Source organism: Sturnira hondurensis, unplaced genomic scaffold, assembly GCF_014824575.4.
Source record: "Sturnira hondurensis isolate 20B ecotype Veracruz unplaced genomic scaffold, ASM1482457v3 Scaffold0022566, whole genome shotgun sequence".
Lineage (NCBI taxonomy): Eukaryota > Metazoa > Chordata > Mammalia > Chiroptera > Phyllostomidae > Sturnira > Sturnira hondurensis.
Genome location: NW_028095197.1, coordinates 18326614 through 18548116, shown reverse-complemented (window position 1 = coordinate 18548116; position 221503 = coordinate 18326614). Strand labels below are relative to the sequence as shown.

At 41.3% G+C, this 221503-nt stretch overlaps 1 protein-coding gene and 2 pseudogenes across 1 annotated transcript; 2 read left to right on the top strand and 1 right to left on the bottom strand.

Moving 5' to 3' along the window:
- Positions 1–36896: 36896 nt before the first annotated feature.
- On the bottom strand, positions 36897–45814 carry LOC118979866 (lysine--tRNA ligase-like; annotated as a pseudogene).
- A 7605-nt stretch (positions 45815–53419) lies between these two features.
- Positions 53420–217379, top strand: SVEP1 (sushi, von Willebrand factor type A, EGF and pentraxin domain containing 1). Its single transcript, XM_037035776.1, has 48 exons — positions 53420–54414; positions 81447–81702; positions 84583–84759; positions 107568–107726; positions 108680–108859; positions 118955–119134; positions 120249–120446; positions 122004–122122; positions 123233–123362; positions 127374–127481; positions 128367–128498; positions 129066–129260; positions 130447–130568; positions 132552–132660; positions 133729–133893; positions 134458–134691; positions 135449–135610; positions 137200–137361; positions 142009–142170; positions 142563–142648; positions 143915–144011; positions 145616–145729; positions 146605–146718; positions 147455–147656; positions 151173–151330; positions 152246–152447; positions 154237–154412; positions 157380–157504; positions 158464–158587; positions 159342–159512; positions 164266–164439; positions 164845–164964; positions 166139–166315; positions 166523–166607; positions 167889–168080; positions 169320–169487; positions 180386–181058; positions 182401–185186; positions 187002–187227; positions 190008–190163; positions 196923–196986; positions 200046–200219; positions 201438–201614; positions 204673–204843; positions 206827–206922; positions 208834–208929; positions 211031–211124; positions 216799–217379. The coding sequence occupies exons 1-48, from the start codon at positions 53884–53886 to the stop codon at positions 216818–216820; spliced, it is 10701 nt and encodes a 3566-aa protein (XP_036891671.1). The 5' UTR covers positions 53420–53883; the 3' UTR covers positions 216821–217379.
- On the top strand, positions 211344–211431 carry LOC118979917 (uncharacterized; annotated as a pseudogene).
- Positions 217380–221503: the final 4124 nt, after the last annotated feature.

Here is a 221503-nt window from a genome sequence, read left to right as displayed (position 1 = left end):
TATGGATATAGTAAAAGAATCAGTGCTTGCCAGGGGCTGAAAGAGTGGGGAAGAAGAGATGAATAGGCAGAGCAAAGAGGATTTTTAGTGCCATGAAAACACTGTATGATTTGGTCATGAGGGGTATATGTCATTATACATTTGTCCAAACCTGTAGAAAATATACGATAACACGTGTGAGCCCAGAGGCAAACTACAAACTTTGGGTGAATACGATGTGTCAATGCAGGGTCATCCTTGCCAACAGTCCTGGTGACTGATGCTGATAATGGGAGAGCCGTGGGTGGATGTGGACAGAAAGTGCAAAGGAAAGCTCTGGATCACCTTCTCAGCGGTAAAACTAAAACTAAAAAATAAACTCTTAAAATGTATTTTAAAAGTCAAGTACAATGATACTATTCAATTCATGTTTTGGTTACAGTATTTATATTTTAAAACTTGTGACAACTACCGATGTCATTTTATGAGCAAATATTAATCATTAAAACATCTTTGCAAGGAAGGCATTATCCTTTGTAATGAAGTTTTAAAAAACCCTCAGTATTTGGACCTCTTTCTGTGTTTGTGTGAGTTTGGTAGGAGGCAGCTCCCTGCTTCCCCGACAAAAGCCAGGAGAGGTGAATGCATGCTCTTGTGACACCTGGTTGCTGGATACGGATGTGTGAGCTAAGCTCAGGCAGTCAGACGCCCCAGCTGGGACTCTGAATCTGGAACAAGTGACGCACAGAAGGGGGCAGTTAGGACTCGGCCCAGTAGTAGTGGCATCAAACGCTCAGCGGCAGCGGTGCCAAGGGCGGTGTGCAACCATGGCAGTGCCTCCGTGGTATCCAGTGTCCCGTGGCGGCAGTGCCAGCGGCTATGCCCTGGGCTGAGCAGCAAAGCTGCGTCACCCTGACCATGCAGTTCCTCTGCTGAGGCCTTGGCCACAGTGCCTGCCACCTGACTTCCTTCACGTCTGGCCTCCAACATTCCCCGGGACCCTATAAGCTGCTTGATAGTCTTCTAATCAATTCTTTTTCTCCCAATTTAAGCAGGATCATTCTCTGTTGATTGAAACAATGTCTATTTTGTAGACAAGAAAATGAGAAAGGTTAAATAAGGTGCCCAAAGTCCTGTAACTAGTAAACGAGGGACGCAGAATTCTGACGCAGGTCTGTCTGACTTCTGAGTGTGATTTTCCACCCCTGCCCCATGGACAACAGTGGGTGATTGAGGTTGGGGGGGGCGGGTATAAGGGGTGTACATGGTAATGGAAAAAATACAACAAAATGAATTTTAAAAAGAAAATAGCAAAGAAGATGAGTATATTTGACTAGGTAAAGTTTTTGAATCTGCCGAGGAAATCAAATATCAAAATGAAAACAATGGGGAAGCTAATAGTTATAGCCGTACGTATGTCACTTGCGTTCTCCTCAGCATATGCTGCTGCTGCCAGTTCTATTTACTTGTTGTTCGTTGTCCCTTTTCTGATAGAGCTCTCATCTGTTTTTCCCGTTATCATTATTGTCTTCTTTGTAAAATTCTTTTTGTTCCTATGTAGAACTTAAATACTAATTTTTCCCGAAGTTAAGTTCTTGGCGCCTCTCCTGACCGTGTGCACAGTCTGGGTGGTTTTCACTGTTTTGGAGAATTAGACGCCCTCTGTGCACTGTGTGACCCCTGCCGCTGTATCTCTGATTTAAATCTCTTTTGAAAGCACCTGATGGTTTGGTCACCTACATGGCTGTCCCACAAGCAACTCAAGCTCGACAGTTATGATATAATAGTATTCACCTTAAAAATGTTTAATATTCACCTAGAATTAACAATGAGGTCCAAAAGGACAGAAAACCGTCAAACTTGGCTTTCTCTCCCCATCCCTGCAACGGACTCGTTAAGACAAGATGCCCTTCACATGTTGGGTCTCCATAATGGCTTACCACTGTCCTCTTTGAGAGAAAATATTTTTAGAAATCAAAATGCCTTCCAGAAGATAATTCTTGTTCCAAATTCCTAAAACTGAAGGCACTGGTGAGAAAGTTGGAGAATACATGTTTCTTCCTATTGGTGAGTTCCATGAAAGCAACTGCTGTAGAACAGTGACTGGCACAGGGAATGTGTTCAATAAATAAGAGTTGAATATAAATTCAGGATTTCTTTCAAACAAACATGGCTGTAAGTTGACCTATGTGCATGATTTTCAATGTGAACGTGCCCTTAGGGATAAGATATCGTCAAACAAAGAGCTAATCCTATGCAGCTAGATGTATCTTTAAATAAAGTAACCTCCATCGCTCGTTCCCCTCTCTGCCCCAATCCCTATAGGTAATGGGAAGTTACTATGAGGAGCTGTGGGAGACGGCTTGGGAAGATATTATGACTTCGGAGTTAATCAAATCTGATTCAAAACTTTTTCCCAAGGCTCTCAAGACCTAGGTTCTACACTTCTACTGCCAAAGAGTCTGTCTTCATTTAAATAACTCCAAAATTCAGGGGAAATTGGTCTTAAGTCCCTTTAACACTAATGCGTGCAATACTAAACACATCATCAACCCTGAAACTTGGGAATTCCTTTATCTCTTGTTTCCATGACTACCCCAGCTTCGACTCAGTTTCCCAAGCCATTAAGCTGTGAATCGTCCCTGACCCCCTTCTTTTTCTGTAACTCTATATTAATCTGAGTCTTCTCAGGTCCACAGTGTGTGAAGGCCTTTCTAATTTGTCCCTTTCTCCCTACCCTCACTGCCTTATGTCAAGCCCTCTTTAATTTATTGTCTATTTACTAGAGCAGGTCCCTCATGGGTCTCCCTGCCCATCATTTCTCTGCACTGATGTCAGAGAGCTCCTTCTGGGATATAAATTTGACCACATCATCCTTCTGCTTGGAATGTTTTATAGCTTCCCGCTGTTTTCTGGATGAACTTCATACTCCCTAGCATGGCAACCTCTGTTCACCTCCCCTCCCTCTTTTCCCATCTTCCCTTCCTCACACTCTTTGTTGAAGGCATAACTGTTTTGCTTGACATCACCATGCTCTTTCTCATCTCCATGCCTTTTCCTGGAATGCTACGCTCCTGTTTCTTTTTAGCCAACTGTGACTTGCTCTCTAAGATTTCCCGTGGTTCTTACTTCCCTGAGAAATGTCATTAGATGTCTCAGTCTAGGCAGGGTGTCTTCTGCACTCTCTCTGGGAGCTCCCACTCTGTGTTTGCCTCTCTCTTAACTCACAACACACTGTACAATAAAATTCTTACCTGGTTGTGAGTCTCTCTCTCTCTCCACAACCAGCTTGCTGGAGGCTGCTTTTTATGTCGATTTTCTCTGGGATTCCTGCGCCTGGCAGAGTTCCTGACATAGCACATGGTACATATTTTATGATGAAAGCGTGAATAAATGAAGCCATATCCTCCTTTCTCCATAGGAATTTTAGACTGTGATGGATTTTTATAAATATATTTTTTCAATTAGAATTGACATAGAACGTTATATTAGTTTCAGGTGTGTAGCCCAGTGATTGGACTGACTAAGTGATCACCCTGGTTAATCGAGTACCCATCTGACACCGTACGTAGTTATTAGAATATTATTGACTCTTTTCCCTATGCTGTGCCTCACATCCCCATGGCTATTCTGTAACCACCAATCTGTACTTCCTAATCCCTTCACACTTTTCACCCATCTCCCCAGTCCCTGTCCTGTCTCTCGCCCAGTCCTCCAACACCCCTCCCCTCTGCCAACCACCGGTTCTCTCTTGGTGTCTATGATTCTGTTTGTTTACTTATTTTGCTTATCAGATTCCACATATCAGTTTAATCATATTTGTCTTTCCCTGACCGACTTATTTCACTTAGCATAATACCTTATAGGTCCATCCTTGTTGTCACAAATGATAAGATTTCATTCTTTTTTAGGGCCAAGCGATATTCCATTGTATATATGTTGGTGGTGGATTCTTTTGATAGAGTTAAAAAGGATTTCCTTGGTTTGCCCTTTTATGTCTTTTTCCCCCTTTCCTCTTAAAGTGGCATGTGGGGTGTTTGCAGAATTGTGTTTGCAACTCGGGGAAATGATTGGAGGCACATTCAGTGTTGAAGAGAAGCAGGACTAGGCTTGCATGCCTAGTGCTGGATACTTAGAGCGTATGTTTTTGGCAGAGAAGAAAGATCGTGTTATTTACCCAGCTCACTAGGGGGAAATGGCAGGCAGGAATTCTGGGTATATTCTGTGCACAGGGAAAGAGTGAATTTGATCTGGCCATTGCCTGGCCTTTGTTGTTTGGGAAGCTGAGGATGGTGGTGAGCACACGTCCTTCCTTGGTTTCTCACAATGAAAGTGGTACCTGAGTGCCTTGCCAACCTCCCTCCTATAGCCTCATCTCTTTGGCTTCCGCCAATCGTAAACCTCACCCAGATTTTCCTGAGATATGAAGAGACACAGAGGCAGCTACAAATCAGCATCTAAGTCACTTCTAGGCTGACAGATTCATCCCTATTTCTTACTGCCTCTGTCCTTCCTCACTATAATGACTGGAAGGTTCCAGACTCCTACTGTATATTCCTCAAAATCAGTGTGGAAAAGATAGGAAAGCCCTAAACTAGACCATCTCCAAAGGAAACATCCCATCTTACAAGCTTTATTTCTTAGTTTAGTCCCAACCATCAGCATGTTTATATATTCTGACCGTGGCTTGGAAACATACAATTCAATTGAGTTCAGCAGGTCATTGCAGGCCCTATGCCAAGCACCGGAATCCAAAAGAAACACCGACAACTGCTTCCACTAGGCCATTTGGCAGCGTGAGGAGAGCGGACTTGGCAGAGCTCGGAGCCCTGCAGAAGGGTCAGAGCCGTCCTCGCCAACCTGGCCTCACAGCGGAGGGGTGTTTAGCCAGCCTCTAAGATGCCCCTCAGTGTGGAATGCCTGTGTGCTCTCCCCTTTCCTTAAGTGTTGTCTGGATTTACTGACTCGCCTTAATGAATAAAATGCAGCAGAAGTGATGGTGTGTCACTTCCAATAATGGGTTATAAAAAAAACCTGCTGCTTCATCTGGGGTATTAGAACAACAAGACTTCATGAGGCAGGAGGGGCCGCAATGCTGAAGATTGAACTAGAAAACAGTTTAAAAAGGAAAATGTTCTTAATTATGATTTTGGATTTGGATGTACCGTTAAGTCTACGTGACATCCAACTAAAACTGTGTGCTAAGCAGGTCAGGTTTAAGGTCTGCAGCTCAGAAACGAAGTTGGACTTGAGTATCCATTTGTTAACATCATGTTAATGTTGATTAATCAATCATGAGATAGCAGAGACTGTCATAAGCCAGCATAGAAGGTCTGTCCAGAGAGGATCCGGCCATGCAATATGAAAAATAGAGACATTTGTTGACGAAGATACAAAATACAAGAAACATTGTACATAGGACAATGACCCTCAGTCCCCTTCGAGGTAGGCATTTTGGAACCTCACACAGTTCTCCCAATTGCCAGCAGCTGTCCCATCATATTTTCCTGAATCTCATCAGTAGTCTGAAATTGCCTTCTTTCAAAGGTGATTTTAGTATTGGGGAAAGCCAGAAGCCACAGGGTACCCAATCTGGACTGTAAAGGGGCTGAGTCACCCGAGTGATTTGGTGTTTTTCAAAAAACTCTGCATGAGACATGACACACAGGCAGGTGCATTGTCGCAATGAAGCTACCAATTACCACTTGCCCATAGCTGCAGCCATCTGAATCATCCAACTAGTTCCCGTGAAGGAGTGTTCAAGCCTAATGCAAAGTTTGATGCAGATTCATTGCTCTACTCACTCAGGCATTTTGAATATGATGGCCACACAGTACACATGCTCACTCAATGGCATTAACCCCCTCACTGTGAAGTGAAGTCGTCATTGTTCACGCACGTGCATTCCAGTCCACTCTCCTTAGCTGCCAGGTTACATTGATGTCACACAAACTATTCTGGTTATATTAACAATGGTTGGACTTTTTCCTGACAGACTTCGTACATGGAGCGAAACTGAGAGTCCAGAATTGAGCTCTTAGTAGCGCCAATGCTTGGAGGCTGTATTAAGGAAGAAAAGCAAATTCATAAGTTAATAAGGCAGAAGAAAGTGAGAAACAACAGTCAGAGAAGTTGAAGGCAATCAGTCTTGTGGAAAGGAGAGGCAAGTTCCCCAAGGAGGAAGAAGCGGTCTGCTTGGTCAGCTGCTGCTGAGAGGCTGAGGGAATTTAGAAGTGGGGAGCGTCCATTTAATTTAGCCACTGGTGGTTACTGGTGCCCTTGGTAGGAATAGTTCCAACTTACAGGTGTTAGGGCTAACGCGAGCACAAAAATACAATTATTACAGACATTTCAGACGATGAATCTTTAGGCGATCTCTGCATTTACTAAATTTTGGTTTGATTCAATTTGATTTATGCAATCCTCATTTCAGATCACTAAAACATAATATATTTGAACTGTTAACACTGTATCTGAAGTAGCTTTGCAAATTGATTCCCCAGATTACTAGCCCCCATTTTTACCATGTGATTGAAAGACCAGAAAATAAACGCTATCCCCTCTCTCCTCCCCTTAACCTAGCAATACATGCTCTTTGCACACACAGATTATGAAAATGCTTTTCTATATGACTGAATTCAATCACTTTGAATAAGTCCAGAAGATGCTAGATGTTACTTCTATAAATAACACAGTGCGCTTATAGTGACTATGCTGGATAAATAAGGCCTCAGGAAGTGTGTGGTAATGGGAATGCAGCCTGGAAAAGAATTTCTCAGTTTTGAAAACATACCGCCTCCGGGACAGAAAGTCCGTAGTGTAGTCCAGAGTTTGAACAGCTCAGCAGCTCAACGGAGCAAAATAACAGTAGGAAACCGAATCCGTATGACGTGGTCCATTTATTCATAGTCTACTTTTGCAGCCTCTTGTTGCGCTATGCGAGGATTAGTCAATGTGGTTTATGCATAACTCTGACACTCTCAGGAGACTTAATTTAATCAAAATATAAACCCACAGATAAGTCTTATTTTTGTAATGTTTCGGTAATCCCCGGGATTAGGGTAGGCAGGACAACCGTGCTTCTGGGTCTTTCTCAAAGCCTGGGTGTGTGGCCTATTGACTGGCCAAGAGGTTGTTTTAAGTTGGCCCAGGGCAGGGGCTGGAGGGAACCGTGCTGACTCAGGAAAGTTGGAAAAATGTTTAGTAGTGATTTACAGAGGACTTTATGCGTTATTGTAATGTGTACTCAAGGAGACATTTTCTGTGGTTTTTCTGTCTTCATGAGTGAAGTATGATTTTTGACATATTTCTTTGGCAATAGTCTGATAAAACAGTTGTTGGCTATATCTCTCTGGATTAGGGAATATTTGAGGATGGTGATAATTGATATGATTTTTAAGATATTGTTTAAGCTTTAGTCTCTGATATTTTCTTTTTAAAAATATTTTCCTGATTTTAGCCATTCATCGTAGAAAAGAACAGAACAACCATAAAATATTGAGAGCAATAAAAACAAGTCAACCATTTCATGATAGTATCCAAACTTAGAAAACAAACATTATCACCATGCTTATACATTTATTTCTCAACTTTCTTTGTATTAAATACATAGAAAATATATGTAAGTAAAATTTGAAGCACACTGCAGATCGTTTTGTGTGTACTTCTACCATCACTGATTATTACAAATTTCATTTTAATATGCAAATATACTATTACCTGTATAGTCACTCATCCATTTTAGTTGTGTCTGATTTCTAACCAGTAGGAATAAACTGTCATGTCAGCCTTTCATTAGTTCTGGTTCATCCGATGTTCTCATGATGGCCTTCAGATAAATATCCATGGAATTACTGAGTCAAAGTGTCTGAATGTTCGTGAGGCCCCTGGTGTGTATTTCCAAATTCCCTTCCAGATATTTCCAGCAAAATGTACTCTATAGTGACATTATCATTTTTGAACTATCTATGATAAGTTGATGGTTAAAAAAGTACTGTGTGATTGTCTTGTTAGTATGAAATGCAACATAGGTATTTGCCATTCATACTTCTTCTCGTATAAATTTTATGAGTTTGTTCTCAGTTTATTTTTCTTGTAGGATGTTTGTCTTGTTCTTATTTAATTGATATTATCTTTATATTTTAAGACCTTTGAGTATTATATAGGTTGCTAAACTTTTCCTCATTCAGTTTGTCTTTTGTGACTGAAGAAAGATTTTAATTTTCATAACACCTACACTTTCAAGGCTTTTTTCTTATGTCCTCCCCCAGCCCCAGCTTTTATAACCATAGGGTTTTTCTAGATTTTAGGAAAAGATAATATTCACCTCTGTTCTCTTCACTGGGGACTTTAGTATTTCTACATTAAAATTTTCCATCAATCCAAAATTATTCTTAGCATATGATGGAAAGTAGAAATATGTCTTTATTTTTTAAGTATCAATTGTTCCTGTAGAATTTATAAAATAATCTTTTATTTGTTCTGGTGATATAAAATCTCATCTTTTTAGTAGATTCTATCCTTTAGGACAATAATAGTGGGATAGGGAAAGGCAGAAATGAATTACCTTGCGTGACGGCTAAGAAGATTGCACAGAGTGCTGTGTTAAAACATATTCTGGAGTAACCGTGAGATCCGACTGGTGTGCTGTGATTGATTACTGATGTCTTCTGTGAGCATGTGAGTGGGAGGGTAACAGTAAAAATGGTTTATATCTGTACCTTGGGTTTCATTAATATCTGTCTCTTCTTGACCTGCTATCATATATTGCAGCTTTATATACCTGATAATATAGGCCCAGTACACAGAGGAAAAATTTATAGAATTGCCGTGAGAAGCTGGCAAACCTACAGCCACTGTAGAAGATTTTAACCCATCTCTCTAAAAGTGATAATTCAAATAAAAAATTATAGCTTTCCCCCCAGCTTTTATAGCTGACAAGTAAAATTCTAAGATACGTAAAGTGTACAGTGTAATGACTTGATATATGCATATGTTGTGAAAGGATTCCAACAAACAAGTTGAATAACACATTCACCACCTGACATTTTTTTTTCAATGAGAATCCTTGAGATCTACTGTCTCAGAATTTCAATCATTTATTATTAACCACCGTTACCATGCTGTGCATTAGAGCCTCAGAACTTATTCATCTTATACCTGAAAGTTTATACACTCCTTTTACCAACCTTTCCCCAGTGCCTCCCCCTGTCCAGCGCCATCATTGGCAAGTACCATTCAGCTCTCAGTTTCTAAGTTTGACATTTCTTTTCATATTCCACATATAAGTGATACCATATAGTATTCATCTTTCTCTGTCTGGTTTATCTCACTTAGCATGATGTCCTCTAGTTTCATACATGTTATCACAGATGGCTGGATTTCCTTCTTCTTAAAGACTGGACAATGTTGCTTTGTATGTACACACCACATTTTTTTAATCCATTCACTTGTTGGTGGATACTTAAGTTGTTTTCCTATCTTGGGTATTCTGAATAATGCTGTAATAAATGTGGGGTAGTGATTTTGTTTCCTTTGGTGATATACCTAGAGATGGGATTGCTGGATCATATGGTAGTTTTATTCTTAATTTCTTGAGGAAACTCCATACTGTTTCTCATAGGGGCTGCACCAAGTTACATTCCCACCAGTGGTGCACAAGAGTTCCCTTGGGTTCACATTCTTGCCAATACCTGTCTTTTCGATGATAGCCATTCTAACAGGTGTGAGCAAATATCTCACTGTGGTTTTTTTGATTTGCACTCCCCTCATGACTAGTAATGTTGAGCATCTTTTCATGTGTCTGCTGGCTATTTGTATGTTGTCTTCGGAAAAATGTCTATTTGATTGTCTGCCCATTTTTAAGTTGAATTGTTTGGGGATTTTTTGGCTATTGAGTTGTGGGTGTCCTTTATATATTTTGACATTAATTCCTTATCAGATATATGACTTACAAATATTTACTTATATCCCACAGGCTATCTTTTTATTTTGATGTTGCTTTTCTCTGCTATGCAGAAGCTTTCTAACTGATGTAGTCTCAGGTTTATTTTTGCTTTTTTTGCCTTTGGTGTTAAATTAAAAAATAAATCATCACCAAAACTGGTATAGGAGCTTTTGTCTTACATTTTTTCCTAGGATTTGTATAGTTTCAGATTCTACATTTAAGTCTTAAAACAACTTTGAGTTGATTTTTGTGTATGGGTCCAATTTCATTTCATATATAGCCATTCGGTTTCCTTAAAATCATTTATTGAAAAGACTATCTTTTCCCCCTTGTATATTGTTGTTAAGTTTGTGGAAAATTAGTTGACTATGTATGCACTGTTTTATTTATGGGCTCTCTATTTTGTCCCATTGATCTACGTGTAATTTTTTGCGACTATCATATTTTTGATTACTGTAGCTTTGTAATATAGTTTGAAATAAAAAAAAGTGATGTCTCCAACTTTGCTTTTCTTGCTGAAGATTCCTTTAACTACTGGGGAATTCTGTGGTTCTATATACATTTTAGGATTGTTTCTTGTATTTCTGTGAAAAATGCTATTGGGATTTTGACAGATTGCATTGGATCTATAGATCCCTCTGGATAGTATGGACATTTGATTTTTTTCCCAAAACATGAACACAAGATTTTTTCCCAATTTAAAAAAAGGTTTAAATATATTTTATTGATTATGCTATCACAGTTGTCCCATTTACCCCCTTCATTCCCCTCCACCCTGCACACCCTCTCTCACCCAAATTCCCCTCTTCAGTTCATGTCCATGTGTTTTTAAGTTCTTTAGATTTTACATTTCCCATACTATTCTTGCCCTCCCCCTATTTTCTACCTGCCATCTAGGCTACTTATTCTCTGTACCTTTTCCCCCTCTCTCCTCCTCCCACTCCCCTGTTGCTATCCCTCCATGTAATCTCCATTTCTGTGGTTCTGTTCCTGTTCTAGTTGTTTTCTTAGTTTGTTTTTGTTTTAGGTGTGGTTGTTAATAATTGTGAGTTTGCTATCACTTTACTATGTATGTTTTTTATCTTCCTTTTCTTAGATAAGTTCCTTTAACATTTCATCTAATAAGGGTTTTGTGGTGATGAACTCCTTGAACTTGACCTCATCTGAGAAGCACTTTATCTGCCCTTCCATTCTAAATGAAAGCTATGCTGGATAGAGCAATCTTGGATGTAGGTTCTTGTCTTTCATGACTTGTAATACTTCTCTCTAGCCTCTTCTTACCTGAAAGGTCTCTTTTGAGAAATCAGCTGACAGTCTGATAGGAACTCCTTTGCATGTAACTGTCTCCTTATTTCTTACTGCTTCTAGGATTCTCTACTTCATTTTTATCTTGGGTATGTAATTATGATGTGCCTTGGTGTATGCCTCCAAGGTGTATTGGGTCCAACTTCTTTGGGACTCCCTGAGCTTCCTGGATTTCCTGGAAGTCTATTTCCTTTGCCAGATTGGGGAAGTTCTCCTTTATTATTTGTTCAAGTAAGTTTTCCACTTGTCACTCTTCCTCTTTCTCTTCTGGTACCCCTATAATTCGGATGTTGGAATGTTTAAAGATGTCCTGGAGGTACCTGAGTCTTTTCTCATTTTTTAAAAATTCTTGTTTCTTCATTCTTTTCTGTTTGGTTGTTTCTTTCTTCTTTCTTGTCCACTCCATTGATTTGAGTCCCAGTTTCCTTCCCATCACTATTGGTTCCCTATGTACTTTTCTTCATTTCACTTAGCGTAGTCTTCATTTTTTCATCTAATTTGCAACCAAATTTAGCCAATTCTGTGAGCATCATGATCACCAGTGCTTTGAACTGTGCATCTGATCGGTTAGCTATCTCTTGGTTGCTTAGTTGTATTATTTCTGGAGCTTTGATCTGTTCTTCTCTTTTGGCCATTTTTTTTGTCTTGTTGCACCTGTTATGTAGTAAGGGGTGGAGTCTTAGGTGTTCAGCAGGGTGGGGAAACCCAGTTGCTGGGTTGTGATGCTATATGTAGGGGTGGGGTCCGAGAACAATGACGCTTGATCCCCTCTCTGTCAGACCTCAGTCCCTTCTGCCACTTCCCCCAAACAAACTGGGCCTTTCTGGTGCTGATTGCCATGTGGGTGGGCTTGTGTGTGTTCTAGGACCCTGTGGGTCTCTCCAGTGAACTCTCCTGTGAGGCTGGGAGCCTCTCCCTGCACGTCAACCCCCATAGGTGTTTTCAATCAGTGTTTTGCAGCTTTATTTCCCGTCACTGGGACCCTGAGTTGTGTGGTCATTCTCACTCCCCAGTTATCTGCATGCAAATGTGGGACCCCCCCTCCATCAGCTGGTCATCTTTTGCGCAGTGCCCTGCTTCACAATTGCTACCTGGCTGGGTCTGCCCATTGCCACCCTGTGCCCAGGGTCTACCAGCCACCACCTGTGCACCCAGGATCCGCCCACTGCTTCCTTCTGTGCCTGGGATGCCTTGCGTGCCCGCCCAGTGTCACTGCTTCCTATGCCTTGACCCCTCTCTGCCCAGTGACCATACTCCACCCCGTCTACTGGTCTGAATGAATGTGTCTATTTCAGCTCCTTGGCTGTCTGACTTCCATACAGTTCAATTTTCTGTCAGTTTTGGTTGTTATTTTCTAAATTTTTGTTGTCCTTATTTTGGTTGTTCAAGGAGGCATAGTGTGTCTACCTACGCCTCCATCTTGGCCGGAAGTCTCCTTTTTTCCCCCACTTATTTTTGTCTTCAATTTCTCTCACCAGGGTTTTTTTTTATGTTTTGTTTGTTCATTTTTGTAAGGACAAATTCAGCAACAGATGAATAATTGTACAAGATCTTTGAGTTTGGTCCAATTCTGAGATTCAGTGCGTTGGTTTACTCTGTGGCTATTCATATGCACTTAGACTAAAATCTTATTTTGTAGACAAAAACATCAAAATTCCTATGTGAGAGAATAAGTTGGGGAATCCAAGCAGAAAGAAGATGGACAAATTAAGCCTCAATATAAAAAAGGTATATCAAAAAGGCCTAGTTTGGGTTTTAATACCACAATGGCATTAAAAGTAGAGAAATAATAGGCTTTAACATAAATGTACTTTAGTTTCAAGTAAAAATACTCAATTGTGCATGGAAATAGGCTCTTCAAATAGCAGCTGTAGCCAATGATTGAGGGACACACTTTATGTGCATGTGGGGTGAGGGAAAATCACTGCTTGAGTGCTTGTTCGCTTTGTCCCAGTCACTGTTCCAAGTATTTTACATCCATTAACTTATTTAATCCCCATTAGGATGTTATGAGGCAGGCACTGTCACTGCCCTCATTTACGGATGAGGAATCTTGCTTTCTAATTTGCTTAAGCTCACATGGTTATTAAGAGGCACAGTGAAGGCTTCCACTGAAAGAGTCTGAACCCAGAACCTGTGCTCTCAGCCACTGCCCCATGAATCTCCTGGGTGAACACTTCTTTATTAAGAACTATGCCCTGAATCCTGGCAGATGTGCCAGGCACTGTGCTTGGTACTGAGAACCTTGTGGAATGCTGAACAAACATGGGGCCTTCTCTTCGGGAGCTTACAGTCTAAAGGGAGACCGAACTCAGAGCAACAGATATATACATAAGTTCCTATTGAGGTAAGTGCTATGAAGGGAAATTACAACATTCTCTAGAGCAGATGGTGGGGGCCCTTTCTTAGATCAGAAGACCAGAAAAGGTCTCTCTTAAGAAAGTGATAATTAAACTAAGACAAGAGGGATTAGTGAAAGTTAGTAAAGAATGGGGAAAGAATGTGCCAGCCTTTGGGAAGAGCAAGCAAAGTGTTTCTAATCCCTTTGACAAGACCTCATAGGAAGATGGACCGATGGGACTCTCAGTGCCAAGGAAAATAAGTTCCTCTGTGTCCCCTTGTTCTGACTTTATGTCCACTGACCAGTCGTACTGTAATCTGGCTTTGCCCATAGTATAACAATATAAAGAGAATATACTGGTTGTGCAGACTTGTAGTATTTTGGTCATTATGAGAGTCCTTTCTCCTTATAAGTTAATAAGTTCACTTTCTATTAATCCCCAATACATTCCCTTCTCACTGCCGTATACGTCAACCTCAGACTCTTGAGCTTTCAAAGCAAACGACCAAAGCCTCCAAGGACGTGACCTGGCTTCCAAGTTGAGTTCTTGCCCACCCCCAACCTGCCTTTCCTTTGGCACTTGAAATGCTTACGTCCAATCCCACTTGTTTGTAAAGTTGTATTAATATGCAATATTTGGTCAAAATGAATGCATTAAGAAAAAAAATGAAAAATAAATTTAGTGAGTACATGATCCATGATTATTTTTATTAGTTTTACTGAAAAGAAAGGCCATCTGGGAGTCTGAATGAAATCATGTTTTGAATATTTAGGGAATCAAACAGAAACCATCTTGTCTTAGCAGTCATGTGCTGAGTGAGTAATGCTGGTATTCTTTTACGAGATTGTTTTAGTATAAAACTGTAGTAAATTGTGCTAGTTAGTGTTTCCTCACTACAAGCATGGAAACGAGACTTACTCATAATATTTATTTCTTCTCTGGAGTGCCTTCGCAGACCTGAAACATCTGAGCTAACAAAAGGGCTCCAACTTCTAATACAACACAGCTGCTCTGAGGATTGCGTGTGTGCATATGTGTGCGCGATGGGAGGGGATTTCCACGTATTTACTCATTTATGTGCTCTCTGGAGAAGGAGCAAGTTTAGTCCAACTGGAATTCTAAGTGCCTTTTACTGGGCATTTGTTAGATATAAAAAGTTGGCTCATGTTAAAGGTATCTTCCAGGCAGTGTGCAGCTGAGAGCCATAAAATACAAGATTGTATATTGTTTAGGATCAGTGTTGTTAATGGGATGCATTTCACAGTGAACAATTAGTTTTTCTGCCAATGCAGAATAGTGCACTTATTATGAAGAAATGGGAATTATATAGACATTCTTATCAAAGATGTCTTTATTTAGTTATTTGCTACTAGTAATTATTTGCAGTCAATAAATTAACCTCCAGTACATGTGCTATGCTTTTAACAGAGCATAAACAAAAATGGTTATCAGCTCAATAACCTAGCTTTTTCTTCATTTTCCACATCTGTCCTCCCAAATTGGTGGAACAAAGCATGAGAGATCTTAACTGTTACCAGTTTAGAAACAATCTAAAGCTCTAAACAAACTTTCCTTCTTGTTTTTTCTATCTCTTTCCCAAGCCTGCTCATTCACTTCCCTAAGCGAATGTGACCCTAGGAAAACAGTAATGAGGAAAGCTCTACCAGAGAATGCACAGTCTGGCTAGGGTGAGTACATCAACAATTAGGATGAGCGCAGTAAGTGGTAGAGAGGCACATTCACAGCACTCTGGGAAAAGAGAGTGTGGGCACTTACGGGAGTCAGGCCAATGGTGAGGGCAGCCTAGGATGACTCCCCAGAGAGGGTGGCATTTGAGCTGAGCAGTTGTTAACCACGCAAATGGTACTACTGTAGGGAGAAGTCTCTTCAAGAAGTAGAGATATGAGAAAAATGTGCTATTTCTTTTCTTGCCTGATTCATTTTTGCCTCCTACTTTTCTATGAATGCCAGGAGAAAATAATGAGACAAGAACTCAAAGGAAGAGGTAAAATAAAATGTAAAAAGAACAAATGCAGATCATGTTGCTACGTGAGAAGGTGGTTACTTGACAACAGGTGTCTAGCATTTCCCTTCCTAGTAACTAGTGAAATCAGCCAAGAAACAGAGAAACAATTGCATTCATATAGAAAACTAGGGAAGGGTACCATCCAAATGCTATGATTTCTGTGAACTACAGGATACATGCGACTTGTTTAAAGAAGGGTAATCAGGACTGATGTGCAAATCACTTGCCTTAGAAATTAGAAGAAATTATGGATGCTGTAAACATACATTAGTTTATATGGTCCAGAGCTGGAGTTGGAAATGGATCATTAGATCATAGGAAAGTCCTCCCGAAGAGCCTTTGGCAGCTGCTGCTCACCTGACTTCCATGGTATAGGTGCCTGGGGGGAGCCCAACAGGATTCAAGAGTAGCTATCCTGAGAGGTCTGAGCCATGGATGGCTTATCAAGTCACTGGCTGCCGGCAATGATGACACTGGGAAAGTTTTGTCAAGCCCAGGCTGTTAACTGTTCCAAGTACTAAAATGGGGAGTGGGCAGATCATGCTCCTAGAGGCGAGGAATGATCTCCCTAAGGTAGCACATTTACATCAGGTTTCTGTGACTTGTGCCACACCAAAAATGGGGTGGGGTCCAGCCATAAAGGATGTGGCATCTGGTATATAAGCTTTGAGAGACGGAGATGAGAAGCTTTCCAGAGAAGAGATTTACTTGCCAGGACTGCCCACTCTCCTAGACCCCTCAACACCAATATGGGCTACTAGGTCAAGGAGCCAGAGACCCACCAGTCTTCCCTGTGGAAATCCAGAAGGATCCAAGCACCTCATTTCTAGAAAGATATACCAAGCCCTTACCAAAAGAGTGAATAAACAGAAGATATTTTGTGACCAAAAGTGGTGAGAAAAAAACAGACTTTAAGAAATATCCTTTAAAAATCAATCAGTACTTAAAACAAAAACAGATTTTTATTATAGAAGAAATATTCTAATGTCGAAATTTCAGGTATCGATATCCATTGTTGATATATTTTTGTGTGTATGTTTTTCTTTCTTTTTTTTTCCCCTGCCCTCCCACTCTCAGAGTCTTGCTAAGGAGTCAAGGCCCTGCCTTACACTGAAGAAACTCACATTTCCAGATTCTTCTCAAATGCCTCCAAACCCAGCATGCAGGCAATCAGATGCTGCTAAGCCTCTGCATCTTGAATGAGTCAGCAAAAGCCAAAAGCCCCTTGAGAACTCGTTCACTGTCATGGTGCTATGGCAGAGAATGGGCTCCACCAATCACACGCTGCGTCTGTTTAAGCCTCTGTTTGTTGGACAAGGGCAGAGTCTAGGACAGAAGTGCTGGTGCCGGGAGCCCAGCTGCACCCGCAACGTCAGTCTGACACAGTGCCTCCTGCCTACCTTCCCTTGATTTTTATCCATTTTCAAGTTCGATTCTCTAGCCTTCCTATCGATTCTGTGAACTTCACCATAGTCTTCCAGTAATTACTTTCCAGCCTAAATGAGGCAGAGCTGATATTCATTGGTGTCATTGAATATAACAGATCAAGTTCGTTTTTAAAGCTTTGCCTGGTGAAGAGCTAGGTTTGCCCTCCTCTATGGGAATGTAGAATTTTCACAGACGTAACAATGTGAAAAGTTATTGCCATAACCCACCAAAGTTCAGTGCCGGGATTGCCTCCCAAGGAAATGTCCTGGAGGTTGGTGCTCAGCTACACTGCACTGTTCATGCCTGTCCTGCTTGCTGACTTGCTCCCCCAAACCAGATCTCCTAGATGACACCTCCTCTCTGACATCTTCCTTGCTCTCAACCACCTTCTGCATCCTTAGTTGATGCTATATCCCTCTTATTTTATTAAAAACCCCAGTTCCAACAGTTTTCATCATCGTGACTTGAATGCTAGGCCTGGGCTACCCCTCAGAGAATAGTCAGGTTAAAAGTGTGACCTCATTAATTGTGTGGTACAAGCAGGTTTAATTCTCTCTGGGAATACAGGCCAACTGAGTCTCTCACAAATGGGGGTCATGAAAGCTTTAGCGAGACCTTCTCATGGCTCTGAGAGGGACATGCCTGATTTATGATTTCTTGATAGCACTTAACATTTTATTTGGATTTAGAGATAACTCTAGGCACATCAGTCAAGCAAGCTGTTTGCAAATCTTTCTTCTCAGCTGTTCCCGGTGCCAGATTGTCTAACAAATAGAGGCTTAAACAGATGTAATTTGTGATTGGTGGAGACCATTCTCTGTCATGCAGCAGGCCAGCTGGTAACACAGTCCACAGTGTGGGTCCATGGCCTAACTCACAGGCAGAAGGTTCCCACCCCTCAGACACATGAACGTGTTTAAATATCACACGTAACTATTACACACAATGTAACTATTACAAAATAGTTACACTTTGTTGTAGGAAATTAACTTAAACATTTGTTTTCAAACTTGATAGTTGAAAATGGTTCCTTTTTTTATACATGTCTTTACATAATCAGATCATACCAAGTAGAACTGTCTTTACCCAATTAAAAATGCATATGTAGCTATTGTAATTTAAAAAATAATTTTGGCAAAAGGATCAACAGGATGCATAATTGACAGTCCAGAGACATGACATATACTAATATGCATGTAAACACACACATGCATATGTATGCACATAGACATAACATATATGTATAGGTTAGGCCTGTCCAGAAAGCATCCAGCTACATAATATTAAAAGTAGAGACATTTACTGAAGAAGATACAAGAAACACTATACAAGTTCAGTGATGCCTCAGTCCGCTTCAAAGTAGGCACCTTGGGACTTCACACAGTTCTCCCAAACCCCATCAGCTGCCCCATCATATTTTCCTGAATCTCATTGATGGGCCAAAATCTCTTCCCTTTCAAAGGTGGTTTTAGTTTGGGGGAAAGCCAGAAGTTGTACGGCACCAAATCGGGGTTGTAGGGGGAAGAGTCACTTGGCTGATTTGAGGTTTTGTCAAAAATTTCTACACGAGACGTGATGCATGAGCAAGCGCCTTGTGGTGATGAAGCTTCCAAGCACCAGTTGCCCATAGCTGCAGCCTTGTGAATTATCCGGATAGTTTTCATGGAGAAATGTTCAAGCTTCACACAAAATCTGGTGCAGGTTCATCGCTCTACTTGCTGGGTCATTTTGAATGTCATAGTCACACAGTACATGTGCTCATGCAATGGCATCTACCACCCCCACTGATTAGTACAGCAAAGTTGCTATTTTTCACGTATGCACATTCCAGTCCACTCTTCTTGGGTGGCAGGTTACATCAACATTGTGCAAATCATTCTCATTATGCTGACAATGGTTGGACTTTTTCTGGACAGACTTCGTATATAGGGGTTGGCAAAAGTAATTTTACAGTTGTGAGTATGCAAAAACACAATTTATACTTGTATTATTAATTAATTATTGTGTTATTTTTCCATGTGAACTACTATAAACCTACTTTTGCTAACCCCTGTAGATGTATGTATATATATGTACATACTTACACATATATACATTCATATAGTGTATGCATCTGGTATATGATAAAGTGATTGCAATTTTGTGAAAGATTATTTTAAAAAGGTGTGCCAGTGTGTTTTCTTAATTACTTAGAAAAAGAAACCTTCACATCAGGTACACAAGCTAATTTTGAATGGATCCACGTAACATATAAATAGCCAAACTATGTAATAGCTGGGTAAAAATGCAGATAAACCTGAATGATGTTAGCATGGAGAAAGGTTTTCTAAGGGTAAAAGAATGTAAGAAACAAAGTAAAGCAGCAATAATTTGATTTCACAAAAATTTTGAAGTATTTCTTTAAGAAGCAAATCCCAGATTACTGGAATTCAAAGGTCCAATAAATAATACCCTTCTACTCTATCCAACTTCTGAACCAATTGGAAAATAAAGGAAATAAGCCCATAGGTGGAGGACACAGTATTATCTTTACTATGGACTGGAGAGGATTATGCTAAATGAAATAAGCCAGGCAGTGAAAGGCAAATACCGTATGATCTCATCTGTAAGTGGAACCTAATCAATAAAACAAATAAGAGAACAAAATAGAGCCAGAGACATTGAAATAAAGAACAAACTGACAGTAACCAGAGGGGCGAGGGGAGAGTGATGATAGGGAGTAACGAGGGAAGAGCCACCAAGGAACATGTATACAGGACACACGGACAAAGCCCAAGGGGGCAGGTTCAAGGGTGGGAGGCAGAGATGGGTGGGGCAGGGAGACATGGTAGGTGAAAATGGAGACAACTGTACTTGAACAACAATAAACAAATAAAATAAAGTGAAAAAAGCTAATGTTGAAGATTGTTCTAGATAGTGGTAGATGGTGAATTTACTAATACGGCCCCTGAGTTAGGCAGCTATGCCCACATCTGTAAGTGTCCGCTACCCCTGTTAAATCTGCATCACTGAAGAGCAGAGTAAAATTTGCCCTTCTGGTCTGACTGAGGGGAAGTTTGCTCCCAAACTAGAAAATACTTGAAATGGGTGCTGGGCTAGCTATGCCCCATTTCTTCTCCCAAAACTCATTGTTTGGATTATGGTGCTTCGTCTTTATCAGAAAGAAGAAATAATAAGGTCAGAAACTTGTCCAGCAATCTTACACAAATGAAATTCACTCATAAACACCAAGCATGAGGTAGGATTATTCTCTGCATAACAGAAATACTTATTACAGAAATTGCAATTGATTACCAACTATAGTGCACAAAGAGCTTATATAAACTAATAAGAAAACTTCCGACAGAAAGTCAACAAAGAACATAAAAAATTTACAGAATTACAAATATACAATAAAATTACATAAAACTTGCAAAATCAGTATTGAAAGGAATGCAAGTAATAGGCATTCATGTAAATATAAAGTTTCTTAGAGTTAGACCATCTCGGGAGACGAGGGGAGGAAAACAGGGTGTATTAGCTTCTGTGTGGCTGGTATGGTCATAATAAAGCACAAGCGATGACCTTGTACCAATCAGCCAGTGCTAAGTGTAAGAATGTCTTAATTCCTGATGTTGTTAAGCTTTGTCTTATCAAGGAGCTCATCAACGCATCCATAAGAATTGGTTCCCTGTTTCTAATTAGCAAATTGTTGAAGAATGGTAGTCAATGAGCAGCATTACTATGCTGTGCCCTTAACTTGGACCCTACCTTGCTTTGCTCCAGTCTCTATGGTGAATGGTGGGATGATATGACACATACTTCAGGCTAGAAAGATGACAAAGTTGCAGGAGAGTGCTGGGACGGGAGGTAGAAAGTGGGGCTGCTGCGGTGGAGGGCGTGTGCAGTTAGGAGGTAGCAGTTTACCTAGGCAACGTAGTCACATAGTCACATAGAACCTGACTCCTGGCCTCCTTAACCAGCCACATTTATCCCAGAGAGAATGCCCCAGTTTGAATTTCTGTAGATAGCACAGGGCCTAAGCAGAATAAAATATGATGTCTTTAAACTTGGAAATTACGTTTTCTATGGATAATGATTGCTATTGGTGACATGGATGGACACTCACACACAAATAGCGGTTGTATAAACGAATTGAAAATTTTTGGAGCCGGAAAGCATTATGCTGAGCGAAATAAGCCAGGCAGTGAAAGACAAATACCATACGATATCACCTTTAACAGGAATCTAAACAACAAAACAAACAAGCAAGCAAAATGTAACCAAAGACACTGAAATACAGAACGTGCTGACAGGGTCCAGAGGGTAGAGGGGAGAGAAGCCCAGAGTAAAAGGGGATGGACTCACATGAATAAGTATGAAGGACACATGGACAATAACTAAGACGGGGGGCGGAGATGGGAGGGGGGTGGGGAGCACTGGGGGGGTGCAGGGCTGGGAATACAAGAAAGAAAACTGTACTTGAAAAAAAGTTAAATAAATAAATAAATAAATAAATTTTTTTGTCAAAAGCCTTTAAAGGACAATAGTTTTGACCCACTAATCCCACACTGAGGACCCCACCCAAGGCAGAGCTATAAAGATATTTACATCTACGTGATATGCAGGGTCCGGCAGAAGTAACGTCTGCTTGCGTGTGCTTGGTAGGGTAATAATCTGGGTGTAATAATTTACAGTTTTAATTCGAACATTTCACCTAAAATGTCACATGGTGTGGTTGAGTGTGATATTGTATGTTACAGAATTACATGCCTATGATTTTGTCATAAAAGATTTTGTAACTAAAAAGAGGCATTATTTGTGCTGGACCCTGTATAATACCCTCCAAACGTAAAAATGATCTAAAGGCCCCTAAAGGGAAATATTTTGAAATTACAGGATATTTGTAGGATATAATGGTATGCAGATATGTTTAAAATTATACTTTCAGAATTTAAGACTATTAGAATTTGTTCATTAAGTTTTTAAAATATAAGAATAAAATTTGCTTATATTCGATGGCTTCCAACATGCTACATATACGCATGGAAATTTATGGAAATGTTAAGATTTTTTCCATAGGTAGAACTACAAGTGATTTTTTCTTTACATCTTTTTATACTCCCCAAATTATCTGCCACAGTTCTGTATTACTTTTTGACATACATATGCATGTATAATTTTGTAAATAAACAATATATTTAATGCTCACATTTACATTTGGCTTTATAGCTATGCTTACAAGACTTTAAATAACTTTATACATTATTCATGTCCTCATCAGTTATTATGTATCCCCAAATCATCTTAACTTGTGAATATTGGTTCATTTTTCTACCAAGTAAAATAATTTTCCTTTTTTATTTTAAGAAGGGCACAGAGTAGGTATGTTTTCTGAGCCTTTGTATAGTCAAAGACTATCTACTCAAGGCTCTATGTGTAAAAGACTATGGATTGAATGCAGACTGTCATCTGACATTGATTTCTGGTTTGTATAGTCATCTGTAAAAACTGGGTGTGATACCCATGAGTGATTCCTTTAAAGTCCTACCTTATCTGTCCTCTAAGCCTTGATTTGATCACTTGCAGGTGCTTCATTGAAGGGAGTACTATGGACTCAGGATCAGGATAACTAGATATAAGACATCGTAGGCCAGGTATGAACTGCAGCTGTGCAAACCAGTACTTTGATTTTGCTAACGTAACTACTGCCAAGTGGTTTACATGGCCTTTGCCTTCTCAATACAGCTTCCCCTTCGTAGCAGAAGAATCCTTTCCTTTTCTGGGCCAAACTAGCAGACAGGTGGAAGTAGAGCTATTTGTCAAGAAATTAGCAAATTGTTTTGCTTTCACGTCTACCCTGTCATGTGGCATCTCTTATAGTCATTGAAGGTCCCCAGGGTGTGTTGTGTGCATGCGTGTGTGTGTGGGCGGTTTGCATTGAATTTGCAGCCAAGTCTAGTCAATTACCTCCATATTTGCTATTATGCTTTTTCTCACACCAGCCCCTTCAATAAGGCACCTTGCCAAACCTCAGTTTGAAAAGCCCCTCATCACTGTCACTGCTTCTATTGTTAGCTGTAATAATGTCACCAGGCCTGCCAAACGGGCTGTCTCTAATACTCCCTAAGCTGTCAAAACAATCCCGCTGTGGTTGCCTAGGTGATGCACTGGCGCCCCAGCACCAAGCAATGCTGTGTCACTCACCACCATCTTACAGAGTTAAAGAACATCAGCACTTTCCATTGGTATTTGCGGGCCTCGCTCTTTCTAGCATGGTTGTGGAAATAAAACTGCAAACTCACACGTATTTGTTGCATGCGTTTGAATCCTGAGCTTCTTCCCTTGGGCAACTTAACTTGATCTCTCTGTTTTCTCATTTCTAAAATGTTGTAATAATAATAATAATGCCTACATCATTGAATGTTTTGATGGGTAAATAGACCTATTCTTTGCTCAAAATTTTTAAATTATTTATGAAACACTGTCATTAAGCGAATGGACATTATTTTTTTAAGCCATTGACTTAGTGGGAAGTTTTCTATTCCACCTCGGCAGCTCCCTGAACATTAAGCATAAAAGACACTACACATCCTTTCACCACATTGACATTATGGAATTCAAGTCCTGTTGATCCACAATATGCAATGGCCACGTGGGTTTGTGCTAGGGCTGCGCTTTGAAAGAAGTCATTGAAAGAACAAGAAGCATCGTGAGTAGAATGTTCAAAGCTGCTGAAAAATCAAACACTTCAATCACTTTCAGGGCATCTAATAATTGATATTGGTACATTAATTAGGAAGCACACCAAGTGTAATTTGAGCTTTAAAAGGGGAAGAAACAACTGAAATAGGGCAAAGAACTTTTTCTAAACCAAAATGTAAAATTCACAATGACCATATGTGTTAAAAGCTTTTGTGCATCAAGTAATATAAAAATAATATCTATAAATAAGAAACAAGTATAAGTGAAAAGAAACAGAACTGTCAGAAATTCAGCATCTCTTTATGAAGAATCAAGTGGTCAAAAATAAGTAACATTATAGAGATAATCTGAGAAATATAACAGGACTGTAAAATTCTATGTCCTATAAACATATACTGCCCTTTTCATAGCGCCTTTGAGACACTCATGAAAATTAATCACAAACTACTCAAAGAGAAAGTTCAAAAATTTTTTAAATAATAAAATACATTCTTTCTAATGTAATGTTTGGGTTAATGTCACTGAGATATGTAGGATACCCTTAATGGCAACGAGGACCTTAATTTATAAAGAGCGCTTACAAAATAAGTAGAAGAATCATGAATTATTCTGTTTTTAAGAAGGGGTGAAAGACATAAAATAAGTACAAAATTCACAAAAATCAAGATTATAACCTATCAAAGTTTTTGAAAATATTTAATGAGACAATTTTTTATTTTTCCCCCATTTTTATTGATGTATAATTGACATGTAACATTATATTAGTTTCAGGAGTACAGCATGATGGTTCAGTATTTGTGTGTGTTCTGAAGTGACCAGCAAGCACAATGAGTCTGGTAAACACCCAGCAACACACACTGTCACAATTTCATTTTTCTTGTGATGAGAACTTTTTAGATTCACTCTCTTAGCAACTTTTCATCATGCAATTCAGTTGTTGTTTTAAAGCAAGTACACTTCTTAACCTCTTTGGCTCTTAAGAAAAGCACCTGGGATGTTGTGTATCAGGAGTTGGCAGGCAGTAGCCCATGAGCCACCTCTGGCTGGGGCACGTGCACTTGTAGATGGAGTTTCAGCGGAACTCAGCAGCATTCATCCTTCGTTCATTCGACCTGTCGTCTTTGGCTTCTGTTGTACTACAGTGGTGAAGTCGGGGAGTCAAGACAAAGACCGTAGGACCCACCAGGGCCAAGATGTTTATGCACTGGTTTGTCCAGACAAAGACAGACAACTTTTGAAAAATTTACATTTTGTACCTATTTTGAAGCAAATGATATTTTTTAAGATTATATTTATTTATCTTTAGAGAGAAAGGGAAGGAGAGAAGGAGAGAAATATCAATGTATGGTTGCCTCTCATGAGTCCCCCGCTGGGAACTGGCCTGCAACCCAGGCATGTGCCCTGACTGGGAATCGAACTGCAATTGTGTTGTTCGCAGACCCGCGCTCAATCCACTGAACTACACTAGCCAGGGTGTGATTTTTTCATATAATATCCAGTGTATATAAATCAAAGGAAGAAGGAGAGTGGCAAATAGTATATCCTTTCTTGAGACCAATTTTAGAATAATACTTTAAAAATATGGATTTATTTTAAAACAAAAGTTCTATTTCTAGGAATTTATCCTGTGGAGACAATTAAATACATGACCTCATAACCTAGGAATTAGGCACAAGGATGTTCATCACAGTGTTATTTATGAGGGTAGAAATGAGAAATAACCTAAGTTTCAGACAGCATTATTAGCTAACTAGGTTATGGTATATTTGTAAAGTTATAAAAAATGATGTTGCTAAGAAAGATGTAATTGCATGACAATTTGTTTAAAATATTTGTTCATTTTAAAAACCTGGTTACTAAACTTTAATAGGATAAATCCCAATTTTGTTAAATGTGAATATAAAACTTGGCAGTGTGCTGAATAAAATAGTTATTTTATCTGCAATTATGGATGATCTTAAATTGATTCCATCTGCTTAACTTTATTTTTTTTTTGCAATACAAATGTGCCATGAAAAAAATACTGACTGATGAATTTTTTTTAAGTTATGTCTCCATTTTTTAAAAAAATACATCTGCGAACTGGTTCTTCGAGTTAGCAGTGCCATCTGCTGACCACTGGGGAGTGTTTCTTCAGAATCAAAAAAGAAAAAATCAGATATTAGGGCCATTAGTAATTATCGAAATTAAACGTTATAAATATTTAAGGAAAAAGAGGACTGTAGAAGAAGAAATCTTGTGAAATCTACTCTATTTAACTCTCACATGTGGCACCATTTAAATGTCCAAATCTGGGAATGGACTTGACCCTCTTTTATGCCCTCATTTCATAGTGTATCATCTTCGATTTGTGAGCATTGTTTCATAGAAGCAATCAAAGAGAGAATGTGGATTCCAGCCAAGTGTAGCCTGCAAATTGTAATGAGTGATAGTTTCAGCATTCAAAGTCAAGTCATAAATGAAAAACAAAATCAAGTCAGAAGCGGGGATAAAAATAACCCTGAAAGAAATAAGAAAGAAATTGCTTAGGATTTGGCCGTGAGGAAAGGTCTGGTGCAAGGACGGGTCTAACAGCTTGCAGGAAACAATAGCCGATGAGATATAATACAGCCTATTTTTCCACTTTGCCCAAAAGGATGTAAAGGTTCATCAAGTATCTTCTCATTCCAGATACGTTGTACTTAGGATAGTTCCCAAGTCTATCCATCCTGTCTGCAAAGTAGTCTAAATGACCTCAGAGTACTTCTTCACGATGCACCCAAGTTCAGCCAGTGGTTTATCTTAGCAACTGCAAACTACTTTTTAAATGACCATTCTATAATCCTATGTAGGCTCAAAATCAAAGTTGCTGTATTATCTTATGCAACTCATCTTCTATTTTCTGAAAATTTCAATATTATTTACCCACTTGCAATATCTTTGCAACTGTCCCCAGTCTTCTTTGTATCTCAAAGATCTTTAGTGATCAGTAGTGATTCTGATATCTCAACAGCAATGTCTCTGTGAGCACAGGTCTGATCTACCATGGTCATTATGTCTGAGGAAAATACCAAGTCTGAACGCTCCTATTCCCCTCAAATAAGGGTCCATGAATGGAAGGCATTTGATTTTCTCATTCAAAGGGTTTCAGAGTTAAGTCTATGAGCCACTGGAGGGCAGCAGAGACAGGATTTTTAATACACAAACATTTAGCGTTCATTGACTGACTGAAGGATTTAGTATTTAACATATAATGAGTACCTACTATGTGCAAGGCATTCACCTTTTATTATGGCCACAGTTACATGTACACTTTTTATTAATTATTTCTATTATGAAAGAACATTTGACATATATATTTTGACTCAAATCCTTACTATATCCATTATGGATTGGAATTATAGTTTTGCATCGGACAATTGAAAAGCCATAAAATCACAATATTTTAAACCAGCAAGAAATTCACAGAACACTCATATCTACTGACCTCTGTTTTGAACAATGTCATCTCATCTGCTTTTTTCTGTGTGTAAAAATGTTTATCGGTTCTCTTCTGGACCTGCTCATTGTCAGTTTAGAAAAATATAGAAAAGTAAAAAATGAAAATAAAATGGGACCAGAGATAGTGACTTAGCATTTTGATGCGATTTTTACAGTCAAAATATGCCTAGATGTGCATTTATTTAGTTTATAGGTTTAATCTTGGAATCTATAGACCTAGTTAAAAATTGTGCTATAATACGAGAATGCCATATCCTTCTGAATAAATGTCTAAAGAAAAGCTACTAGCAAATTATAGCTTGTTTGGAAGTTCAGTACTTTTATATTCTGCAGACCAAAACAATGTATCCACAAACACAGTTCTCATCTTTCTACCAAGAACATATTTATCTAGATTAGTTAACTTTTACTACCAATGTTTACCCGATTTTGAAAAAAAAAAGATTTAAGTTGATTTTGGAAAGGCCTTGTAATTTGATGCATCATAATACATCAAAGAAAAAGTGGACCACTTAATCTTCTCAATAGGCAAGATTGGAATATTACTTATATCAGCGCAAAATATATTAATAATAAATTAGAATTAGTCCCTGACTGGTGTGGCTCAGTGGGCTGGGCATCGTTTCATAAACCCAAAGGTGACCGGTTCAATTCCCAGTCAGGGCACATGCCAGTGATGTGGGCCAGGTCCCTGTTTTGGGGGCGTGTGGGAGAAAATTGATCTATGTAGCTCTCACAAAAAGATGTTTCTCTCCCTCTCTTTCTCCCTCCCTTCCTCCCTCTCTAAAAATAACTAAATAAAATCTTTAAAAAATCAGTTAGAATGTATGATCAAAGAGAATGTATTTACAGGTGTATGTTTACCATCGAATATTTCAATTCACGTCACCAAACAGTGAGGCTAAGGACAATTCCCCTTTTCTCACACACCTGCATAAATGGAAGGAACGCATCGTTCAGTTTTCCACTTACCCATTCAACAAATTATCACCAAGATATGCCAAGCCACGCTTCACACAGTGAGATTTCCAGAGCAAATAAGGCATATTTCTGGTCCTTAAGGGGCATACAGTCTAGTAGGAAAGGCAGACAAGTAAATCACTGGCTATGGTAGGTGTTACATGGAAAAATCCAGTGTTATTTGGTTCATAACAGGCTCACCGTGAGGTCACAGTTCAGGGAAAGAATCTTTGACTGCATAAGAGGCTGCCCAGGCTTTATTCCTTACAGAAGTTTAAGCAGAGGACGTGCTTAGGCTAGAAACTAAGGGCCAGGTGAGAGTTGGACCAGGAGAGGACGAAAAGCAGCTGGGGAACACAAATAGCATGCAAAGGCCTAACTTCTTTGGTAACGGCTTGTAATTCAGTATGGCAGGAGGGCAAGGTGAGCTGCTAGGCCAGATAGGCGAGTAAAAGTGAAAATGTAAAGGTCTTTGTAAGCCATGTTAGGGAGTTTGAACTTCAACATAATTTTGACTTTACCAGGTTAATTCTGGTTGAGATGTAGGGAGAGTCCAGCTATATCTACAAGATGATGAACAGAATTTATTTTAATTTCTTAAGAAAATTATTGAGCCCTGGTTGGTATAACTCAGTGGGCTGAGCATGGGCTGCAAACCAAAGGGTCACCAGTTCAATTCCCAGTGAGGGCACATGCCTGGGTTGTGGGCCAGGTCCCCAGGATGGGGTGCACAAGAGGCAACCACACATTGATATTTCTCTCCTTCTCTTTCTCCTTCTCTTCCCCTTTCTCTAAAGATGAATAAATAAAATCTTTTTAAAAAGAAAATTATTGATTAATTACCCAAACTAGTAGAATCTAAACACAGAAGGTGTTTGATGTATATTGAATAATGACTGGAAGGATGAATATACACAATTGAGATCCATGTGGAGAAAGTCCAACTATTGTTAATATAATGAGAACAATTTGCACTACATCAGTGTAACCTGGCAGCCAAGGAGAATGGACTGCAATGTGATGCATAAACAATGACGACTTCACTGTAATAGTCAGAGGGACAGTAGATTCCATTCACTGAGCATGTACTGTGTGGCTATTGCATTCAAAGTGACTGAGCAAGTAGAGCAAAAGATCTTCACTAAATTTTGTGTGAAGCTTGAACATTCCTCCACCGAAACTATTTGGATGATTCAGAAGGCCACAGCTATATGCGATGTGATTGGCACCTTTATCACCACAATGCGCCTGCTCATACACCATGTGTGGTGTAGATTTTTTTGGCAAAACACCAAATCACCAAGGTGACTCAGCCCCACTACAGCCCAGATTTGGTGCTCTGTGACTTCTGGCTTTTCCCAAAGCTAAAACCATCTTTTAAAGACAAGAGATTTTAAACTGTTGCTGAGATCCAGGAATATATGATGGGGCAGCTGATGGCAATTGGGAGAGAACTGTGTGAGGTCCCAAAGTGCCCACTTTGAAGGGGACTGAGGTGTCATTGTTCTATGTACAATGTTTTTTTGTATCTGGTGCCTTCTTCGAAAATGTCTATATTGAATACTTTCTGGACAGACCTCCAAGTGTAAATCATTTAACACTCATATTTGGACTTCCCTGAGAGGACTATTGGCCTATGGTTTTTCCTTCCAGCACAATTTCGGCATCACTATTGTAATAGCACTTGTTTATATTTTTAAATCATTTGCAAACTGGGAGTTGTACACATTGAAAAAGTGACCCATTTAGTTCTGCGTTACTGATGTCAAAAATTGGAACATTTGGTGTATATCTAAGCGCATGCTTTAATTTCATAGAGGAAGAATCTATTACCTTTATTGAATTTCTTTTACTGGTATTATTGCTACAGTTTATTAACTTCCCTTGGAGAATTTATTTGGGCAGTATAATCATTTGTTAAATGTTTATCCATAAAATGAATGAGACAGCATGAAAATTCATCACTTTATAGTTTAAATTATAAAAACAGATCCACATATTTTTTAATTATTGCACAAATTATTCCAGATTATGCACACAGGATTTCAAATATTGTTTCCTCAAGCACAATATAGCCACGAGGTCAGAGGAAAAATGTCTGATGATAACAAAACGTTTATGTAGCTCTGTATTTCTTGAATAATTGGCCTGCTGTTTGTTAAAAAAAAACAAGCTAGAAGAAATGGAAATTCTTTTTCTAATTTAGTTTCTTCAAGAAAACTTTATGGAGGTATTTCAAAAGTGCAGAGTCTGGAAGGGAATTTTTTAAAGCATGTTGAAGTATTATAGGGACAGATGGTACTAAAAAATTTTTTCAAAATACAGAAGAGAATCACATAAAAACAAATGAGAGTAAGTCAAGGAAACATGTGAGTCATCTACAGCTATTAATATTTTAGTCTGATCATTTGACATCTGTGTTGTCCCCTTAGAATTGCTTAAATATAAGCCTTCAAAATTTTTCCTTTTGAATTGCAAGTGAGTTGTAATATGCTGTCTGGAAAATAGAAGGACAATGAATTTGGTGACTAGCATTCCTTAAGTAATTTTTGAAGAAAAAATAGTTGTCACATGTAATTATCAAGAGCATATCATATCCCCAAAACCCAGATGGGATGACTTGAGCAAACATATGGCTGTCTTCTAAGCCAAACTTTTTGGTAATTTCTCAAGGAAATTTCCCAAAGATCATGGAATTTTTGGTATCTGTGTGATGACAATGAAATCACAGTCGAAAACATCCTTCAAATTGTGCCTGGATATTACATGTTTTGTTTTGTATAAGATCATATTTTATTTAACAAAGTCCCCGCCCACAAGTCGACGTCCTGTGCTCTAATCTTTGGCTGCCGCAAGTGCCATCCACGGATTGGCAGCTGCGGTCTCAGCCGAGGGCTGGTGAGAAAGGCAGCATCTCAGGGCCACTGCCAGCAGTCCTGACGCGGACCTGCCTTTGAACAGAACCACGTGCCCGTGAGAGTGCCCTGCGATGAAGTGTGGCCTCCAGATCAGCGACCTCGGCTGGCATTTGTTAGGAATGGAAATCGTCAGGCCCTACCCAAACCTACGGAGTCAGGAACTCCAGCAATCTGTGTTTTCTCCGACTCTCATTTAGCCTGATCACGTCAGGTTTGCTGTACGGATGAGTTACTGTGTTACAGGTTGCAACTCCTTTAAGTTAAATCAGTCTTGGTGGGTGAGAGGAAGGTATCAGCGTTTTATTAATTCCTCAGGTGATTCCAATGTGCGTTTAATTTGAAAATCAGTGTTCCAAGGATTATGCAGATTCATTGTATTGATTACAGGAATACCCCATTTTATGGCGCTTTACTGTGCCCCTCAGATATCGATTTTTTTTTTTAGAAATTGAAGACAAGGCCCTCCACTGACAACAAGAGGACGATGGCTTGCTGTATTGTGCCGCTGGCTTCATTGCGGTGGTGGGACGGACGCCACGTTCTCTCCGAGATGTCTGTGTTCAGACTGGCGGTATGCCCAGAGTTACCGTGAGTTTATGGGTGATCTTACATGTATCAGAAAGCAATCACTGACTGGCATTTTGGTTTATCTGTTATAGGAGAGGTTTTCTATTCTTCACCTCATACTTCGTCTTTGTCTTCACCTAATCTACTCTACATCCTCTGGTGACATTCGTGCCGCAAGTGTGGGAAACATTTGAAAGTGAAAATCAAGCCCTAAATTGAACACGTCTAGGGGCGTAGAAAGGGAAACGGGAACAAAATGGAAAATACCTGTTTAGGACCTGGAACTAAAACAGAATAATACAGAATATAAACTACAATTGCAAAACATGAACATTAAAAAAAAAAGAATAGAGGGGGAATAAAATATTCTCAGATGAAGAAATGTTTAAAAAAAAAAGAAAATACCTCTCCAGAAAAGGGGTAGAACACGAAGAAAGTGGTAATTGTGTGAAAGAGGCAAGGTGGGCAGTGCCTGCCGGCTGCTGCATGGTAGGAAAGAGGGGAGTAGGAATTACGTTTCCTTACAGGAGCAAGATTAGCACGTGCCATCGGTTCTGGTTCTCTAAGAGGGGGGAAGAAAACCAGAGGCAAGGGCTCAGCTCAGAGAAGGGTTGGTGCCAGCATTTCAATATTTCAGCGAAGCCAGGGATCACTTCAATGACAAACTGATAGCCAACATGTAGCTAGGAGAAGTCCAGTTTGGGAGAGACCATGGTAAACACCATGTCCTCCTGGTCTGAGTCATAGGGAAGGTCTTGGATGGGAGTCAGAATTCCCAGGGAGTGTGGGAGAGGAATAATGCCCAAGCTTGGTGGTTTGAAGGAATTCATATTCATCGTGGGGGTGACTCTTGGGAGGTTCAAAGATTGTAACTTTTTGGCTTAACTAGTGAATCTATTGCACAGGCCATTGCTTTTGTATTCTCTCAAAGTATTGCCGGGAATGCAATTTGTCGTGTCTACGAAGATACTGGCAAATGCTGCATGTGAGGATATATACGTTTCTCACAGGCAGTAGTATTAATCTGGGCATTCCACTCCAAAGGTATGAGATATTGGTCAAAACTACTAACCCCCTTCAGATAGAGACAAGAGCTATGGTTTTGGTGTATGTATTTCCTGGCTTATAAACTAACACCAACTAACTGGAATACTGACAAGAGAGGAGGGACCCTAGATCTTAATCCATAAAACAGAATCCACGGACCAAAGCTGTAGAAAACACACCGAAGTCTCCTTCAAATTAGAAGGGAGAGCTATAGCAGACGTCCTTTTAGTGTCCTGGGGCCTTGTCACTGTTATCTGGGCAAGGAGCTTGGTGCCTCCGTGGACTCTTGGTCTGTTACGCAGGAAATAAAGCTTATATAGCAAGCCACATGTTACTGAAAACTGGTCGATTTGGGGAGCAGCATTGCTACATGAAGAAAAGGCCTCGGTGGAAGAAGCCTTGGCCATGCAGAGAGCAGCAGGCAAGCGCGTTGACCCTTCCTGACGGTGCACTCCTACAAAGCACACGTGTCCTGCTGAGAGAGATCCAGTCAAGGGCAATGGGGAGAGGGGGCTCTAGAAAGAGAGGCTGATCAGACACTCTTCAATTTTTTCTGTAGGTGCCTAAGCTTTCCCAGTTTCCCGAAGATGGTATCAATTCTCCTCTCAGTCAACATGGTCTGGGAAGGGGAAAGGGATAGAATTAGAGGTTGGTAGGAAAAGGGGTAGACTGAAGAATTCACAGCCAGAACCAGGGACCAAGCTTTGATGTAGCTGGAGCTGCAGGAACGAGAAATTGCCAGGAGGTTGGAGAAATGTGCAAGAGAGCTGGCAATGGCCCTGTGAACGGAGCCTGGAGAGTCTCCTAAGATAAATACTCTCAAGGCACCACTATTTTGGTTTGGAATGACCTTGGTACTTGGCAGTTTTCAAGGAATTGCTCCATCTCATCGAAGTTGTTGAATTTGTGCAATAGAGTTGTCTGTAGTGTTCCTTTACTGTTCTTTCTTCCCCTTTATTATTCTTGTAGTACTAATGTCTGAGGTCTGCAGTGATATCTTTCCTTCCAGTCCTGATGTTGGCCATTTGCATCTCCCCTCCCTCCATGATTTGTCCAACTAGAGTTTTAAACAGACAATCACTTTTTGGTTTCATTGATTTTTTGGTATTATTTTTCTGTTTTTCACTTTATTTCTGTTTATTTATTTAGGATGTATATGCCCCCTTGTAATGTATACATTATTTCCCTTCCTTGTTTGTTTTAGATTTAATTTGTTCTTCTAAATATGAGGTTAGATAATCAACATGAGACCTTTCTTCTTTTTGTAATATAAAGCATTTCATCCTGTCAATTTCTAAGTGCTCTTTTGGTCACATTGCATAAATTATGATGTGTTGCATTTTCATTGTCATTCAGTTAAAAATATTTTCTGATTCCTCTTGAGATATATTTCTTTGGCCCATGGGTTATTTAATTTCCAAATGTTTTCGGATTTTTCCAGCTGTCTTTTCTGTTATTGATTTCTACTTGAATTCCATTGTGGTGAGCACATGCTTTGTATTGCTTCAATTCTCATATATTGATTAAGCCTTATTTTATGGCCCAGGGTGTGGTCTGTTGGTACACGTTCACTGGGAAGGAATGTATATTCTATTCTTGTCGAATGGGACATTCTGTAAAGGGCAATTACTTTTTAAGTCTTCAATACCATTGCTGATTTTCTGTCTAGTTCTATGGATTTCTGATTACAGATATCTCCAACTATACTGTTGATTTATTTATTTCTTCTTTCAGGTCTGTCAGATTTTGCTTCATGTGCTTTGATGGCTGGTGTTCAGAGCATACACGTTTAGGATTCTTCTTGGAGAAGTCACCTCTTTATCGGTATTTAATAACCAATTTACTGCCCTTTGTTATCCCTGACAGTATTTCCTTGTTCTAATGTCTACTCTGTCTGATATTAATATAGGCACTGCAGAATTTTTTAATTGGTATTCTCATGATCTATCTCTTGCCTTCCTTTTACTTTTATTTATATTTACAGTAGTTTTACTATAGTCAACATAGTTGAGCCCTTTCTCAAGTCTAACCATCTGTTCTTTAATTGGCACTGGTAAAAATCTAGAAGCCTAACATCCACATAGGTTCCTTTCACACCCTTCTTTGTAGTATAGTTGTGATATATATTTACATGCTCATATTGAAAAAAACACCAGATGATGTCATAATTGTTACTTTTTAATTTTTTTTATTTACTCATTTTTAGAGAGAAGGGAAGGGAGAGTGAGAAAGAGGGAGAGAAACACTAACTGCCTGCCTCTCGCACCACACTCGCCGCAACCCAGGCACGTGTGCTGACCAGGAATCCAACTGGTGACCTTTCACTTTGCAGGACCATGCCCGACCCACTGGAAAACACCAGTCAGAGCCATTATTGTTACTTCTGATAGCTCTATTTATTTTAAAAACTTTAAAGGAGAAAAGGACATCTTGTATTTACCTTGACATTTACCATTTCTGTTGCTCTTCTCTTATTTCTGGATTCTGTGCTGCCCTCTGGTATCATTTTTCTTCATCTTTAAGGGCTGCCTTTAGCATTTCAGTTAGTGTACAGATCTGCTGGCTCCTAAGTCTTCTAGTCTGCCATCGGCTGAACAATTCTTTATCTTGCCGTCTTCTCAAGGACACGTTGTTGAGTATAGGATCTTGGGTTAACAAGTTCTCAGCAAATGAAAGTTATTTCACTGTATGTGGCCTCCGTGGTTTTTGATGAGAACCCCTTGGTCATTCAGAGTGTTGTTTCCCTGTATGTAATGTGTCATTTGTCTCCAACTGAATATATACACACCACATATGGAGATAGATATATACACACATATGCACACAAATATATATACACATACTGATATAAATAAATTTATATGATGATAGGTATATATACAGGCATATATACTAATGTGTATATATTCAAATATATACTGATATGTGTATATAGAAACATATATTTATTTATTTAAATATAGTGTACCTTTTAACCTTTGGCTTTCAGTAGCTTGATTATGTTATATCTAGGCACAGTTTTCTTTGAGTTTAAACTATGTAGGGTTCTTGGGACCTACTGACTTTGCAAATTTGAGAAGTGTTCACCTGTTATTTTTCAAATATATGTGTGTGTACCTATATATACATATGTATATTTGTACATATGTATATATAGGTACACACACACACACACATATATATATATTTGCCCCAACACATTTCTCCTCTCTTCTGGGACTCCAAGGACACAAATGCTGAAATTTTGATATTGTGTCACGGGGCCAAAGACTTTGTTCTTGTTTTATTTCCAGTTACTTTCTCTTTGTTTTTCCACCTGGATCATTTCTGTTTATTTCCAGGCCCCCTGACTATTTCCTCTGTCATCCCCTTTTGCCACTGAGCTCATCCAGTAATTTTTTAAATTTAAGATATTGAATTTTTCTGTTTTTAAATTTTCACTTAGTTTATTTTTATAGTTTGTCTGCTCAAAACTTCTACTTATCTACACATTTTAAGAGTATCACCTTAAGCCCTGGCTGGCGTAGCTCAGTGGATTGAGCACGGGCCTGCGAACCAGACGATCGCGGTTCGATTCCCAGTCAGGGCACATGCCTGGGTTGCAAACTGGTTCCTTGCAGGCTAACTACCAGCAGGGGATGCACAAAAGGCAACCATACATTGATGTTTCTCTCCCTCTCTCCTTCCCCTCTAAAAAAATAAATAAATAAAAATCTTTAAAAAAAAAAAAACTTCTAAAAAAAAAAAAGAGTATCACCTTAATAGCTGCTTTAATATCTTTGTCTGATAACTCTAATATCTTAACCATCCTAGGGTTTGCCTTGGGTGGTGGTCTCTTCCCAGTAAAAAGTGATCACATTTTTCTTTTCTCCTTTTTTTTTGATGTAATTTTGAGTTGTATCCTGGACATTTTGAGGATCATATTGTAAGATTCCAAGTTCTATTAAAATTCTCTGGAGATGCCAATTTTTTGTTGTTGTTGAGCTTTGTTCGGTTTCAGCAACCTATCAAGCCAGTGAAGTTTGGACCACAAGTTCTGTCTCTCCTTCTGGGGAGGTCAGTTCTAACGCGAGTTCACTTTTCAAAGCCCTGTCTGGACTGTTTGAGATTCCTCTATGATTTTAGGGAGCCCATGTTGCTGCGGTCTGGGCACACTACCCCAGAACTTAGTGGCTGACCACCACAAACCTTCAGGACCTGGCATTTTCTGTGGTTCAGGATTCCGGGTGCTGCTGAGCCGGATTTTCTGGCTCAGAGCGTCTCACAAGGCTGCAGTCATCCCAAGGCCTGACAGCGGGAAAGCCTGCTTCCAAGCTCACTCGGATGGCTATTGACAGTTTCAGAAGTTCCACTGAGAAGCTATGACATGGCTGTTGACAGGCTGCAGAGCCTTGTGGGCTGCTGGCCAGAGACATCAGTTCCTTGCCCAGTGAGCCTCTCCGTGTGGCATCTCGCAGGGCAGCAACTGGCTTTCCTCCAGGGAAGCAAGGGAGAAAATGAAAGAGAGTGAGTAAAATGGAAAACAATCTTTTTGTACCCTAATTTTGAACATGACATCCCAATACTTTGGCCATATTTTATTTGTTGGAAGTTAGGCATTAAGGCCAATCCACATTCAAGGGGACCGAATTATAAGAGGTCATGAATATCAGGAGGCAGGGATCCCTGGGGGTCATTTCAGACGTTACCCACCACTTTCTTAAACCAAATGTTCAGTGTGTGCATGGTTTTTAAGAGCATATTATATATCTTCAGAGTTTCCCGTGTAACATGGAAAAGTATAAAATACCGTCACGTGTTTTCTTTTTCTTTCTTTCCTGGCAAACACAGATTCCATCTGGGTTCAATAGAAATTAAGGATGTTGAAAAATGGAAGGCAAATCTAGAAAGGGCCAAGGGTATGGAAAATAAATGTTTCGTGCATCGTTTTCATGCTAGAATGTTTTCCTAGTCTGAATATTGTTAGGCAAATTAAGCATAAGAAACATCTGGCTAGAGGAAAACAAGGTACAAATTAACAGGAGGAACAGAAGTTAGTGGAGTATGTTACATCATTTTAAACCATTCAAGTTTGCAAACATTGCAAATCTGAGATCAAACCACATTCCATAAGGGATAAATTAAGCTACTGCAAATTGGTCCTTTATCAAGTAGTGAAACGAGAGAGATATTCCTATTTTTTAGCTTTTATATCAGCTTAAGACCCAGTGAGTATATTAAAGTTCTCTGAAGAATTATTTAGAATTCTTGGGTACGAGGCTGACAAGTTGGTGAACAGGTGAGAGGTTCCTTAAAGTGACAGATATGCTTCTAATATTGAACGGCCGAGTGTTTTTTCCAAAGAGATCCACAATAATACTTTCCATTCCATACAATCTTCTCCAACGTGATCTTGCTACTCCCCTATAAAGAAGTAGAGTCTGTTTCTCCATCCCCTTGGGTTTAGACAGGCTTTACATCTGCTTTGACCACTAGAATATGGCAGAAGTGATGCCGTGGGATGTCCGGTCATCACCTTGACCAGATCCAGCAGCTTCTGCTTCCTGCTTCGCAGAGCTGGGCGCCACCCTGTTAGAAGTCTGGGCTAAGTCAGAGAACGACAAATACCATACGATTTCACTCATATGTGGAATCTAATGGACAAACTGAACTAACCAGGCACATGGGGACAGACTCATAGATGGAGAGCAGGATGACAGCTAGTGGGGGGTGGGGAGGTGAGGGGGATTGAGCAAAAAAGGAAAAAGGACTCATGGACATGGACAATAGTGTGGTGATTGTTGGTGGGAGAAGAGTATAAGGGGACTAAATGGTAATAGAAAAAAGTACAATCAAGGTTAAAAATAAATAAATGTAAAAAAATAAATAAAGTTAAGCAATAAAAAATTAATAAAATGAACTCTGCACTATTCTCTTTGACAGAGACCCACGCGGAGATGCCCTGGGCTTCACATATATGAGTGGAGAAGCCAGCCTGGACATCCTACTCAAATGAGCCTGCAGGTAACTCCAGCCATGGCCTCTATATAACTGCAGTCACATGAGAAACAAATGAGACCAACTGATCCCAGTTAGCCCAGTTAACCTGCAGAGTCATGAAAGGTAATATAAATGATCATTTTAAATCAAGTTTTAAGGTGGTTTGTATACCACAGTAGATCATTGGAAACCATTGTTTACATAATGCTAGAATTTGAAGAACAACTTTATACCATACAAAGACATTTTAGAATTATAATATTAAATTATTTAACCATAGAATACTACTGATATACCTTATAGCATTTACCTTGTTGATTCACAAACTCAAAAACTTCCCAGATGAGGTGTGAAACAGGCCCCCATTACTCAAGGACCAAAGAGAGACCATAGAGAGAGGTAGACCACTCCGTACTGCTAGGTAGGAGGTGTAATAAGCACGGGAACTTACATATAAGTTTTGTCTTGGGTGGCCACAAGGCAAGTAAATCCTGCACCTGCCGGCCGGAATCTTAAAAGTTTATATAGAGGTTTTAATGGGGTTCAGTCACATACACTGTCCACAAGGCCTCCACAACACATCGCCCTCTCGAGGCTTCATCCTTGAAAACGGTTCCTACTATGAGAACAGCAAGCCGGGTGCACCTTCCAGGAATCGGAGAGAGGGCGAGCCTCTCACTGTCTGGGTGCAGCTTGAGGGCGAATTGGGGATCACAGTCTCTTGATGGCCCCCCTCCACTGTCTGGAGATGTATGCAAAGGTGTATTCTGTAGCTTAAAGTATAATGAATAAAATAATAATCCATAGCAATCACTCTACTCTAAGATAAACATTATTATGTATTTATGTTTCCTTTCACTTTTTCCAGTGCATTTACAAACCTTCACATTACAGGAGTATGTTTTTTTCCTCTCCCTCACAGTTTAAAAGGCTATATTGAGTATTTTTATAGCATTAGTATTTTTGAGAACATAATCACAATGACAATGTAAAATTTTGAATGCATTTAATATGCTTTATCTAACCATTCTCTTGTGATTATATGTTAAGATTGCCCTCAATGTCCCCAACATTTCACTTTTGTATTTAGTCAATTCCAGCCTTTTGTATAAATGTGTGTGCTCATCTCCAATTAGCTCCTTAGAAAATTTCCATAGCTAAAGAACATGGTTATTATCATACCTTTAAAAACATCGTATTATTTAATCAGGCTGCCAAGGACTAACCATGTAGAGCAGCCCACTTTCTTGAGACTACAGAGATGGCAAATGAATTCCATCTGGAGTACCATCGTCGATGAATTAGTAGCAGTGACCTGGTACTCCTCGATGAGAGGGGCTGCAAGACCACATCTGGTCCCTGCTAAGTTGAATTAGCAACGTGTAACCTTAATGAGAAAGGCAGAGTGGAAGCACATGGGCTTGGTGTCTGCCAGCCCAGCCTTACGCAGTTCTGGGACTGAATATATATTCACACATTTTTGCCAATATGAAATGGGAAAGGAAAGTTTCTTGGTTTTGCATATTTCCATTATAAATGTGGCTGAATGGTTTTTCATTTGCTTGGTGTCCACCTAAATTTATTCTTTTGTGAATTGCTTTCCCATTATTCTTTGTCCATATTTTCAATTGTCTTGCTAATGCAGACTTACAAGAGTGCCTTATATATAAGGATGATAAGATTTTTTCCTGCCATTTTCCAATTTGTCATTTTCTTTTAATTTGTGTATGATGATTTATGATGAAGTGTTAATTGCTATGCAGTCAAATAAATGAGTGTTTCTCTATGGTTTCTCTGTTTGCATGGTTAGAAATTCTTTCCCACCCTATAATCTTATACATGTTCATCTATGTATGTGTTCTTCTTGTTTATTTGGATTAATTAATATTTATCTCTTAAATTCATCAGAAATCTAAAAAACTTCTAATGCATCTGAAAGAGAGACAGATTAAAACAAGAGATAAAAAGACTGAGTAAGGAAGTAACAAGTAAATTAAAAATAATGATATTGATGGTGATGCTTATATTAATAATAACCATTATAACAAAGTTGAAGTGCCATCCAGACATAGTAGAGTTCAAGGTAACTATATTGAATAAAGGCTAATATGTTATTGAAGTTATTAAGTTACCTTGTTAATGAGTGACTTTTTATCCACAGAGAATATGTAACTATTATGAATATTGATGCATAAAATTTAACATATCACAAAAATTATAACTAAACCCTAAAAATAAAAATATAAATTGTGAAAGAATGACTTTGCCAGAATTAAACATACTTTCAGTTTTGAACAGATGGAATAGATTAAAGATGAAATAGAGTATTTGGCTAATGTATACAATAAAGTTGATTTATTATCTTATAAATTTATAAGAAGAATTTATATCTTACAAACAAAAATGCTTACTTTTCTCAAAATCTAATCGTATGTTTCACTGTGTTCATATATCAGGTCATAAGATGTTTCAATAAGCACTGAAAATGTACAGTTCTGTTCTTTGACCTCCCTGAAATAAACTTGGGAATAAATTTAAAAATAGGTTAACAAAACATTTGAATGCTGGAGTTAAAATAATAACATAAAAATAAAATAAAATAAAACAAGTCACTCCCCTTCAATAACTTCTGGGCCTAAGAGAAACTAAAAGCCCAGTTATAGCCAGTTTAGAAAATAATAATGACACCACCATGAGTATTACCTAAAGCCATACTCATTGGAAAATTATATCTGCAAGAGCTCTAGTTATAAAACAAAATAAATGAAAATTAATGAACAAAGAATTCAAGGTAAGGGACTACAAAATAAATTGTTTAGGATAAAAGCATAATTAACATAGCAGAAAACAAAGAGTCCACGTGTTGGTTCTCTGAAAAAATAACAAAATTGATAAAATGTCCATGAGAGTAATCAAGAAGAAAAACAGTAAGATTTCCAATCTATAATATTAGAAAGAAATTAAATGATATCATACATATGGAGAAACCAATGATGATTGAAAATGTACATTACTTAAATCTTCGTGGTAATAAACTTCAAAATCCACATTTATGTTACAAGCAATTTTCTAAGAAAATGTCAATTAGTAAAACTTCCTTAAGGAGTATAAAACTTTAAATCAACAAATAACCTTGAAAGAGTAATGAAGGAAAATAAAATTATTTAAAATACAGTGTAATGACTCACTCTGAGTAAGAAGGAGTAAGCATCCTCTACCCTGCCTTTCCTACTGAATACCACCATAAAATCAGTACAGGGTGCATGATGTCCCTGTTGGAGAACTCAGGAAAGTTAATAATAGCAGGTGGCATAAGGAAGGAGATCAGAATTCAAAATACCACTGAACCAGCAGTGAGTTTGCCATTGTCTTCCCCTCCAAGATCACCCAAGCTTCATGAAACAGTCCAAAACCCCAAAAGTAGGCCTGGGTGCAGACACAGAGCACCCCAGGAGAGGCATTTAAATTCAGACTTAGGGCCTGGAAAAGAGAGAGGGTTCACATTTGTTTTTCCTCACTCAGCTTTCATACTTTTCAAACTTCAGGCAATCTCTTACAGCAGTGATGGAAAGAGACAGGAATCTTCGGGAGGCAAAACTTGGAAGAAGAACATTTCCCACTAGCGAAGCTGGAAATCCAAGAAGATGGGGCCAAACCTCCCTCGCCTGCCATTTGGTCCAGAGGACAACAAAGTGACAAAAGTGTGCAGGGGAGTTGGGTAACGAAAGTTTCAGCTTTGGGGGCAGAGGACACAACAAGAGAACCTGGAAAGGTGAAATGTAATAAGGAGATCCTGGTGAGCAAAGAGTTAGGGAACTTTGGGGAACTTCTGAGTGGCTCATGCATGTATCTGATCTTAATTAGTAACTGAACTGTAAGAAAGAACACCACCCAGTCCCAAAATGACCACTCGGGGGCTCACATGCAAGAAAAATCCTTATGGCGTGGCAAAAACTTGGAGATCTGCATGAACATTGGAACCAAGGCCCACAGAAGGGCCTCATGACCTCAACCTCCCCAGGTTAACTGCCAGCCAAAACACAAATATCAACACTTTCTATGGGATTTAAACGAGACCCAGAATTTCATAACATAATATTCAAAATAGTCAGGATATAATTCAATAATATTTGCCATACCAAAAAGAAAAAAATACCACTTGCTAGGGAAAAAGACAATGCCAGATGACTTATTTTGGAGTTGTATCACAAAGACTTTAAAACGACCGTCATACAAATGCTTCAACAAACAACCATTAACTTTCTCTTTTTTTAGAGATGATGGTTTATTCAGTAACAAAGAGTAAAAGAGGAATTCTCAATTCCTTTTGTCTCTTTGGGGACTGAACTGTGACAGTCCAATGGATAGCAACATACAAGCATCCCCTTGCAGTGCTTGATTTTTGCAGAAGAATAAAGGTGCCTGAGTTATGTGACTTGCAATTATTATCTTCCAGACAGAAGTACCAGCTGCTGCGCTTTGGGGTGTATCAGCAGTTGCTGCATTTTCCTTTTTGTCTTCAGGTCTCATGGCAGGAAACAGAAGTACTTCCTTAATGTTCCTGGAATCTGTGAGGAACCTGGTAACTCGGTTGATGCCCACGTTCCAGACAGCTATGGGGGGCAGCCCTTAGTCCAGGGCAGTGCAGTCCTCACCCATGAACGTGGGTTATTCAGCTCAGTGTAGGCATTGCATGCTTTCCTCGTTCCTGACAAAAAGTTCGAAGTGTTCAGCTGGACCCCCTTTGGCACAGTGTCCTTTTGCCAAAGGGCTCATTAAGGGTGATCATGGATGAATGTAGGACTGACGTGTGTCAGTTCTAGGAACTCCCCCACAAGCTTATCAAAGAGCCTGCCTGTGCTTTTGACACACAGATACCATCAAGAATTTTGTGAGTTTCTTCAGTTTCCAAGACAAAGATGTTGGTTTCCGGGCAGCTCCTCCCCGAGGGCTTTCGCAAGCTCTTCTAGTTGATTTCCTGGAAGGGTGGGGTGGAGCCAATCCCCTAGGCTTAACTCTCTGGGCCACCTGAATGGTAGGTGACCCTGACCCTGCCTGTTATGTGTGTTACCATCCCTGAAGTCATCTTCTCCATGACTTCCATATCATGATATTTTGCATAAACCATGAAGAACCCACAGGTGGCAAACTCAGGACTGTGAGTCATACCAATTCCTTCATTCTGGAACTGGCGTCCAGTTTCGTAAACCTGGTCAATGCCCCCACTCGTCAGCACTTATGGTAGAGCCCTGGAGCATTTCTCGTATATACATCTGTGTCCAGCTCATTTCGGGAAGTGATAAAAGGCTAGGCCACAGCTGCACCTGGGATGAGGTTCATCCTGGGAGTTTCAATCTCCAGGAGTCCCATCTCATCCAAGAAACTTCTTAAATATATGATGATCTTAGTGCAGTTGATAAATTTCTGCCTCATAAAGTCATCCAGGATCGAGTCCAAGTATGTCTGACGATACCGTGTTTCCTGTCTTTGAGGCCAAAGTGTGGAAGAGGTAGCATATGCAAGCAAGGAGACAGCAGTGTGGCCTCATAGAGGGTGATGCTCAGCTTATCCTTCTTGGTTTTCCCAGGATTCCCCTGAACTCCAATTATGTCTCCTTAATGCAGTTTGTTATTGATACGATTGAATTCTTCTTTGGCCTGGCTTAGCTGTCTCTCGCTGAGCTCCTTCTGCTTGACCACCTTCTCCACCACTTTCTTCTGAGCTTTCAAGTGTCTCTTTAGCTCATTTTTGCTCAGTTTTGGCTCCCCACTGTCCACATTCACCTGAGGCCCCTGCCCTGTCAGCCACCTCTCTGGAGGCCCAGACTGAATGAAAAGAGGGTTGCCCCACAATTCCTGAACATTCTTGAAACCAATGGAAACATAGAGGTATTCTTCCTAACAAAGATCTAAAGAATCAAATGAAAACTTTAAAACTGAAAAATATAATACATTAAAAACTTGATAGGTTCAGTAATAGACTGGACATGATAAAGAAGAGTACTACCAATCTAGAATCATATGTAAAATAACTATGTGCTACATACACAGACATGTATGTGTATACGCACACACACAATACCAAATGCTGATGGATACAGAACCTCTAGAGCTCTCATGCATTTCTGTTGTGATGAGCAATGGCACACGGACCACTCTGGAAAACATAAGGCAGTTTCTTACAGCATTAAACACACTTTGCCATATGATCCAGTAATCCCACCCCTGCGTATTTATCCCAAGTAAATAAAAATTTCACACAAAAACTTATACACAAGCTTACATGAACCTTAATGTTCACTTGTGCTGAGTGAACAAGTCAGTCTCCCAAAATTATATACTGTGTGATTCTAGTTACAAGACATCCCCAAAGGCCAAAAGCAGGGGGAGGGAGAACAGATCAGTGGCCTGCCAGGTGTCAGGGGTGAAGGGAGAATGTAACTGTAAAGGGAGTTCTTTGTTGTGAATTCTGTATTATAATTGTAGTTACCCAAGTCCGTGTATGTGTGTGAATTCATGTACTGTACACAAGCACACAAAAAGATAAAAAGTCATCTTTACTGTATGACAATTTTAAAAATAAGCTGTTAAGTTTGGCTCTAGCCGCCTCTGAATGGGAGTGGCAATGGTGTAGTTTGTCAATGGGAAATTGTCTTTACTGGTCCCTTCGTAGTTCATACACTGATGGGAGAAGGAAAAGGAATAAACATCAAAAGGAGATGCCTTTTAAAAACTATTATTGTTATTAACATTATTATTTGTTTTTATAATAGTGTTCAGGATCTTACATGACACTGGGTTCAAGCCTTGACCTTTAATATAATGTCTAGAAATATAGATAATACTATTGTATTTTTTATAGGTTGATGATGATGAAAGATGAACACAGTGAGCTCCTGCTTCTAAGTAAAAACAAAGGTTGGTCCTTTCAGTGACTCTAAAGAGCCCTTCGATGACTGTCTTTCAGAGACACCATCTTCCATAGCACCTTTGGAGAGCTGGTTCACAAATTAAGGACACAGGTAATACACGGCCACACTCCCTTGTGGATGCCTGTTTGTCAAAGGAAATGGTCACTGTGAACATAATAGCCAGCTCAGAGAAAGTCCACTCACCAAGCGTTGTAGAAACTGGGGTGCCTTTCGGTACCACATGAAAGAGTCCCACGCATGTGCCTTTCAGCAGTTCCAGAGGCAAGTCCTGTAGCCGTCAGCCGAGGGTAGTCCCAGCTGCTGTTTGGGAACTCGCTCAGGGAGCTTAGACCTGCTGGGTAAGCACACATGCTTTCCTCAAGCCCGTGCTTTCTTCTGTGAAAATGGAGGCAAACAAACACCGGGGTGGCCGAAAGGTTCAGATGTTTAAATGAAAATAAAGACTTTTTCATTTCTACCAATAACTTTACTGAACAACGTACTCACCATTTTGTTCCACTACCTTCTGCCATCTTTCAGGCAACTTCATAACCCCATCTTCTCATAATTTTTTATCTTTTGGAGCAAAGAATTGTTCCCAGTACCTTTTGCAGTCTTCCATGGAATTAAAGCTTTTTTCCACTAAGAGAATTTTGTAAAGATGGAAATAAATGGAAATCCAAAAGTGCAATATCTGGCGAATACAACAGATAAATCAGAACTTCCCACCTAAGCTGTAAGAGTTTTTGCCTAGTCATCAAAGAGACATGTCGTCTTGTATTGTCCTGAGAGAAGATGGTGAGCTCTTTGTTGACTAATTCTGGATGCTTTTCACCGAGTGCTGTTTTCAGATGGTCTAATTGGGAGCAGTGTGTGTTGGAGTCAATCACTTGGTTTTTGAGAGGGAGCTCATAACAGAGGACTCCTGACCCCACCGTGTACTCAGAATCACCTTCTTTGGATGAAGAACAGCCTCTGGTGTGGTTGCTGGTGGTTCATTTCACCTACCCCAGGATGTCTTCTGTTCCACATTATTGTAAAGAACCCATTTTTCATTGCCTGCCACAATTTGTATTAAAAACAGAACATTTTTGTTAGTTTTAAGTAGAAAATCGCATGTGGAAATACAGTCAAGACTTTTTTTCCCACTTAACTTATGTGAAACCCAAACATCAAAATGATCAACATAACCAAGCTGGTGCAAATGATTTTGAACACTTTGAATATTTTGACTATGTTGGCTGTCTCCCACATGGTATGACGCTGACTGTTCTCAGTTACTGTCCTGATTTGACCATTGTCACCTTCAACTGGCCTGTCCAACTGTGGGGCACGGTCTTGTGAGAAATCAGCACAAAACTTCACAAGCCACTTTTGACACGTTTAATCAATCACAGCACCTTCTGCATGCACTGCACATTTTTTTGCCTTTCAGTTGCATTTTTATCTTTTTAGAAATAATAAAGCATAATATGCTGAAAATATTGCATATTTTCTTCCATCTTAAATATTAAAATAGCTACACAAAAATTCACCAGTTTGATAAGTTTTTTTTTAGTTGCACACTAATATGACAGCTGTCACAATACAACCTCACAAAATTGTTTCGAATGAAGTTAAAGACAACCAGTGCTACTCCAGCCATCATACGGAAAAACAGACCGAACTTTTTGGCCACGTCTCGATACGCTGTTGGGCTGGGAGACGATCGAGACAACCCACGTTGGACTTCAATTGTCCCAACCTGTTAAAGGCGACGGTGTGGGTGACCTGGGAAAGCACATGTCTTGGGAACTTTCCTTGAAGTCACATGTCTGAAGAGATGCATTTCACTAGGAAAAGTGACCCGTTAATGCCTGCCTATGACAGACTAGGAGTGGGGTGCCTGGAATGGTTCCAACAGCCTGGCACACCCTCCCATTAAGCCAGAAAGGTCAGGGACTGGTTGGATGACAATTTCTGACACTGGATTGACTGATGTGGTTGTGTGGAGTACTCCGCCAGATCTGGACACCCTTGGTCCCTCCTCTGGGTTTATTCAGTGGAAATCAGCGGCCAAATTAGCTGAGGCATTGACTGCAAATGCCTCATACATGCAAACATACATGCAAATGCAGGGAGTGGCACAAATGATGTGTGAATGCACCACCTTCACCACAAGGTTGCATTGCTAGCAACAGACAACACATTGAATATACATTTTAACTGTAATAGATAAATGCTTAATTTCCATATTTTATGGCTACCTCATAGAGCTCTATTTCCTTACTTGTAAAAATAAATGGAGTAACCATTATGTTTACTTTGAGATTTATGACAGGATTAAATGAGATGAACCACAGAAAATGATGTGTACTTCTAAATTTATCTGTATCTAGTGTTATGGCCACATTTATGTTTATTTATATTAATTGCTCTTTAATTATATTCAATACTTCCATGAACTCCATCTTAGTAATTCTATATTCTAATATAGAATATATTCTATATTCTGATTCTTTAGTAATTCTACTTAAAGAAATATGCCCCGTGGCATATTTTCCCAACCTCTGTACATGGCAGAGAATGTCTTTCTTAAATCCGGGACAGAAAAGTATCCTTATGAAGTGTAGTCACAAAGTGATGGAGGAAGTCACTTCCTCCTGTCAGTCCTGCTTGTTGCCGTGACTCACTAACACTGTGTTATAAATCGGAAAAGAAAGTGAGATACCATGCCCAGCACGCATGGGGACTGAAGACTTTGCTGCCTCTGCTCCCGTTCACTGGACTTGATTCTTGGTATCTCGGAAAATCTCTGCCAGCACTATTCTCTGCTTTCTTCCTCAATCTCTCCTCCTGCCCCCAACACCAATTCACCCAATCTTTTTACAGAATCTGCTTTCATGTAGAAAGGTGCTTGCAGTGAACAGTGGGGTAAAGGAGCGAGTCCTCTAGCACTGGTCACAGGGGGTTGATAGGAGGTGAGGTTCAGTTTCTTGCTGATCAGCTCTGAAACTCGGAATCAAGGTGTCAGAGGGGAGACTAACATAATGCATCTCCCTTCCGCTGCCCCACCAATAGTGCAGTCTCCCCTTATCTGCAGGGCGTACAGTCCAAGACCTGCAGTGCATAGTCGATACCACAGAGAGCATAAGCCCTAGGTATACTCTGTTTTGTCTTATACACATATATCAAAGGGAAGCACTTTATGACTGCTCTTTGGCTCATTGGAATTGCTAGTGAACTCACTCTTGTGCTTTGGGGCCGTTATTAATGAAAGGTTACTTGAACACAAGCACTGTGATACTGTACCAGGTGATCTGATAGCCAAGGAGGTATGCTGGACAAAGGGATGAGTCACATCCTGGGTAGGATGACGCGGGATGACAGAAGATTTCATCACGCTCTTCAGAAAGGCATGCAGTTCAAAATGTACAAATTGTTTATTCCTGAAATTTTCTAGTTGATAGTTTTGGCCCACGGTTGACGGTGGGTAACTGAAACTGTAAAGAGCGAAACCACAGATATGGGAGGAATACTGTATGCATTATTTTCCCCCCACGGAACTCTTATTTACATGGGATGAAGCCCAGGTAGCTTTTGAAATTCAGCTTCCTGTTGTCACTTCAGTACCTTTAGGTTGCTTCTTCAATCTGAGATTTGGTGTGGTGAAAGTTTGTCACTTTCTGGGTCTGTTATTTACTGTGGTGTATGCCAGGGTGTTCGAACCTCAGCACTGTTGACATGTTGGGCTGGATGATTCTTTGTCGTGGGGGCTGTCCAGTCCACTGTAGGATATTCACTGCATTTCTGGCCTCTATGATGGATGCCAGCAGCACCTTAGGCCCACAAATGTCTCCCAACATTGCACAATGCTGTTCGTGTGTGTGTGTACAAAATCCCCCGCTGTTGAGAACCAGCACTTTACCATAGAGAATAGAATAGACTGGAGGACACTGGGGAGTGGTGTCAAGACCGGAGCAGCAGGCTTCAGACCATGCAGGCGAGACTTCCCTCTGTCTTCCCTCTCTTACCAGAAGACAATTAACATAGCCCTCATTGTCCAGCCCCCTGGAAGTGCACAATGCCAATTATATTGACCTCATGCTTTACCAGGGGTGGCCAACTGGCAGCCAGCCCTGGGAGATGCAGCCCAGGATGGTTGTGAATGTGGCCCAACACAAGATCGTCAATTTACTTAAAACATGAGAAGATTCTTTTATGTGATTAGATGTTGCAATGTATTTAATGTGAGGCCCAAGACAACTCTTCTTCTTCCAGGGTGGCCAAGAGTGCCAAAGGTTGGACGCCCTCTACGGATATTTCAGAATTATCTAGGAAGCTTTAAATGCACCAAAATCCATGGCAGATATCTCAAAATACTGTTACTTTCATCACCACATTATAAATAAGGCATTTACTAAATAATTGATTAATGGTGTTATGTAATGTGATCATGAAGAAGTATATGTATTACTACATGACAAAGTTGGTTTGAAAAAATATTTTGATAACTGTATTTTAATATAATTGGGTGTTTCTGTGCCAGGAAAGACAAAAATTCCAGAAGGGCTGTAATGAAAAATGAAGAAAAGATGAATTTAATCTAATCTCCACAGGGGCTCCATTACAAACACTTGCTGAAATCAGGCACTATAATTCACCATGGTTATTATAAATAGAACATGGTTATATAGTAAATATAAATGTACTGTCCCAAACTAAAGACCAGAAAGTCCTTGTAGAAACTGATTTATAGAGTATGAGAATCTCCTAAATTTTAGAGCAGACAGTTTCCCAAGGTTTTTGTCTCCACTTTGCTTTTTGAACTCAACTCTCTTCCCATTGTCCCGTGACTCAATATGGTAATTATTTGTGCCATTTACCAGATATGTCTAGATTTTTGCCTTCTGGAAATATGGTAGGATTGTACTTCACTACTTCCTTTGGAGTTAGACATGTCCATGCAACTTTTTCTGGCCAATGAAATGGAGCATACATGACCTATGTCACTTTTGGGGACAACTTCAGGAGGCAGTGAGCAATTTGCTATGTCCTCTTTTCTCTGCCACAGTGTCATGAAAGCCTATATCCAGAGGATAGCCTCCATGGCTGCAGCTGTGGGTTTATTAGCCAGAGTCAAGTTCAACTACATGCTACAGAAAAACTCAGTATTAAAGGGGTTGATTGGCAACCTGAGATGAGTATAGTGGTTCTCTCTGAAGTGTGCGGGAATCAGGCTCTTTCCAGCTTATGATTCACCCATCCCTAAAATGTGACCTTCATCCTCATGGTAGCTAGAGTTCTGGAACCACATTCCTATTCCAGACAGAAAGACAGATGAAGGGATAAAAGGAATAATATACAACACATAAGAGATAGAAACTGTCTTAAAAGAGGTTTTCTGGAAGCTGCCACACAAAACCAGCACTTACACATCATTGCTCAGAACCTAGCTCCACGGCCACATCCATCTACAAGGGTGCCTGACATGTAGTCTTCGTTTCAGGCACCTTTGTGCCCAGCTAAGACTCAGAAGCTCTGTTGCTGTTTACAAGGGAGAGACCAGATATGATGGGTGGGTGACTAGGTGTCTCTGGCACAGTGAGCATGCGACCTAAGCTAGTAACACCCCATCCTCTCAACCACAGTCTGGGTTCAGGAATAGGCATAAAACCCCTACCTGCCCTAGTGGAGTTCTTTAAGGTGTTGGGTTTTGTTAATTTTTTTTAACCTGAGCTTGTGAGAAAGAGTCTCTTCTTCTCAGATCATAAATCTGGAGACAGAGACTAAATCTAACATGAAAAGAAAAGCACAAGAGAAAAATAGAAGCCCTAAGGAGTTCTTGATTTCCTTGTCCAAACCTTTCTGAGACTAGTCCACCCCTACCCTCTATTCAGTTTAGTTACATGAGCCAAGAAACCCCTTGTTGTTTACGTGAGGAGAAGTCAGGTGTCTACTTCTTGCAACCCAAGAGTCCTAGAGCAACCGTCTACCCCCCTGGGCTTTTGTGGGGAACACACGAGCTAGTACACTTAGCAGTTGCCATGGTTCCTGGCACATAGAGGTCCTGAAACATTGGCGCTTGATGATGTGTTTGCACTAACACAGTCGATGAAATTTGGACAAACTTTTCCTTGTTTAAAAGTCTCAGTTCCAATGAGGTCTCGTTCATTCCCCTAGGAAGATTTAGACCTTATTTTCCTTTCTCCCTTCTTGCAGCCCGCCTACTGCTCTCTGATGGCTAGAAAATTATGTTCTCTTCTGATTTCCCTTGAACTTCTGGAGGACTGGAGCTGAATCTAATTCTCTTTAAATCCTCAGTGTCTAACATCCTGACACAGTAGATAGTCTATAAATAATCTTAGAAAAATAAGGATTTGAAGAGTTTTTGTAAATAAAGCTGGCAAAATAGCAACAAGCATTTACGGAGTACATGCTCTATTCTAAGCAGTGTCCCAAGAACTTTATGTTTTTATATTAAATCCTCACAATAATCCTTTCTAGGCTGTTACTATTACTCCACTTTATAGATGAGCAAACCGACGCCAAGGTCACACAACTAGTGAATGGCATTTCATCGCAGGCAAACTGATTCCAGAGCCCTATTATGTCAACCAATCCCCTGTGCTATTTGTCACTGAAGGTATTTCATCAAATACAAGTGGAATTAAGTCATTTTATGTTAGAGACAGGAAATGAAGATCATTGAATTCCATCAGGAAATAGATGCCGAACTGAAGCCAAGGACTGGCAGTGACTTAGTTTGGTGGTTTACGTAACTGCAGGGGCGTACCTGCACAGGACTCTCGACTCCTACCTGGAACTGTTTAAGCCAGGACTCCAGTTCCTATACAAGGTGTACTCCTCCTTCGTGCTTGCACCACCCCCTTCAGGGGCTTGTTCTGGGAAAACCACTCCCAGGTGCAACTTGTCTTTCCAAGTAGCTGCGCACCAGATACCACTCACAGCCCGGGGAAGAGACCTTTACAGGTTTCATCTGCTGAAACAGACCATCAGTCCATGAAAGGGTGCTGAGGAAAGAAACGCCAATTCATTCTTCAGATTTTAGCACAAATCTCATATCCTCGGAGAAGGCTTCCCTGGCCTCTCTCCAAGGTCAAATGTGTCTACCTAAGATCTTCATAGCACTTAGCAGTCAGCTGTGAATATATATATATATATATATATATATATATATATATATAGTGGAATATTTGGCTAATGGCCACCTCACTCATTATAAGTTCTGTGGGGACAAGATCCATGTCAGCGTTTGTTTGTCCTTTTATTCCCAGTGTCCCGGCATATATATAGGCACTCAAAAATATTTGTTGACTCTGGGTGGTGGGCACACAATGCAATATGCAGGTTATGCATCAGAGAAATGTACACTTGAATCCTATATGGGTCTATCAACCAAGGTCACCTGAACACATTCAAAAATTTTATTTGTTGAATGAAAAACGGATGAATAGGTAAATGCATGACTGAAGCACCACGCCACATCGTCCTTGCGGGGCAGATACACCCCATATATGTTGTGATCTGAGGGCGCCCTCCAGAGTCTACACACTCACACACACCACGCGTGGGCTTGAAATCCCTACCAGGAAAGTCAAATAATCATCTATTTGGTGAAGGCTTTGGGGCCTAAAAGGGGAAAATGAGACGCAAAAGGTGAGCAAGCATTTTTCAAAGGATGCTTTCAATTCCCTAGCCAGTCTGTGTGTGTGTGTCCGTGTGTGTGTGTGTGTTTTCCTCTACAAAGTGTTTCCAATTACTGTGGCACTCTCGGTATCTGGAACCATCTCCAGTGAATTCCTCAGCCGCTCCCGCCAGACATATGGGATCAATCAGGGCTTGGGCGCTGGTGCGCTTGCTGCGGGAATGTTGACAGCCTGACAGACGCGGGGTTCTGGTGTCGTGGAATCTCCGAGTCTTTGGCTGGATCCCGGGAGAAGAACCAGAGGGGGAGGAGAGATATAGGAAGGAGAGAGCGAGAGGAGCGGGAGAGAGAGAGCGAGGGGGGAGAGGAGGGAAGCGGGAGATTTTCTTGACTGCCCCCTTTCCTTCAAAGATTTTATAGTCTTCAGGGAGAGAGAGGAGGTGGAGAAAGGGAAGAAAACAGACAAGAGAGAAACGGGGGCAGAGAGCGCGCGCCGGTCCCTCCCGAGTCCCCGCGCTACCGGAGGAGTCTGGATCCTGTCCCCAGTGTCAGATAAAAGGGCGCTGAGGCTCACCGCCGCCGACTCGCGCCGCGCGCGGCGCACGCCCCTCCACGAGCCCCGCCGCCTCCTGCGCCCCGGGGCGGACGCTCCGTCTCCAGCGCAATGTGGTCGCGCCTGGCCTTTTGTTGCTGGGGTCTGGCGCTTGTTTCTGGGTGGGCGACCTTTCCGCAGATATCCCCGTCGCGCAATTTCAGCTTCCGTCTCTTCCCCGAGGCCGCCCCGGGGGCCCCGGGGAGGCTGCCCACGCCGCCCGCGCCCAGCGAGGAGGCGCCGGAGAGCAAAGTCGAGCGGCTGGGCCAGGCGTTCCGGCGGCGCGTGCGGCGGCTGCGGGAGCTCAGCGAGCGCCTGGAGCTCGTCTTCCTGGTGGACGAGTCGTCCAGCGTGGGCCAAGCCAACTTCCTCAGCGAGCTCAAGTTCGTTCGCAAGCTGCTGTCGGACTTCCCCGTCGTGCCCACGGCCACACGCGTGGCCATCGTGACCTTCTCGTCCAAGAACAACGTGGTACCGCGCGTCGACTATATCTCCTCCCGCCGCGCGCATCAGCACAAGTGCGCACTGCTCAGCCGCGAGATCCCGGCCATCACCTACCGCGGCGGCGGCACCTACACCAAGGGCGCCTTCCAGCAAGCAGCGGTAAGGCTCCCGCCCCTCCGGATCCCGGCCCTTGCTCTTCTGCTCCCCACCTCCCCACCCTTCAGCTCCTTACCGCCTGCTCAGTTCTAACCCGGGGTTTCACCTTGGCCAAGCCACAATCCACCCCCACCCAAGTCTAGAGTTCCTATGCCCCAAATCAGTCATACCACCTTCCTTTTGTTGTGGGGGTCCCATGGGATAACGCTCACCTAGATGTCAGGCTCCTTAAGGAGTCGTCTTTCAGATGGGCCCCCTTAGGAAGGTGCCTTTAAGAGACTATCCTCATTCACATTTGGAGTAACAGACCGTGTCCAACCTGGAACCGGTGAGTGTGTGTTATGAAATATCCGTCAAAATAAGTAATGGCGTGACCTATTTCCCCAATTCTCTTACAAGGTATTTTATGCTTTCAGTATGCCTTTCATTGCGTGCCCTCTGAATCCTTTACGAGATTTTTAGCATCTGAAAGAGGAAGTCAGTTTCAGATGACAGACTTTTACAAAACTTAAGTTTTTCTAATTACAAAATAATAGATATTTGGTTGAAGAAAAATTGGAGCATGTAGAAATGTCTGACACATAACAGCAAGCCAATGTTTGTAGAAATAATGAAAAAGAAGGGAGGAAATGGGGAAACAAAACAAAACAACCCTATAATCCCATCACCATAAAAAGCCACTGTTTACTTAGTGTTGAACATCTGCCCGGTATGCACATCTGTGTGTACTTTTAACCAAACCGGTGTCTTGCTGTGCTGTAGCCTACATTTTTCATTTGTCCTATCATGAAATGATCTACATTATGCTATTGAATACATAGCTAATATAGATGATATATATGTGTATTAGTTTAAGGCTGTTCCATTGAATACCTGTGTCCTAATTTATTTAGCTGTCACCTGGTGTTGGGCATAGGTTTTTTATTAATTAAGTTATAATAGACACAAATATTTTTGGACCCCTTTGATTACTTCTTTAAGAAAAATTGCTATAAAGTTTCTGAATTAAAGGGTCTGAACATGTATGAATTTCTTAATAAATATTGTCCATTCCCCCTTGGGAAGCTGTAGGATTTACATTCCCACCAGCAGACTATCACAGTGGTGAGTTTGCCACATGGTCAGCAATATACTACATACTTTTATTTTTAATACCTGCTAATTTGCCATGTGAATAGAGGTTCCATTTTGCAAGATGAATTTTTTTTAGTTCTATTGAGGAGGAACATTTTCCAATACTTCGCATTTACTGAGCATTTGTGTTTTTCCTGTCCCTCAGTTTTGCCCGTTTTGCAATGATGGCACATGCTTTTGGTTTTTTGCTTTTCCTTCGCGATTTGTGAAAGATTTTGACATAGGAAGGCTGGCAACTCTTCTTTTGTGTGTGACACGCAGGTTTCCCCCAGTTCCCTGCCCTTCTCTCCGGTTCATTGCTGTGTCAGGTGGATGACTGGAGTCCTTACATGCGGAAGTCTGTCGTCAGACTTTGTTCTGCAGATCCCATGTTTTCATGCTCTTAGAGTGGCACTCCCACTTCCCAAGTCAGAGAAGTAATTTTCTGTTTAATAGTTTAAGTCATCTGGAACTTATTTTAGGGTACGGGATGACAAAACTGTCTAATTTCATTTTTTTAATAGATAGTTAACCAGTTGCTCAGCACCATTTCCCTAAAAACCATTTGCCCTTTTCCAATGTAATGGAAGGACACGTTTATCACACTGTAAATACTTATGGGCATTTGATTTCTGCCTGGATTTCTATTCATTTTTTTATTATCCTGAATAATAGGATATTCCTATTACCTACCTATTATTAGGCCTTGCAAATATGACTTAATTATTATCACTTTAAAGTACATTTAATTATCTGGTAGTGAAAATTCTCTCACCTTCTTTTGATCTATTTTTTAAAAATCAACTCTTACATACTCATTACCTAATATGAATTTTTAATTCATTTTCACATATTCCCAAGGAAACCCTCTGAAATTTTTATTTCAATATAGAAAATGTTGAATTAAGTTGGGGGTTATTTACACTTTATAATACTGGTCCTTCCAAGTCCAAAATATGGTATGTCTACTTATAACCAGTTATTTTATACCATTTGGTAAAGTTATAGATTTCTGGTAATTAATACCTGCATATATTTTCCAAATTTAGAGCTAAATAGGTTCTATGCAGTACTGCCATTATAAATGGCATCTTTAAAATTAAATTTTTAACAATTACTCTTGTATGGAAACATTGATTTTTTGGACCATGTCTTCTGTATCTGGATTCTTGTTGAAGCCTCTGGTTCATTCTTTTTCTTTTTTCTTTATAAATGCACTTTATTTTACTGAAGTTTATTGTATATAAAATAATCAGGAAGTTTCTGTAAATGTACTGTCATATTGGTTTCTTGACTGTTTTTCAGGTGTCTAGTTAATAGGTATGTTTTTTGTACATGGACAGCAGTTGTGCATAAATAATGTTTATCAAAAAAAGGATTGCACTGTGTATTCTCTATTGTAACTTGAATTTCTATTCCATCATATTTTCTTTTTTAAAAAAAGATTTTACTTATTTATTTTTAGAGAGAGGGCAAGGGAGGGAGAAAGAGAGGGAGAGAAATATCGATATGAGAGAGATGTATCAATCAGTTACCTCTCCCACACACCCAACTGGGGATCTGGCCTGCAACCCAGGCATGTGCCCTGACTGGGAATCGAACCAGTGACCTTTTGGTACTCAGGCTGGCAGGCCAGCACTCGGTCTACTGAGCCATACCAGCCAGGGCTAGTCCACCATATTTTCAGTCTTCTTTCCATAATAAGAGATATTTTATCATTATTCCACAGTCACACACAATTCCGCTGTGGAATGTGCCTTTATTTTTATCATGTAATATATATGATGATTATATATTGAGGCTGTTACAAACAACACTGTGTGACTAAATTTTTCCCATATCTCTAATAATTTCCTTAATGCAAATTTCTGAAGTGGCAGGTGTTACTTCATCAGAGAGTATGCCCATCTCTTAAGGGCTTTGATAAATGTGCCAAGTAGCTCTGTGGGAAATTGGTACCGAGTTGTACTCCTACAGTCAGTACCTTGGATGCAGCAAACACAAGTTAGTATCATTTGAATATATCTCCGCAACCTTATGTGAAAAATTGAGTCCTATTTTAAATTGCATTTCTTTATTAGTGAGGCCGAATGCCTTTTTCACATATTATTGGCTATATAGAGCTCTCCTTATTGAATATTGCTTAAAACATTTTGAGATAACCATCCATTTTTCATTTGAGGGTGGTTCTTTTTCTTATTGAGTTGCAAATGCTCTTTTTTTAAAAAAAGATCGTATTTATCTATTTTTAGAGAGCAGGGAACAGAGGGGGGAGAGAGAGAGAAACATGGATGTGCAGCTGCCTTTCACATGCCCCCAAACCGGAGACCCAGCCTGCAACCCAGGCATGTGCCCTGACTGGTAATTGAACCTGTGACCCTTCCATCTGCAGGCCAGAGCTCAATCTACTGAGCCACACCAGCCAGGGTGCAAGTGGTCTTTAAATCTTCATGATACTAGCCATCTACTGATATGTATGAGGCAAATCTTTTGTTTTCTTGGTGTTTCACTTGCCTGTTACATTTTCTTATGATAGTGTCTATCATTTTATCAATTTATTGACTCTGATTTTTTAAATCCTATGTTGTTTTGGTCTCTTATGAAGTTTGAAAGAATTTTGCCTTTAAGAGATGAAATAACTCCTGAAAGATGCTCTCTGTTTCTTGAAGTAGTTGCCCCGGACAGGGTTCAGTTTTGCAGACCCAGTTCTCCGTAGGTTTCCATTCCAAGTGCCCAGGAGGTCCCAGGGGCTGGTCTTCTTCCTGATGCCACTGCCCGTCCCATCAGAAGAGTCTCTCTTCATCAGGGGGAAACATCTGTCTACCGACTTGGCCAAAAAGTCCATTTAGTTTTTTCTGTAAAATAAAGACACATTTTTCATTTTCACCAATAACCTTATTGATTTGGATATTTTGAGTATGTTGGCCATTTGCTGCTATTGGCTTCTAGTGGTTAGAGGCCAGGGGTGCTGCTAACATCTTCCAATGCATGAGACAGCCCCACAGCAGAGAATTAGTTGGCCAAAATGTCAATAGTACCAAGAAACTTCCCAAACCACCTTTGACCCATTCAATCAGTCACAGCAGCTTCTCCATACACTGCACAAATCTTTTTGTGTGTGTTTCAGTTGCATTTTTAGCTTTCTTGAAATAATAAAGCACAGTATGCTGAAAATGTTGCATATCTTCTTCCATCTTCAATGTTAAAATGGCTACACAAAAATTCACGAATTTTAACAAGTTTTTTAAAATGTATTCTGATGACAGCTGTCACAATACAGTCTAACAAAATTATTTCATGTTAAGTTAAAGACAACTGAGCACCACTGGAGCCATTGTACAGAAAAAACAAAACGAACTTTTTGGCTAACACAGTCCTAGCTTCTCTCTTTGGCTTGGCCAGGTTTATGGGGCCTCTGTGTTGTTGACCCAAAACAGTTAAGTGGGTAATGAGTCAGGTATGCGTTGCTTGCGTCAAGACCTACTCCGTCTTCAGCTTTCTCCTTCCAAATACTACATCCTGTCTTGGAAAGTGGAGTTGCCAACAGGGTTCCCAGTGCCTTTCTTCAGTTTGAATCCATTTGTAACCTAACAAGCGAAGACTTCTCAAAAGTTTGTGTTCACTGAACTTTCTCTTGATTTTATTCTTCTTTTCCCCTTTTGGCTGGGTTATGAGAAGATGCAGGAGACGGTCCACTGGACTCAGTTCCTGTCGAACCTGGAAGCCAACATGTCTTTATTGTAACTTTTCCAAACCTCTGTTGACCATTCTTTGGAATAATTAAAATATACTTGGAGAAAATTAGTAGAAGTTGACCGATGGTTAGAGAAGACATTGGTGGAGGTTGGAGTATGGATGTTTCATAGAGATCAGACAAGTGTGTTGCACTGCAGAATGAGTTTGAAAGTGGTAAGCTGTATAGATTGGGTTTGGATACGAAACCCGTATGTCATGAAAGTGAGGCAGTTCATCAGATTCCCACATGTGTGCAGAATGGTAATATCAGAACTGAGTGTGACCTGGCCTTTCTGTGAAATTGACAAGCATAGGGAAATTTTTGAGGTCATGGATTACTTTCCCCAGAAAAATTAGTTCTTCAAATCTTTTCCGTTTGACACTGAATAAGCACCCAACTGCACTGAGACACAGGCACAGGCAAGCAAATACACAAACACATAAAAATACGCATAGACACTTGAATGCAGGTGTACATTACCCCTCACAGTTCAGACATCTTACTCCTCTTATATAAAATCTCAAGATGCAGAATTTCCTTTTTACCAGTGTGAAATTTGCTGTTACCTTTCAGCATGTGAGAGAGAGCAAACAAAAAAGGATAACTGTTGCTTTACTTTTTTAAAAATTTATTGTCAGAATTGTACATCTTGATGGGGAATATATATGTGTGGGCACGATATTCCCCATCTTTATTGGAATGGATAAACTGCAGTGCAGACCTGTCCTTTTAGACACCCCCCGCCCATGCACTAAATTCATCTAAGAGTGCCAAGACTGAAGTAAACTCTGTAGTCACCCACAGATTTTTCCAGAACCACAATCAATAGGATGGGGGAAAGACTGAGGGCCTGGAACTTACTTATGTGAAACACTTTTACAAAATTAACAGAAAGTTCTTCAGCTTTTCCTCTCCAGGGAATGAGCGTTTTGTCTCATGAGCGTGGTGTCTCCCACCGTGATATATAAATTGCCTTTCCTAGACAGCACAGTTTAGGTTGGGCCCACTGTGCATGCACGATTCTCCATCCCCTAGGCCTTTCACCTCAAAATAAACTCAGAGCTCCACATTTCCACTTCACTCTGGCTAGATGTCTGATAAACAAACAAAGCATGAAGCTTCCTTTGGAAAAAAAAAACACTCTGCTTTCTCCCCTGTTCCAGAATTCCAGAAACATGATCCTCTCGTGGGGAATATGCTGTCCCACCAAGACCCTTAGCTCTAGATCGCCAGACGAGTGGGAAGAGACAGGCAAAAGCTCTTCCTAGCTGCAAGGAAAGAGCATCATTGGGTATGTCCACCCTGGTTTATGTTCACACCTTTATCTGGGGAGTAATCTTTTCTCATAGCCTCATGGGAAAAAAAAGTATCTGCTTTGAAGTTTTTTAACAAAACTTGGAAATGGGTAAGATGCCACTAGGTTAAAACGCTGATGAGCAAAATGAGGACCATTTTGTTTTCACACAAGGAGCCATAACCGCTTTCGCACTACGCTTTTTGAGCCCCAAACGCGGAAGGATGAGGAAAAGTTTGGGTTCTCCTTTTCTGTGGGAAAGGGTTGAGGCAGCCACGGAATCTGCAGTGGAGGCGGCTGTTCCGAACTCAGAGCACGGTTTAGCTCTCAAGAGTTGCTCACTCTGGTGGAAGCTAGGTTCTTTTTTGGTGCTGAAAAGGTGTATTTTCTAAATGTATCTCTGGAAATGGTCTCTTTTGTGCATCTTCAACTTTTAAACAATTCTCATATTGCTTTGGTCTTATGTAGAAACTTCTTTTGTCATTGCGTCAGAACTTCAGACATGTGAGTGATTGAATGAATCATCAGTGCATGAAATGGACCTGGGCCTCGTGTATATTTCCCAGGCAAAATGATACTCAAATTCACTATTTGAAGAGATGGACAGGGAGGGAGGGGGCACACACGTGTGCATGCACAAACAATTCTCAAATATTGAATTCAGATTTCTTCTTAGTGTAGCATTTGCATGCATTTGATTTATTATCCCCAGCCTAAAGGACCCTGTGGTATGTGATAAGAATGTACACCTGCTTTTACTGCTAAGGACACGTACTGTTGGCCAGTACCTTGTGTTTGGTTGAAATGCACCATGAGGATACTTGCTCAAAGACTGAGGGGGCAGTCCTACTGCCCTCTGTGGGCCAGGGTTGGAAAGTCACCCCAGTGTCCCTATGGTACAGATGTGCTCAGAGAGGATTTCTCTTAACAATGGCCATGAAGTAGAATTATTAAATGTGTTTATTCTTGACCAGATATACCTTTACTTTGTGAATAGATTTATAAGTTACAAAGCACTTTCATATTATGGTTTCACAGAATCGTTTTACAGAAAAGGCATAGATTCTAGGAGAGGTTGTTAGGTAGCTCAGTGGTAACCACAGAGCTGAGTAGATGCCAAGGGCAGAGTGAATCCACTTCTCTGTCATGTCAGCTGGTCTTTCTCCTCCCACTAACCCCCACCCAATTTTTACTATATTACTTCCTTGTGTTGAGTATCAAAAACCATGGAGAAGTAGGGGATTTCATTTCCAGAGCTCCAAAAGTGTTACCTGAGATATAAAGCCAAATAGTCTAACCCAGCAGACAAAAACAAAACAAAACAAAACATGGCTTTAGGGCCATTTTCATCCCGTGGGTTCATTTCACTCAGCTCTTAACGTATGTATGTATACATTTCACTCATATGTATGTATGTGTTCTAAAATATATACATATATTCAATATATTTTTAAATTTTGGCAGATATTTTAACAGCAGGAGATAGCGTTTTTTAAAAATCTGAGTTTGGGCCTTGCTCCATACATTAGAACATGTAGCAGTCCTGGCCACGATTTCTCTCAATTCATCAGTGTCCCCACCTGGCACTTGGAACTGCATTATGTAATCCCTGATCGCTAGGTCCGTGCTAACGTGGAGCAATCACTGGCCAAGCCTGAGATGCTATAATTCCTTCTAGTTTGTCTTCTGAGCTTCCTTTTTAGCCCAATGAGTTATCTAGGATTATGTTTAGCTGGATATAGCAGAAAAATCTAAAGTACCACTGGCCTAACCACAACAAATATTTATTTCTCTCTCACGTTAAATCTTGAGTAGAAAATTCAGAGCTAATATGGCAGCTTTGGGATGTCTTCGGGGACCCAGATTCCTTCCTCTCCGTGCTCTGCTCTGGCATCTTTGGACCTCCTCATAGTCCAAGGTGGCTATTGGAGCTCCTCCCACCTGGACTTATTCCGCACCCGGGGAAGGAGGAAAGAGCAAGGACAGTGGCATCTCTCTTTAAGGAGACTTTAAGGAGACTCTCCGGCAACCCCGCCATATTTCCAAGTAGATCTCATTGAGGAAAGCATGGTCTCATGCCCACCTTTACTTCCTTGGAGCTTTGTTGCTAAAGAGAGCGAGGAGGACGGGTGCCGAGGAAGTGAGGCGCGGTCTTTGCCAGGGTGTCAGTCGGAACGTCCGTCTGTCTAAGCAAGGAATCATCTGGAAACCCCACCCCATTTCTTCCATGAAGGGCACTGGCCTGGGCCAGCTCAAATGGCAGGGCCCGGCCCTTGTGCTAGATTATACTTCTTTAGTAAAAACTATCAAAGTTCCAGAGCACTCCATTTAAACTTGGCAACAGACACTCCCTACGTTAGTTTCCCAGAAGCTTCCAAATAACATGGCACTCACTCCCAGATACAAGCATCTGCGGAGAGTGTTGGGTCAGAAGGCTCCCTACAAAGTGAAATCAGCGTCTTACTGTTCACCGAGCAAACCGACACGGACATTTCTCAGGAAAGCCTGGCTCTTCTCTGGCTCTTCCTGAGTAAGCTGTCAGGTTAAGAAACCTCTGCAGTAAAAAGGAATTTCCTCTTCTCCATCCTCTCTGCCTCTCCCACAGATTTTTTAAATGCTCTTTTTAAAATAATTTTTATTTTTTAAATTTATGTTTTGTTGTATTTTTCCCATTACCATTCGTTCCCCCCTATACTCCTGTCCCTCCCTGCCCCCCGAATCACCACACTATTGACTATGTCCATGAGTCCTTTGTCCTTTTTGCTGGATCCCCCCACCCACTAAGCTGTCATAGATTTTTAAGATTGTTCTCTAAATCTTCTCAGGCCATGTGAAGAATGGCTTTCTGGAGTAGAGTCTGCTTGTATGTAGTAACCTGCTCTGAGTTTGGAGGCCAGTTGTGGGCAGGAAAATTCTGTGCAAGCCGCTGTCATACGTGCACTTTGTTACAGTATTTCCCTTAAAGTTAATGACAGTGGGAGAAGGCGAAATCTGTAATGTGCTAGTAAGTGCATTTATTATCAATCTTTATGAAAAGGTTCGGAAAGAATTTATCTTCTTTGCTATCTCGCGTTTCTCAGGAGGTCATTCAAGCAGTTGTTTTATTTGTATAATGAGTTAAGGAACAGAGGTTTTTCAAATTCAGAGCACATTTCTTCCATAGCTCAAGTCCCTGTGGAAGCTATGAACTTAAGGATAACTACAACATCTGTTGAATTAGTGATAGCCACCTTGTTTCATGTGATACAAGTGATAGCCACCTTGTTTCATGTCACTCAAAATGAAGGAAAAATCACTTCCTGTAAGCTTAATAGAAATATTTTAAAGAGAGTTTTTAGTTTTTCTTATTACATGATTGAGTCATTCACTAAGTTAATTTACTTAGTAAATTATTTTCTAAATAAGGTTAATTTACTTATTAGTATGTTAGTCATTTACTAAGCAAAGTCCAAGTTGCATATTTTTTAAGTTATGTTATTGTTAGAGTATATAAAATGTATTTTGAGGTATATGAGTTCAAACCTCTATTCTAATTCCTGCTCCCAATAACCTTCGTTGTGTCATTTCCATCCTACCACACCTGGTTGTGGGATACACTGGTTGCCAATGCAAAATACAAGTTTTTTTTAAATTTCAAAGATGATATTGGTAATGGAGAATGTGACTTTTATTGTCCAGCTTCCCAGTGCTGAATCTCTACCTAAAAGTGACTTGCCTTCCCAGGACCAGGCAGCACTGGGCACACTGGACCCTGGCTCTGTAGAACTCAGGCTCTTCTGGGCCGCCAAGGGCCAAGAGAGGGTGAGAGGGTCCGAAGGGGGGGCTGAGGAAGCCCTCCTGTGCAGGGGCAGAGTGAGAAAAGGATGTGTAGGGTGGCCAGAGCGTGGAGGGGGACCAGGGGCTAACTCCACGCAGAAACTAGAGGCAGCAACCACAAATTCCAACCTTAATAAAATAAAAGTATACCCTCACTGAATTATACTGTAGTCAGGAAAATCATATTTTAAAAACTAATGGCTTAGTAAATTGTCCAAATATCATATTAAATGAGCTGAAACTCTGTGTGTGTTTACCACCAGTTTGTAAAACTCTGTCCATTAAAGTCCAGTTTCATAAAATATGTGCAACTCAAACTGGGAAGAAAAATTTCAGAGTATTAACAGTAGTTTTCTATATGTAGTATATTTACCTGCTTAAATCCATCCATTTCTTCTACATTTGAAAAATTAGTTATAACAGACATGGATTGCTTTCTAGGAAGTGAAATATTACTCTCTTCTTGGGCATCTCAAAGCATAGCCTGCTCTTCAAATGGTTGTTTTAGAGCTCAGGTTTTACCTTAAATATTCATGAGGAATTTTGTGTTCTGTTCCACAGTACTGCTCTGCTTTAGAAAATAAAATGATGCTTTAGTTCAGTGGTTCCCAACCTTTTAGGCACCAGGGCACAGTTTTGTGGAAGACAGTGTTTCCACGGACAGGGATAGAGGGAGGAGGATGGCTTTATAGCCTGCCCCAAAATGTGCTTAATTGTCACTGGCCACTCACTGATGGGGTTTCGATAGGAGTCTGCAAGCAATTGATTTATTATGGTCTCATGCAGTCAACGTTCTCAGCTAATGATGGTCTGTATTTACAGCTGCTCTCCAGCGATGGCATCACCCACCTCAGCTCCGCCTCAGATCATCAGGCGTCAGATTCTCACAAGGAGCGCACAGCCTAGGTCCCTTGCCTGTGCAGTTCACGGGAGAACTCCTGCTCCTATGAGAACCTAATACCCCTGCTGATCTGACGGGAGGCTCAGGCAGTTCTGCAAGGGATGGGGAATAGCTGTACATTCAGGTGAAGCTTCGCTAGCTCACCAGCCACTCCCCTCCTGCTGTGCGGTCCAGTTCTAACAGGCCACAGACAGGTACAGGTCTGTGGCCTGGGGCTTGGCAGCCCCAGCTTTAGTTTCTTATCAGGAAGTGTAAATGAAGCAATTTCAGTCTCTTTTTGTCAAATGCCAAGGGCTGTAGTAGTATCGAGTCCTCCGGGAACTGGAAAATTGTGCCGGGCAGAAAGCACTGACCCTCCAGACCGTGGTGGTCACCCCAGCAGTCCCCTCCTCTCTCCTGGTGTCACATTGGATCTTGAGAGTCCAGAGTCACATAAAAAAAACTGCTCGCAGGTCATAGTGGCTGTTCCATTGCCTCTCTGAGGAGAGCGACCTGGACAGCTGGCCAAGGTGAGACACAGTGGCGGACACAGCTGACTCCGTCACCTCGCCCAGAGTCAGGAGAGCGTGGTTTCCTCTGGCCTGTCACACAGAAAGGGACACTGAGCCACTGCTTTGTACGTCAGCTCTTACTCTCCCAGGCAATACTCACCAAAGAACATTCTCGGGGAAGAAAGACGTTCTCTAACCCACTAGTGTTATCGCATGTAAATGAAATGATTGCCTCAAAGGACCCATTTTTACAATTAATTCTTCTCTAGCATTCAACCTTCATTTTAAAAAAAAATCTTCACCTGAGGACATTCTTACTGATTTTAGTGAGAGTGAAAAGAGGGAGAGGGAGAGAAACGTCGATATGAGAAAAACATCAACTGACTGCCCCCACCCCCACCCCATGACCCAACCTGCAGCCCAGGTGTGCGCACTGACTGGAAATCAAACCCACGACCTCCCGGTTTACGGGATGACTCCCAGCCAACTGAGCCACACCCACCAGCGCTCAAGCTTCCTATGCTGGTGTGATTTTTGTCCTCGGCAGTAAAAGGCAGTCTGTTGGCCCGCTGCTGTTGATTGATGGAGAGGGTCCAGGCCCATTCAGATGAGTTGTTTGGTGGTGCATTTTGATATCAGCATCTCTTTCAACTTGACCCACTCATGTTGACTTATACCAGTTGAGTCATATCTGCAAATAAGGCCTCATTTTAATCCTGTGTTCTAGACTTCCACCTGTCCAGGTGAATCTAAAATTGACTTTGAAAGAAATTTAAAAAATATTTATTTGTGTTTTTCACAGTACTGTTTCCAGCCAAGATTTCTCTCTCCTTTTTTTTTTTTGTCACAGTTTCCTTCTAAATATGCACACTTGGCTTTTAATCGTTGTGCCTGAGGATTTCAGGCAGTTACTGTTGGAATTTCCTAGCAATAAAGATGCCACAGTTTAGGCTATTTGCATCTAATCAGTAAAAATCTGCATTTTAAATACGTATCTGTGACAAGATGTTATATGAGACTTCCTCTGTTGTCTCAGATTTGACATCAGGACCCAAGGATTATACTGGAAAGCGCTGAGTAGTGAATGTCTTAAAGAGAACCACCAATTGAGATCATACTTCCCCTCCAAGACCATGGACACTGCATGGAACAGGCCCTACAAAGTCAGTCACAGCACTCCCCACCCAGAGCCCTCCTCTAGTTTTCGTCGCCAGATGTCTGGGGCGCAAGAGACAGGGATAGGGACAGAGCCGACATCGGGATCTCGGGCAACAGCAGGGCTCAGAAAGGCAAATGCTTCCTAGACCTCGAGGAGTGAGTCCCTCTTCCAGCAGCTGCGCCGTGGGGATACCAGCTCTCTCCGCAGTGGCTGGTGTTTGCACGGGTGGAAGCCTTGATTTGCCCCTGTGCCTGACTGATGGAGACACAGCCACCCAGAGGCAGGGCCAGTGTCTCAGTTTGGGTTCCGCCAGAGGCAGGATTTTGAGTACAAGTGGCGTGTTTGGGAGGTGATCTTAGCATGTGTAGGACAGTGGGGACACAAGACAAAAAAGGGAACCAACAGCAGAAAAGGTAACGTGTTTAATCACAGTGGGAAAGATGGTGAACCCGTCTAGAATTCAAGCTTTAGAATTGTCACAACTGAGGGAATTGGGATTATTTAAAGACCAACTCCCATCAATCACCGTTGAGTTTTGCTTCCTGGGAGACATTAATTCTGCTCCTCTCACCGCCCCTGCTGGTGGACAGTGTTCTCTAGGCACCAGAAAAAAAAAATCCCTCAGACAATGGACACAGATGCTGGGATATGAGGGTTGGGGGCATCGGCAGTGTCTGCTGTCACAGGCAGAAAGGTGGCCTCAAAGGAGCAGTCTCTGACACCAACGGCTGGCAACGCAAGGATGTGTGGCTGTTTCATGGCTGCGGGGAGAGCACGGGAAGCAGCTGGGGTTCACCACCCGCTAGCAGGACGAGTCCAGGGGTCAGACGTTGTTGGGTGACCACTGGACATGGCATCTGGGAAGGAAGGCACATTCTCCGAAGCACACGCACGTGGGCCAGCATTTGGGAGTTCACAAACACAGAGAGCACCGGCGACCCTCCCCTATCTCCTCTCACTGTGTGCGTTTTTGAGATTTCCTCTTTCTCTTATACCAGGTCTGTCACGAATAACGCCTCCTTTTTTTTTTTTATTACAAAACACTTTATTACAAAATCACAGGTATATACTTTTGTAACCTAACAATATCACACTCAAGCACACCATAGGACATTTTAGGTGAAATGTTCTAGTTAAAACTGTAAAATATTACACCCATATTATGACCCTACCAACCACACATAAGCAGGCGTTACTTCTGCCGGACCCTGTAGTTTCAAGGCATAGGACATGGAGTCAGAATTTAGTCGGCAGAGTCTCTGACATCCCGGCCGTGTATTTCTTCCAGAAATTTTGCGGAGTAACCTGTATTCACGTCCTTGCTATTCTTCCAAAGTGTGGAAAAATACTAGAGAAAAATAGTGAATTAGATAAGGAAATTATAAGGAAATGCAGCACATGGCTCTTGGGTAGCACTCACTGTTTAGGTGGCATCTGCCTCCTGCTTTTTGAGGACACAGATCAAATCTTGTCTGACTTTCCATTTGCTACAAGACCTAGAAAATGGAGTTTATGATAACGTCAGAGTTCTTGAAAAGCTCTATGTTTAATATACTTAGTGGTTTTATTTTAGTTTAGCATTGTGCTTCCCTGACTTCTTTTCTCACTAGAACAAGGGTAGTCATGAAATCTTCTCAAAGGAATATTCAGTGAGTGCTTGACTTCTTAAATACTAGATTATAAGAGGGCTGAATCATAATTCACCCCTCTTCATGGGAGAAATAGAAAGTGTTGAGTAGAGTCTCAGGTGTGAATCCCTACCTTTGCTTCCTAAATCTGGTAAAAGAAGCAACCCCCACCACACCCCTGGAGAGAACTCTGTTCAGTGAGTTCAGAGGGAGCGTGCAGATTCTGTTTTTAGTAATGTCCCCTCTCCGTATCACAGTCAGCGCTGCCCTTTGCCACTGCCGCAATGTTAGCCTCCTAACAGGACAAGTTCAAGTAGCCCTTGTTCTGTTCCTTTGCCCAGGACATTATCACCCTCTTTGTGGCTCAGGTACAGTCGTATGGTTCTTGGTTATAGTCACAATTTTCCCTAATCCTTTGTCCTGCCTATCTTGTCAGTCTCCACCAAGATCATGACTCGTTTTAATTCACAGCCAGACCAGAATGTTGAGTTTTATTGTAATTGGTTTACATGCTTGACAGGCATCCTCTAGCAACAAATCCAAAGTCCCTCTTGCTAATCCTGAGGAATGAGTGATTACTACTCATTAAGGTACCACGCCAGGCACTTTCCATACATGAAATCATTAACTCCTTGCCATGGAAAAACATGCTCAGTGAGGTTATTGTTGTTATCTCCAAAGTACAGATGAAGAAACTGAGGCACGAAGCACATAAGTGACTTGACCAAAGTTACACTGCTGCGAAGTCAAGGTACTAGAATTCAAATCCAGGCAGCCTGGGTCAAAGTCTAAATTCTTACCCACCAGAAATACTGCCTCTGTGCTCTATTGTCGGAGACCTAGCAGATGTGAGACCCACTGATACATACTCACCAGTGAAGTTTATTGGAGAGGCATGAGACAGAGAGGGCAGCCACAAGGCGCACTTGGGCATGTGGATGATCACGCAGAAGGCCATGTGGAGCAGACACCGGACTAATTCATTTGGAGCCTGCCATTTGAATGGACACTCTTTAAAGCACCTGATAATACCAAGTGATCACCCTTATCTCTCACCCCAATCAGTTTGGGGGCTTATCTCTCAGAGGCCATTTACATGGTATAGTTACACTGAATAGCACCCCCCGCCTCATGTACCTTAACAGATGTACCTTCCAATCATTGCAGATCCCAGCCACCAAAGCAGTAGGAGATCTTGTCTTCTAAATACTCAGCAACACATCCGCCTCTGTCCTTTCATTGATCTGGTTTCTTAGATTCCTCTAGTCCCAGGTCAGTACTCAACCTCACACCCTTCATTAAAATAAAAATGTGACTCAAGCAAAACCAATTTTTCTAGTCCTGAGTACATCTAGTCCGCATCTCAAAATATCAGACAGTGTAAACTTAAGTGTATAAACTTATATGCCAAACCTCAGTACAAAGTTTAGTCTTCCGCCCTCATTCAGTGCATCCTCACCTGGGATGTTCATTGTTCTTCTGTGTCAGAATATTCCTCTTTTTTCCACATGCCATCCCATGTCACAGAAGAAAAATATCTTCATGAGTATTTTAGTAGTTTCTTCAGGTTAACCAAGTTTGTAGCAATCAGCTCTGTGGTCATCAATGCTTAGAAAAATATTTCTTCAAGTAGGTGAGGTGATCAACTAGATTTATTTAATATCCAATACATATTTAAGAAACGCTGTCATTATTGTAAATGAAAGTATAACCAAATTGTAAGAATTAGTTAATCCACCAGAGGCTATATTATATTCAGTTTTATAAGTCAGTGCCTTTGAATAATGATATATGTAAATATTATTAGAGTCATGGATTGATAATGTAAGCATATACATATAATAAATATTATAATCTATGCAATCTATGCATTAATCATTTGAGGTTTAAAAGATATCAAATGTAAAATTTATTTGCTCTACAATGGTAGTTGATGTGGTCATTCATACAATACAAAATACAAAATCAAGACAAACTCTAAATCTCATTTCTTTGGAATGCTAACAGATGTCACAGTTAAATGTGTTTTTTAGATAAACTTACAATGGCTGTAACAAATAAAATACGTGATAAGTTCAAGATCTTAAAATCTCTCCTCGATCCTCACACATATGTGGGTACATTTGATTTGAAATGTATCTGGCTTTTTATTTGTATTTATTTTTTTTTTAAGATTTTATTTATTTATCTTTAGAGGGGAAGGGAAGGAGAGAGGGAGAGAATATCAATGTATGGTTGCCTCTCGTGCGTCCCCTGCTGGGAACTGGCCTGCAACCCAGGCATGTGCCCTGACTGGGAATTGAACCGCGATCCTTTGGTTCTCAGGCCCATGCTCAATCCACTGAGCTACACCAGTCAGGGTTGTATCTGGCTTTTTAAATACTTTCAGAGTTGCGTTGTTGCTGAAGCCCAAATATTTGCTTGTAATAGTTAGATTCTCTGTATCTTTCATATATTCTAAATTCCTGCTAAATGTTTTCTTCATAGTTACTCTTAAAATACCCGGTAAAAAGAAATAATTTCTTTTTTAACAGCTTTGAATCATAAACACTGTAAATGTGTTTGCACTTGCATTCTCCCAATCGCCATACCACGCTTCCTAGCATTCGGCACTTTTTTAGAAGGACAATTTGAGGTGATAAATTTCAAAAACAATTTTCCTACTGGGTAAGTCTAAGCATAGCATTAAATTCTTACTTTTCTTTCCGCTCTTAGTCCATTTCAATCAACAACCACCGTCATTGAGAACAATGCCCATTGTCCTCCTAAATTACTGCCCACCCATGAAGGTTGCCTCTTTCTGTGTGCATTGAGGTGGCAATGCAGAGGTTGAGTGGATTATTTATATTCTTTCTTCTGGGAATCTGGACTAGCACACAAGACCTCTAAGAGGGTAGACTTTGTGGGGTTTTGTGGGGGGGGGGTTTTGTGGGGGGGGGTTTGTGGGGGGGTTTTTTTGCCCATAGGTAGGGCATTTACAGTTACAACTACACAGAGAACCAGAGAAGCCTCATCAATGTAAGAAGTGAATGAATATGAACAGGCAGAGGTTCAGAGAAGGAAACTGACGGAAGGCCGGAGCGGGTGGCCACGGTGTCCCTGAGGCTTGGTTGTTCCTGTTCCAATCCTTCGTGAAGCCCAGTCCTTCTTTCTGCTTTTTGGAGAGATATTTCTATGGGCTTCCAAAATATCTCCCACTTTGGTTAAACAAATTAAGTACATATCTAATCCTTGTTGACAACTAAGTATGGTTAAACCATTTTTACAGTTTTTATCTTGAAACCAATTACCTGTAATTCAAGGGTAACCATTAAAAGTCTTACTAGCTTCCATCTGCTTCCAAGTGTTTGCCTAAAGATAATTTCTGATTCTTTTCTTACTGTGGAAATATTATATCCATAAATAGTTTTAGATAAAACAGGAAAATATAATAACAGTTGCAGTTTTTGTCTCTTATTTTTGTATATGTATAAGCGCATATAGTTTTATATGTAAACATATAATAAAGGCACTTCATATAATTTTTATTCTTAAAACTGAGCAGTGAAATTTTTCACGCACTAAAATTCTAAAATTATCTTTAAGTATGTCTTATCATGTAGATGCTACAATTGAATTTTTAAATCTCCTATCACTGGTCAGTTGTTACTGAAAAACTTTGCATCTAAAACAGTTATCCTTGTGTATAATGCATTCTCAACGCCTCTCAACATTTCCTTTATCTTAATTCTCTTTCATCTGAAATATGAGTAATTTTTATTACACTTACTTCTGTTTCTTGCCTCAATATGTTACCTAGACTCCCCACCTAGAGGTGATGGGGCATTCTTACCTTGTTCCTGAGTTTAGAGAGAATGCTTCAGACATGATTTTGCCCATTGGTTTATGGTAGCTGTCTTTGTCATATTATGTACCTCTCTATTCTTTGCCTACATCATTTATAAAATCATAAACTTGTGTCCAAATATCACGTGAGATCATCTTACTTTTTCCTTTGACCTCTTGATGTGAGGCACATAAATAAATTCTCATCTTTTTTTTTTTAAAGATTTTATTTATTTATCTTTAGAGGGGAAGGAGAGAGGGAGAGAAACATCAATGTATGGTTGCCTTTTGTGCGTCCCCTGCTGGGAAATGGCCTGCAGGGAACTGGCGTGCAACCCAGGCATGTGCCCTGACTGGGAATCGAACCGCAATCCTCTGGTTCGCAGGCTTGTGCTCAATCCACTGAGCTACACCAGCCAGGGCAATAAATTCTCATCTTTGACTCTGGATGAACTACCACTTGGTCATATTGTGTATCCATTAAACATGTCAACTGAAATCATTTTATAAATCTATTCATGACAATATTAATAGTGACTTTAGTATCTTATATTAACTTGGCAATTCATTTGATAGTGATATGTCAGCCCTCCTTAATTTTTATTTGGATTCTGATAACTTGACTTTTCACTATCCAGATTGTCTTTATCCCTTGCGTGTTTATAGAACGGGTGATGGAATTTGGCACTATTAGAAATTCGCTTGGTCTTTTGCGTGTGTGTTCTGTTGTTTTTTTTAGTCTGGATTCAGCCTGATGCTCCGCATCTCCTGTGTGCACCATTTCACAATTTGATGTACTGTCCCCGTGGGTCCATTTGAAAATTATTTGTGTCCATGTTTAATAACTAAAGCATGTATGTGGGTGGAAAAACTCTGTGAGTATAAATCTGAGGTTAAGTTCTTTCTTGACCTGCTGGTTTTCCTGCGATTTGGCTAGGAAATGTAAGAAATAGCCTAAATGTTAATTGAGCCAACATATTTTTCATTCTAGAATTTCAGTCTATGAAGCCTGAGTAACATAGTTAAAATAAATGCGACATACTAAATATGATTGGTTTGATATTACAGTGTAAATAAGAAGGCTTAATTATGGCAGAGTACTGTTCCCAGTTATACATTTGTCATTGTTTTTATGTTTTTGTTTTTAGTGAATGTTTCCATCATAGCATCAAATAGAAGAACTAAAAGTCCCTAGCCCAGCACATCAATACAGATTTGGTGAAGCAAGTTTAAATATAACATTTATAAGAACTTTCATAAGAACAATATTCGGACTAGAATTTATTAGTTTATTTTGCATGGTGGACTTATAGCCAGTGAAAATTAAGGCACTTATTTATTCTTTCATCACTATTTCATAGTTATTTTTGGATCATTGATGGAGTAAAAATATAAGGGTCCTTGTAGTCCAACTTGGGATATAGCCAAACATATACACATCAATTACAATTATGTTGGGGTTAGTATAATTCAATGTAGTGGGGGGTAGTGGACAGGGGTTTAACATTTTCTGCACAGCAGACAAATTTAGCATAGCTTCAAAGAGGAGATGAACTTTGATTTGAATTTTGAAGAACTGGAAAAAAGGGGGACAGACGTGTGGGGAGATGAGAAAGAACTGATGAGAAATTCCAGGCAGACTCTCTGGGTTCCGACCTAGTTTGTGGCAACATGGTAAAACCACCAAGGAGGTTGGAATCATCGGTAAACATGGGGCCTGTTGTGGAGCCTCCCCCAAGAAAAGGGTGAAGAAAATTGAAATTAGCCAGCATGCCAAGTACCCTTGCGGTTTCTGTGGCAAAACCGAGATGAAGAGACGTGGGGACCTGGCCCGTGGTTCCTGCACAAAAGCAGTCACAGGAGGTCCCTGGACCCACAACACCACTTCACAGGACAGGAATTGAAAGACCCCCAGAAGCTCCACAAGTTGAAACATTGCTAGCCTAGAATAAATGGGTTGATTTATGTAGCAAGGTTACTTTGGTATGTTAAGTTTATTAATTAGATGTTCTCTGATTTGCTTTGCATTGCTATTGCTTTCTCAAAAAGAAGCCTTGGGAAAAAATAGTTCCAGGCAGGGCAGACATCAGGGAAGCATGGTATGTTGCAAAACCTCTGAACAGACTCAGGTGTAGCAAGAATGTAGTACAAGAGGTAGGTTGGGAAGCAGGTAGGAGTCTGGAGTGTGATGAGGAGGGGTGCAGTTGGAAGTATTATTTAGGACAGTCCTTTGACATGTAGAAAATATTAGACTTTATTTTGTAAACAGAAAGAAAATCGTGGAACTTTTTTGAATATGATAGGATCAGGATTTCAGGAAGATAACTTTGATGGCAGGTCATGGTTATACAATGTGTTTGAACGAAGAGCAGCTTCGGCTAGAGATGTTTAAAACATCTCTTGTTTTCAATAATGCAGGCAGAGCTGCCTGAACAAAGGCTAGGGGCAAAAGATTGTGAGGGAGGGAGGTCATTCCAAGGTGAAATGTCTGGTCATAAAGGTGAAAGATCAGAGAGAAGACATTACAGATTACTCCTAGACTGCAGACGTATAAAATCTGTTTTGTAGGGATAGATTCTGTGGTCATATTTGATGTATTGAAAATAGGAGAGGATACGTTGCATTTGAGGGGCCTATGGCACATTCAGGCAGAGATGTCCACCGGACCGCTGGAACTTCGCGATGGGGGGTTCAGAGTATAACTTGGCATAGGTTTGGGAGTCCTTAGTCTACAGGCACGACTCAAATTTCTGAGTTAACATCATTCCCCAGAAGAGGAACAGAGGTGAGAAGAAAGAAAATTTGGAAATGTTATAAAACTACAAAATAAAAGTTAAAAAAAAGCCCTTAAATATACTCCTAGGAGATGGTCAACATTTTTTAAAGACTTTATTTATTTTTAGAGAGAGTAGAAGGGAGTAAGAAAGAGAAAGAGAGAAACATTCATGGGTTGCCTCTCAGCACAACCCGGGCATGTGCCCTGACTGGGAATTGAACCAGTGACTCTGGTTTACAGGCCGGTGTTCAATCCACTGAGCCACACCAGCCAGGGCAGATTGTCAGCATTTTGATGTATATATTATCAGTCATACTTATACATGCACGCACATACCCACAGAACATTCACACATAATATATACACTACAGTGATAAAGTTGAGTTTCGTATCTACTTTTAAATTTTAATATTATTCAACAGTATCATTGTAATGGTATTATATGATTACGCTGTAATTTATTTAACTACTAACCTATTATTGGAATTTTATGTTATTTCCATTTTTCATTATTGGAAATTATTCTGGCATTCTTTTGATGATTTGTGCATGTATTCGTGGTATTTTCCTTAAGATAGCCTTAGATGTAGAATTTGAGTTTAAACAGTATAACATTTTTAAGGCTTTTGTCACTTTGTCACGCTCTGCTCTAAATATTGGCAGTCACAACAGAAACAGAAACATGTTTCACCAGATATTTTACAATGAAAAAATTTTTAAATTCTTTGGTGATTTAAGGAGTGAAAAAATAGTATTAGTATTATTTAACTTACACTATTTGGGTTATTAGTGACGTTCACTGATTTTTACACTTTCTGACAACAATAGAATTTGGGGGATCTTCCTTTTGTGTGGTCAAAAGACCTATATTTCTGTTATATTTTTCTTTTCTCTTAGAGATATGTAGAAGGTTTCTATATTTTAAAAAACTTAATCTTTTATTTGATAATCATGATATGTATGTTTTCTCATTTGTTGTTTGTTTCTATTTCTGATTTATTTTTTGAAGAGGAGCAGAATTTGAAGAAGTGTGATGCTTACTGTGGTTCTGTGCCTTACTGGGTTGGCTGGAAATTTCAAAAGATTTTTAAAAAATAGTGAAAATGCCTATGCTGACTGATTCCTTCCCTAGTTGGGAAATATTTTTACAATTGAGCATAATTTACATTGTGCTTTGAGCTAGATAATCTAGCGTAATATTATCAGTGTGGTATCTTTTTATTTCTATTTTTTTCATTAAAAAGGCAAAACTAAAACTAAGTTTTAGTCAACTCCTTTTTAGCATCTTGAATTCTTATTTCCTTTTACTTGGGACAGTTACTGTGTTATTGCAGCAAAAATTAATTGTAATTTATTTTTGCATTTGAGGAATGAGCCTTATTCAACAAAGGAGAAAGATTCTTTGAATATTTTTTGGAATTCAGTTGGGAAGTATTTATTTAGAATTATGCTTCTGTGTTTATAAGTGAGATTAGTCTGCAGCTCTCTGCACTAAAATTTGTACTAAGCTTGATCAGTTTGAATTTCTGACATTTTTATCTTGCCACTAGCAATGTGGATTTCTAAGTCTTCCACTGTATTTTGTATTTTTCTTGCATTATTTTCTTATCAGAGCTTTCTCTTCTTACACATACTCATTCCCGTCTTAGCCTGCTCTCCTTCTATGTCTTTTAGTTCCTTCTTCCATAGAGACTATGGCTTTTAAAAATCGTAATTATGCAAGCAACATTCAATTGCGTTTGTTTTCTTATTTCTGTATTAAATTATGTATTCTTCTAACTCTTCAGGCTGATTTTGCAGTTCTTGAGTTTACACAATATTTTAATAGGCCTGCCCTAGATTTGTGTCTTTTTCCTCCTGGGATGAGGATATCGTGGTTTTTACCCACACTGTCCAATATTATAACCTGTGGCCAGATGTGGGTATTTAAATTTAAGTCAATTAAAATTAAGTAAAAGTGCCCTGGCTACGTGGCCAAAAATGACATGCCAGGAACAAAAATCTCAGCAGATTGAGAAAATGCTCCTGAGAACAACCGTTTTGAAGCTGGTTTTTTACACTGAAATCAAAGGGGGAGACGTAAGGAGGGTTACGAGAAATCCTTTGGTGGTAGATTAAGGGAGTGGGAGGAAGAAAAGGGGACAAATCTCTAAAACCGGATAAAAAGCAAAACAGAAAGACAAATCTGTCTTATACACCAGTGGGCACAGGATGGATAATTAACATTCACGGAGCATGGAGATGCTGTGTGGGCAACCGGACAGCAGTAAGCAGTCTCTGGTCTAGTGCCCTAGGAAAGGAGATTACTGTGACATTCACAGGTCTATTCATCTTAGATGCAAAGTAACACAGACTCACTTACAAAGATCGACCTTTGTCAAGGAAGCTACAGGCCTAAAATGCACCCCCTGCCTCATGACCTGCTTTTAGTGAAGAATTTCTACGTTCGGATCATCCTCCGAGGTTCAGATCATCGCCCTCTGAGTCCGTAGGGCCTGCCATCTGCTCTCCCCTGAGCTTGCTGGGTTCAGTATGTGGCCCCATTTTTGACCACAATAACCAAGAAAATAAGTGCAGTGCCAGGATTAATTCTCCCCTGGAAGTAGAAGGGGAGAGAGCTAACACTACATAAAACCAACAAGTGGTGTGGAGGAAAGGCTGGAGACACTTCCACCCAAGCCAGAAGGAAGGAGGATGAGATAAAATGCAAAAAGAATGGACTGTAGGAAGTCCAGAAAGTGAGGGACCCGCAGACGCGTACATCCTTTCTTTCCCCAGAAACGCTATTCAGAAATATTCAACAGTAAACATTCCTTAAACTGGAGAGGATCTGATTATTCACGTTAAAAATAGTAACTACGTAACAGACAAAGCTTGTTGAAAGTTTAGAATTTGAAGGATGAGACAAGTCTTCTGTGTAGCTTAGAGTGTGTCTTGTTTCTAGTTAATGTTTCCTAACAGAGAAAAACAAATGTGGAAAACAAATTGTAACACTGACATAATTCACTAGCTTTCTGCTCCCTGGAGGAGACTGCCTGATACATTCACGATAGGTAACAGGGCATGAAGTCCAGTTTCTTAAAAGATGACTTATGAGGTTCTCTATCTTGAGTTTCCATCCTCCCTCAAGGAGCTGCATTGGTTTTGTCACAGCTGAGGTTGGGTGGCAGTTGGAATTACATCCCCAGGTAGTTCATTATTAAAACCCAAGGGGCAAATATTGTCCCCCAGTCAGATTTGTTGCTCCTTTTTTTTTCTTTCAAGACCATTTTTCAAAATAGTTCTCTCGTGGCCTGACTTTTGGGGGAGGGGGGACCACGGTCTTGTGTAATGGTGATGGATCTCGGGTGTTAGACCAAGTTACACAACCCTGCATTTTTGTCATTCTAATGACTATTGCTGGACAAGGGGAGCTTACTTCCCTGCCAGATATTTGTACAAGCCACTCAGAGGCTTGATACAATACAGATGGCGATAACCTTTTACGACACAAAGTGCATATTCAGTTTTTCCTTGGCGGCAAAGTTGTTGCCTCATTCAATACCCTGGACCCCAAAAGTTCTGTTTCTTAAATGCCTAACAAAGGTGAGCAGATGATGTAAAATATATTTCTGGAACACTAAAAAGGAATCGAGGGCTAGGCCTCTGCCACGTTCCACAGAAATGACCACAGGTCTATTTACGTCTTAGATCTGTGGGATGAAACATATTTTTCTTGAGTTATGTTTTTATTCAAGTACAGTGAAGCGCCAAGATTGGGCAGGGGGCAAGTGATTTTCCATGCACGACCCGCTCCTCCTCCATCTTTAAAGTGCATTCCGTACCCAGATCTTGTGTAACTCTTTGCTTGGGCTGCTAGCCCTGCCATTAGTCTTTGAAGCTTTAATACATTTCCTTGCCAACAGATATAATGGTTCCTGTAAATAGTCACCCATTCCCCACAAGAAGAGAAGAAAAATAGGGTCACAGCTTAACGCGTTGTTTATGTAAGGAGTAGCACAGCAAGGAGTCTCTGCCAAATCCTAGCCTGAATGTTGAGGAGTATTATTGATGATGGGCTAAGATTTTAATAGTACAAAATAGGATTTGTTTATGTCAGAAGGACAATAAAGACACAAAAAGGAAACAGTCTTTTTTTTGTACAAAGCGGTACAAAATACTGTGCATGTGTGTGCATGCCCCCACACACAGGTATTTCATACATTCCTACCACTCGCTTGAATGACTCTCCGCAGCATATCCTAGAGTTTATCCACTCCACTCATTCATTCATTAATTCATTGAATAAATATTTATGAGCGCATACTCTGGGCCAGGCACTGTCAAGAATATCATTCTGAGAAGGAAAAACAATTGACTGTTTTCCTCTCTCTCCATCCCATCAACATTCTCACTTTTTGAGCGTCTTGTGTACATTAACTGCCATGGGTTTGTAGGAGAGTGGTAAGAATGAGCCAAAGCTTAGGGGAGTGTCCATGGAAGTTGGGTTGTGATTTCAGAGTGGAACCACTCAGAAAAAAGAGTTTATCACTTAGCGAAGAGCAAGGACAGTGCTCTTTGCGACTGTCCTTAAACACGACTCACCATGTCTTGGAGTGCTAGAACTAGGAGATACCCTTTGAATACTGACATCCAATTTTGGAGACATAAATTTATAGCTGGCTCATGTCATTCATAACAGATCACTGGATTTTTCCCCAGAGGTTGTACTGAATGAAAGAAAAACCTGTGTGTGTGTTTGTGTGTGTGTGTGTGTGTGTGTGTGTGTGGTCCAGTCTGTTACAATTGATAGGGCTTTTTGCCTGGGATGTATACTAACCAAAAGTGTGTTTGTATATGTATATATCATACTTTATACATTTTAGTTATCATTTTTATTAATACTCAAATTACCCTCTATTTGACCACAAGGAGCTTCTTCAGCTGGCTTCTGGTTCTCTGTGGCATGCCCTTAGTAGTTTTTACTAGCTTATCTTTACTAGCTTCTCAAAAACCATAGTAGGTTTTTGAGAAGTCATGGGGTGAAGTATTTTAATATCTCCTTTCAAATCTCTGGCTGTCCAGATGTTCTGTAGAGTCATTTCTAGTTTAATTGCCTTTAAATTCAGGTTTCAAGGTTTTATTTTTTAGCTCACAAACACTAAATAATTTGGTAAGGATTATTAGATTATAATCTAATGATTATGTTTTTATGAAGAATGCTTTGTATAAACATGAATTTTATAATCTAAGAGAATATGGATCTTATGGCTGAATCTGCCCTTAAAGTGAATTGAGACAAAGTCATTTTTTAAAATCACACCATCTCCTTTTACCTTTAACAAAACATAGGAAGTAGTTGTAGCTCCTCTTGAGGACCTTCTGAATGTAGGGTTCTTACTGCCTAATAAACATTGAATGCCTTCCAAAAATTTGCTATAAAATACACCGTGACACTTCTTCACCTTCCTTAGCCACTTATTATGAAAAGCAACAGTATGCCATTTAGTTCTGATTCCAGATTCACTGCTGAATTATTTGTGCCTGTCCAGTTTGATGTGACAAGATATCGATGGCAATGAATAGATGCCTTTAAAAAAGGGTTTATTTTTTCTTCTATCTGTGAAGAAGAGCAGCAAAAACACTTAGAAAGCGTAACTCACTTCTCCTAAAACAATAAAGTCTTGGTGTCAGGTTGAGTAAATCAGCATTTTCTCCTGAAGACAGGACATCACCACCAACAGCCGATTCTGTGTGATGCTGGGTGGTCCCAATAGAAAAGATAAAGTATTGAGTCAATTCTGCAATACTGGAGGAACAGTGGGAAAACAAATATAGAAAGCAGGTTGGTCATTATTAACTCTGGAAAAGACATTCACTTAAATTTTCCTCCAGTTAGGCTTTTAGTGTGTGGTCATGAGGTGGGGAGTGCGGGGTAGAGAGAGAGAGTGAGAGAGGTACATGTGCTTGAAAGTAGATACCTAAGAGTCAGATTTGGTTCATGTTTTGAGAGCCTGAAAATAAAAAAAGTTTAATGATTGTGATAATATTAATGAAAGTTCGTTCCATAAACATTTGCTATTCTCATTAGCCAGCTCCATGGCAGTGCTGATGCATTTCAAATGCGTCTAAGGTTTATTGTGGTTCTGTGAGGCCATTGTAGGCTCTTGTCTGTGCCTTTCTCTCTCGGTGATCAATGTCCCTTTCCTCACTCTGGTGAAATGCTAATGAGCGCCACAAATACTATTTTACATTAGAAGGGAAGCACATAGTAGGTGAATGCACCACAAACTCATATGGCCTCTGTTTTGTTACAGCAAATTCTCCGTCATTCCAGGGAAAACGCCACAAAAGTTATATTTCTCATCACAGACGGCTATTCTAATGGGGGAGATCCTAGACCAGTTGCAGCGTTGCTGCGAGATTTTGGAGTGGAGATCTTCACCTTTGGCATATGGCAAGGAAACATCCGGGAACTGAATGACATGGCTTCCCCGCCGAAGGAGGAGCACTGCTACCTGCTGCACAGTTTCGAAGAATTTGAGGCTTTAGCTCGCCGGGCACTGCATGAAGGTAATGGAAACCTAACCGCATAAGACGGTGCATTGCAATGGGGGTTCCTTCTCTCTAACTGCTTGAGACCCGCTGAGGGGTAACATCACACCCTACATAGTCTTCGCTGAGCGTGATGCTGAAGTACCCTTGGTGTATTATGTGATGTGTTGAACTTCATAAATAGAGGTGGCATTCTGACCTTGCAACAATAGTGTATTTTGTTTTGTTTTTAACAGCTGTGATATATTTCCACTAAAATATCCATATGCTCCCACCAGGAACTGCTAGCATCAATGGAATGAACCGAGGTGTGTTTTGAGGCCACACACAGTGTGAGAAGTCTTGACTTAGATGCATTTACAGTTACCCGGAAGGATGAAGTAACTGTTCAGCAATAGGCATAGTGGATCCCACCAGGATGTTTCCAGAAACACCCATGAAGATATAGGGACAGGAAATGCTTAACCCACACTTTTTGACCTGACAGTTTGAAGCTACATAAGCTCTCTAAAAGCTGAAAAACATTACCCCAACAAGAAATAAAATCAGCAAATCCATTTATTAGAATTCTTGCTACACATTTATTAAGACGTTTAGTTGTCTGGTTTAAGTTGGATGAACTTCCAGGCACGATGGGGGGGCATGTGGCTTGGTGAGCGACAAGAGAAGCGTGTAGATGGGGAGGAGGTGACAGGAGCTCTAGCCTCAGACAAAGCCACATAGCCAATCAGGCTCGATTTGGGCAGGAGTCCATGTGAAAGAGTCACTTTGGTGGGCAAATCATGGCAGTACGAGGTTTCAAGCAACTAGCGATGTTCATAACAAGCAGCTCGGCCCTACTGTAGTTGCAAATGAGGAGGCTAGGGCAAGATCTCCACTGTCTGTGGATGCAGCAAAGGAGTCCCACTTAGCCATCTATGAGCTGAGCGGCTTTTTGCAAAATATTTAACTTTTGTACTCCTTAAGTTTCTTGTTAATGAAGCAGGGAATGAGAATAGTACCTGGTACATAGGATTATTATAAGAATTAAATGGGTTAATACATATAACGTGATTTTGAATATTACTGAGGGCCTGTGATACTAAGCCCTTGATAACTGTCCATTATTGTTCCCTTAAATAATTTATCTAACATCTATGAGCTTCAGTTTGCTCTACCTTTAAAATGGAGTTATTATAGAACATAGTTTTATCAAGAAGATTGAATAAAATATTTAAAATTTCACCAAGTGCAGTGTTCAGCACATGGCAGTTCAGCTACTGGGGTTTTTCATCATTTCTCCTCTTCTCACGGAAGTGATATGTTGATTGGCAGTACAGGGGGGCTGTGTTACTAGACGGGATTATGAAATTATGAGTATTGTGAGCTGTGTTGGAGAGGACAGATTTCAAGGCCTACCTTCCCTCTGTCCTGTGGGATCAGGGCCTTCTGCCCTAGTACAAGTTGGCCCACACACTGCGTGGTTACAAGATCACAATGGAGTTTTGGAAGGCATTACTTTTATTATAATAAACTAACATTTAGAATATGTAATACCCTGATTGAGTTTCCAGATTTGGTAAGGAAAGATCCTGTTTTTCTGAAAAACTATGATCAGATCAAAGGCAGTGACCCTCATTTCCTCAATCTCTATGTTCTCTGAAGTTACTTTCAATTTGGGTAGATCCACTCTTGGTCTCAAGACTGCCCACGTTTCTGGCCATTCTAAGTAGACACGAGTTACAGAATGATAGTTTTCCCCATGTGTAACTTACCTCTCTGAACCCTGAGTGCCAATGCACCAGTCTTAATAGCTAGATTTTTCTTGCTTTCTAAGTTGCTCTTCTACCAAATAAACTTGTGACTGGATGTCTCAAAGCTAAGTGCCTTGTTACAGGCCCTTTACCAACACCACAGTCCACTGGGTGGGGCTTCAGTAGGGTGCCTGGTTGTACCCGTCTCTTCTCCATGGGGTATTCCCTTTACTTTTTCCCTACCCACTGTGCAGAGTCTTCAGCCATAGAGGCAAATGTGCCATAATTGAGGACCTCACCAGTCTCGTTTCCAGGTATTCAATCACAGTCCATGTGTCTTGCTGAAACTTACCCATTTGAGTTCCTACTAGGGACCCATGGCCTGCCTAGCACCATGGACATAACACTGAAATTTGGGCTAAGACTTTTGAACTTCTTCAACAGAGTAAATTGAACTTATTGTTTGCCTGACTAAGGCCATCCATTGGATCAGTCATATTGCACCGTACCCCACCCTGTAAAGTCACTTTCTGAACAGATCTGAGTTGTTGAATTCCCAGCATGCCTCACTTCAGAACATGGTTCAAATACATCCATATGATCTCCATTCATGTAAAACTGGATGGTTTACTTAAAACTGAGAGATAAACCAGATCCTAGCCTATCATTTGGCTTGTGTGCTGCTGTTATTTACGTCTTCAAACGACTGTACAAGTGATGGTATTTAGTCTTGGGCCAGTAGCTCACAGCAACATCCCTAAGCAGCAGTCGGGACTGTAGTTTTATTTTTGTATTTGGACATGGATTTTGGAAATCCTGAGGCAGTGAAGCACTGTGTCTCAGAAGCCAGAGGAATGACCCGCAGGACCGACTGCATTACTTCCTGCCGCATCTGGAGATTCCTCCCTGAAGTACTTAATTTTCTGCCTGACCCCGCATGGCCTCGAGAACTTACGAGGTCCCAGACTGAAATAACTGGCTGAAACCTATTCCCTGTCTGTGGTAGCACAAGTAACACACATTCCTATTTGGGTGGGAGTAGGGGGGCAGTTGGGAATTCAAGGGATGTGAAAAGACATTTTCTCCAGCTTGCATTAAATTGTAGCAACTAGAGCTGTAACGGTCAATGGTTAATTCATTTTTTATTGCCCTCTGTCATGGCCAGATCTGCCTTCTGGGAGTTTTATCCAAGAGGATATGTCCCATTGCTCCTATCTGTGCGAAGCCGGCAAAGACTGCTGCGACCAAATGGCAAGCTGCAAGTGTGGGACGCACACGGGGCAATTTGAGTGCGTCTGTGAAAAGGGGTATTACGGGAAAGGTCTGCAGTATGAGTGCACAGGTGAGTCTCCGGTCTGTCTAACTTCATCAGTTATCTGTTGCTGTGTCAAAAACGATCCCCAAACTCAACGGCCTAAACCACTAAGGACGAATTGCTCATGAGTCAGCTGGGCAGTTCCTTTGGTCTCAGCCTGTGGACATGCATTTGTCATTAGCGGTGAGTTGGGCAGGATCTTAGCTGAGTTCTCTTACCTGTTTGGGGACCAGCTGGCTGGAGTCTGGTCTAAAATGACTTTGTCTAGGACCACTAGGCGGTCCATTCTGTGGCCTCTCAGCCTCCATGTGTTCATGTGGTGGCAGAGTCCTGAGAGGAAGAATGGGAGCATGCAACACACCCTTCAAACCTGGATTTGGAACTGAAGGGGGGCAGACTTGGGGTCTCTTGTTTGTCGTTAGTCAACAGCCAAATCTGTCCTCTGGGCTCTTAAACCAAAATATCCCTCAGTCTCTGTATGGACTGAAGAGAGTGGGATTCTGGTCCTCAGGCCCCATTAATTTGTGGGCCTGTCACAAAATAAAATGCAACATTCGCTTGACGGTCTTTTAGCTCTTCATGAGTCTCCAAAAAGGGGCTTTAGAAAGCTGTAAAAGTGACATCACCTCAAAATGGAATTCACTTCATTGACATGTGTTTTTTGACCTCCCCTAGCTCCCTTTCCCAGAGGATCTTGATGGTTTAAATATTTTCTTAGAAAGGCAAGAAGAGCAACTTGGGATTCTTGTGATGTGCATTATATTTTAGGAAATCCGTAATATTTAAAAGTAAAATGTAGTTTTTCTGTGATAGCATTTGTTTGTTCTTTTTTTACCTAAAAAGTAACATTTAAAAAAAATAACTTCTGTGATTTGCTATTTGGGAAAAACTCATTCCTGTGCAAATTAACACCCACCAGGAACCTGTAGGAACAGCAGGTTTATTTTATACTGCCCCTCGTGGTCTGTCATTGCTTGTGTCTTGTGAACATTATCCTGACCTTTGGAAGGTCAGCCTGCTCTACAGCCCAGAAACGTGGCTCTCCCCTGTGTACCTGACCTGCTCTCTCTTCCTTCTTCTCTTGTTCTCCTCATAGGACATTCCCTCTTGTGTTCTTCTTTTATTGCCCTCTAATCTTGCTGCCCCTTATCTGCCCCTAATTCTCCCTCCCTTCCTTGGCTCTGATCCCAGCTTGCAGGCACATCCTTCCTGGTCCAGAATCGCTCCTTTCTTGGCCCTGCCCCTACTCGACCCAGCAGGATTCCTCATTTAAGCAGGAATAAAAGGGGGATCTGCCTAACTGCCTCTGGGTTGGCAAAATGCCTCCCCTTGAGGCTTCCCACACTTCCATCAGCGGCCCCTCTTGGCACCGTCCCCAACACCTCCTCCTCCCCTCCCCCATCTTAGCCCACCAGACACAGGCAGAAGCTCTCATTTCCTTGCTCCACGCCGTAGTCAGCATGTCTGCTCTCCGTGTGGTCCCCACCGAACTGCTCCCTGCCTGCCAACAAGCCAATGCCGCATGGCCGCCCAGCAGCCTCCACCACACTGGGCAGCAGCCGCACCCCACCCCCCCCAGCATCCCCCACCCCCGCTCCAGGGCACTATAATCTTGCATCCCAGGAGAGGAGTTGCAGGAAGAGGGGGGCGGTTCACAAACCCACTGCCCCTCGTTACTCAGGCAGCAGTGGCTGTTACCAGGAGAACATTCTGGGCTGAAAGGCACGGTGGTCTGTGACACAGATGAGACTGGACAGGCCTGCCTGGGAGCGCTTCTGCTGCTGGTTCTAGCCAAGGACACTGAGCACAGAAGGGTTCGTTTATCCACCCCTTCTTTTAAATTAGTAAGCCTCAGCTTAATATTTTCTTACGTGCACGATATAAACAAGATATAGTTGCCTTGATATAAATGTTCGTATTGTCATCTCCAGCCTCTGTTTCTAAGGTATTAGGAAAAGTGGTATGGGAACTCCAAGGTGCACATGGGGACTGTGTAATTGTAGGAGACAGCACTTATGGATGGATTCTCCTGCACGTCAGGAGCAAAGAGAAAAATAAATCAATCATACCCCTTCTGTGGCATGAGAGACTCATGACCAGGTTTTTTTTCTTTTGGAACGAGAGAAAGAAATGCTAGCTCTGAATCCTACAGTACTGAACACCTGGAAGCCATGAGCCTCTTCAAAATGTGTTTAGTTGGCACATGTTACAGAGCCTCTTCTCCACGCTAAGCCCAGGCATTGAATCCAAGGGTGGGCAGAGAGACATGGTCCCTACCTTCTTAGTCCTTACAGTCAAACCACACAGATCCATTTGTAAATGCAAACTGGGACATGTGCTATTAAATAAAAATGCCTGTGGTATAAAGAAGGGCTCCAGGGGAGCTCCAGATCATACCTTCTAAGCTGAAATGTAAAGGGTAACCAGGCCATCAGTATTTATTTCTGCAGGAGAGAATGTTACCTTTCATTCTGAATAGTTGGAATTCTATGTGTCTCTCCTCATTGTAGAAACAGTGCCTTTCAGAAGCAAATCATCCCCTTAGAGAGCCAAAAGAAACTTCGGAGATTATCCGCTCTAAACCTCTCATTCTACTGGAGGAAATTGAGGTTNAAATGCAAACTGGGACGTGTGCTATTAAATAAAAATGCCTGTGGTATAAAGAAGGGCTCCAGGGGAGCTCCAGATCATACCTTCTAAGCTGAAATATAAAGGGTAACCAGGCCATCAGTATTTATTTCTGCAGGAGAGAATGTTACCTTTCATTCTGAATAGTTGGAATTCTATGTGTCTCTCCTCATTGTAGAAACAGTGCCTTTCAGAAGCAAATCATCCCCTTAGAGAGCCAAAAGAAACTTCGGAGATTATCCGCTCTAAACCTCTCATTCTACTGGAGGAAATTGAGGTTTCAGGAAAGCTGGATATTTTGCTCAACATGGCACATCCAGCCATCAGCGGGGACCGGGAAGGGATGCAGGACACTTATCTCTAAGTCCTGTGTTATTTCCAAGGCACCACAGCACTCACTCTGCATTTTTGAACTTAGCTTCTGGTACACACTGTGTTTCCATTGACCCTGCACTGTGCTCCAAGTGCTGAAAAACAAAGGAAGATCTGGCTCAAATTCATCCTCTGCTGATTACAAACTATGTGGCTTTGGGTGATTAATTTCTTCTGATTCTCCATTTCTTCTGTAAAATCAGCCTATACACACACACACACACACACACACACACACATACACACACGTATATATGTATACAGACATCTGTATATAGAAGTTCATAGTTGTGTGTGTGTACATATACAGGGGTGGGCAGAAGGAGGTTTACAGTTGTGAGTACACGAAATAGAGTTTATTCTTGAGTTATTATTTATGAATTATTGTATCATTTTCCATAGGAACCTACTTTTACCCTACTCATATATACAGCTGTATATATGTGTTTATAAAGAGAGCTCTATAGATGTATAGTTAGGTAATTGAGAGACTATGTCCTTTGAAAGCTTAGGGTAATATCGGGCACATCCATTTTCCATCAGTGGTAGCTTTTAAGCACTGTGAAATATATACAAGAAAGCTAATGAAAGAACATTAAAATGGTTAGCTCAAGAACAAGATCCCTGAAGATAACTGACACCAGGTCTTTTGTAAACTTTACTTCTCTAAGCTAGACTAGTGGTCCTCACCTGAGAAACTGCTCTGGGGAGCACGAGGAAGGTCTGTGCATGCAGGGGAATGCCATTGAGGAAGCTGGCACCTGCCACCGGCGACCTGATGAGTGTCTGAAGGAAGTCAAGACACTGACCCAGAGGAGGCAGCGGGACAATGTGCCATTGGGTACTGAGAACAGTAGAGACTGTTTACCTTGATCAGTGAATTATATTTGTTAATTAATTTTATAGCAGAGCAGAATACTAGAGCTAAGCATAGGGTTTTTCTCATTATTCAGTTGGAAGAGTAGAAAACTCTGTCTCATGATCGTGTAGGAAGTTTGACCAGCAGTGGAGTCAAGACGTCCCAGTTCCTAGCCTGGAGGCCTTCCTTTATGCCAGACTGTCTGGAAGGGTGCCCAGGAGACCTCAGAGAAAGCTGACAACCTTGATGTTTCTTTGGTCTCCTCCTCCTTTTCCCCTCATTGTTTTGGGGGGTTGGCAATCTGGACTGTATGGGTCCTCAAACAGTGACCCTCCAACCTCCTGTCCAAGGCAGTGGCTTTACTTGAAGTGGCCCGAGCACCATTGTCATCAGCAGCAAGTGGCTACTCTATGTCAGGACCCCGATGCGCAGAAAGATTTTGATGATTGTGGATGGATTTATTTCATGTTGTGAACATTTCGCTGGAATGCAAGACTGGTGATATTTGTTAGGAATTAATAACAAGTCATACTTTGCCAAAGAGTTCAATTTCGTTAGGCCATTAGGGTGTTTGGACTGGTTTTTCACTTCCCTTGGCTCCAAACTTCTTTGAGTTGATTTCAAAATAATCATGTGCTTTTAGCTGGTGGTCTTAAAGAGTATGTGTTAATAGGTTTCACAGGAACAAGGATCATATAATAAATAGATAATTCAAGGTAGAATAGTGCTTTGTTCAAGTATATCTCAATCATTGTATGATGGCACTGAACACAGAAACTATACTTGACAGAATTTAAATAATGCTAAAAAATTTCCTAGGAAAAAAGAATTTGAAACAGTTGTAATACTTAGAAAGCCATCCCCTATGTGGTCCAGGCTAAGGAGGCCTTACAGTGAATGAAATTCACTTCCATAACCAAAATACATTTCAAAATAGTATAAACGCTTCACTTCATTTTCTCTAATGGCACAAGGAAGACATACAGAACACAGCAATTCTTAAAATCCCCCTTTTCTCATCATTCTTCCCCTTAGTAACTGTAACTCTTCTGCACCTATTTCTTCAAATTCCTCCACACACACACACACACACACACACACACACAGAAACACACAAGCATGGGCACACATACCTTGCCACCCAAGCCTTAGCTCAAACCTGTCTTAATTCCACGTCACTCCTTAGGGAACCAGAAATGAAGAAAGTCCAGAAACATTTGCATATCAATATTCTTTTTTGTTGTTGTTGTAAATCAATGCTTTATAAAAGGCCTATGATGTTTTAAAAAAACCCTTACATATTGCAGTTTCATCAATCATGCAAATATTTTGTGTGATTCAGAAATTGTGTGGGACTTGAACACTGCATTAGAAAGTTTAAAAGATTGAGAAAATATCTTTCTATGGTTAGTCATTGAACTTCATTCAGCTAAGGACAGGTACTGAAAACCTGCTGGCCAATGGAGAGATGNAAATGAAGAAAGTCCAGGAACATTTGCATATCAATATTCTTTTTTGTTGTTGTTGTAAATCAATGCTTTATAAAAGGCCTATGATGTTTTAAAAAACCCTTACATATTGCAGTTTCATTAATCATGCAAATATTTTGTGTGATTCAGAAATTGTGTGGGACTTGAACACTGCATTAGAAAGTTTAAAAGATTGAGAAAATATCTTTCTATGGTTAGTCATTGAACTTCATTCAGCTAAGGACAGGTACTGAAAACCTGCTGGCCAATGGAGAGATGCTGCTTCCATTTCTAGCTCTAATACTATTTCTTTATACTTCACACTCAACATAGACGTTTGGACAGTGATGATGGTAATGATGTTAATAATGATGATGATGACAATAACAACTAATACTAAAATAATGCTTACTCCATTCAAGATACTTTTCCAAGCATTGATGTTTAATAATTCATTTAATGTGCATAATAACTCTCTGGAGTGTTGTTGCATTTTGGAGACAAGGAAAGCAAAAGTCAGAGAGGTTAGGTGACTTGTCCAGGGCTATAAAGCTAATACAGTTAGTTTATGAACCCAAGTTCTCTAGCTCCAGAGTCTAGTCTAGTCAACAAGACAGACATTCAACAAATAAACATGCAACCAAAAATATTATTTCAAGTTCTGTTACATATCAGTTTGACCCTCAGGAGATCATCAATATTTGATCATTTTCAACCCACAAAATAGCAGTGTCATATGGTTCAGGCTAATACTAGTCAGGAAAAGAAGAAAATGAGTCATGTAAAATACAAATCTGCTTAATTTTTTCATTGTGACTCATTCATAGAATAAACTTAAGCTCCTTAGCATGGAATAAAGGCTTTGCATGATTTCATCTCTCTTTGTCCTTTGAGCTAAAAGTTAAAACTAGTTACAGTTTCCCCTAAATACCATGCTATTCCTTTTTAAAATTATTTTTATTGTTATTCTATGACTGGTTTCCCAATTATTCCTCCTCTGCCCTCCTCCACCAGCCCACCCCCACAGTCAAATCACACACTATTGTCCATGTTCTTTGTCTAGTCCCTTCCCGTTCTTTCCTCCATACCTCCCTCCGCCCTCCCCTCTGTCCACTTTCCGTCTGCTCCATGTTTCCGTGCTATTTCATTCCCCGGCTGCTTCTGGTTCCCTCTCCCACCTCACCCGACTATTGTCTTCATTCCTACCTTGCTAGACTAGTGATTCCAATAGGTAGGGGCTCTCCAATTCATTCTATATCCTGACCAGCTGCCGCAGAGCCCACAGTAAGTGCTCCAGGAAAAGGGTTGGGTAAGAGATCAAGCTGAACCTCAGAATCTTAGATGGACAAGAACTCATTGAAATGTTAGGCCATTGCTCAGTTTCCACATCTGCCCCGAGAACCACAGGATCCCTAGCACGAAAGCACATGGTGGGGAGTTTTTAAGGGTGCATTTAATTCATTTGGATGCAAAATATTTGCATTTGGTTTAACTTTGTCCACAACAAGTCACATACAGTATATGGTGGGTGCACTGCATTAGCCATTTTTAGATGGCTGGGTCATCGAGTCAGCTGATTCACCAGTGAACTTCTGCTGTAAATCCAAGCCTTTGCAGCTGTTCTGAATTTTCCCTGAAGGGATCTGAGAGACGCAGAGTATGGAGACAATAGGCATCTTGAGGACACTGCTCTCTGCAGAGATTGAATCCATTTCAGTGAGGTTAGAATAATTAGCAGATTGAAAATTATGGCTAGATGATAGCCAAGGCTGAGGGCTAGCTAACGAGCCAAAGTCTCAGTTCTATTATTCTTTATAAAATGAGGATACACTGTGGAAATAGAAACACTGGAGTATTTATCGGGGATATCTTATTATGTATGTAAACATATGCACACAAATCCCCACCCCCGCCCTGCATCACGCACATGTTTTCCTGTCTAAGTATTATGTCATTTCTTTGGGAAAAGGACAGAGTATTTTAAAAGTTCTTGAATAGAAACCAAAACATTTGGAAATCTTGTTCTCTGAGCTGAGTTTAGCTGATTTTTTCTCCAAATAACATCCCCAGAGGTGACTAATAATGGATTTGTAAGGTGTAAGGAATTTGTACAATGTATTCCTATTTGCTTTTTATGAAGGACTCTTGCTAGCCTGTTGACATGTGTTCCCATCAACTTAAGGAGTAGAGTAATTAACTGCTGCCTACATGAGGCTAGTTTGTTCAGTTTTCCACTGGATGGGGGAGAGATTACAGTCCTGATAGCCTGTTTTCCAGTGTAGTATATTTTCGTAACAGGAGAACACATCGAATTACACCGTAAGTGTGAAACATCACCAAACTCCAAAGTCAGTGTATTGTATTTTCAAGCTCAGTTATTGTGTTCTTCAGCTGTGTTCTTCAGCTCTGTCACTTCTGTTTGGTACTGTTACCAGAGAGGGGTCTGGCCCTGAGCGGGTCTGCCTAGGACTGGCTCTAGTGTGTGAGTTATTGACTTCATGTAGGAGAGATTTCACAACATGAGTCCAGGTGACTGTGAGGATGTGTTTATTAAGGCTGCAGTCAGTGAAACAAGGGAGGGCTTACCATAGAAGAAGCAACAGGAGAGCCTGGGCTGGGCTGTCTGAGCTCACTGGGGGGTCAGAGAAGGGGGGCCTTGGGGACAGGTGCAGGGGATCAGCCTGGGACCAGCTGCCCATTGCCTTAGAGGTGAGGAGACATGGGTCTGTGGGGGAAGAAGAAGGGAGAGGGAATGGCATGGGCTGCTCCCCAGAGGGGGAGCGCTCCCTGGGCCCTTTGTCCTGAGGCTTTCCTCTCTCTCTTGTGGGCAGGAGTCTTAGGGGAGGTCTCGGGGGGGATTTCAGTAGCATAGCCATCAGTTCTCCAGGTGACAGCATATTCATTCTTTCAGGGGCATGGTCACCACTGCCTGGTCAGTGACAGGGCAGGGGGTCTTCAGTCATTGCATCTGGTTCTGGGGTCACCCACCTGGTCTTGCTGCTTTTCTGGACCTGGAGGAGCTGGAATACAACAGGGGCCTAGACATTATCTCCCAGATGTTATATCCAGGGAGGAAGGGCCAGGGGAGGGAAGGTTAGCCTGGGGGCGAGGTCCTCATTTTCCCAGTTTTGCCCCCTGCCAGGCACTGGGGGCCTTCTGCCCTGGTGACCATCTGCACCTGGCTGTGAATTGTTTACCCACTGTGTTCAGCTCCCTGTCTCACTTTCCTTTTCCACTTACCAAGGAATTTTCCTGCCTTCTCGCTATCCTGTCTCAGTACCTTCTTGTGTTTTCTTTCTTCTTCCCGAAGTTCTCGTTGTGTTCATCTGGTCTTCTCCCAGTTTCTTTGAACATCTTTGTGAGGATTCCTTTGAATTCTTCATCTGGTAAATTACTTATCTCCACTCTGGTGTGGAATTTTATCTTGTTCTTTGGTTTGGGACGCATTCCTTTGTTTCTTCTTTTTGCTCTCTGTGTTGGTTTCTGTGCTTCCGATAAAACACCTGCCTCCCCAAGTCCTGCAGGAGCCGCCTCCTGGAGCAGATGATCCTTATCAGTCAACCCTGCCTCGGCTCTTGGTTGTCTCTCAGTCCTTTGTGATCGTCCCCGCAGCCTATTTTATTTTTAATGGCTCCTAGTAATTGAGGGTGTGCCAGGACCTGTCAGTGCCTCAAAGGGGAGGACATTAGTCAGCACTCAGATTCAGCCTGATTGGAAGCCAGACCCTCAGGTCGCAGCAGCTTTTGGAGTGTGCAGATGTATATACTTCAAGTATATACTGTGGGTCCATAAGCGTAAACCCTGCTGGCCACTAGATCCAGGCAGTGTGGAGGTGTCCCCTGAGCAGCAGTCACAAAAATTAGGGCTCTGGACAGGTGTATTAGCTCCTTTCTGGGACATATTAGTGAGCTGCAGGAAGGCAGAAGGAGAGAGGAAAGATGGCATCCATCCACCTTTGTGCCTGAGAGCACCTGGGTAAGCCCCTGGTTGTGTGCAAAACCTGAAGCCTCCCTATCAGGCCACATCTCTAGGACAAGTACCCAGGAAGCCTCTTTCTGGGAAAGAACAGGAATGTGTTTCAGTCTTTTGTCTGTGCAGTGCCCTGAGGGTGGGAGCTTGCTTTGCTGAGAACTGCCCCTCCAATTGTTGTGATCTCATGCGACCCAAGAACACAAGGTTCCTTGGCCACCAGAGCCAGGCAATCAAGAGGTATTTCCTGGGCGGTAGCTGCAAAAATGGGGGCACCAGGTGTTGGTCGAAGCTCCCCTCCAGATAACTGGCCCTCTAGAGTATGGCAAAGGGAGAGAGCATCCAGGTGGAGCCTTCCAAGGAAAAGAAGGAAAAATAGCAAGACGGCACCTGGGGGCTAAAGCAAGGCAGAGAGAAACCATGAAGATGGTGCTCACCAGGCAGTGGGCCTGTAGATATGTGATAAAATTAGGTGTCTGCCCCTGGGGCCCTTGCTTTAAGATTAGCAAATGAGCATCATTCACATGAAGTCTGAACACCTCTGGACTGGCTGCCTCTGTGCTGAACCCTGGTGCTGGCGAATAGCCCTGTAAGAGACATTTCTCATGTCACTATAGTCTTATGAATGCTTTGGGGGCTCGTCTCTCAGGTGCAGGCCTTCAAGTTGGGGTGCCCAACCTGGTATTCGTACCCTTTGCCCTTCAGGGAGAAGCTCTGGGCTTTGAGTTCGTCCACAGCTGTGGGACTCCATGCCAGGGGAGATTCTCTCCCAGCCTCTTTAGCTGCTTCTCCCCATCACCAGATGCATAGGGGTTGCTCAGACAGCTTTCAGTTTTTGTTCAGAGGAAGTTGTTCTCTATGTAGCTGCAGCTTTGGTGTGTTCTTAGGAGGAGGTGACCCAAGAGCTTCCTACACAGCCATATTGAACAAAAATCCCCTATACTGTGCTCTTCAGAAATACTTACAAAAATTTACTCAATATTCTAATATTGCCAAAGTAAGTATTATGAGCAAATCTTGCCGATCATTGTAAAATTGTCTCTTCTCCCTTCTTCTTTACCCCACCCCCATTATCGGTAACTCTTTCCAGTAATAATAAAAGGAAAACATCTGTGAAATCAGTGGTCTTCAAGGATTTTTGCTCATGTAACTCCTAAAAAAATATTGAAAATCCATGTACCCTGTCAACTTTTACAGAGCCATCTAAAGATGTTTTGGCAGGTTTTTTAAAAGATGGCATTTCCATAGTATTGCATCACCATTTTAAAACAAAACCATTATATCACTTTTGAATGTACCCAATGAAATCAAAATGCCACGGCAAATTTGATGCCTTCTGGAAGTATCCATTTGTGCACAAGCACATTTTTAAAAACACTTTGCATGGTTTCTTTTCTTAAATCTCTCCCATTCTATGTGCACCACATAATTGTGTTCCAACGCAAGTGCTTTTATATGTTAAAGCATTTTATAGAGCATAGCATTCTACTTCTCTGCTATAGAGATTGTGAATATAAATTGAAACTAATTTTTAAGTTTTCCATAACCAAAACTTCCATTAGAGTTCTTATTACAATTGTTATTTGTATATAATTTGTCAAACATACACATTGTGATACTCATTGCACATAAAAATAAGGTACTATTGGAGATTCCTGTATCCATGGATTTCTGCTGGTCGCAGTATCAGTTATTTCTATTTTTCCTTGGGTTTTAGTGCTGACAACCTTCTCCATACAAATATGTAGATGGGACTTGAAAGAGTTGTGTTAAATTGATGTCACCAAATTCTTTGAGTTTCTCCTGAGTTACATGCCAACAGTAACAAGTTATCTATCATCGAAAAAGTATTACAGATGATGTATTAGCTGATGACTCCCTGAGGTCATTTTCCAAGTTTATTGAAACTGAACAATTGGAAAACTTAGGGCTTGCAAAAGTTGTTACCCAATCGGTACAGTCATTCACTTTCTCAAGTTTCTGCAAAGTCCTGCAGAGAGACCTCGCTAGGACTTTATTAAAAGACTCCCCATTTCTATTTCACTTGGACGCACGTTGTTTAACCTAATTATGGTTGGGAAAAATCAAAGCATTACAAATTTTAATAACTCTTTACAATTCAACCATTTTTGATAAAATTATTTTACCTAACAATGTATGTTGATATATTTTTACCCAAATCTTGGAGAAACTGCACCTTGGAACTTCTTTGAGGACCTGTTTGTTCTGCCTTAATTCAAGAGAGGAGTGGTTGGTGGGAGGTCACGGGTATTTCTTTCATGCGTAACTCTTGCTTTATAGATGCCTTGATGCCGGGAACAGAATATGGTGAAGAGTATACATGAGTATTAGAGTGACTGGGGGGGTATATTCCTCCTGTATGAATTTACAAATGGACTTTCTCATTCAGATGTCACTTTCAAAAAATTTTACAGTTCTTCATGAGGTACAGAATTCTCTTTCAAACTATTCTTATCAAATATATAGTTTTCTCATTTATAAGTGGGAGTTCATTGCATTTTTTAAATATAATGCTTCTGCATACAAATTTATTGATTTTGAAGTATTTATTGCACCTTGCCACCTTACAAATCTAATCTGTTAATTCTAGTGGTTTTCAATTGATTTCTGTGTATTTTCTAGGTTAACAATAATATTGCATGCAAATAGTGAAATAACTCTTTGTTTAAAATATTAAATATTGATGGTGAAACAGGAACCTTGCTTTATTAATTTTTATGGCTTGTGCCTTTAGTATTCCACATCTAATGAATAAATGAATGGATTTTTTTCTTATAACTTGTTCCATAGTTCATGGTTAATTTTCACTTAACTGCTTCCATAGTTTGACAAAATTTAAAATCTCAAGTTTTCACAGAAAGTTTCCCAACCACTAACATTATGCTATGCAGAATTTATTAAATAATTGCTTAAATGATAAAAATCTGTAAGATCCTGGAATGCTGCCTTGCACTGTTCCATGAATTAAAACACCACCCCACACCGTCAGTTATGAACACATGCAAACAGCTTTATGCAGGTGCACATTTGCACACACAAATACCATGGGTTTAGGGCTAAATTTCAAAAACAATCTCAGGAACTAGATGGCATGAAAGAAATAAATGTGTGATTAGCCACTTCCTATTGTTGAACTCGGCCTTCCAGATGGCGTACTTTGATTCTCAGCCAGGGATTCTCAGGGTCAGTAGACTTGTTCACCTTCATTTCTCCGAAAAAGGAATGGAAAATTCCCAGGAAGACGGGAACCAAGCAGAGTTTCCATATGCTGTATTCTGGTATCTAAACATGCACTTTGCTTTATTTATTTACTTATTCATTCATTCACTCAAAATTTATTAATGCTTACTCCAAGCCCATATGCCGCGTAGCACAGGCCAAAGACTAAAAGGTAAATAACCAATCTCCAATATGTCGTTTTTCTAACTTGGATATTTCTAGATACTCTTCGAAATTGTGCTTCTCTGCCTTTGGTTTTTGGTTTTAATTACATTTATTTCTATTTTGAGACAATAGTAGTGTCCCAAGTAGTTTTAAAAAATATTACCGACAGATCCCCTATATCATTTTCGCAATTTCTCCGAGGAGTAACAGCTTGCAGAACTGTAGTGTGATAACCGAACCAGGATACTGGCATCGACGCAGTCAAGTTACAGAATAAATCCCCCATCACAGGGACCCACAACAGGCTCTTTCAGAGCCATAAACACTTCCCTCTCTGTTCCCGCTTTACCTCTTACAACCACTAACCTGTTCTCCATTTCCATCATTTTGTCATTTCAGGAATATTATGTAAACATTCCTCTAAGCAGAGGAAGAGGAATGAGGAACACTGCCCCCTTCCTACTGGGTGGGCGTAGAATCCAAGTTCCTCATTTTGCCCCCATTGACACTGATAAGCACGCGTATATCAAGGGGTCCTCGGTACTGCTGGGTGTGGACGGACGTTCTGGCCCTTTCCTAGGCACCCTGGCTGGGAAGGCTAGGAGTGCCCCATTCTGGTGCCCACATGACCTCCACTGCCACTACAAGGAGGGTGTCTCTTTACTGCGGGTGCCAGTCCTGACTTTCCCAGATGATACCGCTCCAGTGGGGAGGGGGTGGGGAGGGACCCCTTGTAACTCCTGGGTGCATGTGGAAGTGAGACACAACCCTCACCGGTGGTCTCCATTGGCATGAAAGACCCACCTTTCTACTTGGCCTCCTTCTCTGATACCAGTCGGGCAGAGTCTTTGGGGGTTGGGGTGCTCTCTAGAGCTTTGCCGAAGTGGAAGTCTAGGCTGCACTTGGCCTCTGCCTGGTGTGGCTGAGGTTGTGCCACCGTTTTGTCTGTGGCACTTGGCTAGAATAGACGTGCTGAGTCGCTATTATCTAAACACGTTCTCTCTTGCTAGGCTGCTCTTTTCTTTCTCTCGTGGCTACAGGGAGCAGTGTTTTGTTGTTTGGGGTTGTTTTGTTGTTGTTGTTGATTTCATTGGTGTTTTGGATTTGTCAGCTTCCTCAGCTTTCGGCCTGGGACATGTGAGGGAAGGGGAAGCCCAAGGAACTCACCATCCTGTCAGTCTTTGGACCTCGAGGTCCCTCTCTGGTCCGCCTCTTCATCATGCCCACTTATGTTTGCTTTGTACATAACATCCAGGGCTTCCCACTGTGCTTAGCAGGAGGCCTACGGAGAAGTATATCTGCCCATCTTCCTGGAAACAGACTCCTCTGCTTTTGTGTGCATGCTTTCTTGTCTGTTGACAGATTTTTCCATGTTGATTCTATGGAGCCAACAGATAGATATACTGCTCTTCATGTGTTAATTAGGGACACTCCTATAGAAGCCCGGTGAGCTCAGTTCATTCCATATCTCATGTCCCGTGATGACTTTTATAAGACTTAGAGAGGAAAACATGAACACAATTAAGCAAAAACATCAATTAATCCAAGTTTTTAAATCATCCTTATCTACAGGGAGAGGTGGGAGTGGGTGAATCACACCATGTGTGTGAGAATGAACTATTACTGGCTTCATAATTACGCCCCCAGAGGCATCCAAGTGATCTTGACACACCCCTTAACTTAAAACACTGTCATTGTTCTTGTTGTTTTAAGAGTAAACTGCTGGCTTTTGGACGTGGTCTGTTCAGCCTGAACGGTTCTAGTACTCACTCCTCTAGCTTCTCTCCTCTGCACTCCAGCCAGAGTGCATTTTTGTTTTCTTAAGCACGCTCTCTCTTGCCTCTGGGCCCATGCACATTGGTCCCTCTGTCTGGACTGCGTCACCCTGCTTCCACACCTCCCCTCACTTCTATTCACGGTTCTGGTCTCACCTCTGAAGTCACTTTGACCGAAAACCTTACCCGACCACTCCACACCTGCCTCAAGACTGGATACCGTCCCTCTTCCATGTTGTCATATCGCCTGGTGCTTTCTCTCTTTTCATTATCTGTTTAAGACCGGAATGGTTGTCAGGATACAGGTGGAGTTCTATCTTATTCTTCTCTGTGTCCCCATGACCCCTCCACCTGTCATATCCTTTTCTTCCCTACTGAGGGCCATGGAATTTTAGTTTTAAAACGACTTGGATGCAAACACGATCACCCATGTTGCTGTGATGGAAAATCCAGTTCTCCAATTGGTTGCATAACTTAGAGAAGGTCAGACACTGTCAGAGCTATAATACTTAGCAGAGTTCTGATCTGAGGATTCTCACTCGATCCTTCGCGCCCCACCCTAACGGACGGAATGGGACAGAGGCCGTAACATGGTGAAACTTAGTGTGTTGAAGGCCTGCAGTTTGCCAGAGTAAAAATATTTGCAATTTTATTTACACAGAGATTATTCAGAAACTAATCCAAATATTTTAATACGGGAATGTGGAGGGGAAGATGACTAGCCGAGTGGAGTACTTCAAGATGCAGTGAGTGAGACCACACAGCCCACCAGAGTGAATGCCAGGCGGGATGGGTCCTTGGGAACCGGGTTGGACGGATACCACAGAAGGAAGTCATTTAAATGTGTTCGTTGGCGCCTTTAACACTATTTATTGAATATCTTTTAGGGGATGTGGAACATGTGATTGCCGTGCAGCAATTGCCTTAAAGTAGCTTATTCTGAAATAGAGCTGCCAGGGCCGTAGAGGAGTCAGCATGTGTGTCGTGACCTGAGAACTTTGGTTAATCCCGTGCTAAGCAGCTGATATGAAATGGACATGGAAATGATGTAGAATTACACAGAACGCTGTAGCTGTGCAAAAGTGTTTACTTCTAGTGGTGGTGGTGAAGGGATTTGAACCAAGCTTGAAAGATAGAATTTGGAACTGTGAGAATTGGGTGTAGAACTGTGGAGAATTGAAAGCACAGACTGGTGATGGGACTGGGGATGGATTGCCTAAGTGGGAAATAGGCCAAATCCATGAACGTGCTGGGATTCGGGGACCAGGTTGTTCTGGGGCTTGAGTTCCAGGTTACAGAGATGGCCTTTGGTTCATTGGTAACTGCAAGCCATTGAAGATTTTTGAACAGGAAAATGGCATGATCAGAGCCTTGTTAGAGGACTCTTGATTTGGCACCTATGGCCAGAAACAACTGAATGTGGAGTAACCTAGAAGAGGAGGTTGCGGGTGTGGAGGTAACAGAATCAATCAAGTTATACAATGATGTTTTAAATTAGCACAGCGACAATGGACATGGAAAGCAGCAACTGATAGAATCCACATTTCCAAACCCTCAAAGACCTTAAAATCTTACAGAAGTGAGGTAGAGGAGATGAGGAAAGGAAAATACCAAAGGCAGCGGTGGCCTGAGACTTTATTCCTAACTTACCTCTTTATCACAAGACCCAAAGGGAAACAAGGCTGTCAGCAAAGGCCAGACTGTACTGAAAATCTTTCTTCCTTTCTGATTGCTAAGGTCAAGTGTTTATGAGGTTCACCCTGTGCATTCGATCTCATTCCTTAGGACAAGCTAATACTCAGCAGATACACATCAGTACAGTTGCAGACGTTGTGACAATATTGAAATACTTATTTCAGTATTGAATGCCCTGAGTCCCTTGAATACCTCTTTACTACCCTGGCCCCTTTTCCAGGTTCCCCCACCTGTCACATCTGGAGGGTACACAGGCATGCCGAAGTCTGCCCGATGCCACAGCTGCTGTCTGTTCTCACTGATGAGTGATCATGCCATTCTGGGCTCTTACATGGAATATTGCCCCTACCATGGATGACGTGTTCTCCCAGAAGGTTCTCTCCTTCTTTAAGCAGATAGACTTCTGTTGGGCCTACACATGTCTGAATCTCAGGGACAGATCTGCCCTGGGTTTAAGTGGAAACCTTGCTGCACCGAAATCCCCAGGACTTCACAGTTAAATAATGATCAGTCGGTAGTTTTGAAAACCGCAATGTCCAGTGCTAATGACAGTACAATAAGATGCGTATTTTTATTCCTGGGATGGGACCATAAAATACTATGACAATTGGCCAATGAGTTTGAAAAGTTAGTATTTGCCTAAAATTTTTAATGGATGAAAGATATGAGAGAACGATATGGCCCTGACTACTGTGGCTCAGTTAGTTGAGTGTTGTCCCAGAAAGTGAAAGGTCACCAGTTCCTGGTCAGGGCACATGCCTGGGTTGCAGGTTCGGTCCCCAGACAGGGCACATAAGAAAGGCAACCAATCAATGTTTCTCTCTCACACCTATGTTTCTCTCCCTCTCTCTCTTCTTCCCTCCCCGTCTCTCTAAAAGTGAATATATATAAATTGTTTTTAAAAATAGGATTGGTGAAAAGTTGTGTATCATTTTTAAAAATTGGAAGCAATCTAAATACCAAACATTAAAAGAAATGTTAAACCAGAGTGGTTTACCCTATAATAATTTTTAATTTCTCCTTCGTCTGATTCTGAGTTATTAGCTATTTTAGAAAGAGTAAATAAAGATAATTCTAAAATCACCAGAGGCCTCTTCTAAAAGTGCTAACACACAGTTTTAATTTTATTTATTTTATTTTTTAATATAGTTTTTATTTATTTAGAGAGAGAAGGGAGGGAGAAAAAAAAGGTGAGAAACACTGATGTGTGAGAGATACATCAGCTGGTTGCCTCTCACACACCCCCAGCTGAGGACCCGGCCCACAACCCAGGCATGTGCTGCAACTGGGAATCGAACCTGCGGCCCTTCCGTGTGCAGGCCAGTGCTCAATCCACTGAGCCACATCAGCCAGGGCCCACAGAGTTTTAACTTTACAACTCAGGATGATCTCACATTCCTTATCCAGACAGTAAACACCTTAACACAATTAGGAACACAGAGTTTTCAATGGAAAAGAATTTGCCTATGTTTTCTATACCCAGTCAGGGTATGTTTATGCGTGAATATATGGGTATGCGTGTGTACACATATATTAATTCTTAACATATGACATTCAGTTGGCTGATGCATCCTCTTTTGGACACAGACTTCTGAGGGTTTTGTTCTTTGGTTTTTGAGAGACTTGTCCTAATCCATCAGTAATCTCTTTTCTGATCTGAGCAGATGTTTACATTTGCAACAGGGCGTCCTGCGGCTAGGGAGTCCTTTGTGCCGTGGCTCCACACAGTGGCTCAAATCCACGGTTTTCTCCCCGTCGTCTGTATTCCAGCCAAATGAGCTCAGCAACTGCAGGGCGATTGGCAGGATGCTAATTCATTACACACATTCGGACGTGCAGAATCCAGGGCAGTTATAAGCCTCCTCACCTAATTCATTGATGAAAATAGACAGCATCTTGGCTGTCTAATAAAAAAAGGGGGGGTCCTGTTATGTATGTCTAGGTCCTTGTCTTATATTTGTGAAAATACTGCCTCAGCCTTGGAGAAATTGGTTCTCTTTTAGTTCAGTGAATCTGTATGCTCGGAATCCCAGCATAACTATTTGTAGGAGCAGATTCCTTATTCAGAACAAATCCAAAAAGCTGAGAAAAAGTATAATACTGTGATCATGGAGAGCCTTTCTCTGGGGGCCCAGATATCTGCTTGCTGTCCTACTTAGATCTACTAGGACCCAGGGCTTTTGAGGTGCACAGCTCCTGGAGACCATGGTAACCCACGTGACCGAGCACCCTTGGAGATGGTTCGGGCACGGACCGCAGGCAGCCGACACAGCTGGTCCTCTGAGCAAGGAACAAGGGCTCCTAATATTTCTAGAGATGTTTTAAAAATTAATCTTAGATTTAGAAAGAGAAAGAGTCTTATGAAATATAAGTTATTGTATAACATCCTGTTAACTAAAATAGTGTTCTAAGGAATTGATGTTTAGTGGGTAAGAGAGAGAGAGTGAAGACCTCTTGGTATTTTACAAATTCCAAACTGGTTGATGTTTTCATTTGCTTCAGAGAGCTGAGTTACCGGCTGGAGAATAACCTCACGTTAGCACAACAGGACAACTTTAAGAATCACACTTCCAGTAATAGTAGCTAGTAACCGCCAACATGTTTCTCAAAAGAGAAAGTGCTTATTTTAACAACAAAAGCAGTAATTAAGAAATAATATTTGGTTCATTTCCAGGAAGGAAACATTTCATATTCAAAAGAAAAAAAAAACATACCCTAGCTGTTTACCATCACTTCTGAAACTCGTTCAAACCACAGTCTGTTTCGTCTTTCCAGCTTCTGCCTGGTTTTAGATGAGGAATTTTCCCCTTTGGGAGTTACAGAGGTTGATTACACCTCTACCACTAGAATTGTGCAATGCCTTTAAATAGTTCTGAAGTCTGTTTTCCATTATCAGGATGAATTTCACAATGCATTTCCAAATGTGCTTTTGTATATTTTTATCCAAAACACTGTTCTCCAGTGTTGTAAATTCTTGATGCCTCCAAAGGTTTTGGAGAGTAATTGTGTCAGATTAGTTCCTTTTGACGTATATTATTTTAAAATAAATTATAAAATCTGCAGACATAATCCGATGGCTGTTTTTAACATACTCTTCGGNCGTCTTTCCAGCCTCTGCCTGGTTTTAGATGAGGAATTTTCCCCCTTGGGAGTTACAGAGGTTGATTACACCTCTACCACTAGAATTGTGCAATGCCTTTAAATAGTTCTGAAGTCTGTTTTCCATTATCATGATGAATTTCACAATGCATTTCCAAATGTGCTTTTGTATATTTTTATCCAAAACACTGTTCTCCAGTGTTGTAAATTCTTGATGCCTCCAAAGGTTTTGGAGAGTAATTGTGTCAGATTAGTTCCTTTTGACGTATATTATTTTAAAATAAATTATAAAATCTGCAGACATAATCCGATGGCTGTTTTTAACATACTCTTCGGTACTATTCTATTCCTAGAATGATCAAATATTGGCATTGGAAGTGTCACACACATCGTTCACTGTAACTTCTGTATTTTGTAGGAAGAGAAAACAAAGTCACTTGCCCATGACCCCTAGCTTGTTAGTGCGAGAGCCAAGATCGTAACTCAGGTGTCTTGACTCCAAGCCCAGTGGTCTTCTGCTTTACCCTGCTGTTGTTCTCTCGGACTGTAGTCCTCCCGCCACCCGACCACCCTCCACCTCCCGGCAGAGCTTGTTTTCTCTCGCCCACCTTTGACCGAGTGACTGCTGGCTCAAGAAATGGTTCTTTATTTTATTTCCAGTCTGTGAAATACACTTTTATTTCCAGAAGCCAGACACATCCACAAATGTCTTTCTCTTCCCTCATATTTATTTACCAAGTAGCTTGCTCAGATATGGAATTTGGGGTTCGTGATTTTTTCCATGTAGCTGTATATCTTTTCCATTCTTTTCCCTGAAATTGGTTTTCGTACTGAAGAAATAAAATCTGTGTTTTATTTTCCCATTTGTAAGTATCATGTTTTTCTTACCCAAATGCTTGTAACACTTTCTTATCCTGGGTGTCAATCAGTTTTATTAATTATGCCTGGAATTTGATGAGGTTTTTTGCTGTTGTTTTTGTTTGTTTATTTGGGTGTTTTATTTTTATGTTTTGCTCTGAAGCTTCAAGTAAGGAATACAAATTTGCACTGACATCATAACTGTTGCTTCTCCTGAGTCTGCTGCTCAGTTACATTGTTCTGGAGCTCTATGGCCCTTTTTACTGTGTCCAAAGACAACTTGAATGTTGCTGCTATAATTTTTCTTTTCTTTTTTTTTTAAAGTTCTTTTTTTAAGATTTTATTTATTTATCTTTAGAGGGGAAGGGAAGGAGAAAGGGAGAGAAATATCAATGTATGGTTGCCTCTCATGTGTCCCCAGCTGGGGACTGGCCTACAACTGAGGCATGTGCCCTGACCGGGAATCAAACCGCGATCCTCTGGTTTACAGGCCCGTGCTCAATCCACTGAGCTACGCCAGCCAGGGCTTTATTTTCTTTTTTGTTTGTGCATTTGTCTTAGTCATTTTCTCCGATAGCTGCTGATTTCTGTTTAAAGGAAACCACATTGTCTTTACAACTACACGACTGTCTACTAAACTTTTTCTAGAAAAAATAGTAGTATGAATAATTCAATAATAATTCAATGTTTAGTAATATGATGCTATGAAGTAATGTTCTGCAAGTACTTTTCATATATCATTATAATTATTTTTAAATCTTTCTCTCATTCTTACATAGTTATAGATCCATCAAATTCTGAATATTCTGCTAAAAATATCATCGGAAAATATTATCTTCTGTTTTGAAATAGAATCAAGAATTTTAGAAGTGTGTTTTTTCCTATTACATTATGTTGTGAATCTTGTCTTTCAGTAATGATCATTTATATTTTTAGCATGTTACAGTGGTTAACACAAGGACTTATGTATCCAAGAAACTTGAGACCCAGCACTAGCAGCAGTAAAGAGCATGGTCTCTGTGTCTACATAGCCTGGGTTCAAATCCCAGCTCTGCCTCTTACTCACTGTGTGACTTTGGCAGTGACCTAACCTCCTCGTGCCTTAGTTTTATAAAGTGGGCTCAGAATCATCAGTTACTTCATAGGTTCTTAAGAAGCGTAAAAAAGTAATATTTATAAAATATGCACAATAGTCTTTGGGACATAGTAAGTGCTGCATTAAATATTTGCTTTAAATTCTAACTCCAACCTTCCTCTTAAATTCGTCGTAAACCTAAAAAATAAAAAATAAAGACTTTTTAAAAAAATTTTATTCTAAGTTTATTTTTTTATTTATTTATCTTTAGAGGGGAAGGGAAGGAGAGAAGGAGAGAAATATCAATGTATGGTTGCTTCTCGAGAGTCCCCTGCTAGGAACTGGGCTGCAACCCAGGCATGTGCCCTGACTGGGAATCGAACCGCGATACTCTGGTTCGCAGGCCTGTGCTCAAGCCACTGAGCCACACCAGCAAGGGCCAAAAATAAAGGCTTTAAACACATAAATAAGCCAGAGTTTATCTCCCCACAGTAGGCCTTGAAAGACAATAGGAAGAGGGAGCGTGGCACTATGTAAACATATTTGACTTGCTAATTAGGAAGAAGATAAATGTGATTTTGAATTTTTGTCCTAAAAATTCACCAAGTCAGTGTCATGATCTAGATAAAATTCTAGCTCTGTCTCTTCCCAATGGAGTGGCTTTAGTCATCACATCTCTGTAAGCCTCCATTTTCTCACCTTCAAAGTGGACATAATACAACTAATTTATTCAGGAATAACAATGAAAAATTGTTACTACTATTAAAACAATAAGGATTAACTGAGATAGTTTGTAGAAGATGTCATGCACATGACTTGGTAGTTACTGTTTTTAAATAATCAAATGCATGTGTGACTGGGCTACATTTAATTGGCTTAACTGAGCCCTGCAAGTCTCTTTATTCCACTGTCTCTCAATTATTGAACTCTTAATTTGGGGTAAGTTTACAGATGTATAACTCCAGAGAGACTAAGTTACAAATTCACAGTCACATTGTCATTGCAAAAGGAGCCTATGAAACAAAGTCAATTAGATCCTGCCTTTAATCTTTATTTTTTTTCCCTTGAGCCTGGGAAAAGCAGGGTCTTGGGTTTTTTTGCTTCAAAGGGCCTTATTTCCCAGGAGTTGAATTATTTTCCTCAAGCCCTTTACTCTTACCTGTCCTTTGTCGAGTGCTTTGAACTGAAAGTTTGGGCTAAGTGCTGTTTGCGTTTCTACAGTCCTGTTTTGGGAGAGGGTGTGGGGTGCAGTGGGAGAGGGAAAGCTACCCAGGTTGGGGGGTCATAAGAGAATATGGAGCATCCCGTAGTATGAAGATTTTTATATGCATCCAGTATCAGTCATTCCTTTCAGTCCCTTTGTATGCATTGCTATTTCGAGTTTTCCCACAAAAGAAACTGTGTTGTACTGTAATTATAACTAATTGTGGGAGAGAAGAGGCCCCTTCATAATCTGCAAATAACAAACTGCATCATTCTTTTTTTAAAATGTGGTTTCTGCCCTTGCTTAAATTACATGATTTTTACTTTGAAGTACTGTTGTTCAGTTTTCCCCCGTAATGAGTCTCAAAACTGTTGTTAACTATCAATGGATGCAACGTGTAACACGGACTTCCCTGGCCTGCCCCCAGCTTGCCCATCAGGGACGTACAAACCCGAAGGTGCGCCGGGAGGCATCAGCACTTGCCTTCCGTGTCCTGATGAAAACCACACCTCTCCCCCCGGAAGTACGTCCCCCGAAGACTGTGTCTGCAAGGAGGGCTATCGGGCATCCGGCCAGACCTGCGAAGGTAAGACTCCCCACGTGGGCCAGTAGGAAACACACAAGTGGATCTTTTCGAGGGGAGTGATGCTGGTGTTTTCATCCAGTACACTTTAAATGATCTTTACTATTTCTCTCTCTAATTTGAAGAGTTGTGGGGAGGGGGGGGTCTTTCCTCTCATTAAGTAGCATTTCTTAGCACTGAACGTATCTGTATCTTGGTCCAGAGAATAGGAACCTGAGCCAGGAGTAATAAATATAACTATGAAACCATAAAGATTGACTACTTAGAAAAGATCTAAAATGACTCTAAGAGAAAAAAGCCAAAACATTAACAGCAAATTCAAATAACAAAAGAGCAAGTTTGGGCCCTAGTGAAGGGAAGCCCACCTGCTCGCCACTGCAGGGTCATCCATGAAGCCCCGGGGGACCACCATGGTTTGGATTTATCAGCCACAAATGCTGAGCCCATCCGTAAATGCTAGTTAAATCCATTTAAAGAAAATGTTTTCATAAGTAGTATCTTAGTGTTTTTCATATCATGATTTAAAAACATTTAATTAACCTATAACATGTATTCTACAAGAAGCTATGGCTCTTGGGATTTGTGGCAGACACCCCTTACTGGCCTTATTTGTTCTTTATTTCATGCCACCTTAATTAAGAAGGAAAATAGCTAATGACATAAAAAGGTCAAGAACTAGAAAATTTCATATCCAAATATACATCAAAATGAATGGTTAAAGCATAAAATAATATTTGTTTTTAAATTGTAAGTGAGAGAAATAACAAATAGAAGTGAGGCGTCAGGGTTCTTCTTCCAAACATGCACTTAGAAATTCAAATGCAGTAAATGGGGATACTGTGGGTAATTTAGCCATACATATAAAACATCCTTGTAAACCAGAAACTGCCGGTGGGGGGGAAGCTTCATAAACAAGAACTAACTTTGCTTTTTAACTCTGCTTTTACAAATGTTAGTTGTCCACTGTCCTGCCTTGAAGCCTCCAGAAAACGGCTACTTTATCCAAAACACTTGCCACAACCACTTCAATGCAGCCTGTGGGGTCCGATGTCACCCTGGATTTGACCTTGTGGGAAGCAGCATCTTCTTGTGCCAACCCAATGGTTTGTGGTCCGGTTCGGAGAGCTCCTGCAAAGGTATGCAAACTGCCAAGTCACATTGTTTATTGATTGTCTTGCTTGAGTTCCTTAACTTAAACTCTAATGGGCCAGTGAGTTCTTGGTTTCTTTTGATTTCATAGACCACAGACCACAGAATGAGAAAAAAGTTATAGAAAATTTGAAGTCAGAACCACGAAGTTCAATGGACCACATCATTATGAGCTATGCCCTTTATATTTCTTTTATGAACAAGCAAAGGAAGGGCCTGCCTGGCAAGGAAATGGAAAAAATTTTTAAATTGATTTGAGAGAGAGAGAAAGACACATCAATTTGTTGCTCCACTTAGTTATGCATTCATTGGTTGCTGCTTGTATGTGCCCTGACCATAGATTGACCCCACGACCTTGGCATATTGGGACGATGCTGTAATCAACTGAGCAACTCTGCCAGGGCACCCAAACCTCAGCCAAGACTGGGTCCCAGGGGCAGTTTTGGGATGATCAGAGCGAGGGCTCTGGTGGCTGCTAGAATGGCACAACTTGGGGAACCACGCCAATGTCCGCAGGAGGAGCCGTGAGCTACCGTGCCCATCTCCAGCCTTCACGGGGAATAGCGGCGTGCTGGAGGAAGTGCGACTTGGCTAAAGCAAAATCTCAAAGAGCACAGTCAGGCCCATAGCAAAGGGGACAGTGCCTCTGGTGAACCTAAGGATCCACATCAAATATAGGGGGACAACAAACGGAAGGTGCCTCCAGTCACCTCCGCTCTTGCCGTCTCTGGGACCAACTTTCCTACCGCTTACAAGGGTTGCACAGGCAGCTTGCCAGGGTATCACAAACAGACTTGGAAGAGAAGACCTCGTGACAATAGGTCAGAGGGGAGCAAGACGGAGGACTTGGGAATCCCTGTCCCTGCAGCTTCTGAGTACAGTACTCACCCCCTACTTCGGGTTGCCAGATATACATAGGACACCCAGTTACATAGGAATTTTAGATAAACAGCAAATAATGTTTTAGTATGAATCCCATACCAAATTTGGAACCTACTTATACTAAACATTATCTGATGATTTTTACAGAATTCAAACGGAACTGGATATCCTGATTCATTTGTGGGGTTTTTTTTTTTCCTGAATCTGCCAACCTACCCTCACGGCATCTCTCCGGTGGCCTTTGGCAGTACGCTTTGCTCCCAGACCACCTGTCTCTGAGCTCACTGGGTTAGGGTAGGGAGTTCCATCTTGTAGTCTCCTCTTGGCTCCAGCACCCAAAAGGGAAGCCCACCTGCTCACCACTGAGGGGTCATCCATGAAGCCCCGGGAGACCACCACGGTTTGGGTTTATCAGCTGCAAATACTGAGCCCATCTGTCAATGCGAGTTTGCCTAAATCAGGGCCCAGTCCGGAGTCTCATTTGTAGCTACAAAAAGAGAAGGAAAAATGAAGAGTATCGGCAAATTGAACAAAGGAGACATGACAGGAAAAGGGGGAAATGGCAATGACATTACTAAAATAAGGCCAGGATTCCAACAAATGGGGGAAATCTGAGAGCAAATATACTTCTTAGGAAAAAAAGCAAAGATTGCTGACACAATGAATGGACATAGATGAGAGCCAAATTAATAAATTAGGAAATCAACTCACAGAGTTCTGAAAATGGAGCAAAATTTCAAAGATCAAAAATATAGTTTTATGAAAGGCTAAAGAGGCATGAGAAGTCACAGGGAACAGACTCTCCTCATATTAGGAGTCTAGACAGAGAGTGGAGTTTAAATGATACATCCATAATCTGAAATCTTAAAAATATACACAACTAAAATCTTTGCCGTTCAGTTTAAAATCACTTGCTGTGTGCCAGGCAAAAAGTCTTAAAAACAGGTGTGTGTCTGAAAATAATCTTAGTGAAATTTCTGAATGCCCTGGAAGAAAAGAACATTTTGCTTGTTTCACAGTTAGGAGTAAGTAACACTACCTACAAAAGAAAAACAGTTAAACTAGCCTGACACCCCTTATTAGCCATTTCAAATATTAGAAGATAAAAGTATGTTTCCAGGACTCTGAAAGAAAAGCATTAGACCATGCAGTTCTAAACTCAGACCAGCTCCTCTTTATGTGGAAAGGCAAAGGGGAGACATTTTCAGTCGCATGATCTCAATGGTAAAAAGTCACATCCCATTACTGAAACAATTACATCGACAATAAAAATAAAGGAGAAAAACAACCTCTTAGAAATATACCTAGTCAAGCCCTGGCTGGTGTAGCTCAGTGGACTGAGCGTGGGCCTGCAAACCAGAGGATTGAGGTTCGATTCCCAGTCAGGGCACATGCCTGGGCTGCAGGCCAGTTCCCAGCAGGGGACTCACGAGAGGCAACCATACATTGATACCTCTCTCCTTCTCTCCTTCCCTTCCCCTCTAAAGATAAATAAATAAATATTAAAAAAGAAATATACCTAGTCAATAGTATTATAATAACCAGGTATGGTGCCAGGTGGGTACTGGAAATACCAGAGGGAACGATTTGTCTAGGATTGTCTGGCCACTATGCTGCACACCTGAAACCAATTCAAAAACAGTATTGAATGTATACTATAATTGGAAAAGCAAAAGAAATTTAAATTTAAAAGAAATGTTCCTGTAAAGTCAGCAGTTAAAGTTTCTACCCCTACTCCCCGAGCAGTATGGCTCAGTTGGTTGTGTGCTGTTCCACAAAGTTCAAGGTCAACAGTTCAGTTTCTAGTCAGGGCACATGCCTGGGTTGCAGATTTGGTCCTCTGTTAGGGCACGTATAAGAGGCAGCTGATTGAGGTTTCTCTCTCACTTCGATGTCTCTCTCCCTCTTTCTCCCTTCCTTGCCCTCTCTCTAAAATTAAATGAAATCTTAAAAATCTCTACCCTTTCTCCCAAAGACTCCATGGTAGAGGATGATAAGTATTGCATTTTAGCTTCCTACTTACTGGCCTTCCAAAGAGAGTAGAAAAGCAAGCAGACAACCTCCATAGAACAAGGACTGGCCTTGCCTCTTACCCTCCACAGCCCACATCCTGAGCCCAGCATCCTACAGAAGAAATGGCCACGCACTCTCAGGAAGGCATCCCTTCTTTGCGACAGCCTTGATTGATTAATCAGCCTGCCTTTGTTCTTTGTCCCTATAGACAAGCCCTCCCTGTTGCCAACGTCCTCAGCTTGGCGGGATGGCATCTAACCTCTGTATGTGCATCCACAGATCTGTCTTCTGCTCATTCTAGCCCTGTGCCCTGTGTGTCAGGGAAGTAGGAAACACACCATGCATGTTAAGGGAAAAGGAACCAATTTTAGGCATCAGGCCATATACAACTCTGGAAGGGTCTGGAAAATGGAAGTCCCAGAAGAGAAGTTGGAGTATCAGAGAAGTTAACCGCCAAACTCAGAAGTTCACCAAGAAACCAAGCCTGCCTGACTACTGACATAGAACCACGAGAGAGGAACCTGCTGGGGAGTCTTAAGAGAAGCTTCACCTCTGTGTAACCACATCCTGATACTCTATAGTCAAGAATGAGGCTGTGAGCTTGGGGCCACCTTGGGTTAGCGCTCAGCAGTCAAAATGTAGGGTGGAGGCGAGCGAAGGCAAGCTTCGGGCCCACTGGACACATATGCCTTTGTCCGTCATTGAGTCCAGATACAATGGCACTGCTTCCCTTCTGCCGTCCAAATCTAGTGCAAGCTCTTCATTTGACCAACCCTAACCTGGTCCACCCAAGTGGATTCTGACAAGGTGTGTCCCAGCTGAGCCAACTTGCTACACTGAGGACCACCACCCTTACTTTTAGTACTTGCCTTGTCTTTCACCTCTGCTGTGAGTTCATTACGGGCACAGAATGCATCTTTTCCCCTTCAGTGCTTGCTTATACCTCTGGTGAATGACCAAAAACTTGACTTGAAGAAATACACGTTACTAATGTCAACATAAGAAACATTCAAACCTGTAGAAAAATTGTGTGAGTTTATTTAAGCCAGACCAATAACAATTGCCTGGAAGCCAAATCTTAATACATTGAAAAATGCTTGGAAGGTCTCCAGTCTGGTGAGAGATGGTGCCCTGAGGGGTCCAGGAAAGAAGGGAATGATCTTGAGATTCCAAAGGTATGGTTATCTTAGATGCAAAAGGCCAACAGACAGGCTCAGTCAAGGTAAGGACTGACTTTTGTTAGAGAAGATACCAGCCTAGGGTGTGTCTGCCTGCCATGAACTGCTTTTAGTTAATAAGTTTTCATATCAGACCACCCTTTGTCGTTACTTTGGGTCTGTCAGTTTGTAAGGCCACCATGTAGGCCCTCCCCTGAGCTTGTCAGGTGAATATTTGGCCCCTTTACCCATAGATCTTCCTCAGATCCCTTCAATTTCACCCCCGCAAAGCTACTGCCTAACTTACCAGTGTACAGAGCTATCCTAACGAAGAGACTTCCGTATTCAGAATCTTCCTCTGGCTCATTAATGGGTTTAGTTAGTTGAGGTATTTATTGTTCTGTTAAACACATACCATAATTCATTAATTCTAAAACAGTTCCCTCCTACATTTCAGTATCTCTGAAACTGAGATGCCCCTTAATACGAATGGCATTACACTTTTTATAGATGTTATTAAAATATTTCTATCTTAGTGGCACATAAAATTATGTGCCTTACCATTTGGGCATTTGGAATTATATGAAAACTGGTGGTTGTGCAGGGATTCACTTCTGTTCCAGGTTGGGTATTTTGGAGTGCTATTTTACAGATCTAATTTAAATCTAATTATGAGGACAGAGAGTAATTTTAGTTTATTTTTTCTTGAAACCCTTTTTTTAAAATTGAGGCCAAAATGAAAGGCCAATGTAAAATATAAAGGTTTTTATAAATTTAATGTTACATCATTAATGTTTTGTAGCGTTACATATTCATTAATGGGCTTGATTCTTATTCCTCCCGTGCATTCTTCATTAGGATTCACACTCTTTTTGAATTTTATCTGAATTATGCATTTCTTTATGAACTAGCAAGGATTCCTTTGTGGTTTCTCAATAATAACCAGATACACTACAATATCACAGTATATTAAATGTTGTGATAGTATTTGTTCTGAGAAAAAGGGTTAAACAACAATGACAAGCCTATATTTAACATCACATTTATTTTATTTTTAGTGTAGATTCTGTCAGAATCTCGAGATTGACAGTGTGTGTCTGGGGAAAATCTAATTAGTCTTAAAAAAAAAACAGATCAGGTTCTTACATTGTCTATGACAGCGTGGACTGTTCTCTAAAAGCCTAAATTGCTGTTTTTTAAAATGAATAAATAAATTTTTAAGGATTGCTTTAACATGAATGCAAGGCAAGAAACATTTATTGCAGAGTTTTTTAGCTCGTTGCAACACAAAATGTGTAAGTTGAACCTAAAAACTGAGCATGTTCTTATTAGAAATGATAATATATGGTCATTCTTGATTGAAAAGGAGTGTAAAATGTTTAAGACTAGGTAGGCATTGTTACAGCCTTTGTTTGCCCTGAAGAGCAAGGAAAAGCTATTCACACCAACACTTGGGAAGCAGTGTGACTTGCGTGTGGCGGCGTTACCAGCTCCCATGTACTGCCAGTGCGAGGCAGACGTTGTAGACCCATTCTCTCTCAGGTCGAAAGCCAGAGTGATTTCAGCAGTGTATTCACTCTAAAAGCAGTTGTTTAATATGGTTTCTTAGATTTTATACATTTTTATCATAGCAATTTATTTTATTCATCTTCTTAAAAAAGATTTTATTTCTTTATTTTTAGAGAGGGGAAAGGATGGAGAAAAAGAGGGAGAGAAACACCAATGTGTGGTTGCCTCTCATGCACCCCGCGCTGGGGACCTGGCCCACAACCCAGGCATGTGCCTGAGACTGAGACTCGAACCAGTGACCCTTTGGTTCACAGGGCAGCACTCAGTCCACTGAGCTACACCAGCCAGGGCTTTTATTTATCTCTTAATCCCACCTGGCACCTAGCACTGTGCTACACATGGTGGACACATTCAATGGTGTTTAAAATGTGGAAGGCAAAAGATTGCTACACCCTTGATGTACACATTCAATAAAGTTTCTTATAAAATCAAGACACAATAAAAATCAGGTGTGGAAGGCAAAAGATTTCTCCTCTGTTGTCATTAATAGCTGACTTTGTTTCAAACCACCCGGGGACTGAAAAGCTAGGGTTTATGGCTTAACCTTTCATCTAATTCCTGACTTTCTATAACGAGTAATCAATCCTAAATGTATATTTAATGCAGCTAGGACTTATGCTCTGCTGACTTGAATTGGTTCCTTCACAATAGATTCTATCAAACGGTGGCTTTGGTTGAACATGCACTGAATATTTGCCCCAACTTCCTTTCCTATTATTTTAAAGGTGAACTTGTATCATAAATAAACATGAGCTGGATGTTGAAAACTGACAGATGCAGAAAACAAGAAGAAGAATACATCTTACTCAGAGTCCCAATAAAATTCTCGAGTCCAGATGATTTTGTTCAGAATGTTTAGAGATCGCTCTGTTGTCTTCCGGCTCCAGAGTTGCAATAGTTCTGTCTGAGAGAGAATGCACTGCTTTGTTCTTTTGTAGGGGCTGTTCTTAGGTTCTGTACAATGTGCGATGCTTGTAGGATTATACCTGTAAGCCATTAAAATGATTATATGTGCCCACCCTTTGGCCTATTTAACAGGCATTTACTCTTTTCCTCTCTGTATCTCTGTTTATGATGGAGTCGTGTACCATCTGACCGAGAGGGTGCATTCCCATGGGTCTGTGCTACCCTGGCCCTCTCCTTTCTCCTCCTGCTAGTTTGCCTTCCCCTCCCTACTCCTAGACTTCTGCTTCCTTCCCATCTTCTCCCTGTTCTCTCCTTTCTTTCTCTTCCTCTATTCCACCTACCTTTTCCCTCTTCCCACCTTTTTTTCCTTCACTTTCTTCTCCCCTCTTCTTAGTCTTCCCCATTTCTTTCTCCTTTTTTCTTCTCCTTCCCCTGATTGGAAATCCTGATTGGAGCAGGTCTAAGCTCGAGCTAATGGGAAAGAAGTGTAGAATGGGTATAAACTCTTTAGAAATGATTTTATCTTAAAAAAAGAGTACACAGTAGTTGGAAGACCCCGGTAAAGTACAGAAATTGGTGGAATGGAGGCTCCTAAGGGACTGATCTGGGAAGAGAGGAAGCTGCTGTCAGAGAGTCGGACACTTGGATTGGTGATGGCGAAGTCTAGTGGGTAAGGCAATAGAGAGGAGGCTGAGATCGGGTGAAGGATGTGGCCATTGGAAAAGGGGAAGTGAAAAATATGACTCAAGGGTACTGGAATAATCATCTGTATAGATAATGGAATCACCAACGTGTGTGTGTGTGTGTGTGTGTGTGTGTGTGTGTGTGTGTGGAGAGAGAGAGAGAGAGAATGAATGAATGAATGAATGAGAAAGAGAATGAAATCTTCAAAGAATGAGAAGTCACCCAGAGGTCAGCAGACAGTGCTGGGGGAAAAGGATGTTGGATATACGGTGTGATGATACTCTGAGGGAGCTGGAGGTTTTTAGGAAGAAGAGAAAGAAAATGGTCTGGGACGGCAATAAAGGGTAAAGAAGATACCGCTCTTAGCTCTAGACCCTGACTGCGAGAGATAAGGGTGTTTTGATTAGGATACGAACATGAANGAGGAAGCTGCTGTCAGAGAGTCGGGCACTTGGATTGGTGATGGCGAAGTCTAGTGGGTAAGGCAATAGAGAGGAGGCTGAGATCGGGTGAAGGATGTGGCCATTGGAAAGGGGGAAGTGAAAAATATGGCTCAAGGGTACTGGAATAATCATCTGTATAGATAATGGAATCACCAACATGTGTGTGTGTGTGTGTGTGTGTGTGTGGAGAGAGAGAGAGAATGAATGAATGAATGAATGAGAAAGAGAATGAAATCTTCAAAGAATGAGAAGTCACCCAGAGGTCAGCAGACAGTGCTGGGGGAAAAGGATGTTGGATATACGGTGTGATGATACTCTGAGGGAGCTGGAGGTTTTTAGGAAGAAGAGAAAGAAAATGGTCTGGGACGGCAATAAAGGGTAAAGAAGATACCGCTCTTAGCTCTAGACCCTGACTGCGAGAGATAAGGGTGTTTTGATTAGGATACGAACATGAAAGAAGAGTTGAAAAGGGGAGTTCAGGGTATGAGGAGATTTATGGACACCGATCTTGTGTGCATTCTGGAGGGCCGATGGAAGACTTTGTCAGTTAGATTTGAATCAGGGCTGCATGAGGATGACCCTGGTGTATGAGGGATGACTTTGGAGCCTTGGGCTTCTTGAGAGATTTTCATGAACAGAAATACAGGGTATCATGGAAGTAACTGATATGGACTCTAAGACACATTATGGGATGTTGGTCAGCTGGATGGTGAGGGAATCTTGCCAGGAGAGCTCAGAGCACAGAATCATTTGGGAACCTACAGAAACAGGAGTAGATTGAATGTTCTCTTGTAGCCTCTCTGGTGTACTATTGAAGCTAGAGAGTTAGAAGTAGCAACTCTGTTTTTCTTTTAAAGATTTTATTTATTTGTTTATTTTTAGAGAGAAGGGAAGGGAGGAAGAAAGAGGGAGAGAAACACTGGCCTGCAACCCAGGCATGTGCCCTGACTGGGAATTGAACTCACGACCTTTCAGTTTACAGGCCGCGGCTCAATCCACTAAGCCACACCAGCCAGGGCAAGAAGTAGCATCTGGGAAGATGCACGTTCCTCTGGACACCCCATGGCACTTCCACACTCGTGGTGTAGGGGTGTTTCCAGCATCCAGGGCTTAGTATAGACCCTTCTGGCTCCTCCGTCATGGTGGTTTCAGAGCTGGCAGAGAAAGGAACTGTGTCACCGGTTGTACCTGCTCACTTCTCAGACCAGGGTAATGTGATCACATGGTCTGTGTCACGTGCTGTAGCCTTGAGCAGGGTTGGAGCCTGTACAAACCCCATGAGCCAAAAGAAGAGAGCGATCTTTCCCTAGGAAATTAACAAAGGAAAGGCGAATGGATGCTGGGAAGAGGGAGTTAGGAATTGTGTATAGCTGCTGATGTCAGAGAGCCAAATAACAGTGCTGCAAGCCAACTTTTTTTTCTCTCATCTAAAAGGACAGAAGTAGAAAACCCAAAGCTGATGAGATCATGCCATGATCATCAGAGACCCAAGCTTCTTTTATTTGTTTGTTTGTTTGTTTGTTCTACCATTGCAGAGCACGATACTTATTCGATAATGTCCTATACTTATACTATATAATATGCTGGGGTACTATTTCTCATGACTGAATTTCAGGACAGAGAAGGAAAAGGAAGGCAAAAAAGTGCCTCCTCAATGGAGACAGCCCCCACTGAATAGCTTTTCCAGAAGTTTCACACAACCTCAGCTTATATCTCATTGGCTGTCATTCCTTGCGATGGAGATGGGAAATTATTATCTTCTCGCTGTGAATATTATTATGCGGAATGATTTTGAGGTGGGCAAGTAGCATTCTTTGCCACAGGAGCAAAAAAGCAAAGAAAAGGATGTCAGTGCTTCAGTCATGGTCAGGGTCATGAACTAGGATTTACAGTAAGTGTCTGGGAATAGAGGGGTGAAAAGGCTGAAAGGAGAAGAGTTGCGGTCAGAGAGGAGAATTCTGGCATTGAAGACGGCAGAACCTGGGCGGCCGTGCAGAGGCTGGGATCACTAAAAGGCCCAAGACATGCCGATGAGATTTGAGAATTGTGTTGCTCGTGAACCTGAAATCTCTGTCCCCTTCCTTTTGCTGGAGTAGAGCCTGGAAAACCACAGCAGAGGCCCAGCTGAGGGCTGCAGACACCTCCTTTGTCAAGCACCCCCCTTGTATAGGCCAGGCTCCTTAGAGACAGTTTAAGTTTCCCACCCATGGGCTGAACACAGCGATACTGCGTGGGTAATGTGTTTGGTAAAACACAGGCTTTTAATCGCCGAACACTAACTCAGAAAATAATGGTATGTTATTTACTGTTTGCCATTGTAAGAAAAGGGCCTTTCCTTGCTTGTACCGTGCCAGCATTTTGAAACTTACAACTGTGATTTTTCTGCTTACTCATTAAAATGCAATCTGATCGTTTTCATTTCCTATAGTAAGAACATGCCCTCGTCTCCGCCAACCCAGACATGGCCACCTCAGCTGTTCCACGGGGGAGATGTCCTACAGGACCACGTGTTTGGTTACCTGTGACGAAGGGTACAGGCTGGAAGGGAGTGCTAAGCTTACCTGCCAAGGAAACGCCCAGTGGGATAGCGCAGAGCCCCGGTGTGTGGGTAAGCCTCAGAAAGCTGCCATTTCTCTCTGATTTTCTCTGTGCTCTGTGAGGACCTAAGACTAAGAATTGACTCATAGTGACTGTAAAATCAAAACCGTACATACAGATGCACAGAGATATAGGCATGTAAATAAATATGTTGCTTTCTTCCCCTCCACTGGTAAAAAGACTCCTACTCCAGATTCTAATTTCCCAAATCACTGAGATTTCCAGCTTTACATGTTAAAACTTTTTTTTTTTAAATTGGGACCAATTTTGATGGATTTTTCAAAAATGCAAATGTTATATAAGGCCTTCACTTTTTTCAACACAATTTACTTTTACCTTGTTGTTCAAAGGACAGAATTATAAACCAGTGAGTCTTAAGCTAGACCGTAAAATCTGTTTCATCATGTTTTCTGCCTCGTCTTTCACTAAGAGTTGTGACATCTCGCTACTGAATTTGGGTCCAGAGTGAATAAACTCTGTAGCTCTTTCACTTTTCTGCTTTGTTACACTGCAGATAAAATAACAACCAGGAGTTGGTAATAACTCCTGGTTATGGTGGTGACGAGACGATGATAGCTACTACTCAGTGAACCTTTACTAGGTGTCAGATACAGTGTAACTAGGGACAATGGCAGGTATGGAATGAACACCCAACTTCCAAAAGATGGAGAACATGAAGAACTGCATGTATGGGATAAATTGAGTAGTGCCGGACTCAAGATGGGAAAACTAGGACTATGAGTATTCCAGTTCCTCCCAGATTGGTGTACAGCTTTATTCTGCCATAATCTAGTGTTGAATTCATGGGCGATCACAGGGAGTGCACCACTGGCAGGGATGTTGGGCGTGCTGGGGTTTCATTAACCGTCCAGGAGTCCACCCTCACTGTGCAGGCTCAGAAACACCGATATAATACTGAGAAGAAGCTGGTCTCTCTGATACAGAAGAATAAAATATACTGTTAAACAAAGATTCAGTTCATTCACAGTGACATACCAACTACTGTGAGAACTGCAAGACATTGGCCCGACAAGCGTCGTCAGTACTTTTGTTGGGTAAAGAAAATGTGCGGCATTTGCAACTTGTGAGGACGCAAATAACGTTCTGTCGTTTCCCTACCACAGAGCGCCAGTGCCCCACCTTTCAGAAGCCCAGAGGTGTCATCATTGCTCCTCCAAACTGTGGCAGGCAGCCAGCCAAACCTGGGACAATTTGTCAGCTAAGTTGCCGCCAAGGATTCATTTTATCTGGAGTCAGAGAAGAAGTGAGATGCGCCACCTCTGGAAAATGGAGCGCCAGAGTTCAGACGGCTGTCTGTAAAGGTAGGTCTTCTGCGTTGGTCAGATGAAAAACTGAATTCCTACATGGTGGCGTATTGGTGCATTGTGGGACTGTCCTTCTTTGCCACTTTTTGTGCAAATTCATGGTAAAATGAAGGTGTTACCCCATTATACACTATACACTATACACTATACACTATAATGGTGTTACCCCATTATACACTAATGTTACCTACATTATACACTATGAGGATTCCTATTTCAAAATGATGGGTTAACAAAATCCAATTGCAACATGCCAGGCAATGACAGAAGACTTTGGATAGTATTGAAGCTGAAAATCAGCTAAGTATTAAATAATTTTCCAGAGAGAGAAGAGAAATTGCACAAAAGAAACAAGAATCAGGCTCACATTTACTTCTTTTCTACCACTCTAAATGGCAGAAGGAAGTGAAGCTATGTCCAAAGAATATGGAGAGAGAGTGGATATAAACTTTAAATTCCCAGTCCAGCAAGCTGTTATTCAAATGCAAATGAAAAATCAAATACTTTTTCAAATTTTCAGAGTCAACATGCCAATGCAACTCTGGGGGGGGAATTTGTCACATATAAACCCCTCAGAGAAAATGAAAATATAAATTGAATAAAGTTGTAAAGAAACAAGAAGATGAATTAAATCAATTCAGATATACGTATTTCACTCCAAGTTACAAAAGACCTAATTTAATGTAACTTAAAATGAGGAAGTTCATTATATAATATAAGAAGAACTTAATTCTACATTAATTACTGTGGATATGTATGATTTTACTACTACTAATTCAGTGTTTCTACTGTAGAGTTTTGCACTACAAAAATATCATTGACTTAAATTGGTCGTTTGTTTTGATAGTACCTTTTTACACTACTAATTCATCCTAGTTGGCAGCCCTTGTTTTAATGTGTAGTTCCATCCTGCCAGAAAACATTCAATTTTTTATGTTTATTTATTTATTTCATTTGAAAACTATTTATCATGGTCCTATTATATCAGATATTATATATCACCACGGGACAAAAGATACCCTGACGTTCGAAGAACTTAAGTTCTTTCAGGGGAGACAATTGAGTTTCAAAATGGCCTGTTGAGTTTTATGCTTAGGAAGGACAGAGTAGCGGGAACCTGTGGAGTGAGCACCCAAAATGGACCGGGGGGGTCAGAGAGCGCTTCTTGACCATCTTGTTTTAAGCTGAGAATTAAAGGACAAGTAGTAGTTACACAGGTACAGGGGGAACAGGGCATCGATTCAGGCAAATGAAGGAACATACGCAAAGGTTGAAGAACGACCATGGAGCTTGCAGGCAGCTGAAAGTACCCAGCAGGGAGATCCCAGAAGGGGGTGTGGAGAGGCCAGGCCGAGGTGAGCAGGTGGCAGTTCACCGAGACCCTGGGGAGCCATGCGCACTTGGATCAGCCTGAAGGCAGCTGTGCATTCCAGTCAGCCAGGAATGGAGATGGGAAGGACGAGTCACAGAGCGTTAATGTAGTTGTATCTCATTCCTCAGTGACGTAGAATTCATGATCAACATATTAACCGATTTGTGTGTTTTCTGAGTCAGATGTCGAAGCTCCCCAGATCACCTGCCCTAAGGACATAGAGGCCAAGACTCAGGAGCAGCAAGACTCTGCAAACATCACCTGGCAAATCCCAACAGCTGAAGACAACTCTGGGGAAAAGGTAAGATTTATGCAAATATTTGCGTACTTTTTCAAATGGATTCTACATATGCTATAAATGTGTTTGATATCGATGATTTACTAATACTCTAATGATAGCATTCTCTCTCTCTACACTCTGCTGACCCATATCTGATAGAAGAATGATCGGCTGTGAGCTTTTAATTAGAAATTGTAAAGTGCAATGGGAAAGACAGGTATATTTGTCTACAAAAGTATTTTTTTAATTTCTAAATCAAAAGACACATAGCAAATTGGAGGAAAATGCTTCAAACCCGACCAAAGTTAGAATACTCATTACATAACATATTAATACAAATTTATTTTTTATTATGTAATTTTCAAATGGACTGAGAAGATAAACATATGATGTAAAAAGAAGGGATGTATCTATATCCTACAAACATAGGAGAATTTAATCTTAATGTAAGACATTAAAAAACTAGAAATTAAAACAATGACCTGGTGACACAGTTTTGACTTACAAAAAGCATGATATTTAAAATAGATTAGGGAACCCTGATAATTCCACTACCAAAGATTGACAGTGGGAATGCAAATTAGTGCCATGATTTGGGAAAGAAATTTTGTGTTACCTACAATAAAGTGTTAATGACCTTGAGGTTAGTGATTCTGTTGATGAAAATTTATTATAAGGACATAATAAAAGTATTTTGAAATTTTCTATGTAAAACCGTTCATCCCAGTGCTATTTCCAATAGTAAAATATGGCACCAATTCAAATGCCTTTCAATAGATTTTCCTTCAACTCTTGTATATTTATTCTCGGGAAAAGTATAGATGCAATGAAGAGTCGTCTGAAGTTCGACTGACTGTTCGTCTGACTGTGTAATAACATAAAAAGTGGTTTAAGATATTTATGTTTAAAAAACAAGGAACAACATTTCAAATTGTGCTAATGCTACAAACTATGCAAATAGAATGGTCTGGAAAGAAATATACCAAAAGACTGTGCCAGATTTTTTTCCCATTTTTCTATGTGTGAAATTTTGTGTCATTTTTAACTTTACTAATAATATATAAATCGAAACAAAATAAACACACTACTGACATGAAGTTTAACTTTCAAAGTATTCTTTCACTCCCAAAGGTGTCCATCCATGTGTATCCAGCCTTTACCCCACCATACCTTTTCCCAATTGGAGATGTCGCTGTCACATACACAGCAATGGACTTGTCTGGCAACCAAGCCAGCTGTACCTTCCATGTCAGAGTCATTGGTAAGTCTTCACGCTCCCTGGGTTGGTTTGTGGAAATAATCCCGTTCCTCAAGGACTTTGCTTCTCTACCTTCAACAATTCCCTTCCTGCTGATTATTGCTGCTGGCATTGAAACCTAGTCAAGCGACCCCTTGGAAACCTACATGCTCTTTAACTGTTACAACTTCCCTTTGAGTTTCTCCCATATGAGCCTTTTGAAAGGTTCCCAATGGTTGTCATCTCTTTGGGTTTAAATTTGTCATTTATTCTCCAACTCATTCAACTCTGGCTTCTGTAGGGAACCAGTTTTTTTGGTCTGACAAATGTGACTCAGCTCTGTATGGAAAACCTACAGAAGCGAAGTGGTGGGCAGGAGCCAGACCCTCAAACTGGTATTTCCTGTGGGAACCAGGCCTAGAAAATGCATACAGACTGTTATGGCTTGCTCTTGCTAAAACTCCCTCACCCTGGCCTAAAACAGTAAATGTATATTGTCTATCTTCAAGGTAATTTCCAAAGCAAGCATACATTTTCCGAAGGACGGAACTAATCACCTCGCCACATTTCACTTCTCCATGTGTTATTTTCATTTCCTTGATTATACCTAAAATATAGACAATAACATTATGTAATAGATAAATCCTTCTTTAATGTAAGACCCCAGAAAAACAGTGAAAACTTTTCTAGGCAAGAGTCGGGGCACTCTCCTCTTGAGAGTGGCCTTGCCGTCCCCTTTTTCTCCACAGTATTGCTGTCGCCTGTGCATTTGTTCTCCTTTGTCACAACAGGCGAACTCTGCTGGCCAGAGTCTGCCACGTCTTCTGTCCCCTTTGATCCTATGAACTATTTTCACCAAGGTCACCAACAGTCTCCAGAGTTACTCCTTCTGCACTGCACGCTTTTTAGTCCTTATCGTATGTAATGTTTCCTTAGATTTTGCATTATCGGCTACACTCTCCTTCTCAAAACTGTCTTCTTCCCAGGTTCTCTGCCACCAGTCTTTCCTGTTTTTTCCCCCAGTTTTTTGTATTTATCCTTCTTTACTGCTTTCCCAGGCTTCTCTTCCTTAGAACAGCTCTCAAAAGTGGATCAGCCCTAGGGTTCCCGCCTCAGTTCTCTTCTCTTTATGGCTTTCCTGGTGATTTTGTTAACTGTCAGGCCCCAGATTTCCACCTCCAGATCAGATATCTCTTCTCAAGTTCAAATCAATATATATAAAACCAGCCACTGAGCTTTTCTGTGTGAATGTGCCACAGGTGTTTCCCATTCACCCAAACACAACATAGTTCTAAACTGAGAAAATGGTACCACCAACCACCTAGCCACCAAGCAGAAATCTGGGAGTCGCCTTTGACTCTTCTTCCTCCAGCACCAACATCCAATAAGTTTTCATCTACTGGTTTCATCAACTTAATATCTCTGAAGCCTGTTTCAGTCTCTCTACCCCCAACTACTACTATAAATCAGTCCTTTTTACTTTTTATTTTTTGGCCCGGTTTACTCTATCATCACCCAATTGATCTTTGTGCTTTCAGTCAAATCAGTAGATATCCAGTAGCCACCAGGTAGTAAGACTACCTAATACGTGAAGAAGCAAGCTATGCAGCCATCTACCATGGTCAAGAGCACAGACTCTGAACCCAAACTGCTTGATTTCAGCACTGCCACTTACAGGCAACATGACCAGTCACCTCTCTGTGCCTCAGGTTCCTTATCCAAAAAATAGAGTCAAGAAATATACTATCTCCCAGGGGCTATTGTGAGGTTTTTATTTAGTTAAGCTATATACATATAACCTTGAATTAGTGCCTGGCACATTAAGCTCTATATAAATTTTGACATTTGTGACATTTGTCTCTGAGATATTTTAATGTGTTTATTTTAAAATTCAATACATTAAATTTACTCCAAGAACTCCACATAAATTCTTGAGATAACTAATACATATTTAACTGGCTCCCTACTCTAGAAATTACAGTTTTTTTGGCAAAAGTGAAATAAAAAAAGTCAAGTAAAACCCAATCTAATTCATTTCCTGGTACTTAGAGTTTTTTATTGCTTTTGAATGCTTTAAACATGAACTTTACCAGTCGCATCAAAAATATTTTAGATTTGTTTTTTTATGGAAATGTGGTTCAAGAGTTTGCCAAGTTTTAATGTTTCACAATGTAGAGTGAGCATGGAGCACGATAAAATGTGTACTCCAGTGTCTAGCTAGACACTCGCTGAATTGTCAGATTATGCAAGAGAGAGAGAAAATGGGAAGGAAGAGGAAGTAGGAGAAGGAGAGGGTGCAGGAGAGGCAGAGAAGGACTAAGGCAGCGGGATAGAAAGACAGAGACAGAAAATATTCCAAAGCCTGCATTTTCTTGTTTTCCTCAGATGACAGAGTGTTGGTGTCTTACTGAGAAATGAGAGGAAGCAGGAATGCTTGTGCTAAGCATTCCACAGAATGTTGCCTCACGTGCTTTGAAATGGACTCTCTCTCTCTCTCTTTCTCTCTCTCTCGGAGATGGTACATCTGCTGATACCTCCACTTCTTTTGACAGTTATTTTACCTACTCTGACCACTAGCGCTCACGTACCTGTGATTGAACTTTAAAATTTTTGGCTAAAATCAAATAAGTTTAGAAACTCTTGAAAAATATGCATATACAATTTCTTTGGGAAAATAATAAGTACCACCAATTTTCCAATTTGACTGTGAACTAATTCAGTTCATCAACCTCAAAGTGCGTTGACCTCCTGTGAGCGTTCCTTGACACTTTTGTTCATTCAACAACGTTTTCTGAGCACCGACGATGGGCCAAGTTCTGTGGAGACCTAACCGTGTGCAAAAGAGACTCCATCTCCCGTCAACAACATGACAGGCTAGAAAGGCCGTAACCCACAAGTACAGCACTCATGAAATGGCAAGCATGAAGAAAAGGGAAAAACTGAGCATTCATTCATAAGACTTAAAATAGAAATCTATATATTCACACAGGTACAGCTTATTTAATTTCAGAGTATGTGTTTTCATATATTATAGATTAAAATATCCTAGACTAGATGCCTGTAACTATAATTTACTGATCGCATTTACTAAATTTGCTTGCCTGAGATTCCTCACCTAGAAAATTAGAAAAATAATGTGTCCAGTCTCCCTCAAAGACCTGTGATTATGGATGTAAGAACATTTCAAATGTGTGAAATCTATAATTACATTACAATTACCTCCTATACATCTTCTTCATTGTTCTTTCCTGACCTCCTAAAAATCCTCCCACATCCAATCAGAGCTTTGAAACCTGGCTCACCTCTTCCGCCTCATACCCTCCTTCCATGTGGGTTACAGTCAGCAACACTGACGCCCAGTTCTTTAACTTCTGTGACTTTCCGCCCTTCTGCACCGTAGCCCCTGAGTCCCATGTCCACGCCGCACCCTGTCCTTTGTTGTTCCCTAGAATTTACCAGCCTTACAGCTCTTGGGCTCCAGTGTCCCAGCCTTGGACATAACCTCCTGGCGTTTCGGCAATGTCAAAGCCTCACACCTTGCATATCCTACATCATGACTCAGATCTCTGCCCATTGTTTCTTCTGTGATAGGTTTATCTTGATCCTTCCAATAAGAGGAGGATCATGGGAAGGATCCCAGCGCAATGACTAGATTGGTCATTTCTCTCCTTCTGCTTGTCTGGGAAGGGTCTCCTCACTTTCGGGTGTATCAGCTCAGCCACTGCTGGTGGAACTCACAAATCAAACGCCCACCACAACAATGTTACCTTTTGTGCCACTGTGGTCACAGTGGTTTTAGTGACCTGGTATTTCTTCTTTAAAAGGCAGAGGAGAGTGTGCAAGAATCAGCTTTTTCTTTTGATGTCCAGACCAGGGGTAAAACATGCCTCATCAGGTAGGGGCCCCAGGGGCAGCCTCGTGTCCAACAAGGTCAGGGGGTTTTGCCAGCACAAGTGGACATCGGTGCTGTCCTGCAACCCCCTCACCATTTGCAATGTCAGTCGTGTCTTCTTCCTCTGACTTCACCTTCTGCAGATGTAGAGCCGCCGAGCATAGACAGGTGCAGATCCCCGCCCCCAGCCCAGGGCTCTGAGAAGCAGCACGTGGCCACCTGGGACGAGCCTCAGTTCTCAGACAACTCAGGTGAGGACGCTGGCCTTCTGACCTCACTACGGTGACCCCGAGTAATATTTTATTTTGAAAAGGACAAAAGAGGAATGAAAAGTAAATTCCATCTGTCTACTTAGACTGAATAATTATGTAAGGTAATATGTTTTAATGCTAGTATGATTACAGGGGTGAGCAAAAACAGGTTTACAGTTCACATGGCAAAAGGCATGAAGGTGACGATTATTACTGTAGCTCTACCAACCCAAAGGAATGCCGAAACGCAACGGTAAACCTACTTTCGCCCACCCTGCGTATGTAATTTAACATTATTAATCTCACCTATCTATGAGGTTTCCCTTTATTCGGTATTCAATGCACATTCACTAACCTCTGCTTGGTGCTGTACTCAAAAGCGTTATAATAAACTCATTGCGTCTCTAAGCTTTCTTTGTCCTGAAGGCATGAACTGTGCATTGTATTGACCTCTCTAAGGCAGTTCCATGTGTTCACGCCCATTTCTTAAACACTCGCCCCCCAAATTATAGAAGTTCCTAGGAAAGCAGAACAACGGGCAAATACCTTTGAAGTTCTCTTTAAGATTTCAGTAAAACCTAGTACAATAAAAATGGAAATTATTAGATTTCTTATTTGAATTTCCCATATTCAGAGAGACTGACCTATTCAAAGAAAATCATTTGCTTAGCAAGAATGCCTTCATTTAATGAAGTTTTCGGGTCTGCTGTTCCTATGTTATAGAAGCATTACATCTTTTATTGTCTATCGTGGCCAAATCAACATAAAGTGAATGCCCAGCTGGTTTGTATAAATAGAACATGACAATTCAACTCAAATGAAGATGACCAGTAAAGTGACTGCAGACCAGTAACCCCCAGATTGGATCTCCTCTTTCCTTCCCAGGGGCCGAATTGGTCATCACAAGAAGTCATACGCCAGGAGACCTTTTTCCCCAAGGGGAGACTGTGGTGCGGTATACAGCCACTGACCCCTCAGGCAATAACAGAACGTGTGACATCCACATTGTCGTAAAAGGTATTCTCTTCCTAAGTCTCCAAAAATCCAGTGGACATTTGATATGTGGAACTGCTCTTGTGAAACAAAGTGGGCTTTGAGCAGCAGATTTGTAAAGTTAGAGTACTGACAGATTTTATTTAGGTTTCCAACTATTATTACTTGACTCCGTCATAAATAAAGATGTTATCTTCCAAGGCGGTCTTTAACGTTTTATTAACATTTTCTCTAAAGGTACAAAGTAGTGTCATGGTCTTATTTGGAATGCTTGAGGAGAGGTATTCTGAAAATGCATTTACTACGTCTCTGGTTTTCATTTTGATAAAGAATGCCAGAAATAGCAACCCCAAATCAGAGACACATTCAGCTTTTCATCAGACATGCACAACCACTAATTATACACAGGTACAGCTTTCAACTCTGCCCACTTAGGGCTTGAAAAGCCAGCCCCATGCTAAGGATGTATGATGGAAGTTATTCTAGGAATGTGGTGGACAGGAGGAACTCTTTTTATACTTCAGTTTAGACTCCTAAAGTTTAATTTACTTTCTCATACCACTGTCTATGAAAAATACATTTTTAACACAGGTTCTCCCTGTGGGGTTCCCTTTACGCCGTTGAATGGAAACTTGATATGCACTCAGGACGGTGCCGGAGTGAACTGCACGTTAAGTTGCTTGGAGGGCTACGATTTCACAGAAGGCTCTATGGAGAAGTATTACTGTGCTTATGAGGATGGCGTCTGGAAGCCGCCTTATTCCACCGAATGGCCAGACTGTGCTAGTAAGCTGTAACTTTTTTCTGGGCTTTTTCAGTGTGTGTGTTTGTCTGCCCATGTGTGTACATTCCTAAACATGTAAAAATTTTGCCTTAATTGTAGGGATTAGGTTTGGTGAGTAGAAAACAGTGCCATGAATTTGAAACATTTGCAGAGAAATGTTCATTCCTCCATTTCAGATATTACCCCACAGAACCTTGTTATTGGCTGGGTTGCTGCCGGCCGAGATCTGGTTTTGGGCAAAACCACCCAGACCCTCTCATTATTATTTACCAGAGATATCTGATGAAACTTGTCATCATGTTGTTTCCGACTTCTAAACTTGAACTTAAAGTATAATCTCATAGACTACAGAAGAGATAACTTTTAAAGTAAGAACCAATACATGTGATGGAATGAGGGTACTCATATATTCTTAGATCTGGTTTAGGTTTAGAATTATTTTGTAATCTTAAATGTGTGTTATAAAAATAACCCAATATCTTTGTCTAGTGTAAATAATATTATCTGGAATGAATGATTGATCCAGTACCATAGATGGAGTTTTAATGCCAATGTCATAGAAAAAGAGTAAAGCCCACTTAACCGAGCTATTTTTTTTTCCAAAGTTGGGAAGTAAGTAGGAGCAATATCACCTGCCTCTATCATGGAATGTCAGATGGTAGGAATTTAATGGCTGTGCTATTAGCAGGCCTGACCTCTGAGTACTTTGAGACATCTTGCTGAACCTAATTTCGTCTACGACAAATTTGTCTTTGTGAAATTACATGTTCAAGAAGTATAATTTCACATAATAGAGAAGTTTAACTGTCTATGGTTGAAAATATAATATAAATATATATTTATAAATTTAAATAAATATGAAATATATTTATCCAGCCATTATTTTTCTAGGAATATAATGAAAACAATTTTATTTCTTATTTTCCTAAATGATTAGAAGATAAGGAATAACTTACCAAAGCCAATTCATCACCCAGTAACTGGGTCCAGTGCTCATTTGGCTTCTACTTTGTTTCCTATGATTGATTGATGCCTAAAAATTTCCTGTACTGTCACCTTTTATTTTCATTACAGTCCAACAAATCCTATTGGAGTTAAAATGCTACGTTACAATTATTCCATGGACAGTTAAATCTCTCTTTTGAAAACACTAAACAACTAAAGCTCTTTTTTTCCAACATTTTCTAGTAAAACGTTTTGCAAATCACGGGTTCAAGTCTTTTGAGATGCTATATAAAGCAACTCGTTGTGATGACACGGAGCTGTTGAAAAAGTTTTCAGAAGCATTTGAGACGACCCTGGGGAAAATGGTAGGCCACTACTGCCCCTTCGCTGTTTGTCCTGTTTGGAAGGATGCTGTCGGGCTTTTCAGCGCCTCTCTGGGTCACCTGCAACAAAAACTGCTTGTCCTAATGATTTCCCTCCTCTTTGTGATCCAGACTTGTTCCTAGTACTTAGAACCATCCATAGGTTTTGGACTTCTGGAGTGAATTATAAGTAAGTCTGTATTAAAAAGTTAAAAAAAATTTAAACACTCTGAGTCAAAAAGTCAGAGATGCTTAGCATCCATGTGGTTTGAGAATGTCTGCTTTGTCATTTAAAGTATGACAAAAATGCCATTGTAGACTATTATTTCTTTTATGATGAAATCAGTGAACATTTAAGGGATTTCTTTTTCATGCATTTTTGTTTAGGACTCTTTCAATGGTTACAGAAAAGCAAAGCAATATACTTAACTGTGTTGAGCATCTCGAAGGCCACAAAAGTATTCTCTGCATATTTTACCCTAATGGAGTAGGTATTTAGACTTGGGATTGATTCTGAAAGTAGACTGAGAGGTCACAGTCCATTTGATTAGACTGAAGGGAAAGAGCAGTCAAGGAGGCCAGGGGTACAGGAACACAGAGGCAGGAGTGGGTCCACGTGACGGTGGAAGTGTGTGAAAAGGGATCATTTCTGACTTCTGTTTTATCAGTGAAAACCCACCTAATTGAGCTATTAGAGTAGAGTCATCAGCCTAGAGTAAAGCTGGGGAGGAGAAGTTGGAAGTTTAAGAAAAGATGGTATATAGGAATTATAAAATAATTTTCTAGAATGGAAATGAATATACTAAAGAAATGTTGAAGGATTGCCAATAAGCAGGGTTGTGTTTCTCTCAAGTTATAATTGGCCACATGGGTGCAAGTGTGGAGAAAGAAGCGCTATTAATTTAACATTTAGCTAGAGGAGGGTTCTGTAGACGAACACATTGAGGAGTGTGATTCATGGGGATGGACCATGGAATCTAAGATTGGTGATTGGCAAAGTGAAGACATCAGCAGCTGAGTGCCGATGAAGAGGTGGTAGGGTCAGTGGGTTATAAAGTCTGATGCGATCAAGACTTGATGGATTCCTGAGAGGAGAAGAGGGTGCAGTTACTGGTGATGAGGTCTGAGGTTTTGACCACGAGACTGAGTGACAAAGTGAAGCTGGAAGACAAGAGACAGTGCGAAGCCAAGGAGATGAAAGGATTAGCTGGGTGGACAAAGAAATCACTTAGAATTAGAACAGGGGCAGTTACTAAACGTTCTTGGTATGGGGGTGGGGAGACTCAGACTGGGGAAAGGTTGCAGATGGCAGCCACAGGTGGGGCAGTGTGTGCTCCGCTTGACTGCATTTCAAAACTGTGAGACACGAGACGATGCGAGTTCTGAAAACAGCAGTGAAGAGTGAGATGGACATCCCTCGACCTCCACTTAAGAAAACAGAAATGGCATTATAGAATTGCACAACTGAAACCTATATAATTTTATTAATTAATGTCACCCCAATACATTTAATTAGAAAGTAAAAAAAAGAGAAAAGCTAAAACTGGAAAGTCAAGTTTCATTGAGAGCACACACAGGTGAAGGAAACAAAAAAAGGAGATACAAAAAATAGTAGGAGGTGTTCTGATTACTGACTGTGATTTTCAGAGGGCACAGAGGAGCATTTTCAAGACTTGGGAGCTGGTGGGAGACAGGGTCAGAGAAAAAGGATCTGAAGAGACACGTGGCTAAGCATTCAGAGATTAGAGCTATCCCAGGAGGCCTGGGTTTTTTGTGATAAGTGACATAAACAGAGAGGAGGCCTGGGAATAATTGTAGTGGTTCACAGGGAGTGAGAGGAGGGAGGGAAGGGAGGGAAGAGGGTCAGGAGTCTTTTCAAGAACAAACAGAGCTCCAACCACCCCGCCCTCCTACTGAGGGAGATGTGAAGTCCAAGGCTCTCAGAGATGCGAGTTGCTTTTTGTTCTCTGCATTTTTCATTTGCAGGTCCCATCATTTTGTAATGATGCTGATGACATTGACTGCAGACTGGAAGACTTGACCAAAAAATATTGCCTTGAGTATAATTACGACTATGAAAATGGCTTTGCAATTGGTAATTCAATTATTCAGGGTTGGTAGTTTGCGAGACTAATCTGCAAAATTAGAACATAATTTCAGAAGAATAAGGCAAACTAGGCAGATGAACTTTTATTAACTTTTTTCATCGAGTTATTTTCGGATAATTTGATACTGTACTTAGTGATCTTTATGGGTATATTAAATTTGGGGTATCTGAAATAGAGAACAGGGGGACAGTGACCAGAGGGGAGAGGGGAGGGAGTTTCAGGGGAAAAGGGGAAGGATTTACAGGAACAGGTATAAAGGACACATGGACAACAACTAAGGGGGGTGGAAATGGGAGGGAGAGAGGGAGCACTGGGGGGGGGTGGGTTGGGATGGTCGTAAAAGGCAGAAGACTGTACTTGAACAATAATTAAATTTTTAGAAAATGAAAAAATAGAAGAGGAAAAAAATGGGGGTATGTAATCAATTATTTTAAACTGTTAGGCAAAACTCATCACAATAATAAAAACTAAGAAAACTAAGTCAAGAAGCCACAATCTGAATCCATGTAGTTGATCATAATGATAATGAGGGCATCTAAAAAATCTTAGATGCCCTCACTTAACCTTGTTGCCTTCAATGTAAATAAGTAAATATAGATATAGATATACATATTTAAATATATGCTGCCTTCAGAAACTATGCAGATATCTTGAATAATCTTCTTAAAAGGATGTCTGTTTATGTGTATTATGTTTGTAAAGCTGATTTTTTTTAATGGCACAAACCCTGAAGGGAAATAGGAACTGATCAAAATTCTGCTGTTACCACCCGTTGATCTCTAAAGCTGATTAACCGTTCAGTTAAAGAAGGATAGTTTAAATGCCTATGTAGCTCGAAATATTTTTCTTTCTTTTAATGAAATTATTGGTCATCTAAATGTAATACAAAATGCCTAAAAGTTGTAATATGAGGGTTTACGTGAAATTCTGTAAATGGTGCATATGGGTAACTTAAGCAGGGGTCAAGGGTGCTTGGACAACTGGCTTAACCTTTGAAGCTACGTGCTGATTAAGACGTAACTGTAGAATCTTTTTTCTCTGCCCCAAATGCCCAGGGCCAGGTGGTTGGGGGGCAGCTAATCGGCTAGATTACTCTTACGATGACTTCTTGGACTCTGTGCAAGAAACCCCCACGGGTGCCGGCAAAGCCAGGTCTTCACGGATTAAAAGAAGTGCCCCATTAACTGACCACAAAATTAAGTTAATTTTTAACATCACAGGTAAGGACAAACCATCTATGTGAAAGAGTAAACATTATGTGAAATTCTTGGTCTCAGACCTTTTTTTCAAATGCTTGTTTGTAATCGTTAGGAAACACCCCTGGAACTGAAAATGAGGCAGAGAGAGCACGGTCGCCTAAGTCTCGTGATTTTTTTTTTTTGCAATTTAACATCACAGATGTGTGTTAGGGTGGTGTTCTGAGAGCAACAGGCACAGATGTTGTTTTGACAGCAGCAGGCACCCTGCTTTGTTCTCGCCTTGGCATGGTGAACTAAGGCACGTTTTTTAAAAGCCAGAACACACGGGAATTGAATGTGCCGTAATGAAGAACGCTGCGAAAAAGTGATTCAGAGCCCGCTGAAGGATCAAAACAAATTATATTGTTCTTACTGTTCCCCATGTACTAGTTTCTTAGTAAGTAGTGCTCAAGTTTGAGTTTGTTTTTCCTGGAATATTTTTACTATGTCATTTCTTTTAGGTCAAAACTAACTATAAATGGCTTCCTGAATATGTTACGTTTTATTTTGTCTTGTTTTTTTTGTTTGTTTGTTTTTTTATCTCAGCTAGTGTGCCTTTACCTGATGAAAGAAATGATACCATTGAATTGAAAAACCAGCAACGGCTCATTAACACCTTGGAAACTATCACAAATCAGTTGAAAAGGACCCTTGACAAGGAGCCCCTGTATTCCTTTCAGCTTGCCTCGGAAATTCTTGTAGCCGATAGCAACTCATTAGAAACAGAAAAGGCTTTACTCTTCTGCAGACCAGGCTCAGTGCTCAGAGGGCGTATGTGTGGTAAGACTTCACCCTGCAATCAAATATAGTTGCTGCAGCCCTGGTCAGGTGGCTGGGTTGGTTGGAGCGTCATCCTGTACAGCAGAAGGTTGCAGGTTCAGTTCTCAGTCAGGGTACGTACAGAGGGCACATATGTCCCTTGGGAGAGAGAAAATGTTTCTCTCTCTCTCCCTTTCTTCCTCTCTCTTTAGAAATCAATAAATCTACCCTCAGGTGAAGATTAAAAATATGTGTGTGTATACACATATACATATTTGTGTATATACGCATATTGGGTTAAATGAGATGAGCAGAGTTATTTCACAACTATAATGGGATATGGAAGTGAAACCTACATTTTGCTCTTCTTGTGTGCTATTCTGTCTCAAAAGTCTAAGCTAAACGTTCATAGCTTTATTAACCTAAACGTTCATAGCTTTATCATTTTGTTCAGCAGTATGTTAGCTTTTCTTCATTAGCTGTGTGTTTCCCAAGCTTTCACACACACTGTAAAGCCCCCATTGTGTAAGCCCTAGGCTTGGTAAACGAGAATTTGCGTTTTCTCAAAAAAACAAATCTACTGTTGGTTCCTAGGTTGGCATTTCTGGAAGGTTTACCCTGTGAGTGAACCTCCGGCAGACAATGTAACCCATAAACCCGTAAACAGGAATGCCCAGAAGCAGCTGTATTACTTTCTCCTGCTTTAGGGGCCAAGAAGCTGAGGGTGCCGTTGCTGCTGTTTACTGTGGTCAGCGTCTCCTGTTTGTTTTCTCTTCAGTCAAGTGCCCTTTGGGAACCCATTATTCTCTGGAGCGTTTTGGCTGTGAAAGCTGTTTGATGGGGTCTTACCAAGATGAAGAAGGGCAGCTGAAGTGCAAACGCTGTCCAGCTGGGACTTACACTGAGGACCTCCATTCGAGAGACCGCTCTGAGTGCAAAGGTAGGGCCGCACGTCCTACACAAGGAGCCCCAGCTGCGCCTCCAGTTACAGAATCTAAATGGCAAATAAGACCAAATAAGAGCATGATCAAAAGCCACTGCCTTCGTCTGTTTTTTCTTTCTTTCAATTATAAAATATCCCCCGAATGTTTTCCCATGCTTGAAAGAAGTTCTTTTCTTTCCATTTGGACCGTTCTCTTGCTCTAAGTCAAACTCCACTGTCCATAATTCCAAACCGCATTCATCAGCTAGCTGGATTTTTTCATTGAAAATCTCACTTTAATTGGGGGGAAGGACTTTCCTAACACTTAGCCATCATTAGGTTGCTTTTTTGTTAGAACGGTATTCGACCTGGTGAGATCGACTCTCTAATTACCTGGAAATTCATAACTACAGCTACAACATGCATGTATTCTTTGCTACTAAAGAAAATACTCAATATTTTCAAAATGTTTCACTGTTATTCTCAATGAACATTTTTGAAGGAAACATTTTCTTTCACAATTGAAATTCTAGTAAGACAGACCTCAAGGAAGGAATTTCAAAATCCAGCCTCCTCACTGTTGTTGCAAATGCAGCTGCGGACACACATTGGCAAATACAAACTCAGGAACAGAGCCGGGTGGTTGGAAGTGCCCTAAGTAGGTTAGCGTCCTGAAATCCTGAAAGCAAGAGTCCTGTGGAGGACCGGGGCAAGAGGGAAGCAAAGCTCACCTGGAGTCGGTGGGGTTGGGGGGTTGGGGGACACGGGACTCTGGCCTGAGTCCTCCACTACAGAACCATTGTGATGAGTTTTATAAAGTTACTTAATTATGCCCTGGCTGGTGTAGCTCAGTGGATTGAGCGTGGGCTGCGAACCAAAGGGTTGCCAGTTCGATTCTCAGTCAGGGCATGTGCCTGGGTTGCAGGCCGGGCCCCAAATATGGGGTGTGCAAGAGGCAACCACACACCGATGTTTCTCTCCCTCTCTTTCTCCCCTTTCCCCACTCTCCAAAAGTAAATAAATAATATCTTTTAAAAAATGAGAAAGTTGCTTAATTAACCACTCTAGGCCTGGTGCTGGGGCTATTCTTACTTTCTACCCCTTCAGCCCTCCAGTACCTCAGAGCCTCAAAGTTATCTAACTGTCCATAGATCGTGTCTGTGGGTGGGGAAAGGTAGGAGGGCCAGTTTGTGATTAGAACGACAAAGGTTCCAGCTTGGGTGTGAGGCTCTACCCCCGTTTGGGGTTTCGTTTCTGTCACTCAAGCTGAGAACTGGTTCAAGAACTGGTTCCACCGTGCTAACCTGCTCTCAGGACAGTGACTTTCTCAGATGCAGTTTTCTAACTTCACTGAAAAACTATTTACTGACACTTTCTTTGGGTCAAGCACTGCACTGGGTAATCACAGAAGTAACTGGAAATGGATTGAAAACTTGCCGGTATGCAGAAGTACGAGGAAGACTAAAATACAATGTATGTGCTGGGAGTCCATGTCCTTCGTTCTGCTCTAAATAAACTAAAATGTAGAAAACCCTATTCTACATAGTACTGGTTTTTGTACAGCTTAATGTCATCATTGTTAACCATATTGCATTTTTCTGTTTTAGCTCTTTGTAAACAAGGCACCTACTCAACAAATGGGCTTGAGACTTGTGAATCATGTCCACTGGGCAGTTATCAGCCCGACTTCGGTGCCCGGAGCTGCCTCCCATGTCCAACCAATACTTCAACGGTGAAAAGAGGAGCCGTGGACATTTCTGCTTGTGGAGGTTATCAAAGCCCTGTACACTGATATTCCTTCAAACCCACTAGGTTCTAAGCATGGAGAGGTGGAATATTTTCAGCAAAACCCTATGTCTACTGTATGCAGTGAATATAAATAACTATCTGTTTATAGAGTGTTTCCTTTTATTCCGCCAGCCAATACTTAAGTGAAAAGTGGGAATGACGTTAAGGTCAGCCTATTGCCAGAAATTCTAAAAGTGGCAACTACTTCGCAAAATCAGTGGAACTGGATTAAAAACAAAAAGTAGTTGACCTCGCTCTGCTGCATCACGCAACAAAACAAGCATGCCTGGTTGCAAGATGACTTTTTGAAAAAAAATTGTGTATTCTCATTCCCTATATCCTTATTTCAAAACCTAAGGTCCATGGCAATCTAAAGATTAAAAACCCGTCCTCTCAGTACACTCAGTTTCTCTCGGGGTACACACACTCGCACACACCCCTTCCACCCTCATTGCATGCCAGTCCTATGGACGTCTGCATTGGGTTAGAAACTGACCTTCCTAGAAAACAACTCCTTAGGGCCTTTGAGGGTGGTAGTTGGCAGGGAGAAGTATCCAGCACTGCATCTTGGGAAATGTAGTTCTTGTAAGTTGAGAGCTACAGGGAAAATATACTATTGGTTTTTATGTGTTCCATCTGTTAAAATTATCTTAGTCTGGTAGGATCACAGCAGATGAAAGTCTGTTAGACCTGAGGACTTGGACGAGTAGTGTTCATCAACCTAATGTTTCACTGGTGAGCTGAGAACTTAACTAGGCCCTAATTGTCCCTCATAAACCATGTCTGCTGTGTAATACCAGCTCTGGATTTTTGTTTTTGAAAAGTCAAACAAGGCTCCACATTATGGTTGAAATAGATCTAGTAGAGAATTTTATTTTTTCAGCATACAAACTAATTTGGGGGGAAAGTCGGCAGTAAAAGAATTTTCTCTCTCTCACTCCCTTTCTCCAGCCACAGAAGCAACTAGGATTTTTACAGTAAAGCAAGTTTGCATTTGACAGTTTTTTTTTTTTCTTTAGCTTTCCAAGTAGGCCTTGGGGTTTGTCTAATACCAAGTTACTGCAATGCAGTGATTACAATTTCCAGAAAGTCTCCAAACTTCTGGTAACTGACCTATTTCTCCTAATATTCATAGCACAAGGGTAACCACATTCTGTTTGTCCTGAGTGAGAACTGAAGTAACAGGACCAACACTCTTTCCTGTGCGGCTGGATGGCACTGTTTTACTTTAAACTTGAATTTGAGCTTCAAGATGGTTCCTTACACATTTTTTCTCAGGTTTTCTTACACTCTTTTCTTTCTTTTTACTTTCTTTTCTTTTGTCACTCTGTGTCTCTCCCTCTTTCTCTCTGACCCTTTCTCTCCCTCTCTCTTTGTTTCTTTTTTCTTTGTTTTCTTTCTGTTTTATTTTTATGGGCGTGTGGTACAGTTTACCTTATTTTTTCTAAGATACTACTTTTTACACTCTTTAGCATGATGAACTTAAAATAACTTTCATCAATATAGCGATTATATTTAAGTATAGGACGATGTTAAAGTAGTATTATATGCTTTATACACTTCATCTTTTATTGCTTTCTTATAGAGTTTATCACTTCTTAGGCTACTAAATATTGTTGGGTCTGCGATTACAGATCAAAAGTGTGATTTTTAAAAATTTTGTATGATTTTTAGCTGAAGAGCAAGCCCCTTACATACGATCGTTTTGGTGATAGTGTTGTTTCCATGTGGTCCCATCGGAGAAGGAGCAGGAGGGCGGCACTTCTCACCCAGATCCCCTGGGACACGAAGTTAGAAGGAGACTCGGAATGAGAGTCTTTGACCTCTAACCCTGTCCTGGGAAACCCATTTAAAAGGCAAAAATCTACTGGGCTTCAGGACTCTATGTATTGTCCCGAACACTATCAGGGAACAGAGATTTGGGTTACATTTTACCCTGATCATTTCATTGCTTTATTTTTATATAACTCTATTTTAATGTCACTTTTGGCATACTTAGAATTTTCTTTCTGCCTCTTCAGTAAAAGAGGTGAGGCCGATTTCATTCTATTTCCTTGACTCAGAAACCAGTTTCTTTGGCCAAGATTCAAAATGAAACTTTCCCCTTTCTTTTCTTGTGGCTTTGGTCCATTACAAACTGCATATATATATATATATGTACACATATGTGTATTTGCATGTGCACATAGGTGTTTAATACAGTATTATGTACTAGTGTTTTTACATATGTGTTTATATGCATATTTTACATGTATACATATACACATTTATATATACATATATGTTTGCTGCATATATAAATAATATATTAAATGCTGATTATCCACTCTTGGAAAGTATATTTCTGATAATGTAATTTAAACTAATTTTCACATTAAAATTTATTTTACACTTTCTATGCTCAAAAGTAAAGCACAGACATCACAATATGTTCACTATTTTGAGATGACAACTGCTTATTGACTTTTAATCTTAAGGTTTTATTATTATTATTATATCTTATATGATTTTTGACATTCTGTTAGTTATTAAGGCCAATAGTCCTTTTTTATAGGATGAGATAAGCTCAACACAATGATATGTAAAAAAACAGTTTAATCTATCATAACATTTTATTGACAGAATTTATATTTTTTACCATGGAAGATTTCTACTTTCAATTAACTACTTTAATTAGCTGTTTAGAAGGTACCTTTTCCATATAGGTAATCATTTTTGGAAACTTGAGATTCAGAAAACCAAATTTTAAACTCAAGAAGTTTATATTATGTTTATGCAAAGCCCTTTTTAGTACTTTGAGATTTAGCGACAAACAATAGATTAATTTACTCTTGGTGAAAAAAGATACTTATAGTTTAAAAGTTTTCATGAATGTAATGAATATAGCCACAAGAAATATTTTCTTCTAATAGGCATTCATGTTTGCATTTTCTATGATCACTCAGTTTGACTCCTTTTTGTCAGTGGGGTGTATAAATGACTCTTAGGCAAGAGATTCTGCTGGCTTTTTCTGATTAAGACCTTTGATCTGTCTTGTGACTGCCTCAACCACTCTTGTTTGTGTGATGTTTATTGTCAGACTGACAAAAAAGAGATGTGTTGCTCAGTGGCTCCCTTGGTCCTCAGGTGCATCTCTGCTGCAGCCCCATTGCCAATTATTTCTGTTGTGTTAACCTGTATTACAACCAAGAATCCCAAACCTAAATGATAAGCAAGTTGATATCCTAAGTACCAGCAGTTCTATGTTCTACCTTCTCTACTTAAATTTATGCAGACAGGTCTTAATTGTAGTAGTTTTCTGTTTATAATGGTTTAAGGGCCCACACAAATGTTACCAGTTCACACATGTAAGAGCACAGTCCACCAGAGTGCGTGTGTGGGTCACAGTGTAAAACCCAGTCCACGGGATTAGTTTATGGGGGTCTACCATTGTCTGTCTGCTGAATGCAAGCAAGCTGTAGGGAAGAAACACTAGGCTCATGCGATGTTTGAGGCTATTATCCTATTTAGTTAATATTCTACCAATTATTGGCAGGAATTTCAGATTTAGTTAACAATATTCAAACTTTTCTTCAATGTTGTATACAAGGTCATGTCTACTACAAAATGACATTAAAAGGTTTAAAAATAAAAGAGCTTCACACAAATGTCAAATATATAGGAGAAGTAAAAATTTCTGATAGACATTTTTTTAAAAGCAGCTTCAGCCTTGACTGGTGTGGCCCAGTGGGTCAGGCATTGTGCCCACAAGCTGAAAGGTTATTGGTTCAATTCCCAGTCAGGGCACGTGCCTGGGTTACAGGCTAGGTTCCTAGTTGGGGGCACGCAAGAGGCAACTGATCAATGTTTCTCTCCCTTTCTTTCTCCCTCCCTTCCCCTCTCTCTAAAAATAATTCTTAAAAAAAAATTTTAAATAAAATAAAAAGCAAATCCATTTAACATCAAAATGCAAATTAAAATAACAGTACAATTTTTTCACCTTCAAATCAGAAAAAATTAATAATCGTAATCAATGCTGATAAGCATGCAGTAAGGGCATTTTCATACACTGCTGATAGGACTGTAAGTTGGAACTAACTTTTTTTAATGATTTGGCATTATATATTAACAGCTTTAAATTTTTCATGACATTAGATCTAACTACCTCAAATTCAACTGTTATTCCAGGGAAGTAATCAAAGCTATATATGAAATTTATGTAGAAAATTTCATGTCAGCATTATTTATAATAGCAAACAAATAGGGTCAACTTAAATGTCCAATAGGAGAAGACATTAGGTCAGGTATGGTCTGTGAAAGGGATGTGATAATTTTCATTTATTCAAAACCATGTTATTTAATAATTTGGGGAATGGTTTGGGAAATGCTAATGATATAATGTGAAGTAGAAAAATCAGAATACAATATTATATGGCCAGTTTGAATTTTCATTAAGATTATGTCTGTTGCAAAAGACAACAAGGAAAGACAAAACATTTATCTGGATGATAAAATGGTCTGGGTATTAAATATGCTCAAGAGACTTTATTAGCAATTCAGTGGCTTTCTTACAACCAAAGCTTATTGCATTTCTTCACATGTGGGTCGTGTTACTTCAATGCACAAATGGTTTGTTTCCACCCTTGCAGTACCTTGTCCACTAGGAGAGTTCTCTCGGTCTGGGTTAAAGCCCTGTCACCCTTGTCCTCAAGACTACTACCAGCCCGATGCAGGGAAGTCCTTCTGCTTGGCTTGTCCCTTCTACGGAACTACAACCTTCACTGGTGCCACGTCCATCACAGATTGCTCCAGTAAGACGATATCTTTTATACCTCCACAGCCCTGTGTTGGAGATGTTAGCTCATCTCTGTGGTAGCTTCAATTCTGAATTTTAACATGTCAGTGGACTTGGGTGTCTAGACTTATTAAATGGTCCTTTTGATGTCTTCTTGATGACGGTGACTCAAAGATTCTTAATTTGGGAATGTTGGACTCGGTAACTTCCAATTGCTAAGAGTCTAGAATTTAATGATGTATCCCATCCATCTCTGTTCTCTTTTTTAATATTACTGAAACGAAATATGTGTGGCTTTGCCTCCTCTGACAACCAGAATCTTGACCATAGTATTTCAATAGAATCTGCGTATTGGCAATATCTACTACACAATGTGTTTCTCTGATGTTTTCCCATTGGTTTTATTAGGCTTTGGTTCATCCTTCTCCGCAGCAGAGGAGAGTATAGTGCCCCAGACTTCTCCTGGGCACACGAAGTATGAAGTCGGCAGCCAGGCAAGTCCATTTTCTGGGTATGAGGTTTTCTCCAGTGGAATGTTTAGAAGACAACTTGCTGGTGTGCGTGCCACCCAGAGGAAGCTTGTCAGAGTTGAAACTTTAAGTGACCAAGACTCATAAATATTATCAACGAATAATTGTATTTACTTGTGACTTCTAATAAGAACTTTCCAAAACTTCCGCATCAGAGTTCTAAGTACCAAAAATGGAATTTTTCTCCAAGCAATTTCTGGCATAGAGAATATGTACATATAGGGAGACTTTACTATTGATTGTTTTAAAAATAGAGACAGGAAAGGAGGGAGGGCCGGGGAGAGAAAACCACCAGTCTGTAGTTGCCAGTTACTTCTTGTATGTGCCCTGACCGGAGATCAAGCCAGCAACCTTGGCATAGGGGGATGACACTCTAACCAACTGAACTGCCTGGCCAGGGCTGGTTATGGGGAGCCTTTTGATTCACTAATAATTAATTTACCATAAACCTAGCCCATCATTTGCATAAGGGCATTTGGATTAGCCAAAAGCCTTTTCTGATTGGTGGGAAGCATTACTCAATTTCCATGAAAATTATTTTAAATTATTTTGTCTGCCAAAAAAATGGTTTACTGGATTTTTAAAAAAAATAATTAAGGTTTAAAATAATTAAGAAGCATCACTCATGAACATAACAAAATTAATTCAGCCATTACTCTGAATTTACCCTGCCCAATGTCATCATAAGTTTCTTCAAGTATTTTTAAGGAGGATAAGGAGGTTTAATTTCTTATTTCAACTTCCTACAGCCTCATCTAAACATACTGATTTCTAAGGGCTTCATAAGTCATATTTGAAACTAAGCCTAGTGGATACAGATTTTGTAAGGATTCCTAGAGCTGTAACTATCAACCCTGGAGACATATTAGAATCTACTGGTCATCTTTTTAAAACAATGGTGCACACAGATCTCACCCCAAGAGATCCTGATTTAGCTGGTCTGGGGTGGGGCTCTGTTATTAGTGTACTTTTAAAACACCTCAGGGGATGCTAACGTGCAACCAGCTTTTAGAAACGGTGCTTGGTTTAACCAGAACATCACTCAATAAGACGCGTCGTCTGTGTCAGGCACCAACACATGTGCAGGTAGCAGTCCCTTTAGCTTGAGTGAACTCACCTGAAAACAGAAACCAGTGATGTCCTGGTGAAACCTCGTTAGTCCCTGGTCAAGAGTCCTTTGAAGTGAATAAGAGTGTTTTGTCTGACAGATTTCTTTTCTGTCACTGGCAGGTTTTCCACGAATGCTTCTTAAACCCCTGCCACAACAGTGGCACCTGCCAACAACTTGGGCGTGGTTACGTGTGCCTCTGCCCACCTGGATATACAGGTAACGTAGAGAAATGCCAATATTAAAGTGTTTTTCCTATGAAATCATTATGACTTGCAGAATCCAACTTTGGAACATTAAAATAAAAACAAACCCTGTGACATACATTAGGCTGTATCGATGCGCAAAAATTTGGTTGAACAAGATAAACCAATAGGTGAAAAGGGTATACACATCTTAAAAATGACAGTTTTCTTTGCATGTTTGGAAGAAGAATAAAGAATTATCTTTTTGATGAAAAAGTCACATCATACCTTACAATTTAAATTGGAATACAGTTCCAGAGGTCAAGTCCAAGGTTTCATTCTAACACAAATTACACACCTGACAGTCAACATAGAACAGATTGTCCAGCATACACATTTTTAAAGAAACTCCAGTTTCCCTCCTCTGTTTCACACTAGTGGACGTTCTTGTGAATAGCTATGGTTTGTTGCTTTGCTTCTATGTTTCCGGAAGATTTAATTAGAGAAATAATATGACTTTGGACTTGATTATGTAGGAATTACATTTTTTTTGCAGTTTGGTTCCCATTCTCACTCAGTTCTGAAACATAATTTTTGAGGAGAAATAAACTTCATCTTGAAATTGTAATTTATCCACAATAATTTCCTGTTTTCTTCTAGAAATTAAGTATTTGCATTTTTCTGAATTCTGTGCAACCAACATAGAGTGTTTTTGAGAAAAAAATATTTAAAGAATTCATAACCAAATAAGCAAAAGGCAAGTTGGGAAACAAAATACAGCCCAAGGCTGACAAGAATATTGGTATTCTACTCACTATAGCTTGCTCATGGGCATGTGTTTTAACTTTGGTTAAAAAAAAAAAAACAACCCTGACACTCCATAAGAAATAATGGCTCTTGTTCTAGCATTTTATGGATGAGTAGTGGTTGAGAACGGGCATAATGTAGGACAGTGGTTCTCAAATGTTGAGGTGCACCAGAGTCATCTGGAGGGTTGATAAAGCAGATTGTTGGACCACCGCCCCGGAACTCGTAATTCAGTAGGGCGGGGAAAGGTCGGAGAATGTGAATTTCTACCAAGTCCCAGGTGGTGCTGATGCTGTTGACCCAGGGGCCACACTTTGAGACCCTGCGGTATAGAAAAGAACAGGGTTTCCAGCAGAGCTGGCCCATAGATAGCCTATGTGCACCCCCTAGGAAGATGCAGTCCCACCCTAGGGCACCTGGCTGGTGAGTTGAGATCTGGCAGAATTTAGCCCCACTCCCCACCCTCAGCCAAGTGACCTTGGGAGCAAGGATATTTGGCTATGTTTTTCACTTTGAAATCAACCAAATTTCTAGCTCCATTTTATGCTTCTGGGTGTCCCTCCTTCCTTCCCCCACCACACACACTTCCAGCTGAGGATATTTTCCTACCTTTTACGTATCCTTATAAGGAAATCTTAAATCTGTTTAGAAAGCGGCAGCATCTTTATTAAATACTTATCACATGGTAGTACTTAATGAATATTGGGTTTTTTTACCACCACCATTCCCCACACATTCAGATTATTGGGATAATTACCTTTTAATGCTTATGACTCTGTTTCTCGTAATCCCTCTCTCGGATTGTCCTTCAGAGTTTGGTTTGCATTTTAGGCTTAAAGTGTGAAACCGACATTGACGAATGCAGCGCACTGCCGTGCCTCCACAACGGCGTTTGTAAAGACCGGGTAGGGGAATTCATTTGTGAGTGTCCGTCTGGTTACACAGGTAAGGGGGAAGCTTCTTGTTTGTGTAGTACTAACCTGGCAGCCATTGCAGTTTTATTGCTGAAAATCAAAACCTCAATGACATATCCCTTCACACCTGTCAGAATGGCTATTGCCAAGACAGGTCACAGTGTTGGTGAGGATGTGGAGAAAAGAGAACTTTCGTGCACTGGTGGTGGGAAAATAGGTACAGCCACCGTAGAAAACAGTACAGAGAGTCCTCAAAAAATTAAAAATAGAAATACCACATGTTTCAATAACCCCATTTTCGGGTACCCAAAGGAAATGGAGTAACTATGTCAGAGAGACATAGTGTTCAATGCAGCATGATTTCCACAGCCAAAGCTGTGGAAACAACCCGAGTGTATATTAAGGGATGGATGAATAAATTAAATGTGATGGCTATGGACACAGGTATTATTCAGCCATAAGAAAAAGAAATCTTGTCATTTGCAACAACGTGGGTGAAAGTTGGGGGCGTTGTGCTGAGGTAAGTCAGACAGAGAAAGACATGTGCTATATGACCTCACTTAAAGACTGAAGGAATAAACTCAAAAAAGGGGTGAACAGCTAGCAAACAAACAATATGATAAAAAATTAACCCAGAATCACACTTCTCTTCTTAACTAAAATTGGCTAGATATTCATGGTTGTCATTTTCCATTGCATGTTGAAACTATCACATTTCTTTCTAGAAAATCTTGCAGTTCACAGAATAGAAGAAACCATTTTATTTCAATGTATTTGGCAAAGAGAGAAGAATTTTTAAACCGGTTAGCCATGATTTCCAATTGTGCTGCTTTATACCCGAACAACTTGCTTGCATAGTATTCGTCTTAAATTCCTCCAGCCCACACGCTGCATGATTCCTTGCAGGTCAGCTGTGTGAAGAAAATATAAATGAGTGTAGCTCCAGTCCCTGTTTGAATAAAGGAGTCTGCACTGACGGCTTGGCTGGTTATCACTGCGCATGTGTGAAAGGTTACATAGGTGGGTTGTTTCCATTCTCCCTGCATTGCCTCAAAGTCCTAGAAACCACCACGGATTGTTACCTGTACTAATGTTATCTATGTTAATGTTCTTGTTTCTGAGGGCCCTCTCCCAAGGTATTGAGAGGTAAAAGGGCACCACGTTTGCAATTTACTTCTAAACAGTTAAGAAAAAATAGTATTTTTGTGTGTGCATTGTATATCTGTAAAGAAAGACAGAGAGATGGAGAGAGAGAAGACAGGAGTTTATATGGTAAAACAGACATTCAAGAAGGAACTAGGGATAAATCATAGAAGATTATATGGCAAATGGATGCTAAATAATATGGTTATATATATATGTGTATATATATATATATATACACACATATATATAATTGATAAAGAGCAAGTCCAAAAAAGAAAATGGACAGTGAAGAAAAAAGTCAGGATCAAAGAAACAGAGGAAAATTTTGAAGTAAATTGTAATTTTATTTTTTAACATTATCTCAATTAGATAACCATTAACTAATGGTAGTTTCAGAAACACATTAGGTAGAAAGAATAGCTTATCAAAAAAGCCATCCAAAAATGACTCACAGAAGCCAGAGCTCATTAAAGAATGGAGCTCACGCCAGTTTGGTAGGCCAGTCTCGGCCTCCACGGCCAAGCGGAATCCTGCAGGAAGCCAGCACTCGGATCGCGGTTCTCCGAAGGGATCACCATGTGGGCTCTCTCTCGTCCTCATCCACGCCCAGGTCTGCACTGTGAAACAGAAGTCGATGAATGCCAGTCAAGCCCCTGCTTAAATAACGCAGTCTGTGAAGATCAGGTTGGGAGGTTCTTGTGCAAATGCCCCCCTGGATTTTTGGGTACCCGGTGTGAAAGAAACGTGGACGAGTGTCTCAGTCAACCGTGCAAAAACGGAGCTGCCTGTAAAGATGGAGTCAATGGCTTCAGGTAAATGACCAGGTGTGGTTCTTTGCACTCTTTTTATTTACGGAACTCTTCAGTGATTCTGTAGTCTTGATGGAGAATTATTTTGAGTCCCAGGTCAGCCATTCCCAAATTCTAGCCCCAAAGTAGGCCACGGCAGAGACTCCCCACTGCCTGAGGTTCTGACTCACTAAGTCTGGTGTAGAATCTGTCATTTTAAAGTAGGCAGACTGCGTGACTTAAATTCCTTGATGGTGGTGGTGCACAGCCCTCTTTGGGAACTGCTGTTCTATGCAGTCATGTCTGTATCCAGGGGAACTGGTTCCTGGACCCCTGCAGATACCCAGATTCATGAATGCTCAAATCCCTTCTATAAAATGGCCTCGTATTTGCATATAACCTACTCACATCCTCCCATATACTTTAAACGGTCTCTAGAGTACTTACAATGCCTATTACGATATAAGTGCTGTGTACATAGTCGTTATGCTGTATTGTTTAGGGGATGATGACATGAAAAAAGTCTGTACATGTGCAGTACAGACCCAACCAGCAACCATCAAATGCCTAATGATGCTGTTTACATCAGCCACAACATAACTTTTTTTAAAGAATATTTTTGATCCACGGTTGTTTGAATCTGCAGATGTGGAACCCGTGGCTATGGAGGGCCAGTGTCCTGGGAAGGCATGAACGATGAAACACTTATACAACAAGCCAATGCGGAAGCACTAGACAAGACTCATTTTCAAGTGTTTTATGTTTTAGCCGGGATTTCCACACTAGATAAATTTAGAAGGAACGGTGCAATGACATTGTACCTGTGCTGGTCTACATTCTGTGTCTGTGGTTTTCAAACAGTGTTTTTTTCATTTAGGTAATCCTTGATTCAAAAGCAATCTGGTATGAATGTAAACAAACAGAATAATAAAGGCCAAGCTTTTGTTACTTGGTTGAAAATAGTAACATTTGTGGGAGGGAAAGACTTTGTCTTCCAGAGGCAGCCCTTAGGGTGCCCATAGAATACAGTTTGAAAACCAGTGCTGTTCTTCTCAGTGTCAAGTCTGCCCTTTCCCGTCCCCTTGCCCTTGCAGGATCTGTGGCTTCTGCAGCACAAAAGCAGACCAGTCTTGTTCATGAAATATCAGGAAACTTTATTGTCCCCAACATGCCACTGGTGCTATAAGATAAAAGCAAAAAAGTAACCCCGTCTGGTGTGGCTTGGTGGATTGAGCTCCAGCCTGTGAACCAAAGGGTCGCCAGTTCAATTTCTAGTTAGGGCACATGCCTGGGGTGCAGTCTGGGTCCCCAGTTGCAGGGTGTACAAGAGGCAACCACACATTGATGTTTCTCTCCCTCTCTTTCTCTATCCTTTCCACTCTCTCTAAAAATACAATAAACAAAATCTTTTCTAAAAAAGCAAACAAAGTCTATCCCAGTTGCAACATTTCCCAGTCCTCTTCGGGTTCAGCCCATTTCCATTACGACGTTCAACAAAGAGCCAGGGCGCTCTCCAGAGAAAGGGGGAGCCAGTTCTGCCAGTGAGACTTTCAGTCTCGAGGTGGACATGGTCTTATCTGCATAGCATCATCTTCCCATAGGCTTTTTACATCTTCCACATACAACACCTACCACAGACAATGAGAAACTTAGAATTGAACAGCAGGATTCTGAGTTCTCCCCAGGGTCCTAAACAACTGATGAATACCAACTTTGTCTGAACCCTAACTGGGGGAGAGGTGAAGGCAACTCTCCTAAGTGAACCTATTTCCTAGACACGGTGATTGGATTGCTACCGACAATACCAAACAAAAGAGGGTAAAGGGAAATTCTAGCCAATACAGACATCATCCAACGCAGAGAACTCAGTAAGGATCCCCCCAGTTCGAACTGATGCCTTCTTTTAAACCCCCAAACATCATTTATTCATAATAGTCACCTTTAGGCCAATATCAAAGAGGTCGCATATGAATAATAAACTAGTTACCATATTAACTGCCACTTATCTGACAAGTCCTTTAAGTTGGCAAATATTTTAGAAATACAGAAAATTACAAAGAATCATAAAAGTCATGCACTCATTGCAGTGATTATCCGACCTTAACATTTGGTATATTTGATTCACATCTTCTGTTTTAAAGAATACGTTCTCAGTGTAGATTTGGAGTCCCTCCAGTACACGCCCCCCCACACAAACACGAGTGTTTCTTCTTCCCCAGTGGTTACCACTGCCCTAAAGTTAGTGCATATCTTCCTCATTCAGAGTTTATATTTTACTACATGTAAGACTCCACAGACAGTATATAGCATTGTTTCACATGTGACATAAATGGTAGAAGACTTTAAATCCTCTTGTGAGTTTTTTTTCAATCACCATTATGTATTATCAAGATTGATACAGTTGGCTTTGGTTTGCTCATTTCAACTGCCGATTAGTATTCCATTGCATGATTATACCGTGGTTTATTCTGCCAGTCTCCTCCCTGCAAACATTCAGAACATAGGGCTGTGAACGTTTGTTCCATGTGCTTTTGTGCACCTGTGCCATCATCGTCTCCTAGACTGTGTATGCAACTAGAAACGAATAGACAGGGCTCTGGGGATGCAGACCCTCGGCTTCCCTTGACATTGTCAAATTGCGTTCTACTTCCAATATGAGCTTTCCCATCTCACAGCATCCTTGTCCGTACCTGACATGAGCAGAGGTAGTTTCCATCCTGATGGGTGTAAGTGGTTTGTTCTGCACAACAGCCATTGTATGGTGTAGTGACTCAGAAGAAGGCACTAGACTGTGTTCAGAATCCTACTCCACCTGTTGGTAACAGGGGCTTTGGCAAATTAGCCTCTCTCAGCCACAGTTTACTCATCTGTAAAATAGAACGATGATCGTTACAAACATTGTTATAAGAATTGGTTAATATAAGTAAAGCCTTCAGAATAGCATATGGGCTTCTCTTTTCTATTTTAATTGTTGTTCAAGTAGAGTTTTCTGCCTTTTACTCTCATCCCAGACCCCCCAGTCCTCCCCGCCCGTTGTTTCTGTCCATGTATCTTTTATACTTGTTCCTGGAAACTCTTCCCCTTCTCTCCTGAAATTCCCTCCCCTCCCCGCTCTGGTCCCTGTCAGCCTGTTCTCTATTTCAGTGTCTTTGGTTATATTTTGCTTGTTTGTTTGTTTTGGCTTATTTTTTTCCTAGCACTTCTATGGGGAGAGAAACTCCCAATATGTGAATACTTCCCCTTGACCAGAACTACCTTGTACTCTATTTTTGCTACCACAACATTTCAAATAAATGTGGTGTTAAATAGGTTTAATTAGATGAATTTTAAAAAGGCAGGGGAGAGCAACAGGGAAAAATTGGGACAATTGTAATAGAACAGCAATAAAAAATGTAAATAACAGTTAAAGCAATGCTTTGATCTGGGAAGTAGGTTTCAGCATTTCGGTTTCTGCAGTCCTTTGAGGCAAGTTCTAAATGGGAGACATCCTCTCAGGCCCTCCTGCAGCTGTTCTGATTGTTACATTTTGTTTTCTTTCAGGTGCCAATGTGCAGCCGGCTTCACAGGGCCACTCTGTGAGCTGAACATCAACGAATGTCAGTCTAACCCGTGTAGAAACCAGGCCACCTGTGTGGATAAGTTAAACTCATACAGCTGTAAGTGTCAGCCGGGATTTTCAGGCAGCAGGTGTGAAACAGGTATGTATGTATGTAGTATTAACTAAATCAGTTTTTACCTGAAACAAGCACTGCCTACATACCCAACACTACAGTGAGCCTTTTATACTTGCTTAATCTTCAGAGCCACCCAATAAACTAGGTAATCTTATCTGCAATAGCACAAATGAGGAAATGGAAACTCGGAGGTGTACCAGGGAAGGGAGAAAACTGCATTTGGCAGGACTCTTCACATTCTGCATGCTTAGAAGGGACACTCGGATAAGCCATTTGATTGAAGAGGTCACAGGCCACGGACATGTTTGAGAATCAATGCTCAGCTGCTTTCTCAGCACTGGGGTCTTGTAACTGTAGGACTTTCTTAGTGAGTGAAGTATGCAAGGTTGGGGCAGAGCTGAATTGGTCGTGAAATAGGAACAAGCCACAGCCCTGATAAATGGCATTATCAGGTGAAAAGGGTAGTGGTTTCTTTTTGTGTGTACCTTATTCTCACTTTCAACGATCTCATCTAGATCATTGAAAGTGAGAAAGTAGGGACAGAATGGTGCCCTTCAGTTCATTTTACCGCTCCTTCTCTCCCGAGTCAGTTAATCCTCTCTACGGGTCGTTCTCAGTAGCATCCGGACATATTTCGTGTCTTTCATCTTTAATGACTCTCCAGTCCCACCTCGCCTTCCACTACCACGTTTCTCTGCTTCCTTTCATTACTGAGTATTTTCCTATCTTAGATAGTCACCGACTATTTTATTTTTTAAAAACAACATGTTTTAAATTTTGTAAATAACATATTTTTAGCTTTTTAAGCTGCTTCTCAGATCATCATATTTCCTGAAATGGCTTCTTCAACAATTGTACCATGCACCTACTGCTTACTTTAGACAACTGAAATGTGTTTTGCAACTGCCATGGTCTGCACACTTTTCTTATTTGTTGCAGAACAGTCTACGAGATTTAACCTGGATTTTGAAGTTTCCGGTATCTATGGTTACGTCATCCTAGATGGCGTGCTTCCATCCCTCCGTGCTGTCACCTGCGCCTTCTGGATGAAATCCTCTGACGTCAACAACTACGGCACACCGATCTCCTATGCACTTGAGAATGGCAGTGACAATACCTTCCTCCTGACCGATTACAATGGGTAAGTGGAAGTGTCAGGGAGTCTGTGCTTTGGACTGTATCCTGGCACCAGTGAGATCTGACGTGAGGGATGGGGAGTAGGGGAGCCAGGTGCTGTAGGAGAACATCAGGGTGGTGATAATCAGTTAGAGCATGTGGACAGCTTCTGTAAGCAGGCAGTTTTCATGATAACACTTTATGCATCTGTTTTTCTATTTCCTAAGTATTTCCTTGGCATTTTGCTAAGTACTAATAGTCGCTAAATACTTCATTCAATTTTCACTATGTCCTGAGGAACTCATGCCCATGTTACATACAGTAAAAGAAAGTTCAAAGAAACTAAATGATTTTCCCCAAGTGTCACATTCTGGGCGTGGAAGAAACAAGTCTCAAATTCTGACTCTTAAGACTGTCACTCCTTCTTTTACTTATCAGGGCTTCCAGAGGTCAAGGCATTTCGGTGACAATGGTGACCTGTTGGAGACACGTGTATTGAGTATCAGTCAGTCTACACACTTGGGTTGCAAGATGACATTTCTTTTTTCTTTTGGGATCAATACATTTGAATTGCAGGGCTCCATTCCTCTGGGATGTTAGAACTCTCCACCTCAGTTACATCCCTGCTTTCTTTCCTACTGAGTGTTTTATTTATTTTAGATTCTTGCAGGTTAATAATAAAACACACCGAGTTTTGCTAAAGACCCACAGACTTGGACAGGACTTCCATCATTGGTCATCTGTCCATACTACCTGTCACTGAGCTGCCCATCGCCTCAGCTCTGTGGTCCCCTCAGAACCACTGCTCTTTGTCACATGTGGCATACGTAGCAAGGCTGAGGTTTATACCTTCAAGTGAGATAGATCCTGTGGTTTGTCACATGGCCAGTCCTCTGAGATGCAACCAAATTCATGACTGATTGCTGCTGAGCTGATTGCAAGCCTCAAAGACCCACTGAGCTCTCTTTCCTCTCCTCAGCCCATGGGACTCTCACTACTCTGGTGGGAAATCTTCCCATCCTCAAACCCTATTCTTCTTAGTAGACTTGAACTTTCAGAAACACAATTCAAGAAATTTGCAAAAACTTCCTCGAAGGCAAAAAATGTAGAGAGAATCTGTGGCCTGCTTGATTAGGAGAAGGAAAATGGGAAAACACAGAAGGGAAACAATATTATAAAAATATTATTTTATCCTAAAGATCTTGGAATAGGGCTGAGAAGATGTTGGGAGAGATATTCAATAAATTATTATCTTCCTTACTGGTTTTCCCCCATCTTTTTTGTTTATCCATGGCGTTTGAAGCTATTATACTTTAAACAGCTGATGGTCTTTGACATTTCCCTAAGTGACATGGTTGTTGGAACCCTCTTATAGTCGGTCACCTTTGTGACAGCTTTGACAACAGAGACAGAGTTGTTTTCCGAAGTCTGTTCCTGATCTTAGAAACATACATTTTACAAGGAGGCAACCAATCAGTGCTCACACAGCTCTCATTCCCCGCATTCCCGACTCACACTCTCCAGAAGAGACAGTGGGTGGATCTCAAACCGGACCAGCATGGCTCAGCTTATCCTGTCTTTTGCCCAGCACGCCGTGTTTATGAAACATAAATATTCAGTGAGCTGAAGTAAAGGTTAATTAGCAAGTCAGATCTGCTTCTGTGAAATATGACCAAAGGGAGAAAAAGAAGTAATTACAAAGTGCTTTACCTGCATGAAAAGAAAAACAAAGAAAAGAAAAAAACAGTAGCATGCCCCAGAGGTGGGATGACATGATGTGGCTGATGCCTGTGTCCCCTGGAATCTCTCCACAGCTGGGTTCTTTATGTGAACGGCAAGGAAAGGATAACCAATTGCCCCTCCGTGAATGACGGCAGTTGGCATCATATTGCGATCACCTGGACGAGTGTGGACGGAGCCTGGAAAGTCTATATTGACGGGAAGTTGTCAGACCGTGGTGTGGGGCTCTCTGTTGGTTCGCCCATACCTGGTATGTCTTAGCCAAAGAAATATAAGGTGCTAAACACTGGAGGTGGTGGTGCTTAGGTGTACTTGGAATTTGCCAGCTTTGTTGTCTTTGGTTTTAGACAAAGGTCAATGATTATCTTTTTATTGACTACGCCCTGATTATCCAGGCTGTACATGGTGAGAAGCTTTTTTTTAGGTGAGCTTCTTGCTTCTCTGTGTAAGAGGTGCCTTTGGAGTCTTTAGTAAGACTGCTCAGGAGCTCTCTGTGCTGATAGTGGGTGGGTACCAAACTGTCTTCCAAGGGGTATTTTAATTGCTGATGTTTTCTGTTTGTTGGTTTTGTTTTCATTTTGTTTTCTGGTTACTATACACAGTATACAAGTATTTCCACTATACAAGCTGAAACATTCATAATAGCTATCAGACTTTTGTGTTCTTTTTCCAAATAGAACCCAAACTCTCTTCCAAAACTCAAACTTTCTTCTAAAAATACTTTTAGAAATGTATTCAAAGTTTTAGTTTAAAGGAATACAAAACCATTAGGCAATCCAGGGTTCTCAGCATCGTATATGGCAGGAAGCTTGCTCTATCTTAATTCTTCTATAACATATGTCAAATGAGGAGGAATGAATGGATAGCAGTTTTCTTCAGCAAATATAGAAACATTGCCAGTGTTTCAAAGGGAAATGGCATTATCAGGTGAAATGGGTGGTGGTTTCTTTTTGTGTGTAACTTATTCTCACTTTCAATGATCTCGTCTCTGGGTGATGGGGGGTAGGGGACTTCTGTTTTCTTCTTTATTCTATTCTGATAGTTTCATAATACCCATGCATTTCACTTATGCTTTAGAAAAGAACATTTGTAGGATTAAACACTGAGAGAAGAGTGAAAAGTGAGTAAAAGGAATGGGGGAGAAAAGGAAACTGTAATAGTATCTACCCAGGGAGATGGTCGTCTGACCACAAAGTAAGAATGAATTGAGGTCCATAAATATTGCAAAGCTCAATTGACAGCGCTCAGTGAATGGCTGGTTTCAGCTTGGATGACACAGTTTATTGAAGAGCCTGTGAGCTAACATAGGAGTCCTAGGGAAAGCGCAATCATCAGAGGAAGAGTTGGGGCAGATCGTGTATTTGGTTTTAGACATAGTGAGTTTGAATTCTAATCACAGGAATACATGCAGCTAAAAACATAGGTTGATGGAACTTTATGAGTAAATCAAATGGACAAGGTTGTTTTTAGTGACAAGGTGTGATTGGCAAGGATTCATTCAGCATGGCGGATGCAGAATGCTGGCAGGTGTGTAAATGGATAACAGCCTTTCTGGGAAGCAATTTAAAAATTTTCATCAATAGCCTTAAAGAAACTCCTTGCATGCAATCAACAATTCAACCACCAGGAACAAAATGTTTACATGTTAATATATTTATCTCTGTGTAGCCAATTAGAAGTGGCCGTGAAATTAATGAAGCAAATTATACACTCTTGTACATTCATATGATAAAACAGCTGTCAAAACCCATGAAATGAAAACAGGTTCAAGAAGAAAAGCAAATTTGAAACATCATGTGTAATGTGATCCACAGTTGTGTGTTTTAAAATATTACACACACAAACAATAACCTAGAAGGAAATACAAAAACTATTAAATGATTATTTCTGAGTAGGGTAATTCTTTATACTTTTTCCCCCCAAATTTCCTTTTACGTTTATTTATTGATTTTTAATGATTAATTTTATAAGAAAAGGATGTAGGTTGGAAAATCACAAAAGAGGGTCCCCAGACACTGGTTAGTAGGTGGGTGGGATCAAGTAGGGAGGACAACTGAAGGCAGAGAGCAGGCCAGGGTGGGGGCCTGGGTGCGCCAGCATCTGGCAGGCAGGCAGAGAAGGGAGCAGAAAGGTTGGTTCCAAGAGAGCCAGGAGAGGATGCTGTCATGGAAACCAAGTGCCATCAGTAAGGCTCCTGGTAGGAAGCAGGTGGCACACACAAGGAGGATAACTGAAGAGTTGAAGGAAGGGACTATTTTCAAAGGTGTGATCAGACTTAAGAGAACCAAACCATGGAAGTAGAAAGTAGAGCACCCCCTGGCTGTCAACAGTGGAAAGTCATCAGGGATGGGCCTGAGGGGACTAGGACTGGAGAGCCAAGTTGCCAGAACCGAGGCAAACCTGTAGCAATGGAGAGAAATTGCCCAATGGGAACAATGGTGTTAGACCAAGGAAGGCAGCCACTGCCCTCTGCTGCCTCAGAGGAAAGTATCCAGGGTATTAAACTTCCTAACCCTATTTTCTTCCCTCGGGCTCGTCCTCCTGTTGGCCACACACAAACAGAAGCCAAAGGGAGAAGGAAATGAGGTGGTGTGGTCCATAGGTGTCAACCTTCGGGGACACAGAGCAGAGTGGAGAAGGGTGGAGGTCAGTTCTGGAGAGACAGACACAGACCACCCAGTACAACAGGGCAGGCAGTCAAGGAGAATGAAAAGTCAGTAGAAACACAATACAGAGAAATCACCAGAGGTGAAGATTGAAGAGTTTCCATTAGAGTTAGCAACTAGGCAGCCACTGGCAACTTTAGAAGGCTCCTTGGAGTCGGTGATAGCAATGTGAGCATCGTGGGGTTCAGAATAAGAAGATAAAGACCAGCAACTGGTAGTCTGTCATGGAGGGTAATTTCCTAAAAAAAAAGCAGGCAAAATCGGACTTAGTATTTGTTGACATGAAATTTTATATGCATATACATATATAGATATGGTTTTATAGTTAAATGCTTATAAATCCAATACAATATTTAAATTGAACCATATTTTAACTTGTTATACAAAGCATTGAATTTGTCCTTATTGTTGAAACGTGCAGTCACTGTAGATAATTGAGCTTTTTAGTAGTTTCCCCTGATATGTTTGCATTGGCTGTGCTTTTATTAAGTTAGCATTTTAGGAATAACACTCAGACCAGTTTCCCCCCCTTTTTTCCCTCCTCTCTCTAGGTGGTGGCGCATTGGTTCTTGGGCAAGAGCAAGACATAAAAGGAGAGGGATTCAACCCAGCAGAGTCTTTTGTGGGTTCCATAAGCCAGCTCAACCTCTGGGACTATGTCCTGACTCCACAGCAGGTCAATTCCATTTTCAGTGTATGACAGTAATGAGCTACAAAGGTACAAACCTTGTGACAATGTGAACAGCCTAATGATGCCATGTCGTACTGTAACCTCTGGGTTTTCAGAATTTGCCACCCATGTCATTTGAGGCTATGGTCGTAGACTGGACCAGGCAGAGGTTATCTGTAGTAACCTTCGATAACTCTCCTTCTCTGTTTCTGGGTGATGTTTTTACATTTTATTGGACATGATTATTTTTTTAAAGTCTTGTCATTTCGGAGCTGGAAAAAACCATAGAGAATGATACTTCCAACCCTTCTGACTAAATATGCAGAAAGTCAGGGGTGGCATTAGATTGTGCAGATGAGCTAGTGGTTAAAGTCAGTCTGCAGCCCAGTGGCCTGGGTTCAAACCCGTTTTCCCACGAACCTGTCATGATGATTTTGAACATGTTACTCCCTCTCTCTAAGCTGTAGGTTGGTTGGTTGGTTTTATCTATGAAGGTAAACAGAACCGTGGAGTGCAGTTTGGGAAGGATTAAGATGTGTAATCGTCGTGGTGTAGTTTGACTCACAGCAAGGGCTTGATAAATGCTTGCTCTTTTTGTTAGAGACAGAACTTGACCAAGCCTTCACTGCCTCAACTTAAATCAGAGATAGAAGGGCAGGAGAATGGAGAGGGGGGACCCCTAACACCTTCACGCACTGCAGACCTTTAGATGGGTTCTATGTGTAGAATTTCCGAATTTCCAGCAACTGGGAGAGATCTGGAAGAGGTAATGATGGGGGTAGAGAAGAGAGGGAGAGGGCAGAGGGTTCTCCTGTTGCCCTGAAGTCGTACCATACAAAAGCCTGCTTCCCCGTCACCCAACCCCAGATCTGCAGGTGTGTTTTATAGGGCTAAACTGAGATACGATAGCTCCCTCTCAGTGAAACAAGTAAGGCTTATCTAATGGTGTGTTTTTAAACTTTCAGGTGAAATCATTGGCTACCTCATGCCCAGAGGAACTCGCTAAAGGAAACGTGTTAGCCTGGCCTGATTTTCTGTCGGGAATCATGGGGAAAGTCAAGATCGATTCCAAGAGCATCTTCTGTTCTGGTTAGAGTTTCCTTCTTCCATAGATTCTGCTGTCTCTTGACAGCTCTGGGGTTTTCTAGCAAAAGGACATGATTTGAAAATCTCTGTTAGTCAAAGAGTGTGTGTCTACTAGTCATTTGTTTAATTAGTAAGTCCTTTTTACCCCACCTCATCCAAAGGATTTTTTTCACTACTTAAATACATTCTGTGTAACAAAGTACAAGTGTACAAATTGATTGTGGAACGAAGTCGGGCAAGGGTGGAGAGAGATAAGGAAAACAGGATGAGCAGATAAATGAGGTTCATTGTTTGCCCCCTGCAGTCCCATCCTCCCACCTGGGGTGGGTGCCCTCTCAGGACGGCACCTGCACCTACCAGTGGGTGTCCAGGGGCAGGTGACATAAAGGACATTACTGCCCACACCCCGAATAGTCAAGCTCTGAATGATCCAAAGTGCCTCCTAACTTTCAGTGTCTTTGACCTGAGGTCCTGAAGCAGTCCTATAATGTATTATTTTTTGTTACTTATAAGAACCTTTTATTCATATTCCTAAAATGCTGTTTTGTCCTTTAAAAACATTTAGCAGATTCTGCTGAAAGAGGGGAAGTTGTTTGTTGATTTGAAGAATTCTTTTCTAGTAATTTTGCTTGCCAGTGATTTTCGTATCAGTAGACTGGCGCTCAGGTGCTGATACTACTTATAATTAGAAAGCCTTCACCTAGTCCTACCACGCTACGTTGCTGACAAGCTCTGTGCCTGTGTTCTCTTCCCTCAGATTGCCCGCCATTAGAAGGGTCCATACCTCATCTGAGAACTACATCAGTAGACTTAAAGCCAGGCTCCAATATCAGCCTCTTCTGTGATCCAGGCTTCCAGATGGTCGGGAACCCTGTGCAGTACTGTCTGAATCAAGGACAGTGGACACAGCCGCTCCCTCACTGTGAACGTGAGCTGCCCCTATTGGAGGCATTTTAGTGGCCCTTGGAATATACTGGAACCATGAGAGCACTTTTCAGGAATGCTCTATAAAAGCTAGGCACTTCACAGCTGCAAATAAAGAAAATATTTATTGAACGCTTCCTTTGTGCAGTGAAGCCTGGGGGCTGGGTACCCTGGGGGAGGTGGGCGATGAAGATCCGAAGCGACCACCACTTGGGCACAGGAACTGGGTGGGAGGAAAAGACGGGCATGGGGGCTGAAACTCGAGGGAGGGGGTCCTTGCTGGGTGGGAAAACAGGAAGGCATCTCTTGAGTTGGGTGCATCCATTCATTTATTTAGTCCACAATTTTTAAAGTACCTAGTATGTGCTAGACAGCAATTGGGGAAAAAGTCCCTCTTATGAAGTTTACAATGTAGAAGAGGCAAAAAATAACAAGGAAATATAATACTATTTGTTTACATTAAGTAAGAAACAGCAAGGGCCAGAAATAAGGGGTATAAAGAAAAGTAGAGCCGGGTAGGGAAATACAGAGTGAGGGGGTTGGGTGGGAGCAGGACCGCTCTTGTAGACGGGATTATCAGAGATGTTTCTCCATGGCGACCGTTCCCACCTGGCGTGCCATTATCTTTCCGTTGCTTGTATGTCTACTCCCACCAGGTAGTAAGGTCTCCAGAGCAGAGATTTTGTCTGTTCAGTTCATTACAGTAACCGCAGCACCTAGGACCGTGTCCAGACAGCGAGACCTCCATAATTTTTTTCTAATAATATTTTTTCAATTACTGTGGATGAACAATTTTATATTAGTTTCAAGTGTACAGCCCAGTGATTGAACACTTATGTCATTTAGAAAGTGATCACCCTGGTAAATCTAATACCTGTCTGGCACCATACAGAGTTATAACAATATTACTGACTATATTCCCTATGCTGTACTTTACATCCCTGTGACCATTTTGTAACTGCCCATTTGTACTTCTTTATCTCGTCACCTCTTTCACTCAGCCCCCAAACTCCTTCCCCTTTGTCAACCGTCAAAATGTTTTCCGTGTCTATGAATCTGTTTCTATTTTGTTTATTTTGTTCTTTAGATTCTGCATATAAGTGAAGTCCTATGGTATTTGTCTTTCTCTCTCTGACTTGTTTTGTACAGCATAATAGCCTCTAGGGCCATCTGTGTTTTCACAAATGGTAAGATTTTAATCTTTTTTACGGCCAAGTAATAGTCCATTGTATATATGCATCACATCCTCTTTATTCATTTGTTTGTTGATTGGACACTTAGGTTGCTTCTATAGTTTGGCTATTGTAAATAATGCTGCAATGAACATATGAGGGGGAGCCCAGGAAAAACCAGAACTGTCTTCCGGAGGGCAGGTTCCTTGTAGTACAGGCTTCCCCCACTGGTTGAGTGTTCTAGGAACCCCTCTGTATCAATGTACTAGCTGGCATTATTGTGAGAGGTTGCGTTCGGCTTCAATGAATTTTTTAATGAAAACTCAACACGTTTGCCAGCTTCATGATGGGTGATTTACTAATGCACCTGCCCACACCGTATTGAGTGCTCAGAAGTTTTTGACCAAAAATGGCATGGCTCCTGTGCCCCAACCTCTCTATTCACCCAATTTTGCCCTGAGAGATGTTTTTTTTCCCCCCTGGATGAAATGTTTCCCCAGAGGGGAACATTTTGCCAATGTGGGAGGGGCATAACAAAAAATAGCAGAAGTACTAAAAGACATCAAAATTGACGAGTTCAAAAACTATTTTGAGCAGTGGAAAAAACGTCTCGATAGGTGCATTGCATCAAATTAAGGGCTCTTTGAAAGTGACTGAGGCTTAAATATATAAGAACTAATACAGAATTTTTAATAAATAAATTCTAGTATGGGTGCATATGTCTTTTTGAATTAGTGTTTTGGGTTTTTCAGATAAATAGCCAAAAGTAGAATTGCTGGGTCCTGCTATTTTCTTATGATATAAGTGTTTTTGCCCCAGCTTTTTATTTTCATTTTCTAGAACTATCTGCTCCATTCATTTACTTTCAGTCTGTGTGTGACTTTTGATCTGAAGTGGGTCTATTGTAGACAGTATGTGTGTGAATCTTGTTTTCTGATTTTTTTGGCTGCACTGTGTCTTTCGATTAGAGCATTTCACCCATTTGCATTTAAAATAATTGTTGATAGACATGTATTTATTTCCATCTTATAGTTCCTATTATTTATCCCTTCTCTTCTTCTTAAAGAAGATCATTTATCATTTCTTGTAACAGGTTTATGAAGTCCTTTAGCTTTTTCTTGTCTGGGAAGCTCTTCATCTGTCCTTTGATTCTGAATGACAGCTTTGCTGAGTAGAGTCATCCTGATTTTAGGTCCTTGCTTTATGTCACTTTGAATGTTTCATGCCAGTCCTTCCTGGCCTGCAAGGTGTCTGTTGAGAAATCCGCTGACAGTCTTATGGGAGCTCCCTTGTAGCAACTAACTGATTTTCTCTTGCTGCTTTTAAGATTCTCTCTCTGTCTTCTATCTTTGGCATTTGAAGTATGATGTATGTTGGTGTGGGCCTTTTTCGGTTCATCTTGTTTGGGACTCTCTGCACTTCCTGGACTTGTGTGCCTATTTCCTTCCCCAAGTTAGGGATGTTTTCTGTCATTGCTTTTTCAAATAGGTTTTTAATTCCTCACTCTCTTCTCCTTCCAGCACCCCATGATGCAAACATTGGTATATTTGATGTTATCCCAGAAGCCCCTTAAACTATTCTCATTTGTTTTGGATTATTTATCTTTTTGTTCTTTTAATTGGGTGTTTTCTGCTAGTTTATCTTCCAAATCCCCAATTCAGTCCTTTGCTTCATCTAATCTCCTGAAGATTCCTTCTGGTATATTCTTCATTTCTGACTGGTCCTTTTTTCTGTTTCCTATTTCCATCTTTATGTTTCCTATCTCTTTGTTGTAGTTCTCACTGAGTTGATTTATTCTTCCCCTAAGTTCATTGAGCCTCCTTATAACCAGTATTTTGAACTCTGCATCTGGCAGGTTTTGTTTACTTCTTCTGCTGGAGTTTTGTCCTGTCCTTTCATTTGGAATGTATTTACTTGTCTCTTCATTTTGGCTGCTTCCCCCTGTTTGTTCCTGTGTATTAGGTAGAGCTACTACATCTTCTGGTCTTGGTAGAGTGACCTTCTGTAATAGGTGCCCTGTGGAGCCCAGTGGTACAGGCTCCCTGGTCACCCAAGCAGGGCACCCCATGTGTGCCCCCCACCAAGTTGGGCTATGAGGACCCTCTTGTTGTAGTTACGCTTTGATAACTGTTGGCATGTCAGCAGGAGGGATCACATCCAGATCATTTGGCAACAAGAACTGGCTGCAACTATAATAAAGGAGAACTGCTGTGTAGGGACCCACCCCATGGAGCAGGACTCACTTCAGTGGGGCTCTGGTGCCCACTGAGTCTGCCTGCTCGTGGAGGTGGTTGGGTGGTGCTCTGGTGTGATGTGAAGATGTTCACTGGATGCTCTGGTTCTGGGGCTTCCTGGGAAGTACAGGCTGAGGTCAACAGCTGCCTGTGCCTGCCCGGGACCACCTGGCATGAGCTACAAAGTGATCTGCTGATGGTTGCTACTTGTTCTGGGGTTGGAGGTGCACAGGAGAGCCTAAGCTGTAAACTGAGGCTGGGTGCTGCTAATACCAGGTTTGGGGAACTTAGCAAGAGGTGCAGAGTACCCCAAGGCCAGATGTTGTTTGTTTGAGAACCCCAAGGCCAGTCACAATCTCTCTCTTGTGACTTTAGAGAGATTTTAGGAATGTCTAAAGTGTGAACCACGACAGGCCATTTGTATGGAAACGTCACTGTAAATGGTGTGGGTTGGTCTGAGAATATTGGATGGGGTGAGGTCTCAGCAAATCACCAGGGAGGAGTGAACAGTATTAACCGGGTTGATGGAGACCCAGATAAGGGGCTGGCCTCTGCCAGCACTTCTATCTGGGAGAAAGCTGCTCCTTCAGCCCTTGCCCTGAAGCCAGATAACTGAGTCCTTTCCGTTTGTCTTTGGTGCCCTTTGAGCTACTGCCCCAGTGCTGGAGGTCAGAGGGAGTGAGTCTGAGTAAGTCTGGGCACAGGTCCTTTAACAGAAAGGGCTGTAGAAAACCTTTGTCTCACTCAGCCACAATCCCCACTAGTTTTTATAGCCAAAAGTTATGAAGCTTCCCTTTCTTGCTCTAGAACCCTGGGCTGGGGGGGTGGCAAATAAGGGGCTGAGACCCCTTGCTCCTTAAGGGGGAGCTCTGCAGCCAAGATACCCTCCCGATTATTCACCGCCACACGTGGGTGTGGTACCAGTCAGTTCTGCCTCCCCGACTGTCTCACCAGTTTTGCTGTGGCTTTTTCTTTATATCCTTAGTTATAGGACATCTGTTCAGCTAGACTTAGGGTGGTTCTCAGTAATGATTGTTCTGTACTTTCATTACAATTTTGATGTGGTCATAGGAGGATGCAAGTACCATGTTAACCTACTTCACCATTTTAATTGGAAGCCTCCATAAAAACTTTTAAATGACTGAATTGCATGCCTGCTCTGAGCCAGAGTGGGATGTGCTGGATCCTGGGGGCACAGGCATGGCTACAAGCTGCTACCACCCCTAGGAAACTCTCAGTGAATGCTTATAGGCAATGAAAAATGCATGCTTGACTACACGTTCAGTATATGCAAAATATTCTTTGCACATTTAGTTTGCAATGTGATTGTGTTCTTCTGGTCACATTACAGGCATTAGCTGTGGGGTACCACCCTCTTTGGAGAATGGCTTTTATTCAGCCGAGGACTTCCACGCTGGCAGCACAGTGACCTACCAGTGCAACAGTGGCTACTATCTGTTGGGTGATTCAAGGATGTTCTGCACGAATAATGGGAGCTGGAATGGCATCTCACCGTCATGCATTGGTGAGATAGACCTTGGCAGTTACTGTGTTGAGTTGTTCCAGTTCTGTGGGAGATAGTCGTCCCATATTTTTGAGACTCTGTTGTGGTACTCCTTTGTTCACGTCGTCTCGTCCCAGTAAGCTCCGGGCAAACCATAATGGCAAAGCAGCTGTCCTCGGAGGTGCCGAAAATGTTTTAAATTTTTGCCAGGCTCCATATTAAGAGTATCTGTTCTTCTACTTACCCACCTATATGCTAGGGAAATAATAGCTTTCATTGTATATCTGCAATGTCACAGAGACTACTATCCTGAAATTTTATATAGAAAAATAGAGTGTCATGCAGAAAGTGATCCACACTGATTTAAAAATAAGAACACGTGATTGATGCATGAGAAAAATCGACTTTGATCTGCCCTCATTCCAGATGTTGATGAATGTGCACTTGGGTCAGACTGTAGCAAGTACGCTTCCTGCCTGAACACAAATGGATCCTACACCTGTGTGTGTCTCCCTCTCTATACAGGGGACGGCAAACACTGTGCAGGTAACTCGTATTCATGTACCTGGGAAGGTTATTTCAATGTGTTACTCAGGTATATATTTACACTGTATTTTCTTTGAAAATGAGATACTATTTCCAACCTTTAAGGGAAGATGGAGAAGATAAAGTACCTTTAAAAAGACCCACAAGTAAAAACTAAAGGGCCTTTAAATTAGCACCGTGTCTCCCCCAAACTCCCAGTTGCTGAATAACAAAACTGAGAGCCAACTGGATCTCCAGACTGTTAAAGAACTGCCTGCATGGTAGAAGAGTAATTGTGAATTTAGAAATATAACCGATGGCTTCCACTGCCTGTTTAAAAACAAAGATGCATTATCACATCTTTATCATTGGTATCTTTCCTCTGTCTCGGCCACACAGAGTAATATCATTGGGAAAAAGTGGACATCTTGCCTTACAAGTGGACATCTCTAGATTTTGTGAAAGCTTTGATAGTATCTCTCAACCCATTGATATTTTTCTACATTTATTGTGAGAAAATAAAGGAAACAATAAAGAGAAATTGTCAAAATCCAATCTTATAATTGCATTGACTTTTTGAGAGCGTTTCAATTAAAGTCTTTGGCTTTTACAGCCAAAATGCTCTCTGGAAAGATTGAATCAATATATCTTCCTTTTAAAAGAATTCAATATTATAGTCCCTTCTGCTACTCAAAGCTAGCCCCAATTGTCCCTTTAACTTATTTCCCTTCCTAAAAGTGATGACTGACCCCCAATTTGCATGTAACAGGGACTCACGAGCTGTAGTCTGTTTGAGAAGTCTGGGGCTTCTCTTAAATGTCCTCTGGGCCAGCTGGAGAGAAGGTCAGTTACTCTTAAAACATGGGTATGAGTTAGGGGAAGTCAAAGGGGCTGAATCCTTGTGAAGCCGTGCCCGGCTCCACCACTCCTTCCTGATAAACAGCTCCCTTTTTGGCCAGATGAATTTTGTATATCTGTTGTTAGTTGTTGCTGTTTCAAAATATTGTTTAAATGCCTATCAATTTTCTGATCTAATCATTCAGGATCTCCCTGGCTTTCATGTGTCTCCCTTCAAAAGCCAGTTGTTTTGTTTTGTGTTTGCTGGATGTAACTGGTACCTTACCTATAGTGGAATTATTGAATGGTTGTGTGAAAGCCATTTATTCCTCCCCCAAAACCCTTTCTCCATTCCAAGAACCTATAAAATGTCAGGCTCCAAGAAATCCAGAGAATGGCCACTCATCTGGTGAGATTTACACAGTGGGTGCCGAAGTCACATTTTCATGTGAAGAAGGACACCAGCTGAATGGAGCCACCAAAGTCACGTGTTTAGAGTCTGGAGAATGGAGTCATCCGATACCAGATTGTGAAGGTACGATCAGTGTGTTCCCCACGTTCATGGTGTTCAGCAGTCCTAGACATTGGAGGGGTAGAAATGTCAGGGGTTATATTGTGTCAACGTTTTTGGTGTTTAAAAATCTACTAGGCTCATACTGAAACATGAGCTGCCCTTGAACTTTGAGAGATTCTGCACACATTGACTAAGAAAAGCCATGCTGTTGGTTTTCCCTTCTCTAAGCTGTTTCCTGTGGAACACCAGCTGTTCCCGCAAATGGCAGCGTGAATGGATCGGCGTTTACCTATGGCAGTAAAGTGATGTATAGGTAAGTGTCTGAGATTGAAAGTACGTTGTAGAAGTGGTTGGTGAAATGCTGGTGGTGATAATACTGGAAGAAAGGAGGAAGAGTAATCCCAGAAGATGGTTTTGAAGTAATATGGAAATAATTGAATTGTATGTAGAATGAAGAAATTGAATCCAATAATCAATCTCCATCTGTCCTTTGTTTCTGAATGACAGCTTTGCTGAGTAGAGTCATCCTGATTTTAGGTCCTTGCTTTATGTCACTTTGAATGTTTCATGCCAGTCCTTCCTGGCCTGCAAGGTGTCTGTTGAGAAATCCGCTGACAGTCTTATGGGAGCTCCCTTGTAGCAACTAACTGATTTTCTCTTGCTGCTTTTAAGATTCTCTCTCTGTCTTCTATCTTTGGCATTTGAAGTATGATGTATGTTGGTGTGGGCCTTTTTCGGTTCATCTTGTTTGGGACTCTCTGCACTTCCTGGACTTGTGTGCCTATTTCCTTCACCAAGTTAGGGATGTTTTCCCTACATATGATATGGTCATCATATGTAGAACCCTTAAGTGTCAGCAACCTATCGTTGGCGCTGGCACCTCCTGGAGGAGCGCTAAGAATGGATGCCTTGTACAAAGGCCCTACATGCCAATTAATAGTCTTGGTTATGAGCTGGAGCTTTGCCTCTGTATGATACTATAATGGTGGATACATGTCATTATATATTTGTCTAAACCCATTGAATGTGCACCACCAAGAATTAGCTGTAATGTAAATGATGGATTTGGGGTGATATGTTAATGTGGCTTATGATTTTAGCAAATCTATCGCTGTGGCTCCTGCAGCTGTGGGAGAGGCTGTGCATATGTGGGGGTAGGGAGTCCCTGGGAACGAACTCTCCGTACTCCCTGCTCAATTTTGCTAAAAACCTGAAACTGCATAAAAGTTTACTAAAAATATGAAAATTGGAAATTTAAGAAAATAAGCTGGAGCTATGGCTCCAAACCTAATATTTTAGGGGCTAATACTAGAACAGACACTCTCAGACCAAGAATGCCATGGTCTGCTCTATGACACAAACTAGAGGGAAGCCAACTCTTCAAATCTGCCTTCCTGCTTATCCCCCAGCCAGACGACCAGGGAAGAGGTACAGTATTGAACCTTGAAAAAAGATTTTTAAGGCATTATTTCAGGAGGAAAACAGAACTCTTCCAGTGTGGATAAATTCTCAATATTTTTGGAGGTTGTGGCACAGGTAAAATTATGCAAAGTAAAGCAAACTATATTCTGTTCTCTTCCTTTATCTTCTTTAGATGTGACGAAGGTTATACTCTGGAGGGTGATAAAGAGTCATCCTGTCTTGCTAGTGGTTCTTGGAGTCATTCTCCTCCTGTGTGTGAACTGGTCAATTGTTCTAGCCCCGGAAACATAAACCACGGGAAATACGTCTTGAGCGGGCTTACCTACCTTTCCACGGCATCTTATTTCTGTGACAGTGGATACAGGTAAGTCCACAGCCACCAGCCCAGCTTCCCGGAATACCCAGTTACTCGATTATTTGCTTAATAGAATTTATTTGCATGTGACCAGCTGACTTTCAGTACAAGTTTCTAAGTGTGAAAGATATTCTCAAATTTGTATGCTTCCTGAGGCCTGGCTTGTAGCGAATACCCAGGGAAATATTCCATCTGGAAGCACTACTTTAACTGTTATAAACATTTAGATATTAAAAATGAAAGCAAAAAGTGTTGTGAAGCATAAGACAATGCCTGGGTGTTTTGGTAAACGATTCACCAAGCTTACACTCAGCATCACATGGGATGTGATAAAAGCATGTCAGGGTAAGGGCCTGAGTCCCTGATACTGTTAAGAGGTTAATTTGGGTTGTGTGTGTGTGTGTGTTTGTGTGTGTACAAACAGAAGAGACAATAGAGAGATTCAGTCTGTGATCTGAAACTTGGCCAACAGGATCTGAAGTGAACCAGTTCAAGTGAACAGAAAGCAAAGTGAGTAATTCGTGTGATCAGAATCAGGTTGGCAAGTGCAGGTGGATAAGCCACAGGATGTGAGGGCAGTAAAATCAGAGGAAGACTGTAGGTCAGAGTCAGGAGCAACACAGCTCAGGGCCCTCACATCCCAAGCTCAGGGCCAGACCAGTGCCCTCTGACCTCAGTTACCCAGAGCGTCTCAGTTTTCCTGGGTGTCTGTCTCCTTCACCTCTGGATCCTGGTCCACCTGTTAACCCCTTCTCATCCAAGCCACCTGTTCACAAGGTCTGCAGTGTCCTACAACAGCACCAGTGAGCACGTTTTATTTTGCAGAGTCACACTGTTTTAGCCCATTCATTGTTTTTTTTTTAAGATTTTATTTATTTATCTTTAGAGAGGAAGGGAAGGAGAGGAGAGAAACATCAATGTATGGTTGCCTCTCAAGAGTCCCCTGTTGGGAACTGGCATGCCCCCAGGCATGTGCCCTGACTGGGAATCGAACCGCGATCGTGTGGTTCGCAGGCCCGCGCTCAATCCACTGAACTACACCAGCCAGGGCCCATTCATTGTTTTAAAGGGTCCAAATCCTGCTCAGATTTCCTCTGCTTTTATATACAGCAATAAAATATGAAAAATGTATATTTGTATACTCAGATTCCTCAAGGGCCCCCTGATCGCTTCGAAGTCTTTCCTCTTTCACCTCCATAGCAGTAAATAAATAGCCAATGAAAGAGGTGACGACCTTCTTTTCTGTAGCTTACAGGGCCCTTCCATCCTGGAATGCACGGCCTCGGGCAGCTGGGACAGAGCGCCACCTACCTGTCATCTTGTCTTCTGTGGAGAGCCACCGGCCATCAAAGATGCTGTCATCACTGGAAGTAACTTCACTGTGGGGAACACTGTCACTTACACTTGCAAAGAGGGGTGAGTAACCCTATGAAGGAGAGGGGCACTGGGAGCCACTGAGGGGGGATGCTCCCAACCTCGGAGATGGGCCCTGCAGAGCGTTAAATTACACCTGTCAGCCTAAGCCAGAGAGAGCTTCACGCTCTCATTTCCTGACGGCAGAAAAGGAGCACCTTCTCCTGCGGGAACAGCGGGGGTTTTTTTGGAATTGGAGTAATTTATCAAACCAGGCCTTGAGTGATGGACATTGGGCAATGCAGTGGGAACTAGCGTTACACTTTAATTACAGATGCAGAGCCCTGGCTGGTGTAGCTCAGTGGATTGAGCGCAGGCTTGCGAACACACAATTGCGGTTCGATTCCCAGTCAGGGCACATGCCTGGGTTGCAGGCCAGTTCCCAGGAGGGGACACATGACAGGCAACCATACATTGATATTTCTCTCCTTCTCTCCTTCCCTTTCCCTATAAAGATAAATAAATAAAATCTTTTAAAAAAAGATGCAGAAAGCACACTTAAATAGACACTTGCATATTTATCCTCGGCAAATGGAGAGGCAAAACGTCATCGCAACATAAAATGACACATCTTGGGGCGGGGGGAAATAAGCAAATTCAGGCTTTTCCGGTTTTAATTATCTCATTTAATTCAGAGACAAAATTTGAAAATCAGGAAGCAGGTTACAAAGGGCTGTCACCCTCCATGTCTCATTTGATCCTCGAGAAAAAAAAATCCTGTGAGGTGCAGGGAAAGGGGAGGTCACGCTGGGTGGTGGTCTGCTCACACAGGCCATAAAGAATTGAGGGGCAACTGAGTCCCCAGGGCTCTGACCCCCCCGCCCTGCTTCCTAGTGCTTTCACACTCCAGATTTACCACAGTTGCTTTTCACACAGCTGGAAGCTGCCACCACAGAAGGGTTGCCATTTTCTGGGTTCCTAACCTCAGCTCTGCTGTTCACCAACTGTGGCCTTGGGAAAAATTGTACAACCGCTCTGTGCTTCGATAGTCCTACATAAAATGAGCTCATTAAAGGTTCATAATTCTTACGGACAGTGCGGGAAATGAAATGCTGTCATGCCCAGCCTCACCAGAAAAAAAACTTTATAAACTCAGCAAGAAATTGTCACTGTCATGATGATGGGAGTGCAGTGAGAGGGTACAGTTTCTGTATAACCACAGGAGGTGAAGTTCATTACGCCTGGGTAGAAGACCGGCCCACGAATACGGGGCTGCCAGCAGGTGGCGACAACATTTTGTTGCAGATTGCGTGAATGGCAGGCAGAACTCAAATCTGAACACCTTAAGTCAGGGGGTGTCAAACTCGTGGATGCTTTCAAAGGGCTGAGTGTAATTTTAGGACTGTGTAAATGTAACTACTCCCTAAATAGGAGCAAGGAGCTCGGTGCCACCACCGGGTATGGGCCAAGTATGTGCTGGGCCCGGTAGAAACAAGGAGGGCTGGAATCGGCCAACAGGCCTTGAATTTGCCTCCTGTGCCTTAAGTGAAAAAGAATTCCTTAATATTAAAATATTAGTGCAGAGCCCTGGCTGGTGTAGCTCAGTGGATTGAGCGCGGGCCTGTGAACCAGAGGATCGCGGGTCGATTCCCAGTCAGGGCACATGCCTGGGTTGCAGACTGGTACCCTGCAGGCCAACTCCCAGCAGGGGATGCACGAAAGGCAACCATACATTGATGTTTCTCTCCCTCTCCTTCCCCTCTAAAGATAAATAAATAAATAAAATCTAAAAAAAAAAAAACCCACCATTTAAAAAAATAAAATATTAGTGCAGGAGTAAACGTCTGATGGTCCCATCACTCCCCGGTGGATTGACTCATTTAAAAACTGCTTCAGAATAAACTGCGTAGGACTATTAACAGGTGGGTTATTTTTTGTGAAATCTTATCAAATATAAATGTCCTAAATAATAACCAGATACTGACAACATCTGAGGTTTTTCTTATTAAAAAAGTGAGGCACTATTACCATATAAAACTAGAAAATAAAATGGTTATTTTAAAAAATTACCCTAAGATAAATATTAGTGGCATTTTACTACATTTCTTCACAGAATTTTGCCTTTGCATATCTTTTTAGTATTAAAGATCATGCTGTATATACCATTTACATTTCTCTTCTTCACAAAGCACACATTCTTTTCACTAATCATTTGCTTATAACATAAGAGTCCTGTATCTGCGTAATGTTAAGTCTACATATTATATACAAGAGATTTATTAAAAGAAACAGAGACAATAATGAAAATTACAACAAATCTGTTCATTTGTAGAGGGTTTCACGGTTTTTAAAGGACTGTCACATGAGTTATCTCCTGTTCCCTTTTACAATGATGGTGGTTGGCAAAATAAATAGTATTCTCACTTTATAGTTAAAACATGAAAGTATTGGGTTATGTTATTATTGTACATATCCCTTCCAGCTTGGGCAAGTAGACACTGTCTGGGAGCTTTTTCTCATTGAAAAGGTAAAAACCAGATCCGCCCACCTTAATCACAGAGCCGTCAGAGGGCCTGAGGTGCTTTCTGTATGCATGAGGTACTGTGTAAATATCGCTTCATTATTATTTTCTGTATCGTTATCATTGTTATGTAAAGTGGTGACACTGTACTGTTATGGGAGAAACTGTCTTAAATAATTAGCCACATTAGTAGAAAGTACACACAGTTCCAAAACGCTACCACCTATACTTCCCCTGCAAGTAAAACTTCCGGTGAGAGGAAGAACCCCCGGACCCCGGTTTCTTGCCTCCTCCACGGTGGGGGGCTACGAGGGTGGCCATACCCGAAGGAGAGCTGCTTATTTTTTCTGGCCAAGTGTCTAATGAAACATTTGAAAGATGCAGAAAAGCACAAAATAAATGAAAAAGTAATTTCTATTTTAAATTACCCGCATAGCCATTGCTGGATGAAAGAACATGGTAAATATTTGCCGCAGTGACTGTGTGGCCCCTTTTCGTAAAAGAAATGCGATATTACAGATACAACCAGAGGCCCTTCTCATCATGTCAGCACTGCCCCCCAAGTAACGAATGGGGATTTTTGTCTTTATTATGTATGTATGTCCCCGCAAACAGGTATTCTATGGGTCCATGTATTAATTTTCATACATGTTGCTCTATACTCTAAGCATCCTTTAGAAGCTTGATTTTCACTTAACATCATCTCTGTTGATTCATGTAAAGCGACAGAATTCACAGCAACTCTTAGGCAGCACTTCCTTGTGAGAATGAGCCGTCTCCAAAGTTGCCCGCGGCCCCACCAGGGCCGGGGTGGTTTATATTCACTTTACTTGCTGCTGTAACAGTTCTGAGGGAGTTATCCTGCACCTGTCTCCTGGCACGAGTAGGGGAGAGTACTTCTGGCCTGGACACCAGGAGTTGGAGCTGCTGCGTCGTGGGATAGCCATGTGTTTCAGATGAATATCTAAAGGGCTGGACACTCACCAATTGTTTCCTCTGTAGCTTGTTTTTCGTGTCAAATTTAAGAAATTTTTCCTGCCCCGAAATCATCCTCAGTATCTCTGCCTTCTTCCTGGACAGCTTTAAAGACCTTGGAAAACATTAGCTTCTGCCATCCCACTCATGTCATCATAAATGTCTTATCGTCATCTACATTTTCTCCCTTCTTACTTCACAACTTTTCAAATTACTCATTTTAATAAAGTCAGTGACGACTTAGATATACTCGAGTGTTTATTACTCTCTTCATCAGCATTGTTTTATTTTTATTGTTGTTATTGTTTTCCCTCCCACTCCTTCCTTTTGGACTTAGTGTTCTCATTCCTATAGTATGTCCTTTACATCTTTCTTTGGGCAGGAGTAGTGAATTCTACAATCTTTGTCTGAAAATAAAAGTTTTACCCTTGCTCTTGAATTATAGTTTAGCTGCATGTAGAATACATGCAGGTATTACATGCATGTAGCATACATGTATATAGAATACATTCTATTAATAGAATACTATTAATAATACATTAATAGTATTATTTCCATAAGCATTTTGAAGATATGGTTCCGTTGCCTCATGACTTCTAATGTTGAGAATTCTGTCACAGTCTAATTCAGTGGATCTCCACCTGGGGCATTATCGCCCTCCAGGGGCATTTGGCAATGTCTGCAAACATTTTTCATTGTCCAGTTGGGGGAAGGGCACCTCAAGCATCGAGTGGATAGAGTCCAGGTGTACTCCAGATATTCTACAGTGCATGGGACAGCCACCCACAGCAAGGAATTGTGTGGTCCCAAATGTTCGTAGTGCTGAGACTGAGAAACTCCTGTTGAATGGTGGTTCCTCTATAAGTAATGTCTTTTCCCTCCCATTATAATTTGTCTTTGTCGTTTTGGTGTTTCCCTGTGGTATGACTAGTGCTGTATTTATCGTTGTTCATCGTGCTCAGGCCTCGTTGCACTTCTCACACCTGAGAAGTGACACCTTTCACCAATTTTAAAATAGTCTCAGCCATTTTCACATCAAATATTCCCTCTGCTTTCTCTTTTCTCTGTTTCTGTGTAACTAGATTCTATATTGGGCCTTTTATTTCTATTTTCCATCTGTCACACTTTCCATCTCTTTATAAGCTGCATTGTACTTGGGTAATTTCCTCACATATTTTTCCAGTTCACAGATGTTTCTTTCTACTATCTGAAGTCTGTTTTTGAACATGTCCATTAGTGTTCAAAATTTTTATTTTCTATACTCTTAGAATTTCTATTCATTTACTTTTCAAGTATTTTTACATAATCTCTTCTTTTTAAATAAGATTTTTGAGTCTCTCTTTTAGTCCTATTTCAACATACTTATTTCATATTTTTTTTAGGTTTTAGACCCTTTTTCTATTATCTTAATATATTGGTGCCCTAATCTTGCTTCCTGGTCTCTCTGCTGAGCAATTCATAATGGAAAATATGCTTGTATATGTTTTATTATTTCAGATTGTGCCCTTATACTATGCAGGGTTTGTTTTATTTGTGATAGTCCCTTATGGTCTGTGAATTACTTTTTTCTACCAAGAGTGTTAAGAGTATCACCAGCCAACAACCTAATTTCACATTTATCAGTTTGGAGACTCACAAAGTGAGTAGTATAAATCCCACCCTCAGATCCACATGAGGTGGGGCCTGGGGACTGCCACCTGAGCAGGGACTTTGTTTTTCCACCCAGAGCACCAGCAAACGCAGAGCCTCACTTGTCACCTCACTGGGCCTCTGGGCAGACTCTTTCCAGTGAACAGCTTTGTGGCGATTCATGCCAGAGACTTAGCTGTGCTGTGTCTCAGCTCCAAGCCTGTACTTCCTATCCTCCCTTCTCCTCTTCCCGGTCTGACCCAAGGGCCAGCACAGCCTTCTTTCACAGCTCAGTTGTGCATTTAAAATCATTTTTGTTCTATGTCATCAAGGGCTATATGCGGGGGGATTTCAAACCATGTTATAGCCAGAGCGAGACATGGGTTCTCAGCCTTCTCTCTCTCTCCCCTTGTTCCAGTTTCTTTCCCCAGGGGCTTGATTGGCATTAAGGCAGCACGCAGTGTGTCTTGTTCGGTTGCAGGATGGAACCACTGTGTTCAGATCCTGGTTTTTGGGTGATAGGTTCTGTCCCGCTCTCTCATTCCACTTCCTACGACGCTGCTGGCTTGATCAGAGGGTTAAGGCCTCTGTTTCTCTGCAGCGTATTCTCAACTCCCTCTTCTGCCCTGGGGCACCTGACACTGCACCACGCGAGCCTCCTACGCATGCGAGTTGCAGGTGCATCCATGCTTGTCTTGGTCTCACCATTTTATTGCTTCTTATATCAGTGTTGAATTAAGGCAGAAAGATCCACTGTCAAGAGTAGGACGGAAGAGCAGGGACTCGAGGAGACCGGAGTAGTAAGATGATGCCGAGGAAGGAAGGAAGCAAAGAGTCTCCTCTCTGTCTCCTGCCCTACACTTGGCCTTTCACAATCTCTTTGTGAAACCATCACACTGGGGGTTTTCAGCTGTTCGCCCAAAGTAACAAAATGATCACTTCGTTCCCATTTCCCTTTTCATCCTGATGTGTATACTCACTCTCTTAGGGAGGAACTAAGAGGAAAGGAAGACTCGTTGAAACCCGGAAACCCTAACAGTGTCTCCCTTTTGATTCTTCTGAAATACAGACTTTTAAATGCCATGACTGAGTACGCTAAGATAAATTTTTAATCATCGCTTTTCACTCAAAACAGAATTACTGATGCAGATTTTCTCTTAGCAAATTATAGCTCTTTTAAGCCTCTTTTATGGTTCTCATAAAAAGAGAAGAGTTAATAACCCACTCGGGAATTCACTCATAAAGCTTCCCAGGCTCATTAGCAGGCTTCCCCTCAGTGGATGAATCAAATCACTGGAGATTGCATGTTAAGATCACTCTGCCCATGTTCAAAGGATTTTTCATTATTATTCCAGAAATATGCTAATGTACTGGCAACCATTTTATCCTAATATGTGTGTTCATCTGTGGCATCACCATAGTATTGATAGGCCATTTTTCTATGGAATTTTGGAGTTAAGCAATTTGTTTTGTAATATGTGTGGCCAATTTCAAGTAATAGTCTGCAAGGGCGTCTCTTGAGTGAGAGTACAAAATGTCACACAGATGAGCCCTGGCTGGTGTAGCTCAGTGGACTGAGCGTGGGCCTGCGAACCAGAGGATTGCGGTTCAATTCCCAGTCAGGGCACATGCCTGGGTTGCTGGCCAGTTCCCAGGAGGGGACACACGAGAGGCAACCATACATTGATATTTCTCTCCCTCTCCTTCCCTTCCCCTCTAAAGATAAATAAAATATTTTTTTAAAATGTCACAGAGATGATAATTAAATATTCTAACGTTTTAGATGCATAACAATTCTGATGTTTCTTGCTTCAGTAGCCAGTATTTGTAGGATGATATATCTCACCATCTGCACAAAACTTTATCATTTTAACTGATTTTTAAAAAATAAATCAACAAGTGAAATATGTCTCCCAGAAATCTTAATGCGTTCCGATTTCTGACATAATAAAATGGTGCACAGTTTGATCAGAGACCAGCTATATTTGTATCTAGGTAGCTAACACTTCATCCCACGTTTTAATCCTTTGGAAAATATAGCTTTCTTTACCTCCTCAAAAGATGAACTGACGTACTGCGGAAGATGGTTATTTCTAATAAGCCTCTATCCCCAGCTTCACGGAGCACGTTCTCTGGTCTGAAGCACCTGCTGCCGTTCCACCCACTGAAGCCACTCTGTGCATTTTTTGACTCCTCTGAAGTACAAGCCGTTCAAGGATGGACAGCTTGGTACTGGCTTCTCCTACCACTCGATCATTAGAGCTAATTAGGAGGCTTCCATAAGGGCCCCAGCCGCTGTGCACATTTCTATGACCGAAAAATGAGGCTCCTCTCTGGCTTGGGTGCCAAACTCGCAGCATTGAGGGACAGACATGCCATTGAGAAGACAAACATTGCAGCCAGCTCCATCTCAGATCTGCACTTCTCCTTATTACGTGTTGCCTTGGAGAATTAGAAGCATTGAACTCAGCTAAAAAAAAAAGTCCATATTCCCTACCCTATAGTTGTGTGTTGTTTATAAGCTAATGAGCATTTGGGCTGAGGACCGAGTTTTGTGCCATTCACAAGATATGAAACTCCCACCCAGCTTACTTCTATTAATCAATATCCTTTAGGTCGTATGGTTAGCAAACCACTTAAATAGCGTTCTGTTCTAGTGACATTTTGTCAAATAAAATCTTAAGAGATTCTTGTCAAAAACCACTTCCAGTTAATCTGTGCTTGCCACATCTTCACACATCGACGGTCCCAACCTGTGAAAGTACACAGTCCTGGTGATCACCACTTCCTGTTCCGGGGGTTCATGTGCTATTTCTAACTATTCTTGAGTTCTCAGAGCACCTCACTTGTTATCACACTCCCATTTCTTTGCTCACGTTATTTTTCTGCCTTGAATGATTCCTTTTCAACTTTGCTTAGGACGCCACTCAAAAACCATTTCATCTGGGAGGCCTTTCCTTCTCTTCTCATTCTTAAGACGGAGTCAACCCTTTCTCCGTTAAGCAACCGCTTTGGTGTGAAGGGGCCTGCAGTGCACCAGGCTGGGGAGGGTGGACAGGAGTGGGGGGGGGACAGGAGTGGGGGGGGACAGGAGTGGGGGACAGGCACAGATGCATAAACAAGCAAATGCATTGGCATCGCCTCTGTGCACTAAGGAGGCAACTCTAGCACATAGCGTGGTCCTTAAGTTATTTGATAATTGAATGTTGACTGAGAATCACAAAGAAAAGTCAAGATTATAGGTCAGAAAAAAAACAGTGTAGGATCTAAGAAATTATGGGTAGTATAAAAATACATCCTTTAAAATTTATTTATTCAAAATACATATACAAGGGGGGACCCAAATCCCCAGAGTTTATTATTAAAAATTGTGTATTTATTCTTCCATGTTTAAACTTCAATCACCTTCATAGTACTCTCCATGTGATGCAATACACCTATTGAGACATTTTTCCACTGCTCAGAACTGTTTTTGAACTCATCAATTTTCGTGTCTTAATGCTTTTGTCATTTTTTTTGTTTCACCTCTTCTACATCAGCAAAACGTTCCCTATGAGGACTGTTTTTTCCTAGGGAAACAAAAAAAGTTGATCGGGGAAAGATTAGGTGAATAGAGAGGGTGGAGCATGGGGGTCATGCTGTTTTTGGTCAAAAACTGCTTAACATTCATTCAGTGCTTTGTGGGTAGGTGCCTCGTAAATCACACATCGTGAAATGGGCAAATGCATTGAGTCTTCAAAGAACATTCACTGAAGCCGAACACAGCCTCTCACAACACCACCATCTGGTACTCTGATAGAGATAGGTTCCTAGAACTCGCCTAGAGGGAGAACCCTAGAGGGAGAAGCCCCTAGAGGGGCCAGCCTGCCAACAGATAATTTCATTTTGAGGGGGGGGTCCCCCCTCCTACTTAGCAGTAATTTTCCATTACCATTACAGAAGAGCTTTGCTGCAATTTTCCATTAGGGAGGAAGAGTTGGTGGGGATTTTCCAGAAGCTCAGGGGTCAGAGGTCCAACAACGTACTGCCAAATTACAAAACACAGTTCTTCTGTCCTCAAGAGACTTTGGGGAACAAGGAAGGTTCTGGAGATAGATGCTTCTGCCCCAAAACAGCTGGTCGCGTGAACTAGAGGAAGTGTTTTATAGATGGCGCAGTGGAGCCTAATAGACCAGGGATGTCTCGGGTGATGTCTGTGAACTTCAGCCAATGACATTTGCTAGCAACATCAAGGGGCCTGTGACAATAATACATGGTTTAAAGTGGACAACGGGTGTAAATTGTACTATAAAACATCAGGAGCCTCTACAAATTGAATTCTTACCCAGAGCACATCCTACACAAAAGCAGTAGAATCTGGACAGTCAGATTTTGAATAATGGGCTTTTTAATAATAAAATGGTTTTAGCATATTGTCTTTATATACCTTCCTGGGTCCTCTATGGCAGATGCCATCTAAAAATTGTATTAAGTTCAGATTTTTATACAAAGAACTGTGCTTATGTAAAGTAGCGAATGCAACAGACCCTCGGTGGGTGCTGAGCTCAGCCGCTGGGGGTGCTGGAGAATAGCCATTTTGAGGCCACAATGTGATGCATGACCATAGGCAGGGTGGGTGCACACACCTCTGCTGATGCGCTATCATTTTCTCCTTGATCTGTATCCTATAAATTTCCTAAATCTTGCCTGCTAGGGTGAAGGAATGCCAACCTCTCCATAATAGCTGATCCTTTATAAAATTCAGAGGGACCTTCGGAGAATGTTTACTAACTAGTGACTTAAGATCATTGGTAGTAGTAAGAAGGCAATTCCATAGGACACCCACAAATTGCTTTCTAACCAACTTCCGTTCAAAGAGAGAGGAAGAGAGACAGAGCAAAGTCATGGAAAGGTACAACTGTTGGAATCCAATAAACTACAACCAGACCCTAACTCTGCTGCTTGCAGCTGTGTGATGCGAGGCAGGTGTCTTAGCCTGTCTAAATAACCACTCACTCATCTGTCAAGTGAAGGAAGTGATAAGTCTAAACAGAACTGAATTCAGTGCCTACTTATTTTGGTCCCCTCACCCTTTGTTAATGTCAAAATGACAGACTGATCATCTTTCCCTTCAGTAAGAAAGTGAGAATGAAAATAAGAACGACTCAAATATAATGGTTCTAATACTGCGTCTCCTACCATTTTGTTCTGCTTCATTGAGAGAGCACTTGAGAGTAATTCAAGATTTGGGGGGGGGGGTTAGCAATCTGCCATATATGGGCAGTCACCTTGAGCATAAAGATGAGAGTTATTAGGCATAATTTATTCATACTGGTTGAATAGAGAGCCATGTGTAGAACACAGCTGTTAACGCTAACATATGGTGAAGGAGACTAAAACTGTAATTGCTGCTTTGAAGTTCATTGAAGGTAAGTAGGTGTAACTGTGAGCTCTCTGCAGGCTGCATGCATATATAGCTTGTAATAGGTTATTTCAAAGACCAGTGAGAAAGCCAATCACTAAAACCATCTAAAGACAAAGTTCTGATTTTGAATTGAGTCAAGCAGGGCTTTAGTTTGCTCCTTGTGTTTTTAAAGAAATGTGTCACAGTTTGCAGAGTTCCAATAATCTTCAATTCACTTCCCTTTCTGAATGAGCATTAATATTGAAATCAAGATATATCTTTGTAGCCCAAATAAAAGTCAGGTGATCAATAAGCTCAACAGGAGCTATTATTTTAAGGAGTGAAGAATAAAAGTAATTGTCGGACAGGGAATAAAAGTAAAATTGGAATGAAAAGATGCAAACACTTCTTTTCACGTGTTATCCTTGCTGTTTCTTTCCCCCCAACCCTTAGCTACACCCTTGCCGGCCCCGACACCATTGAGTGCCTGGCCAGTGGCAGGTGGAGCGGCAGTGACCAGCAGTGTCTGGCCGTGTCCTGCGACGAGCCCCCCCACGTGGAGCACGCCTCTCCAGAGACTGCCCATCGGTTATTTGGAGACATTGCATTCTACTACTGTGCAGACGGTTACAGCCTGGCAGACAATGCCCAGCTCCTCTGCAATGCCCAGGGCAAGTGGGTTCCCCCGGAAGGTCAGGCCATGCCCCGCTGCATAGCTCATTTCTGTGAAAAACCCCCATCTGTTTCCTACAGCATCTTAGAGTCTGTGAGCAAAGCGAAATTTGCAGCAGGCTCAGTTGTGAGCTTCAAATGCATGGAAGGCTTCGTCCTGAACACCTCAGCGAAGATCGAATGTCTGAGAGGCGGGCAGTGGAGCCCTTCGCCCCTGACCATCCAGTGCATCCCGGTGCGGTGCGGGGAGCCACCAAGCATCACAAATGGCTATGCGAGCGGATCGAACTACAGTTTTGGGGCCGTGGTGGCTTACAGCTGCAACAAGGGGTTCTACATCAAAGGGGAGAAGAAGAGCACCTGCGAAGCCACGGGTCAGTGGAGCAGCCCCATGCCCACCTGCCACCCCGTATCCTGCAATGAACCGCCCAAGATTGAGAACGGCTTTCTGGAGGTGAGAGGCCGACTAGCAAGTAGCCTGTGGCTTCCGTCACTTTCAGGGCCAGCCCGTGTGGCTAACCTGGGATTCAAAAGCGGGGCCAGTGAATAGATTAGTGTTGAAAGAAAGAAGTAGCTAAATCTATAGGTGGCGAGTATTGGAGAAAATATCAGAGATATGAATCCTTTTACTATATTAGCTCTCTAACATGTGTCTTTTCATTCAGTCCATCAAGAAAACAGGAATGAAAATGTATTCCCCCAAACCAAGAGCCGTTTTGAGTAGACAATATTCTAATGAAATACTTTTTAAAAACCAACACATACATAATACTTTTTATCCTCCATTAAATTCAAATACAACAACACAGTAAAGGCCATTTATTTAAGATTTTTGCGCAAATGTACTAGATTTCCACTGGAAGAAGATGATAGTATATGTAAGGAAGCTGTCTCTACTTATTCATTTAACAAGTATTTCTGGAGCTCCGGCTAGGCTTCAGGTAAACACCAAAACTGTGGTGTTAGACAGCACGGGTGAGGTCCCCAATGGCAGTGCTGACCGGCACGCAGGCCCCCCATGCACTAAGTGAGTAAATAAATCAAATCATTATGTCCATTTACCGAGGAGTTCATTACAACAGGAAACTAGACTTCACCTCTCTCACTAACACAGACCCGTAGTAATCTTTGAAAGGCTTCACACCTAATTCATCTTTCATATCACCGAAAAGTGATTTGTTATTATACACTTATTTATTTGAATTTTGAGATCACAAGTATTAAGTATTTTGTTTGAAAGTTGAAATACGGGGTTTTTGTTTTTCTTCTTTGTGTTTTAGCAGCAATTATTTAAAAGCGTATTAAGAATGAGCACTGAACTCTGACAGTACTTTTAGAAACATAGCCGTGAAAAATATTTTACTGGCTTTTTAAGTAGTTTGCCTGTGTATGCATTTTCTTCTCTGTGATCAAAAGAACAAACTATAGCGTTGCTTTGGCCAGCAAGATTTTTTGAATTTACCAAGTAACTTACAACCTTCAATATCACTCTATTAATTTCATCCATTAATTTAGAGACTTTTACTTACCTTTTACCTACAGGCTCAGCACTGTGGTAAACATTCCTGCAGTAGCAATGACCTGATTTGACTTCCTATGGTCCTTTGAAAACTTCATTTTTTTTAAATAGCATTTGGACCTATTGGAAAAAACATAAATCCTTACTTGCGTATGTCTTAATCGGTTCATTTTAAAGTAGGCATTTTAGTTTAACTCATGTGTACTAGTCAGTGTGTTTAGTTGATTATATTGTCTGTGAAACAAATCATTCTCAATTGTCTTCTCCTGTCACGCAGCACACCACGGGCAGGATCTTTGAGAGCGAAGCGAGATACCAGTGTGACCCAGGGTACGAGCTGGTTGGAAGTCCTGTATTTGTCTGCCAAGCCAACCGCCACTGGCACAGCGACTCGCCTCTGTCATGCGCCCCTCTCCACTGTGAAAGGCCTCCCCCGATCCAGAATGGCTACGTGAAAGGAGAAAATTTTGAAGTGGGGTCCAAGGTTCAGTTTTTCTGTCACGAGGGTTATGAGCTTATTGGTGACGACTCTTGGACGTGCCAGAAATCCGGCAAGTGGGATAAGAAGCCAAACCAAAAGTGTGTGCCCGCCAAGTGCCCAGACCCACCCCTCCTGGAAAACCAGCTCGTGCTGAAGGAGCTGAGCACGGAGGTGGGCGTGGTGACGTTCACCTGCAAAGAAGGGCACGCCCTGCAGGGCCCCTCTGTCCTGAGGTGCTTGCGGTCCCAGCAGTGGAATGATTCTTTCCCCGTGTGCAAGATGGTTCTTTGCCTCCCGCCCCCGCTGATTGCCTTTGGCGTTCCTGCTCCCGCCTCCGCTCTTCATTTCGGAAGTGCTGTCCAGTACTCTTGTGTGGAGGGGTTTTTCCTAAGAGGAGAGCCCACCACCCTCTGCCAAGCTGACGGCACCTGGAGCTCTCCGCTGCCAGAGTGTGTCCCGGTGGAGTGCCCCCAACCCGAGGAAATTCCCAATGGCATCATTGACGTGCATGGCCTTGCCTACCTCAGCACGGCTCTCTATACCTGCAAGCCAGGCTTTCAGCTGCTGGGCAATACCACCATCCTTTGTGGAGAAAAGGGCCACTGGCTTGGTGGAACGCCCACGTGTAAACCCATCGAGTGTCCAAAGCCCAAGGAGATTTTGAATGGCAAATTCTCTTACAGAAACCAACACCCTGGAGAAACCATTACCTACTCTTGTGACCAAGGCTTCAAGCTCGAAGGAGCCAAAGTCTTGACCTGCTCAGAGAGAGGTGATTGGGATGCGGGTGCCCCATCTTGCAGTGCCATCCACTGCGACCCCCCAGAACCCATTGAGAATGGCTTCGTGGAAGGTGCGGATTACAGCTACGGTTCCATGGTCATCTACAGCTGCTTCCCTGGCTTCCAGATGGCGGGCCATGCCATGCACACCTGTGAAGAGTCGGGATGGTCAAGCTCCATCCCAACGTGTGTGGCCATAGACTGCGGGCTCCCTCCTCAGATTGATTTTGGAGACTATACTAAGGTCGAAGATACTCAGGGATATTTTGACCAGGAAGAAGACACGATGGAAGTTCCATACCTGACTCCTCACCCTCATCCCTATCTGGGAGAGATGGCTAAAACCTGGGAAAACTCAACTCCCGCTACACCTCCAGCGAGCTTCCTACATGGCACCACGGTTTCGTATGCCTGTCATCAAGGATATGAACTCTCGGGGAACCCCGTGCTGACCTGCCAGGAAGATGGAACGTGGAGCGGCAGTGCCCCATCCTGCATCTCAATCGAATGTGATTTGCCCGTTGCTCCTGAAAACGGCTTTTTGCATGTTACAGAGACCACCATGGGCAGTGCTGTGCAGTACAGCTGCAGAGTCGGACACATTCTAGTGGGCCCCGACATCAGGCTCTGTCTACAGAGTAAAGAGTGGAGCGGTGCTTCCCCACGCTGTGAGGCCATCGAATGCCCCCAACCAAACCCAGTTACCAATGGTGCCATCAGAGGAAACAACTACACATACCTGAGCATGGTGTTCTATGAGTGTGATCCTGGGTATGTGTTGAACGGCACTGAGAGGAGGACATGCCAAGAAAATAGAAACTGGGATGGCAGTGAGCCAATCTGCATTCCTGTGGACTGCGGTTCACCCCCAGTCTCAGCCAACGGCCAGGTGAGAGGAGATGAGCACACCTTCCAAAAGGAGGTTGAGTACGCTTGCGATGCAGGCTTCTTCCTTGAGGGAGCCGGGAGCCGCGTCTGCCTTGCCAATGGGAGTTGGAGTGGAACCACTCCCAGGTGTGTGCCTGTCCAATGTGCCACGCCCCCACTGGTGGCAAACGGGGTGATGGATGGCCTGGAGTATGGCTTTGGGAAGGAAGTGAGGTTCCACTGTCAGGAGGGCTATGTGTTGCATGGTGCCCCCAAACTCACCTGTCAGTCAGATGGGAGCTGGGACGCGGACTTTCCTCTCTGTAAACCAGTGGACTGTGGGCCTCCTCAAAACACTTCCCACGGCTTCCCTAATGGCTTGTCCTTCCATCATGGGGGGCACATCCAGTATCAGTGCTTTTCTGGTTATAAACTCCATGGAAGCCCTTCAAGGAGGTGCCTGTCTAACGGCTCTTGGAGCGGCAGCCCACCTGCCTGCCTGCCTTGCAGGTGTTTCACACCAGTCATTGAAAGTGGAACTGTCAACGGGACAGATTTTGACTGTGGGAAGGCAGCTCAGGTTCAGTGCTTCAAAGGGTTCCGGCTCCTGGGACCTTCCGAAATCACCTGTGAAGCCAATGGCCAGTGGAGCTCTGGCTTCCCACGCTGTGAACACAGGTCCTGTGGCTCTCTCCCAGCAATACCAAATGCATTCGTCAATGAGAGTGGCTCTTTGGAGGAGAGTGTGATAACCTACAGCTGCAGACCTGGGTATGCCATCCAGGGCAGTGCCAGCCTCGTGTGTACCGAGTCGGGGGTGTGGAGCCAGCCGCATCCAGTCTGCCAGCCCCTGTCCTGCGGACCCCCACCCTCTGTCGCCAATGCAGTGGCATCTGGAGAGGCACACACCTATGAAAGTAAAGTGAAACTCAGGTAAGACCACGGCTCTGAGTCTCCAAGAGATGCAGGCGAGAGAGCCGTAAAGTGAAACGGGATTGATCACAATGTAGCTAATTGGGAAGAAAACGCCATCTCTGAGCTGCTTTCCAAACACTGAAGCTTTTAACACTTGTCTTTATTCTATCCGAAATTATGTAGAAATCCATTGGTTGTAAAAATAAATTTCTGCATTTTCAAATGGTAATTCCTAATATAATTATCATAATTACCATATTCTATTGAACTTCATGACCCTCTAGATAGTTGTACTATCTCTTAAATCATAAGGCTCTTCATAAACATCATGCTAGCAAATTTCTTTATGAAATCACTGGATGATTATAGTCATACATGCAAATGTTGGGGAAATAAGGCAAAAGTTGAATACTTCAGGTAAAAATCACATACTTTCACTGATCAGTATGAATAGGGAGATCTTCGTAGGGGGACTTCCAAACAATGCTTTTGGACAAACTAAGCATTTAATACACAAACTATAGTTTTTGCTGCAAAGTTTTCTATTTAAAATGCATTATTTTAAAGATGAGAAAAAATTAAATTTATAAATTTAAAGTCTTTAATGGGATGTTTGTCACGTTCAGAGAGATCTCAATCCTCTAAATCAATTTAGATTGTGCTCCCATTCTGAAAGAATTATAAATTATCCTTCACATACTGACTTCTTAGATTTTATTTATTATTCAGTGACTCTTATTAAACATGTCTGTTGTGGGCATTTTTCACCCTACCTTTATTTTCTCTTAGTTGCATTAAGAAACAGACCCAAGGAAGGCTCATAAACAACAAAGCAATAAAGCAATGGACCACGCACTAGAAAGAAAAGCAAAAAAAAAATTCCTGGTTTTGGACATACATTCTAAAATTTCTGTTTGGCGCTGGTGTCAGATATCCTAAGTCACAATATCACCCGCTTCCCAGGACATGGCTGTGCCCTTGTGGGTTGATCACCTCGTCTTTCACATCTTCACTTGATGGCTGAGCAGGTCACTCCAAGCTTGCTGAACCTCTGAGTCCAGCTTGGCCCTTAATTTGTGAAATTAAAAAAATAAAACATATCCACCTAATAAAGGTTAGCTAGTTACATGATTTCACTCTAGAGCCAGATTCTCAGCGCTTTGGTGGCAGTTTCATCATGTACAAAATGAGAAAAAATACAGTGATAGCGCCCACTCCCAGGGTTGACTTGAGTATTAAATGAGTTAGTATTTGTGGGGCACTTAGAACAGGGACTGGAATTTAATGAGTAAACATTTGCTGAATAAATAAATGAAAAAAGTTTAAATCATAGAGTTTTAGGGCCACTTTGGAGCTTGAACAGCCACACGACTGTTACAGTGTAGTATCTAATAATCAGGATTAAATTATGTAAATTATGTAAAGGACCTAGAACAGTGATTGGCACAAAGTAGATACCCAATAAATATGAATTATGGTATATTCTTACTAGCGTCCGAGTCTGCTTTGAACTTTGTCTAGAATTTCTTATGCTGTGAGCTGTTACAGAATAAAAATGGATTCAGTAATGATACTATCCACAGTGAAGGTCAACAGTAACATTTAAAGCAACTTTAGCTTAGCTAATCCTTAAGGTCCGTAACAAAGGACTGGTCTGGCTATCATTACGTTGGTGTTTCTGCTTTGCATTGCCATCCATCTGGTGCCTGAGTCAGTGTTGAGACAGCACCAGAAAACTTTACGGAGCCTGGTAACAGCTCCTTAAATCTACAGACAGATAATTGGCCCTGTTGTCCTCTCTTTAAGGCACTTATTTTTGCTTTTCTGTGGCAGATGTCTAGAAGGTTACACGATGGATACAGATGTAGATACATTCACCTGTCAGAAAGATGGCCGTTGGTTCCCGGAGAGAATCTCCTGCAGTCCTAAAAAATGCTCTCTGCCAGCCAACACGACACGTATACTTGTTCATGGGGACGATTTCAGTGTGAACAAGCAAGTTTCTGTGTCATGCACAGAAGGCTACACCTATGAGGGGGTTAACATATCGACGTGTCAGGTAAGATTCTCTGCCTTCATCAGAGAGAGCATGTAAACGTAACTCGCCACATGTGTGTGTGTGTGTGTATCTGTGTGTGTGTGTGTGTGAGAATATCTCACATCACACAAGCAGTGTCTTCCTAACCTAAAAAGAAAGAAAAAAATGCCTCACATTTTCAGTTGTGTCAAAGGATTTGAGAAGTTTTTTGGTAGAAATATAGTAAAATATATCTTTCTTTTTAACGCTCCTGTTTTTAAATTACAAAAAATGCCAAGGATTGGTGAAAAGTGGCGACATTAGATGAAATATTAAAATACCTATAACAAGATACTCATGAAAAATTAACCACTTGGTCCTGTAGTCGACACACAGATGCTCAAAACCACGTGTATGAATAGAAAGGGGCTCCAATGATTCCAAGTATGTTCCCAGGTTTAGGAAGATCAAAGGCTGCAGAAACAGACAGAAAATTGGAGTCAGATTCTGAGTCTGCCACTTATACTTGTGTGATCTTAAGAAAGCTATTTAAAATCTCTGGGCTTCGGTTTCCTTATTAGAAAAAAATGGGCAGTCACGCCTATCTGACGTGGTTCGTGGTTGGTGTGAACAACTGTGCAAATAATGAGGGCAGGAGCCTAGCTCAGCACCATTGACAGCCAACCTCCCTAGACATTCCCTTCTCCTGGTTTCCATCAGTTGCGCCAAAGAAAGAAAAATAAATGAGCCATCGATATGGTCTTCTTTTGCTGGAGTTTGGGGTGGAGGGGCGGTGGCGAGAGCTGAGGAGGAGGAGTGCTACATGGTGTAGAACGGCTTTTATGTTCATCGTGCCTTTGAACTTCATCTCAAATATTGTTAGGCTCTGTGATGCGACCTTATATTCCCCCAACTTGTTTTTGTTTTTTATATATCTCTTATTGAAAGGATTACGTTATGTGATGCAGTAAAGTGTCTGGTATATGGCTGTCAGGGACTCAAGAACTATTTCCTTCTCCTTCCACTTTCCCATTTATAAATTATGCGTCCTCAGTGATTGGTTGCTGCCAAACCTAACAGCAGTGACATCACAGGGAGCAGGTCAGATGGCCGTCAAAGTTGCTCTCAAAATTGGTGCTGTTCCAGATGTTCCATTTTAGGTGTAGAGATGCAGCTGTTTGAGAGGAAACTTCTTCAAAGACTTTGAGCTTTTTAAAACAAGCAAAGTCCCAGCATACTCACGGGACTCAACTCAGTGGCCTCCCAAAGCTTCTCCAGGTTGGATGTGGACGATGGGGTGGCTCCTCATATGCCCCAAAGGACCCTGCCATGCAGGTGTCTACACTCGGGTTTTTTTTTTAATCAATAATTTATTTTTGACAGTCCTCATTACTTTCTCCACACGTAGTATGGCCCGTAACCTTCACTCAACTGAGTTTTGGTTTAGTTTTTGGTCTGAATAGACCTTTGTAAATGTTTAAATGTATAAATTGTGTAAAACCATGTTCAGTGTCTATAAATATTTTATTGTCATATAACACGATCTTATGGTTCATAAAACAAGTAAATGAGAAGATCAATACAAATTCTGAAAAATGAATACTAACAGATGATGAGCTCTTCCTGAAATTAAGACATTTTACAGAATTAAAAAACTCCGACCGGGGTGGTATTTGTGTAAAATTAGGTGAAAGGAAAATTTAACAGAAGAAATGAATCAAAAGTAAATTCTGATAAAGGAGTCATCACAAAGCAGTAGAGATAGAAGTAATTAATAAACAATTTATTCTGATGCAATTAAGTAACCATTAGGGGGGAAAATTAACATATACCAAAATAAATTCTAGCTATTGCAAAAGAAAACAATATTATATAATTTTTAAAAGTTATTAAAATACCTAGAATGATTTATTCTAAAATATATATCAATTGAAGCAATATTTATAGTATGAAAATGAGATATAGTTTATATTTCCAACATTAGGAGAATGGTTGACTATATGCAGGCATAGATATGTGAAATTACTTCTGGCTCATATGTAGAATTGAGACTTTGCCTCCAGTCCTGTTTTAGGTGGTTATTCAACTCATGGCCTATTTCCTCAAAGAAGACAAAAATATTAGCAAGGGAATAACAGTCAAGGCAAATATCTGTGTGTACTTCACTCTACCCAGATAGAGGGCCGAGAAATGTTAGTTCTAGCTATGATGGTAGGGGAATAAAGTAAATCTGAATATATATATATATATATATATATATATATATATATACACACACACACACACACACACACACATATATATATATATATATAATGTGACCCACACCAAAATATGTAATAAACTGTTTTCAAGTATTTGAGTTGGAATGCAGAAAAGAAAGCCATATTTTTAAACTTTGAGTGGTGTGCCTAAAAATTGCTATTTCTCATAAACTTCAAAATACAAAATTTTGTGAAATATAAGAATACATTGGTATGTTATAGAATATTTGTATTATCTACCCAGTCCTCATGCATTATAGTAAAAACATACTTCTTGGTGTTACTGGAGTTTCAATAGATTTTATTAGGAAGAAAATGCTGCTTTTGCATGTTTAAGAAATGTCCAAAATCATTTAGCAGTGACTGTGAAGGCCATATAATAATTAACATGGTTTTAAGGCCACAGATTAATAAGTAGCAGAAGTAGGACCAAATTCTACAACAGGTTCTTTTGACTATCGTTTTGGTGATTTTTCTGCTATACAATCAATATTTACAGATTTCTTCACTCATATAATTTAACTCCTAAATGTAACTTATAATTTATTTCTTGCTTAGCTTGGTGGCACCTGGGAGCCACCGATTTCTGAGGCATCCTGCAGTCCAGTCTCTTGTGGGAAACCTGAGAGTCCACAGCACGGATTCGTGGTTGGCAGTGCCTACAGCTTCGGAAGCACGGTGACTTATCAGTGCGAGCCTGGTTACAAATTAGACGTAAGTGAACAAACTGTTCAACCAGAAGTCGTTTGCATTTCCAATCTACTCGGAACATTTTTAGTATTGGTATTGATTTACTTCACTGATTTTGGCCGTAAAGTATTATTTTATACTTAGTTACTTTTTGCCCTAATTCTGTACAAGAAATATTTAATGTGACTTACAACTTTAAAAAGCAAAACAAGCGAGCAAGATAGAACCGGAGCCATGGAAAATAAGAAAGAACCAACAGTAACCAGAGGTGGGCGGGAGAAGGGAAAGAAGGACCATCGAGGAACATGTATGAAGGACCCATGGACAAAGACAGTGCAGGGGATCGACAGGAGGAGGTGGGGTGGGTAGGGCACAGGAGAATAAGGGGGGGGGGAATGGGGACAACTGTAACTGAACAACAATTTTCAAAAAGTAAAATAAGTCTTGAATTAAAAAAACTCAAAGCCACAAAAAGGAAAAAGTTAGTATGCGAACTATAAGACTGATACTGTTACTTCCTTTGGCCCTGTGAGGCTGTGTTTCAGCTTCCTGTTAGTCATGCTCTCAAACAAAGTGGTCTGCCTGTCACGATGGAGCAGGGACCTTAGGGATTTAGGTATGAGAAGCTAGGATTTCCTCAAGCAGTGGGCTCAAACACCTAGTCGGGTTCTTGACTGAGATGCCAGGTTCCCATGGCAGATCTGGCCTGAAAGATTTCACAGCCGTTCTAACCAAATGCCCAGTGAGCTGGTCTGTAACATTACATTGCCATCAGTACCCTGATGTGTGGCTCACTCAGTTGGGCATCTTCCCCAAAAAGCAAAAGGTCGCCAGTTCGATTCCCAGTCAGGGCACATGCCTGGGTGGTGGGTTTGGTCCTGGGTTTGGGCGCATACCAGAGGGCAGCCAATTGATGTTTCTGACATTAATGTTTCCCTCCCTCTCCCTTCTCCTCTCTCTAAAAATAAATAAATAAAAATTTTAAATTAAAAAAAAAGCTCATCAGCAGCACTGAGGTCTCCCTATTTACTTTGACAGAAACACTGCAGTCAATTTTGCTGAAAGCATAGTGATATCAAACTTGGAAATTTAAGAAATCTGTGTTAATGTTGTCATATGGTTTCTCAGGAAACTCTTCTTCCCTGTTTATATTGGTAGAGTGGTATTCAAAGGCAGCTTTTGCAGAAGTCGTCACTGCCAGTGGTCTATGATATTTGTATAGTGCATGCCACTTTGTGACCACAAAATCAAAGACTTGTTATAAAATAGGCCCATGACTGCTGGAACTAGACTGATATGGATCTTGTTCAAATTCTTCAGAAGATTAAAAAAAAATAAAAGAAAGAGCAATAATATGACAGTCGATTGCAGTTGGAAAGTTTTCCTGCTTTTGAAACCCAGTTGTTCTTTCTGTAAGAGTACCAGTCTTGCAATTTGTTAAGAAAAAAACAGTGGACTAAGATCTAAACAAATGTGTAGAAAACAGATGGGTCATTAAATTTGAGGAAGAAGACAGTTTGCCATGAAAATTTTTGGAAATGCCCTGGTGTGAGCTGCAAAATTGAGAGAGGGGCAACAGCAATGGCTGTCCCTGCAAGCTACGTCTTAGAATTACCTGAGAAGCTTTTAAAAAGTACATTAATGTCCAATTGCTTGCAGAAATAACTGGTTCCAGGTCTGGGACAAGAAATGCCAAAGATTAGCCTAGAATATCTTGTCCCTGGAGACAGGACAGAACCTATCAGAGGCCCCATGTTAAGACTGAGGGCCCACCTGGACAAGGTTCCCGCAGGCCAAAAAGAGATCACATCAGCATCAATAAGAACAGTAATGACAACAGACTGAAACTCATCAAAAGGGTCACGCATGGTACTACACTTCTAATAATGCTAAAAAAATTGCTTGGTAACTTTAGAGGATGCTCATGGCAAACTCATTATTTTGAAAACAAACAACAAAAAAAAGAAAAATTGCCTTTTTTCAAGGCCACTGAGACTGCTAGACAACAAAATAGAAGCAAAGGGGAAATTCCCCTTTATAGAATTATCCCAGGTAATAAATTGTAGAATAGAAATCCCAGAACTTGCGGCTTAGATAAATTAAGGCTGTCATCGTCACAGCTATTAAAGTCAGAAAGGAAAAAAGAGGCCACCAGACTCCTGAAGGATAAACGCACCATTTGAAAAAGTTTTGCCCAAAAGAGAAAAATTGAGTTTGAATCTTACCCCGCCTCTGAATCCCACAGCTGGTGTCAGAGGCAAAGGAGAATGTGACGTGACACCATAATGAAGCAACCAGGGAAACTGCTAGCTGTGGAAGTACCTGCTAATGAGCCAGTCTTCTGTTTTCTGAAACAAATAAATTGGCAGGGTAAGAGGAGAGGAAAAAGAGAAGCAACCTATAGATTGAAAGAAGCGTGTAAGAAATACATAAACCACATGGACTTCCTTTGGTCCAGATTTAAGTGAATTGTAGCAAGACAATTTATGCAACAATTGGAAATTTGAGCACATTGAATATTTTGGTACTATTCATGAGTCATTACTTTATGATATAGTGGTGTTATTGTGTTCATAATTTTTAAGAGCTCTTCTATTTTAGAGATGCATACTGAAATTATTATTATTAAATGACTTAACGTCTAGGATTTGCTTCGAAATAAGGTGGGGCGTAAATTAGACAAGGTTGGCCGTGAGTCCGTTGTGTAAGCTGGGTGACGGTACATGGAAGTATGTTACACTGTTCTTTTTACTGTAATATTCTTCACATGCTTGACTTTTTCCATAAGACATGGTTTTCAAAATGCAAGTGACTGTTCTCAACCCAGACTAATTCATTCATGTCTTTGTTGGGTGGACCTAGGGCAGTAGCATCTTATTTAAATTTCCCCAGTGAATGTTTAACCAGGACTGAGAACCACTAATCTGAGACATTTCTGTGTTTTACAAAGTGTGGTCCAAGAGCCATTTGCTTGAGAATCATCTGGAAGTTGTTTAAAGCAGTGTATATTCCTAGGCCAGGACCTTCTGAATCAAACAGGACTTGGGGACTGGTGTTTTTAACAAGTACCCTAGATACCAAAGGTCAGTGGAAGGGACAGTGGGTGAGGACAGGGACTTGTCCTGGCAGCTCTCTGGTACAGCGTCTGCTCTCTCGCTGCCTAAAAATTGTCTGGGAACTGACCAAACCTCTCTGAGCCTCTGCTTTGTCCTGTCTGTGGTAGAAATGCAATGACCTCCTTCGCAAAGTTACCGCAAGGGCCGAAGAGGAAATGAAGTGGGAAGCATCGCCTTTTATGCATCGTCTGAGTTCATTATATGGCAGTTATTATTATCACTTCCAGTATTTGTATTATTGCCAAAATCAGACAGAGCAAGTCAGACAACTAATGTAAACCATGGTCATTTTTTCTACTATGTAAATAAGTTGTCATTTATGTGTAAGGTACACAACTTTTTTGAGCTGTCTAAACCTCAAAAATTTTACTGCACATGCAGTCTTTCTAGAATGAAAATGACTATGGGCAACTGGGGAATAAATGAAAATCGAGACCTCAAAAATAGGGTAGTCGTGATATAAAACCATTGCTAGTGAGCCATAAGTGGCTGCTATGATTCTTAAACTTAATACAACCATCTAACCTAATTGTTGATTAAGCAGATACATTAGGTCAAAAATAATAATTTAATGCTAATCTATATCTAAAACTCCAGCTTAATTCATCAAAAACAAGGTATGTACAGAAACAGAGAAAAAGAAAGAAGGAAAAGCATGATAAAATTTATAACTTACTGAGAAGGGAGCCAGCTAACAGATGGTGTTTGATTTTTTTTTACATCAGTAGTTACAGAAAATAGATTTTATTTGAGTGTTTACTGGCATTAAGATCAGCATAGTCAAAGCAGAATATTATTATTGAAATCATTAGACGAGAGAGAACAAGGAAAAATAGTACTGGGGAAAATATTAAGCTATTAATTGAAATTGACTCGTTGAGTATAGTCTATTCTGGAAGAACCCACATAGTTGGGGGGTTAGTGACTTTTAGGACTTGCCATATACTTCCCCAAAATTAATAAAAAATAATTCACAAACTAGAATGGTATATTTTCTTGTATATATATATAAGTATATACACCTAGAAAAGTTATAGCAGATATTAATGGTGTTTATCTCTGGATGAAGAATCACAGAAAACTTTCCATTTTCCAAACTTTCTCTAATGAATTCATGTTGGCTTTTCAATAAGAATAAAATAAGGAATATGTACTTTAAGGTATATTTTAATTTTATAGAAGGAATTATTTTCTTGGAAAGTCAGGACAATATGCTTCCATCTAAGTCAATGGAATTTTAACAGGTAAAGATTTATCAGTAATTAATCTGAAAGCTCAGAGAAAACACCTTTGAATAGATGAGTAAGGGAGAAAGGCATCAGTCAATCCAGGTATTAATCTAAGTAAAGCGATAGGCTCTTTCAGACATCTTGCTAATTTAGGAACAAGTTCAAGATGATATATCCAAGATGCAAATTAAAACTACAATGAGATACCACTTTACACCGGTGAGAATGGCTATCATAAATAAAGCAATAAACAACAAATGTTGGAGAGGGTGTGGGGAAAAGGGGACTCTGGTCCACTGTTGGTGGGATTGCAGACTGGTACAACCATTATGGAAAACAGTATGGAATTTTCTCAGAAAACTAAAATTGGACTTGCCTTTTGACCCAGCAATTCCACTGCTAGGATTGTATCCTAAGAACCCTAAAACACCAATCCCAAAGAACCTATGCACCCCAATGTTCATAGCAGCACAATTTACAATAGCCAAGAGTTGGAAGCAACCTAGGTGCCCGTCAGTAAATGAATGGATCAAAAAACTATGGTACATATACACAATGGAATTTTATGCTGCAGAAAGAAAGAAGGAGCTCCTACCTTTTGCAACATCATGGATGGAACTGGAAAGCATTATGCTGAGTGAAATAAGCCAGGTGTTGAAGGACAAATACCATATGATCTCACCTCTAACAGGAAGCTAAACAACAAAACAAACAAGCAAGCAAAATATAACCAAAGACACTGACATAGAGAACAGGCTGACAGTGACCAGAGGGGAGAGGGGAGGGAATTTCAGGGGAAATAAGGGAGGGATTTAGAGGAACCTATATAAAGGATACATGGACAACAACTGAGAAGGGTGGAAATGGGAGGGAGGGGGGAGAATGGGGGGTGGGATGGGATGGGAGTAATAGACAGAAAACTGTACTTGAAAAATAATTAAATAAAATAGAATGGCTTTTTAAAAAAAATAAAATAAAATAAAAAAGATGATATATCCAAGGGCTCCTAATGATGAAAAACATGTGACAGAATTTACATGCTGAAGTTTGTATATTTGACTTAGAGTCAAGCCCCTTAATACATTACTTGAAACCTGATGTTTTTCTAATACATAATGTCACAAAATGTTATTTATCTTGTTTATTATTTACATATTAGGAATTTAAAGCATGAAAAAGGATTATCATTAGGAACACTGATGATTACCATAAAAGATAAGCAAGAAAGAAAGAAGAGCCCTGGCTGGTGTAGCTCAGTGGATCGAGTGCAGGCCTGCGAACCAAAGGGTCACTGGTTTGATTCCCAGTCAGGGCACATGCCTGGGTTGCGGGCCCAGTCCCCAGTGGGGGTCATGTGAGAGGCAACCACACATTGATGTTTCTCTCCCTCTCTTTCTCCTCCATTCCCCTCTCTCTATAAATAAGAAAAAGAAATAAAATATTTATTTAAAAAAGAAAGAAGGAAGAACCAAAAATGTAAAGTTTTAACCCAGAATCAAAGAATAGTGATATAGTAGCCTATAGTAGCTACACGGGCAAACAGTCTGTTTGGCCCCCTAGGGTAATGGAATATTTAAAACATAATGTATGTTCAGTATCATAATTATGAACACATTTTCAAGTAAATTATTTTCAGTTTACTCTATTTCACAAGGCAGGGAAATAGATTTTGAAAAAATTTTATCTAAAATACTTAAAATTTTAAATGCTTGAGCCCTTAATAGTGTAAGTTTATCTAGGATAAATTACATTGTTGAAAAATGCAATCCTAAGCCCTGGCTGGTTTGGCTCAATGGACTGAGTGCAGGCCTGTGAACCAGAGGATTGCAGTTCGATTCCCAGTCAGGGCACATGCCTGGGTTGCAGGTCAGTTCCCAGCAGGGACTCATGACAGGCAACCATACATTGATATTTTTCTCCTTTTCTCCTTCCCTTCCCCTCTAAAGATAAATAAATAAAAACCTAAAATAAAAAAAATTTTAATGCAATTTTCATACCAATAAAATATGTTGGCATGTTTCATGTTCAAGGGTGTAAGATAAAGAATTTTATTCTTTGCTGTACCTCTCAGGCATTAAAACATAGATTCAACTCAAAATATGTTTAAAATGTACTAAGCAAATATACCCATTTCACACGTCAAACACATTCTCCCATCTTAACCGTGGGCTGTAACTAGTTGTCATTTAAACAGAAAGCGAAACAAAGTGTGTGCCTTAATTACACTGGTCAGCCAGGGTATGAATTTCAAAGAAATTGGATGAAAACCTTCTTGCAAATCTAAACCTGCCTCTTCAACCACCTTTACTTAATAAATTTATTCAGCATTCCAATGCCCAGAGATTCAAGTTCACGGCTATGATGGCTTTGCATTCCCTTGCTGTCTTTTCATTGTAGACGTCCAATCTCGTCAATGACTCTTTTCCATTGGTTCACAGGGCCACGCCGAGCGTTTCTGTCAGGAGAACGGGCAGTGGAGTGGAGGGGTAGCGACGTGCAAAAGTAAGTCAAGTAGCACTTCACAGCCCCCAAAATGATACTGGGGACAGAGTAACAGTGTGACTATCGTGTCTTTATAAATCAATTTTGTAATTTAAAAATTTGATTCTGGACTTTTACTGCAGGACACCCAGCCACTGGGAGGGTCAAAAACTGTAGTTGAGATTAATAATTACATGCGAAGAGAGCACAAGATGACCAGCTCTGGAATGGCAAACACTTTGTTTAGAAAGTAGTTAATTACTGAGTTTATTTGCATTTTGTGTTCCCCCGCAAATAATTATAAATTAGAAAGCAGATCTTTTTGGCTTTTGGTAGCAGTACTGACCCATACTGACATCTTCTTAAAGTGATGTTGGCTCATGTGTCAAATAAATGAGTGTTCACATTTTTGTGGAATTTTAGGTGAACTCATTTTATGAAAAGAGTCGAGTATATTCAGCCAGATGTGAGTTAATTCACATGACTTTATTCCAGTATATGGCCCATAGGTGTCCTCCGCCAAAAGGCAGTGTGTTTCTAGAAATCCATCGATGTGGAAAGCATTTAAATATTTTTTTTTAATAATCCTGGGGGATCATCAAAATTTCAAACTAAAAAGGGCCTTTTAAATAATCTAGTCTAAGCAACCTTTCAGGTGATCTAGCTGGACCAGATGGGACTACATCAAGATGAGTAAGATTTATTCATCTTGCTAAATAAGTAAAAGGGGGCTAGGAGAGGCAAGGTGACCTGCCCGGTATCATAAATTAATTTGGTGGCACAGTTGTCACCGGGACTCTAAGTACTTGAATCATCTGGGGTAGATTAACCAGTTGGTTACATGTATATAGAAATCTCAAGTCTTTTAAGAAATATTATATGGTTAAAACTCAGTGGAGGACATATGACCTTTTGGTTCTCAAAGAGTTGTATAAATATTATATAGAAAAATATTTTTAAAAAACATTGAGTAACATCTGAAGTCACAGAAGGGCATCACTGGGCATTCCTGATAAGAGCATTTTTATCCCAACTGTATAGGATCAAAGAGTGTGTGTGTGTGTGTGTGTGTGTGTGTGTGTGTGTGTGTGGAGGGAGGAGAACAGGGACTGAAAAGGAAACGAGTGTGCCTGCCCGGGAAATGGGAAGGAAAGGTTTCAATTTGCAGCAGGTTTAAATCAAACTACAATGTCAGAGGTCACTATCACTTCTCTCTCTGAAATGCAAGATGATAATACAGAGCTGTACTTGAATCCTATTATTTTCTGTGGTTTTCTTTTTCTTTTTGTTTCTAATTGTTAAATAAGTGATACGAGTTCTTTGCAAAAGTATTAAAAGCACAAATAGCAAAAAGAAAAAATAGTTTTAATCCTACTTTTGATATACTGTATTGTGTGGGTTTTTTTTCCTAGGCATATAAATACAAATATTTTGGGGGAAAAATAATGCTCACACTAAGCATCCTGATTTGAAAGATCCTTATATAATAGTTATTAAGCTATTAAATACATTGCTACCTGTATCCATCAGATTTCAGGGAAGCCTGTTCAAGTGAGAAGGATTCCCAGGCTGGTGCTCCTCAAAGGGCGGCCCCAGGGCCAGCAGCCGCAATGGTACCCGGGATCCTGCTAGAAATGCAGAACCTCAGGCCACACCCCAATCCCACCAATTCAACATCGCTATTTTAGCAAGGTCCCTAGATGATTCCTTCGCACATTACAGTTTGAGAAGCAGTGCCATGGGCCTATGGTTTCTAGCCTTCTGCACATTGGAATACCCTGGGGAGCTTTGGAAAATCCCTTGACCGGTCTGCATCCTGTATCAGTTAGGTCAGACCTCTGAGGGTGGGACCCCACGTGGCTATGGTTTTAAAGCCCAGGAGATTCCAGGTACAGCCACTGTTCACACCCATGGCTCCAGTACTCCCCAGGCTTTAAGAAGCCCAGAGAAGTCAGCTAGCATCTCACCTAGTGGCTCTCAATTCTGAGTGAGCGTTAGAATCATTTGGGGAACTTTTCAAAAAAATACCAAAAGCGCGGCCACAATAGAGGTTCTTACTCATTAGGTCTGGGACAGGGCCCTTGGCATAGAACTTCCGAAGAACTGTAATGTGCAGCCCAGGCTGAGAATCACTGGTCTAGACCACCCCTCTGCCCTCTCCAAGCTCATAAAATTAAGGCTCAAACCCATTTTTTCAGATTCTAGAAAGGACGGTCCTGCTGTCCTTCTGCCTGCCCCTGTCGGTAATGTTTCTCACGAGTGCACAGCCATGATCTGTAACGACACGGAAACTTGCCATCAGTGTGTGGGGTCTAGACCCATGGGAGGCGCAGAAAGTGTTCCTTACCTGAATTTCCAGCTGGGCCTGCGACTCCCTTGTTCTTCATCCTTTCCTATTATATTTCCCCTTCTGATAATTTCACCTTTTATCTCTCTTTCCACGCAGTATACCCTTGATCTAATTATTTCACCGCATTTTTTCCTCCACTGTGAAATGAGATAATGTCAGAGTTGTTGTAAGGATGTAGATGTAGCCAAAAAAACAAACAAAAAAACAGCACCCAGTTAAATTTAAACTTCAGATTAAAAACAATTCTTAATCTAAATACCCCATGCAATATTTGGAGCATACTTATTCTAAATTTTTCTTTGCCATTTAACTGATACCCAGATTTAACTGGATAGTCCGTATTTTATCTGGTCAACCGTAGGTGTAAGAAATAAATTTGATAAAGTCTGGAAACTTCTTGGCCATGGAAAACACAAATGAGAATTCCTTTGTTTTAACCCCCTGCCCATCCAAACCCCCAGCTCTGTTAACAACAAAAGGTGGCAACATCCATAAAGACAGCTAGAGTCAGCTGGGAAAAAATAGCAATCTTTGCCTGCCTGCATGTATCACTGTAAAACTTATGCATGCTGGGGGGTTTTCTCCTTCAAAGGATATCATTGTGCTTCACACATGAGTAGGCTAGAATATTTTTATAGGGTCCATTGAGTACCTTTAGGAGTCATAGCAGAAGGAGGAAAGAGAATTGGGTGAAGCATTTAACACGAGGCATTTTTCTTCTACTTTCCAGAGACCGGTTGTGAGGTCCCCCTTGTGTTCCTGAATGGGAGAGCAGAGGTCCGAAACACCACCGCTGGGCCCAGCGTGCTGTACTCCTGCAACAGGGGCTACAGCCTGGAAGGGTCGCCCGAGGCGCGTTGCACGGAACTCGGGGCCTGGAGCCACCCAGCCCCTCACTGCAAACGTGTGTGTTGACTTTGAGAGAGGCTGCTTTAGTCAGGGTCATGACTAGTCCCCCAACTGTCTAAAATGTGGAGGAGGGCGCTCCTCTGATAGATGATATTGGCCCAGAGAGAGCCATCTGTGTGTATCCAAACCAAATACTATGCGGTCTTTTACACACCTACTTGTATTGTCTAAAATATCTCAGCTGAGAATCAGCTTTTGTCAGCTTCCTTGGCTGAATACGAGTGTAAGGCGCTAAGGGAAACTGCAACTTAATGAAAAAGATTTGACATAAATGGATGTATAATGCATTCGGGGCTGTGAAATGGGTGAAGGAAGAAAATATGTTTAATGTTCAATATTTATAAGTATGTATTAAATAGAGTACATGAAGGTAATTAGCTATAACCACTGGCATGAAAACCATATTCATGAGCAAGGTTTCAACTGAGAGGGCTCTGGTTACTGTTGAAGGGTTGTAATGCAGTGGCTGGGCCTACAGGACTCAGCTGGGGACCTCCTCCCTCACAGAGACGTCCTTTGAAAATCAAAAGCATTGTAATTGCTTGAAATATGTGTTGATGCACGTGTCACACACTTGCAGTAAAAAATCCTTCCACTGTCACCTCCTGTGTTTCCTGCAGACCTGGAAAAAGGAACCATTTTTGTCTGTAAGACTGGCAAAGTCTGCAGTTTAGATTCTGATACGCTGTGTCTGGCACTGTGTGTGTAAGGTCATTTGTGCTCAGCTCACTTCGGTCAGGTGCGCCTGATGACCCTCTGGCTCACCCTGCTCAGCGATGCTCAGTCAAAGGAAGTCAAGTGACAGTGGAAGCATTTACTCCATGTTCTCAAATATTCTTCAAACGTTAAGGGGATGTTTGGTACACTGCTTGGTTTCTAGCATGGCTTTTGTTTGCTGGATGCTGATCAAAAAGCAGTCTAAAACCTGCCATAGGCCGTGAGCAGACATTGAACTTGCCTCTTAGAGGGTGAGGACCCTGTGTTAGTGGTTGAATAACGTGGTGCTTTCAGACCTTATCTAATTTGATCCTCCCAAACATTTTCATGGGGATGCCAAACAAGTCTGTGTTTAATGTTTGAAGTTTTATCCTTTTAAGACTCATATTATTGTCACTTAGAAGCCAGCTCCCACAGGGCTCACCGTCTGCCTTCCAAGAAATAAAGGAGGAGAAGAGAGACAACATCAGTAAACGTTTTCTTTTCTTTTTAACAGCAAATCCATGCCCTGTCCCTTTCGTCATCCCCGAGAATGCTCTGCTTTCTGAAAAGGAGTTTTACGTTGGCCAGAATGTGTCTATCCAGTGCAGAGAAGGCTTCCTGCTCCAGGGCCAAGGTGTCATCACCTGCAACCCGGACGAGACGTGGACGCGGACGAGCGCCAGATGCGAAAGTAAGCCGGCTGGTGGAATCCAGTTTAACTGCCTTAGTTCAGAATTTGTGAGGCTGTTTTCAGTCAGGTCACTTTATTGCAAATGTTTCGGTCTCTGCCTTATCCTGCGTATGAGCTTCTATGTTGATAGCTGGAAAAATTCTTTCAAAAGACCTTTGAATTCCAAACATTAAAAGAAAAGTTTCCACAGCCAGGCTAAAACCTACCTGACCAGGATGCACTGAACCGATTTTTGAGATGTGTTCTTCTGAGATTAAATCTTTTATTGTTAAATCTAAAATACAGGGTTTTCTCCACATTGTCAAATCCCCAAGCTATCTTTTCATCAGCTATGAGTGCTCTGCAATACAAAAATTATTCCACAGTGGTCCTCAAACTGGAGCCTGCTGAGAAGCACCTAGAGGGCTTCTTGAGAACAGATTGCTGCCCCTTGGCCCCCAGGGGCCTCGAGTTCCTGGTTCAGTAGGTCTGGGATGAGGCCTGAGGGTTTGCATTTCTCACCAGTCCCCAGGTGGAGCTGATGGTGGAGCTGCAGGTGCTGGACCCACAATTTGAGAAGCTCGGGGCCGGCTCCATGTTGATGTACAACATGCAGTCTGTCGCATCTTTCACTGCCCCCTTACAACTCTTGACAGTCTCTGCACTTAGGGCATCTCCCCTGCCCAACGTCCTGCCCTCTACCTTCCTCGTAGTTCAAGGTAGTTCCCTCTACAGCAATCAGTTCACAAATGTTCAGAGTCCAACCAGACGCAAGACACTGGGCTGCGTAGTATAAGAACCTATCATGCCTGCAATGGCCTCCCTCTTTGGGACACTTGCCCTCCAGTTAAGGAGATAAGAAATGTGGGTACAAAGGTCACAGGAAGTATAGACCCAGAGGAGACCTGGCTTTGAATTCTATCCTCAAAACCTTCTACCTCTAAATGTATGCTAGTTCCCTAACTTCTCTGAGCCTCAGGGTTCTCGTGTCAAGTCACAGTAGCAGTGCCTACCTTACAGGTTTTGTTCTGAAGAATAAGTGAATTTATATATATTAGCAATATCTGCTTACAGTAAGAGACACACCAGTGGCACAAGTCCTTGAATGTCCCACTGGCAGCCTCCTGTGGCATTAGAATTTTTAAGGTACTCCAGGAAAGTGTATTGCAAGAGGCCCGATTCTGCCCCCGTGTCTTCACATTGGTCAGTCAGGGCACGGGAGGAAAGAGCGGGAGAGCCGAGCATGTAATGCCCTTTCGGTGCGTGCTTCATTGTCCCCCAGTGTCCTTGAGAGGATCAGGGTTGCCTTGGCAAGGAGACCATGTCTGCTACTGTTGGTTATCCACCGTCTCTTTCTGTATTTTCTATGAGACCGGAAGTCTTTGGCTTGGAACAAAATGTCTTCCCTGAAGAACCTAAGCAGCCACTTTGCTCATTCTTTTCACCTCCTCCTGTTACGTAGTCGTACAAATCAAGGATTAAAATTTAATGTCCGTGAGAATCGTGCAGGGAAACTGTGTAAGATGCAGCCTCATTAGCTAGAAAATGCAGAAATTTGCGTTTTTAATAAGAAGCCACAGTGATCCCCAGGTGGGTGGTCTGAAGTCCTCGCGTTGATAACCACTCGTGTATAGACCTCCCATGCGCTCTCCGAGACCTTGCTGCAAGCTGCGCTCCCCCAGCCTGCAAGCTCCTTCTCTCCCATCCACTCAGACTCTACAGCCCAGTCCAAAAGTCACTCTCACTGCAATTCAGACCCTTGTAATCCTAAGCGCAATTGTTATATTCAACTTAGTCATCGTAATTTATGTTACATTACCCATGTACATTCAATAACTAATTCAAACTAGTTACTCATGTTTCCTATGACACAGTTTCTGATACGCAGTAGACGTTAATACATATTTGATAGCCAGCTGGTTGAATTAATACTTTCATCCACCTGGGAAGGAAAAAACTTAAAAAGATGGGACAAATTGATCATCCCCTCTGAAAAGTTCTGAACAGCGTCATGACCACTAAGTGACCTCCAGGAGCCAGTTCACAAAGATGCATTTGAGTGAGACTTACGCAGACTAAATAGTGATGAGAGTCCTGACTGCAGTCCAGTCCTGGTCTTGTGAGCCACCCCAGGGCAGCTCTAGTTCTCGCAAGGCTTCTCATAAAATTCTCAAAGCAAAATCAGTTATAAACATTTTTATTGAACTATACAATACATGTTGCATTTAAAAGATAGGATTATCATTCAATCTAACACATTCCAAAAGCAGAGAGTCATTGCTTTATGGTCCTGAAACGAGGGAAGCTAATATGAAGCCTTGAATGTTACAAACCTCATCCAGGACTGGAAACTTAGTATCTGTTGGCGAGACAATGTTCATTCATTTGCTCATTTTTCAAATGTGTATCGAGCACCTGTCGCATGTCTGGCACTATTGTGGGCACTAATAAAACAGCCCTGGTGAAATATGCAGTACCGCAATTAATGATTTTTATTCTAAAATAAGGGACGGCAAGTAATCCTCATGCTTTTCTTTTTTCTTCTAATTCGATAAGTGACCAGCATCGAAGTTACCTTGCAGCCATGTTGTTGGTGAATTACGAGACCTTATTCTTGGTCTGCTACAGATGCCATGAGTAGGAAACAACTCAGCTTCAACTTTGAAACAGACAAAACACACTTGATCTTGCACATCAAATTTTTCTAGACAGCAGTGATTTATGCTTTTAATTCCTAGCATCTCTTAAGCATTTATAGGTGAAAAGGTTGCCTATATATATATACATATATATACATATATACATTTACATTTATAGGTGAAAAGGTTGCCTATATATATATATACATATATATACATATACATATATATATACAGGCTATATATGTGTGTGTACATATACATATATATGTACATATATACATATATATTTGCACATATATGTACATATATATATATATATTTGCTCTTTAAATTAATTCAGTCTTAGAGATGAGACTGTGTTCTTTTACATCCATGCACTGGGATACTAGCACAGGCTAAGTTGTTGTTTGTTTGTTTGTTTGTTTGTTTTCCTACAGAAATCTCATGCGGTCCACCAAGTCATGTACAAAACGCAATTGCTCGAGGTGTCCATTATCAGTACGGGGACATGATCACCTACTCGTGTTACAGCGGGTACATGCTGGAGGGTTCCTTCAGGAGTGTCTGCCTGGAGAGTGGAAACTGGACGTCGCCTCCTGTGTGCAGAGGTAAGGAAACATTTGAATGGTTATTTCTTAGTGAACCCGCAGGGAAAGGCACAGGGAAGTCTGGTGTGGACAACCACTAGTACGCATGCTATTTCATTTTTCTTTGTCTTTAAATTTTAACACCTACATCATTTCCCTTAACTTTGTGGGTTTGCATTTTGAAAGCTTGCACGCAGTGCTCTGGCCCAGCGCACAGCCCCTTCCTGAGCCAATCATGGCTCCTCAGACAAGTCTTCTCTCCCAGTCTTGGGAGTGTTCTCAGCTGCTAAGGGGAACTATGTCACGGCTGGACCATGAGGGCACCTCTTGGACACTCAGATGTTTTAGCACAGATTTCAGTTCTACCCACGCATCTTAGGCAGGTCCCAGACCCCTGGGGGCTGGAGCAGCCTGCCAACAGGCAGAGTGTAAAACAAGAGGGACCCGGCGGCCCCAGGGAAGCACCACCCTACCCCCATGATCGCCTTGGCTACGCTGGGGTTGGCGGCCAGCACTCCATGTTCACAAGGGCACTGCTGTCTCTACTTGCTGGATGGAATTTTCAAACCCAAGGATGACTTCCGTGTGTGCGTTCAATAAAATCTTGGGATAATAAAGAGGTTCTAGGCTTGAAATTCTGCAAAATGGAAAGAGATGGATAATGAGGCATTCTAGTATGGCCTTCTGAAACTTACACTTCACTGATAATTATTTCACAAATTATAATAACTGTCCCATTCATTCTACAAATACTTACTGAAAGTCAGAAACTATGCTAGTGAAGAAGACAGACGTCTCCAAGGAACTAAGAGAATAATCAAGTTGTCGGATGGGCCATCCACGTGGCCCCACGAGCAATGGTCAGATGTGGATTTGGGCTGAAAACGCCAGAGTCTTTCATGACTTTGGGGACAGGGAGAACTAAGGTAGTCTGCTGAGCCTCAAAAGTGGCAAAGGTTATTGCAGGACAGAGGAGATTCATTGTCTGGGAGCAACAGTGAGCTAAGAGATCACCAGCACAGGAGACAGAAGAAATTGCAGCCTTCTCCTAAGAGGGCACCTGAAGAGGTGGTGTCCTCAAGGGCTAGCCCAGGTTTCAGTTAAAGTGAGTGAAATGGAGGTCGCGTGGCAGTGGTTTGCTCTTGGCTCTTCTCCTGATGTAAGAGAGCGAGAGGCAGTAGCAGCGGCAAAGGGCCCGTTAAGTGTACTGGTCATCAAAGGCCACCTCTGGGAGGGTGTTGACTAACCTTCTGAATGGGGCACCCACCTGGTCCAGCCCAAAAGGGACCATTCTTTGTATAAACTGCCCTTTCCCCTCCTGCCCCGAGTCCCTACATTGCCAAAGCCTCAATATCCGTCCTCTCAGGAAGACCCAGTCTTGGTCGTGGCCCTCCTGGGCCCCTCGTGGTCACCCCCAACCAGACCCTGAGATTCGGTTTTGTTTCTCTTTCTTTTTTTTTTCATTTAATTATTGTTCAAGTACAGTTTTCTGTCTTTTACTCCCATCCCAGCCCACCCCCCTCCCAGTGCTCCTCACCTCTCTCCCATTTCTACCCCCTTAATTGTTGTCCATGTGTCCTTTATACTAGTTCCTGTAAATCCGTCCCCTTTTTACCCTGAAATTCCCTCCCCTCATCCCTCTACTTTCTGGTCACTGTCCCCCTGTTCTGTATTTCAGTATCTTTGGTTATATTTTGCTTGCTTATTTATTTTGTTTAGCTTCCTGTTAAAGGTGAGATCATATGGTATTTGTCTTTCAACACCTGGCTTATTTCACTCAGCATAATGCTTTCCAGTTCCATCCATGATGTTGCAAAGGGTAGGAGCTCCTTCTTTCTTTCTGCTGCATAGAATTCCATTGTGTATATGTACCATAGTTTTTTGGTCAATTCATTTACTGTTTCTCTTTCTTAAAGCTTAAGCAATATGACTGAGCAATCCTATTTTATGACACCCACCCTTCCGTAATTCCTTAGATGTATGACCATCCCGCCTCTTTTACAGCTGTCTGCCGATTCCCATGTCAGAACGGAGGCATCTGCCAACGCCCAAATGCTTGTTCCTGTCCAGATGGCTGGATGGGGCGCCTCTGTGAAGAACGTGAGTCTGTCCTCAAATCTCACTTTGAGTCCTGATCATTTGCCTGGAAGCTGCCAAGTGCGAGTTGCTAGGGTCTGACTTTACTGGCAGCAGGAGTTCATTTGCTTATCCTCTAGGAGGCCAGAGCAAGCAGCTCGGGCTGATCTGTGTATGTCGGTCAATTACAGGAGATAATAGAATAGATCCACCAAAGCCCTCTCCATGTGCCTCCTGCACAGGTTTCTCAGGATCTTCTCGGAAAGGAGCTTGTAGTAAAGGCTTTCCCAGCTTCGGTCTCCCCTCATCTCAAGTCCATTCATGTCCTGTGCCATGTGTTGCTATAGCTGTAAATTCATTCCGTTGCCTGACATTGTACTTTACAGCTCGCCATGCGCTCTTTCTCAGTGTTTCCAATGAAGGGAATACAGAAACTGGGCACTCCTATCTCTACACAAATTAATATACATTAATGTAGTATTAATAATGTATACGAATATATTGTCTATATATTAATGTTGATTAATTATATAAATTTATGTATTAATGTTAATAAATTGATGTATTGAATGTAAACTAATATGGAATTTTGGTTCTCATATAATAATACATTTCAAGTTGAACTGCCAGGAGACTGTGAATAAGTGGTTTTAAATGTTTTTTTAAATGTCTAAACCACACTTTTAAAAAGTACATTGAAAATAAAATGATCCCACCGTTCTTTGGGAGTGGCATTGGGAATAAAACGATCTCACATTTCTTTGGGAGCAGCGTACATAAATCACGCTGACCCATAATGTGGTGGCCATTGGTCTACAGCGGTTTTTTCTAAGGTCAGACATTTTATGAGATCTAAAACTATTTTAAGTTGTAACTATTTTAACTAATCTAGAAAGGAAAATATAAGATGGCAATAAGTTCAGGCCACTGACAACTCACTGAATCAAGTATTCTCATGGTGATGAAGAAAGAAGAATATAAAACAGAAAACTGTACTTGAATAAGAATTAAATAAAAAATAAAAAAATAAAAAGAAATTACATTTTTCCTTCCTCTTTTCCCCAATCACTCCTTCCCACTTAGGGCTGGCATGCTTGACCTGCTGTAATGGCAAAGGTCCAAAAACTCGGGGACATTTACTGCTAACAACCAGCCCTGCTTAGCTCGCCAAGCGTGTGCCTGCCCTTGCAGATTAGACCAGGGCAGCCCAGGCTTTAGTGTGCACGCAGGTCATCTGGGAGATGTTGTTAAATGCAGACTCTGATCGTGACCTGAGACTTTGCATTTCTAGCCAACTCTGAGGTAATGCCAATGTTTTGGTTTGAGAACCACGCTTTGAGTAGCAAGCCAAGAGGCAGTCTCACTTCTTTCAGACAGACTTATGCCTCTTTAAACCGCTCAGTAATTTCTAGTCGGAGGAATGCTTACCACGGAGAGTGTAGGAGAGGCCTGATTCAATCACCATCAGGCCTCAGCACCTAGGAAATAAAGAGTGAGTTTTCCCCTCACTGCTGATGTTTGCCCACAGCCCACAGGACAGTCCATCTGACTCCCGCTCTCACATTTATTCAGGACAAGAAGAGAGCCCCATGGCAGCCAAACCCCCTTAGAGCATTTTATGTAATCTGTGATGGAAACTGGAAACTAATAAATGGAGAACATTCTGCTTACTTTGTGAAGGGAAAGCAAAGCACTTAGCAGATCATTGATTACAGTACATCCTCGCCAAAAGAGTGAACTTGGCATTGGTCATTGCAGCAGGCTAAGGGGCCAGAGTTACTTTCCTCGTTGTGTTTTCCCAATGATACCGACTAGTAAACAGACCACATACAGGAGGATTCTCATACAAGTTTATACTCCTCCTGGAGAATACCTTTTGAACACATATATGGGTGTGTGTGTGTTCTCATCAAATCTCTTTTCATCTCTTTCCAGCCATATGCATTCTGCCCTGTTTGAACGGTGGTCGCTGTGTGGCCCCTTATCAGTGCAGCTGCCCGCCTGGCTGGACAGGGTCCCGCTGTCACACAGGTAGGCCTCCTCTCATGCGTCGTCGTCTTGGTGACTTGGCCCCATGGAGGCGCCTTTCAGGGTTGTGTGGGAGGGAAGGGCATCCAGGTGGACTGAGCTGTCAGCCAGCTTCACGTCGTCTGCTCCGTTTTGTGGAAATTAGAGAAAAACATTATGCAGAGGTTTAGAAGAATTTTTTGGAGTGCCAAGTCCAAGATGCTGGATTACATCTTGTGAGCAACAGAAGCCACTGAAGCGTTTTAAGCAGGAAAGACATGTAATCAGATTTTCTTTTAAAAAATGATTTTGACAGCAGTATGGAGAAACAGCAGAAAACAAGACTTACAATAGGGAGACCAGTGAGGTATTTATTAAAGCAGAATTGGCAAAAGGGAATAAAGTCTGGAAAAATGCTAATCCAAAAGGTAGATTTTGAGAGAAGTTAGGGAGGTGAATCAATGCTGCATAGTAGTGGGTTTTATTGTGAGAGTAAAGGTCTCTGAAGAGCAGACACTGGTATTTCCACTTTGGGCCCCTGAAGCGCTGATGGTGCCATTTACTAGGACAGAGACCCCAAGAGCAGCAGGTTTGAGGTACAGATACGGAGTTAAGTGTTGACATGCTTTGAGGGGGCTTTGAATATACAAGGGCGAGGTCTGACAGGCTGCTGGGTGATGCTTTAGGTTCCCAGGAGCTACATGTGGATTGAAGATAGAAGATGTAGGTCATCATGGGAAACCTTCATGGGGGAATATAAGGCTGCAGAAGACACGTGGCATAAGAAGGTGGCTCATATGGAACATCGAGGGCTCTCAGGTTATAGGATGGAGGGAGATGTTACCCTTTTAGACAGGGAAGGGAAATTAATAACCAATTTGTTAGTACAGTCAGGCACCGTGAACTCATCATGCTTCTGAAAGGGAGCAGGACTTTTTTACATTAGCAAGCAGAATTTATGGAGAGTTGGTTTTAGATTATTGGGTTTTATTTTTGCTATCTTTAAGCCTGCTTTGTTTCATAATTTTCTTTTTATTGTATTACAAATACATTCATTCTGTTGGCCTGCACTTACTCGTAACTCACCAAGAGAGCTCCCCAAGGGCCTAGACTAATGTTTCATTCCTTGTCCTCTGTCTTTCGACCGAGTGCTGATCAACTGCCTGGTTCTTGCTGGCATTGTCCCCATACTGTGTGAGTGAATGATTAAAGAAGTAACATTTATTCATATCTCACCGAAGATGAGCTGTTCATCGGGGGAAGCTTACCCTTCTTTCCAGACTACGATGAGGCTGAAATAAGGACTGAGATGTTTCTCATTTTCAGCCCTCTCTCAACAGGCATTTTATTTTTCTTCCAGTAGGGGGTTCTCCTTACTCTTTGAGATGCTAAAACTTGCTGGTGTTGAGTCTTCATCAGTTTTTAGCATCCTGGGTTCTTTAAGAAATAGATTTGTGCAGAAATGAAGAGTTTGGTGATGAGACTCTGGATTTGTGGAAAAGATGCTTTTCTAGTAAATCTTTGGGTGTTCATTCAGGGTTTCATCTGTGGCTAATTTTTAACTCTATTCCAGGTTCCATAATTCCAGTTAAAGCCAGTAAAAATCATGAAATATGTGTCCTAACAAACACAGCGGATTTTGAATCATTTGTCATTTTAGATTACCCCAGGTGTCTGATTTATTGTCGTACGTGTTGACGTCCAATGTAATGACTCAGTTCACTAGAGTTTTTCAGTGCTTGGCTCCCTCAAGAGGTTTACAGTCCAGCTGAGGTGTACAGTCACTGTGCAAAATAGTATGTCAAATTAGTTACAGAAATTAAAATATTAAGAGAGAAGCCACTGGACTCCTAATGAAATCTGTCAGCAAAGATGTCAATACATAGTTAGAACTGAACTGGGGATTTAAATATGAAAATCGACCAGCCTGGAAGGAAGAAGAGAGGTGGGACCACCTAATGACATGAGGTCACGCAAAGTGGCTGAAATGCACAATGCAAACGGACTATGAGAGATGCTGGTGGCTGGAGCAAAAAACAAAATCAAATATTATTTACTTGCTTTTATGGACATCTTCAGAATTGCCAAGTACTAATTAAACAAATGCATAAACTTTTTACTCCAGCTGTTTGCCAGTCTCCCTGCTTAAATGGTGGAAAGTGCGTAAGACCAAACCGATGCCATTGTCCCTTGCCTTGGACCGGACATGACTGTTCCAGGTAAGACAGCCACAAACTAATGTTTCTCTACAATGTAAAGAGATCGAAATTCAAGTACATTGTCCAAGACCCCAAAAGTATCTTTAGTGCATATGAGCATTTAGTATCCAAAAATACCTGTTCCGAAGTACACTTTCAAAATTTGAACTGCAGCCTGTGCAACAAAATATTAGTTAAGGACTAATACATAAAACTGGTATCCCCAAAAATGAATAATCTGTGCTCACTTTGACAGCACATATACTGAAATTGGAATAATACAGAGCAGATTAGGATGACACAGATTTGTGAAGCATTCCTTATTTTTCCAGCAAATGGATTAAACAAAGAAATTAACTGCCTTCTTGAATAAAAGATTGTATTCTTTATATTCAAGGATGTAAAATAGATAATAAACTCAATGCATTTTACTGACGTTCATGTGCATTGCTGGTTACAATAAAAATGGCATTGAAATTGATAAGAATTATTTCCAAAGTCAGAAATTTTGTTTTATCTTTGTAATGTGTATACATATCCAGTACTTGATTGTCTATGAGAAAATTTATGTAAATATGTTTTCTGTCAATTGGGCTCTAATTTCTAACTAGATAAATACAGTTGATCATCACAAAAATAAGTCTGAGCTTCCTGACTGGTGTGGCTCATTTGGTTGGGCACTGTCCCACAAAGCAAAAGGTTGCGGGTTCGATTCCCAGTCAGTGCATATGCTTAGGTTGCAGGCCTGGTTCTTGGTTGGGGCGTGTGCAAGAGGCAACAGATCAATGTTTGTCTCACACATGATGTTTCTCTCCCTGTCTTTCTCCCTCCTTCCTCTCTCTCTAAAAATAAACAAAATCATTTTTTAAAAAGTCAAAGGAAAAATAGTTTAAAAATCATCTAAAGGGTTTTTAAAGATCTTATTTATTTACTTTTTTTTAGAGAGGGGAAGGGAGGAAGGAAGAAAGGGAGGAAAACATCCATGTGTCAGAGATACATCAATTGTTGCCTCTGTCAGGCCCCCCACTGAGAACATAGGCCACAACCAGGCAGGTGCCCTGACTGGGAATCGAACTGGCAACTTTTTGGTTTGGAGGACGGTGCTCAGTCCACTGTGCCACACCAGCCAGGGCTAAGGTTTTTTGTTTTTCTTAATTATTGGTTGACATACATTACATTAGTTTCAAGTGTGTAACAATAATTTGATCTCTATCTTACTGAGAAATGATCACTGCAATAAGTCTAGGTAACATCTACACATACCATGCATAGTTAATTTTTTCCTTGTGATGAGAACTTTTGAAATTTACTCTCTGAAGGACTTTCAAATATGCAGTATAATATCATTAACTAACGCCATCGTGCTGTGCATTATATCCCTGTGACCTACTTATTTTACAACAGGGTATTTGCACTTTTTGCCTCGTAATTCATGTCACCAACCCTCCCGCCCTCACGCTCACCTCTCGCAGCCGCCGATCTGTTCTCTGTGTCGACGAGGTTGGTTTTGGCTGTGTGTTTCTCGATTCCGCACTTCAGTGAACTCGGATGGTATTTGTTTTTCTGTCTGACTTGCGCCAGTTAGCCTACTACCCTCAGGGTCCCTCCTTGCTGTCGAAAATGGCAATGTTTTCTTCTTTTTTATGGCTGAATAATATTCCAGAAGTGGAATTGCTGAATCAGATACTAGTTCTATTTTTATTTTTCCGAGGACCCTCCCTATTGTTTCCCGTAGTAGCAGCACCAATTTACCTTCCCACCCATGTTACGGGAGAAACTCCCAGAGACTCAGTTCTTCTCGCCAACGCAGGAAAGAATCACAGGCCAGGGAGCCTACTGATGTGCAAGCAAGGTTTATTAATGCTAAGTTCTAATAGGAACGCAGAGCAAGGGTGCTTAGAGCAGGGGTGGCAAAGCAGGGTGGCCAGAGGCTGAGTGGCCAGCACCGGGATGGCCAGGGGGCTGTAAGCCAGGTGGCCAAAAGGGGTGGCCAGGGGCCTCCCCCCAACCAGAGGCCTGCTGGCCAAGGGTCCCCCATGTGGCAAGAGAGCCACAAGGCCAAGGGAGGAGAGTCCTTAGTTCTGAGGACTTATGTAATTGGTGGGGTGGGGTTGAAGAGGTTACATTTTGATTGGCGGGTAAAGGTGGCGCTAGCTTTCTAGGGGAGACGTGACCACCTAAATGTAGGTATGGGTGGGGGCCGTTAGCTGAAATCTTTATCTTGCTCCAGATTCATTTGCTTATTTTGTAGACGTGACAGGAAGCAGTTAACTAAAATTGTCTTACAGGTTTTTTTCTTTAGGCACTGTAGTTCCCCCCACCCCTTCTCCCTTCCAGGCCTTGGGATGAATACAGTCTCAAGGTTTTCCTTTTCCCAGCGAGTGGGGACGATACACACAGACTTTCAAGGGCTCCCCGCACCCTCCTGCACTATCATAGTTTCACTTGCTGTTCAGGACGCCTGTCCTTGTCTGACCAGGCTCAGGATTATTGGGTCAACGTGTGAGCTTTTGCTTTTAGCCTCCTGTGTGAAGTTCTTTGTTAGATCGTAATGCTGAGGGCTCTGCCTTTGTGTCCCCTCTGGCTGCTCATTCCACTGTAACACCAACGACGCACCAGGGTTCCCTTTTCTCCACATCCTGGCCAACACTTGTGATTTCTTGTCTTTTTGATAATAGCCATTCTAACATGGGGGAGGCGATATCTCATTGTGGTTTTGATTTGCATTTTCCCCATGATGCATAATTTGAGCTTTTCATCTGTATATCCTCTTTGGAAAAAAATTAGACAATTTTTTGTCTAATTTTGTTTAGGTCCTCTGCCCATTTTTTAATCAGATTGTTCAGTTTTGAGTTGTTGAGTTATATGAGTTCTTTATATGTTTTGGATATTAACTCCTTACCGGACAAATGATTTGCAAACTTTCCTCCCATTCAGTAGGTTGCCTTTTCATTTTATCGATGGTTTCCTTTGCTGTGCAGAAGTATTTTAGTTTGATAAAGTCCCACGTGTTGATTTTTGCTTGTGTTGCCTTAGCTTTTGGTGTTGAATCCAAAAAATTGCCAAGATCAATGTCAAGGATCTTACTGTCTATGTATCCTTGTTGTATATTCTTGGCTCCTTTGTGGAAAATTAATTGACCGTGCATGCATGGGTTTATGTCTGGGCTCATTGATATATGTGTCTGCTTTCATGCCAATTCTGTACTGTTTTGATTTTATAGCTTTGTCGTATAGTTTGAAATCAAGGTGTATGATGCCTCCAGCTTTGTTCTTTCTTCTTTCTCAAGATTTAAACTTTTCCAAACTTCAAGAAATATCAGATATATTATACCATGGATAAAATATTTTCAATATTATAATGTTATCCTCACAAATATTGCAGTGTTGGCATGTTACAGGCTGTAAGACTCCATTTACATCATCACATTCCATCACGTGGAGCTGTATAATGTACCTTTGCTTCCATCTTATGGGACTCATTCAAAACAAGGGCTACTTCCACATTCATTCTTAAACATGGGAAATTCAGTTAACTGAACACAACTCTTATTTTTCATTTCCTTTTATTTTGATTGGAATATCAACGTCAACTTCCAAAGACAAAACTCTATTTAAATACAAGCTTAATTAACAACAACAGAAAAAAATCTGCCTTGTGCCAATGAATTTCCTCACATCATCTCAGCATATGCCATCTCTGCCGAGAGGAAACACGCTGAACCCCAAAGAGCACATTTGGATTGTACAAATATATTTAGAAGCTTCCAAGGTAAAGATGATAGTTTTACCTGAGACTAGAGTTGAAAAAACTTTTTAAAAACTGGAATGAATTTCTGGGTAAAATGAGAGAAAAGAAGGAAGAGAAAAAAAGGGAAGCTAACAGAAGTAAGAATGACAATGACTCAAAAGGGAACAGGAAGTACTTATAACATCCTCAGAATTTTAGACTTTGTATTTCAACTCCTTCAGACAGACAAGGAAAGGGAACCCAGAGTTGGTGTGGTTCCGTAACATCAAAATACTCCCAAAGGAGGCTTTCTGGACAAGGGGAATGGTGATTATTAACTTGTATGAAAATACTGTCTAATAAAGAGAACAAAATTACGTTTTATGCAAAAGTTTGATATAGAAATCCAAGAAATGTGGCAAATTAAGCTGAGAATTGTATCCCACATTCAAGGAAAGGTCAACTTGAACCCAGCAGACTGGGCACCTCCCCACCCCACCCCACCCTTTATACTGTGACCCATGTTTCTAGAAGGTCTGTCTTAGTTAGGACTCGCTGGTCCCAACTCTATGTAGCCTGACCAAAGAAAGGAATTTGTTATCACAGCAGGGGACCTTGCATGGAACCCAAATACATGGGATGGCTGAGCATCAGGAGGGTCAGACCCAGGACTTGACAGCCCCTGCAGCCCCTCCACCTCCTGTCCCACCGTCTTTCTCCAGCGTCCGCTCCATGCTCTCTCTCACTGCAGAGTGGCTTTCTCTGCTGTTCAGTTTGAATGGAACGACAGAGCTCCTTGGAACTCCCACATTTTACATGTCGTACCCCAGTATCCACAGCAACAGTGTGCTGTGACCCAGTTTAAAAACCCAAGAGAGCCCTGGCTGGCGTAGCTCAGTGGATTGAGCACGAGCCTGCGAACCGGAGGATCACGGTTCGATTCCCAGTCAGGGCACATGCCTGGGTTGCAGGCCAGTTCCTAGCAAGGGACTCATGAGAGACAACCATACAGATGTTTCTCTCCTTCTCTCCTTCCTTTCCTCTCTAAAGATAAATAAATAAAATCTTTTTTTAAAAAAACAGGAGAAGAACCAACTAGTCCAGTGGATTCAGGGGCCTGCCATGGATCAGCCATCTGCGGCCCCAGGTTGGGTTCCGTCGTACTAACATGAAGAGTCATTTTGTCAAAACGTTTACTTTACCTTTGGGCGAAGGGGAGAGGAGGCTGGCCATGCCCAGAAGAAAGAGAGATGGAATATAATTCCCTGAAGTGAGAGGGGGAGAAAGCTTTTTCTGAGAAATCAAAACAATAGATGTTTCCAGATAATTTTTTCTTTTCTTCACTCCCATGAGATTGAGTACTTAAAAGTACAAGTCCTGTACTTGGCAGAGGCACAAAAATGCACGCCCCGTAAATGCTTGTTGTCCGACGGAGCGATGTCTGCTTGTCAGCGACAGCCCGTGAAGAAGTGCCCTGTAGCGTTCTTTAAACCCCGCCACCAGTAACTTTCTCTACTGATGCGTAAGCCTGACCTGGTGGTGTTCCCGGGTAGTTCAGTCCTTTAAGAAGAGATTGTGTTTCCCCTGGTCTCCATGCGCCTCTTCAGAAAAGTGACCCGAAACAAACACCATTAAATAAAATCTGTAGACTGGCAATGCTTAATAGACCTTTGGGTCTATGATACCCAAACCCCTCATTTTACAGATGAGCGCCTTGTCAGACAGGAAACCAGTGACAGAGCGGGGACTGAGTCCCAGGTCTGCTGGTCCTCAGATCTTTTCATAAGTTAGCATGTGTTCTGCGTGGCCCTTGGTTGTCCCAACAAATGACTGCCCTGCATACAGACAATGCCAGGGATGGCGCCCAGGTAGCTGAGGCTTTCAGTCCTGTTCTGATCAGCCCCAAAGGGGCCGTTGCCTCTTCAGTGCAGTGTTTTCTGTTGAACCGCTTTGTTTCTCGTTCCAGGAAAAGGAGGGCTGGGTTTTAACCACTGCACCCCCAACCAGCTCCCCCGAAAGCAGGATCGTCTCTTCCTGGCAGAGTCCCGGGCATCCTGGAACTTGCGCAAAGAAATTCCGACACGGTGCTGGGTGTGGTTTTGTTTAGTATGCCTGTCAATTGGGGTTTACCTTTTTATTTTGTGTTATACTTTGTCATTCCTTGTGACATACTTTCTTCTGTTTCCATTTTTAAATATGCCTGTATTTTCTATATAAAAATATGTTAAATAGATGCTGCCCCCCTCTCAGAAAATGTACATACTCTGCTGTCTATTGGGAAAGTTCCTGGTACCCATTTTTATTCGGTTACTTAAGATGATGTTTCAATTAAAATATATTTTGCTACTAAATAATATTTTGCTGGATAGTGCCATTTTGTGAGGTCGCCACGGAACAATGAAGAGGATTAGTGATTTCCGTCTATACTTCCGGCATAATATAGGATCACGTGTAGTGTACCACGAAATTGCAATAAAAAAGATGCCTTCATTCTAGTTCCATCTTCTTTATGACATGTGTAACAATGAAGGTCTCCTTTTGTTTAATCAGAGAATAACTACCGGGATCCTACCTTTCACGTGGCGTGCTTGCCTGGCTCTGACGTTAGCCTGGCCGAGTCCTTTCCCAGCATTTAGAGAGCCACAGGCACCAACTTCATGGATGGAGGGGAACATAATGACCTTGCCCCTTCCTTCTCACACCTGGAATTAAAAAATGCGAGAACTGGAAGATTAACGGAGTCCTTTTTGGGTCATAATCCCACAACTCACTGCTTTGGGAGAAAGACAATCGCAAATAGGGCAGGGAAAGGGGGCGGAAAGGGCACATGGGGCAAGTTCCCTAGAACTCAGCCCCTGGTCCACCTGCCAAAAGAACTGAAGCTACCCAGGGAGGAACTGGGCTTCACTCAATCCTGATACACCAGGGTCGTGGGTTCGATCTCCAGTCAGGGCACATACAGGAATCAAGAATCAACTGACAAATGAATAAATAAGTGGAACAACAAATCAATGTTTCTCTCTCTCTCTCTCTCTCTCTCTTTCTCCCCCCACTTCTCAGTCCCTCTCTCCCCTCCCCCTCTCTCTCTAAAATCAATAAATTAAAAATTTTTAAATAATTATGAAGTATTAAAGACTTAACTAAAGAAACAAATATATTTAACTCCCAAAACATGGAAACTTCTCTAACAAGTCAACAGTGAACATAAGCTGAATACTAAAACCAAGTAAAAATATGCATGACAAAAAAATAATATTCCAAAATGTTATGATTTAATTGATAACTATGAGAAATATTTTGTTTTGGGGAGAAATACAAACAAGCAATTCACTAAAGAATGCAGATAGAGTGAGCAGTCTCATCACAAAACAAATGCAAAATAATATGCTGTAAATTTTGGCCTACCAAATTGGCAAAGGTCTCAGGGGCAGTGTTTATGTTGGTGATAGTATGCAGTTGGCTGTTAGATGAAATCATGGCTTTGAACTTCTGTAGGAGATTTAAACTCATGCAACCTTTCTTCAAAACCATGGTTAATGTGGATCAAAAACTTTTAAAATACATTTGCCTATCTTTTACTTCCATAATTCTTTCCTGAGAAACAATTCCATTTTTTAAAAAATCTGATTTAGAGGAAAATGTTGATGCACCCAAGAAAATCATCACAGCATTTTTAATATTAAAAATCAGTAACAACTTCCACGACTTAAAATCCTGCAACTGGTCGTGGAATTCATGGTATATTTATAGAATTAGATACTGTGAAGCCATTAGATACTACACATACAAAGAGTTTTAATAACCTGAAAAATCATTATAATGTTCAGTGGAAAATAGTATATTGCCAAGAAGCAATGAAAACAGTATATAACACGCTTCTAGTGGACTCCCAACTGCACAGAACATGCATATGCAATATGAATAGAAAGAAATTCACCAACCTTTGTTAATAATGATTTTCCCTGAGTCATAGAACTATGGGTACTTTTATCTTTTATCCAAATTTCCCCTTTATTTCTGACTTATTTTCAATGAAATGAGTCACTTTTATATGCATAAATACACTTTAATAATTATAAAAACTAACATTTAATTCATTAAAGTTAATCAACGTAAAAGCCCCACTTAATGCACATACCATCTTTCCGTTTTCCCTAGTTAATCTGGCGTAGGCACTGACATGTATGGTGTAAGTTTAAAGATCTTTCCTCTGTGTAGTTTTGCTTAAAGACTCCTCCAAAAATGAGTTCCAATCAAGATGAATGAATGTTAGTTCAATGTAAAAACAGAAGCTGTGACCAAGAGGAAGTATCAATAAAATTTGAGCCACTCGTATATGCAGGATAATCAAATTAAGGAACTTAACGAATGACCGCAACTATATCCTTCTGCTTTATGCTGCCGGTGAACATGAAAGAAGGACACTTCCAATATCTGAAACTTACTAGCCAAGTTCCATCAGAGTTAGTTTCTTCTGCTTCCTTAACAACCAGCACAGCAGCAGCAATACTGCTTGGTTTATTTTAGGGATTAGAACTGCTTACTCATACTTCCCTCCTAACTCTGACCTTAAGGCAGTAACAACTTCAGATCTTTATTGACCCTAATTATCTTACCAACCAGCCACTCAAGGTAGCCTGGACCCAAAGTGTAGACTTGGATGAAACCTCAAAGAAAGGACCGCTTTGAAAATAATGAAACTGCCTGTCTTCAGTTGGTACTGCTGCTCCATGGTCCCAGCTGCCAAAGTCAGCCGGCAACGCCATTTAATACATAGGATCCTCGGCAGGATACTTCTGGGCATTTAAGTTCTATAAAAGAAACCAAGTTACTTGAAAGAGGCTCACAGGGAGCTAGGCTGTGTGGGCATCTGTAGGTGACCACAGTCCCCTTCTCTGAAGGGAAGGCTGATCACACCACCCTCCCCTCACAGAAAGCATTTCTCGGGTGTTGGCTCCACCCTCCTACGCCCTGACCTGTCTAATCACCCACCGGATCCTCGCCCTTCTGAATCACAAAGGTTCCTCCTTTCATTTCATCCTCTGGACCTCCCACTGTCCCAGCAGAGTGTTCCAGCTAGTTTATGCTTTCACAAGTTAAAAATGTGTCTAATCAGCCAGTGGAACAAAGACTGCAAACTGACAAACTAGGAAAGCCAGAAAGAATGGATTTAGGTGAAGGTCCCACAAAAAAGTAGCAAAAACTCCTGGGTGCATTTCTCAAGTATATACTATGTTCTTTCAAAGACTCTGGAGTTTTTTATTGAGAATCTAGAGTATATAGTCAAAGGAAAAATAGTCCCAAGCTCTTTTTTGCACACCTTATAGTTTGTATTTTGCTTTGTAATTTAAAGTGTATGTTCTCCTACATTGCCTCATAAAGTTGTGAGAATTGAAAGTTTTGTGGATGCCTAACGGAGATCAATGGCTGTATAAACATGGGTGTCCCTCCTCTGCTCAGCCCTTCCCCAACCCGTCTCCACTAATTCTGCAAAGCTCTGGCTTTACATTTAAGAACATTGAGTTGCAAGGAAGCAGAACCCACAAGACCTAGAAATTACTTTCCCAACACCTGAAGCCCAAGGCTAAGGTCCAGAGTAATCAGCCACAGCACACGTTCTGGAGAGCAAACCCTCGAGAGAATGTGGCTAGCATTTCCAACCCCAAGTAAGCTTTATGGCTATGGTTATTATTATAGCCTGTCTCTGACATTTGCAAAAGAAAATGTTTCTAATCGCAAGGAATCTTTGTGGGTTTTTTTAAGAGTCCCACCAAATAACTTCAGGCTATGTTTAGAGGACAGCCCAAAATTGTTCCGTAAGTCATAATTGCAACATTGAGAGGAGCTCATGACGAATGCCTTCCAGTACCCTGAATATCCACACTCTCATCCTGAGGCCTTTACACAGGCATTTCCTTTACCTGTGTCATTTTCCTCTGCCCCCATTTCTCACCTAGCCCCACCATTGTAACACCAGTCCACACTCTTCTTTCTACTGTGTGTTCTGGACTTCTCCGATGCTCCTGGCTTTATTCTAACCCCCCTTTCCCATCTCCACCCAAAGATCACCTTCTGCAAAACACAGCAAAGCACAGTGAGTTCTGCCCTTTCTCCTTCCAAGATCCATTCCACTCAATAATGCCAAGGAGTAGAACAGGCAAACTAATATGGACGTTCAACTGCAGAGTGAATACACTCTGTGTGTGTAATGTATTGAGATTCAGAAAGAGCAGCAATGGGTTAGGTATATCCCAAAGCTCTCTTACACCCACACGAACACCCCCACACACCCTTCCCTTTTGATCCCTATCAAAATAGTTCATGACCTTGATCATAAGCCACTGCCCCACTTGCTATAGTTGGACCTTAAGTAAACCCAAAACACAGAAGGAAACCCAGGAGCCTGTAACATGTGGTAAAAAAATATACTTTAATAGGTAGGATTGGCTCTTGGGTGCTCAGGCGTCTCCCACTAGAGTAAAAGTTGGAGCAGGCACTGAGCTCTGCTGGGTCCCTCGCTGCACAGGGGGCCGAGCTGATCAAAGTATGATCAGCCCAGCAAGTGGAACAAGGGGGGCAACAGGAAGGCACGCCCACTCATTTGCATCCTGGATCTCCTTATACCTCTACTGGTTTGCTAGTTGTATAGTAAACTGAACGAAAGACAAATC

What these genes read in the sequence shown, in the direction of transcription:
- SVEP1 (XM_037035776.1), top strand. Translation starts at nt 53,884, where the DNA reads ATGTGGTCGCGCCTGGCCTTTTGTTGCTGGGGTCTGGCGCTTGTTTCT. An exon ending in AGACGACCCTGGGGAAAATG is followed by an intron (nt 130,569 to 132,551) that starts GTAGGCCACTAC and finishes TTTCATTTGCAG; the next exon opens with GTCCCATCATTTTGTAATGA. An exon ending in TGAAAATGGCTTTGCAATTG is followed by an intron (nt 132,661 to 133,728) that starts GTAATTCAATTA and finishes CCAAATGCCCAG; the next exon opens with GGCCAGGTGGTTGGGGGGCA.